This window comes from Ranitomeya imitator, chromosome 4, assembly GCF_032444005.1.
Source record: "Ranitomeya imitator isolate aRanImi1 chromosome 4, aRanImi1.pri, whole genome shotgun sequence".
In the NCBI taxonomy this organism is placed as follows: Eukaryota; Metazoa; Chordata; class Amphibia; order Anura; family Dendrobatidae; genus Ranitomeya; species Ranitomeya imitator.
In genome coordinates, this window is record NC_091285.1 from 104353661 (window position 1) to 104610114 (window position 256454).

The window sequence follows — 256454 nt, forward strand, 5'->3', positions numbered from 1 at the left end:
TCTGCAGGAGGACGAGGAGGAGGAGGAGGGGGTGCGAACGGCCAACTGTTTCCTAGACCGTGGGCTTGGCAGAACTGTCCCAAAATTGCTGTCCCCTGTGGACCCTGCATCCACCACATTCACCCAGTGTGCCGTGATGGACACGTAACGTCCCTGGCCATGCCTACTGGTCCATGCATCTGTTGTCAGGTGCACCTTTGTACTCACAGATTGCCTGAGTGCATGGACGATGCGCTCTTTAACATGCTGGTGGAGGGCTGGGATGGCTTTTCTCGAAAAGAAGTGTTGACTGGGTAGCTCGTAGCGTGGTACAGCGTAGTCCATCAGGGCTTTGAAAGCTTCGCTTTCAACTAACCGGTAGGGCATCATCTCTAACGAGATTAGTTTAGCTATGTGGGCGTTCAAACCCTGTGTACGCGGATGCGAGGCTTAGGCTACGTTCACATTAGCGTCGCGTCGCTGTTGCGTCGGCGACGCAGCGGCGACGCACGGAAAAACGCGCGCAAACGCGCGCAAAAACGCGCGCGTTTTGCGACGCGTGCGTCGTTTTTTGACGAAATCGGACGCAAGAAAAATGCAACTTGTAGCGTTTTCTTGCATCCGACGCTAGCGTCTAAAACGACGCACGTGTCGGAAAACGCGTGCAAAAAGACGCACGCGTCCCCTATGTTAAACAAGGCAAGATTGCTTTGTGCAGGCATGTACTACGGAGGACAAAGAATGAACTTCAATCCAATATTGCACCCAGCATGCAGCCAGCGGGTAAGGAAATGGTGAATCAAACACCTGAAAACCCCGCCTCCATGGCTGAAGATTGTTCCCTCCAAATTCAGGTGACAGTTCCCTTTAAGGTAGTTGAACATTTTTGACAGATGACTTTGCGCTGATCAATTGGATGTTGTTTTAAAAAATGCCAGAATGCACTCTTTCTAGCATCGGATCCCTTTTCAGGCATTGCAGACTGAGCTTTAACCGGATGGCCACGCTGTCCTCCAACAGGTTTTGGCTTTGCCACGCGTTTTGGGCCAGATACGGGCCCGGCAGATGGAACCTGTTGCGATGTTGATGCCTGCTGCGGCCCCTCCTCCTCCGCTTCAGAACTACTGCCGCCTGCACCCTGTTCCCCCAATGGCTGCCAATCGGGGTCAACAACTGGGTCATCTATAACCTCCTCTTCTAGCTCGTGTGCAACTTCGTCTGTGTCACCGTGTAAGTCGGTGGTATAGCGTTCGTGACGGGGCACCATAGTCTCATCAGGGTCTGATTCTGGATCAGTACCCTGCGAGGGCAATGTTGTGGTCTGAGTCAAAGGACCAGCATAGTAGTCTGGCTGTGGCTGTGCATCAGTGCACTCCATGTCAGATTCTACTTGTAATGGGCATGGCCTGTTAACTGTTTCACTTTCTAAGCCAGGGACGGTATGTGTAAAGAGCTCCATGGAGTAACCTGTTGTGTCGCCTGCTGCATCCTTCTCTGTTGCTGTTTTTGCTGAAGAGGACAAGGAAGCAACTTGTCCCTGAGCGTGAACATCCACTAACGACGCGCTGCTTTTACATTTACTAGTTTCAGAAGAGGAGGCAAAAGAGCTAGAGGCTGAGTCAGCAAGGTAAGCCAAAACTTGCTCTTGCTGCTCCGGCTTTAAAAGCGGTTTTCCTACTCCCAGAAAAGGGAGCGTTCGAGGCCTTGTGTAGCCAGACGACGAACCAGGCTCCACAGCTCGAGACTTAGGTGCTATATTGTTTTTCCCACGACCACCCGATGCTCCACTACCACTACCATCATTACCAGCTGGCAATGAACGCCCACGGCCACGACCTCTTCCACCAGACTTCCTCATTGTTTTAAAAACGTCACCAAACTAACGGTATTTGTTACTGTCATACAACTTACAAGGTGAACTCTAACCTCTGTATGATTTAGATATGCCTTTATAGGTGGGTGAGTCTGCAAGGAAAATCAGGCACGATGTTACACACTCTGTTTTCTGTGGCACCAAATGAGAGAGATGCCACACATGCCGGACTGTCACTCAAGCACAAAGGCCAATAGTAATCTCCCACTGTTTTTTTTTTTTGTTTTTTTTCAGGGAGAAATTAGATACCAAATTTAAAATAAAGAAAAACTAGGCTTTCTATGGCCCACTATTTAAGAGAGATGGCACACTCAGGACTGGCACACAAGCGGAAAGGCCAATATTAATCTCCCACTGATTTTTTTATTTTTCAGGGAGAATTTAGATACCAAATTTAAAAAAAAAAAATAGGCTTTCTATGGCCCACTATTTAAGACCGATGGCACACTCAGGACTGGCACACAAGCGGAAAGGCCAATATTAATCTCCCACTGATTTTTTTATTTTTCAGGGAGAATTTAGATACCAAATTTAAAAAAAAAAAACACTAGGCTTTCTATGGCCCACTATTTAAGACAGATGGCACACTCAGGACTGGCACACAAGCAGAAAGGCCAATATTAATCTCCCACTGTTTTTTTTTTTCAGGGAGAATTTAGATACCAAATTAAAAAAAAAAAAAATAGGCTTTCTATGGCCCACTATTTAAGACAGATGGCACACTCAGGACTGGCACACAAGCGGAAAGGCCAATATTAATCTCCCACTGATTTTTTTATTTTTCAGGGAGAATTTAGATACCAAATTTAAAAAAAAAAAAAAAAAAAAAAAAAAAGGCTTTCTATGGCCCACTATTTAAGACCGATGGCACACTTAGGACTGGCACACAAGCGGAAAGGCCAATATTAATCTCCCACTGATTTTTTTATTTTTCAGGGAGAATTTAGATACCAAATTAAAAAAAAAAAAAAAAAAGGCTTTCTATGGCCCACTATTTAAGACAGATGGCACACTCAGGACTGGCACACAAGCGGAAAGGCCAATATTAATCTCCCACTGATTTTTTTATTTTTCAGGGAGAATTTAGATACCAAATTTAAAATAAAAAGAAAATAGGCTTTCTATGGCCCACTATTTAAGACAGATGGCACACTCAGGACTGGCACACAAGCGGAAAGGCCAATATTAATCGCCCACTGATTTTTTTATTTTTCAGGGAGAATTTAGATACCAAATTTTAAAAAAAACCACTAGGCTTTCTATGGCCCACTATTTAAGACAGATGGCACACTCAGGACTGGCACACAAGCGGAAAGGCCAATATTAATCTCCCACTGATTTTTTTATTTTTCAGGGAGAATTTAGATACCAAATTTAGAAAAAAAAAATAGGCTTTCTATGGCCCACTATTTAAGACAGATGGCACCCTCAGGACTGGCACACAAGCGGAAAGGCCAATATTAATCTCCCACTGATTTTTTTATTTTTCAGGGAGAATTTAGATACCAAATTTAAAAAAAAAAAATAGGCTTTCTATGGCCCACTATTTAAGACAGATGGCACCCTCAGGACTGGCACACAAGCGGAAAGGCCAATATTAATCTCCCACTGATTTTTTTATTTTTCAGGGAGAATTTAGATACCAAATTTAAAAAAAAAAATAGGCTTTCTATGGCCCACTATTTAAGACAGATGGCACACTCAGGACTGGCACACAAGCGGAAAGGCCAATATTAATCTCCCACTGATTTTTTTATTTTTCAGGGAGAATTTAGATACCAAATTTAAAAAAAAAAATAGGCTTTCTATGGCCCACTATTTAAGACAGATGGCACACTCAGGACTGGCACATAAGCGGAAAGGCCAATATTAATCTCCCACTGATTTTTTTATTTTTCAGGGAGAATTTAGATACCAAATTTAAAATAAAAAGAAAATAGGCTTTCTATGGCCCACTATTTAAGACAGATGGCACACTCAGGACTGGCACACAAGCGGAAAGGCCAATATTAATCGCCCACTGATTTTTTTATTTTTCAGGGAGAATTTAGATACCAAATTTAAAATAAAAAGAAAATAGGCTTTCTATGGCCCACTATTTAAGACAGATGGCACACTCAGGACTGGCACACAAGCGGAAAGGCCAATATTAATCGCCCACTGATTTTTTTATTTTTCAGGGAGAATTTAGATACCAAATTTAAAAAAAAACCACTAGGCTTTCTATGGCCCACTATTTAAGACAGATGGCACACTCAGGACTGGCACACAAGCGGAAAGGCCAATATTAATCTCCCACTGATTTTTTTATTTTTCAGGGAGAATTTAGATACCAAATTTAAAAAAAAAAATAGGCTTTCTATGGCCCACTATTTAAGACAGATGGCACCCTCAGGACTGGCACACAAGCGGAAAGGCCAATATTAATCTCCCACTGATTTTTTTATTTTTCAGGGAGAATTTAGATACCAAATTTAAAAAAAAAAAATAGGCTTTCTATGGCCCACTATTTAAGACAGATGGCACCCTCAGGACTGGCACACAAGCGGAAAGGCCAATATTAATCTCCCACTGATTTTTTTATTTTTCAGGGAGAATTTAGATACCAAATTTAAAAAAAAAAAAATAGGCTTTCTATGGCCCACTATTTAAGACAGATGGCACACTCAGGACTGGCACACAAGCGGAAAGGCCAATATTAATCTCCCACTGATTTTTTTATTTTTCAGGGAGAATTTAGATACCAAATTTAAAAAAAAAAATAGGCTTTCTATGGCCCACTATTTAAGACAGATGGCACACTCAGGACTGGCACACAAGCAGAAAGGCCAATATTAATCTCCCACTGTTTTGTTGTTTTTTTCAGGGAGAATTTAGATACCAAATTTAAAATAAAAAAAAACTAGGCTTTCTATGGCCCACTATTTAAGAGAGATGGCACACTCAGGACTGGCACACAAGCAGAAAGGCCAATATTAATCTCCCACTGATTTTTTTTTTTTCAGGGACAATTTAGATACCAAATTAAAAAAAAAAACTAGGCTTTCTATGGCCCACTATTTAAGAGAGATGGCACACTCAGGACTGGCACTCTAGCAGAAATGCCAATCTTAAACTCCCACAACTTATTTTTTTAGGGAGAATTAAAAAAAAAAAAAAATGTCCTACAATTAGTATCTCTCTGCAGTAATCTCAGCCAGGTATGGCAGGCAGCAATAAGAAGGAGTGGACTGCTGCACAAATTAAATCAAAAGTGTGGACAAACAAAAAAGATAGCTGTGCAGAAAGGAAGGAACAACAGGATTTGTGCTTTGAAAAAAGCAGTTGGTTTGCACAGCGGCGTACACACAGCAATGCAGCTATCAGGGAGCCTTCTAGGGCAGCCCAATGAGCTACAGCGCTGAGGAAAAAAAAATGTAGCTTCCACTGTCCCTGCAAACAAAGGTGGTGTTGGACAGTGGAAATCGCTACAGCACAAGCGGTTTGGTGGTTAATGGACCCTGCCTAACACTATCCCTGCTTCTGACGAAGCGGCAGCAACCTCTCCCTATGCTCAGATCAGCAGCAGTAAGATGGCGGTCGGCGGGAACGCCCCTTTATAGCCCCTGTGACGCCGCAGACAGCAAGCCAATCACTGCAATGCCCTTCTCTAAGATGGTGGGGACCAGGACCTATGTCATCACGCTGCCCACACTCTGCGTCCACCTTCATTGGCTGAGAAATGGCGCTTTTCGCGTCATTGAAACGCGACTTTGGCGCGAAAGTCGCGTACCGCATGGCCGACCCCACACGGGATCGGGTCGGGTTTCGTGAAACCCGACTGTGCCAAAAGTCGGCGACTTTTGAAAATGAACGATCTGTTTCGCTCAACCCTAGTGAACACCGTAAAAAAAAACGAGGCAAAAAAACAACGCTTTATTATCATACCGCCGAACAAAAAGTGCAATAACACGCGATCAAAAAGACTGATATAAATAACCATGGTACCGCTGAAAGCGTCATCTTGTCCCGCAAAAAAGAGCCACCATACAGCGTCATCAAAGAAAAAATAAAAAAGTTATAGTCCTCAGAATAAAGCGATGCAAAAATAATTATTTTTTCTATAAAATAGTTTTTATCGTATAAAAGCTCCAAAACATAAAAAAGATGTAAATGAGATATCGCTGTAATCGTACTGACCCGAAGAATAAAACTGCCTTATCCATTTTACCAAATGCGGAACGGTATAAACGCCTCCCCCAAAAGAAATTAATGAATAGCTGGTTTTTGGTCATTCTGCCTCACAAAAATCGGAATAAAAAGCGATCAAAAAATGTCACATGCCTGAAAATGTTACGAATAAAAACATCAACTCGTTCCGCAAAAAACAAGACCTCACATGACTTTGTGGACCCAAATATGGAAAAATTATAGCTCTCAAAATGTGGTAATGCAAAAAATATTTTTTGCAATAAAAAGCGTCTTTCAGTGTGTGACGACTGCCAATCATAAAAATCCGCTAGTAAACCCGCTATAAAAGTCCCCTTCATCACCCCCTTAGTTAGGGAAAAATTTTAAAAGAATGTTTTTATTTCAATTTTCCCATTAGGATTAGGGCTAGGGTTAGGGTTAGGGTTAAGGCTACAGTTAGGGTTGGGGCTAAAGTTAGGGTTAGGGTTGGGGCTAAAGCTAGGGTTAAGGTTTGGATTAGGGTTAGGGTCTATCACAGTGATCAAAATAAAAAAAAATAGTAAATGAACCCTCCTTTTATCACCCCGTTAGATAGGAAAAAATAATTAAATAAAAAATATATATTTATTTCCATTTTTCCATTAGGGTTAGAGTTAGGCTAAAGTGAGTTGGGCTAAAGTTAGGGTTAGGGTTGGCGCTAAAGTTCGGGTGGAGGCAAAAGTTATGGTTAGGGATGCGGCTAAAGTTAGGGTTAGGGTTGGGGCTAAATTTAAGGTTAGGGTTGGGGCTAGAGTTGGGGTTGTGGTTAGGGTATGCATTACATTTACAGTTGGGATTAGGGTGGATATTAGGATTAGGGTTGCGATTAGGGTTATGGTTGGGATTAGGGTTATGGTTAGGGGTGTGTTGGGTTTAGGGGTGTGGTTAGGGTTATAGTTAGGGTTGGGATTAGGGTTAGGGGTGTGTTGGGGTTAGGGTTGGAGTTAGAATTTGGGGGTTTCCACTGTTTAGACACCTCAGGGGCTCTCCAAATGCAACATGGCATCCGATCTCAATTCAGATGGTGCTCCTTCCCTTCTGAGCTCTGCCGTGCGCCCAAACAGTGGTTTACCCCCACATATGGGGTATCGGCGTACTCAGGACAAATTGGACAACTTTTGTGGTCCAATTTCTCCTGTGAGCCTTGTGAAAATAAAATTTTGGTAGCTAAAAAATAATTTTGTGGAAAAAAAATATTTTTTATTTTCATGGCTCTGCATTATAAACTTTAGTGAAACACCTGGGGGTTCAAAGTTCTGACAACACATCTAGATAAGTTTCTTGGGGGTCTAGTTTCCAAATTGGGGTAACTTGTGGGGGGTTTCTAATGTTTAGGCATCAGGGGCTCTGCAAATGCAACATGACGCCCGCAGACCATTCCATCAAAGTCTGCATTCCAAAACGTCACTACTTCCCTTCCGAGCACTGCTGTGAGCCAAAACAGTAGTTTTCTCCCACATATGGGGTATCAGCATACTCAGGACAAATTGGACAACAGCTTTTGGGGTCAAATTTCTCCTGTTACCCTTGTGAAAATACAAATTTGGGGCTAACAAATTATTTTTGTGGAAAAACAAATATTTTTTATTTTCACAACTCTGCATTATAATCTTTAGTGAAACAACTGGGGGTTCAAAGTTCTCGCAACACATCTAGGTAAGTTCCTTGGGGGGGTCTAGTTTCCATAATGGGGTCACTTATGGGGGGTTTCTACTGTTTAGGCACATCAGGGGCTCTGAAAACACAACATAACTCCCGCAGACTATTCCATCAAAGTCTGGATTCCAAAACGGCGCTCCTTCCCTTCCGAGCTCTGCCATGCGCCCGAACAGTGGTTCACCCCCACATATGAGGTATCAGCGTACTCAGAACAAATTGCACAACAACTTTTCTCCTGCTATCCTTGAGAAAATAAAAAATTGCAGGCTAAAAGATCATTTTTGTGGGAAAAAATATTTTTTATTTTCACGGCTCTACATTATAAACTTTAGTGAAACAATATGGGGTTCAAAGTGCTCACCACACATCTAGATAAGTTCCTTGGGTGGTCTAGTTTCCAAAATGGTGTCACTTGTGGAGAGTTTCCACTGTTTAGGCACATCAGGGGCTCTCCAAACGCGACATGACATCCAATCTCAATTCCAGCCAATTCTACATTGAAAAAGTCAAACGGCGCTCCTTTCCTTCCGAGCTCTGCCATGTGCCCAAACAGTTCACTAGGCTGCATGGTGAACTCTGTACAAAATAGGCAACGTACTTCCAGAATTTCAGTTTTTGGTTTTATTTGTCGTTTTGTCAACCAAAACAGAAAAAGGGGGAAAAAAGGGAGTTTATCCAGCAGGAATGATGAATAAAATTTCAATTTATTGATCCATATTAAAAAAAAATTGTATTCTTCAGGTAAATCACATCAAAAATCTTTGTGTGCATATGCACACATAGCAGCGTTTTGCCAACGTGTTTCGACTACTGTCTTAGGCCAGTCTCACACGTCCAGATAATTCCGGTACCGGAAAAATCGGTACCGGAATTATCTGTGTCCGTGTGCCGTTGCGTTTCTGTGGCACATCAGTGTGGCACACGTGCGGCACACGTGTGCCGCCCGTGTGCCCACTGGGTACCACACGCACCGTGCCGGAGACAGCGCTAAAGTTTAGTGCTGTCCCCGACATCGTGCTGAAGCCCCATTCATATCTTCCTTGCAGCAGTGTTTGCTGCAGGGAAGATATGAATATTAGTGTGTAAAATGCAGATCCGGGTCCCAAACCCCCCTCCCACCCCCTGTGCGCCTCACAACCCTCCCCCTCCCCCTCCCCCCCCCCGCTGTGATTAAAATACTCACCTAGCTTCCGGATCCCTTACCGCAGCGTCCTCTCCTGGCCGCAGCTTCTCCTGTATGCGGTCACGTGGGGCCGCTCATTTACAGTACTGAATATGCGGATCCACCCGTTTGGGAGGTGGAGCCGCATATTCATGATAGTAATCGGCGGCCCCACGTGACCGCATACAGGAGACGATGCGGCCAGGAGAGGACGCTGCGGCGAGGGATCCGGAAGCTAGGCGAGTATTTTAATCACAGCAGTTTGGCACACGGAGACACGGTCCGCAAAAAAAATCAATGACATCTGAAAAGATGCATTGATTTTTATGTGTCTACATGTGTCAGTGGCTCCGGTATGTGAGGAAACTGTCACCTCACGTACCGGAGCCACTGACGTGTGAAAGCGGCCTTAATCATGGCATGCATGAAATGAAACTGAATGTTTCTTTTGTTTCACTCTTGGGAGTTTTCGCAGCTGATTCTGTTCAAGTTATTACCTCCGGATAACACCCCATGCTTGCTGCACTTATATGCTATATACTAAGTAACAAGAAGGAATGAAAAAATAAAATAAATGTGTAAACCACACATGCGTTATAAGCATTTGAGAAAAAACATATATGTATGTACTGTATATGGACATGCATTCAAGTAGTTTTATAATTAATACTGCAAGATCAGGTCTTGTCTATAATTCACACCATGCAGATTTCAAGACCTGATCTTGCAGTATTAATTATAAAACTACTTGAATGCATGCCCATATACAGTACATACATATATGTTTCTTCTCAAATGTTTTTAACACGTGTGGTTTACACATTTATTTTATTTTTTCTTTCTTTTTTGTTTCTTAGTTTAGAGCATATAAGTGCAGCAAGCATGGGGTGTTATCCGAAGGTAATTAACTTGAACAGAATCAGCTGCGAAAACTCCCAAGAGTGAAACAAGAGACACTTAGATTCATTTCATGCATGCCATGATTAAGACAGTAGTCGAAACACGTTGGCAAAACGCTGCTATGTGTGCATATGCTGTAATGGACTAAAGATTTTTGATGTGGTTTACCTAAGGAATACTTTTTTTTTTTTTAATATGGATCAATAAATTGAAATTTTATTCATCATTCCTGCTGGATAAACTCCTTTTTTCCCCTCCTGGAGCTGATTGCTCAATCGCTTTCCATGCAGGAACAGATGAGGAATCTCCTAAATGCAGATGAGCTATTTCTTTTTTCATCAAAACAAAAAAAGGTTCAAAAACTATAATTAAACATGATTTGGTATCACCATAATCTTACTGACCCCCTAGAAAGAAATACATTTTTTGTGCCGCATGGTGAAGTGTGTAAAATTGCTGTGGCACTTAGCTATTGCTGTGGCACTTAGCTATAACGTGACATTTCAAAATAAAACTCATGTAAAAAAAACACAAATCCTTACACCACAATGTTGAGGGGAAAACAGTTTTTAACCCCTTCCAAACATGGTTAATTTCCACTTGTCCTCTCATTCTTTCAAGAGTCATAACTTTTTTACTTTTTATTTTAACATTCAGCTGCATAAGGGATTAATAAATCTGTACTATTGGAGGAAGCAGATTCATAACGGATTTATCTAAAAAAAAAATGGCGCAAAGAAAAATTGATAAATCCCCTATTTTGTATTATAGTTCAAATTGTTAGTTTTTGAATATGTTATTTTTAAAACTGTCAGGAGACAGTTTAAGGCTGCCGTCACACGGTCAGTATTTGGTCATAACCAGGAGGGGGTGATAAATGCAGAAGTGGTGCATATGTTTCTATTATACTTTACCTCTGTTTGTTCCACTCCTGGTTTTGGCTTACAAATACTGATGTAAAATACTGACCAAATACTGATAGTATGACGGCAGCCTAACACTGATGGGCTATCATCAGGTTAGGTCATCAATGTATGATTGATAGGGGTGTGACAATAAGTGCCCGATGTTGGTCAAAACTGCTCAGTTAGGAAGCTTCAGAGCACAACTCGATTGAAGGAACAGTGGCCGCGTGTGGGTTTTACACATCCATTCCCATTGATTTGAATAGGGTGCAGATGTGCAGTGTCGGCCACGGCCAATATACAGTTGATGGGGCTGTGTTGTGTAGTTCTGGCTGAGACAGGGAACAACTGATCATCTGGTGTGCCAGAGTGTCACACCCCCACCGATTAGACATTGATGGCCTAACCTATCTATTGATATTGCTATATGTAGTAAAAATTATAATTGCGTTCCAATGGAGCTTCATGAAGGTACGTAGAGACGTCTTCAATAGACCTCCAGCTGCCATATCATAGCATACAGATGGGTGGATACCTGGATGTTCGGGTCTGGCCGAACAGTTACATAAGTTCGGGTTCGGGTACCAGAACAGTACCCGGACCCAAACCCCATTCCCTTGAATAGGGGTCCCAAATATCCAGTGTTTGCCTAGCTGTTATGTGCATGACAGCGCAGTGAACACCGCTTCTGATGGGCGGTAAAATCAAAGACAGCGTGAGGGCGCAGCTGTGATCAGAGGTATAAAATTTTACCTCCGATCACTGGTGTCAGCTGATGGGAGTATTCATCAGCAGGCTCCTGTGCTGTAAATAAGTAGAAAAAAACGTTGTGGGTTCCCCTGTATTTTTGATAACCAGCCAGGTTATCAAAAATAACATCTGCACCGTGAGAAAAATGTCACTGCAGTTCACCAGAATTTCACTGTGGTGAATTTGAACTGCGTGAAATCGCCTCTGCACCGTGAGACTTTATCAGGGTGCTGAGGTCACAGCAGTTCATTTGCCGACTGGTAACGCAGACTCGGTGACCGGCAGTGACTTCGATGATGTCACCGCTAGTCACTTCCACTGCGCTTGCAGCAGCTCATTCCTCAGTGGTTCTCAGCCAGGAAGGTCGCATCTTGGCACTGTCCAGAAATGGATTACGACGTGGGACAGAACGACAGACAGGTGAGAGATATGTTTTTTTATTTTGTTTTTTGTTTTTTTTTCAGGAGAACTTGGCTTCAATGGAATGGGCGTTAGCTGAGTATAACTGTGTTTGTTATTTTTAAATAACAAAGTGAAAGTGTGTTTTTTGTTTTAATTCAAGCAAAGGACTTATTTTGGCTGTGTCTTTATTTACCATGTAACTAAATGATTAGTATTGGATAGGTGTATTATAGACACCTCTCCCTTAGTAATCCATGGGCTTGATGTCACCGGACAATACAAAGGTGACATCAAACCTACAAATATGAACCCCACTTGCCACCACTGCAGGGCAAGTGGGAAGAGCCAGGCAAAGCACCAGAATATTTTATTTCTTTTATCATAATTTACCCGAGTATAAGCCGACTCCCTTAATTTTGCCACAAAAAACTGGGAAAACTTAATGACTCGAGTATAAGCCTAGGGTGGGAAATGCAGCAGCTACCGGTAAATGTCAAAAGTAAAAATAGATACCAATAAAATTCAAATTAATTGAGACATCAGTAAGTTAAGTGTTTTTGAATATCCATATTGAATCAGGAGCCCCATATAATGCTCCATAAAGTTTATGATGGCCCCATAAGATGCTCCATATTAAAATATGCCCCATATAATCCTGCATAAAGGTTAATAATGGCCCCATAAGATGCTCCATAAAGATATTTGCCCCATATAGTGCTGCACAAATGTTATGGCCCCATAAGATACTCCATACAGACATTTGCCCCATATAGTGCTGCACAAACGTTATGGTCCCATACAGACACTTGCCCCATATAGTGCTGCACAAACGTTATTACCCCATAAGATGCCCCATACAGACACTTGCCCCATACAGTGCTGCACAAACCTTATTGCCCCATACAGACCCTTGCCCCATATAGAGCTGCGCAAACGTTATGGCCCCATACAGACACTTGCCCCATATAGTGCTGCACAAACGTTATTGCCCCATACAGACACTTGCCCCATAAACTGCTGCACAAACGTTATTGCCCCATAAGATGGTCCATACAGACACTTGCCCCATTTGCTGTTGCGATAAAAAAATCACATACTCACCTCTCCGTCGCTCAGGCCCCTGGCACTTTAAATATTCACCTGACTTCGTTCCGGCGCCGCTCCATCTTCAGCGTCTTCTGCACTGATGTTCAGGCACAGGGCACGCACTAATAATGTCACTGCGCCCTCTGACCTAACCGTAACTGCACAAGACGGTGAAGATGGAGCAGCGCCCAGAACAAGGAGCAGGTGAATATCGCGCAGCACTCCCCCTCCCCATTATACTCACCTGCTCTTGGCGCGGTCCCTGCTTCCCGGCGCCGCAGCTTCTCCCTGTACTGAGCGGTCACCGTTACGGCTCATTACAGTAATGAATATGCGGCTCCACCCCTATGGGAGGTGGAACCGCATATTCATTACTGTAATGAGCGATACCATGTGACCGCTCAGTACAGGAAGAAGCTGCCCCAGGGAAGCCAGGGACCTGCAGGGACCGCGCCAGGAGCAGGTGAGTATAATTAGACAGCCCCCGCACCCCCTCCCCTGCCGACCCCTGGGTATGACTCGAGCATAAGCCGAGAGGGGGACTTTCAGACCAAAAAAATGGGCTGAAAATCTCGGCTTATGCTTGAGTATACACGGTAATTGGCAGTTCGCTATTGTTAATAGTATGAGTTTGATTAGCTGGTTCATTATTTTATAATGTATATTTGTTGGTGATTATTACTAAGTTTTTGTGGTAAGTATGTGTTAAGTTCCCGCCGCTGCACAGGGGAATCTTGAACCATCTCCGCAGCGGTCTGCTATTCTCCTCCAGCCGCAGTGGAACCTGCTCAGCAGAGACATCGGTCCCAGCATCTGGCTCAGGCCGGGATCACACATACACGTGATTTGGCCGAGTCTCGCAGGTGAAATCCCTCCTCTGGCACCGGCACTCCGGAGTGGAGCGTGCAGCCGCACAGCAACACATGGAGCTGCACGCTCCGCTCCCAAGTGCCAGCGCCAGAGGAGGGATTTCACCTGCGAGACTCGGCCGTATCTCGCGTATGTGTGATCCCGGCCTCAAGCTGATACTGTGCGCTTGGTTACTGCTGCCTTTCCAGGCTCAGCCCTTGTAGCCAGCACTGATCAGTGGCGAGCAGACGTTCCAGGGACTATGTCCTGCTTTTCCCCTACTGAGCATGCCCATGGGTCGACCTCATTGGAGGTCAGGGGTCACATGCTCATGTCCTGTAGCGGCTCCTATTGGATCACTAGGAAGGTCCTGGAGAGCTACAGCTATAAAAGTGGATGTGTGTGGATGTATGCCTGTTCTGGTGGAAGCTCCGAATCATTCCCATCCTTAGTGTTGATGAATGCTTGCGAATGTTGTATCTGTCTAGTGCCAGTTAGTGCCATCCAGCACCAGGCACAATCTATAGCATCAATCAGCAGCGTTAGCCAGTGCGGCACCGTATGCAACCAGTGCCCTTACCTGTCCCTAGTTAGGGTGGTTAGTGGTGTTCGCCAGAGCGGCGCTGCGTGCACCCAGTGCGCTAAAACTATTTTTAGTTTGCTCCTGACACCACTGTAGCGGTATCGTGCGCAAGAGGTCTTGAGGGACTTTGACCCTGAGTCCTGGGACAGAGTTCTGTGACTCCTTGCTTTCGCTCTCTATGCGGTATCGCGGCCCTGTGACGCAACAGGGTTCGCTTCCTTTATACCGGGTGAAGCTAACCTGTGTGTGCCTTTTCTTAATACCGCCATATAGTCCATAATTACCGAGCAGCAGGTGTCTTCTCTGCATGGTGAACCCCAGACTGCGAACGCATCTTATATCGCCTCTTATTTATATTTGGTGTGTTCCGCCAGTCCTAACAGTATGATATATTATTTGGACACTGAATAATTGTTTTATTCAAGGAGAACCTGTCAGCAGGTTTTTGAACGCTAAACTAATGTTATCTATGTACAGTATATGAAACATTGCTGACTTCCATACCTTTTGCGAGGCAGTGACTCCTGTTACAGCTAGGAGGGTGCTGTTTGTGCTCCAAAGATTGCACACAGAGGTATAATGAGGCCATGCGGGGGTATTGCAGATGCAGGTATGGTTACAATTACAATGGTGAAGCAGTGACTGATTAAAAGCCCTGTAGTATAGGGAGGGGTGTGTCAGTGTTGGTCTTGGAAGCAGACCGAGCAGGAGACTTGTGCAGAGCTCTTTCTGTGTGGAGCAACACAGGGCCAGGCAGAGTCTGAAGCCTGACAAACCAGTGTACACGGTGGTGTAGTTCGCTCACAGCAATTGGTCATGGACTGTCTTCATTTTTCCCGGCAGCGTACCGGAGGACTCGTTTACTTTCTGTTTGTGAGTACGCTGAACAATAAACAAGACTTTATTTTGAACCTTTTCCTGGGTCACTGCCGTCTCACTGCACCAAGGTCATCGCTGCGCTACACTTTGTATTAAAACTCCAGGTCTCTGTTTTCTCATAATGCACTGATGAAGGTATATGCACACATAAGTTTACAAATGTAGGGGACTTGGCCTGTATGGACAGCTTTCCGGCTTTTCCAGCCTCTTTTTCCACTGACCGCCTGCCCCCTGTCTGTGGCTGGTAAGGAGAATTGGTGTGCACATAGTCAGAATTTCATGCTGCCCCCTTGGAATATGTAGTGAGAAGCTTCACCGCACACTTTTATTACACAGACACAATTACTTTATTATCACGTGAATGCAGACGTGCTCAGACTTTTATAGGTGCAGGAATAGAAGCGACATATTACGTATCAACCGTTTCAGACAAGATTACTGGCATGGGAGCAACTGTGTGACAAAGACGCGGGACTGGGTCAGCATTAATAGCTTTCATTAGCAACTTCAGGTCTGCTTGTGTTGTGCTTCAGAAGCCAGTCAGCAAGCCATATCTGTAAGAAAACAAACTGTAAACTTTGGATCATTACTGATTAAATGTTTCATGTGTTAACAGATAGCACATGTCAAATCTGATCAGTCTGTGGTCTTCATTAGAATTACAAAGGGGACATTAAAACAATGGGAATATGGATAACTGTATGTAGGTAAGGAACCTTGGGGGTGGGTCACTGTACATTGTATAATGCATAATGTATAGAGAGCCATCCCCAAGGTTTCTTATTGATGTAATCAATATTCGCATTGTTTTGCTCACTTTTTAATCCTACAGAAATTAAGACCGCCTGATCAGATTTGACACACAAACAATGTGCATGTCACGGTGATTGTATAGAAAAGACCTAAGCATAAAGCATCCATTACTATGAAAAAATCTATTTAAAAATAAAAATCTCATGTCACCTCTTGGGGGATCAAGTTTCCATCTAGCTCCCATTATTCTCCTTTACTGTCATTATGTGGCCTTTTAGAATTTTTGCATACAGTATCAATTTTTTAATGTTTTAACTTCGCAAAGCATCTTCTTTATGGCCTTCTGTACTGAATAACTGAGTGCTTTATTTACTAGCCAACTTAGATTTTCTCTAGGCTTTTTTCAATTATCATATATGCCTGATGTGAAACATTTTGATAATCATATACAGGTCCTTCTCAAAAAATTAGCATATAGTGTTAAATTTCATTATTTACCATAATGTAATGATTACAATTAAACTTTCATATATTATAGATTCATTATCCACCAACTGAAATTTGTCAGGTCTTTTATTGTTTTAATACTGATGATTTTGGCATACAACTCCTGATAACCCAAAAAACCTGTCTCAATAAATTAGCATATTTCACCCATCCAATCAAATAAAAGTGTTTTTTAATAACAAACAAAAAAACCATCAAATAATAATGTTCAGTTATGCACTCAATACTTGGTCGGGAATCCTTTGGCAGAAATGACTGCTTCAATGCGGCGTGGCATGGAGGCAATCAGCCTGTGACACTGCTGAGATGTTATGGAGGCCCAGGATGCTTCAATAGCGGCCTTAAGCTCATCCAGAGTGTTGGGTCTTGCGTCTCTCAACTTTCTCTTCACAATATCCCACAGATTCTCTATGGGGTTCAGGTCAGGAGAGTTGGCAGGCCAATTGAGCACAGTAATACCATAGTCAGTAAACCATTTACCAGTGGTTTTGGCACTGTGAGCAGGTGCCAGGTCGTGCTGAAAAATGAAATCTTCATCTCCATAAAGCATTTCAGCCGATGGAAGCATGAAGTGCTCCAAAATCTCCTGATAGCTAGCTGCATTGACCCTGCCCTTGATGAAACACAGTGGACCAACACCAGCAGCTGACATGGCACCCCACACCATCACTGACTGTGGGTACTTGACACTGGACTTCAGGCATTTTGGCATTTCCTTCTCCCCAGTCTTCCTCCAGACTCTGGCACCTTGATTTCCGAATGACATGCAAAATTTGCTTTCATCAGAAAAAAGTACTTGGGACCACTTAGCAACAGTCCAGTGCTGCTTCTCTGTAGCCCAGGTCAGGCGCCTCTGCCGCTGTTTATGGTTCAAAAGTGGCTTTACCTGGGGAATGCGGCACCTGTAGCCCATTTCCTGCACACGCCTGTGCACGGTGGCTCTGGATGTTTCCACACCAGACTCAGTCCACTGCTTCCTCAGGTTCCCCAAGGTCTGGAATCGGTCCTTCTCCACAATCTTCCTCAGGGTCCGGTCTCCTCTTCTCGTTGTACAGCGTTTTCTGCCACATTGTTTCCTTCCAACAGACTTACCATTGAGGTGCCTTGATACAGCACTCTGGGAACAGCCTATTTGTTGAGAAATTTCTTTCTGGGTCTTACCCTCTTGCTTGAGGGTGTCAATGATGGCCTTCTTGACATCTGTCAGGTCGCTAGTCTTACCCATGATGGGGGTTTTGAGTAATGAACCAGGCAGGGAGTTTATAAAAGCCTCAGGTATCTTTTGCATGTGTTTAGAGTTAATTAGTTGATTCAGAAGATTAGGGTAATAGGTCGTTTAGAGAACCTTTTCTTGATATGCTAATTTATTGAGACAGGTTTTTTGGGTTATCAGGAGTTGTATGCCAAAATCATCAGTATTAAAACAATAAAAGACCTGACAAATTTCAGTTGGTGGATAATGAATCTATAATATATGAAAGTTTAATTGTAATCATTACATTATGGTAAATAATGAAATTTAACACTATATGCTAATTTTTTGAGAAGGACCTGTATTTACTACTGGCGGACATAGTTTAATTTGTGGCATCTGTAACCACTCATTTATGTGACATAGAAAACCATTTTATAGCTAATTAAAACTGACTCTTTCTTATGCATCAATGAACTTAACCATTTTGTGATGACTAGAGTTGAGCGACCTTGACCTTTTTAGAGTTGAGCCGGGTTTCGCGAAACCCGACTATCTCAAAAGTCGGGTCGAGTGAAATCGGCCGATTATGACGTAAAGTCGGGATCGACTGAAACACGAAACCCAATGCAAGTCAATGGGGCAGCATAGTCGGCAGTGAGTGGGGGCCAGGAAAACACCTAGAGTGCCCATTTTAATGTCAAAACCATCCATTCTTCTTAATGAAGCTTGTCAAGCGTAATTTACCTTATAATAATTGGAAGGCATTTGAAATTGGGGTTCATTTGGCTAAAGTTGTGGTGGGTAGGGCTGGTTCAAGTAATTAGTGGGCCCAGGAAATCTGGACCACGTCACGGCAGTGGAGCAGGGAGAGGTAAGTATTTCAACTTTGCAAGTGCTGTGAACCTGAGCAAGCAGGGGGGGCCCACTCGTTGGCATTGGCACTGGCACAGGGCCCCTCAAAGTACAGCGGTGTGTTTGCACGGCGGGGGCGCCTCCCACCGGCAGCAACACTTTTGCGTACTATGAGAGGCCCTGTGCCAGTGACGTCGCCAACTAGTATTCCTCCCCCCACCTGATGAAGGAACCTGCACTTTCATCTGCACCTTCCTGTTTGTCCCCGTGTAAGGTGGTATGGTATGCGGGAAGGGGGACCTGACTTTCAGTAGGGTCACAATCTTGCAGTGTAGCGTGCACGGGAAATGTTGCGTTATGGGTCAATGTACCAGCAGATTCATCTACACTGGCTGGGCAATGGGCAGGATGAGGAGGAAACACAGATATAGGCCCAAAGAATAAAGTGGGCTAAATGCAGTTCAAAATTGGCAACACAGGACTAATCAGGGGGCATTGCAGTGGAGGACAACTGGAATGAGAGGCTGACACAGAGAGTAGGCCCAAATCAGTAAGTAGTCGAAATGCAGTTCAAAATTGGCAACAGTAGTAAACAGGCGGCACAGCTTTGTTCAGTGGAGGAGAACAGCAAGGAGTGGCAGACACCGATAGTAGGCCCCAACCCAACTAGTAGGCCAAATGCAGTCTAACATTAACAACTACTTAACGAGCGCCTGAAAACGGAATTTCAGGACAGGAAACCAGCAGAACAGCAAGGAGTGGCAGACACCGATAGTAGGCCCCAAACCAACTAGTACGCCAAATGCAGTTGTCCGTTTAACCACAATTTAATGAGAGCCTGAAGATAGAAGTTCAGGAAAGGCAACCTGGAGAACACCTTGGAGTGGAACACACCATCTCTCTACACCCCATACCCAATTTGTAGGTCTAATGCAGCGTAGTTTCCAACAACTACTAAACGAGAGCATGATGATCGAAGCATTGGCGAGGAAACCTGGGGAACACCTTGGAGTGGAACACACCATCTCTCTACACCCTATACCCAATTTGTAGGCCTAATGCAGCGTAGTTTCCAACAACTACTAAACGAGAGCCGGAAGATCGAAGCTCAGGAAAGGCAACCTGGAGAACACCTTGGAGTGGAACACACCATCTCTCTACACCCCATACCCAATTTGTAGGCCTAATGCAGTGTAGTTTCCAAGAACTACTAAACGAGAGCCGGAAGATCGAAGCTCAGGAAAGGCAACCTGGAGAACACCTTGGAGTGGAAAACACCATCTCTCTACACCCCATACCCAATTTGTAGGCCCAATGCAGCGTAGTTTCCAACAACTACTAAACGAGAGCATGATGATCGAAGCATTGGCGAGGAAACCTGGGGAACACCTTGGAGTGGAACACACCATCTCTCTACACCCCATACCCAATTTGTAGGCCTAATGCAGCGTAGTTTCCAACAACTACTAAACGAGAGCCGGAAGATCGAAGCTCAGGAAAGGCAACCTAGGGAACACCTTGGAGTGGAACACACCATCTCTCTACACCCCATACCCAATTTGTAGGCCTAATGCAGCGTAGTTTCCAACAACTACTAAACGAGAGCATGATGATCGAAGCATTGGCGAGGAAACCTGGGGAACACCTTGGAGTGGAACACACCATCTCTCTACACCCCATACCCAATTTGTAGGCCTAATGCAGCGTAGTTTCCAACAACTACTAAACGAGAGCCGGAAGATCGAAGCTCAGGAAAGGCAACCTGGGGAACACCTTGGAGTGGAACACACCATCTCTCTACACCCCATACCCAATTTGTAGGCCTAATGCAGCGAAGTTTCCAACAACTACTAAACGAGAGCCGGAAGATCGAAGCTCAGGAAAGGCAACCTGGAGAACACCTTGGAGTGGAACACACCATCTCTCTACACCCCATACCCAATTTGTAGGCCTAATGCAGCGTAGTTTCCAACAACTACTAAACGAGAGCATGATGATCGAAGCATTGGCGAGGAAACCTGGGGAACACCTTGGAGTGGAACACACCATCTCTCTACAGTGGAACACACCATCTCTCTACACCCCTTACCCAATTTGTAGGCCTAATGCAGCGTAGTTTCCAACAACTACTAAACGAGAGCCGGAAGATCGAAGCTCAGGAAAGGCAACCTGGAGAACACCTTGGAGTCAGTGGCGTAGGAAGGGGGGTGCGGGGGGGGCGGTCCGCCCCGGGCGGCACAATGCTGGGGGCGGCCGGCGCTGCAGGAGAAGAAGATGAAAAAACCAGGGGCCAGCTCCCCCCACCCCCGGGTCCCGCCCCCGCCCCCGCCCCCCGCTCTATACTCACCTCTCCTGGTTCCTGCGGCGCCGGCAGCTGCAGCGTCCTCTGACTCTGCGACGTCTCAGAGCAGAGGGCGCGATGACGTCACTACTGTGCGCGCCGCTCTGCCTCTCTGTCCTGAGCGTCGCAGAGCCGGAGAGACGCTGACTGCACCGGACCTGCGCTGGGAACGGGAGAGGTGAGGATTTTACTTTTTTTTTTTTTTCTTTATGTCTGACTGTCTGGGGCTGGGGCAATGCTGGACACACTGGGGCAATACTGGAGACCATGGGGCAGATTGCTGGACACACTGGGGCAGTACTGGAGACCATGGGGCAGAATGCTGGACACACTGGGGCAATACTGGAGACCATGGGGCAGATTGCTGGACACACTGGGGCAATACTGGAGACCATGGGGCAGAATGCTGGACATACTGGGGCAATACTGGAGACCATGGGGAAGATTGCTGGACACACCGGGGCAATACTGGAGACCATGGGGCAGAATGCTGGACACACTGGGGCAATACTGGAGACCATGGGGCAGAATGCTGGACATACTGGGGCAATACTGGAGACCATGGGGAAGATTGCTGGACACACCGGGGCAATACTGGAGACCATGGGGCAGAATGCTGGACACACTGGTGCAATACAGGAGACCATGGGGCAGATTGCTGGACACAATGGGGCAATACTGGAGACCCTGGGGCAGATTTCTGGACATACTGGGGCAATACTGGAGACCATGGGGCAGATTGCTGGACACACCGGGGCAATACTGGAGACCATGGGGCAGAATGCTGGACACACTGGGGCAATACAGGAGACCATGGGGCAGATTGCTGGACACACTGGGGCAATACTGGAGACCCTGGGGCAGATTGCTGGACACACTGGGGCAATACTGGAGACCCTGGGGCAGATTTCTGGACACATTGAGGCAATGCTGGAGACCCTGGGGCAGATTGCTGGACACACTGGGGCAATACTGGAGACCCTGGGGCAGATTTCTGGACACATTGAGGCAATGCTGGAGACCCTGGGGCAGACTTCTGGACACACTGGGGCAATGCTGGACACTGGGGCAGATTGCTGGACACACTGGGGGTAATATACTGGACACACTGGGGCAATGCTGGACACTGGGGGTAACATGCTGGACACACTGGGGCAGACTGCTGGACACACTGGGGAAAGGCTGGACACTGGGGCAGATTGCTGGACACACTGAGGGCAGATTGCTGGACACACTGGGGGTAATATGCTGGACATACTGGGGCAGATTGCTGGACACACTGGGGGTAATATGCTGGACACACTGGGGCAGATTGCTGGACAACATGGGGGTAATATGATGGACACACTGGGGCAGATTGCTGGACAACATGGGGGTAATATGCTGGACACACTGGGGGCAGGACTTGAGGCATGGGCAGAATGTAGATACGGGGCATGATTGGAGACACGGGGCAGGATTGGATCATGGGGCAGGACGGATACGATGGAGGCTGGTGGGGCAGGATGGGGAGATCATATGGGGTAGAATGGATACTCATGAGGGCAGGATACGACAACATATGGCTGGAGCCAGGAATGAGATAAACGGGGCCAGGGTGGGGAATATTATTACCATAGGGGATAATTAAGGGATATTGTTACTGCAGTGATGTATTTATTTTATTTTTTGAGTATACTGTTTTAAATGGGGGGGCGGTCCTGTTACTGTGCAGAGTGACACTATATCACCTTTTTTTCTTCATGTGGTGTAATGTAGAAGTTGTGAAAAATTAAGTAATGTGTTCTGCAAGCGGAGCTCGAGATAACTGTGTTATTTCCTGCAGAAACGAGTCCTGGCTGGAAGGAATGATGGCGGTCTGTGCTGGATGAAAGATGAAGGACTTCACCTAGAGACGTCACTGGTGAGTCAGTGTTACCTATACACTGACACTATACACTGTATACTATATAGAGGTCCTGTGTATAATGTCACCAGTGATCTCTGTATTACCTCTACACAGACACTGCATACTAAGTACAGATCTCCTGTGAATACTGGCACTTATGGTGATAGTATTGTGGTTTTTTTTTTATTACTGATCAGTATTGTAGTATTCAGTCACTATGTGGTGGTAATATGTGGTCTGGAAATGGTGCGGTGGTATTTGTCCCTTGTATGTAGTATTATTCGGTCACTATGTGGCCTGGTCATGGTGTGGTGGTATTAAGTCACAGGTGTGGCATGTGGGGGTGACACCATTAGGCCCAGTTTAAGTTCTACAAAACAGGAAAACCATTTTTGGTAACCTTTGTGTGTATTGAGCTGGGGGGGGCGCCAAACTCGGGATCAGCCCCGGGCGGCAAAAGCTCTAGCTACGCCTCTGCTTGGAGTGGAACACACCATCTCTCTACACCCCATACCCAATTTGTAGGCCTAATGCAGCGTAGTTTCCAACAACTACTAAACGAGAGCCGGAAGATCGAAGCTCAGGAAAGGCAACCTGGAGAACACCTTGGAGTGGAACACACCATCTCTCTACACCCCATACCCAATTTGTAGGCCCAATGCAGCGTAGTTTCCAACAACTACTAAACGAGAGCATGATGATCGAAGCATTGGCGAGGAAACCTGGGGAACACCTTGGAGTGGAACACACCATCTCTCTACACCCCATACCCAATTTGTAGGCCTAATGCAGCGTAGTTTCCAACAACTACTAAACGAGAGCATGATGATCGAAGCATTGGCGAGGAAACCTGGGGAACACCTTGGAGTGGAACACACCATCTCTCTACAGTGGAACACACCATCTCTCTACACCCCATACCAGAGGCGTAGCTAGAGCTTTTGCCGCCCGGGGCTGTTCCCGAGTTTGGCGCCCCCCCCCCCCCCCCCGGCTCAATACACACAAAGGTTACCAAAAACGGTTTTCCTGTTTTGTAGAACTTAAACTGGGCCTAATGGTGTCACCCCCACATGCCACACCTGTGACTTAATACCACCACACCATGACCAGGCCACATAGTGACCGAATAATACTACATACAAGGGACAAATACCACAACACCATTTCCAGACCACATATTACCACCACATAGTGACTGAATACTACAATACTGATCAGTAATAAAAAAAAACCCACAATACTATCACCATAAGTGCCAGTATTCACAGGAGATCTGTACTTAGTATGCAGTGTCTGTGTAGAGGTAATACAGAGATCACTGGTGACATTATACACAGGACCTCTATATAGTATACAGTGTATAGTGTCAGTGTATATGTAACACTGACTCACCAGTGACGTCTCTAGGTGAAGTCCTTCATCTTTCATCCAGCACAGACAGCCATCATTCCTTCCAGCCAGGACTCGTTTCTGCAGGAAATAACACAGTTATCTCGAGCTCCGCTTGCAGAACACATTACTTAATTTTTCACAACTTCTACATTACATCACATGAAGAAAAAAAGGTGATATAGTGTCACTCTGCACAGTAACAGGACCGCCCCCCCATTTAAAACAGTATACTCAAAAAATAAAATAAATACATCACTGCAGTAATAATATCCCTTAATTAGCCCCTATGGTAATAATATTCCCCACCCTGGCCCCGTTTCTCATTCCTGGCTCCAGCCATATGTTCTCGCATCCTGCCCTCATGAGTATCCATTCTACCCCATATGATCTCCACATCCTGCCCCACCAGCCTCCATCGTATCCGTCCTGCCCCATGATCCAATCCTGCCCCGTGTCTCCAATCATGCCCCGTATCTACATTCTGCCCATGCCTCAAGTCCTGCCCCCAGTGTGTCCAGCAATCTGCCCCAGTGTATCCAGCATATTACCCCCATGTTGTCCAGCAATCTGCCCCAGTGTGTCCAGCATATTACCCCCAGTGTGTCCAGCAATCTGCCCCAGTATGTCCAGCACTGCCCCCAGTGTGTCCAGCAATCTGCCCCAGTGTCCAGCCTTTCCCCAGTGTGTCCAGCAGTCTGCCCCAGTGTGTCCAGCATATTACCCCCAGTGTCCAGCATATTACCCCCAGTGTGTCCAGCAATCTGCCCCAGTGTCCAGCATTGCCCCAGTGTGTCCAGAAGTCTGCCCCAGGGTCTCCAGCATTGCCTCAATGTGTCCAGAAATCTGCCCCAGGGTCTCCAGTATTGCCCCAGTGTGTCCAGCAATCTGCCCCATGGTCTCCAGTATTGCCCCGGTGTATCCAGCAATCTGCCCCATGGTCTCCTGTATTGCCCCAGTGTGTCCAGCATTCTGCCCCATGGTCTCCAGTATTGCCCCGGTGTGTCCAGCAATCTGCCCCATGGTCTCCAGTATTGCCCCAGTATGTCCAGAAGTCTGCCCAGGGTCTCCAGCATTGCCTCAATGTGTCCTGAAATCTGCCCCATGGTCTCCAGTATTCAGTGTGTCCAGCAATCTGCCCCATAGTCTCCTGTATTGCCCCAGTGTGTCCAGCATTCTGCCCCATGGTCTCCAGTATTTCCCCAGTGTGTCCAGCATTCTGCCCCATGGTCTCCAGTATTGCCCCAGTGTGTCCAGCAATCTGCCCCATGGTCTCCTGTATTGCCCCAGTGTGTCCAGCATTCTGCCACATGGTCTCCAGTATTGCCCCGGTGTGTCCAGCAATCTGCCCCATGGTCTCCAGTATTGCCCCAGTATGTCCAGAAGTCTGCCCAGGGTCTCCAGCATTGCCTCAATGTGTCCTGAAATCTGCCCCATGGTCTCCAGTATTCAGTGTGTCCAGCAATCTGCCCCATAGTCTCCTGTATTGCCCCAGTGTGTCCAGCATTCTGCCCCATGGTCGCCAGTATTTCCCCAGTGTGTCCAGCATTCTGCCCCATGATCTCCAGTATTGCCCCAGTGTGTCCAGCATTCTGCCCCATGGTCTCCAGTATTGCCCCAGTGTGTCCAGCAATCTGCCCCATGGTCTCCTGTATTGCCCCAGTGTGTCCAGCATTCTGCCACATGGTCTCCTGTATTGCCCCAGTGTGTCCAGCATTCTGCCCCATGGTCTCCTGTATTGCCCCAGTGTGTCCAGCATTCTGCCACATGGTCTCCTGTATTGCCCCAGTGTGTCCAGCATTCTGCCCCATGGTCTCCTGTATTGCCCCAGTGTGTCCAGCATTCTGCCACATGGTCTCCAGTATTGCCCCAGTGTGTCCAGCATTGCCCCAGCCCCAGACAGTCAGACATAAAGAAAAAAAAAAAAAAGTAAAATCCTCACCTCTCCCGTTCCTAGCGCAGGTCCGGTGCAGTCAGCGTCTCTCCGGCTCTGCGACGCTCAGGACAGAGAGGCAGAGCGGCGCGCACAGTAGTGACGTCATCGCGCCCTCTGCTCTGAGACGTCGCAGAGTCAGAGGACGCTGCAGCTGCCGGCGCCGCAGGAACCAGGAGAGGTGAGTATAGAGCGGGGGGCGGAGTCCGGTGGTGGGGGGAGCTGGCCCTGGTCGTGGCGGCGGACGGCGCCGCCCGAAGATTTAAAGGGGCGTCTTTTTTTTTTTTTTTTTTTTCTTCTCCTGCAGCGCCGGCCGCCCCCCGCATTGTGCCGCCCGGGGCGGACCGCCCCCCCCGCACCCACCTTCCTACGCCACTGCCCCATACCCAATTTGTAGGCCTAATGCAGCGTAGTTTCCAACAACTACTAAACGAGAGCCGGAAGATCGAAGCTCAGGAAAGGCAACCTGGAGAACACCTTGGAGTGGAACACACCATCTCTCTACACCCCATACCCAATTTGTAGGCCTAATGCAGCGTAGTTTCCAACAACTACTAAACGAGAGCCGGAAGATCGAAGCTCAGGAAAGGCAACCTGGGGAACACCTTGGAGTGTAACAAACCCTCTCTCTACACCACGGAAGGGCTGATTCTTAGGAAGGAAGGCTGTCGGAAAGAAGCAGGGCGCGTCCGAGGGTGATTATATTCTTATTAGGTATATACTCACCCTCGGACGCGCCCTGCTTCTTTATTTGTAATGAATGTTTATTTGCAATGTGGTTTTGACTTACTCTATTTTTTTGGTAAATAATGATTTTATTATTTTCATTGTTTTGCATCTTCTTGGCAATAATATAAAGAAGAAGCAACAGGACAACACTCGGTGGATGCCATATCTGTGTTTAAAATTGAAAAAACCTTTCAGTTAACTACTTGCAGGAGAAAGTTATTGTAGCTGGTGGCCATTTTTAGTACTGTACCAGATTTTTGTTGTATGTGTTTGTTTTTAATGTTAAAATGTCTGCATTTGATATCTCTCCAGTATTTTCTTTTTTATAAGCAAAATACTTATTTTTATATTTTCTGATGTTGGTTCCAGGGGTACACGGGCAGCAGTGGTGTGGTCAGTGGAGGCCTAGTGGAAGGAGTGACCGCAGACAGGCATCGAAAGCCTAAAATAATAACACATGGCTGTAGGCAATTTTAAATTGGTTCCAGGGGTACACGGGCAGCAGTGGTGTGGTCAGTGGAGGCCTAGTGGAAGGAGTGACCGCAGACAGGCATCGAAGGCCTAAAATAATAACACATGGCTGTAGGCAATTTTAAATTGGTTCCAGGGGTACACGGGCAGCAGTGGTGTGGTCAGTGGAGGCCTAGTGGAAGGAGTGACCGCAGACAGGCATCGAAGGCCTAAAATAATAACACATGGCTGTAGGCAATTTTAAATTGGTTCCAGGGGTACACGGGCAGCAGTGGTGTGGTCAGTGGAGGCCTAGTGGAAGGAGTGACCGCAGACAGGCATCGAAGGCCTAAAAAAATAACACATGGCTGTAGGCAATTTTAAATTGGTTCCAGGGGTACACGGGCAGCAGTGGTGTGGTCAGTGGAGGCCTAGTGGAAGGAGTGACCGCAGACAGGCATCGAAGGCCTAAAATAATAACACATGGCTGTAGGCAATTTTAAATTGGTTCCAGGGGTACACGGGCAGCAGTGGTGTGGTCAGTGGAGGCCTAGTGGAAGGAGTGACCGCAGACAGGCATCGAAGGCCTAAAATAATAACACATGGCTGTAGGCAATTTTAAATTGGTTCCAGGGGTACACGGGCAGCAGTGGTGTGGTCAGTGGAGGCCTAGTGGAAGGAGTGACCGCAGACAGGCATCGAAGGCCTAAAATAATAACACATGGCTGTAGGCAATTTTAAATTGGTTCCAGGGGTACACGGGCAGCAGTGGTGTGGTCAGTGGAGGCCTAGTGGAAGGAGTGACCGCAGACAGGCATCGAAGGCCTAAAATAATAACACATGGCTGTAGGCAATTTTAAATTGGTTCCAGGGGTACACGGGCAGCAGTGGTGTGGTCAGTGGAGGCCTAGTGGAAGGAGTGACCGCAGACAGGCATCGAAGGCCTAAAATAATAACACATGGCTGTAGGCAATTTTAAATTGGTTCCAGGGGTACACGGGCAGCAGTGGTGTGGTCAGTGGAGGCCTAGTGGAAGGAGTGACCGCAGACAGGCATCGAAGGCCTAAAATAATAACACATGACTGTAGGCAATTTTAAATTGGTTCCAGGGGTACACGGGCAGCAGTGGTGTGGTCAGTGGAGGCCTAGTGGAAGGAGTGACCGCAGACAGGCATCGAAGGCCTAAAATAATAACACATGGCTGTAGGCAATTTTAAATTGGTTCCAGGGGTACACGGGCAGCAGTGGTGTGGTCAGTGGAGGCCTAGTGGAAGGAGTGACCGCAGACAGGCATCGAAGGCCTAAAATAATAACACATGGCTGTAGGCAATTTTAAATTGGTTCCAGGGGTACACGGGCAGCAGTGGTGTGGTCAGTGGAGGCCTAGTGGAAGGAGTGACCGCAGACAGGCATCGAAGGCCTAACATAATAACACATGGCTGTAGGCAATTTTAAATTGGTTCCAGGGGTACACGGGCAGCAGTGGTGTGGTCAGTGGAGGCCTAGTGGAAGGAGTGACCGCAGACAGGCATCGAAGGCCTAAAATAATAACACATGGCTGTAGGCAATTTTAAATTGGTTCCAGGGGTACACGGGCAGCAGTGGTGTGGTCAGTGGAGGCCTAGTGGAAGGAGTGACCGCAGACAGGCATCGAAGGCCTAAAATAATAACACATGGCTGTAGGCAATTTTAAATTGGTTCCAGGGGTACACGGGCAGCAGTGGTGTGGTCAGTGGAGGCCTAGTGGAAGGAGTGACCGCAGACAGGCATCGAAGGCCTAAAATAATAACACATGGCTGTAGGCAATTTTAAATTGCTTACAGGGGTACACGGGCAGCAGTGGTGTGGTCAGTGGAGGCCTAGTGGAAGGAGTGACCACAGACAGGCATCGAAGGCCTAACATAACAAAAATGTCAATACAATGGTATTGTCAGTGGCAGGCATTGAAGGATGTCAGCGCATAGACTAAACATTGGTGGAGCTGTGAGATAATTTTGCAAGTGGTAGAGCACTGTTTGAGCTGGGGGGGGGGAACTGTCTTGTGGCCGGCGGTACAGGCCCAGGGCCCCTCATATTACAACGGTGTGTCTGACGTTGGGTGCGCACCACCACCGCCAGAGACACTTTATTGTACTAGGAGAGACCCAGTGGCAGTGCCGTCGACCAAAAGCGGGCACACCCACCTCTTCAGACAAACTGCACTCTCACGGGTGCTGTCGCCAAGTGTCGATACCACGGCCCCGTGTGGGGAGTTTGGCCATTTAGTGAGGTGTAAACATGGGAATGACGGTTGAGGGAGAACATCGATAAGGGATGAAAAATAGTTTGTAACCATACTGGACAAATGTTGTCTCCTGTCACTTTGAATTGATGCTGCAGTACCTGTCCTGTCTGCGGTCATAGCAAAATCACTCCACAACCTGGTCAGAAAACCCCTCTGGCCAACGCCACTTCTGATTTCTGCCCCTCTAACTCCTCTGGTCTGCTGGCCCCTGCAGCTCGTGTGAGAACGATCACGGGCGCTGTGTGCAGGGAATGCCAGAAGCAAACGGTCAACAAGAGTTGATTGTTTGGTTGCTAATATTAGTTCCAAGTTCTCATGTGGCATTATATTTTGCAATTTGCCTTTATAGCGAGGATCAAGGAGGCAGGCCAACCAGTAATCGTCATCATTCATCATTTTAGTTATGCGTGTGTCCCTTTTGAGGATACGTAAGGCATAATCCGCCATGTGGGCCAAAGTTCCAGTTCTCAAATCTGCGGTTGTGCTTGGTTGAGGGGCAGTTTCAGGCAAATCCACGTCACTTGTGTCCCTCCAAAAACCAGAACCCGGCCTTGCCGCGCCACCAATTTCCAGTGGCCCCGGAAAAGCTTCCTCATTAAAAATATAATCATCCCCATCATCCTCCTCGTCCTCCTCCTCCTCTTCGCCCGCTAACTCGTCCTGTACACTGCCCTGGCCAGACAATGGCTGACTGTCATCAAGGCTTTCCTCTTCCTCAGCTGCAGACGCCTGATCCTTTATGTGCGTCAAACTTTGCATCAGCAGACGCATTAGGGGGATGCTCATGCTTATTATGGCGTTGTCTGCACTAACCAGCCGTGTGCATTCCTCAAAACACTGAAGGACTTGACACATGTCTTGAATCTTCGACCACTGCACACCTGACAACTCCATGTCTGCCATCCTACTGCCTGCCCGTGTATGTGTATCCTCCCACAAAAACATAACAGCCCGCCTCTGTTCGCACAGTCTCTGAAGCATGTGCAGTGTTGAGTTCCACCTTGTTAGGCGATGCTGGGGAAGGTTCAAAGAACGCTGATAGGTCTGCATACGGCTGGAGTGTACGGGCGAACGGCGGATATGTGAGCAAAGTCCACGCACTTTGAGGAGCGACTGCGGTCTGTGGACGAGCTCTCGCTTCTGCAGGAGAACGAAGAGGAGGAGGAGGGGGTGCGAACGGCTACAGCCAATTGTTTCCTAGACCGTGGGCTAGGCAGAACTGTCCCAAACTTGCTGTTCCCTGTGGACCCTGCATCCAACACATTTACCCAGTGTGCCGTGATGGACACGTAACGTCCCTGGCCATGCCTACTGGTCCATGCATCTGTTGTCAGGTGCACCTTTGTGCTCACAGATTGCCTGAGTGCATGGACGATGCGCTCTTTAACATGCTGGTGGAGGGCTGGGATGGCTTTTCTGGAAAAAAAGTGTCAACTGGGTAGCTCGTAGCGTGGTACAGCGTAGTCCATCAGGGCTTTGAAAGCTTCGCTTTCAACTAACCGGTAGGGCATCATCTCTAACGAGATTAGTCTAGCTATGTGTGCGTTCAAACCCTGTGTACGCGGATGCGAGGCTAAGTACTTCCTTTTTCTAACCATAGTCTCATGTAGGGTGAGCTGGACTGGAGAGCTGGAGATCGTGGAACTAGCGGGGGTGCCGGTGGACATGGCAGACTGAGAGACGGTGGGAGATGGTATTGTTGCCGCCGGTGCCCTAGATGCAGTGTTTCCTACTACGAAACTGGTGATTCCCTGACCCTGACTGCTTTGGCCTGGCAAAGAAACCTGCACAGATACTGCAGGTGGTGCGGAAAATGGTGGCCCTACACTGCCGGAAGGGATGTTGCGTTGCTGACTAGCTTCATTGGCCGAGGGTGCTACAACCTTAAGGGACGTTTGGTAGTTAGTCCAGGCTTGCAAATGCATGATGGTTAAATGTTTATGCATGCAACTTGTATTGAGACTTTTCAGATTCTGTCCTCTGCTTAAGGTAGTTGAACATTTTTGACAGATGACTTTGCGCTGATCAATTGGATGTTGTTTAAAAAAATGCCAGACTGCACTCTTTCTAGCATCGGATACCTTTTCAGGCATTGCAGACTGAGCTTTAATCGGATGGCCACGCTGTCCTCCAACAGGTTTTGGCTTTGCCACGCGTTTTGGGCAAGATACGGGCCCGGCAGATGGAACCTGTTGCGATGTTGATGCCTGCTGCGGCCCCTCCTCCTCCGCTTCAGAACTGCTGCCGCCTGCACCCTGTTCCCCCAATGGCTGTCAATCGGGGTCAAGAACTGGGTCATCTATTACCTCTTCTTGTAGCTCGTGTGCAACTTCGTCTGTCACTGTGTCGGTCGGTGGTATAGCGTTCGTGATGGGGCAACATAGTCTCATCAGGGTCTGATTCTTGATCATTACCCTGCGAGGGCAATGTTGTGGTCTGAGTCAAAGGACCAGCATAGTAGTCTGGCTGTGGCTGTGCATCAGTGCACTCCATGTCAGATTCAACTTGTAATGGGCATGGACTGTTAACTGCTTCACTTTCTAAGCCAGGGACGGTATGTGTAAAGAGCTCCATGGAGTAACCCGTTGTGTCGCCTGCTGCATTTTTCTCTGTTGTTGTTTTTGCTGAAGAGGACAAGGAAGCGACTTGTCCCTGACCGTGAACATCCACTAACGACACGCTGCTTTGACATTTACCAGTTTCACGAGAGGAGGCAAAAGAGCTAGAGGCTGAGTCAGCAAGATAAGCCAAAACTTGCTCTTGCTGCTCCGGCTTTAAAAGCGGTTTTCCTACTCCCAGAAAAGGGAGCGTTCGAGGCCTTGTGTAGCCTGACGACGAACCTGGCTCCACAGCTCCAGACTTAGGTGCAATATTTTTTTTCCCACGACCAGCTGATGCTCCACCACTACCACTACCCTCATTACCAGCTGACAATGAACGCCCCCGGCCACGACCTCTTCCACCATACTTCCTCATTGTTTTAAAAACGTAAACAAACTAACGGTATTTGTTGCTGTCACACAAATTACACGGTGAGCTATAACTTCAGTATGATTTAGCTACCCCTTTACAGGTGAGTGAGAACACAACGAAAATCAGGCACAATGTTACACACTCTGTTGTTGGTGGCAACAAATGAGAGAGATGCCACACACGCAGGACTGTCACTGAAGCACAAATGTAAATATTAATCTCCCACTGATTTGATTTTTTTTTTTTTTTTCAGGGAGACTTTAGGAAAAAAAAATAATAGAATAAAATGATTTTTTCAGGAAGAATTTAGAAACCAAATAAAATAAAATGATTTTTTCAGGGAGAATTTAGAAAACAAATAAAACAAAAAAAGGCTTTCTATGGCCCACTGAGTGAGAGATGACGCACACAGGAGTCAGGAGTGGCACACAAGCCCAGAGGCCAATATTTATCTCCCACTGATTGATGTAGTGATTTTTTCAGGTAGATTTTGGAACCCAAATCAAGCTAAAAAAATAATAGGCTTTCTATGGCCCACAATTGGAGAGAGAGAGAGAGATGGCACACCCAGGAGTCAAGACTGGCACACAAGCAGAAAGGGCAATATTAATCTCCCACTGATTTTTTTTTTTTTTCAGGGAGACTTTAGGAAAAAAAAATAATAGAATAAAATGATTTTTTCAGGAAGAATTTAGAAACCAAATAAAATAAAATGATTTTTTCAGGGAGAATTTAGAAAACAAATAAAACAAAAAAAGGCTTTCTATGGCCCACTGAGTGAGAGATGACGCACACAGGAGTCAGGAGTGGCACACAAGCCCAGAGGCCAATATTTATCTCCCACTTTTTTTTTTTTTGTTCCAGGGAAAATTTATAAACCCAATAAAAAAAATAATAAATAGGCTTTCTATGGCCCACTATCTGAGAGACAGAGAGAGATGGCACGCTTAGGACTGGCACACAAGCCCAAAGGCCAATATTAATCTCCCTTTTTTTTTTAAGGGAGAATTTATAAAACCAAAAAAAAAAAAATAAATAGGCTTTCTATGGCCCACTATTTGTGAGAGAGATGGCACGCTCAGGACTGGCACACAAGCCCAGAGGTCAATATTAATCTCCCACTTTTTTTTTTTTCCAGGGAAAATTTATAAACCCAATAAAAAAAAAAAAAATAAATAGGCTTTCTATGGCCCACTATCTGAGAGAGAGAGATGGTACGCTTAGGACTGGCACACAAGCCCAAAGGCCAATATTAATCTCCCACTGATTGATTTATTGATTTTTTCAGGTAGAATTTAGAACCCAAATAAAGCAAAAAAAAAAAAAAATGGGCTTTCTATGGCCCACTGAGTGAGTGATGATGCACACAGGAGTCAGGAGTGGCACACAAGCCCTGAGGCCAATATTTTTCTCCCACTGATTGATGTAGTGATTTTTTCAGGTACATTTTAGAACCTAAATCAAGCAAAAAAATAAATAGGCTTTCTATGGCCCACTATTTGTGAGAGAGATGGCACGCTCAGGACTGGCACACAAGCCCAGAGGCCAATATTAATCTCCCACTTTTTTTTTTTTTGGTTCCAGGGAAAATTTATAAACCCAATAAAAAAATAAATAAATAGGCTTTCTATGGCCCACTATCTGAGAGAGAGAGATGGCACGCTTAGGACTGGCACACAAGCCCAAAGGCCAATATTAATCTCCCACTGATTGATTTATTGATTTTTTCAGGTAGAATTTAGAACCCAAATAAAGCAAAAAAAAAAAAAAAAAAGGGCTTTCTATGGCCCACTGAGTGAGTGATGATGCACACAGGAGTCAGGAGTGGCACACAAGCCCTGAGGCCAATATTTTTCTCCCACTGATTGATGTAGTGATTTTTTCAGGTAGATTTTATAACCCAAATCAAGCAAAAAAATAAATAGGCTTTCTATGGCCCACTGAGTGAGAGATGACACAGACAGGGATGGCACTCTAGCAGAAATGTCAATCTTAATCTCCCACAAAAAAAAAAAAAACAGGGAGTGTCCTTCAATTACTATCTCCCTGCAGTAATCTCAGCCAGGTATGGCAGGCAGCAATAAGGAGTGGACTGATGCACAAATTAAATAAAAAGTGTGTACAAACAAAAAAGATAGCTGTGCAGAAAGGAAGGAACAAGAGGATTTGTGCTTTGAAAAAAGCAGTTGGTTTGCACAGCGGCGTACACACAGCAATGCAGCTATCAGGGAGCCTTCTAGGGCAGCCCAATGAGCTACAGCGCTGAGGGAAAAAAAAAAAAAAATGTAGCTTCCACTGTCCCTGCACACCGAAGGTGGTGTTGGGCAGTGGAAATCACTACAGCACAAGCGGTTTGGTGGTTAATGGACCCTGCCTAACGCTATCCCTGCTTCTGACGAAGCGGCAGCAACCTCTCCCTAAGCTCAGATCAGCAGCAGTAACATGGCGGTCGGCGGGAACTCCCCTTTATAGCCCCTGTGACGCCGCAGACAGCAAGCCAATCATTGCAATGCCCTTCTCTAAGATGGTGGGGACCAGGACCTATGTCATCACGCTGCCCACACTCTGCGTTTACCTTCATTGGCTGAGAAATGGCGCTTTTCGCGTCATTGAAACGCGACTTTGGCGCGAAAGTCGCGTACCGCATGGCCGACCCCGCACAGGGGTCGGATCGGGTTTCATGAAACCCGACTTTGCCAAAAGTCGGCGACTTTTGAAAATGAACGACCCGTTTCGCTCAACCCTAGTGATGACTTTTCGAATTGTGTGCGCTGTTTAAATATGAAAACATGAAATCTAATAAAATGGAACAAAGAAGAGTGTACTTTCTATTTTTCCAATAAACTTGAAATCTGCTTTATTTTGCCTTATAAACACAGATTTGAATCATTACCACAATAGTGAATATAGAAAGTCTACAAACCTCTGTTAAAATGCCAGGTTTTTGTCATGTAAAATAAATACCAAGAAGAATTATTTCAAAACTTCTCCCACCTCACGTTTTAAGTGACTTTGATGTAACAAACAAATACAAAAAAAGTGACACAATTTTAAAAACTTCACCCCTTAAAGTGCTCAAAACCAAATTCAAAAAGGTTATTAACCATTTTGATGCTTGACAGGAATTAAAGCAATGTGGAAGAAACAACACTTTCATTTTTCAAGCAAAAATATCCATTTAGCCCCAAATTTTGCATTTTTACAAGGGAAACAAGAGAAAATGAACCATACAATTTGTTGCGCAATTTGTCCTTAGTACACCGTTATCCAACATATGAAGGAAGACTACTGTTTGAGCACACGGCAGGACTTGTAGGGGAAGGAGCGCCATTTGACATTTGGAGTGCAAAATTGGCTGGAATGGATAGACACCATGTCGGTTTTTCAGAGCTCCTGGTGTCTCTAAACAGGGGAAACTCCCCCACAATTGACCCCATTTTGGAAAATACACCCCTGTAACGTCTGCCTGAGGCCACAGGCTCAAAAGGCTGCCTAGGACAGACTTTGCACAAGACACCCCTTCTGGCAAACTCCAGAGAAATCCCAATACCCTTTAACCCCAGTACAGGGATTTCGTTTTACAACAGGACCCAGTGGAATGCTACCATAGAAGGGCATGCATCCAGAGGTAGGAATGATCACAAAGCAGGGTCAGAGCCGAGAAGTCACGCCAAGGCCAAAATCAGAATCCATAACAATAGTCAGAAACAAGCTAGGGTCAAAACGGGAATACACTAAACCAAATAGGAGCAGAAGATGCACACCTAGCCAGGGAAACATAAGTTATATCTGGCAGCTTCCAGCAGTAAACTGAAAGCCTTTGTAGGGTGTGGTACCCTCCAACTGGAGCAGTGAACTGATATCTTCAGCTGCACAGTACTCACACCCAGATTGCCAGATTGGATGGCACTACAGGTCCCATCCACTGTAACGTTAGTGACTGTATAGAGCTTGCCGTACGGTGCTTCACAGAATTGTATAACATTGAGCCATGAAAATAAAAAATCGAATTTTTCCCACTAAAATATTACTTTAGCCCCATTTTTTTTTTTCATAAGGCTAACAGGAGAAAATGGACCATATAATTTGTTGTGCAATTTCTACTGAGTACACTGATACCCCATATGTGGTGTGAAACTACTGTTTGGGCACACGAAAAAGCTCGGGAAAAAGCGCCAATTAAATTATGGAGCTCAATTTTGGCTTGAATCGATTGCGGGTGCCATGTTACATTGAAGAGGCCATGCCAAAACATCAGACACCCCCACAAGTTACCCCATTTTTGGAAACTACACCTCTTGAGGAATTTATCTAGGGGTGTTGTGAGCATTTTTAACCCTCAGGCAATTCACAAACTTGCATAACATTGGGCTGAGTCAATGTTGCTTTGACCCCAAAATTTCAATTTTCAAAAGGCATAATAGGAGAAAATGAACGGTACAGTTTGTTACGCAATCTTGAGTGCGCCAATACCTCATGTGCGAGAGAAAACTAGTTTTGAGGCACAGTGCAAAGCTCAGAAGGGAAGAAGCACCATATTGTAGTCCAGATTTTGCTGGAATGGTTTAAGGGTGCCATGTCACATTTGCAGAGCCCCTGAGGTGTTAGAACAGCGGAACCCACAGATAAGTGACCTCATTTTACAAACTACACCTCTCAATAAATTCATCTAGGGGTGCAGTGATCATATTGACACCAAAGGTGTGTCACAAAATGTTATTGGGTGGTGAAGAAAAAAACAATTACATTTTTGCCACAAAATTTTTGATTTAGCCCCCGATTTTATATTTTACATGCGCAAGTGGGTAAAAAAAAATAGCATGAAAATTTGTCACACAATTTCTGCTGAACATGGCAATACCCCATATGTGGCTGTACAGTGCTGCTTAGCCACATGGTGAGACTAGGAATGAAAGGAGCGTATTCGTGTCTTGGAGAACAAACATAGTTTGCGGACTTCATATATAGAGCCTCTAAATGCCAGAAGAGCAGAATCCCCTCTCAAGTGACCCCACTTTAGAAATTACACCCTTCCTAAGGTGTTTGACAGAACCAAGCAGCAGTGAATGTTGCCAAGTGAAAGTTGCAAATCTGCTATTGTAGGGCCCAGTATGTTGTAGTGCCCATAAATTGTGTCCATCACGTACTTCTGGAGACATTGACCCCATGGGCTTATCACTACAGAGATGCCAAACATGTGGATGCTAAATGTGGTTTAGGTGCACTGTGGGACATGTGGATCTGGGAGCATAGAATTTGCTAGATTTCTTTGGGGGATGGGAATCATAGCGCTTTTACAGAGCCTTTGCGCTACCAGTAAAGTGGCTTCCCCTTATATTTCCATAGACAGATGACAGACATGAGTGAAGACTTTCTTTTTTGAGTTGACACTTTTGTTGGGAACATTTTACAAATTTTAGATCGCATTTATCTTGTGTTCTATGCGAAGTTTCCATTTAAATCATCTGAATGATTTGATTCAGATGAAACCCCCAATGGGTCCATTCACCATAATGAAGCAGCAGAGTTACTCTGGACTCTTTTCAGCCACATAATTTTCAGAGGTGCACAAAACTGTGGCCCATCGTGCTTTTATGCACATTTAAAAAGATGGACACCACCGGATCACAGACCAGACAGAGTCCAAAGTGTCTCCATCTGCCTCATTATACAGACTCTTCCATCGGGGGTTCTGTCCGAATCACATATTTTAGAGATTTGCATGGAAAAAGCCGGTGTAAGCACTCAGCACAGGAGAAATGTGAGCCGAGCCTTACTGTGATCTTTGGGAGGCAGAATGAACAAATCAACAACAGGTCAAGAATAGGTTTTATTTTTATTTATTTTGTACGCCATTTATTGTGCAGTATAAGTGATTAGACGACTTTATTCTTTGGGTCTGTGCAATTCCATCAATGCAAAAGAGGGGAGAAGCCAGCTCTGCTTATGGTCAGAACGCAATGCATAAAGTGCACATGCACATATTAACATAACATAGTTATTAAGGTTGAAGGAAGACTTTAAGTCTATCTAGTTCAATATTGATTTCTAACTGTATTTCAAAATGAGACATTCAGCAAACAATTGATCAATTCTTTGAGCCACCCTGCCACGTGACGGTATTCTCATAATGGGGCAGTCCTACTCTATGTTTTTTTATATTCGTTGTGCCATAAAGGCCTCCTAAATGTATTAAAAGCAAGACCACATTAAATGCAAGCTGTACCTGAAGCGTTTCTGAATCACTCCCATGGTGCCAGAAAGGGCAAGCGGAGATAAAGGTTGTCTTGGTGGCGGCGAGGTGAGAATCATGCTTCCTTCCTCTGCCCTCTTCCCCCAACCTTGTAAAACAGAAATTTGATTAAGGTCTCCCTCATCTGATGAGTCTTCCATGCCCAGCGCCAGATCCTCCTCCACTTCTTCCTCGGGTCCTGCACCTTCCTCAACAGTTTGGCTGCTACCATGCGCCCTCGGTAATCCCTCTCCCCCACCCTCCAATGCCAGCCACCTTGGTGCTGCCGACCGTCTGGACCTTGGAGATATTATCCCTTCCGCATTCGACTCCTCCTGTTCCTCTTCCTCCTCCTTTTGTCCCATCACCTGACTCTGAATACTGTTTAAGGTGTGCTCCAGCATGTAAATGACCGGAATAGTCATGCTGATAATGGCATCGTCAGCACTAAACATCTTCGTCGCTATTTAAAAGCTGTGCAGAATGGTGCATAGGTCCCTGATCTGAGACTACACCTGCATCCCCACCTCTGGATATCGTTGGCCCAGGCTATACATCAGAACGCATTGCACAAGGGCTCATCGGTGCTGCCACAGTCGCTGCAACATGTGCAGAGTTGAATTCCACCATGTGGGCACATCGCATTTCAGCCGGTGAACTGGCAGGCCCAACGACTTCTGTAGAGATGTAAGTCGTTGAGCTGCGGAATGCGAATGGCGGAAGTGAGCACACAGCGATAGTGGGATAAAAATTGCTGGACAACCAGGTTCAAAACGTGAGCCATGCAAGGCAGGTGTGTGACATTGCCCCGGCGAAGGGCTGCACCCAGGTTTGCAGCATTGTCACACACGGCCTTCCCTGGCTGCAGGTTCAGTGGAGACAACCATTGATGGAACTCAGTCTCCAGAGTTGACCACAACTCCTCAGCTGTGTGACTCACATTTCCCAGACATTTCAAGGTAAACACCGCCTGATGCCGTTGAGCCCTGGTGACAGCATAGTAAGGAGGTGTGCTGGATTCCTTCTGTGCAGTTAGAACGCGGGTGGCATTACCAGACAGGCTTTGGGTGCAGGTGGAGGACCGAGAGGAGGTTCAGGAGGCAGAAGCAGTGGAGGAACTTAGAGATACAGAGGATCAACGTGCAACTCGTGAGGATGGCAAGACTTGGACAGCAGCCGCTTCTCCTGATGTCACCATAGTTACCCAGTGCCCAGTCACCGACATGTAATGCCCCTGTCCATGTCTACTCGTCCAAGTGTCTGTGATGAAATGCACCCTGTCACACACAGAGTTTCTCAAGGAAGCGGTGATGTTGTGTGTGACAAGCTGGTGTAGTGTAGGCACAGCTTTTTTTGAGAAGTAGTGGCAACTGGGCATCTGGAACTGGGGCACTGTGACAGACATAAGGTCTCGAAAATCCTGTGTCCACCAGGTGGAAAGGCAGCATTTCAGTAGCCAACAGCTTGCAGATAATGAAATTCAACCTCTTAGCTTTGTCATGGCTAGGAGGAAATGGTCTTTTACTTGTCCACATCTGAGGGTCCGAGGGCTGGCTGCCGTGCTTAGACGGGGTTGTGCAGGGTGTCCCCGGCAAACTTCTGGTCTGTGAGGAAGGTGCAGGGAGAGATATTATGTTGCTTTGATCAAAATGTGGTAGTCTCGATGTCAGAGAGCGATCAACACAAGCAGGTGTTTCCACTTGCAAATTTACTGACGACCTGCCAATCACACTGGCTGTTGCGGGTAAAGAGGTGGAAGGACTACGTCCAAAACCATGTGCCACTGCTGTCTCTGTGGAGTCACAGAGGATGAAGAGGCCGCGGATGCACTTGATGGGGAAGACGGTGGTTGGCCCGGCCCACTAGGCCGCATTGTAGCACAGTGAGCTTCCCACTGCAACTTATGCCTCATATCCATGTGACGGTTCATGCATGAAGTACTCAAACTATTCATTTTTTGGCCTCTACTGAGATTTTGGTGACAAATCTTACAGACAACATAAGTTGGGTCATCCTTTGCGATCTCAAAAAATGCCCAGGCTATGCAAGGCTTAGAGCCCATGCGACCTGAAGAGCCACCACGACTTGTGCTCAGAGGCACAGTTGTGGTTGAGGATGCAGTTGTTGACGTGCTTCCAGTACTCTGTCTCTTTCCAGGAAGGCACAACCTAACCTCGTCATCAGACTCGTCACTAGCATCCTCCTCTGCTGACCTCATGGACTGGCAGAGTGTGGGTTGACAGTAAGTGGAGTCTCCAACCTCGTCATCATCATCCTGTGTGTTCTCACACCCGTCATCCTCAGAGCCAACCTCTTCCTGCCCTGAAGTTTTCGTTCCAATCAGGTATTTCAGTCTTATCATCATCTTTCTCATTGTCTCCACCAACAGGAGTTACAGTTTGGGAATGAGGGTCTACATTATGCTCAGAACCTTCTTCATCTGGGCCTGGATCCGACTCACAAAGATACTGGGCATCAGTGCAGATCATTTCCTCATCTGGATTCACAGAAGCTCTGGAGCAGACCTCTGATTCCCAGGCTATAGTATGAGTAAACAGCTCTGCAGACTCAACCAGCTGTGTTACCCCATACTCAGACGGGTGGCTGGAGACTGGGGAGCTGTGAGGAAGCAAGTGCGATTGGGGTGACACCTTTGAGGACTGGAGTATTTGTGATGTTGAAGTTATAATCTTTATTTTTTATTTTTATATAGCGCTAACATATTCCGCAGCGCTTTACAGTTTGCACATATTATCATCACTGTCCCCGCTGGGGCTCACAATCTAAATTCCATATCAGTATGTCTTTGGAATGTGGAAGGAAACCGGAGTACCCGGAGGAAACCCACGCAAACACGGAGAGAACATACAAACTCATTGCAGATGTTGTGCTTGGTGGGGTTTGAACCCAGGACTCCAGTGCTGCAAGGCTGCTGTGCTAACCACTGCGCCACCGTGTTGAGGTGGAGGAGAGCCCACTTGAACGAGCACTTGATATCCGTTCAAGCACCTGCTGTTTTTGTGCCTCATCTGGAATTTGTAGCGATGGTCGTAAGAAAGGGATCATATCAGATTGTCCACGAAAAGAAGTAGACATCTTCCAAAGCTGGAAGATGGTCTTTCTTCTGCAGATGTTACTGTTGCTTTACCACCTACCCCATGGACACAACCTTTTTTTCCCTTTCCAACACGCCTATTCCCCTTTCCACCAGCAGCAGGCCTTTTGCCACTCGTTTTGGTGCTTTACTGATTGGCAACTATGTAGTTGCTTGCACAAAAAACGATGGATGGAAACCGAGCAGAGCTGAGTGGCCAAACTGTGGTACTAGGCCCAAAACGATTTACTGGGTTAGATGCAGTAAAAATTTAGATACACAGACGGTGTAGCTAGCTTCACAGGCGGGCTACTCCGCTGACGTGCAGACACTGCTACTAAGCCCAAAATGATTTACTGGGTTAGATGCAGTAAAAATTTAGATACACAGGAGGTGTAGCTAGCTTCACAGGCCGGCTACTCCGCTGACATGCAGACACTGCTACTAAGGCCAAAATGATTTACTGAGTTAGATGTAGCAAAAATGTATTTACACAGGTGGCGTAGCTTCACAGGTGGGCTACTCTGCTGACGTGCAGACACTGCTACTAAGCCCAAAACAATTTACTGGGTTAGATGCAGTAAAAACTTAGATACACAGGCGGTGTAGTTAGCTTCACAGGTTGGCTACTCCGCTGACGTGCAGACACTGCTCCTAGGCCCAAAACGATTTACTGGGTTAGATGCAGTCAAAATTTAGATACACAGGCGGTGTAACTTCACAGGCAGGCTACTCCGCTGACGTGCAGACACTGCTACTAAGCCCAAAACGATTTACTGGGTTAGATGCAATAAAAATTTAGATACATAGGCGGTGTAGCTTCACAGGCGGGCTACTCCGCTGGCGTGCAGACACATGGCTACTAAGCCCAAAACGATTTACTGTGTTAGATGCAGTAAAAATTTAGATACACAGGCGGTGTAGCTAGCTTCACAGGCGGGCTACTCCGCTGACGTGCAGACACTGCTCTTAGGCCCAAAACGATTTACTGGGTTAGATGCAGTAAAACTTTAGATACACAGGCGGTGTAGTTAGCTTCACAGGCTGGCCACTCCGCTGACGTGCAGACACTGCTCCTAGGCCCAAAACGATTTACTGGGTTAGATGCAGTAAAAATTTAGATACACAGGCGGTGTACCTAGCTTCATAGGCGGGCTACTCCACTGACGTGCAGACATTGCTACTAAGCCCAAAACTATTTACTGGGTTAGATGCAGTAAAAATTTAGATACACAGACGGTGTAGCTAGCTTCACAGGTGGGCTACTCCACTGACGTGCAGACACTGCTCCTAGGCCCAAAACGATTTACTGGGTTAGATGCAGTCAAAATTTAGATACACAGGCGGTGTAGTTAGCTTCACAGGCTGGCTACTCCGCTGACGTGCAGACACTGCTCCTAGGCCCAAAACGATTTACTGGGTTAGATGCAGTAAAAATTTAGATACACAGGCGGTGTAGCTTCACAGGCGGGCTACTCCACTGACGTGCAGACACTGCTACTAAGCCCAAAATGATTTACTGGGTTAGATGCAGTAAAAATTTAGATACACAGGCGGTGTAGTTAGCTTCACAGGCAGGCTACTCCGCTGACGTGCAGACATTGCTACTAAGCCCCAAACTATTTACTGGGTTAGATGCAGTAAAAATGTAGATACACAGGCGGTGTAGCTAGCTTTACAGGCGGGCTACTCCACTGACGTGCAGACACTGCTCCTAGGCCCAAAACGATTTACTGGGTTAGATGCAGTAAAAATTTAGATACACAGGCGGTGTAGTTAGCTTCACAGGCGGGCTACTCCACTGACGTGCAGACACTGCTCGTAGGCCCAAAATGATTTACTGGGTTAGATGCACTAAAAATTTAGATACACTGGCGGTGTAGTTAGCTTCACAGGCGGGCTACTCTGCTGACGTGCAGACATGGCTACTAAGCCCAAAACGATTTACTGGGTTAGATGCAGTAAAAATTTAGATACACAGGCGGTGTAGCTTCACAGGCGGGCTACTCCGCTGACGTGCAGACATGGCTACTAAGCCCAAAACGATTTACTGGGTTAGATGCAGTAAAAATTTAGATACACAGGCGGTGTAGCTAGCTTCACTGGCGGGCTACTCCACTGACGTGCAGACACTGCTCGTAGGCCCAAAATGATTTACTGGGTTAGATGCACTAAAAATTTAGATACACTGGCGGTGTAGTTAGCTTCACAGGTTGGCTACTCCGCTGATGTGCAGACACTGCTCCTAGGCCCAAAACAATTTACTGGGTTAGATGCAGTAAAAATTTAGATACACAGGCGGTGTAGCTTCACAGGCGGGCTACTCCGCTGACGTGCAGACACTGCTACTAAGCCGAAAGCGATTTACTAGGTTAGATGCAGTAAAAATTTAGATACACAGGCAGTGTAGCTAGCTTCACAGGCAGGCTACTCAGATGACTACCACACAATGCTACTAGCCCAAAAGGATTGGCTGAGCTAGATTACACTAAATGCTGTGACAAACACTTGCACAGCACTGGCACAGACCTGCCTGGCAAAAAGTGCTATGAACTGCTGTAACCTACCCTGAAAAGGGCTGATATTACAACTAGTCTCGACTCCCGACTCCCTAAACCTATTTCTCTCTATCTAACTTTTATCTGCTAGCAAAAAACACTCTTAGGGCTCATTTCCACTTGCGAGAAAAAAAAAACGGTCCGATTTACGGACTGAAAAAACGGAGGAAATGTTTCTTTTGAATATGTGATTTATCTGGCACTGTAAGTGTGTATTTTTGTACTGATTATGCTGTGGTCCTCGAGTATTATGTATTTGGTTTTTTCCCTCTGTTTCCCCTGCTTCCCCTATTTTCTTTTCTTCCCTCCCCCTCCCCTCCCTTTTTCTGAAGTTATTTGATGTATTATTTGATATGTTATACTTCAATAAAAAGCTTATTGGTTAAAAAACAACAAAAAAAACGGAGGAAAATCATGCGATTGCCATGCGAGTGTCATGTGGAGTGTCATACGATTTTTTTATCGCAACATCCGTATGACATCCGTATTGCTGTCCAATTTTTACGCACCGGTGTCCTTTGAATAGCTGGTAATTCAGCGCGGTGTACAGTAAAATCACACTGACAGGTTAGATTAGAGTAGATATATACACATAGAATAGGTATATATACATATATATATATGTCAGTGAGACACACATATATATATATATATATATATATATATATATATATATATATTTATATTTATTTATTGCAGCGCTAGATAGCAGAAAAGCCGGTAATTCAATTGCCGGCTTTTGCTATCTCCTTCCCAAACCCGACAGGATATGAGACATGGTTTACATACAGTAAACCATTTCATATCCCTTATTTTTGTACATATTCCTCACTACTAATGTAAGAAGTGTCTGTGTGTAAAATTTGGGGGCTCTAGCTGCTAAAGTAAAGGGTTAAATCACGGAATACTCTTAATCCAATTGAAGACCCTTGTCACCTGAAACAAAGTTAAAATAAAAAATAAACAATATCCCATACCTTCCGTTGTTCAGTCATGTCCCACGCTGTAAATCCATCTTAAAGGGTTAAATAATTTTACAGCCAGGAGCCTGCTAATGCAGCTGTGCTCCAGACTGTAAAAAGTGGGGAATGAATGGAAGCAGGGGAACGTAGCTACCTAGACTTGCGGTGCTGCGCCCCCTGCTGGCATAACCTCAGATGAACTCTAGCGTGAGAAAATATTCAGAAAAATTTCCACGCTAGAGTTCATCTGAGGTTATGCCAGCAGGGGGAGCAGCACCGCAAGTCTAGGTAGCTACGCTCCCTTGCTTCCATTCATTCCCCACTTTTTACAATCTGGAGCACAACTGCATTAGCAGGCCCCTGGCTGTAAAATTATTTAACCCCTTCAGATGGATTTACAGCGTGGGACATGACTGAATGATGGAAGGTATGGGATATTGTAAATTTTTTATTTTAACTTTGTTTCAAGTGACAAGGGTCTTCAATTGGATTAAGAGTATAATAAACTATTCCAACACTCTGTGTCTTGATTTCAATAAAATACTTTATTCTCAATGTGTGTGTGTTTTATTATCCATTTACTATTACTATTGGATTAACCCCTTAGCGACCGCCGATACGCCTTTTAACGGCGGCCGCTAAGGGTACTTAAACCACAGCGCCGTTAATTAACGGCGCTGTGGAAAAAGTGTATAGCGCCCCCCACAGGCCGACTTTCTCCGGGGTCTCGGCTGCCGAGGGTAGCCGAGACCCCAGAGAACATGATTCGGGGGTTTTTTAACCCTCCCCGCATTTGCGATCGCCGGTAATTAACCGTTTACCGGCGATCGCAAAAAAAAAAAAAAAGCGATCTCTTTTTAATTTCTCTGTCCTCCGATGTGATCGCACATCGGAGGACAGAGAAAAGGGGTCCCAGGTGGCCCCCCAATACTCACCTAGCTCCCCCGATGCTCCTCGTGTCTCCCGGTGGGCGCCGCCATCTTCAAAATGGCGGGCGCATGCGCAGTGCGCCCGCCGGCCGGCACCGGGAGAATCTTTGGGGTCTCGGCTGCCTGGGGTAGCCGAGACCCCAAAGAGCATGATCGGGGGTCGGTTTTAGCGACCCCTGTTTTGCGATCGCCGGTAATTAACTGTTTACCGGCGACCGCAAAAAAAAAAAAAAGTAAAGTGTAATTCTCTGTCCTCTGATGTGATCGCACATCAGAGGACAGAGAAATAGGGGGATTCGGGGACCCTAGCATACTCACCTAGGTCCCTGGATCCTCTTGCTGCTCCTCCTGGCCGCCGGCAGAAGAACATGGCGGACGCATGCCCAGTGCGCCCGCCATCTGTCTCCATCTGCCGGCCGGCAGGAGAACAGCGGTTAGGGCTAAAATTAGGGTTAGGGTTAGGGGTAGGGTTAGGGTTAGGGGTAGGGGTAGGGTAGGGGTAGGGGTAGGGTTAGGGTTAGGGGTAGGGGTAGGGGTAGGGTAGGGTTAGGGGTAGGGTTAGGGGTAGGGTTAGGGGTAGGGGTAGGGTTAGGGTAGGGGTAGGGTTAGGGCTAGGGTTAGGTTAGGGGTAGGGTTACGGCTAGGGTTAGGTTAGGGGTAGGGTTAGGTTAGGGTTAGGGGTAGGGTTACGGCTAGGGTTAGGTTAGGGGTAGGGTTAGGGGTAGGGTTAGGTTAGGGGTAGGGTTAGGTTAGGGTTAGGGGTAGGGCTAGGGTTAGGGGTAGGGTTAGGGCTAGGGTTGGGGCTAAATTTAGGGTTAGGGTTGGGGCTAAATTTAGGGTTAGGGTTGGGGCTAAATTTAGGGTTAGGCTTCTTTCACACTTACGTCGGTACGGGGCCGTCGCAATGCGTCGGCCCGACATACCGACGCACGTTGTGAAAATTGTGCACAACGTGGGCAGCAGCTGTAGTTTTTCAACACATCCGCTGCCCAATCTATGTCCTGGGGAGGAGGGGGCGGAGTTACGGCCACGCATGCGCGGTCAGAAATGGCGGATGCGACGTACAAAAAAACGTTTCATTGAACGTTTTTTTGTGCCGACGCTCCGCCAAAACACAACTGATCCAGTGCACGACGGACGCGACGTGTGGCCATCCGTCACGATCCGTCGGCAATACTATGGGCAAAAAACGCATCTTGCGGGCACATTTGCAGGATCCGTTTCTTGTCCAAAACGACGGATTGCGACGGAATGCCAAACAACGCAAGTGTGAAAGTAGCCTTAGGGCTAGGGTTAGGGTTTGGGCTAAAGTTAGGGCTAGGGTTGGGGCTAAAGTTAGGGTTAGAGCTGGGATTAGGTTTAGGGTTTGGATTAGGGTTGGTATTAGGGTTAGGGTTGGCATTAGGGTTACGCTTGGGATTAGGGTTAGGTTTGGGATTAGGGTTAAGGTTAGGGTTGTGATTAGGGGTGTATTGGGATTAGGGTTAGGTTTGAGGTTAGGGTTGAGATTAGGATTAGGGGTGTGTTGGATTTAGGGTTTTGATTAGGGTTATGGTTAGGGTTGACATTAGGGTTGTTTTGGGGTAAGGGTTGTGATTATGGTTAGGGTTAGTGATTAGGATTATGGATCAGGTTGGGATTAGGGTTAGGGGTTGGAGCTAGAATTGGGGGGTTTCCACTGTTTAGGTACATCAGGGGGTCTCCAAACACGACAGCCAATTTTGCGCTCAAAAAGTCAAATGGTGCTCCCTCCCTTCTGAGCTCTGCCGTGCGCCCAAACAGTGGGTTACCCCCACATATGGGGCATCAGCGTACTCGGGATAAATTGGACAACAACTTCTGGGGTCCAATTTCTCTTGTTACCCTTGTGAAAATAAAAACTTGGGGGCTACAAAATCTTTTTTGTGAAAAAAAAAATATTTTTTATTTTCACGACTCTGCATTCTAAACTTCTGTGAAGCACTTGGGCATTCAAAGTTCTCACCACACATCTAGATAAGTTCCTTGGGGGGTCTAGTTTCCAAAATGGGGTCACTTGTGGGGGGTTACTACAGTTTAGGTATATCAGGGGCTCTGCAATCGCAACATAATGCCCACAGACCATTCTATCAAAGTCTGCATTCCAAAAAGGCGCTCCTTCCCTTCCGAGCTCTGCCGTGCGCCCAAACAGTGGTTTACCCCCACATATGGCACATCAGCGTACTCGGGATAAATTGGACAACAACTATTGCAGTCCAATTTCTCCTGTTACCCTTGTGAAAATAAAAACCTGGGGGCTACAAAATCTTTTTTGTGAAAAAAAAAATATTTTTTATTTTCACGGCTCTGCATTATAAACTTCTGTGAAGCACTTGGGCATTCAAGGTTCTCACCACACATCTAGATAAGTTCCATGGGGGGTCTAGTTTCCAAAATGGGGTCACTTGTGGGGGATTTCTACTGTTTAGGCACATCAGGGGCTCTCCAAACGCGACATGGCGTCCGATCTCAATTCCAGCCAATTCTACATTGAAAAAGTAAAACGGCACTCCTTCTCTTCCAAGCTCTGCGGTGCGCCCTAACAGTGGTTTACCCCCACATATTGGGTATCAGCGTACTCAGGAGAAATTGCACAACAACTTTTGTGGTCTAATTTCTCCTGTTACCCTTGTGAAAATAAAAATTTGTGGGCAAAAAGATCATTTTTGTAGAAAAAATGCGATTTTTTTTTTTTCACGGCTCTACGTTATAAACTTCTGTGAAGCACATGGGGGTTCAAAGTGCTCGCCACACATCTAGATAAGTTCCTTAAGGGGTCTAGTTTCCAAAATGGTGTCACTTGTGGGGGGTTTCCACTGTTTAGGCACATCAGGGGCTCTCCAAACGCAACATGGCGTCCAATCTCAATTCCAGCCAATTCTACATTGAAAAAGTAAAACGGCGCTCCTTCACTTCCAAGCTCTGCGGTGCGCCCAAACAGTGGTTTACCCTCACATATGGGGTATCGACGTATTCAGGAGAAATCGCACAACAACTTTTGTGGTCTAATTTCTCCTGTTACCCTTGTGAAAATAAGAATTTGTGGGCAAAAAGATGATTTTTGTGTAAACAAAAGCGATTTTTTTATTTTCACGGCTCTACGTTATAAACTTCTGTGAAGCACTTGGGGGTTCAAAGTGCTCACCACACATCTAGATAAGTTCCTTAAGGGGTCTAGTTTCCAAAATGGTGTCACTTGTGGGGGGTTTCCACTGTTTAGGCACATCAGGGGCTCTCCAAACGCGACATGGCATCCAATCTCAATTCCAGCCAATTCAACATTGAAAAAGTAAAACGGCGCTCCTTCACTTCTAAGTTCTGCGGTGCGCCCTAACAGTGGTTTACCCCCACATATGGGGTATTGGAGTATTCAGGAGAAATTGCATAACAAAATTTATGGTTACATTTCTGTTTTTACACTTGTGAAAATAAAAAAAATGGTTCTGAATTAAGATGTTTGCAAAAAAAAGTTAAATGTTCATTTTTTCCTTCCACATTGTTTCAGTTCCTGTGAAGCACGTAAAGGGTTAATAAACTTCTTGAATGTGGTTTTGAGAACCTTGAGGGGTGTAGTTTTTAGAATGGTGTCACACTTCATTATTTTCTATCATATAGACCCCTCAAAATGACTTCAAATGTGATGTGGTCCCTAATAAAAAATGGTGTTGTAAAAATGAGAAATTGCTGGTCAACTTTTAACCCTTATAACTCCCTAACAAAAAAAAATTTTGTTTCCAAAATTGTGCTGATGTAAAGTAGACATGTGGGAAATGTTATTTATTAACTATTTTTCATGACATATCTCTCTGATTTAAGGGCATAAAAATACAAAGTTTGAAAATTGCAAAATTTTAAAAATTTTCGCCATATTTCCGTTTTTTTCATAAATAATCGCAAGTAATATCGAAGAAATGTTACCACTAACATGAAGTACAATATGTCACGAAAAAACAATCTCAGAATCAGCGGGATCCGTTGAAGCGTTCCAGAGTTATAACCTCATAAAGTGACAGTGGTCAGAATTGCAAAAATTGGCTCGGTCATTAAGTACCAAATTGGCTCTGTCACTAAGGGGTTAATAATGGATAGGTGTCTTATTGACGTCTCTCCATTATTAACCTGGCTTAATGTCCCCTTACAATAGCAAGGTGACATTAACCCTTTATTACCCCATATCCCACCGCTACAGGGGAGTGGGAAGAGAGTGGCCAAGTGCCAGAATAGGCGCATCCTACAGATGTACCTTTTTGGGGGTTGCTGGGGGAAGATGTTTTTAGCCGGGGGGGGGGGGGGGCAATAACCATGGTCCCTCTCTAGGCTATTAATATCTGCCCTCAGTCACTGGCTTTACCACTCTGGCGGAGAAAATTGTGCGGGAGCCCACGTCAAATTTTTTCCGTGATTTAACCCTTTATTTTAACAGCTAGAGCCCCCAAATTTTACACACAGACACTTCTTACATTAGTAGTGAGGATTATGTACAAAAATAAGAGATAAGAAATGGTTTACTGTATGTAAACCATGTCTCATATACTGTCGGGTTTATGAAGGAGATGGCAAAGCCGGCAATTGAATTACCGGCTTTTAAGCTATCTAGCGCTGTATTAAATATAAATATATATAGGTGTCTCACTGACATTTATATATGTATATATATAACTATTCTATGTGTATATACTCTATTCTAACCTGTCAGTGTGACTTTACTGTACACCACGCTGAATTATCGGCTTTTCAAAGGACACCGGTGCGTAAAAATCGGACAGAACTCGCATGGTGCGAGTGCTGTGCGATTTTTTTCTCGCACCCATTGACTTACATTGGCAATTCTCGTCCGAGAATCGCAGCAATACGCAGTATGCTGCGATTTTTTTCTCAGTCCGATTTCAGCTGAGAAAAAAATCGCAAATGAAAAGACACCTATTGAATAACATTGGTCCGAGTGCAATCCGATTTTTTATCGGATTGCACTCGTCCGTTTTCCTCGCAAGTGGAAATGAGCCCTTAGGCCGGCTTCACACTTGCGAGTTTTACGGACGTAAGAGCGCAGAAACTACGTCCGTAAAACTCGCAAAAAATATGGCACAATTATTCTCTATGCCCCTGCTCCTATCTGCCGTATTTTACTGATCAGTATTATACGGCTTTCTACGGCCGTACAAAATCGCAGCATGCTGCGTTTGTCACCGTACTGCGCAAGAAATACGCCAATGAAAGTCTATGGAAGCGTGAAAAATACGGATTTCACACGGACAAGCAGTGTGACTTGCGAGAAATACGCAGCGCTGTTAGAGAGAAAAGCCGGTAATTCAGTGCGGTGTACAGTAAAATCACACTGACAGCTTACAGTAGAATAGGTAGAATAAATATGTACACATAGAATAGGTATATATATATATATATATATATATATATATATATATATATGTCATTAGACACATATATGTATATATATTAATATTTATTCCAGCGCTATACAGCTTGAAAGCCGGTAATTCAATTACCGGCTTTTTCTTTCTCCTTCCTAAAACCCGACATGATTTGAGACATGGTTTACATACAGTAAACCATGTCTTCTCTCCATTTTTTTTGCAGATTCCACACTACTAATGTCAGTAGAGTGTATCTGCAAAATTTGGCCGTTCTAGCTCTTAAAATAAAGGGTTAAATGGCGGAAAAAATTGGCGTGGGCTCCCGCGCAATTTTCTCCGCCAGAGTAGTAAAGCCAGTGACTGAGGGCAGATATTAATAGCCTGGAGAGGGTCCATGGTTATTGGCCCCCCCCTGGCTAAAAATATCTGCCCCCAGCCACCCCAGAACAGGCACATCTGGAAGATGCGCCTATTCTGGCACTTGGCCACTCTCTTCCCATTCCCGTGTAGCGGTGGGATATGGGGTAATGAAGGGTTAATGCCACCTTGCTATTGTAAGGTGACATTAAGCCTAATTAATAATGGAGAGGCGTCAATTATGACACCTATCCATTATTAATCCAATTGAATGAAAGGGTTAAATAAAACACAAACACATTATTTAAAATTATTTTAATGAAATAAAAACAATGGTTGTTGGAGTATTTTATTCTACGCCCAATCCAGTCACTGAAGACCCTCGTTCTGTGAAAGAAAAAACATAATAAACCAACAATATACTTACCCTCCGCAGATCTGTAACGTCCAACGATGTAAATCCTTCTGAAGGGGTTAAAACATTTTGCAGCAAGGAGCTTTGCTAATGCAATGCTACTCCTCGCTGCAAAACCCCTGGGAATGAGTCTAAATATAGATCAATGAGCTATATTTAGCTTCATTTGCGGTGAGGCGCCCTCTGCTGGCTGTTTATAGATCGTGGGAACTTGCCTAGAAAGCCTGGGAGCTTTCTAGGAAATTTCCCACGATCTATGAACATCCAGCAGAGGGCGCCTCACCGCAAATGAAGCTAAATATAGCTCATTGATCTATATTTAGACTCATTCCCAGGGGTTTTGCAGCGAGGAGCAGCCTGCATTAGCAAAGCTCCTTGCTGCAAAATGTTTTAACCCCTTCAGAAGGATTTACATCGTTGGACGTTACAGATCTGCGGAGGGTAAGTATATTGTTGGTTTATTATGTTTTTTCTTTCACAGAACGAGGGTCTTCAGTGACTGGATTGGATTCAGTGACTCCAACAACCATTGTTTTTATTTCATTAAAATAATTTTAAATAATGTGTTTGTGTTTTATTTAACCCTTTCATTCAATTGGATTAATAATGGATAGGTGTCATAATTGACGCCTCTCCATTATTAATTAGGCTTAATGTCACCTTACAATAGCAAGGTGGCATTAACCCTTCATTACCCCATATCCCACCGCTACACGGGAATGGGAAGAGAGTGGCCAAGTGCCAGAATAGGCGCATCTTCCAGATGTGCCTGTTCTGGGGTGGCTGGGGGCAGATATTTTTAGCCAGGGGGGGGCCAATAACCGTGGACCCTCTCCAGGCTATTAATATCTGCCCTCAGTCACTGGCTTTACTACTCTGGCGGAGAAAATTGCGCGGGAGCCCACGCCAATTTTTTCCGCCATTTAACCCTTTATTTTAAGAGCTAGAACGGCCAAATTTTGCAGATACACACTACTGACATTAGTAGTGTGGAATCTGCAAAAAAAATGGAGAGAAGACATGGTTTACTGTATGTAAACCATGTCTCAAATCATGTCGGGTTTTAGGAAGGAGAAAGAAAAAGCCGGTAATTGAATTACCGGCTTTCAAGCTGTATAGCGCTGGAAAAAATATTAATATATATACATATATGTGTCTAATGACATATATATATATATATATATATATATATATATATATATATATATATATATATATATATATATATATATATATATATATATATATATAGACAACATATATATATATTTTTTTTTCTTTTTGGGACACATGGATCATTTCTATAGCGGTATGTTGGTTTTGCAAGCCTGCGAGAAAACCACGCAGTACGGATGCCATACGGATTACATACGGAGGATGCCATGCGCAAAAAACGCTGACACACCCTGCCTACGGAGGAGCTACGGACCACTATTTTCGGGACATTTCAGCGTATTACGGCCGTAATATACGGACCGTATTTTCATACGCTGAGTGTGAAGCCGGCCTTAGACTGTATAGTGCCCACAGCAGCAGCGGTGCCGTCTAACACTAAGCTGCAGCAGTGAGGAAATGGTGGTGATGGGGAAAATGGCTGGTTCTCATAGGGCAAGGACATGTGACATACACAGCCAATGACACATGCCCTTGCTTGTGTGCATCACATGCACATTGCTGTGTGTGTGCGCACTGCTGATGGGCTGAGAGATTCCACTGTAAATGCGAGAAAGAAAAAAAAAATGGAGATCGGCATTATTTCAGCACAGATCTATCCCCTGCCCACTATACACTGAAACAGTCTATTAACATTGAGAAACAGTTTTAATGTGAAAATCAAGCGAGGCTTTTGATGAACTAACAGTTATCGAACAGAAACTCGAACAGCCGAATTTTAAGCAAATTGTTCGAGTTCATCGAACGACTCGAACACCGCCCAAAACAGCTCGCATTTGAAATTGACGAACAGTTCGACTCGAACACCGCTCATCTCTAGTCCTTATATCTTGTTAAAAACATTTAAAATAAACATTTTTTTTTAATCTGTGGGTTGACCTAAAAAGGGCTGTACACACAAGATGCCCTTGTAATGTGAAATGAAGGTTGGCAAAGATTGCCAATTCCAGATATGTTGCTGAAAGACTCCTACTCAAAAAGACGAATACAGTCATAAATTCAAAGGATACTTCAATAATGTAATAGTTTAAGTGTGAGCATACTTATGCAACCACATTATTTTAGTTTTTTTTTTATTGGAAAAGTTTTTGTTTTTGTTTCACAAAAACTTGCCATTTTAACCGAGGTATGTAGACTTTTTCTATCCACTGTAAGGCTGGGATCATAGGAGTGTATGTTGTCTTGTTCGAGAGAATTGGGGTCAATTATGCAAAGGACACTTGGCTCGAACTCCGTCAGAGTCTGAGCCTAGTGTCAGTGTATTGTGCACCAATTCTCTCGCATGGAAGAATCACAGCACAGTAATTTCTTTATCTCCTCCATTCCTGGTATCCACGGTGTGAAGGATGGCGCCAGAGAGATCACGCGGATCCCACCGCTGTCACCACATGTGACGAACCCACAACTCGCCACTTCACCTGATGTCACTATTACATCAGAGAGATCATGTGGACGGTCTCCGCACTTGCATCAACGTGACGTACCGCATCCCCTGGGGACACTGTAAGGCCACCTTAGCACAGTTTTACATAGACATTCCCTGTCCACACAGGCCCAGGGAGTGAGAGAAGGTGGCCAACGCAGCTGTTGCTATGGCACTACACTAACTCACAACCCTGACAGGCTGAGAGGCCTCTTTCATTAGCACCAGTGAAACAGAAAACTGTCAGCCCAGTAGGACTGCCACCAATTCCTAGTTAGATATAAGCCTAGGCCATTAACGGGATTATATCAGGCCAGAAACCAACCCTGGTAGCATGGAAAGTTAAACCAAGAAAAGGATGTGAGGATTCGTGGATTGAGATAAAAGAGCATCCTAAAGTTAAATTATATATTTAATAGCCTTAAGGGCACACTAGACAATACATTATATACACAATGGTTATACATATACAATGGTCAGATATGTAAATACAAGTGAAGTACAAAAGATATAAGGAGATGAATCATGTCAATTACTGGCTTGATGTTTAACCATGTGTGCTGGGCTGCAAGGGTGGCACGGGCTGTCAGCTGGTTCCAGTTCCTCCCAGCGCGTTATTTGATGTGACCCAACTTTAGAAGTGAGCAGCAAGCATGACAAACAGAGAGAGCACATGGCCTTACACAAGCCTTTTAACCCCTTGGCCAGTCACACCCTTTTTGCCCTCAGGATGGGCCCCTGGGTCTTTGTAGCTAAAACTCCCAAAACCTATGAAGGATCACAACTTCTCAATGGAATGTCATAGGGCAGCGGTTCTGGCGCTATAGGATCCGGCCTGGAGAAGGGAGAGTAGGAGACATGGAGGAGGACTAACTGGTACCTATGACCAGAGATGTTAAAAGGGCTCACACAGTTGTCAATTTAATGAACAAAAACAATGATCTTGAAAACAGAATATGTCACAACAACTGTGCCTTACAGGTGGAGTCCCAGAAAAGTTGGAGTGTAAAGAACCAAGAAAATTTGTCCAGAACCTGGTGGTTACTATATTTGGAAAGAATAATTTGTTGCCTCTGTTCACCAGTGAAAGGGACCAATGTTTGCCGAATCAGCTTCCACCTCCAGGTGCTCCACCTCAACCAGTGCCAATGTAACTGATATGGACAAAATCCTCTAACTGGTGATAAATCTTTCAGACCTTCAAATAGCAGGTCTTACACTGACAGGTCTAAAGGAAACATGGGTATTGCAGCACATTAAACAATCAATCAGACTATTGTGTTCAAGTACCAAATTGGGACTAAGGGTACTGTCACACTAAGCGACGCTGCAGCGATACCGACAACGATGTCGATCGCTGCAGCGTCGCTGTTTGGTCGCTGGAGAGCTGTCACACAGACAGCTCTCCAGCGACCAACGATCCCGAAGTCCCCGGGTAACCAGGGTAAACATCGGGTTACTAAGCGCAGGGCTGCGCTTAGTAACCTGATGTTTACCCTGGTTACCAGCGTAAACGTAAAAAAAACAAACAGTACATACTTACATTCCGTGTCTGTCCTCCGGCGCTGTGCTTTCCTCTGCACTGTCAGCGTCGGCCAGCCGGAAAGCAGAGCGGTGATGTCACCGCTGTGCTTTCCGGCTGGCCGGCGCTCACAGCCAGTGCAGAGAAGCAGAGCGCCGGGGGACAGACATGGAATGTAAGTATGTAGTGTTTTTTTTTTTTTACATTTACGCTGGTAACCAGGGTAAACATCGGGTTACTAAGCGCGGCCCTGCGCTTAGTAACCCGATGTTTACCCTGGTTACCAGTGAAGACATCGCTGAATCGGCGTCACACACGCCGATTCAGCGATGTCTGCGGGAGGTCTAGCGACAAAATAAAGTGCTGGACTTTGTGCGCCAACCAACGATGGCACAGCAGGATCCTGATCGCTGCTGCGTGTCAAACTCAACGATATCGCTAGCCAGGACGCTGCAACGTCACGGATCGCTAGCGGTATCGTTCAGTGTGACGGTACCTTAAGTAAAAAAAAATGAGAAAAAATTATAACCCTACCTCTCACAAAATAAAAACAAAAAAAAAAATCAAGCAAAAATGTTTCCCCATGCTGTTTTTACATCATACGTTTGCATAAAAAATAATGTAATTTGTAAAGAAAAATTGTATCACTAAAACACATTAAAAAAAAGCTGTCATTCAGCTGTCTGTAGAAAACTAAAAAAACAAGCCCTCATAACACATGAATTGGCAGAAAAATAAAAAAAGCTATAGCTCTCGAAAAAACAGGGATTCAAAAATATTTATTTTTAATAAAATATTTTTGTGTATAAATGTAGCAAAATAAAAAATCTCTTAAAATCTTTAACAGCTGTAATTATACTGGCACGAGTAAAAAAATGTATCATCACATACTGCAAGATGAATGTTGTAAAAATATATATTAAAAAGTTCTTGAACTGCTGTTGATTTATTCATTATGCCTCTCAAAAAATGCAATGAGGTTCGGTTCACATCTATAATGTGCTCTATGCTGAATGCTTACATTTCTTAATGGTTTTTTTTATGGAATTTGCCTAACCTCTTGTTACTATTATGCTGAGGTGTTATTCTGCTCTGCGTTTTTGTCCATCATTTGTACAACATTTATTGTTTCTGTATGCAGCCCCATTGGGCATTCGTAGACACAGTAAATGCTTGTCTTTGATACGTACCTCTTGCTTCCTTTGCTCACCATAGTAACCATCTTATACCTATTACACTCTGTGATACATTAAATGTTACATTTTAAAATACCAAGGTACATATTGGTACCTAAAAACAAGCACTGTCTGTTTTATGCTTTGGTTTCTTTCTTTTACTAATTGTTTTTGCTTGGAAATTTTGCAGGGATGAGAGGGAGAGGAGGCTATTAAAAACATCTGATTACCTATCTGGTTAACATTTGATTCCGGACGACTAGTCATACAAGTTGGTATTACGATGTCAATGTCTAGTTGCTAAATATAGCTAGCCAGATACATTTAGGCTCCTGGAAAGCCCAGGGTATGAAAGCCAGGCGTCTGCTATCTACTCCAGCCAATTTTGTGCTCTAAAGTCAAATGGTGCTCCTTCCCTTCCGAGGCCTGCTGTGTGCCCATTCAATAGTTTTCCACCACATAAGGGGGTATCCTGTACTCAGGAGAAATTGCACAACAAATGATACAATACATTTTCTCCTGTTACCCTTGTGAACATGAAAAATGTGGGGCTAAAGCAATGTTTTTGTGAGAAAAATTTTATTTTATTTTTCTTCCACATTGCTTAAGTCTTGTGAAGCACCTAAAGGGTTAATAGGCTTCTTGAATGTGGTTTTGAGCACTTTGAGGGGTGCAGTTTTAAAATGGTGTCACTTTTGGGTATTTGGCTAACAATCTCAGAATGACTGGAATATGTTGATGCATTCCAGAGTTATTACCTCATAAAATGACATTGGTCAGAATTGTAAAATTTTCACTGATCAGGAGGGTGAAAACAGGCTCGGAGGGTGAAGAGTTTAAGAAAGGAAACCATATGATTCCCAGGGATTATTATTTACAAGTGCTTTCCTAATTATTAGGGCCCAAAACGGAGGTGCACAGCATATGTGTCAGGTCTCTACAGCACCTCATGATAAGGAGAAGCAGCACGGTCGCTCAGTGGTTAGCACTGTGGCTTTGCAGCACTGGGGTCTTGAGTTCAAATCCCACCAATGACAACATCTGCAAGGAGTTTGTATGTTCTCCCTGTGGTTTCCTCCCACACTTCAAAGACATGCTTAAAGGGAATTTACATTGTGATCCCCAATGGGGAACACAATGATAATGTCTGTAAAGTACTGCAGAACATGATGGCGCTATATAAGCAAAGCATACTAAATAAAAGAGATGGTACAAGATTGTAGGAGGAAAATAATCACTACATGTTCTTTTGAGTTCCCTGAGGACTTGACTAAAGCTAAGTACACATTTGCATTCGGCAGCCCTGCATAGGGCTGCACACTTTTTCCCTTCATATCCGCACAGCTGCTCATGCATCCTGCATACCTATCTTTAACATTGGGTACGAAGGGACATGCATTTGTCTGCGGATGCATCCGCATGTGTCGTTTTGACGTGCTCGCCGACCACACAGGAACGCAAAATCTTGCGTTCGGCGGCACGTCAAAATGATGCACGCGAACGCATCCGCAGACAAACACATGTCCCTGCGTGCCCACTGTTAAAGATAGGTATGCAGGACGCATGCGCAGCTGTGCAGATATGAACGGAAAAATATGCAGCCCTACGCAGGGCTGCTGAACGCAAATGTGAAACCAGCCTAAGTAACACTGCTTGTATAAATAGCTGACTATACATAACAATCTTACAAAGTAAACTAAAGAAATATGTATAAGTTAACATACATATGGGTCTGATGGTTTCCGCTTGCAAAGATTAATACATCCAGAAAGCAATGTTGGATTAACAAAAAGATCCAGATAATCCAAGGCATTTTGTCCAGCAGGCATGGGCTCAATTGGAGCTGAAAAGATAATGAAAACATTAATTTGGAAAAACACATAACATACTTCATAAGCCAACTAATATTAAAACAAAAAAGTCCTCTCTTTGTTCCAAGAGCCATAACTTTATTATATATTATATATATATATATATATATATATATATATATATATATATATATATATATACACATATATACATATAGACATATGTTGCTTATTTTCTGAATGACAGCATTCATTTCACCATTTCCTGTAGTAAAGAACAGAAGCAAATTCCAAGAGGGTTAAAATGGAGAAAAAAAAAACGCAATTCCGCTACTGCTTTCGAGTTCTTTTCTATGGCACTATATGTATTGTATTTTTGAGGCAGAAGAGCAGTGACTGAAAAATATAATTGTACTGTTTTCATTTGTTTCTTTTGAGTGGTTAAAGTACAGTTTGAAGGGAACCTGCGACCTTGAAAAACGCTATTTACCGGCAGATATAGGGTAATCTGCAGGTAAATAACATTACAATGCCGACTGGCCGCTTTACTGAAAGGGCGGCTACAGGTAGAAAATAAACCTACACTGCGTGCAGAATTATTAGGCAAGTTGTATTTTAGAGGATTATTTTTATTATTGATCAACAACTATGTTCTCAATCAACCCAAAAGACTCATAAATATCAAAGCTTAATATTTTTGGAAGTTTCCTCAATTCATGGGCAGTTATTTTGCGCCTTTTTTGCCCAACACGCTTCTTGCGACCCTGTTGGCTATTGGCCATGAAAAGCTTGATTGTTCGGTGATCAAGCTTCAAAAGTTTGGCAATTTCAAGACTGCTGCATCCTTCTGCAAGACATCTCACAATTTTGGACTTTTCAGAGCCTGTCAAATCTCTCTTCTGACCCATTTTGCCAAAGGAATGGTCAGGACCAAAGGATGGTCAGGACCCGTAGAAGTGCAGTTGCGCGAAACGGCCGTCGTCCTTCTGTTCCACGTTCTCCCTTCAGTTACCTGCACATGTTCTGATTAAAGGATTGTTGATTTCAGGACCGGTGAGTGAACTTCTATATTTTCTTCGTTTGGATAGTCATAGTGCTGTGGCTTGCTTACAGCCTCTGCTGACAATGTGGTGTGCGGTGAAATGTAGTGAGTGGTGGAGGAATAAAGTTGGTAGCTACACTTACAGTAAGGTGGACAGGCAGCATTGTAAAGCTATTTACATGCCATTGACTTTATATTTGCAGCTATCGAGTTTTCCTTTTAGTTTATATTTTGATAAATTAGCCTTTTTTTGGGCACACCAAATATATTTATTTTGTATATATTTCTTTATCTATTACTCACATATGTCCTAAGTGTACATACAAGATGCCAGACCCTTTCTACAGAGCATATACAGTGGGTACGGAAAGGCTTCAGACACCTTTAAATTTTTCACTCTTTGTTTCATTGCAGCCATTTTGTAAATACAAAAAAAGTCCTTTTTTTCTCATTAATGTACAGTCTACACCCCATCTTGACTAAAAAAAACAGAAATGTATAATTTTTTGAAAATTTGTTAAAGCAAAACTGAAATATCACATGGTCATAAATATTCAGTCCCTTTGCTCAGACACATATTTACGGTAAGTCACAAGCTGTCCATTTCTTTGTGATACTCCGTGAGATGGTTCTACTCCTTCATTGTAGCTGGGTTTAATTAAACTGATAGGACTTGATTTGGAAAGGCACACACCTGTCTATATAAGACCTCACAGCTCACAGCGCATGTCAAACCAAAGGAGAATCATGAGGTCGAAGCAACTGGCCAAGGAGCTCAGAGATAGAATTGTGGCAAGGCACAGATCTGGCCAAGGTTATAAAAGAATTTCTGCAGTACTCAAGGTTCATAAGAGCACGAAGGCCTCCATAATCCTTAAATGGAAGAAGTTTGGGACCACCAGAAGTCTTCCTAGACCTGGCCATTCAGCCAAACTGAGCAATCATGGGAGATGAGCCCTTGGTGAAAGAGGTAAAGAAGAACCCCAAGATCACTGTGGCTGAGCTCCAGAGATGCAGAAGGCAGGGTCGGCATCAGCATCTGGGAAAGTGCCGGGGCCCTAGCGAGACGGGGTGCCCATTTTGACAAGTGTGACAAATTTGTACTATTGATGCTGCCTATGCAGTATCAATAGTAAGAAGATATAATGTTAAAAATAATAAAAAAAATAAAAAATCATGCTATTATCACCTTCCGGCAGCCTCGACAGCCTTCCTGATCCTTGCGATGCTCTCGGCAGCTCCGTTCCCAGTGATGCATAGAAAAATGACCCCAGATGGTGTAGGATCATGCGAGACTGCTACGTCAGCATGGGTTATTGCCGCAAAGCATCACTGGGAACGGACCTGGCAGGAGCAGTGCTAAGGCCTGGGCTGGATCCGGGGACTGCCGGGAGGTGAGTATAAAACTATTTTTTATTTTAATTCTTTTTTTAACAGGGATATGGTGCCCACACTGTGCTATATACTATGTGGCTGCTATATACTATGTGGCTGCTATATACTACGTGGACTGTGCTATATACTACGTGGGCTGTGCTATATACTACATGAGCTATGCTATGTATTATGTGGGGTGTGTTATATACTACGTGGGCTGTGCTATATACTATGTGGCTGTGCTGTATACTATGAGGCTGTGCTATATACTATGTGGCCTGTGCTATATACTATGTGGCCTGTGCTATATACTACATGGGCTGTGGTATATACTATGTGGGCTCTGCTATATACTAAGTGGCTATGTTGTATGCTACGTGGCTGTGCTATATGCTATGTGGGCTGTGTTATATGCTATGTGGCTGTGCTATATACTACGTGGCCTGTGGTATACACTACATGGCTGTGCTATATACTACATGGCTGTGCTATATACTGCGTGTTCTGTTCTGTGCTATATACTGTGCGTACTGTGCTATATACTACGTGGGCTGTGCTATATACTACGTGGGCTGTGCCATATACTACGTGGCTGTGTTATATCCTATGTGGGCAGTGTTATATGCTACGTGGGCTGTGTTATATACTACGTGGGCTGTGCTATATACCACGTGGCTGTGTTATGTACTATGTGGCTGTGCTATATACTACATGGGCTGTGTTATATACTACGTGGCCTGTGCTATATACTACGCGGGCTGTGCTATATGTTACGTGGCTGTGTTATATGCTATGTGGCTGTGCTATATACTGCGTGTTCTGTTCTGTGCTATATACTGTGCGTACTGTGCTATATACTACGTGGGCTGTGCTATATACTACGTGGGCTGTGCCATATACTATGTGGGCTGTGTTATATGCTATGTGGCTGTGCTATATACTACGTGGCCTGTGGTATACACTACATGGCTGTGCTATATACTACATGGCTGTGCTATATACTGCGTGTTCTGTTCTGTGCTATATACTGTGCGTACTGTGCTATATACTACGTGGGCTGTGCTATATACTACGTGGGCTGTGCCATATACTACGTGGGCTGTGTTATATACTACGTGGCTGTGCTATATACTACGTGGCCTGTGCTATATACTACGCGGGCTGTGCTATATGTTACGTGGCTGTGTTATATGCTATGTGGCTGTGCTATTTGGGCTGTTATATACTACATGGGCAGTGCTATATACTACGTGGCTGTGTTATATACTACATGGTTGTGCTATATACTATGTGGGCTGTGCTATATACTACGTGGGCTGTGTTGTATACTACGTGGGCTGTGCTGTATACTACGTAGGCTGTGCTGTATACTATGTGGCTGTGATATCTACTTTGTGGCTGTGCTATATACTACGTGGCTGTGCTATATGCTATGTGTTTGTGCTATATTTCTCTGCTGTATGTGTGCATCATGAATCATGGTATGTGTTACAACTGAGAATCTTTCGCCCGGGGCCCTCAAAAACCTGGAGCCAGCCCTGGCAGTAGGGAGATGTAAGAAAGTTCCACAAAGCAGCCCTCCACCGGTTGGGTCTTTATGGCAGAGTAGCCCAGAGGAAGCATCTCCTCCTTGCAAGACATATGAAAGCCCGCATAGTTTGCTAAAAAACACATGAAGGACTCCCAGACTATAAGAAATAAGATTCTCAGGTCTGATGAGACGAAGATAGACCTTTTTGTTGATAACTCTAAGCGGTATATATGGAAAAAAACAGGAACTGCTCATCACTTGCCCAATACAATTCCAACAGTGAAACATTTCTTTTTTTTTTCAGTCAAGATGGGGTGCAGAGTGTTCATTAATGAGAAAAAACTGAATGTTTTTGAATTTACCAATTGGCTGCAATGAAACAAAAAGTGACAAATTTAAAGGGGTCTGAATACTTTCCGCACCTACTGTATGTATGTACTGTATGTATGTATATACACACACACTACCTAGCAGCTCTATACAATGCCGCGGGATAAAGGATTCTAGCCTAGTTAAAACAATAAATTTTATTAGTATGATAAATATTACGACAAAAACAAAATGCAAAAAACAGGATGAGAACAAACCTCCATGTTAGCGCTATGTAAAATAAAGATTTAATAAAGAGAGGCAATGTAATGTATGGGTTACATCAAATTTATTACAAAATAAAGTAATATTTCCAAAGGTCTGCTAGGCTTAAACTGTTCTAGGTAAGGTACTGTAAGCATATTGACCCAATAATGATTGCTTAAAAAATAGTAAAAATAGTAAGGTGTTAGAAAGAGCAATAGATAATAACGAGCATGTGCACAATATGGATAAGTATACAAGGTGCTATCACAGAGCATTATGATTAGACAATAACAGCAACCAATATAGTTGTAATTAGTACACCCACCATAAATTATTCTGTTTGAATCAAAGCTGCTTGCATAATTATTAAATAAAGTGCATAGTGCTAAACTTACTCTAAATAAGCCTATATTAATAATCAAACAGAGCTAATATCCTAGAAGCATGTAGATACATAATATTCAAAACAGGTACATTACTTCAAAAAGTAAATGTCACAAGACCACAGTGCAACCACATGGACAGCCGTGCCTCCCAGACCCCTACGCTGTTTCGATCATGCTTGTTCCAGGGGTCTGCCACATTGCATCTCTTTATTGGAGGTTTGTTCCCATCCTGTGTTTTGTACTTTGTTTTTGTATTTATTGTACTAATAAAAATTATTGTTTTAACTAAGCCAGAATCTCATCCTGTGGCACTGTATAGAGCTGCTAGGGATTGTGTGTACAGTATCTATTTCTTTATCCATGGAGGATGAAAAGAGGGGTGATTTAAACTTTTATATCTATGTTTTTCTTTACTTTTTAAGGCTTTAGAGAACTTGAACCAGTAGTGCAGTATAAAGTAAAATTGTTTTACTATGAAGTTCAGCATATAGCAGAGATTCACATTAGGACTAAGATGGCGGTTATGGGGGTTTTCTGAAGGTCGCCTGACTGACATGGTAACTCATTGGCTCCCCACGATCACGTTACAGGGAGCTGAAGGAATAGCTCTTTTAAATACTGCTATCAGTGACTGGCATCAACATTTAAAAGTTTAAACTGACAGGACTGGAGCTATCTCAAGTTGCTAAAGTTACAGTCAGACACCGACTATATAACATATCCAGCATCTGCCTGGTATAAAGCAAGCTCAGTTGATAAACTTGAGTCATACAGTCCTTAGCAACCCACAACAAAAATATACAACATAGGTCATTAAGAGGTTAAAAAGAACCCATACACTTTCCAGAAATGTGTTAGTGAATACTCATATATCTTGTGAAATAGTACACTCCCTTTTAACCCCTTCATGACCCAGCCTATTTTGACCTTAAAGACCTTGCCGTTTTTTTGCAATTCTGACCAGTGTCCCTTTATGAGGTAATAACTCAGGAACGCTTCAACGGATCCTAGCGGTTCTGAGATTTTTTTTTCGTGACATATTGGGCTTCATGTTAGTGGTAAATTTAGGTCAATAAATTCTGCGTTTATTTGTGATAAAAACGGAAATTTGGCGAAAATTTTGAAAATTTCGCAATTTTCACATTTTGAATTTTTATTCTGTTAAACCAGAGAGTTATGTGACACAAAATAGTTAATAAATAACATTTCCCACATGTATACTTTACATCAGCACAATTTTGGAAACAAAATTTTTTTTTGCTAGGAAGTTATAAGGGTTAAAATTTGACCAGCGATTTCTCATTTTTACAACGAAATTTACAAAACCATTTTTTTTAGGGACCACCTCACATTTGAAGTCAGTTTGAGGGGTCTATATGGCTGAAAATACCCAAAAGTGACACCATTCTAAAAAATGCACCCCTCAAGGTACTCAAAACCACATTCAAGAAGTTTATTAACCCTTCAGGTACTTCACAGCAGCAGAAGCAACATGGAAGGAAAAAATGAACATTTAACTTTTTAGTCACAAAAATTATATTTTAGCAACAATTTTTTTTATTTTCCCAATGGTAAAAGGAGAAACTGAACCACGAAAGTTGTTGTCCAATTTGTCCTGAGTACGCTGATACCTTATATGTGGGGGTAAACCACTGTTTGGGCGCACGGCAGGGCTTGGAAGGGAAGGAGCGCCATTTGACTTTTTGAATGAAAAATTGGCTCCACTCTTTAGCGGACACCATTTCACGTTTGGAGAGCCCCCGTGTGCCTAAAAATTGGAGCTCCCCCACAAGTGACCCCATTTTGGAAACTAGACGCCCCAAGGAATTTATCTAGATGCAAAGTGAGCACTTTGAACCCCCAGGTGCTTCACAAATTGATCCGTAAAAATGAAAAAGTACTTTTTTTTCACAAAAAAATTCTTTTAGCCTCAATTTTTTCATTTTCACATGGGCAACAGGATAAAATGGATCCTAAAATTTGTTGGGCAATTTCTCCTGAGTACACCAATACCTCACATGTGGGGGTAAATTACTGTTTGGGCACATGGTAAGGCTTGGAAGGGAAGGAGCGCCATATGACTTTTTGAATGAAAAATTATCTCCATCGTTAGCGGACACCATGTCGCGTTTGTAGAGCCCCTGTGTGCCTAAACATTGGAGCTCCCCCACAAGTGACCCCATTTTGGAAACTAGACCCCCCAAGGAACTTATCTAGATGCCTAGTGAGCACTTTAAACCCTCAGGTGCTTCACAAATTGATCCGTAAAAATGAAAAAGTACTTTTTTTTTTTTCACAAAAAAATTATTTTCGCCTCAATTTTTTTCATTTTCACATGGGCAATAGGATAAAATGGATCATAAAATTTGTTGGGCAATTTCTCCCGAGTACGCCGATACCTCATATGTGGGGGTAAACCACTGTTTGGGCACACGGCAGGGCTCGGAAGGGAAGGCGCGCCATTTGACTTTTTGAATGGAAAATTAGCTTCAATTGTTAGCGGACACCATGTCGCGTTTGGAGAGCCCCTGTGTGCCTAAACATTGGAGCTCCCCCACAAGTGACCCCATTTTGGAAACTAGACCCCCCAAGGAACTTATCTAGATGCATATTGAGCACTTTAAACCCCCAGGTGCTTCACAGAAGTTTATAACGCAGAGCCATGAAAATAAAAAATAATTTTTCTTTAATCAAAAATGATTTTTTAGCCTGGAATTTCCTATTTTGCCAAGGGTAATAGGAGAAATTGGACCCCAAATGTTCTTGTCCAGTTTGTCCTGAGTACGCTGATACCCCATATGTGAGGGTAAACCACTGTTTGGGCGCACGGCAGGGCTCGGAAGGGAAGGCATGCCATTTGGCTTTTTAAATGGAAAATTAGCTCCAATCATTAGCGGACACCATGTCACGTTTGGAGAGCCTGTTATGTTTGCTAATGACAGGTGTTATGAAGGCAATCCAGAAACACAGTGTGCTTAGCGATCAGAGCGCACACAGTGATCTGACAAATACCCAAAAATACAAGAACGAGCTCTGAGACGTGGAAACTCTGTAGACTGCACACCTGATCCTATCCTAAACACAACTAAAAGCGGCTGTGGATTGCGCCTAACAACTACCTAGGCAACTCGGCACAGCCTAAGAAACTAGCTAGCCTGAAGATAGAAAAATAGGCCTGACTTGCCCCAGAGAAATTCCCCAAAGGAAAAGGCAGCCCCCCACATATAATGACTGTGAGTAAGATGAAAAGACAAAACGTAGGGATGAAATAGATTCAGCAAAGTGGGGCCCGATATTCTAGGGCAGAGCGAGGACAGTAAAGCGAACTTTGCAGTCTACAAAAAACCCTAAAGCAAAACCACGCAAAGGGGGCAAAAAAAACCCCACCGTGCCGAACTAACGGCACGGCGGTACACCCTTTGCGTCTCAGAGCTTCCAGCAAAACAAAAGACAAGCTGGACAGAAAAAAAGCAACAAAAAAGCAAAAAGCACTTAGCTATACAGAGCAGCAGGTCACAGGAACAATCAGGAGAAGCTCAGATCCAACACTGAAACATTGACAAGGAGCAAGGATAGCAGCATCAGGCGGAGTTAAGTAATGAAGCAGTTAACGAGCTCACCAGAACACCTGAGGGAGGAAGCTCAGAAGCTGCAGTACCACTTGTGACCACAGGAGTGAATTCAGCCACAGAATTCACAACAAGAGCCCCTGTATGCCTAAACATTGGAGATCCCCCACAAATGACCCCATTTTGGAAACTAGACCCCCAAAGGAACTAATCTAGATGTGTGGTGAGGACTTTGAACCCCCAAGTGCTTCACAGAAGTTTATAACGCAGAGCCATAAAAAAAAAAAATTATTTTCTCAAAAATGATCTTTTAGCCTGCAATTTTTTATTTTCCCAAGGGTAACAGGAGAAATTTGACCCCAAAAGTTGTTGTCCAGGTTCTCCCGAGTACGCTGATACCCCATATGTGGGGGTAAACCACTGTTTGGGCACATGCCGGGGCTCGGAAGTGAAGTAGTGATGTTTTGAAATGCAGACTTTGATGGAATGCTCTGTGGGCGTCACGTTGCGTTTGCAGAGCCCCTGATGTGGCTAAACAGTAGAAACCCCCCACAAGTGACCCCATTTTGGAAACAAGACCCCGAAAGGAACTTATCTAGATGTGTGGTGAGGACTTTGAACCCCCAAGTGCTTCACAGAAGTTTATAACGCAGAGCCATGAAAATAAAAAATAAAAATTATTTTCTCAAAAATGATCTTTTAGCCTGCAATTTTTTATTTTCCCAAGGGTAACAGGAGAAATTTCACCCCAAAAGTTGTTGTCCAGTTTCTCCTGAGTACGCTGATACCCAATATGTGGGGGTAAACCACTGTTTGGGCACACGCCGGGGCTCGGAAGTGAAGTAGTGACGTTTTGAAATGCAGACTTTGATGGCATGGTCTGCGGGCGTCACGTTGCGTTTGCAGAGCCCCTGGTGTGCCTAAACAGTAGAAACCCCCCTCAAGTGACCCCATTTTAGAAACTAGACCCCCCAAGGAACTTATCTAGATATGTGGTGAGCACTTTGAACCCCCAAGTGCTTCACAGACGTTTACAACACAGAGCCGTGAAAATAAAAAATCATTTTTCTTTCCTCAAAAATGATGTTTTAGCAAGCATTTTTTTATTTTCCCAAGGGTAACAGGAGAAATTGGACCCCAGTAATTGTTGCGCAGTTTATCCTGAGTATGCTGGTACCCCATATGTGGGGGTAAACCGCTGTTTGGGCACACGTCGGGGCTCGGAAGTGAGGGAGCACCATTTGACTTTTTGAATACAAGATTGGCTGGAATCAATGGTGGCGCCATGTTGCGTTTGGAGACCCCTGATGTGCCTAAACAGTGGAAACCCCTCAATTCTACCTCCAACACTAACCCCAACACACCCCTAACTCTAATCCCAACTGTAGCCATAACCCTAATTACAACCCTAACTCCAACACACCCCTAACCCTAATCCCAACTGTAGCCATAATCCTAATCACAACCCTAACCACAACACACCCCTAACCACAACCCTAATCCCAACTGTAGCCATAACCCTAATCACACCCCTAACCACAACCCTAATTCCAACCCTAACCCTAAGGCTATGTGCCCACGTTGTGGATTCGTGTGAGATTTTTCAGCATCATTTTTGAAAAATCCGCGGGTAAAAGGCACTGCGTTTTACCTGCGGATTTTCCGCGGATTTCCAGTGTTTTTTGTGCGGATTTCACCTGCGGATCCCTATTGAGGAACAGGTGTAAAACGCTGCGGAATCCGCACAAAGAATTGACATGCTGCGGAAAATACAACGCAGCGTTTCCGCGCGGTATTTTCCGCACCATGGGCACAGCGGATTTGGTTTTCCATAGGTTTACATGGTACTGTAAACATGATGGAACACTGCTGCGGATCCGCAGCGGCCAATCCGCTGCGGATCCGCAGCCAAATCCGCACCGTGTGCACATGGCGTAATTCTAAAGGTATGTGCACACGCTGCGGAAAACGCTGCGGATCCGCAGCAGCTTCCCATGAGTTTACAGTTCAATGTAAACCTATGGGAAACAAAAATCGCTGTACACATGCTGCGGAAGAACTGCACGGAAACGCAGCGGTTTACATTCCGCAGCATGTCACTTCTTTCTGCGGATTCCGCAGCGGTTTTACAACTGCTCCAATAGAAAATCGCAGTTGTAAAACCGCAGTGAAAGGCGCAGAAAAAACGCGGTAAATCCGCGATAAATCCGCAGCGGTTTAGCACTGCGCATTTATCAAATCCGCAGCGGAAAAATCCGCAGAGGACCACAATACGTGTGCACATACCGAAACCCAAACCCTAGCCCTAACCCTAACCCTACCCCTAACCCTACCCCTAACCCTAGCCCTAACCCTAACCCTATTCTAACATTAGTGGGGAAAAAATAAATTCTTTATTTTTTTATTGTCCCTACCTATGGGGGTGACAAAGGGGGGGGGGGGTCATTTATTATTTTTTTATTTTGATCACTGGGATAGATTATATCTCAGTGATCAAAATGCACTTTGAACGAATCTGCCGGCTGGCAGATTCGGCGGGCGCACTGCGCATGCGCCCGCCATTTTGGAAGATGGCGGCGCCCAGGGAGAAGACGGACGGACCCCGGCAGGATCGGTAAGTATGATGGGGTGGGGGGGAGCACGGGGGGGGATCGGAGCACGGGGGGGTTGGATCGGAACGCGGGAGGGGTGGAACAGAGCACGGGGGGTGGAACGGAGCACGGGGGGTGGAACGGAGCACGGGGGCTGGAACGGAGCACGGGGGGTGGATCGGAGTGCAGGGGGGGTGATTGGAGCACGGGGGGTGATTGGAGCACGGGGGTGAGCGGACAAGAGCACGGGGGGAGCGGAGCACAGGACGGAGGGGAGCGGGGCAGTGTACCGGGCAGATCGGAGGACTGGGGGGGCGATCGGTGGGGTGGGGTGGTGGCACTTTAGTATTTCCAGCCATGGCCGATGATATTGCAGCATCAGCCATGGCTGGATTGTAATATTTCACCCGTTATAATAGGTGAAATATTACAAATCGCTGATTCGCAGTTTCACTTTCAACAGCCAATCAGAGCGATCGTAGCCACGGGGGGGTGAAGCCACCCCACCCTGGGCTGTACTACCACTCCCCCTGTCCCTGCAGATCGGGTGAAATGGGAGTTAACCCTTTCACCCAATCTGCAGGGACGCGATCTTTCCATGACGCCACATAGGCGTCATGGGTCGGATTGGCACCGACTTTCATGACGCCTACGTGGCGTCATGGGTCGGGAAGGGGTTAATAGGCTGCATTTTAATCCCTTAAACAGGTTGTCCGTTTTAGCAAAATTTTCTGTTTAGGCTCTAGGGCTCTCTCCACCGCTACCTGATCTGTGTTGTTTGTAGTAACCAGTACGTTGCAGTGACCAGTACATTATGACCAGCTCAGGCTTCTGGAGACACCCCCCTGTAAATTAGGCGGGCACTCATCGCTACAGAAATGCCAAACATGTGGAAGCTAAATGTGGTTTAGGTACACTGTGAGGCTCAGAAATGAAAGGGGCATTTGGATTTTGGAGTGCAGAATTTGCTAAATATATTTTGAGGGGCAAGGAGCCATAGTGCTTTTCCAGAGCATTTGTGCTACCACTAACGTTGAAGTCCTCCATATTTCCATTAACAGATGACGGACCTGAGTAGGGACATGCTTTTCTGTGGATTTAGTTGAAGCTTTCATTGGGATCACAGAATTTGTTAGATTTTTTTGGGGGGGAACGAGGAGCGATATCACTTTTCCAGAGCCCTTGTAATACCATTTTCGTGGATGCCCCCTAAATTTCCTTTAACGGGTGACAGAGCTGAGAGGAGACTTGCTTTTTTGTGGATTGAGTTCAAGCATTCATTGAGAACATTTTACATAACCTTTGAAATCACATTTATCCAGCGCTCTATGCTCAGCACTTACTTTGGGGTTTCCATCTAAACAACAACCGAGGTATCCATTTACTGTAATGAGGCAGCAGAGTTACTCTGGACTCCATCTGGCCTCTGTTCAGCGTTGTTCTTCTTTTCAGAGGTGCACAAAATCTGTGGCGGACTGCACTTTTATGCATGCCTAAAAAGATGCATACCGCCGGATGACAGGTCAGACGGTGTCCACAGTGCCTCCATCTGCCTCAGTATAGGGCATCTTCCACCAGGGGCTCCAACAGAATCACACATTTCTGAGAAACCCTGGCGTAAGTGCTCAGTGCAGAGAGCAGGATAAATGTGAGCGGAACCTTACTGCGATCTTTGGGAGGAAGAATGAACAAATTAACAGCAGGTGAAGAATAGGTTTTATTTATTTTTTACCCGGTCTTCGTGCAGTATAAGCGATTAGATGACTTTATTCTTCAGATCGGTGCAATTACAGTGATACCAGATTTATATCGGAATTTTATGTTTGGCTGCTGTCACACATTAAAAAATGCTTGTTTTTTTAACAAAAGCAAGTTTTTACATCTTAGATAGCTATACTTTTTTATATTTTGGCTGTCACATAAGGGCTTGTTTTTTGTGGGATGAGTTTATGATTTTATTGGTACCATTTTGGAGCACATGATATTTTTTGATCGCTTTCTATTCAGATTTTTGGGAGGCAGAATGAACAAAAATCAGCATTACAAAAATTGTTTTTTTTTATATTGCCATTCCTTGTGTGGTAAAATTGATAAGGCAACTTTATTAATCGAGTCAGTACAATTACAGAGAGACCACATTGATATTGTTTTATGTTTTTCCGCTTTTACACAATTAAAACTATTTTATTAAAAAAAATGTTTTTGCATCGCTTAATTCTAAGAGCTATAACATTTTTATTTTTCCACTGATTGAGCAGTGTGGCGACTTGTTTTATTGCGAGACAAGATAATGTTTTCATTGGTACCATTTTCATCTTTTTTTCTATTTGACTTTTGATCACGTTTTAATCCACTTTTTGTTTGCTGGTATGATAAAAAAGCAGTTTTATTTTACGATGTCAACTGAATGGGTTAACTAGTGTGACAGTTTTACAGGTCGGGTTGTTCCAGACGTGGCAATATCACATGTGTACTTTATTTGTTTTTACATAAATATACGTATTTATTGCTTTCATATTTTTTTCTTCTTTTTATATATATATATTTATTTTGTGATTTTTTTTATAGTTTTAAAACATTTTTTTACTTTTTTTTTTTAACTTTTTTACATGGTCTCTGTTTGGGAATTCAATTTTTATTGAATGTATTGCATGTCATGAGACCTGCCAGTTTTAAACTGTCAGATCACGTTAGACTCAATTCCTGTAAGGGTGCCAAAACTCTTGCATTTGCCCATTTTCCTTTTTGTAATTTTTAAAATGTAAAAAATAACAATACATATATTTTTTTTGCCTAAAATAGAAAGGAAATGTGTTATCATTAACTTTAGGCTTTTTTAGAGATCATCAAAATAGGAGAACCAAGAGTCAAAACTGGCCACAATAATTCACAAAAAGTAATATTTATTAAATAAATCCTAAACAGAAATACAATAAATAATAATCAAAAGTATAAAGTGCATAGCAACTATATCCTAAGATACATCCGTGTCATCCAGGTACACAGGACAGGACCCAAATAAGTATAGGGAAAACAGTACGTTTAATCATAAACGTCAAAATAGGGTGCTACTCACACATGATCTGTACTACCTCAGACATGTGGTGATCTAATTAGAAGATATACTCCCGGTGGCCATATTCCAAAGATCACCACATAAACTAAGTGTGCTAGTAATCACATAAAGAAGAGTTCAAATATATGGATTACCCATGTGTGCAGGGGAGTCCTGTCAGGGTCCTGGATCACGTTCCCCAATGCGCGTTTTGCGTTCTATTGTTACCGCTTCCTCAGGGGTAGATCATTTCATCATTTAGAGATCATTTCATCTTCAACTTGCTTAACTGTTCACAATAACAGTAATTTTGACCAGGGGGTGACCAAACTTTTACATGTCACTGTACAAGAGTATATTGATAAAGTTAAAGGGAACCTGTCACAACAAAAATCGAAGATGAGCTGCGGCCACCAGCATCAGGGACTTATCTACAGCATTCTGTAATGCTGTAGATAAGCCCCCGATGTATCCTGAAAGATGAGAAAAAGGTTATATTATACTCACCCAGAGGCGGTCTGCGTCCGATGGGCGTCGCGGTCCGATTCAGGGCCTCCTATCTTCTTACGATGATGTCCTCTTGAGGGCAGAGCAAGTACTGCAGTGCGCAGGCGCCGGGAAAGGTCAGAGAGGCCCAGTGCCTGCGCACTGCAGTACTTTCATCGTAAGAAGATAGGAGGCCCCGGACCGGACCGCGACGCCCATCGGACCCGTATCGCAGCAGGACTGCCCCTGGGTGAGTATAATATAACCTCTTTTTCTCATCTTTCAGGATACATTGGGGGCTTATCTACAGCATTACAGAATGCTGTAGATAAGCCCCTGATGCCGGTGGCCGCAGCTCATCTTCGATTTTTGGGGTGACAGGTTCCTTTTAAGAGAGAATGCAGGTCAGGTAAGTAAAAAGAACATGCTCAAATTTCTAAAAAAAAAATTAAATAATTCTATAGATAATATAAATTAGAAAATCAAAAACAAATAAAGAGGAATCCTGTGATTCCTCTTTATTTTTATTTGATTTTGTAATGTACCGAGAGTAGATTACACACAGGATCTCATCAATTCCCTCAGGAATGACAAGCAGAGATATAATCTCCTGATGGGATGGCGACAAGGACAGAGTGAAAGGGATGGTCTGGTGTGTTACCTGTGAGGGCAGTGTTGACCCATTCACCACTCGTGCAGTTACTGGTTGAGCTAGCATTACCAGGGGTATTGCGTGACGTTGGGCGAAGGCAGAAAACATAAAATTGCCCTCCGCCCCAGAATCCACGCAGAGCTCTACCGAGTGAGTGAATGAGCCTATTGTAATTGTCCCCTTTAAGGACAATTTGGAGGCAAACGTCGCCGTGTCTAGTGTACCTCCACCTACTACCACTAGACGCTGACGTTTCCTCGACCGCTGGGGACATCTGGTGGCAAGATGTCCTGACTGCTGGCAAACATGACAAACCTGGAGTGCACGAGCGGTCCGGGACTTAGATCCCGCTCGTGACACTTCCATGGCCTCATGTAACTCAGGGGCCTGGACTGGAGATTCCAAAGGTATGGCGAAGGTGGGAGCCAGCCAAAACCTCTGCCTACTCTGGGCACGCTCCAACCTCCACTTGTGAAAACGGAGGTCAATACGAGTGGACACTCCTCCAGTGTGGTGGGAATCTCCCTAGTGGCCAGGGCATCCTTCACATGGTCAGCCAGCCCCCTCCAAAATATCGGAATCCGACCACTCCAGCTCAGATGCTAGGGTGCGGAAGTGGACAGCAAAATGGCTGACCAAGGACGAGCCCTGAGACAATGGCAACAGTTGGAGCGCCGTATCATGGGTGACACGAGGTCCCAAAAAGACCTGTTTCAGAGTGCTCAGGAACAACGAAGCACTCTGCACCACATAATCGCCACACTCGCACAGCAGCGTAGCCCACTCCAACGCCCTGTCCGACAGGAGAGACACAATAAACCCCACCTTGGCCCGCTCTGTAGGAAAACGAGAGGCCAGAAGCTCAAGATGTATAGAGCACTGACTCACGAAACCCCTACAAGACTTACTATCACCAGAAAATTTTTCTGGCAGTGGGAGGCGAGATAGAGTCGATACAGGGGTGGCAGTGGACAAGGTGGCTGCAGCCACGCTAGCAGCCTGAACAGCAACTGTGGTTACATCCACAGCTGAGGTTGTGCACTCGAGAGCCACCAACCTACCCTCCAGCTGCTGGATGTACCGCAAGGATTGCTGTTTGTCCGTCATTACTAGCCAGACCGTGGCACTAATGTAATGTTAGGGCTAGCGGAACGCACCAAATAATAAGAAAGATAGATTAAGGTGAGTTCGCAGCCCGGGGTCCACCGTGCAGAGATGGAACCTGCTGCCAAGTAATGATGGACTATATGGCAGTACAATGTGATTACACACACACGGGTTAACTTCACCCTGTGTGGAGAAAGCGAACCCTGTTGCTTCACAGGGCCGCGGTACCGCACCAAGAGCGCAAGCAAGGAGTCTCAGAACTCAATCCCAAGACACAGGATTTTAGTTCAAATAGACCTCTTGCGCTCGACAACGCAACTGGGGTGTCAGAGAGACAGAAATAATAATAATAAAGATGCACGAGAGTGCGTGCGGTGCCGCACTGGCGGATGCCACTAACCACCCAGGCTTGGGCCAGGAAAGCGCACTGGCGGTCACAGCAATTAGACGCTGTATAGTGTGTTACGTGCTGATGGCTAAGTCAGGTGCTAGATAGCAATCATCCACCTTATGCGAGCAGTCATACAATAGGGAGGGGATTTTAAAAAACGACTTTCACTCACAACACACTCACGTATACAAATGTACACTAGCACATGGCCATGCGGCCATGCGAACCTTATATAGCTGCAGCATGTACAGGACCTTCCCAGAAGGACCAATGGGAGGCTGCCACAGTCGTTGAGCACCTTCAGGACCTTCCTGGAGGACCAATGGGATCTGCTGCAGTATCTGAGCATGTCACCCTCGATCTCCAATGGGAGATCTTGCCCTGGGCATGCTCAGAAGGGGAAAAGCAGGACTTAGTCTCAAAAGCGTCTGCTCGCCACTGCCCAGCACTGGCTTCAATGGCAGAAGCTGGAAAAGCAGCAGTAACCCTATGCACAGAGTGAGACTGAGCAAGACGCTGGGACTGACGTCTCCGCTGAGCAGACTCCACTGCGGCTGGAGAAGAATGGTAGACCGCAGCAGAGATGGTTCGAGATTCCCCCTGTGCAGAGGCAGGAACTCGATACCTAACACCATCTCTCCTGAGTGCACTGATACCTCATAAGGAAAGATATGCCATATTGGAGTTCATATTTTGCTAGGATGGTTTGAAAGCGCCATGTCACATTGGCAGCGCGCCTGAGGTGCCAGAAAAGCAGAAATTAATGTTATTTTACAAACTACTCCTTTCAATGAAATGATCTAGGGATGCAAGAAGCATGTTAACACCACATGTGACTCATGGAAATTTATACCATTATGTGGTGAAGAAAGAATAAATACATTTTTACCACTAAAATGTTGTTTTAGCTCCAAATTTGTAATTTTTATAAGGCTAATAGAAAAAATGGACGTCTAGGTTTGTTGTGTAATTTCTTCTGAGTACGTCAATAAAGTACATGTAAATCGGTAACTAGATTTGAGACAAAGTGCAAAACTTAAAAGGGAAGAAGCGCCATAATTTGGAGAAGATTTTACGGTTATGGTTTGTGGGTGCTATAACCCACTAGGAAAGCCCTTGAGGTACAAGAACAGCAGCCCCCCATAAGAGACCCCATTTCCTAAACTACACTTCTCAATGAACTCATCTAAGCATGTGTTAGGTGCTGGGATTCTCCCGCTGCACAGCCTCCCGCTCCCAAGCCTTGCCGGCATCTGCGGTGTCCCACCCAGCTTTGGCCGCTGCGGGTGCTGCTGAGCATAGACATCGGTCCCGGTGTCTTGCTCATGCTATTCGTCTGGTTACTGCTGGCTCTTCAGCAAAGCCTATGGTAACCAGCGGTAGGCAGCGATGAGTGAACGCTCTGGCGACTAAGTCCAGAAATCCCCCTACTGAGCATGCTCGTGATGTGGCGACATTTCATTGGTGGTCGGTCGTCAGCTGCTCTGGTGATGTGGCAGCTCCAGACAGGTCCACGTGCAAGATCTTGTCCGACTGGACATTAACTGAACATATAAAAATGTCTCAGAGGCACACACGGCCATGCTAGTGTCAAGCAGGTTATAAGTGTACTAGCTATTGAACCCGTTCTACGCCCAGGTGGTGAGCATTTATATTGGTATATGGTCTCCATCCTGGTATGTGCTGCTCCATCCTGCGTCCCCATCCTGTCATGTGCTGCTCTCATCCTGCGCCCCCATCCTGTCATGTGCTGCTCCCATCCTGCGCCCCCATTCTGTCATGTGCTGCGGCCATCCTGCGCCCCGGTTCTGTCATGTGCTGCTCCCATCCTGCGCCCCCATTCTGTCATGTGCTGCTCCCATCCTGCGCCCCCGTTCTGTCATGTGCTGCTCCCATCCTGCGCCCCCGTTCTGTCATGTGCTGCTCCTATCCTGCGCCCCCGTTCTGTCATGTGCTGCCCTATTCAGTCAAGTGCTGCTCCCATCCTGCGCCCCCGTTCTGTCATGTGCTGCTCCCATCCTGCGCCACCATTCTTTAATTTGCTGCTCCCATCCATATGCCCCATACGCTGCTCCATAAAGGTTTATGGCCCCCATAAAATGCTCCATAGTATATGCCCCGTACACTGCTCCATAAAGGTTGATAGCCCCCATAAGATGCTCCATAGTATATGCCCCCGTACACTGCTCCATAAAGGTTTATGGCCCCCTCAAGATGCTCCATAGTGTATGCCCCGTACGCTGTTCCATAAAGGTTTATGGCCCCCATAAGATGCTCCATGGTATATGCCCCCGTACACTGCTCCATTATGGTTTATGGCCCCCATAAGATGCTCCATATTATATGCCCCGTACGCTGTTCCATAAAGGTTTATGGTCCCCATAAGATGCTCCATGGTATATGCCCCCGTACACTGCTCCATTATGGTTTATGGCCCCCATAAGATGCTCCATATTATATGCCCCGTACGCTGTTCCATAAAGGTTTATGGTCCCCATAAGATGCTCCATGGTATATGCCCCCGTACACTGCTCCATTATGGTTTATGGCCCCCATAAGATGCTCCATGGTATATGCCAGGGCCAGGTGAATATACTCACCCTCCTGGCGGTCCCTGCTTCTCTGTTGGAGATCGCGGTGTGTGTTCAGTGTTTACGCATACCGCGATCTCCTGGGAGCGTCACTCTGTGGGGTCCAGACTGCCCCGGCGCTTGCGCTTGCGCAGTCTATAAAGGCTTCGGACAGAGTGACGCTCCCAGCGTTATATTATAGATGAGTCTTTGCAACAGTGTGGTCTATGTCAGCATGTGCTCAGCGTCAGCCATTAGAATTCCGACACCTCCAGAGAGGAATTGGCTGAGTGTTTTAGCTGGTTGTGTGACCAATGTTTGCTATTTACCCCATGTGCGGGTTTTGATCTCCTGTGAGGTTAACAGGGATCATGTTTATCGCCATACCTGCTCTGCTACTGTGTGAGAATGACACAGCTCTACTGCAGAGCATCTTTTATATTACTGTGTGCGAGTGACACGGCTCTATTGCAGAGCATCTATTCTGTTGCTGTGTGCGAGTGACACAGCCTCGTGTGCTCTTCACTGAGTGACCTGTAACTCAGTGTGAGCTAGCTATCGCTTGCTTTGTGTTCTGCCATTGTTCATATTAGGTGCAGTTTAACATCTCTGCAGGGTGGACCCCGAGTTGTGATTGCACTTTATCATTACGGTATATTTATTTAGTGCAATCCGCCAACCCTGAGGCCGGGATCACACATGCGAGAAACACGGCCGAATCTTGCATGTTAATACCCGGCACTGTCGCCGGCTCTCAGGAGCGGAGTGTGTGGCCGCATAGCAATACATGCAGGTGCACGCTCTGCTCCTGGGTTCCGGGTGCAGTGTCGGGTATTAACATGCGAGACTCGGCCGTGTTTCTCGCATGTGTGATCCCGACCTAACAGTGTATGCAGATCACATTGATGCCACATGTGTGTCACAGAATTTTATACCATTGGGAATTGAAGAAAAAATAATTACATTTTTACTTTAAAACATTTTTTTAGCCCTAGATTTTACATTTTCACAAAGGGACATGGGTAGAAATGGGACCAAAACTTGTCACACAATTTCTGCTGAATGTGGAAATACCCCACATGTGGGTGTTCAGTACACTGTGTTCCAAATTATTATGCAGATTGGATTTAAGTGTCATAGAGATTTAATTGTTTTGATTTTCAAATAAACTTGTGGATGGTATTGTGTCTCAGGGCTAAATAGATCACTGAAATCAATCTTAAGGTACCGTCACACTTAGCGACGCTGCAGCGATACCGACAACGATCCGGATCGCTGCAGCGTCGCTGTTTGGTCGCTGGAGAGCTGTCACACAGACCGCTCTCCAGCGACCAACGATCCCGAGGTCCCCGGTAACCAGGGTAAACATCGGGTAACTAAGCGCAGGGCCGCGCCTAGTAACCCGATGTTTACCCTGGTTACCAGCGTAAAAAAACAAACAGTACATACTTACATTCAGCTGTCTGTCCCTTGCCGTCTGCTTCCTTCACTGACTGCTGGCCGTAAAGTGAAAGCACAGCACAGCCACAGCGGTGAGTCACCGCTGTGTGACTCACCGCTGTGCTGTGCTTTCACTTTCACTTTACGGCCAGCAGTCAGTGCAGGAAGCAGACTGTTTTTTTACGATGGTAACCAGGGTAAACATCGGGTTACTAAGCGCGGCCCTGCGCTTAGTTACCCGATGTTTACCCTGGTTACCAGTGAAGACATCGCTGAATCGGTGTCACACACACCGATTCAGCGATGTCTGCGGGGAGTCCAGCGACGAAATAAAGTTCTGGACTTTCTTCCCCAACCAGCGACAGCACAGCAGGGGCCTGATCGCTGCTGCCTGTCACACTGGACGATATCGCTAGCGAGGACGCTGCAACGTCACGGATCGCTAGCGATATCGTCTAGTGTGACGGTACCTTTAAACACATGTGATAATTAGTTTACCAGGTGATTTTAATTAAAGGAAAACTACTTAAAAATGAGGTTCCACATTATTAAGCAGGCCACAGGTTTCAAGCAGTATGGGGAATAAAAAGGATCTCTCTGCTGCTGAAAAGCATTAAATAGTGCAATGCCTTGGACAAGGTATGAAAAAAATTAGATATTTCACGAAAACTTAAAGGGAAGGTGCCATCAAAAAAAATTTTTTTTCAGAAATTGTAAAAATGTAAAGAATTAATGATTACATTTTCTTAAAAAATATTATCATTTGTTTATAATTTAGTAAAATATGAAAAATAATTTGAAAAGTTTTGGAATTTCCACTTTTCAACACTAGGGGGAGCAGCTGCTGAAATTTCAGAAAAACCTAGTGTACAAATAGCTCACATTACTGCACTGCAGTAATTATGGGCGGAGTCTGCTGATGTGTGTGATGTCTCCTCTCCTCCCCTTCTGGGTGTTTGCTAAGGGATAAGAGAGGATGATATTCAGGAACCCAGTGAGCAGCCATTTTGTTGGTGACTGCAGAGTATGGCTGCCGTCACACTATCAGTATTTGGTCAGTATTTTACCTCAGTATTTGTAAGCCAAAACCAGGAGTGGAATAATTAGAGGAAAAGTATAATAGAAACATATACACTTCTGTATTTATCACCCACTCCTGGTTTTGGCTTACAAATACTGAGGTAAAATACTGACCAAATACTGATAGTGGACGGCAGCCTTAGGCTACTTTCCCACTAGCGTTGTTGGCTGTATGTTGCAATGCGTAATTCAGGAGAAAAACCGCATCCTGCAAAGTTGTCTGCAGGATGCGTTTTTTACCCATAGACTAACATTACCGACGCATTGCAACGTATTGCCACACGTCGTAACTGTCGTGCGACGGTTGCGTCATGTTTTGGCGGACCGCCGCCACAAAAAAAGTTACATGTAACGTTTGTGCGTCGAGTCCACCATTTTCGACCGCGCATGCAGAGCCAAAACGCCGCCCCCTCCTGCCCAGACCTTACAATGGGGCAGCGGAAGCGTCGTAAGACTGCTTCCGCTGCCCACGTCGGACATTTTTCACAGCATGCATCGGTACGATGCACTGCGAAAGGCCCGTACCGACGCTAGTATGAAAGCAGCCTTAGGGCTTGTTTTCACTTGCGAGGAACACGTCCGTGTCTCGCATGTGGAAACGAAGCTCTGGTGCCGGCACTGTGGAGCGGAGCGTGCGGCCGCATAGTAACACATGCAGTCGCACGCTCCGCTCCAGAATGCCGGCACCAGAGCTTCGTTTCCACATGTGAGACGCGGACGTGTTCCTCGCAAGTGAAAACAAGCCCTTATACTGACAAGTAGACAGTCACCGAGGATGGCAGCCAGCAAGGATTCTGGGAGATATGTGGTGGAGGGGGCAGGGTGACAGCAGCACAGAGTATTTCAGGAGAGCAGTGTGCAGGTCTATAGGGGCCCCCTGTTTGGTGCATGGAGCAGCCAGGGATTGTACATAGAGCACTGTCTTTTATACACATGGATGGACCGTCTGCTTGTCTGCTCCACAGAAATCCAGGAAACATTTCTGCGGATTGATGGCCTGTTCTGATCCAGACTTTGCATGCAGACCCCATTCCCCTCCTCAGATCCTGTCTTCTCCATCCTGTCCTGGCGATGTGTGAAAGCGAGGCGACAGGCGCAGACTGGGGTGACGCTGGGAAGGAAATGTAGCCATATAGTAAGGATAAAAATGAGACCCCTCTCTTCAGCCGCCTCACCAGCCCTCCCCTGACTGCACCTAACTAGAGGTCATGCTGCCCCCTCTATTACCCCAGACCCGCGTGCAGGTGCTCAGCCAGAACCACCATAGAAAGGGTCCGCTTTCTGAAGATAATACTGCCATAGTGTTCTCACATAATACCGCCATACAGATCACACACAATACTATCAAATAGATCACACAATACTGTCATACAGTTCTCACATAATACCACCATATAGATCACACATAATACCGCCAGTGTTCTCACATACCGCCATATAGATCACACATAATACTGCCATAGTGTTCTCACATAATACCGCCATATAGATCACACATAATGCTGCAAGTGTTCTCACATAATACCGCCATATAATTCTCACAATACTGATCAAGCATAATAACCACCATACAGATCACATAATACCGTCATATAGATCTCACATGCCATAATACAGCATGACGCCCGCAGCTCCTGTTATCGCACGCATTGAGTTGTGTGTGCAATGGGGAAAGATATGCAGGGGGGAGAGGAGTGCATAGGAGAGGATTAGATACACGGTTCACCAGACAGTATCACACAAGAGAGGATTAGATACACGGCTCAGCAGACAGTATCACACAGGAGAGGATTAGATACACGGCTCAGCAGACATCACACAGGAGAGGATTAGATACACAGCTCAGCAGTCAGTATTCCACAGGATTAGATACACAGGTCAGCACAGGATAGGATTAGATACACGGTTCAGCAGACAGTATCACACAGGAGAGGATTAGATACACGGCTCAGCAGTCAGTATTCCACAGGATTAGATACACAGGTGAGCACAGGATAGGATTAGATACACGGTTCACCAGACAGTATCACACAGGAGAGGATTAGATACACGGCTCAGCAGTCAGTATTCCACAGGATTAGATACACAGGTCAGCACAGGATAGGATTAGATACACGGTTCACCAGACAGTATCACACAGGAGAGGATTAGATACACGGCTCAGCAGTCAGTATTCCACAGGATTAGATACACAGGTCAGCACAGGATAGGATTAGATACATGGTTCACCAGACAGTATCACACAGGAGAGGATTACATACACGGCTCAGCAGACAGTATCACACAGGAGAGGATTAGATACACGGCTCAGCAGTCAGTATTCCACAGGATTAGATACACAGGTGAGCACAGGATAGGATTAGATACACGGTTCACCAGACAGTATCACACAGGAGAGGATTAGATACACGGCTCAGCAGACATTATCACACAGGAGAGGATTAGATACACAGCTCAGCAGTCAGTATTCCACAGGATTAGATACACAGGTGAGCACAGGATAGGATTAGATACACGGTTCACCAGACAGTATCACACAGGAGAGGATTAGATACACGGCTCAGCAGTCAGTATTCCACAGGATTAGATACACAGGTCAGCACAGGATAGGATTAGATACACGGTTCACCAGACAGTATCACACAGGAGAGGATTACATACACGGCTCAGCAGACAGTATCACACAGGAGAGGATTAGATACACGGCTCAGCAGACAGTATCACACAGGAGAGGATTAGATACACGGCTCAGCAGTCAGTATTCCACAGGATTAGATACACAGGTCAGCACAGGATAGGATTAGATACACGGTTCACCAGACAGTATCACACAGGAGAGGATTACATACACGGCTCAGCAGACAGTATCACACAGGAGAGGATTAGATACACGGCTCAGCAGACAGTATCACACAGGAGAGGATTAGATACACGGCTCAGCAGTCAGTATTCCACAGGATTAGATACACAGGTCAGCACAGGATAGGATTAGATACACGGTTCACCAGACAGTATCACACAGGAGAGGATTACATACACGGCTCAGCAGACAGTATCACACAGGAGAGGATTAGATACACGGCTCAGCAGACAGTATCACACAGGAGAGGATTAGATACACGGCTCAGCAGTCAGTATTCCACAGGATTAGATACACAGGTGAGCACAGGATAGGATTAGATACACGGTTCACCAGACAGTATCACACAGGAGAGGATTAGATACACGGCTCAGCAGACAGTATCACACAGGAGAGGATTAGATACACGGCTCAGCAGACAGTATCACACAGGAGAGGATTAGATACACGGCTCAGCAGTCAGTATTCCACAGGATTAGATACACAGGTGAGCACAGGATAGGATTAGATACACGGTTCACCAGACAGTATCACACAGGAGAGGATTAGATACACGGCTCAGCAGACAGTATCACACAGTAGAGGATTAGATACACGGCTCAGCAGACAGTATCACACAGGAGAGGATTAGATACACGGCTCAGCAGTCAGTATTCCACAGGATTAGATACACAGGTGAGCACAGGATAGGATTAGATACACGGTTCACCAGACAGTATCACACAGGAGGGGATAAGATACACGGCTCAGCAGGCAATATCACACAGGAGAGGATTAGATACACAGCTCAGCAGTCAGTATTCCACAGGATTAGATACACAGGTCAGCACAGGATAGGATTAGATACACGGTTCACCAGACAGTATCACACAGGAGGGGATAAGATACATGGCTCAGCAGGCAATATCACACAGGAGAGGATTAGATACACAGCTCAGCAGTCAGTATTCCACAGGATTAGATACACAGGTCAGCACAGGATAGGATTAGATACACGGTCCACCAGACAGTATCACACAGGAGAGGATTAGATACACGGCTTAGCAGACAGTATCACACAGGAGAGGATTAGATACACGGCTCAGCACAGTATAGTGATAGATGCAGGGTCTGATGTCCTGTGGGGAGCTGCAGTGAGGTCGGAGCAGCACAGAGCCTCCCCCATCCCCCTCTGTTACCTCTCTGCCTCTCCTGACATCAGACAGCAGCACTCCTTCACCCTCTAGCGATTCTAGAGATTACAGCCACACACCAGGCAGCAGAGGACAGGGAACGGTCGCTGACAGTGTGAGGGGAGACAGATGGAGCTGCCCCTCCAACAGCGCAGCTCTCAGTCACAGTGGAGCTCACAGGTACACTCCACTGTAGGCTGAAGCAAGATGGCGCCGATCTCCTGTCTCTGCTGTGATGTGGAGACAGCCCAGGGGGCGTGGCCACATCAGAGCAGAGAGCAGCTTATAATGCTAGCTATGGGGTCGGCTCCCGACTGCAGATGTCTATGTCCAGGGCAGCCGTATTTGCAGAGTGTAAGTGTCGTGCTGGGACTCTTACACTGCTGCAAAGCAAAATGGCGGCGCCCAGTGGCTGCAAAAAACATTAATCATAAAAAGATATTAAAGTTAAAAAAATAATTTTGTATTAAAAATAATTGTTTCTATAAACAATCATTTTTAATACAAAAACAAAATTGCGGCACCTTCCCTTTAAGAGTGATCATCATACTGTGAAGAGATTTGTGACTGAAACAGAGCACAGAGAGAGTTCATGCAGAAAAAGGCATAATGAGGAAGGTTCTGCCAGACAAATGCATTGGATTAAGAGAGCAGCAGACAAAATACCATTCCAAAGCAGTAAACAGTTATTTGAAGCTGCTGGTGCCTCTGGAGTCCCTCGAACCTCAAGGTGTAGGATCCTTCAAAGGCTTGCTGTGGTGCATAAACCTACTATTCGGCCACTCCTAAACAGTGTTCACAAGCAGAAACGGTTGCAGTGGGCCCAGACATACATGAAGAGTAATTTTCAAACAGTCTTGTTTACTGATGAGTGTCGAACAACCCTGGATGGTCCAGATGGATGGAGTAGTGAATGGTTGGTGGATGGCCACTATGTCCCAACAAGGCTGCAACATCAGCAAGGAGGTGGAGGAGTCATGTTTTGGGGCGGAATCATGGAGAAACAGCTGGTAGGGCCATTTAAGTTTCCTGAAGGTGTGAAAATGACCTCTGCAAAGTATATAGAGTTTTTGACTGAGAACTTTCTTCCATGGTCTAAAAAGCAGAAACGTGCCTTCAGGAGCAAAATCATCTTCATGCATGACAATGTACCATCTCATGCTGCAAAGAATATCTCTGAGTCATTGGCTAGTATGGGCATAAAAGGAGATAAACTCATGGTGTGGCCACTATCTTCCCCTGACCTCAACCATATCATTTGAAGTATCATCAAGCAAAAGATCTATGAGGGTGGGAGGCAGTTCACATCCAAACAACGGCTCTGGGAGGCTATTCTGACTTCATGCAAAGAAATACAAGCAGAAACTATACAAAAACTCACAAGTTCAATGGATGCAAGAATTGTGAAGGTGATATCAAAGAATGGTTCCTATGTTAACATGTAACTTGGTCTGTTAGGATGTTTTGGAGTTAAATAGCTTTTTTGCTCAGTGAATGTGACCTCCTAATGCTGCAAATTCCACAAATGAGCATTTTCAGTTCTTTAAAATATATTAAATGTTTAGAAATTCTACTGTGCCTAATAATTTGGAACAGTGCATTTTGAGTTTTTATTCATTTTGGATATTATACTGTTATCATTGGGAGGTTTCTTCAATAAAATTCGATGTATTATCTAACGGGTGATGACTTTTATTAGACTGACTGTCATTTGCACTAACCATTTAGGAAAATCCGAGAAAAATGTCATTTGCATAATAATTTGGAATATGGTGTACTGCTTAGCTACACGGCGAGATACTATTTGATTCCTGGAGCACAGATTTTCCTAGATTAGTTTTGCAGACTCCATATACAGAGTCGTAGAAGAACAGAATACCTCCCCCCCCCCCCCAAAGTGACCCCATTTTGGAAACCATAGCCCTTTTGGAATGTATCTACAGGTGTAGAGATTATTCTGGCTCCATGGGTGTTTTCCTGAAACAAGCAGCAGTGGATGCTGCAGAGTGAAAATTGAAAATCTGCTATGATACTGCCCATACATTGTAGAGCCAAAAAAGTTGTAGTGCCCAGTACTTTATGCCAGCTCGTGCTTCTGAACACATACACTTGTAAATTAGGCGGGCTCTCATTGCCACAGACATGCCAAACACGTGGATGCTACAGGTGGTTTAGGCACACTGTGGGGCTCAGAAGGGAGAGGGGCATTTGGATTTGGGAGTGCAGAATTTGTTAAATATCTTTTGGAGGGCTAAGGAGCCATAGTGCTTTTCCAGAGCATTTGTGCTACCAGTAACATTGAAAGCCCCCATATTTCCATTAACAGATGACAGACCTGAGATGGGACATGCTTTTCTGTGGATTTAGTTGAAGCTTTCATTGGGAACATTTTACATATAATTTTGGTTCACATTTGGGTTTACATCTAAGTCTCCAAATGAGGTGATTCATTCAGATGGAACCCACGAGGGATCCATTCACTATAATGAGGCAGCAGAGTTACCCTGCACTCCATTTTGCCTCTGTTCAGTGGTGTCCTTCTTTTCAGAGGTGCACAGAACTGAGGCCAACAGCACTTTTATGCCTGCCTAAAAGGACAGACACCGCCGGATCATAGGCCAGACAACGTCCAAAGTGATTCCATATACTTCATTCTATGGAATCTTCCATCTGAATCATGTATTTCAGAGATTTACATGGAAAAGCGGTGTAAGTTTCAATGCAGAGCACAGGAAAAATGCGAGCTGAGCCTTACTGTGATCTTTGGGAGTCAGAATGAACAAATTAACAGCAGATCAAGAATTGGTTAACTTATTTTTTATGCTGTTCCTTGTGCAGTATAAGCGATTAGACAACTTTATTTTTCGAGTGCGATTAAAGCAACACCCAATTTATATTTTTTATGTTTGGATGCTGTCACACATAACAGACATATACTCTTTTGTTTTGCAAAAATTAATTTTTGCATCTCCATATTTTGAGAGATATAATTTTTCCATATTTCAGCAGAGTCATGTGATTACCATATTTATATCTTTTTTTATGTTTTGGCGCTTTTTCATAATAAAAACTATTTAATAGAAAAAATTATTATTTTTGCATCGCTTTATTCTGAGAGCTATAACTGTTTTTATTTTTTTCACTGATTGAGCTGTATGGCAGTTTTTTTTTTGTGGGACAAGATGATGTCTTAAGTGACAAATTTTTATTTACATTCATATTTTTTATTGCATTTTATTCCACTTTTTCTTCGGCAGTGTGATGACTGTGTTCACTGAAGGGGTTATCTAATGGGGCAGTTTTATAGGTTTGGTTGTTCCAGACGCAGCGATACCTAATATGTGTACTTTTTTTATTTACAAAAATATTTATGGGTATAATATATTTTTTATTTTGTGATTTTTTTAAAAAGTATATTTTAAACGATTTTTAAACTTTTTTACTAAGTCCCACCTCACTTTTTGCCATCTGGTCGCTGTTATAAAGCATTGCAAAGCACAAGCACTGCAATGCTATATAGTTTTATATATATATAAATATATATATGCTGCACTGACACAAGCTTGCTAGACCATGCTCTGCGCATGATCTAACAAGCTTGCTCGAGCTTAGTGACCGGACATCGGGTCACTATGACAAAGATCGGCCCCTTACAATGACGTCACAGAGGCGCCAATCGGAGGAGAGAGGGTGCTCTCTCCCTCTCCCTACCTTCTAAATGCTGCAATCGATTTAGTGAGATTCAGGTGTGAGCTGTCAGATTCGCTGAACTCCCAGCGGTGATCGCCAGGACGTACCTAAACGTCCAATGTTAGGAAGTCCTTCCCAACCTGGACGTATGGATACATCTAAGATTGTGAAGGGATTAAAAGTGTCATGTACTTTAAACATTGATGACTTATTCTTTGGATAAGTTGGATCACTCGGCAGCTGGATTTGCTCAATTTTAGAAAGGAAAAACACTGCTCTGTCAACTGAATAATGGCCATGACAGGGTCATGAAGATCCATCCCGCGCATATGAATAGGGGCGGATGTGCAGCACCTAGCTGCAGTTACTATTCAGTTGACGGATCTATGTTGTACAGTTCTGCAACTGGTTACATCTGGCAGCTGCTGGCACCGAAAACTGCTGATAAGCAGCGGTGCCGAGTTTTTCACCCACACCGATCCTAAGAATAGGCCAACAATATGAACATACCAGACAACCCCTTTCATTGAAAACCTTCAAGCCCGTGTAGTTTATTATAGTCTTCACATGACGGCCAATGGTAACTATATATGTCAGTGCTTGCTGGGGCTTTGTGCAGCATCGATATAAATTTACAGTGGTCTGTCATGCAGTGATAGGGTATGGGATTGTGGTTCTAATCACTGCTTCAGACCAACGGCACGATGGAGGCCTTATTGGCTCAGGTTCCGATTATGTTGTTCCCCATGTAAGCCAGTCCCTGGCTTATCTCCTACTTGCTATGATTAACAGCGATCGCAGCATTTAGATGTTTGTAAGAGGGAGAGTGCTCCCTCTCTTACCCCACCGGCACTCCAGCGGCTTGATCACGGGGAGCTGAGAGCTATCATGGAAGCCAGAGGTTAAGTAATAACAGTTACAGTGATCTGTTAGACCATTCCAGAAGCAGGGTCTAACAGGCGATCTGTCAGTGTAAAGCTGGCAGGTCTCATGCATTGCAATACATTAGACCAGAGATCCAAGATTTAAAAGTTAAATTCTCATGTTGGGACTACTCAAAGTTTAAAAAAAATGTAAAATTGTGAAAATAAACAAAATAAAGATCAGAAACAACAAAAAACTGCAATAATAAATATACACATTTTTTATGAAAAAACAAAAATAAAGTACAAAAATTGGTATTGACATGAAAACCTTGATCTTTAAAAGTGTCACCACTTTTTAACAATGGAAAAAATACATAAGTAAAGTGGTAAAAATTATGGTTTTTTATTATACCGTTAAACAAAAAGTGGAATAGAATGCATAGATATGGTACCTATGAAATAGTCGTCTTGTTCAGCAAACTAGAAGCTCCACTCAGCTCCATCAGTGGAAAAATAAAAAGCAATAGCTCTCAAACTATGAACATGCAAAAATGATTTCTTCTATAAATTTGTTTTTGCTATGTAAAAGCTGCAAAAAATAAAAAAAATGAAAATGTGGTATCTATATAACCATACTGACTCGAAGAATAAACCCATCTTATAAGTTATACCACATAATGAAGAGCATAACAAACATAAATACAATTCCCAAATTGCTGGTCTTTAATCATTCTGCCTTTCATAAATAGAAAAAAGTAATTAAAAAATGTTATGCACCCCAAAATGGTACTGATAACATTTTACACTAATCCTGCAAAAACATGACTGTCGGGTGAAAAATTATAACTCTCAAAACATGGAAGTGCAAAAATATTGTTTTTTAGTGTATTATAGTAGCAAACCCATTAATCTGGTATCCCTGTAAGCATACTGGCCCGAAGAATAAAGTCATCTTATTACCTATACAGTGGGGGAAAAAAGTATTTAGTCAGCCACTAATTGTGCAAGTTCTTCCACTTAAAAAGATGAGAGAAACCTGTAATTGACATCATAGGTAGAGCACAACTATGAGAGTGAGTCAAAATGAGAAACCAAATCCAGAAAATTACCTTGTCTGATTCGGCAAGATTTATTTTGCAAAATATGGTGGAAAATAAGTATTTGGTCACCTAAAAACATGCAAGATTTCTGGCTCTCACAGACCTTAAACTTCTTCTTTAAGAGTCTCCTCTGTCCTCCATTCATTACCTGTAGTAATGGCACCTGTTTGAAATTGTTATCAGTATAAAACACGTCTGTCCACAACCTCAAACAAACAGTCACACTCCAAGCTCCACTATGGTGAAGACCAAGGAGCTGTCGAAGGACACCAGAAACAAAATTGTAGCCCTGCACCAGGCTGGGAAGATTGAATCTGCAATAGGCAAGCAGCTTGGTGTGACAAAATCAACTGTGGGAGCAATAATAAGAAAATGGAAGACATATTGGACAACTGATAATCTCCCTCGATCTGGGGCTCCAAGCAAGATTTCACCCCGTGGGGTCAAAATGATCACAAGAACGGTGAGCAAAAATCCCAGAACCACACGGGGGACCTAGTGAATGACCTGCATAGAGCTGGGACCACTGCAACAAAGGCTACCGTCAGTAACACACTACAATGCAAGGGACTCAGATCCTGCAGTGTCAGTACATGTCCGGGCCTGTCTGAAGTTTGCTAAAGAGCATTTGGATTATCCAGAAGAGTATTGGGAGAATGTCATATGATCTGATGAAAGCAAAGTTGAACTGTTTGGTAGACACAAAACTTATCGTGTTTGGTGGAGACAGAATGCTGATTTGCATCCAAAGAACACTGTACCTACTGTGAAGCATGGGGGTGGCAACATCATGCTTTGGGGCTGTTTCTCTGCAAAGAGACCAGGAAGACTGATCCGTGTACAGGAAAGAATGACTGGGGCCATGTATCGTGAGATTTTGAGTGCAAACCTCCTTTCATCAGCAAGGGCATTGAAGATGAAACGTGGATGGGTCTTTCAGCATGATAATGATCCCAAGCACACAGCCAGGGCAACGAAGGAGTGGCTTCATAAGAAGCATATGAACATCCTGGAGTGGCCTAGCGAATCTCCAGATATCAACCCCAAAGAAAACCTTTGGAGGGAGTTGAAAGTCCGTGTTGCCCAGCGACAGGCCCAAAACATCACAGCTCTAGAGGAGATCTGCAAGGAGGAATTGTGCCAATATACCACCAATAGAGTGTGCCAACCTTGTGAAGACTTACAGAAAACGTTTGAACCCTGTCATTGCCAAAAAAGGATATATAATTAAATATTAAGATGACATTTTGTTAATGAGCGAATAATTATTTTACACCATAATTTGCAAAATAAATCATGGCAAATCAGACAAGGTGATTTTCTGGATTTGTTTTCTCATTTTGACTCTCATAGTTGTGGTCTACCTATGATGTTAATTACAGGCCTCTCATCTTTTTAAATGGGAGAACTTGGACAATTGATGGCTGACTAAATACTTTTATTCCCCACTGTACCTCATGGTGAACGTCATTAAATAAAAAGCAATTCTTCAATGGGGCAACATGGGGTTTCCTCTGGGTACTCCAGTTTCTTCCCACACTCCAAAGATATACTGATACGTAATCTACACTGTGAGCCCCAATAGGGACAGTGCTGATAATGTGTGTAAAATGCTGTGTAATTAATGGTGCCATATAATTGAGTAAAATAAATAAACTGGTGTTGATTTGTTCATTCTGCCTCCGAAAAATCGCAGTAAGGCTCAACTCACATTTATCCTGTGCTCTGTGCTGACCTACTTACATCGGAGTTTCCGTGTAAAGCTCTGAAAAACATGATTCAGACAAAACCACAGAAGGAAAATTCCCTGTAATGAGACAAATGGGGTGTTAGGGTTGGCGGAACGCACCAAGTATATATATATGTATTAATAGGTGCGTTCGCAACCCGGGTCCACCGTGCAGGAGAGGAACCTACTGCTGGCAAATGGCGGCGCTATATGGAGGTATAAGCGAACTCTGTTAACTCCACAGATTCGCTAGAAACAAGATGCTGTGCCCTGTTAACCTCACAGAGGTACACAGCTACCAAACAGAGCAAAACTGTGGTCATGCAGTCAGAGAAACAGGCAAACAACTCCTCACCAGAGGTGCCGGTATTCTAGGGGCTTATTTCAGCCATACCCTAACCAAATCCAGACATGACCACACTGGCACTGAGCTCATAGAGTTTGGTTTGATACTAGTGCATGGCCGTGCGGCCATGCAAACCTTTTATAGCTGTAGCAACTTCAGGACCTTCCTACAGGACCAATGGGAGTTGCTACAGTACCTGAGAAACTTCAGCACCTTCCTAGAGGACCAATGGTAGCTGCTGCAGTACCTGAGCATGTGACCCCTGACCTCCAATGAGAGGTCTTACCTTGGGAATGCTCAGAAGGGGAAAAGCAGGACAGTCCCAGAGATGTCTGCTCGCCGCTAACCAGTACTGGCTACAATGGCAGAGGCTGGAAAGGCAGCAGTAATCCTTTGCACAGTATCAGGCTGAGCGAAACGCTGGGACCGATGTCTCCGCTGAGCAGGCTCCACTGTGGCTGAAGCAGAATGGGAGATCGAAGCAGACATGGCTCGAGAATCCCCCTGTGCAGCGGCGGGAACTCGACTCCTAACATGGGGTACTTTGGTCTATGATCCTGTGGTGTCTGTCTTTTTACTCATGCATAAAAGTGTGGTGAACAGAAGCTCAACAGAGTCCACAGTAACTCTGCTGCCTCAGAGCTCCAGATGAATCATGTATTTTTGCGATATAGACCAAAACCATGATGTACAGTACAGACCAAAAGTTTGGACAGACCATCTCATTTAAAGATTTTTCTGTATTTTCATGACTATGAAAATTGTACATTCACACTGAAGGCATCAAAATTATTAATTAACACAAGTGGAATGATATACTTAACAAAAAAGTGTGAAACAACTGAAATTATGTCTTATATTCTAAGTTCTTCAAAGTAGCCACCTTTTGCTTTAATGACTGCTTTGCACACTCTTGGCATTCTCTTGATGAGCTTCAAGAGGTAGTCATCAGGAATGGTTTTCACTTCACAGGTGTGCCATTGTCAGGTTTAATAAGTGTGATTTCTTGCCTTATAAATGGTGTTGAGACCATCAGTTGTGATGTGCAGAAGTCTGGTGGATACACAGCTGATAGTCCTACTGAATAGACTGTTAGAATTTGTATTATGGCATGAAAAAAGCAGCTAAGTAAAGAAAAACAAGTGGCCATCATTACTTTAAGAAATGAAGGTTCGTCCGAAAAATTGGGAAAACTTTGAAATTGTTCCCAAGTGCAGTGGCAAAAACCATCAAGCGCTACAAAGAAACTGGCTCACATGAGGACCGCCCCAGGAAAGGAAGACCAAGAGTCACCTCTGCTTCTGAGGATAAGTTTATCCGAGTCACCAGCCTCAGAAATCGCAGGTTAACAGCTGCTCAGATTAGAGACTAGGTCAATGCCACACAGAGTTCTAGCAGCAGACACATCTCTACAACAACTGTTAAGAGAAGACTTTGTGCAGCAGGCCTTCATGGTAAAATAGCTGCTAGGAAACCACTGCTAAGGACAGGCAACAAGCAGAAGAGACTTGTTTGGGCTAAAGAACACAAGGAATGGACATTAGACCAGTGGAAATCTGTGCTTTGGTCTGATGAGTCCAAATCTGAGATCTTTGGTTCCAACCACCGTGTCTTTGTGCGACACAGAAAAGGTGAATGGATGCACTCTACATGCCTGGTTCCCACCGTGAAGCATGGAGGAGGAGGTGTGGTGGTGTGGGGGTGCTTTGCTGGTGACACAGTTGGGGATTTATTCAAAATTGAAGGCATACTGAACCAGCATGGCTACCACAGCATCTTGCAGTGGCATGCTATTCCATCCGGTTTGCGTTTAGTTGGACCATCATTTATTTTCCAACAGGACAATGACCCCAAACACACCTCCAGGCTGTGTAAGGGCTATTTGACCAAGAAGGAGAGTGATGGGGTGCTACGCCAGATGACCTGGCATCCACAGTCACCAGACCTGAACCCAATCGAGATGGTTTAAGGTGAGCTGGACGGCAGAGTGAAGGCATAAGGGCCAACAAGTGCTAAGCATCTCTGGGAACTCCTTCAAGATTGTTGGAAGACCATTCCCGGTGACTACCTCTTGAAGCTCATCAAGAGAGAAAAATAATGCGGCACTCACCAGATGAATTGATTATTCCAAAGTCCTTTTTTTTATTTCAAATGAACCAAGTTAACAAGAGACTTTGTGTGGGATTAGCGGGTCAGGGAGGCATGCAGGGAGCGTGCAGATGGACGACGGACGTTTCGCGCAGTGAGCGCTTCAACGGGTCCAGGTGTGTGAGGGGGTGGGGTCATTTCCTTGTTAAAGGATTTAGACACAAAGTTACATGTGAACAAAATCAAGTTGTGCATCTTTCAATTCAATGAATAAAAACATTAACTCAGTACATATCTTGCAGCACTGCAGTAAGAAAAAACTCATTTTTGTCATTATTATAAGAAGACAGATAAATCTACCCTGTCATTTAACCCTAAAGGACCCTGTGCATTCATCTTCAGGATCCAGTTAGCTTCACTCTTTAACAGAATTTTATTATGATCTCCCCCTTGTGGTGGATAAGGGATGATTTCTAAACCTGCGAATCTTAGTAATTCTGGATTCGCCTGATGTTTTTCTTTCATATGGTTGATTAAACGCATAGAACCCTTTCCAGAAATTATTGAACGATAATGTTCCCTAAATCTCTTAGTTAGTGGTCTTATAGTCTTCCCTATATAGTAGAAGGAGCAGGGACAGTAAGTAATACAGTATACTGTATACTACATACTGTGATTTACGTGAAATGAAGTCGCTGACCACATGTGTTATTGGTCCTATGCGTAAACACGATCAGTACTGTGGAGGTGGCAACTGGAGCAATTCCCTCTTAATATATTTTTCTTTAGCCAAACTTTTTTTTTTCTGCCGGTTTTAACCTATTATGAACCAGAATGTCTCCTATATTTTTAGATCTACAATATGAGAACACAGGGAGATTAGAGCTTGTTTAAAGGGAACCTGTCACCTGAATTTGGCGGGTCTGGTTTTGGGACATATGGGCGGAGTTTTCGGGTGTTTGATTCACCCTTTCCTTACCCGCGGACTGCATGCTGGCTGCAATATTGGATTGAAGTTCATTCTCTGTCCTCCGTAGCACACGCCTGGTATAATATAACGTCTTTTTCTCCTCTTTCAGGTAACATCGGGGGCTTATCTACAGCATTACAGAATGCTGTAGATAAGCCCCTGATGCCGGTGGGCTTACCTCACCCGCGATTTTCGGGGTGACAGGTTCCCTTTAAGATTAACAGGGGTGCCCAAACGTTTTCATATAACTGTATGTACACCTTTAAACTTCACAAATACTTGCTACTTAGTTCTGGTATATCACATAACATCCCAACAAAATGCGTTTAGGTTTATGGGTGTAACATGAAAAAATGTGGAAATGTTCACAGTGTATGAATACTTTTTCAAGATACTGTAGTTACAAAGGTTGAGAAGAGCTGAATGTTGAATTGTTATTATTATTATTATTATTATTATTATTATTTATTGTTATAGCGCCATTTATTCCATGGCACTTTACATGTGAGGAGGGGTATACATAATAAAAACAAGTACAATAATCTTAAACAATACAAGTCATAACTGGTACAGGAGGAATGAGGACCCTGACCGCGAAGGCTCACAATCTACAAGGGATGGGTGAGAATACAGTAGGTGAGGGTAGAGATGGTCATGCAGCGGTTTGGTCGATCGGTGGTTACTGCAGGTTGTAGGCTTGTCTGAAGAGGTGGGTCTTCAGGTTCTTTTTGAAGGTTTCGATGGTAGGCGAGAGTCTGATGTGTTGTGGTAGAGGGTTCCAGAGTAGGGGTGATACGCGAGAGAAATCTTGTTGGTTCTCATTTAGTTTACATGTGCCTTGCAAAGCTTTCAAATGTGTGTGTCGCTCTCCTATCAGCTAAACCCCTCAGGTCCAGTTCTTTTTAATCTTTTTATTAATCACTATGTGGATGGGATAAAATGTCTGTCTTCGCTGATGACATAAAAGTTTGTATCATAACAAAAATTTAGCTTGACTGTATGATACAGAACAAGCTAGTCATAAAGGGCAAACATGTCAGATGAAGTTTAATGGATAGATACAAAATAATGCACTGTAATTTTTATTGCTGCATGCAAATTTAAAGAAAATATACTTGGGACTACAGAATAGAAGAAGGACTTGTGTACTCTGGTTACAAGTAAGCTGAGCAGCAGTACTCAATGTCATGCAGCAGCTGTAAAAGCCAACCAGATTTGAAGGGTGTATAAAAAGAGAGATAAAATCCTGTGTTCTAAATGTATTATTACCCCTCCATAAATCACTTAGGAGATCCAATCTTGGGTTCCACATTTTAGAAAGGATATTGGAAAGCTATATTCAGGTCAATAGTGAACATTTAGATTATGAAGTCTCGGTAAGTCTCGGCCGCGTTCACAAGTTGAGTATTTAGTCAGTATTTCACCTTAGTATTTGTAAGCCAAAACCAGGAGTGGAACAAACAAAGGAAAAGTATAATAGAAACACATCACCACTTCTGAATTTTTCACCAACTCCTGGTTTTGGCTAACAAATACTGAGGTAGAATACTGACCAAATACCGAATGTGTGAATGTGGCTTTACAAGGAGAAAATAGAAAAGCTGGGCTTGTTTAGCTTAGTAATCGCAGAGAAAAAAAGAAAAGCTGGGCTTGTTTAACTTCGTGATCTCATTTACATGCATAAGTACATGTGTGATCAATCTAAAGAAATGGCACATGACATTCCTTCCAAGGACCTTAAAAATGAGGTCATTAGTGACGTGTGCAGGAAAGGTAATTCTGCTTTTAAATTGAAAAGTTTTTTCTTGTATGCAAAAAACAGACTGATTTCATCAGTGTTTGGCCAGTGTGACAGTTTTTCTCATCACAGCTTCATCAGTCTTTCTCACAAATGAACAAAAACTGATGGATTGTGATTGTTTTGTTTGATTATTGTAATTGTTTTTTTACCAAAGCGCCGTGGAATATATGGCGCTATAAATAATAATAATAATAATGGAGGTTTCACACAAGTTTCTCCTACCAATTAAGTAGTGAAAAAAAAACCACAGTACACAGATGCCATTTGAGTGCTGCCTTGTTTTTTTTCATGGACTTGTATTGGTAAATTTTTAGAGATGGGCGGACACCTCGATATTCAGGTCTGGAGGGTTCAGCTGGACAGTTACAAAAAGTTCGGGTTCGGGTACTATAACAGTGCCCGGACCCAAACCTGGACCCCATTCACTTGAATGAGGGGCCTGAACATCCAGTGTTTGCCACCTTGTCATATGCATGGTAGAGCGGCAAACACCACTTCTGATGGTGACATCATCCCTGCTGATCAGATAGCTGTGGTTCCCATGCTGTCAAAAGACAGCATGAGCATGTAGCTGTGATCAGAGATGTAAAGTTTACCTCCGGTCACTGGTGTCAGCTGATGGGACTACTGCACCCATCAGCTGATGCCTGCTGGCACTAATAACAGTGAGAGCAGGAACGGCTGATGGGACTATTCATCAGCCGACTCCTGCGCTGTAAATAAATAATTTTAAAAAAATACATGGGTTTCCTGTATTTTTGATAGCCAGCCAGGCAAAACTTACAGTTGGGGGCTGAAACCCTCAGCTGTCAGCTTCAGAAAGGCTGGTTATCAAGAATAGAGGGGTCCCCATGTCGTATTTTTTAATTATTTAAATAAATATTAAAAAAAAAAGAGCGTGGAGCCCCCCAATTTTTGACAACCAGCCTTGCTGAAGCAGACAGCTGGGGGCTGGTATACTCAGGCTGGCAAGGGGCCATGGATATTGGCCCCCCAGCCTAAAAATAGCAGCCCGCAGCCACCCAGAAAAGGCGCATCTACTAGATGCGCCAATTCTGGCGCTTTGCCCAGCTACTCCCACTTGCCCTGTAGCAGTGGCAAGTGGGGTTCATATATATATTTGTGGGGTTAAAGTCACATTTGTATTGTCCAGTGACATCAAGCTCACGGCTTAATAATGGAGAGGCGTCTATAAGACATCTATCAATTACTAATCCTATAGTTGTTTTGTAAATAAACACAGTCAGAATAAAGTCTTTTATTTGAAATAAAACAAAACACACTTTTCTTTTTTTAATTTAAAAATAACAAACATAGTTATGCTCACCTAACACCTAATTCCACTAAATCCCCCATCTTGTGAAATAAAACAAAAATAAAAAACAACAATATCCCTCACCTGTCCGTCGTTCTGTCCCACGCCATAATCCATGTCTGGGGGATAAATAGTATTCAACCTGGACAGTGCCAAGATGTGACCGTCTACTGTATGCTGAGAACCACTGGTGACTGAACTGCTGTGAGCGCGTGTTCGGCATCCGTGCCCGAACAGTAGGTGTTCGGTACAGATGCCAAACTTTACTGTTCGGGTTCGTCCATCTCTAGTGATTTTCATTCATTACTTGGATAGCAATTGGACACACCTCTGTATCTTTTTTGTTGGCAAATAAACACGGATATATGAATAGCAGTATACAATATAATGAGGACGTGTCCTATTAATGAAAATCACAGATAGAATTCGCACGTGAAAAACTAGTCTGAAGTCTGAACGAGGCATTAGAGGAGTCTTGCCCTACTGCAAGTGGTAGTCATAGCCAACACCATGTTAGCATTTAATCTTTGGCATATATAGAGCGTGTAGAGAATGTTCAGGAGCTGAGCTCTTTCAATATGCAGGAGATGTCAGCTAAATTATATAGATGACATCTGTCAAAAATAACTGCGGCTGGAAATGAGCTCTGATGAATGCAGTTAACCGTTTATAAAGATGCCACTGTGAATTATGAAAAATCTGCGTAGATTTGCCATTTAGGATTCCGGGAAAGCTGAGCAAGATTACATGCAAGGTGGTGATTTAGAATGCTAAAAATTATATGTTTAAAAATGATAATTTATAAAATACATTTTGTAAAATATTGTTAAATATATTTTTGCAAACAAAAAAGCTAAGCTTTAAAGAGAATCAGACAGCAGGATTTTGCAAAGTAAAGGCATGGTCCATATTGGTGCTGTAATACGGATTGAGACCTGTGGTGAAAAGATACGTTTTGTGGTTTTGGCTTAATCAGCGTTTGAAGTGTGATCTTGTAATGATATTTCCTTGCATCAGGGTGGGACTGTGGGTAGGGTCTTTTGTTTCTGCTCTCGCCCCTCTGTCTGCCCCTTGTTTTTGATAGTATACTGCCTCCTATTTAAAATCTTGTGTTGGGGCAGTCATTCTAATGGTCTCAGATAAAATAGCATTTCTCCAAGAAAATGGTGCCTGCGGTGCATGCGCTCTTGCCTCTAAAAGTCATTGCTTTGAGTTCTCAATCTGCACATGCGTTGCCAACTGTGTCCAGACAACCAGAGCGGGAGCAAGCCGAAGGGGGAAACGTAGTATTGGTGTTCTGGACAGCTTACCAGTGAAGGCAACATCAGTATCTAATATATAATTGCCTAGAATACTACTTCCTGCAATTTGTGCCAACTTCCTGTCCGGAGCTAATGTCCGGAGCTAATGTCCGGAGATAATGTCCGGAGATAAGTGACGTCAACAGTGTCCAGTGTCTGATTGGTTGCCGCCTGCTGCGAGCGACCAATCAGAAACGTGCCGTACTGTGACACACTCCGCCCGCCATTTTGGTGTGATTTTTGAATTTTTACCTCACAGCAAGTTTCTACTGCGTGGAGGCGGGCCCAGTGACGTTGCTCTTCAAGCTCCTGACGAATTTCGTCAAAAAAATGATAATACCATTTACCAAAACTATATATATTTAGTTGTGAAGTGGTTCAGTGACATTTTCACACCAATTTTGAACTTTTGTTTGGTGTTTTCTCCATATACTGCCTATTATTCACTGACTGTTATACTGAGAGACTGCCGTTTATTAACCTCTTCTTTGCCACATTGGGTATATTGCTCTATTATTTGCCACATAAGGACATTGTCCATTATTGCCCAGCAATTTCTCTGCAATATAAACTGCCTATTTATGAATATCTGTATTCCTGCAAAGAACTATTGCCTATTATTAACTGGCTATTTTCCTACTACCTGACATTGTTCTTAAGCAAAGAACCGTTGTTGTGGCATTTGCCACAACACGCAAAGTTGTCGTCTGATGTCTTTCATCCCTCCCCTCATAAGCATGTTCATGGATCCTGTGTAACTGTACCTTAAATAACAAGAATTGTCAAGAGCTGGTGAGTGCAGCCATTTTTTGTTCTTTCTTACTATTATTTATTAATTGTATTATTTTTACATTTGAATAAATAAAGTATATATGGATTCTAGACTCCCGATTCTTTAGAATCGGGCTGCCATCTAGTCAATAATATAAGAATTTGGAGCAATGATTTTCCGAGGCAAGAGCACATGCACTGCCGAAGGCGACATTTTCTTGGAGACCACTCCAATGACTAAGAACTTTCAATCAGAGCCCTGTAATTCAAACATAGGAGGCAAACGGAGGGGTCAGAGTAGGAAGAAAATTTCAAACGCTAAAGAAAAAAACAAAAAATTGATTTCTTCACCACAGGTATCAATTTAATCAGTACAGCGCCAATATGGCTATGTCTTAGCAAAATCCTGCTGAAAGGTTCTCTTTACGTTTTATCAAACAAGCAATGGTACTTTTCAGTTATTTGTAGTAGTTACCTTCAGGAAACATAAATCGAATTTCACGTTCAGCTGAAGTTAAACAGTAACTGCCATGTACTGCATTGCGAAGATCATCAGTTCCATAGATTGACCTTATGCTGAAAAAATGAACAAAAGTCAATAAAATTTGATGTACAACTATTCCAAAACTTAAATAGCTAAACTGATTATACGAGCCCTAAACAAACTGATACATTCTATTAAAGTAGCAAGAGGGGTTGTGAAATTCAATTAATCAATGGGTAGGGCAATATATATTTTTGGAAAACTTGATAAAATATTATGAAGGCTTGCATTTGCTAGCAGGTTTCCTTGAATTTGAGTAACTGTGGAAACCGGGTATCGAAATAGCAAGACCTAGTCGTCAAGCCAGTCAACAAAAGGAGGAAATGTTATGGTGATGTTGAGGGAATATTATAATGTGGAATCCAACAGACAAATGACAGATGTGAGCACACATGAATTACTATGCAATAACCCAACCCATTGTGATGCAAATAAAAATGCGCATTACTGCACATGGGTGTAGAAAACGGAGCAATCAGATAACAATACAACCCCTGGAAAAAAGTATGTAATGACTGGCCTTGGAGGATGTTCATTCAGTTGTTTAATTTTGTAGAAAAAAGCAGATCACAGACATGGCACAAAACTAAAGTCATTTCAAATGTCAACTTTCTGGCTTTAAAAAACACTAAAAGAAATCAAGAACAAAAAATGTGGTAGTCAGTAATGGTTACTTTTTTTAGCCAAGCATGTGATCGCGTTGTTCCGAGCATCTCCTCCGTTCTCCTCCCTGCAGGCTCCCGGATCCAAAATAGCCACGGAGGTCCTTATGGGTCCTGCAGGGAAGTGGCTTGTGAGCGCCTGCTGAGAGCAGGCGCCGGCAAGCCTCCTGCACTGCCTGTCAGATCGCTGATCTGACACAGTGCTCTGCAAAGTGTCAGATCAGCGATCTGACAATATACAGTGATGTCCCACCCTGGCACAAAGTAAAAAAGTTTAAAAAAAAAATTACACTGTGTAAAAATATTTTTTTGTAAATTCCTAAATAAAGAAAAAATAAAATACATAATAAATTTCTTTATGTAAATAAAAAAAAACAATAAAAGTACACATATTTAGTATCGCCGTGTCTGTAACGACCCGACCTATAAACCTGTCCTACTAGTTAACCCCTTCAGTGAAAACCGTAAAAAAAGAGGCAAAAAACAATGCTTTAGCATCATACCGCCAAACAAAAAGTGGAATAACATGCAATCAAAAAGAGGGATATAAATAAACATGGTACCGCTAAAAACGTCATCTTGTCCCACAAAAAACTAGCCGCCATATAGCAACAGCAAAAAAAAAAAAAGTTATAGCCCTCAGAATAAAGCGATGCAAAAATAATTATTTATTCTATATTGTTTATATTGTATAAAAGCGCCAAAACACAAAAAATATATAAATGAGGTATCATACTAACTATAAGAATAAAAATACTTTATCAATTATACCAAACGCGGAATGCTATAAACGCCACCCCCCAAAAGAAATTCATGAATTGCTGGTTTTTGTTCATTCTGCCTAACAAAAATCAAAATCAAAAGTGATCAAAAAATGTCATGTGCCCGAAAATGGTACCAATAAAAACGTCAACTTGTCCCGCAAAACACAAGACCTCACATGACACTGTGGACCAAAATATGGAAAAATTATAGCTCTCAAAATGTGGTGACGCAAAAACAATTTTTTGCAATAAAAATCGTCTTTTAGTGTGTGACAGCTGCCAAACATAAAAACCCGTTATAAAAACCTGCTATAAATAGTAAATCAAATAAAATAAAAAAAATGAATTTATTTTTATTTTCCCATTAGGGTTAGGGTTAGGGCTAAATTTAGGGTTAGGGTTGGGGTTAAAGTTAGTGTTAGTGTTCGGGCTAAAGTTAGGGCTAAGGTTTGGATTACATTTACCGTTGGCATTAGGGTTGGGATTAGGGTTAGGGGTGTTTCAGGGTTAGGGGTGCGGTTAGGGTTATGGTTGGGATTAGGGCTAGGAGTGTGTTGTAGTTAAGGGTGTGGCAAGGGTTGGGATTAGGGTTAGGGGTGTGGTTAGGGTTGGGATTAGGGTTAGGGGTGTGTTGGGGTTAGTGGTGTGGTTAGGGTTGGAATTAGGGTTAGGGGCATGTTCGGACTAGGGGTATGGTTAGGGTTATGGTTAGGGTAGGGATTAGGGTTAGGGGTCTGTTGGGTTAGGGTTGGAGTTAGAATTGGGGGTTTCCACTGTTTAGGCACATCAGGGGCTCTCCAAATGTGACATGGCGTCCGATCTCAATTCCAGCGAATTATGCGTTGAAAAAGTCAAACAGTGCTCCTTCCTTTCCGAGCTCTCCCGTAAGCCCAAACAGGGGTTTACCCCCAACATATGGGGTATCAGCGTACTCAGGACAAATTGGACGACAACCTTTGGGGTCCAATTTCTGTTTTTACACTTGGGAAAATAAAAATTTGGGGGGCTGAGAAATCATTTTTGTGGGAAAAAAAGATTTTTTATTTTCATGACTCTGCGTTATAAACTGTAGTGAAACACTTGGGGGTTCAAAGTTCTCACAACACATCTAGATAAGTTCTTTGGAGGGTCTAGTTTCAAATATGGGGTCACCTGTGGGGGGTTTCTACTGTTTAGGTACATCAGGAGCTCTGCAAACTCACATGACGCCCCCAGACCATTCCATCTAAGTCTGCATTCCAAACGGCGCTCCTTCCCTTCCGAGCTCTGCCATGCACCCAAACGGTGGTTCCCCACCACATATGGGGTATCAGCATACTCAGGACAAATTGCACAACAACTTTTGGGGTCCAATTTCTCCTGTTATCCTTGGTAAAATAAGACAAATTGGATCTGAAGTAAATTTTTTTGTGAAAAAAAGTTAAATGTTCTTTTTGTTAAACATTCCAAAATTCATGAGAAACATCTGAAGGGTTAATAAACTTCTTGAATGTGATTTTGAGCACCTTAAGGGGTGCAGTTTTTAGAATGGTGTCACTCTTGGGTATTTTCTATCATATAGTCCCATCAAAGTGACTTCAAATGTGATTTGGTTACTAAAAAAAATGGTGTTGTAAAAATGAGAAATTGCTGGTCAACTTTTAACCCTTATAACTCCCTAACAAAAAACATGTTGGTTCCAAAATTGTGCTGATGTAAACTAGACATGTGGGAAATATTACTTATTAAGTATTTTGTGTGACATATCTCTGTGATTTAAGGGTATGAAAATTCAAAGTTGGAAAATTGCAAAATTTTCAAAATTTTCGCCAAATTTCAATTTTTTACACAAATAAACGCAAGTAATGTCAAGGAAATTTTACAACTATCATGTAGTACAATATGTAACCAGAAAACAATGTCAGAATCACCGGGATTCATGTAAGCATTCCAGAGTTATAACCTCATAGGAACAGTGGTCAGAATTGTAAAAATTGGCCTGCTCATTAACATGCAAACCACCCTTGGGGGTTAAGGGGTTAACACAGTCCCTTAGCATATAGTGTACTCGCTTATTATGTATAGCCCAGTCCCTTAGTATATAGTGTACTCGCTTATTATGTATAGCGCCATCCCTCAGTATATAGTGTAGTCACTTTTTATGTATAGCACAGTCCCTTAGAATATAATCTATGTACTTATTATGTATAGCACATTCCCTCAGTACAGTATTGTAACGTGGGTCTACCAATCTGGGGTACCTCTTTCAGTACCACCCCGTGTTTCCGGAGGTCCACTCTGCTTTGGCTGGAGTCTGAATGAAGGACGCTGGCTGGAGTTCCTTGGTTACATGGGCGCATATAAAAGATCACTGCTTCTCCACGTATTTCCAGTCTGACAACACTTTACTCACAGGACACAGAATATATAACACAGATACAGAGGGCAGGCCAATAGAAAAGCGGCAGGTCAGACATACATTACAATAGCCGCAGGTGGCTGGAGCCTGCCAATATTTACTGTGGGAATTACAAAGGTGGGGGGGCGGACAAATGGGGAATATCGTGTCCCCTCTGCCCAGGGGTGCAGCCTGTGGGCTGATGCATTAGGGACATGCATCTCACATGGAACCTATTATACATACATATAACTGCACAACATATTCTGGATGCTGAGTGGTTCCGTAACACGTATATAGTGTACTCAATTATTATGTATAACACCATCCTTAGTTACATAGTTTCCTCTTTTTTTTTGTAAATCAAGTTTATTGGATTGCATGAAAATAACATAGTAGTAATAAAATGTTCAAATGCAGTTATAGGCACATACAAGATTGTACATAATTTTATTACAAAAATACATCACATACATATAATAAAAACGACAAATATAGATACCAAAGGAAGGGACCTCGTACACACTGGACCGGAATAGTACAAAAACAGATGTTACTGTATAGCAGTATCCTCCACAAAGTGGAGGATAAATACCCTCAAAACAAAAGAAAGCCCCCACCGCAGACCGTATCAGCTGCCCATATAACTCAATCAACAGTCACACCCAAATAGGTATAAGTATGGGCAGAGAGACAATCAGGGAAAGGGGGAGGGTTAAATACTGTGAGAAGAATGGAGAGGCATAAATAACCAGCTCAGATGAGCGTTAAGGCAAACCCCACCAGATAGCACTGCTCACAGCCGGTTCTTACCCCAGGTGCTGAGGAGCCCAAGAATCGGGCAATGGTTATTTATGCCTCTCCATTCTTCTCACAGTATTTAACCCTCCCCCTTTCCCTGATTGTCTCTCTGCCCATACTTATACCTATTTGGGTGTGACTGTTGATTGAGTTATATGGGCAGCTGATACGGTCTGCGGTGGGGGCTTTCTTTTGTTTTGAGGGTATTTATCCTCCACTTTGTGGAGGATACTGCTATACAGTAACATCTGTTTTTGTACTATTCCGGTCCAGTGTGTACGAGGTCCCTTCCTTTGGTATCTATATTTGTCGTTTTTATTATATGTATGTGATGTATTTTTGTAATAAAATTATGTACTACTTTTAAACACTCCCTGTTTTCCTCCTGTTTCGCGTATATCATGCTTTGGGAGTTGTAGCTAGAGGGGCCGGGATTTATTCCTGGGTCACCTGTTACTATGAGTCTGGGTTTTTGTATATTGACATACAAGATTGTAAAGGTGATACAAAAATGGACAGCTGAATACTAAAAGTTTCAACACTTAAACATTAATCGTCCAATCAATAAAGTTGTAACTTTGTGAACAAATTACCTCTGGCTTAATCAGAGGTCTAGTGGTTTAAAAATATTGCTTATGATGTATGTATCAGAAGCTCCCACTATTCAGCCAACGACCAGCTCCAAGTGGGGTCAAGCCGCCGGATGAAAGCAAGAGTACCTAGGCTCCTCCGAGTGCTCAATGTCGGTTATGGAGTCTCTATGAGGCCGGCCAGGCGAAGAAAAAGTAATAAAGAGACGTGGAGAGAAAAGAAAGAGAAGAAGAGAAGGGGGAGAAGAAGAAGAGGAGCGAGTGAGAGAGGGAGAGAAAAGAGAGAGAAAAAAAAGGGGAGGGGGGGTGGGATAAGGGTAGGGAGAATCTGGTCTTCAGTCCCAACTAAATTGAGACTGTTATTCTTTTAGTCTAAGGTAAGGCTGTTAATGCAATGTTTACTGCCTAGGAGATATGGTTGTGGGCCGCAAGGGGGCTAATAGGATTAATCAATGTAGCCAAGTGTTCAGTTCCTCAGATTCTCTGAAAGCAATCCAGGGAGACCAAGTGTTAAATACTTTATCTGCGGTTCTAGTATCCTGGCCAACCAGTTGCTCCATCCTGTAAATGTGATTTAGTTCGACCACGAAGTCAGCACGTGAGGGGGACAATGACTGTTTCCAGAAGCGAGTGATCACATTACGTGTGGCTATTAGGAAATTTCGTTACAGACCTTTCTTGAATTTGGCGATGGAGAGGTCGCATAAAGACAACAGGGCTAATTTCATGGTGGGCTGGACTCTATGGAGAGATAATTTGTTATAAAGTGCAAAGATGCCCACCCAGAAGTCGTGAATAGCCAGGCAGGACCACCAGATGTGGGGGTAGGTGCCTCTGTCGCTCCAGCACCTCCAGCAAGTATCAGGAGTGGTGGGGAACATAAGGTGAATACTAGACGGACATCTGTACCATCTGGCCAGGAGTTTATAGCTCCTTTCTTGGTAATCTCAGCAAAGTGAAGATCTGAAGGTAAATAGCAGACTCTTGAGGTGTTCCTCTGGAGTTAGTTGCGTGCTTAATTCATTGTCCCATTTTAAGAAGAATGAAAGAAGGTCGAGTGAGGTTGGCTGGTAGCCCTGGAACATTCTATAAAGCAATGATATTGTTTGGGACAAGGGGCCCCCACCCAGGCACACGGACTCAAAAGAAGTTAGCTGTCTAAAGATGTCAGCCTGCCTAGATAACCCTGTGAGATAGCTTTTGATTTGCTCATAGAAGAACCACGAGCCCGGCGGCGGCTCTCCATCAGCAAAGATAGCCCCCAAGGTCTTAATTGAGGATTGATCTACGTAGTCATGGACCACCGGACAACTGTCTCTATGTTTGTGAAGGAACATGGTCCTGTCCTGCCCTGCTGGAAAGTCTGGGTTTTCAAAAATTGGTGTCAGGGGGCCTGGTATAGAGGAAAAATTTAATTTTTGGATGCCATGTTTAACAAACTGAATTAGATGTCTAGTAATGAAAGGCTGGTCATCTCCTCGGACTCCCCCAGTGCCCTCTCTCCAGAAGTGCGTCGCCGAACCATGTCCCGAGAGCTTCATCTCTAGGCCTACCCAATTCTTACTTGATTTGTGATGGAACAGGTCGAGAACGCAGGTTCCAAGAGAGGCATAGCTATAAAGCAAGAAGTCCGGGAGGCCCAGTCCTCCGGACTGTTTGTTCCTGCACAGAAGATGATATGCTAGCCGTGGACGTTTACCGGACCACACAAATCTTATTATCGCTGATTTGAGCCTGGAGAAGAAGGAGGCTGGAAGATACAGAGGGATGGTCTGGAAGAAATAAAGGAGGCTTGGCAGAAGATCCATTTTGATTGCGTTAATTCTTCCAAGCCAGGATAAGTGCAGTTTGTTCCACTTCTCCAGGTCAAGCTCTGCGTTATGTAGTGCAATTTTATGGTTAGCATCATATACAGTGGGGCAAAAAAGTATTTAGTCAGTCAGCAATAGTGCAAGTTCCACCACTTAAAAAGATGAGAGGCGTCTGTAATTTACATCATAGGTAGACCTCAACTATGGGAGGCAAACTGAGAAAAAAAAATCCAGAAAAATCACATTGTCTGTTTTTTTAACATTTTATTTGCATATTATGGTGGAAAATAAGTATTTGGTCAGAAACAAAAAATCAAGATATCTGGCTCTCACAGACCTGTAACTTCTTCTTTAAGAGTCTCCTCTTTCCTCCACTCATTACCTGTAGTAATGGCACCTGTTTAAACTTGTTATCAGTATAAAAAGACACCTGTGCACACCCTCAAACAGTCTGACTCCAAACTCCACTATGGTGAAGACCAAAGAGCTGTCAAAGGACACCAGAAACAAAATTGTAGCCCTGCACCAGGCTGGGAAGACTGAATCTGCAATAGCCAACCAGCTTGGAGTGAAGAAATCAACAGTGGGAGCAATAATTAGAAAATGGAAGACATACAAGACCACTGATAATCTCCCTCGATCTGGGGCTCCACGCAAAATCCCACCCCATGGGGTCAGAATGATCACAAGAACGGTGAGCAAAAAGCCCAGAACCACGCGGGGGGACCTTGTGAATGAACTGCAGAGAGCTGGGACCAATGTAACAAGGCCTACCATAAGTAACACACTACGCCACCATGGATTCAGATCCTGCAGTGCCAGACGTGTCCCACTGCTTAAGCCAGTCCATGTCCGGGCCCGTCTGAAGTTTGCTAGAGAGCATTTGGATGATCCAGAGGAGTTTTGGGAGAATGTCCTATGTTCTGATGAAACCAAACTGGAACTGTTTGGTAGAAACACAACTTGTCGTGTTTGGAGGAAAAAGAATACTGAGTTGCATCCATCAAACACCATACCTACTGTAAAGCATGGTGGTGGAAACATCATGCTTTGGGGCTGTTTCTCTGCAAAGGGGCCAGGACAACTGATCCGGGCCATGTATCGTGAGATTTTGAGTGCAAACCTCCTTCCATCAGCAAGGGCATTGAAGATGAAACGTGGCTGGGTCTTTCAACATGACAATGATCCAAAGCACACCGCCAGGGCAACGAAGGAGTGGCTTCGTAAGAAGCATTTCAAGGTCCTGGAGTGGCCTAGCCAGTCTCCAGATCTCAACCCTATAGAAAACCTTTGGAGGGAGTTGAAAGTCCGTGTTGCCAAGCGAAAAGCCAAAAACATCACTGCTCTAGAGGAGATCTGCATGGAGGAATGGGCCAACATACCAACAACAGTGTGTGGCAACCTTGTGAAGACTTACAGAAAACGTTTGACCTCTGTCATTGCCAACAAAGGATATATTACAAAGTATTGAGATGAAATTTTGTTTCTGACCAAATACTTATTTTCCACCATAATATGCAAATAAAATGTTAAAAAAACAGACAATGTGATTTTCTGGATTTTTTTTTCTCAGTTTGTCTCCCATAGTTGAGGTCTACCTATGATGTAAATTACAGACGCCTCTCATCTTTTTAAGTGGTGGAACTTGCACTATTGCTGACTGACTAAATACTTTTTTGCCCCACTGTAGATGTGAGGACTTAGTGGTTAAGTGTATACCTAAATAGGCAAGGGAATCTGAGCGACATCTAAATGGAAACGAGGAGCATAACTGTGAAACTAAGGAGGGCGGTAACAAAATATTTAGCATTTCAGATTTATGCGTGTTAATTTTAAAATTACTTAGGGCTCCATAGCTGTTTAATTCTGATAAAATATTAGGTAGGCTAGTGATAGGGGAGGTGACATACATGAGTATGTCGTCAGCGAATAAAGCTAATTTGTGGTCTTCTGATTGGAACTTCATTCCTGCTATGGAAGGGTTATTGTGGATTGCGACTGCCAGGTGTTCCATGGTTAGCACGTAGAGAAGAGGGGACAGCGGGCACCCCTGCCTCGTGCCGTTCCGTATGCAGAAGGAGTTGGACAATGAACCGAGTACCCTGACCCGGGCAGAAGGGGACTCGTAGAGGGCTTTTATACTCCACAATGCTTTTTTTCGTAGTCCAGTGCCTTTGAGCGTTTGGCACATAAATTCCCAATTGACCCTATTGAAAGCTTTTTCTGCGTCTATCAATAGTATGCACAATGGGTCACCTTTTTTGTTGGCTCTGTCAATCAGGGAGATAGATCTAATGGTATTGTCCCTAGCCTCCCTTCCGGGCACGAAGCCCACCTGGTCTTGGTTAATTAGGAGGGGCAAGAGGCAATTAAGTCTCTTTGATATCATTTTGGCATAAATTTTAACATCGATGTTTATAAGTGAGATGGGGCGGTAATTGCTACAGAGCGAAGGGTCTTTACCCTGTTTTGGAATAACCGTAATATGGGCCATTAGGGCCTGGGGGGAAAAGAGCCACCTGAGAGAATGTAATTACATGTTGTTAGAAAAGAGGGGCATAGCATGTCTAAGAATAGCTTATAGAAGCCTGCTGTATAGCCATCAGGGCCAGGACTTTTGCCTAGTTTCATGTCTTGTATCACGGAGGTGACCTCATCTAGAGAAAAATCTCTTTCCAGATCATCAAAGCACTCTATGGGAATTGTGGGTAATTTGTTGAGTTTAATGTATGTATTAATTTTCTCTTGGAATGAGTGGGTGGGAAGGTATTTGAAACGGCCCTTTATGTTATATAGGGAGCTGTAGTAATTAGAGAAGCTAGAAAGGATTTCTTTGGGGCTGTGAACTGTTTTACCCTTGGCGTCTTTAATGTGTGGTATATATGTTTGTGGGCCCCGTGGCTGTAAAGCTCTCGCTAAGTATTTGCCGCTCTTGTTACCCAGAAGGTAGAATCTACTTCTGATTCGTTCCCTAAAACAACGTGACCTCTGGTCCAGGATTGTTAGTAGTTTCTGTCTAGCTGTGGACAGACTCGTCAGAGTAGTTTCCTCTTTAATTATGTATAACACCGTCCCTTATTACATACTATCCTGTCTAGTTATAAATGGTGCCGTCCCTTATTATATAGTTTCCTCTGCTGTTATGTACAGTGCTGTCTCTTACATAGTGTAATCTTGTTATTATTTTTGTTATTCACAGCTCCCTTTTTTATTACATAGTCCACTCTCTTGTTAGATATAAAATGACTGCTAATGTAGGAGTCGGTGACCAGACTACCAGTCCATTATCTCCTCCTCCATTAGAAAAGAAGTTTTCCCATGCTCCATCAGTCATCTTTGCATTATATACCTTACAAGAGAGGACGGTATGTAATACAAAACAGGGCTCTATATACTGTAATCCAATATGTAGGGGATGGTGCTGTACATGGCAAGAGAGGGCACTGTATAAGGGACAGCAATATACATAATAAAGGATACTCTGTAATATATATACACATGTATGTATGTGTATATATGGATATGTGTGTATACAGTTAGGGCCAGAAATATTTGGACAGTGACACAATTTTCGCGAGTTGGGCTCTGCATGCCACCACATTGGATTTGAAATGAAACCTCTACAACAGAATTCAAGTGCAGATTGTAACGTTTAATTTGAAGGGTTGAACAAAAATATCTGATAGAAAATGTAGGAATTGTACACATTTCTTTACAAACACTCCACATTTTAGGAGGTCAAAAGTAATTGGACAAATAAACATAACCCAAACAAAATATTTTTATTTTCAATATTTTGTTGCAAATCCTTTGGAGGCAATCACTGCCTTAAGTCTGGAACCCATGGACATCACCAAACGCTGGGTTTCCTCCTTCTTAATGCTTTGCCAGGCCTTTACAGCCGCAGCCTTCAGGTCTTGCTTGTTTGTGGGTCTTTCCGTCTTAAGTCTGGATTTGAGCAAGTGAAATGCATGCTCAATTGGGTTTAGATCTGGAGATTGACTTGGCCATTGCAGAATGTTCCACTTTTTGGCACTCATGAACTCCTGGGTAGCTTTGGATGTATGCTTGGGGTCATTGTCCATCTGTACTATGAAGCGCCGTCCAATCAACTTTGCAGCATTTGGCTGAATCTGGGCTGAAAGTATATCCCGGTACACTTCAGAATTCATCCGGCTACTCTTGTCTGCTCTTATGTCATTAATAAACACAAGTGACCCAGTGCCATTGAAAGCCATGCATGCCCATGCCATCACGTTGCCTCCACCATGTTTTACAGAGGATGTGGTGTGCCTTGGATCATGTGCCGTTCCCTTTCTTCTCCAAACTTTTTTCTTCCCATCATTCTGGTACAGGTTGATCTTTGTCTCATCTGTCCATAGAATACTTTTCCAGAACTGAGCTGGCTTCTTGAGGTGTTTTTCTGCAAATTTAAATCTGGCCTGTCTATTTTTGTTATTGATGAATGGTTTGCATCTAGATGTGAACCCTTTGTATTTACTGTCATGGAGTCTTCTCTTTACTGTTGACTTAGAGACAGATACACCTACTTCACTGAGAGTGTTCTGGACTTCAGTTGATGTTGTGAACGGGTTCTTCTTCACCAAATTAAGTATGCGGCGATCATCCACCACTGTTGTCATCCGTGGATGCCCAGGCCTTTTTGAGTTCCCAAGCTCACCAGTCAATTCCTTTTTTCTCAGAATGTACCCAACTGTTGATTTTGCTACTCCAAGCATGTCTGCTATCTCTCTGATGGATTTTTTCTTTTTTTTCAGCCTCAGGATGTTCTGCTTCACCTCAATTGAGAGTTCCTTTGACCGCATGTTGTCTGCTCACAGCAACAGCTTCCAAATGCAAAACCACACACCTGGAATCCACCCCTGACCTTTTAACTACTTCATTGATTACAGGTTAACGAGGGAGACGCCTTCAGAGTTAATTGCAGCCCTTAGAGTCCATTGTCCAATTACTTTTGGTCCCTTGAAAAAGAGGACGCTATGCATTACAGAGCTATGATTCCTAAACCCTTTCTCCGATTTGGATGTGGAAACTATCATATTGCAGCTGGGAGTGTGCACTTTCAGCCCATATTAAATATATAATTGTATTTCTGAACATGTTTTTGTAAACAGCTAAAATAACAAAACTTGTGTCACTGTCCAAATAATTCTGGCCCTAACTGTATATATATATATATATATATATATATATATATATATATATATATACTGTATATATATGTATGTATATGTATATATATATATATATATATATATATGTGTGTGTGTATGTATGTATATATATATATATATATATACACACTGTATATATTGTAACGTTTTGCCTACTACGTGTCTTGGGGGACACTCAGTCTGTTCACTCTTAGGTACCTCTCGACTTTTGTTAACTTCAGAGATCTCCATCTCTTCAGAATCAGGTACCCTGGAGCTTTCATCATACCGAGCCACTTCACCCTTTCCGGGCATTGCAGATGTGGGTCTACTACAGGTCTGTTCTAATTCCAGCCGTACCTCTGTGCTGGGATTTGTCAGAGGTAAAGTGACCTCCTTATCAAGGATAGTAACCTGATTTGTACCTGACCCTGTCTCTTCCTCATCATCTCTCTTCTCAGAGGGTGCAACCCTGTCCCGCCTTTCCGCGGCACCCGCGACGAGATGAAGATCTGTGATTTTTACTCGGCTCCTCCTTACTGCACTCTTTTTCCCTTGTGCTCGAGTCACAGTCTGAATAGGAGTCACCCCCTCTCACCCTGTCATCCTGGAACAGCAAGTCCGCACTTAAACAGGTGTCAGACCCACACTTTCTTCCAGTCACCCGGAACTCTGGACTATCGATCTTAGGTGTCGCTATCTCCTTTTTACACATCACACCACCGGGAATCACTACAGCCGCCTGTTGTGGTGGGGCTCCTTTAGGGTCATTCTGGATCCCTTCTGAGCAATAAGACACTCCCCTTTCCTCCCACAAGTCCCAAAACCTTTCAAAGTCGTAGCCTATTACTACAGGGAATGGCAAGTCTGGGACTACATGTACATCATGGCTGGAAAAAATAGTGGGCGTCTCAATGATTACCCTGGACACAGGATAATCCCTAGCGACCACATGAACGCAGTGGACTTCCATCTTCCTTCCGGGAATCAAACAGACAGAGAGCCCTGCAGAGACCATAGAGGCAGATGCAGGAACAGGTGGAACTCTGAAGAGGCAGAGTGTAGGTGGGCAAGGGAGCCCATCTGAAAATGTAATTAAAGAAGTGATGGTGCGACATGTGCTAGCCAAAAGAGAGCAGGACCATAACATAGAGCTACTTAGAGAGACAGTCGAGCGAGAAAGGGTCCTGAGACTGGCGATTGAGCACAGAGTGGATGAGCTGGAGAAGGAAGTGTCTGAGCCCAGAGGTCACCTATCAGCATGTCAAACTATGAACAAGGCCATATGGAAAGATGTGGAGGTGCTCAGAGAGGCCCAAGAGAAGCATCAGCGGGGAGCTTCTCCAGAGACAGGATGAGGGTCACTCTGGATAAAGGAGTTCAAGATAAAGGAGACTAATCCCCAACTCCATGATGTTCCTGATGACCGTGAAATTGAACTGTTGCGCTCTGCCGATCTGAACGCAATGAAGGAGGGTGAGCTGGAGAGGCTGACCAAAGAAGGGGCCTCCATGGAGGAAGAAATCCAGCAGGGGAAGTGCCATGCAGTTGGCCATACAAAGGACGTCGAGGTCTTGGAAAACTGTGCTGACTCTAAGGACGAGGAGGTCCAACAATATGGCCAAGAAGGTGAGGCTTTCAGTTTTCAAGTGCGTAATAGATGTACCGGAAGACCTACAAGAAGCTTGTGCCAGTGAGGAGGTGCATGAGGCTTTTAAGAAGGCTGTCGAAGCGTGTAGGGTGCACTGGGCCCCAGAGACTCATCAACTGGTCATACTGTTGTCTAGAGAAGTCACATTGAAGCGGGTGGCTGTCCTGAGAGAGATGCATCTACAATGCCTCCGCACAAAACAAATGATCATCCTGAAGAATGAGGAAGCCGCTCGACATCTGGAGCTAGCGAGAGAAGCTCAAAATCGGCTCGGCTTGGTGGAAGACATCATTCTGGTACCCAGAACTTTGGTGACAAAAGTCATTGCAAGGCTTGGGAGAGTGATTCAGGTGATTGTAAATAGAACCGGTGTGAAGAGACTGAGGATTCCAGCTGATGAAAAGGCCCAGGTCGTGGGTGAAGATGGGATGGTTCCATTCCTTGTTGTCGGATCCATGGAGAGTCTTGAGAATATCTGGATGCTCCTGGGGTATCGCGTGGCGTACCTAAAAGAAGTTGAGCAGTTAAGACATGAGAGGGAGCAGATCAATATAGAACTGCAGGAAATGGCAAACAGATTGCTGCAACCTTCAACTCGCAGTATAGAGAGGCGAAGAGGTTCTCATAAGACTGGAAGACCTCAAGCTGAAGCTAACAGAGGACATAGAGAAAAATGGATGGATTGTTCTCCAGGCAATAAAGACCATAGGAGAAGTGGCCAGCAGAGACATAACAGAAGGTGGCCTGATGGAACAGGTAGAAACAGTGATGCCTCAGTTAGCTCAGGGCTGAGCGACCTAAGCGGGAGACCCTGTAGCGGAAGAAATGACAAAGAGTCAGACCAGACAGGACGGATGGGTACAAGAGGATTACGCCTACGTACTGACCGATGGAGGCGGGGAAGGCCTAAAAGATTATTGACGCTGAAACATGAGGCGACAAAGTCTGATAGCACATTGTTCACAGACGGGATGTGGTAACAGTAACGAACTATGTCTCAGGAGCTGACGCGCAAAACCAATTGGGAATGCCCTCTCGACGGATAAAGCAAGGTTATGTGGGTGCCCTGTCTCGAGGCCCTCGGTGTAGGACAAGTGTTCAACCCCACAGATTTGAACAGATGGGGGGAATATGCGGTGTGACTGGTGGTCGCGTGGTTAATGGGAGGTATGTGTCACAGGGATGAATGCTCCCTGCGATGCAACCCGGAGTATTTTGTCTTTAGTGCACATGAGCACTAAAAATGTCATTTAGCGCACCTGGGTCCGGGTTGCGGGTAGCTATGAGAGATGGGGGGGTCTGGCTACCCATATACCTCACCTCTGATTGGAGGTGCTCACTGTACCCTTTTCCCTGCAGGAGTTTGAGGACCTGCAGTGATGTCATAATCACTAGTGTTGAGCGATACCTTCTGATATTGGGAAATATTAGATCGGATTGGATCGGACCGATACCCAAAAAATATCGGATATCGCCGATACCGGAAACCAAAGCAAGTCAATGGGACACAAATATCGGAATGAAAATAAACCCTTTCTTTCCCTGTAGGTTAAAAAAGATCTGCTGTGAGAAACGCTGCAAATCGGCGGGGGGAAGAGTGCGTGGGCGGAGTGTGGGCGGAGACTGTGTGTGTGCAGGGAAGATGTGCGTGTCTGTGTGCGGCAATCGCGAAGGTCTGTGGGGATCGCTGGGCTGCTGGGGGTCTGTGCTGGGCTGTGGGGGGTCTGTGCCAGGCTGTCGGATGTCTGCGGTGGGCTTTCGGGGGTCTGAGATGGGCTGTCGGGGTCTGCGGCGGTCTGTCGGGGGTCTGCGGCGGGCTGTGGGGGGTCTGTTCTGGGCTGTGGGGGGTCTGTTCTGGGCTGTGGGGGGTCTGTGCTAGGCTGTCAGGTCTGTGCCAGGCTGTGGGGGGTCTGTGTCGGGCTGTGGGGGGTCTGTGCCGGCCTGTCGTTGGTCTGCTGCGGGCTATGGGGGGTCTGTGTTGGGCTGTCGGGGGTCTGCGGCGGGCTGTGGGGGGGTCCTTGGGGGTGTGTGCACATGCAGGTGAGGGGCAGCAGAGGCACCATATTGTGAATGAATCCTGGTTAGTATACGGATATATATTATACTTCTAACTCTTATGGAAGAGGTTATGGGATACGATTGCACTTTTGCACTTTATGATACTTTTGGGTTTATATATACCTTACTATATATGCATTAAACATTTCATAAATTATTTATTTATTTATTTGGTACTACTAGGACTTGAAATATACAGTATATATATATAGCACTTTATTGAATTTGATAGATCATGGAATATTTAGTATAGAGTATATACAGTATGTGTGCCTTTACTTACCAGTATTAACTGGATCTACATAGCACTTTATTTACTATGAATTAAATCTGATTATATATGGTGCCCTGCTCTCCTCGTTTTTAGCATTGTTATATGTTTTTTTTATCATGTTTTGTGTCAAATCAGATTGGTGCCTTTAATAAAACTATGTATATTATGATGACAATATTGTGTATTATGTGTTTATTATGGATTTAGTTGTTCAAGTGGTCTTTTTTGGGATAACATACAACATATGACAGAATATACAACATATGACAGTACATACAACATATGACAGAACATACAACATATGACAGTACATACAACATATGACAGTACATACAACATACAACATATGACAGTACATACAACATACAACAGTACATATAACATAAAACATATGACAGAACATACAACATACATATAGACAAACTATACATACATTCATACAATACATACATATAACATACAGTACATATAACATAGATTACATACTCACCATCACTTGTCACTTGTTCCCCGAAGCCAGTGTCACCTGTAAAAAATATTAAAATAACAAACAAACAATATACTCCCTGATCCGCAGAAATCCACGAGTGTCTCACGACGATCTCCCGTGGAGAGCAGCAGCATCAGCTGATGCGACCGCTCTCTAGGGGCTCCAGGAATACAATGACAGGAAGGAGGTATCCTTCCGCACTGTATTCCTCCGCCACTATAAAAAATAGTCCCTAGTCTCACTTTTGGCACTGCTGTGTGAGAAAGTTCCCACGAAGCAATTGCCATAAAGTGAGACCAGTGAACTACAGTAACCTCTCAGTGATACACTGCAGGAGCCACTGTCTCCTGTCAGTGAGTCACTGGAGGACATATAGAGCAGTGACATCACCAGATGTCACTGTTCTATAGGGAAGATCATCGTGGGACACTCGTTATTAATTGGACTGCATCGGAGAGGGAGTACACGGTTTATTATTTTACATTTTTTGCAGGCGCTGAAGTATTGTAAGTAAGGTTAAATTAAGAATAATAAAATACTTTTTTCTGGCTGTGTCTTTACACTGTGTTTCAAATTATTATGCAAATTGGATTTAAGTGTCATAAAGATTTAATTATTTTGTTTTTCAAATAAACTCATGGATGGTATTGTGTCTCAGTGCTCATTGGATCACTGAAATCAATCTTAAACACATGTGATAATTAGTTTTCCCGGTGATTCTAATTAAAGGAAAACTACTTAAAAATGATGTTCCACATTATTATGCAGGCTACAGGTTTCAAGCAATATGGGAAATAGAAAGGATCTCTCTGCTGCTGACACTGGCTTCAGGGATTAAAGTGACAAGTGATGGTGAGTATGTAATCTATGTTATATGTACTGTATGTCTATATGTATGTAATGTATGAATGTATTGTGTGTAGTATGTATGTAGTCTGTATGTTGTAAGTATGTATGTATGTATGTAGTATGTATGTATGTAGTATGTATGTAGTATGTTGTATGTATGTTGTATGTATGTAGTATGTATGTAGTATGTTGTATGTAGTATGTTGTATGTATGTAGTATGTTGTATGTAGTATGTTGTATGTATGTAGTATGTTGTATGTATGTTGTACGTATGTAGTATGAATGTAGTATGTTGTATGTATGTTGTATGCATGTAGCATATAAAGGCACAGATGATTGGCCTCGGGGAGACCAAAACATCAAACACCGCGGAGACACCATCACGTGTTTCTCAACGCAGTGATTCCAGAACACTGCCCCCATCCCTTATGGGAAATATGCAGATGCATGTAAAGAAGCTGCGGAGACACCATCACATGTTTCTCGACGCAAGCAGTGAATAGCCAGGCCTTTCCCCGGGAAGGAACAACCACGGGAAGGGCAGCATCCTATGAAGGAAAGCCACCTATGCCAAGCATGGTATCCATCCACAGACAGCTGTTTCAGGGTTTTTGCCCCTCATCAGTGTGGAGTAGGAATCTGGCTATTAGGAGCAGTGCCTAGTAAAAAGGCTATAAAGGCACAGATGATTGGCCTCGGGGAGACCAAAACATCCAACACCGCGGAGACACCATCACGTGTTACTCAACGCAGTGATTCCAGAACACTGCCCCCATCCCTTATGGGAAATATGCAGATGCATGTAAAGAAGCTGCGGAGACACCATCACGTGTTTCTCGACGCAAGCAGTGAATAGCCAGGCCTTTCCCCGGGAAGGAACTACCACGGGAAGGGCAGCATCCTATGAAGGAAAGCCACCTATGCCAAGCATGGTATCCATCCACAGACAGCTGTTTCAGGGTTTTTGCCCCTCATCAGTGTGGAGTAGGAATCTGGCTATTAGGAGCAGTGCCTAGTAAAAAGGCTATAAAGGCACAGATGATTGGCCTCGGGGAGACCAAAACATCCAAGACCGCGGAGACACCATCACGTGTTTCTCAACGCAGTGATTCCAGAACACTGCCCCCATCCCTTATGGGAAATATGCAGATGCATGTAAAGAAGCTGCGGAGACACCATCACGTGTTTCTCGACGCAAGCAGTGAATAGCCAGGCCTTTCCCCGGGAAGGAACAACCACGGGAAGGGCAGCATCCTATGAAGGAAAGCCACCTATGCCAAGCATGGTATCCATCCACAGACAGCTGTTTCAGGGTTTTTGCCCCTCATCAGTGTGGAGTAGGAATCTGGCTATTAGGAGCAGTGCCTAGTAAAAAGGCTATAAAGGCACAGATGATTGGCCTGCGGTGTTGGATGTTTTGGTCTCCCCGAGGCCAATCATCTGTGCCTTTATAGCCTTTTTACTAGGCACTGCTCCTAATAGCCAGATTCCTACTCCACACTGATGAGGGGCAAAAACCCTGAAACAGCTGTCTGTGGATGGATACCATGCTTGGCATAGGTGGCTTTCCTTCATAGGATGCTGCCCTTCCCGTGGTTGTTCCTTCCCGGGGAAAGGCCTGGCTATTCACTGCTTGCGTCGAGAAACACGTGATGGTGTCTCCGCAGCTTCTTTACATGCATCTGCATATTTCCCATAAGGGATGGGGGCAGTGTTCTGGAATCACTGCGTTGAGAAACACGTGATGGTGTCTCCGCGGTGTTGGATGTTTTGGTCTCCCCGAGGCCAATCATCTGTGCCTTTATAGCCTTTTTACTAGGCACTGCTCCTAATAGCCAGATTCCTACTCCACACTGATGAGGGGCAAAAACCCTGAAACAGCTGTCTGTGGATGGATACCATGCTTGGCATAGGTGGCTTTCCTTCATAGGATGCTGCCCTTCCCGTGGTTGTTCCTTCCCGGGGAAAGGCCTGGCTATTCACTGCTTGCGTCGAGAAACACGTGATGGTGTCTCCGCAGCTTCTTTACATGCATCTGCATATTTCCCATAAGGGATGGGGGCAGTGTTCTGGAATCACTGCGTTGAGAAACACGTGATGGTGTCTCCGCGGTGTTGGATGTTTTGGTCTCCCCGAGGCCAATCATCTGTGCCTTTATAGCCTTTTTACTAGGCACTGCTCCTAATAGCCAGATTCCTACTCCACACTGATGAGGGGCAAAAACCCTGAAACAGCTGTCTGTGGATGGATACCATGCTTGGCATAGGTGGCTCTCCTTCATAGGATGCTGCCCTTCCCGTGGTTGTTCCTTCCCGGGGAAAGGCCTGGCTATTCACTGCTTGCGTCGAGAAACACGTGATGGTGTCTCCGCAGCTTCTTTACATGCATCTGCATATTTCCCATAAGGGATGGGGGCAGTGTTCTGGAATCACTGCGTTGAGAAACACGTGATGGTGTCTCCGCGGTGTTGGATGTTTTGGTCTCCCCGAGGCCAATCATCTGTGCCTTTATAGCCTTTTTACTAGGCACTGCTCCTAATAGCCAGATTCCTACTCCACACTGATGAGGGGCAAAAACCCTGAAACAGCTGTCTGTGGATGGATACCATGCTTGGCATAGGTGGCTTTCCTTCATAGGATGCTGCCCTTCCCGTGGTTGTTCCTTCCCGGGGAAAGGCCTGGCTATTCACTGCTTGCGTCGAGAAACACGTGATGGTGTCTCCGCAGCTTCATTACATGCGTATGCATGTAGCATGTTGTATGTATGTTGTATGTATGTATGTAGTATGTTGTATGTAATATGTATGTTTGTGTTTTTTTTCTTACATTCAACACATTAGCTGGATGATGGGACTACTACTGTCCCATCATTGGCTAATGTGTCAATCACTGTCATTGTAGCAGGCATAGCCTGATGGGACTTGTAGTCGCATCGGACGATGCCTGCACGTGCACACACCCCCAAGGACCCCCCACAGCTCGGCACAGACCCCTGACAGCCCACTGCAGACCCCCCCCACAGCCCGGCACAGACCCCCGGCAGGCCCGCATAGACCCCTGGCAGGCCCGCACAGACCCCCGGCAGCCAGCACAGACCCCTGGCAGGCCCGCACAGACCCCCGGCAGCCCGAACAGACCCCCGGCAGGCTCGCACAGACCCGCGGCAGGCCCACACAAACCCCCGACGGTCCCGCACAGACCCCGCCCGCACACACAGACACGCAGTCTCCACCCACGCGCCGCTCACACTCCATTATAGTGCATCATGACATCATTTCAGCAGTCAATCACAGCCATGCCATTATTTAACATGCCTAACAGGATGTGCCCACACTTCATAGGATCCTCATTGGCTGAATAAAATCAAACTGGCTCATTGCATTATGGGAACTTCCGATTCCGGTATTCGATATTCTAAAAGTATTGGAACTCAGTATCGGAACTCCGATACAGCGAATATCGGCCGATACCCGATATTTCAGTATCGGAATGCTCAACACTAATGATCACGTGACATCACTGCAGGTCCGCAAACTCCTGCAGGGAAAAGGGTACAGTGAGCACCCCCACTCAGAGGTGAGGTATATGGGTAGCCAGACCCTCCCATCTCTCATACCTACCCGCAACCCGGACCCAGGTGCACTAAACGACATCTTTAGTGCTAATGGGCACTAAAGACAAAATACTCCAGGTTGCATCGCAGGAAGCATCCATCCCTGTGACACATACCTCCCGCTAACCACGCGACCACCAGTCACACCACAATATCTTCTATATATATAATTGTCTAAGGGTTTTTCCGTCTGTCTGTCTGTCTGTCTGTCTGCCTGCCTGTCCTGGAAATCCCGCGTCTCTGAATCAGCGACGGGTACAGCATGGCGACGATGATGTCATAAAGGTTGCCTCGACCAGTCAGCGACGGGCACAGTCTGCTGCGAATTCGCCTCGACCAATCAGCGACGGGCACAGTATCGACGTACATGTCATAATGGTTGCCATGGCGACGATGATGTCATAAAGGTTGCCTGACCAATCAGCGACGGGCACAATCTGCCGCGAATTCTGGAATCATCATTGTCCATATACTACGGGGACATGCATATTCTAGAATACCGATGCGTTAGAATCGGGCGACAATCTAGTATATATATATATATATATATATATATACATACACATATGTGTGTGTGTAGTGTTGTCGCCATAAAAGGAGGGGCGCCGAGACACATTTCTTGCTGTCAGTGTCCACCCCTTCCGTAGACACTCTCCAATTCACCTCCTTTCTTTCTTTCTTTTAATGTTCATTGCATTATTTGAGTGCTGATTTTTTTTTATTGTCCTTTTTTCTAGAACTAGGATATTTCTTGTGGCAGTCACCTTGAGGTTCAGGTATCGAAACATTAACAATTTTGTGACAATAGTGGGTATTATTTGAATTTGAATTTTACTGCTGTGCCAGATTGAATCTATAGGCTGTGATTTGAAATGGATTATCTGCTGTAAAATCTGCTCCAATGTGTATTTTCTTTATATATTTGTATGTGGTTTTTTCAGGATAATCTATGTATTTATGATGCATTGATACCTTCCTACCATTTGTTTTTTATCTGTTTTATTACCTTTTTGATGCATTCATTACGACTGTGCCATTTTCACTTTAAAAAAATCTGTGCTGGTGATGTGCACATGCGCTTGCCCTTCATTCACTATCATGCCTCCTCATGGCGTCTCAGCAGTATGGTGCACATGTTCAGGCACCGTGGAGATACGTCCATGTTCCCACGCATGCGCCTACCATTGACGCCAGCTGAGATCGATCAGTGACGTGTATGCTCGGGTGCGCCTCAAGTAACACCTCTGATTGGTCACTTCTCGCATCAAGTGACCTACATGGCTTATGTTACTATACAGGGCATACCTACCCTGACTGCCATGTATCCGCTTGCCTGCTAATTTAAAAACACTTGCTCTTTAATATCACCCTCCCTCTGGGACTGCTATTATGTATACGTCTTTTAGTCACCTATTTTAGATCTCTTCAATGCATATGATATGCATGGCATTTCCACTAGCTAGGATGATGTTTATATACCAAATCACACTGTTATGATTTCTGCAATTTATGTTATTTATGCTTATTAATCATGAGTGCCAGATTTAGCCATCAGTCTTTTTTGCTTGTCACACATTCTTTTAGGAGTTATCTGATTGTATATTACATATCGTTTTAATATTTGTACTCATTAAAGATTATTATTTTAGAAGCATTTAGACTTCATGTTTTCTCCTTGATGATACATTTGGTTCTTGTGGAGTTGCTTTTGGGTCATTTGAGACACTAGTCCCTATTTGACCCTCTTAATATGCAGGTGTTTTACTTTCTGGGTTTCTGTTTAACATGCAAAAGGTGCAGGGTTGAAATGCACATATGGCATGTAGTGCCCAAAACATTGTTCCTAGCTTGTGCTAGCCATGCACCAGTAAATTAAGGCGGATTTCCACTCTACGGTTTACATGGAGGTACTAACTGGCTCATTGTGGGGCTCAGAAGGGAGATGAGGCAATTGGCTTTAGAACCAGAGAAGTCACTGGATTTTTTGGGGGGGTTAGCCATGGCAATTTTCCAGAGAATCTGTGCTATCAGCAACGTGTGAATTCCTCTTTTTTTATGTGAACAGATGACTGTCCTGAGTGTGGAATTCTTTATTGTGGGTTGAGTTGAGGCTTTTATTGATAGCCTTTTGAGGCACATAACATTTTGAAAATATAGAAATACATGTATCAGATGAAATCCCCAATGGATCCATTCATTAATGAAGTAGCAGAGTTACTCTGGACTCTGTTCAGTGGTGTCTGTCTTTTCAGAGGTGCACAAAACTGTGGCCAACCAAGAATTTGTGCATGCCTAAAAAAAAGAGTGACACCAATGGATTACAGGCCAGACAAAGTTCAAAATGACTCCATCTGGCTCATTATAAAGAATATACCCTTAGGAATTTGGGGTGAATCACAGAAATCAGAAATTTACACGTAAAACCCAATAAAAGTGCTCAGTACAGAGCACAGGATAAAAATGAGCTGAGTCTTACTGTCCTCTTTGAAAGGCAGAGAGAACAAATCAATAGCAGCTAAAAATTGGAGTTATTTTTTTTTTTTTTTTTTAAAGCCATTCACATTGTACTATAAGTAGTGTTGAGCATTCCGATACCGCAAGTATCGGGTATCGGCCGATATTTGCGGTATCGGAATTCCGATACCGAATTCCGATACTTCCCGCGTATCGGATACCGGAATCGGAAGTTCCCAGAATTCAAACTGCACGCAGCAGACAATGAGGAATGATTGGAAGTGTGGGCACATCCTGTTTAGCATGGTGGGCATGTAAGTACTGGCAAGGCTGTGATTGGCTGCTGAAATGATGTCACTCTGCACTATAAAAAACGCTGCCGCCATTTTGCGCTCACTCTGCTGTGATTTCAGTTAGGGACAGGACACTGTGTTCTAACTGAGGGCCAGTTGAGCTAGCTAATTGCTTTATTTTCCTTTCCAAAGGCTAATTTAGCAAAACGCTGTGTGTTCTTCACTGTTCACCTTGCTCTTGCCTTGCAGCGCTGTTTTAACAGCGTTCTGCAAGGTCTCTGTGTGTGTGTGTGTGCAGCTCACTCTGTAGTCTGTGTGCAGCCATATACCCGGTTGTATTCAGCTCAGGGGGGTTCACACTGCCTCACACAGTTGTCCTTTTTTGCTCATAGTGCAGCCTGCTGCACATTTTTTCTCAAATTTCCTATTAGTGTTTTTCCACCCGTCTCCAGCTAAATTGTGGAAAAACACTACATAGGATAACCTAGAGGGGGGTTTTTGGGCCTTGCAGCGCCGTTTACGGCTGTCTGCACGGTCTCCGTGTGAGCCCAGCTCGCCCTGTAGTCTGTGTGCAGCCATAGCCGGTTGGATTCAGCTCAGGGTTCGTTACTGGCTCATACCTTGAGAAAAATTTTCCTTTCTTTCAAATAGTGCAGCCTGTTTAAAAATTTAAAAAAAAATTCCCTATTAGTGTTTTTCCACCCGTCTCCAGCTAAATTGTGGAAAAACACTACATAGGATAACCTAGAGGGGGGTTTTTGGGCCTTGCAGCGCCGTTTACGGCTGTCTGCACGGTCTCCGTGTGAGCCCAGCTCGCCCTGTAGTCTGTGTGCAGCCATAGCCGGTTGGATTCAGCTCAGGGTTCGTTACTGGCTCATACCTTGAGAAAAATTTTCCTTTCTTTCAAATAGTGCAGCCTGTTTAAAAATTTAAAAAAAAATTCCCTATTAGTGTTTTTCCACCCGTCTCCAGCTAAATTGTGGAAAAACACTACATAGGATAACCTAGAGGGGGGTTTTTGGGCCTTGCAGCGCCGATTACGGCTGTCTGCACGGTCTCCGTGTGAGCCCAGCTCGCCCTGTAGTCTGTGTGCAGCCATAGCCGGTTGGATTCAGCTCAGGGTTCGTTACTGGCTCATACCTTGAGAAAAATTTTCCTTTTTTTCAAATAGTGCAGCCTGTTTAAAAAATTTTTAAAAAATTCCCTATTAGTGTTTTTCCACCCGTCTCCAGCTAAATTGTGGAAAAACACTACATAGGATAACCTAATGGGTGTTTATTGGGCCTTGCAGCGCCGTTTACGGCTGTCTGCACGGTCTCTGTGTGAGCGCAGCTCGCCCTGTAGTCTGTGTGCAGCTCTAGCCGGTTGGATTCAGCTCAGGGTGCGTTACTGCCTCATACCTTGAAAAACAATTTCCTTTTTTTTTAAATAGTGCAGCCTGTTTAAAATTTAAACAAAAAAATTCCTATTAGTGTCTTTCCACCCGTCTCCAGCTAAATAGTGGAAAAATACTACATAGGATAACCTAGAGGAGGGTTTTTTGGCCTTGCAGCACCGTTTACGGCTGTCTGCACGGTCTCCGTGTGATTTAAACTAGCTCTGTAGCCCGATCTGCACAAAAAAAAAAGTAAAGTTCACCAAACACAACTTAACACTTGTGTAGGCCACATTTGAAAAATAATAAAGTTTAGTCCACACTTTACAACATTAGTGTTTCTTACACCTGTTAGGAGGAGCATTTCAGGAATAAGCACGCTAAGGCCTTAGTACTTTTCTGCTTATCTTTATCTGTCAACCAAGATGAAGAGGGCAGGGAGTAAGGCACGTGGGCGTGGGCGCGGAGCAGGGAGAGGAGCAGGGAGAGGACGTGGTGATTCTGTGCCTGCTGCGGGCGCCGGTGACTCGTCGTCACTCAGTTTCAGCAGGGAACAGTCCTTCATGCGCAGCTTTGTCGGAGAGCGCCGTGCACCGCTGCTGCGTGAAGACCAAATTGAAGCCGTTGTCGGGTGGATGGCAGCTAACGCCTCGGCATCGACTTCAGTTAGTGCCACATCCTCTCAGGCACAGAGCACTGGAGAGCAGCCATCTGTCTCTTCACCACCTGCCAAATTGGCCAGGCAGTCAGAGAGCCCAGGACAGGAGCCGTCTCTACTTCTGTTCTCTGAATCTCTTGGCTTGGAAACAGGGGGCCAGCCAAGCAGCATTGGAGAAATGGAAGAAGAGGCAGTGTGCAGTGATGCCCAACAGCTTTTTCTCTCTGACTCTGAAGAGGCAGGTGGGCCAGTGCCTCCGGTGACCACAGCGCAGTACGCATTTGATGATGAAACTCAGGTGCCGCTTTCTGATGCGTACTGTGCTGCCGAGACTACCAAGGAGGAGCAGTTGGTGGCAGAGGGTAGTGGAGATGATGAGGTCCTTGACCCATCGTGGCGTGAGGAACAGGAAGGTGGTGGGAGCAGCTCTGAGGAAGAGCTTCCCCTTACGGGCCAAAGAGGGAGAGGGAGGGGGAAGACTGCGGAGCCTGTAGCCTCCACTTTGGCACCCGTTAGGAGCCTGTCTCTTTCCAAAGCCAAAAAGGGCGCTCCCAAGACTTGCAGTGCCTGGTCCTTTTTTGACACAGTTGCAGATGACATTTGTTTTGTCAAATGCAAGCTGTGTCATCAGAAAGTAAAAAGAGGGAAAAATGTCAGCAACCTCAATACCACAAATATGTGGAAACATGTGCGGACCAGGCACGCGGTGGAGTTACAGAAACACAGTGAAGACGTAGGCCAACCAACAGCGGCAGCTACCACCTCTTCATCTCGTGTTGCCTCTTCCTCCACTGTTGTCCAGAGACCTAGTGTAATTCCACCCACAGCACCACCTTCCCAGTCATCCTCACACTCCCAGTCTACTCTACAGCCATCGGTAGTACAGGCATGGGAGAAAAGGCGGGCATTCTCGGCCAACCACCCCCAAGCACAGGCTCTGAATGCAGGCATTGCCAAACTGTTGTCCCTGGAAATGCTCTCGTTCAGGCTGGTGGAGACTGACAGCTTCCGTGACTTGATGGCATTGGCAGTCCCACAGTACAAGGTGCCCAGCCGCTTTTACTTCAGCAGGCAGGCTGTCCCTGCCCTGCACAGGCATGTTGAGGCAAACATAAAACATGCGCTACTGAACGCCGTCAGTAGCAAGGTCCACCTCACCACCGATGCGTGGACCAGTCAGCATGGACAGGGGCGATATGTTTCCCTCACTGCCCATTGGGTTAATGTTGTTGAGCCAGGTACAGATCGTGCGAGTGGCGCAGGACGTGTCCTGCCCACTCCAAGGATTGCAGGAATCCAGTCTGTACGCATCGACTCCTCCTCTTACACCAGTTCCTCAGATTCCTCTCTGCAGGATCCGTCACAGTCCACCTCCACATGGACCCGTGAACGTTTACCTATGACCGACATGAGCACAGCCGTGGCCAAACGTCAGCAGGCCGTCTTGAAACTAGTTTCATTGGGGCATCGAAGCCACACAGCGCAGGAGCTCTGGAATGCCATCAAGCAGGAGAGCGATGTGTGGTTACTGCCAGCGAATCTCCAGCCAGGCATGGTAGTGTGTGACAATGGCCGAAATCTGGTGGCAGCTTTGGCCCTTGGCAACCTCACTCACATCCCAAGTCTGGCACATGTGCTCAATTTGGTTGTGCAGAGTTTTCTGAGGGACTATCCGGATCTTGATGCCCTGCTGCACAAGGTCCGCCTAGAGTGTGCTCACTTGCGGCGTTCCAGCTTGGCCAGATCCCGCATTGCTGCTCTGCAGCGCCGATTCCGCCTTCCGGAACACCGCATCATATGTGACCTACCTACCCGGTGGAATTCCACGTTACATATGTTGGAGCGGTTGTGTGAGCAGCAGCAAGCAGTTATGGAGTACCAGCTGCATCAGGCGCAAAGAAGTCGCAGTCAGCGCCGATAAGACTTCACAACCACAGAGTGGGCCACTATGAAGGACGTCTGCCAGGTTTTGCGTCCTTTTGATTATTCCACGCGGATGGCAAGTGCAGATGATGCACTAGTCAGCATGACTGTCCCCCTTATCTGCCTGCTTCAGCAAACTTTGCAAGGGTTAAGGGATGATGTTGTGGAAGAGGTGGAGGATGAGGAGTCACCTTTTCCATCAGCTTCTGGAGAGTCAGCGCCACGTGGTTCCTCACAAAGGGGTACGCAGGGGCCAATTTGTGAGGAGGATGAGGAGGAGTCAATGGAGGAGGAAGAGCTCCGTCCAGAGGAGGGAGCGACACAATTGTCCAGTGGTCAGTGTGTACAGCGAGGGTGGGGTGATGACGAGCTGGCAGAGATCATGTCTCAAGCAGTGGACAGCGTTTCTGGGCCAGTTGGCACTCTGCAGCACATGGTGGATTTCATGCTGCAGTGCCTGAGAAACGACCACCGCATCGACCACATTCTCAACATGCCTGATTATTGGGTGTTCACCCTCCTCGATCCTCGCTACCGGGACAACGTCCAAAACCTCATCCCTGCATTGACCCGGGAGCGTAAATTGCGGGAGTACCACGACACACTGGTGAATTCCATCATCTTCTCCTGTCCAACTGAGAGGAGTGCTGCTAGTGCTTTACAAAGCAGCTCAGTGCGTCGAGGCAGTGGGGGAGGCTCTGCCCAAAGAGGGAGCAGAAGCAGTGCCTCTGCCCAAGGCAAGCCCAGTATGGCACAACTCTGGCACACTTTTGTGTGCCCGCCCCAAATGTCTACACCATCACCGGCGGCTCCAGTCAGCAGGAGGCAACGGTTCTGTCAGATGGTGACAGACTACATGGCTTGCCCTCTTACTGTACTCCCAGACGGCTCTTCCCCGTTCAAGTTTTGGGTCTCTAAGCTGGATACATGGCCAGAGCTAAGCCCAGGGCCGGCTCCAGGTTTTTGAGGGCCCCGGGCGAAAGAGTCTCAGTGGCCCCCCCCCCTTTAACACATACCCGATTTATGATGCACAGATATGGCAGAGAAATGTATAGTACAATGCCAGATTTCACTTCTTACATGAGTGACAGCTATTGTAAATTCTGCAGTGTATATATACAGGACAGGAGGAGTGGTACTGTGCAGTGTATATATACAGGAGGAAAGGTGCTGTGCAGTGTATATATACAGGAGAGGTGCTTTTCTGTTTTGAGTTTTTCTATGAAACAAAGACTTTTCTACATAAACAACGTTGTTTGGTTTTGCGGCCCTAACAGATCTGTGCTACAAAGTAACATCGCTCGGGCATTAATGAGGGACCTGATGCTGAATCCTTTCCACAAACCCTAATGACCCAATTAGTGCCCCGTCATTAGAAGCTCATTAAACGCCTCCCTGTCCCGAGCAATCATGTACAGTATGGGGGGATCCTGTAGCCCACCCGTGACTGCTCCATACCATACACTGCCCTCTGTCGCTCTCACTATTATCCTGTGCATTTCTCCTTCATCGTTACCCCATGTTACACTTGTCACCCCCCACTACAGAGTAGCAGGGCAGCCAATGTCACCCCTTCCCGGACCCTAATGGCAGCAGGAAATGTCTGCTCCTTTATTGGGTTGGAACCTGATTTAATCAAGGAATAATGTGGATTTGTTGCCGGTGGCTGCAGGGGAAGGGTTAAGTGATGCCATGTCCTTGGTGGGAGCAGTGGCAGCTGCTGGGACCTGGACAGACACAACCAATGTTGCTGTGACTGCACAGTGTGATGTGGAGGAGAGAAGCTGAGACTCCGGAGCAGAAATCACCCACATGCCAGCACTGGGCAGAGTCCCTCCAGTCACCAGCATGGGGCCACGGGGCCCCAACCTACAGCCCACATGGCAGCAGCTCCCCTTCCTCCTGGCATCTGGTTAACCCCATTTATGCGGGTCAGATTGTTATATTTAAGGTTTAGCAATAACCTTCATACAGATGGGAAGGGGTTAAGCTTCTTCCTACCCCACTGGTGCAGGTTTGGTGCAGCATGCATGTATTCTGGGGTTCTGGGAGAGCTGGGTGGCTGCAGGCTGCACCCCACCAGCTGCTCCTCCAGACATCACCCACATTTTTAGGCAGCAGAGACAGACAGCAGCAGACTGAGCCACAGGACCAACTGCAATTATTGCTGGATACCTTTGCACTCTGGTAGGACTAGCTCCTCCGGAATCTTCCTGATAAGTTCAGCTCAGCAGCACTGTCTGCAGCCAGCCAGGGGCCAGAGCAGAGAACTGCTCTCTCCGCCCACAAACAGTCACGCTGGCTGCCTTCTCTTAACCCCTATGTGTGCCTGCCTGGCTGCACTGACTGAGTGAGAAGATGCTTGTGTCAGAGCTGGCACATAGGGGTTAAGAGAACGCAGCCAGCAGTGACTTTGTGGGCGGAGAGAGCATGTTATCTCCTGCTCTGCTCTCCCAGCTGCTAGTGGGCCCCCCTTTCTTCCCAAGGCCCCGGCATTTGCCCGCTGTGCCGGGTGCTGACGCCGGCCCTGGCTAAGCCAGTATGCATTGGAGGTGCTGGCTTGCCCTGCGGCTAGTGTCTTATCGGAACGTGTCTTTAGTGCCGCAGGTGGTGTACTAACAGACCGTCGCATGCGACTATCCTCCGATAACGTTGACCGGCTTACTTTCCTGAAAATGAACCAGGCCTGGATCTCGCAGGAATTTGCCACTCCTCTGCCTGATTAAGTAATTGGGTGTCATCCAGGTCTCCTGCTGTGTTCATCTTTCTACCACCTGAACTGCTATTCCTGGGCTCCAACACCGCCAGTTGCGGCTCAGAAGTGCAGGCTGCACAGTAAAAACATACGACCCAGTGTTATTGGGTTTCAGTAACGTCAGCTGATCCCCAGCTGTGTAGCCGGCAATGTGTCCTGCGACCGCCACGCTGGCACAACAACCTAAATGTAAGGGAACCTGTCCCCCCCCCCGTCGTTTGTTACTGAAAGAGCCATCTTGTGCAGCAGTAATGCTGCACAAGGAAAAGGTAGCTCTTTTTTTTTAGCTCCTTGCACACGCAGAACTTAACACTTATAAAATGTGTTCACTGATACCGTTATACTGTCCCGGAGCTGGGACTTTCCTTCGCAATGTGACGCAGCACAGCCGTCATTCCTACCCCCTTGGTGCCATGCGCTGCCTCCTCAGCGTTGTTTTAAGCTGTCACGGAGCCTGCGCTGTTCTGTTATCCCTTGGGCATGCCCTATTAGCGCTGCCTGTCTTCTGACATAATTTGGTGTCAGGCTGGCTGCGCCTGTGCGGCCGCGCTGCCCGAGATCCCGCCTCGCTGTGTCTTCTGATTGAGTCACACTGCGGGCCTGGGATCCATGGGCATGCGCAGAGCATATCTTCCCCTTGGGCTCTCGCTCATTTCCCTCCGCCTTCTTTAGACTGTGCGCCGTCAGCTGATCCCTAATAGCATGCCACGGCCGTGACACCGCACAGTCTGAAGAAGAGGGAAGGAGGGGAGTGAGAGTCGAGGATATGCACTGTGCATGTCCATGGTTCCAAGGCCCGCAGTGGGATTACGTTGGACGAGACTGCGAGGTGGGATCTGGAGCAGCGTGGACGCACAGGCAGTGACAGCCTGACACCAAATTATGTCAGAAGACAGGAAGCGCTAATTGGGCATGGCCAAGGGCTAACAGAACAGCGCAGGCTCCGTGACAGCTTAAAACAACGCTGAGGAGGCAGCGCACGGCACCAAGGGGATAGGAATGTCAGCTGTGCTGTGTCCCATTACGAAGGAAATTCGCACCTCCGGGACGGTTTAACGGTATAAGGGGACACATTTTTAGTGTTTACTTCGGTGTTTGCAAGGAGCATAATTAAAAGAACCACCTTTTCCTTTTGCATCGTTAGTGCTGCACAAGATGGCTCTTTCAGCTACAAACGTCTTGGGGGGGGGGTTAAAGGTTCCCTTTCAACTTGCTACAATCAGGCTTCGGCCTACACTCTGTTCCTCTGCTCCTCCTGCTGTCCCTGGGCTCTAACACCGGCAGTTGGTGCCTGGAAGTGCTGTGTGCACAGTCAACAGTCGCTCCTCTGTTATTGGGGTTCATTAACGTCAGCTGATCCCCAGCTGTGTGTGCGGCAATACCTCCAATCTGCTCCTCCTGCTGTCCCTGGGCTCTAACACCGCCAGTTGGTGCCTGGAAGTGCTGTCTGCACAGTCAACAGTCGCTCCTCTGTTATTGGGGTTCAGTAACGTCAGCTGATCCCCAGCTGTGTGTGCGGCAATACCTCCAATCTGCTCCTCCTGCTGTCCCTGGGCTCTAACACCGCCAGTTGGTGCCTGGAAGTGCTGTCTGCACAGTCAACAGTCGCTCCTCTGTTATTGGGGTTCAGTAACGTCAGCTGATCCCCAGCTGTGTATCCGGCAACGTGTCATGCGACCGCCACGCTGGCACAACTAAAATGTAAGGGGACCTGTCCCCCCCCCCCCCAGGCATTTGTTACTGAAAGAGCCACCATGTGCAGCACTAATACTGCACAAGGGAAAGGTCGCTCTTGAAATTATGCTCCTTGCAAACGCTGAACTACACACTCATGTAATGTGTCCCCTCACACCGTCCAACCGTCCCGGAGGTGGGACTTTCCTTTGTAATGTGACGCAGCACAGCCGTCATTGCTACCCCCTTGGCACCGTGCGCTGCCTCCTTAGCGTTGTTTGATTCCGTCATGGACCCTGCGCTGTTATGTTATCCCTTGGCCATGCACAGTTTGCACTGCCCGTCCTCTGACATCATTTGTTGTCGTCCTGGCTGCGCCTGTGCGTCCACGCTGCCCGAAATCACACCTCGCAGTGTCGTCTAATGTGATCCCACAGTGGGCCTGGTATCCATGGCCATGCGCAGTGCATCTACTAGCCTCTCACTCCCCTTCTTCACGCTTCTTCAGACTAGGCGGCGTCAGCTGATCCCTAATAGCATGCCACGGCCGTGACGCCGCACAGTCTGAAGAAGCAGGAAGGAGGTGAGTGAGAGGCGATGATATGCACTGCGCATGCCCATGGATCCCTGGCCCGCAGTGGGACTACATTAGATGACACTGCAAGGTTGGATCTCGGGCAGCTTGGACGCACAGGCACTGCCAGCCTGACACCTACATGATGTCAGAAGACGGCCACCGCTAACTGTGCATGGCCAAGGGATAACATTACAGCGCGGGCTCCGTGACAGAACCAAACAACGTTGAGGAGGTGGCGCCCGGCACCAAGGGGGTTGGAATGACGGCTGTGCTGTGTCACATTACAAAGGAAAGTCCCACTTCCGGGATGGTTTGACGGTGTGAGGGGACACATTATATGAGTGTGTACTTCAGCGTTTGCAAGGAGCATAATTTTCGGAGCCACCATTTTCCATGTGCAGTATTACTGCTGTACAAGATGGCTCTTTCAGCAACAAATGCCTGGGGGGGGGGGTTAAAGGTTCCCTTTCAACTTGCTCCACTGCAGGCTTCGGCCTACACTCTGCTCCTCCTTGATTCCCTGGGTTTCAACACTGTCAGTTGCCACCTGGAAGTGTTGTCTACACAGAAAAAAACACTAGGTGATGTGTCAGTGGGGTTCAGCACCGCCAGCTGTTCCCCTGCTGTGTAGTCGGCAACGTGTCCAGCACAAGCCACGCTGGCACAACAGAACAAAAGCTGCCACCAGTGCAGGCTTCGGCCTACACTCTGCTCCTCTCCTCCTCCTGCTGACCCTGGGCTCAAACACCGCTAGTTTTTGCCCGGAAGTGCTAGCTGCACAGAGAAAAACACCAGCCAATGTGTTAGTGGGGTTCAGCACCGCCAGCTGTTCCCCTGCTGTGTAGCCGGCAACGTGACCTGCAAACGCCACGCAGGCACATGAACTGAAATTAAAGGGAACCTGGCCCCACCCCCCCAGGTGTTTCTATGTATAACAGCCACCTAGTACAGCAGTACTGCTGCATTTGTACAAGGTGGCTGACTTTTTCTCCTTGCCCACGTTGAACTCAACACGTACAAAATGTGTCTCATTGAGACCATTCCACTGTCCCTGAGGTGTGACTTTCCTTTCTAATGATACGCAGCACCCCCCTTGGTAGCGTTTCCCGTCTTTTGTCATCATGGTTAGCTGGCTGCGCCTGTGCATCCGCCCTGCTCGAAACAACGCCCCTCGTTGTCATATTTATTTTGTCAGCGAGGGTGTGGTTTATGGGCACGAGCAGTGCATATGTTCGCCTGTCTTAACTCATCTCCTTCCGCCTTCTTCAGACTGTGCGGCCTCCTGGCCGTGGTAGGCGATAAAAGATCAGCTGAGGCCGCCCAGTCTGAAGCAGGTGTAAGGACATGTGTGAGCGGCAAACCTATTTACTGCACAAGGCCACGAATCCCAGCCACGCAGTGTGATTTTTTGAAAACACACTGTGGGTCTGGGATTCATGTCCATCGCTAATCGCAACGGCCGACATGAAATGAGGTCAGAAGACAGGAAGCGCTCACAGCGCATGGCCAAGGGATCACAATAGCGCAGACTCCTGTACAGCAAATAACAACGCTCAGGAATCTGCGCCCAGCAGCTAGGTGTAAATTTTGACACCTGTGCTGCATCTCCTTAAAAAGACAAGTCACGCATCCACTACTGTTTGACAGTATAGTGGGCTAAATAGTGTACGTGTTTTATTCAGCATGTGCAAGGAGCAGATTAAATAGAGCAACCTTTTACTTGTGCAGCATTAATGCTGCACAAGGTGTGGCTCTTGTACCTTGCAACACCTGAGGGGGGGTTAAAGGTAACCTTTGAAATTGGTTCAACTAGGCTTCGGCCTACACTCTGCTCCTCTCCTGCTGACCCTGGGCTTAAACACCGCTAGTTTTTGCCCGGAACTGCTAGCTGCACAGAGAAAAACACCAGTCAATGTGTTAGTGGGGTTCAGCACCGCCAGCTGTTCCCCTGCTGTGTAGTCGGCATCGTGTCCAGCACAAGCCACGCTGGCACAACCGACCAAAAGCTGCCACCAGTGCAGGCTTCGGCCTACACATTGCTCCTCTCCTCCTCCTGCTGACCCTGGGCTCTAACACCTCCAGTTTCTGCCCGGAAGTGCTAGCTGCACAGAGAAAAACACCAGCCAATGTGTTAGTGGGGTTCAGCACCGCCAGCTGTTCCCCTGCTGTGTAGCTTGCATCGTGTCCAGCACAAGCCACGCTGGCACAACTGACCAAAAGCTGCCACCAGTGCAGGCTTTAGCCTACACATTGCTCCTCTCCTCCTCCTGCTGACCCTGGGCTCAAACACCTCCAGTTTCTGCCCGGAAGTGCTAGCTGCACAGAGAAAAACACCAGCCAATGTGTTAGTGGGGTTCAGCACCGCCAGCTGTTCCCCTGCTGTGTAGCCGGCAACGTGTCCTGCAAACGCCACGCAGGCACATGAACTGAAATTGAAGGGAGCCTGCCCCCCACCCCCAGGTGTTTCTATGTATAACAGCCATCTTGTACAGCAGTACTGCTGCATTTGTACAAGGTGGCTTACTTTTTTCTCCTTGCCCACGTGGAACTCAACACGTACAAAATGTGTCTCATTAGAGACCATTCCACTGTCCCTGAGGTGTGATTTTCCTTTCTAATGACACGCAGCACCCCCATTGTTAGCGCTGCCCGTCTTCTGACATCATTGGTTGGCTGGCTGTGCCTGTGCGTCCGCCCTGCCCGACACAACGCCCCTCGTTGTCTCATATATTTTGACTGCGAGGGTGTGATTGATGGGCACGAGCAGTGCATATGTTCCCCTGTCTTAACTCCCCTCCTTCCGCCTTCTTCTGACTGTGCGGCCTCATGGCCGCGGCATGCGATAAGGGATCAGCTGAGGCCGCCCAGTCTGAAGCAGGTGTAAGGACATGTGTGAGCGGCGAACATATTTACTGCACAAGGCCACGAATCCCAGCACCGCAGTGTGACTTTAGGAAAAGGCACTGTGGGTCTGGGATTTATGGCCATCGTTAACCGCACCGGCCAACATGAAATGAGGTCATGAGACGGCCTGCACTAACAGGGTATTGCCAAGGGATAACACAAGAGCGCAGTTTCCTGTACTGCAAATAACAACGGTAAGGAATCTGCGCCCAGCACCTAGGTGTAAATTTGTACACCTGTGCTGTGTCTCCTTAAAAAGACAAGTCACGCCTCCACTACTGTTTGACAGTATAATGGGCTAAATAGTGTACATGTTTTATTCAGCGTGTGCAAGGAGCAAAATTAAGAGAGCAACCTTTGACTTGTGCATCATTAATGCAGTTCAAGGTGTGGCTCTTGTACCTTGCAACACCTGAGGGGGGGTTAAAGGTTACCTTTGAAATTGGTTCAACTAGGCTTCGGCCTACACTCTGCTCCTCTCCTCCTCCTGCTGACCCTGGGCTATAACACCGCCAGTTGTAGCCTGGAAGTGCTAGCTGCACAGAGAAAAACACCAGCCAATGTGTTAGTGGGGTTCAGCACCGCCAGCTGTTCCCCTGCTGTGTAGCCGGCATCGTGTCCAGCACAAGCCACGCTGGCACAACCGACCAAAAGCTGCTACCAGTGCAGGCTTCGGCCTACACTCTGCTCCTCTCCTCCTCCTGCTGACCCTGGGCTCAAACACCGCTAGTTTTTGCCCGGAACTGCTAGCTGCACAGAGAAAAACACCAGTCAATGTGTTAGTGGGGTTCAGCACCGCCAGCTGTTCCCCTGCTGTGTAGTCGGCATCGTGTCCAGCACAAGCCACGCTGGCACAACTGACCAAAAGCTGCCACCAGTGCAGGCTTCGGCCTACACTCTGCTCCTCTCCTCCTCCTGCTGACCCTGGGCTCAAACACCTCCAGTTTCTGCCCGGATGTGCTAGCTGCACAGAGAAAAACACCAGCCAATGTGTTAGTGGGGTTCAGCACCGCCAGCTGTTCCCCTGCTGTGTAGCCGGCAACGTGTCCTGCAAACGCCACGCAGGCACATGAACTGAAATTGAAGGGAGCCTGCCCCCCACCCCCAGGTGTTTCTATGTATAACAGCCACCTTGTACAGCAGTACTGCTGCATTTGTACAAGGTGGCTGACTTTTTTCTCCTTGCCCACGTGGAACTCAACACGTACAAAATGTGTCTCATTAGAGACCATTCCACTGTCCCTGAGGTGTGACTTTCCTTTCTAATGACACGCAGCACCCCCATTGTTAGCGCTGCCCGTCTTCTGACATCATTGGTTGGCTGGCTGTGCCTGTGCGTCCGCCCTGCCCGACACAACGCCCCTCGTTGTCTCATATATTTTGACTGCGAGGGTGTGATTGATGGGCACGAGCAGTGCATATGTTCCCCTGTCTTCACTCCCCTCCTTCCGCCTTCTTCTGACTGTGCGGCCTCATGGCCGCGGCATGCGATAAGGGATCAGCTGAGGCCGCCCAGTCTGAAGCAGGTGTAAGGACATGTGTGAGCGGCGAACATATTTACTGCACAAGGCCACGAATCACAGCACCGCAGTGTGACTTTAGGAAAAGGCACTGTGGGTCTGGGATTTATGGCCATCGTTAACCGCACCGGCCAACATGAAATGAGGTCATAAGACGGGCAGCTCTAACAGGGCATTGCCAAGGGATAACACAAGAGTGCTGACTCCTGTACAGCAAATAACAACGCTCAGGAAGCTGCGCCAAGCACCAAGGCGTTATTTGGGACCAGGGGTGGATTAAGGATAGCCAGGGCCCCGGGCTGTTCACACACTGTGGGCCCCCCCGGTCATGTGACGGGGGTCATGTGACGGGGGTCATGTGACGGGGGTCATGTGACGGGGGTCATGTGACGGGGGTCATGATATACCCGAACCAGATTATTCCAGAAAAATGGCCGGGCCCTACTCTACTGTAACCTATTCAATATTTGTTAAAATCTGCAATACAATTTAGGTATATCTTGACCAATAATATCACATACAAGGAACAAATACCACCGTACCATGACCAGACCACAAATTACAACCACAGTGATCGAATAATATCACATACAAGGAACAAATACCACCGCACCATGACCAGACCACATATTACCACCACAGTGATCGAATAATATCACATACAAGGAACAAATACCACCGCACCGTGTCAAGACCACATATTACCACTTGGTGACCAAATAGCACATACAAGGGACAAATACCACAACACCATTTCCAGACCACATATTACCACCACATAGTGACTGAATACTACAATACTGATCAGTAAAAAAAAAACAACAAAAAAAAAACAACACAATACTATCACCATTAGTGCCAGTATTCACAGGAGATCTGTACTTAGTATGCAGTGTCTGTGTAGAGGTAATACAGTGATCACTGGTGACATTGTACACAGGACCTCTGTATATAGTATACAGTGTATAGTGTCAGTGTATAGGTAACACTGACTCACCAGTGACGTCTCTAGGTGAAGTCCTTCATCTTTCATACAGCACAGACCGCCATCATTTCTCCCAGCCAGGACTCGTTTCTGCAGGAAATAACACAGTTATCTCGAGCTCCGCTTGTAGAACACATTACTTAATTTTTCACAACTTCTACATTACACCACATGAAGATAAAAAGGTGATATAGTGTCACTCTGCACAGTAACAGGACCGCCCCCCCATTTAAAACAGTATACTCAAAAAATAAAATAAATACATCACTGCAGTAATAATATCCCTTAATTAGCCCCTATGGTAATACTATTCCCCACCCCATGTATCTCATTCCTCGCTCCAGCCATATGTTCTCCCATCCTGCACTCATGAGTATCCATCCTGCCCCATCTGTCTCCATCGTATCCATCCTGCCCCATGATCCAATCCTGCCCCATGTCTTTCATTCTACCCCATGTCTCCAATCATGCCCCGTGTCTACATTCTGCCCATGCCTCCAGTCCTGCCCCCAGTGTGTCCAGCAATCTGCCCCAGTGTGTCCAGCATATTATCCCCACTGTCTCCAGCAATCTGCCCCACTGTCTCCAGCAATCTGCCCCACTGTCTCCAGCAATGTGCCCCACTGTCTCCAGCAATGTGCCCCACTGTCTCAAGCATTGCCCCCAGTGTGTCCTCCAGCAATCTGCCCCAGTGTCTCCAGCATTGTCCCAGTGTGTCCTCCAGCATTGCCCCCAGTGTGTCCTCCAACCTGCCTCAGTGTGTCCAGCTTTGCCCCCCAGTGTGTCCTCCAGCATTGCCCCCCAGTGTGTCCTCCAGCAATCTGCCCCAGTGTCTCCAGCATTGCCCCAGTGTGTCCTCCAGCATTGCCCCCAGTGTGTCCTCCAACCTGCCCCAGTGTGTCCAGCATTGCCCCCCAGTGTGTCCTCCAGCATTGCCCCCCAGTGTGTCCTCCAGCAATCTGCCCCAGTGTCTCCAGCATTGCCCCAGTGTGTCCTCCAGCATTGCCCCCAGTGTGTCCTCCAACCTGCCCCAGTGTGTCCAGCATTGCCCCCCAGCATTGCCCCCCAGCATTGCCCCCAGTGTGTCCTCCAACCTGCCCCAGTGTGTCCAGCATTGCCCCCCAGCATTGCCCCCCAGCAATCTGCCCCAGTGTCTCCAGCATTGCCCCAGTGTGTCCTCCAGCATTGCCCCCAGTGTGTCCTCCAACCTGCCCCAGTGTGTCCAGCATTGCCCCCAGTGTGTCCTCCAACCTGCCCCAGTGTGTCCAGCATTGCCCCCAGTGTGTCCTCCAGCATTGCCCCCAGTGTGTCCTCCAACCTGCCCCAGTGTCTCCAGCATTGCCCCCCAGTGTGTCCTCCCTCCAGCATTGCCCCCCAGTGTGTCCACGGTCCACCGTTTAACTGATCAAAAAAAAAAAAACAGTCTCCTCCTCACCTGTCCGCGCTCCAGGCGACGAGCTCCCTGCAGCAGCGCACACTCGCCGGCGACTGACAATGACGTCAGACGCCGGCGACGTGTGTGCTGCAGCCAACTTCAGCTGCCAGCCTCCAATTGGCTGGCGGCTGTTGTTGTTAACTATTGATGTGCGGGCGCGCGCCCGCACATCAATAGGAAACCGCCGCAGCGCCGGAAAGGGCCCGGTGAGCAGATGAGAAGGGGCCCGATGCGGGCCCCCTCTCTCTGCCCACCGGGTCCGGGGGCACATAAACGCCGCCCGGCGGGCATTCACAGTCTCACAGATGATTATCAGAGGGTTAATATGTGCGGTAGCCCAGGGCCCCCCCAGACCACTGGGCCCTGGGCTACCGCCCATATTGACCCTCTGATAATCCGCCCCTGTTTGGGACACCTGTGCTGCGTCTCCTTAAAAAGCCAAGTCACGCATCCACTACAGTTTGACTGTAGAATGGGCAAAATTGTGTACGTCTTTCATTCAGCGTGTACAAGTAGACAAATTAATAGAGCAACCTTTCACTTGTGCAGCATTAATACTGCACAAGGTGTGTCTCTTGTACTTTGTAACACCTGAGGGGGGGTTAAAGGTTTCCTTTGAAATTGGTTCAACTAGGCTTCGGCCTACACTCTGCTCCTCTCCACCTCCTCCTCCTGCTTCACCACGGGCTCTAACATCGCTAGTTTTTGCCCGCAAGTGCTAGCTGCACAGAGAAAAACACCCGCCATTGTGTTAGTGGGGTTCAGCAACGCCAGCTGTTCCCACACTGTGTAGCCGGCAAAGTGTCCTGCAAACGCAAGGCTGACACAAAGCTGCCTCCAGTGCAGGCTTCGGCCTACACTCTGCTCCCCCTGCTTACCCTTTGCTCCAGCACCGCTAGTTGGGGCTCTAGGAAGACAATCTTTAATAGGCAACGCATCTGGGTTCCAGCACCGCCAGCTGGTTCTCGGCAGTGTTTTTGTCACAGGTACTCCCTCGTGCCAAACCTGGTTTCAGTACCGTCAGCTGTTTCCGGGTTGTGTCAAACTCGCTGAGACGCCTATGCTTGCCCCGTCGTGTTGCGGTCGGGTTAGCCAACTCCAGGGTGCCTCCAGTTTAGGAGCTTCCTATGTGGGCTGCGTGAACTGGTAGTCAAGGCTGGTTCTGTAGTGCCAGTAGGCCCAGCTCCCCCTGTAGGACTGTTGGGGTTCGGTAACTGCGGCTGCCTCGCGGCCTAGCTGTTCTCTCCTCTCCTGTGGGCCTTCGGGTCCACCACCTGGTTCCAGCACCGTCAGCTGGTTCCAGGCCGAGCCTTTGGCTTAGGTGCCTCCTCCTGGGTATCCGAGTTCCGCCAAAGTCAGGCGGTCCTTGGTAGTGCTTTTAAGCGCGGGCACCTACAGCTTAGTAACCGGGTTCCAGCACCGCCAGCTGGTCCTCGGTCGTGCCATTGGCTCTTGCACACTGGGGCAACGCATCTGGGTTCCAGCACCGCCAGCTGGTTCTCGGCAGTGTTCTTGACACAGGTACTCCCTCGTGCCAAGCCTGGTTTCAGCACCGTCAGCTGTTTCCGGGTTGTGTCAAGCTCACTGAGACGCCTATGCTTGCCCCGTCGTGGTGCGGTCGGGTTAGCCAACTCCAGGGTGCCTCCAGTTTAGGAGCTTCCTATGTGGGCTGCGTGAACTGGTAGTCAAGGCTGGTTCTGTAGTGCCAGTAGGCCCAGCTCCCCCTGTAGGACTGTTGGGGTTCGGTAACTGCGGCTGCCTCGCGGCCTAGCTGTTCTCTCCTCTCCTGTGGGCCTTCGGGTCCACCACCTGGTTCCAGCACCGTCAGCTGGTTCCAGGCCGAGCCTTTGGCTTAGGTGCCTCCTCCTGGGTATCCGAGTTCCGCCAACGCCAGGCGGTCCTTGGTAGTGCTTTTAAGCGCGGGCACCTACAGCTTAGTAACCGGGTTCCAGCACCGCCAGCTGGTCCTCGGTGCCATTGGCTCTTGCACACTGGGGCAAAGCATCCGGGTTCCAGCACCGCCAGCTGGTTCTCGGCAGTGTTCTTGTCACAGGTACTCCCTCGTGCCAAGCCTGGTTTCAGCACCGTCAGCTGTTTCCGGGTTGTGTCAAGCTCACTGAGACGCCTATGCTTGCCCCGTCGTGGTGCGGTCGGGTTAGCCAACTCCAGGGTGCCTCCAGTTTAGGAGCTTCCTATGTGGGCTGCGTGAACTGGTAGTCAAGGCTGGTTCTGTAGTGCCAGTAGGCCCAGCTCCCCCTGTAGGACTGTTGGGGTTCGGTAACTGCGGCTGCCTCGCGGCCTAGCTGTTCTCTCCTCTCCTGTGGGCCTTCGGGTCCACCACCTGGTTCCAGCACCGTCAGCTGGTTCCAGGCCGAGCCTTTGGCTTAGGTGCCTCCTCCTGGGTATCCGAGTTCCGCCAACGCCAGGCGGTCCTTGGTAGTGCTTTTAAGCGCGGGCACCTACAGCTTAGTAACCGGGTTCCAGCACCGCCAGCTGGTCCTCGGTGCCATTGGCTCTTGCACACTGGGGCAACGCATCCGGGTTCCAGCACCGCCAGCTGGTTCTCGGCAGTGTTCTTGTCACAGGTACTCCCTCGTGCCAAGCCTGGTTTCAGCACCGTCAGCTGTTTTCGGGTTGTGTCAAGTTCACTGAGACGCCTATGCTTGCCCCGTCGTGGTGCGGTCGGGTTAGCCAACTCCAGGGTGCCTCCAGTTTAGGAGCTTCCTATGTGGGCTGCGTGAACTGGTAGTCAAGGCTGGTTCTGTAGTGCCAGTAGGCCCAGCTCCCCCTGTAGGACTGTTGGGGTTCGGTAACTGCGGCTGCCTCGCGGCCTAGCTGTTCTCTCCTCTCCTGTGGGCCTTCGGGTCCACCACCTGGTTCCAGCACCGTAAGCTGGTTCCAGGCCGAGCCTTTGGCTTAGGTGCCTCCTCCTGGGTATCCGAGTTCCGCCAACGTCAGGCGGTCTTTGGTAGTGCTTTTAAGCGCGGGCACCTACAGCTTAGTAACCGGGTTCCAGCACCGCCAGCTGGTCCTCAGTCGTGCCATTGGCTCTTGCACACTGGGGCAACGCATCTGGGTTCCAGCACCGCCAGCTGGTTCTCGGCAGTGTTCTTGACACAGGTACTCCCTCGTGCCAAGCCTGGTTTCAGCACCGTCAGCTGTTTCCGGGTTGTGTCAAGCTCACTGAGACGCCTATGCTTGCCCCGTCGTGGTGCGGTCGGGTTAGCCAACTCCAGGGTGCCTCCAGTTTAGGAGCTTCCTATGTGGGCTGCGTGAACTGATAGTCAAGGCTGGTTCTGTAGTGCCAGTAGGCCCAGCTCCCCCTGTAGGACTGTTGGGGTTCGGTAACTGCGGCGGCCTAGCTGTTCTCTCCTCTCCTGTGGACCTTCGGGTCCACCACCTGGTTCCAGCACTGTCAGCTGGTTCCGGGCTGAGCCTTTGGCTTAGGTGCCTCCTCCTGGGTATCCGAGTTCCGCCAACGCCAGGCGGTCCTTGGTAGTGCTTTTAAGCGCGGGCACCTACAGCTTAGTAACCGGGTTCCAGCACCGTCAGCTGGTCCTCGGTGCCATTGGCTCTTGCACACTGGGGCAACGCATCCGGGTTCCAGCACCGCCAGCTGATTCTCGGCAGTGTTCTTGTCACAGGTACTCCCTCGTGCCAAGCCTGGTTTCAGCACCGTCAGCTGTTTCCGGGTTGTGTCAAGTTCACTGAGACGCCTATGCTTGCCCCGTCGTGGTGCGGTCGGGTTAGCCAACTCCAGGGTGCCTCCAGTTTAGGAGCTTCCTATGTGGGCTGCGTGAACTGGTAGTCAAGGCTGGTTCTGTAGTGCCAGTAGGCCCAGCTCCCCCTGTAGGACTGTTGGGGTTCGGTAACTGCGGCTGCCTCGCGGCCTAGCTGTTCTCTCCTCTCCTGTGGGCCTTCAGGTCCACCACCTGGTTCCAGCACCGTCAGCTGGTTCTCGGCAGTGTCTTTTGCTCTTGTACCTTCTGCTCCCCATCCTGGTTCCAGTACCGTCAGCTGGTTCCGGGCAGAGCCTTTGGCTTAGGTGCCTCCTTCAGGGTATCCAAGTTCCACCAACGTCAGGTGGTCCTTGGTAGTGCTTTCAGGCACGGGTACCTCCTGCTTAGTAACCGGGTTCCAGTAACGTCAGCTGGTCCTCGGTAGTTCCATTGGCTCTTGGACCTTCGGCTACCCATCCGGGTTCCAGTACCGTCAGCTGGTTCTCGGCAGTGTCTTTTGCTCTTGTACCTTCTGCTCCCCATCCTGGTTCCAGTACCATCAGCTGGTTCCGGGCAGAGCCTTTGGCTTAGGTGCCTCCTTCTGGGTATCCGAGTTCCGCCAACGTCAGGCGGTCCTTGGTAGTGCTTTTTAGCACGGGTACCTCCTGCTTAGTAACCGGGTTCCAGTAACGTCAGCTGGTCCTCGGTAGTTCCATAGGCTCTTGAACCTTCGGGTAGCCATCCGAGTTCCAGTTCCATCAGCTGGTTCTTGGCATTTTCTCAGCCTTCTTGTAACTTCTGCTACATTTCCAAGTTGAAGACCCTAAAGTCGACGACCCGGAAGACCACCCCGATGACGACGACGACGACGACCCGGAAAACCACCCCGATGACGACGACGGCGGAGACGACGACGGCTGAGACGATGACGGCGGAGATGACGACACTGGAGACGACGACCCTGGAGACGACGACATGGAAGACCGAGAAGCAGAAGAACAAGAGGCTGCAGAACAAAGAGCAGAAGAACATTAAGCATAAGACTTAATATCAGAGCAAAAGATATTATCTAAATTATATGCAGAAGAAGACTAAGCAGTGTATGGGGGTGAGTCCGTTCCTCCTCGTGGTGCCCCTGGATAAAGCCTGATGCTGCAGGCCAAACTGAACACGGACAAATGTAACTTTTGTGACTGGCAGAACGGAAGGTGTAATCTTCCAACTTTTATAGATAACAACTACGGGAATGCCTGTCACAAATGAGAATATGATGAAGAAGTAGAATAGGAAGAATAATAACAGTGGAATAAAAAGAATATGTAGAATAGGAAGAATAATAATAGTTGAATAAAATGAATATGAAGAATGTAATCAAAAAAAAAAAAAAAAAGGTAAAGGATGAAGAAGAAGATGAATAAGGTGAAGAAGAAGTTGATGTCAAAGATGCTGATGATGATGAAGATGAAAGTGTGGGAAAAGAAAAAAAAAAAAAGAAAAAAAAGAAGGGGAAGGGCGTGGAATAGTGAAACATCAATATCTGACAAAATAAAAAAAAAAAATTACATAGTCAATATCTTTGTCACTCCGAACGTCTTAAAAAAAAACAAAAAACATGCTATTCTATTTGATTTGGATAAACCTCTATGACTTTAATGTCTCCGCCACCTCCCCAAATACATCCGGCATTATTCTTAGTTGTTTTCCTTCATGTAGAATGAACCTACAAGGCAAGAAAAGGTTTATTTTAATTCCGATATTTTGGTCCCATTGACTTGCATTGGGATCGGGTATCGGTATCGGCGATATCCAATATTTTTTGAATATCGGCCGATCCAATCCGATACCGATACTTTCCGATATCGGAAGGTATCGCTCAACACTAACTATAAGTGGTGTGATTACAGCGATACCAAATATATATACTTTTTTAGGGTTTGCTACTATCACACACTAAAAAATGCGTTTTTGCATCACCATATTGTGAGAGCTAGCTATAACGTTTCTATTTTTCTGTTGACAGTCACATGAGGGCTTGATTTGTGTGGTATGAGTTAGGCTAGGTTCCCAATTGCTTTGTGCAGTCCGTTCAACACATCCGTTAAACGGACTGCACTAACACAAGTGCCGACTTTGGCACTGCGCTAGCGCAGATGGAGCATCTGCTAGCTTCATCTGCGCTAGCAGTGCGCTAGCAGTGACGGACCCGGAAACGCTGCAGCCCGCGTCTCGGATCCGTCACTCAATGACGGCACATCGCTAGCGCACGCCCATTGTGGGCGTGCGCTAGCGATGTGTCCGCCATTGAAAGTAATGGCGGTGTTAACGGACTGCGCTACACCGTGTTATGCTGCGGTGTAACGTAGTCCGTTAAATGGGTCACCCTAGCGCAGTGTGAACTTAGCCTTAGAGTTTTTATTGGTACTATTTTTGGGTACATAACATTTTACCCAACATTTCAATTCTGATGGGCAGAATCAGCAAAAACCAGCAATTTAAGAATTCTTTTTAAATAATAAATAAATAATCTTCATTTTTATATAGCGCTAACATATTCCGCAGCGCTTTACAGTTTGCACATTGCTGTCCCAAGCGGGGCTCACAATCTAAATTCCCTATCAGTATGTCTTTGGAATGTGGGAGGAAACAGGAGTACCCGGAGGAAGGCCACGCAAACACGGAGAGAACATACAAACTCTTTGCAGATGTTGTCCTGGGTGGGATTGGAACCTAGGACTCCAGCGCTGCAAGGCTGCAGTGCTAACCAATGCGCCACCATACTGCCCCGTGCTTTTTCTTTTTTTTATCATTAACCAGGTGGTAAAAGTGATGACATCTTTATTCTTCGGGTGAGTACAATGACAGCGATACCATATTTTTATTTTTTTAATGATTTACTGCTTTTACACAATATAAACCAGGTTTTAGAAATAAATTATTTTTGCATCGCTATAATTCTGAAAGCAATAGCTTTGTTATTTTTCCTTTGACATAGCTGAATAAGAGTTTGATTTTTCTGAGACAAGGTGATGTTTTCAGAGATAGAATTTCCATTTACATACAACTTTTTGATCACGTTTTATTCTACATTTTGTTAGGCTATACGATGAGAAAACCATTTTTGGTAAGTTTTTTCTTTTTTTACAATGCTCTCTGAAGGGGTTAACACTTTTCTAGATTGGGTTTTTCTGGATGCAGCAATACCAAATATGTGTACGTTTTACATTTGTTTTTGCATAAATATGCATATTTATTGGTGTAATGTTTTTACTTTTATTTTATTTTTTTTATACTTTTATAAAAATGTTTTACTTTTTTACTTTATCCCTGATCACTGCTCTAATGCATTGCAAGACGTCTGCATTGCAATTAATCAGAGTTGTCAGTGTGACACTGACAGAAGGCCTTTTAGACCATGAATTTGGAATGGTCAAAGTGTTGTTACAGGTGAAGAAGAGCTATCAGTTAAGCCAAGCTCTCGGCGGCGATTGAATTGGCATAATTAAGATGATCTAACAATAAATAAGTTTGCAGGAGACTGTTCCCGATCATGACGTACAGTACAGACCAAAAGTTTGGACACACCTTCTCATTTAAAGATTTTTCTGTATTTTCATGACTATGAAAATTGTACATTCACACTGAAGGCATCAAAACTATGAATTAATACATGAGGAATTATATACTTAACAAAAAAGTGTGAAACAACTGAAATTCTGTCTTATATTCTGGGTTCTTCAAAGTAGCCACCTTTTGCTTTGATGACTGCTTTGCACACTCTTGGCATTCTCTTGATGAGCTTCAAGAGGTAGTCACCGGAAATGGTTTTCACTTCACAGGTGTGCCCTGTCAGGTTTAATAAGTGGGATTTCTTGCCTAATAAATGGGGTTGGGACCATCAGTTGTGTTGTGCAGAAGTCTGGTGGATACACAGCTGATAGTCCTACTGAATAGACTGTTAGAATTTGTATTATGGCAAGAAAAAAGCAGCTAAGTAAAGAAAAACGAGTGGCCATCATTACTTTAAGAAATGAAGGTCAGTCAGTCCGAAAAATTGGGCAAACTTTGAAAGTGTCCTCAAGTGCAGTGGCAAAAACCATCAGGCGCTACAAAGAAACTGGCTCACATGAGGACCGCCCCAGGAAAGGAAGACCAAGAGTCACCTCTGCTTCTGAGGATAAGTTTATTCGAGACACCAGCCTCAGAAATCGCAGGTTAACAGCAGCTCAGATTAGAGACCAGTTCAATGCCACACAGAGTTCTAGCAGCAGACACATCTCTACAACAACTGTTAAGAGGAGACTTTGTGCAGCAGGCCTTCATGGTAAAATAGCTGCTAGGACACCACTGCTAAGGACAGGCAACAAGCAGAAGAGACTTGTTTGGGCTAAAGAACACAAGGAATGGACATTAGACCAGTGGAAATCTGTGCTTCAGTCTGATGAGTCCAAATTTGAGATCTTTGGTTCCAACCACCATGTCTTTGTGTGACGCAGAAAAGGTGAACGGATGGACTCTACATGCTTGGTTCCCACCGTGAAGCATGGAGGAGGAGGAGTTGTGATGGTGTGTAGGTGCTTTGCTGGTGACACTGTTGGGGATTTATTCAAAATTGAAGGTATACTGAACCAGCATGGCTACCACAGCATCTTGCAGCGGCATGTTATTCCATCCGGTTTGCGTTTAGTTGAACCATCATATATTTTTCAACAGGACAATGACCCCAAACACACCTCCAGGCTGTGTAAGGGCTATTTGACCAAGAAGGAGAGTGATGGGGTGCTACGCCAGATGACCTGTCCTCCACAGTCACCAGACCTGAACCCAATCGAGATGGTTTGGGGTGAGCTGGACCACAGAGTGAAGGCAAAAGGGCCAACAAGTGCTAAGCATCTCTGGGAACACCTTCAAGATTGTTGGAAGACCATTCCCGGTGACTACCTCTTGAAGCTCATCAAGAGAATGCTACAAGTGTGCAAAGCAGTCATCAAAGCAAAAGGCAGCTACTTTGAAGAACATAGAATATAAGACATAATTTCAGTTGTTTCACACTTTTTTGTTAAGTATATAATTCCACATGTGTTAATTCATAGTTTTGATGCCTTCAGTGTGAATGTACAATTTTCATAGTCATGAAAATATAGAAAAATATTTAAATGAGAAGGTTTGTCCAAACTTTTGGTCTGTACTGTACATCTACATCATATGTCTGACAGGGGTTAGAGCTCACTGAACCTGCCTTTTTGAAGATATTCTGATTCCAGCCATCACAATTTGGTCCTTGTTACAGTCACTCTATTTTGGCATTGCCCAGTTTTCATGCTTCCATTGCGCAAAAACTTCAAGCAGTGGTGGTCAACCAACCATGAATGATTTGGAGTACAGAGCAGTTATCATACTTGGAGGGTATTCAGTTTGGGAAAACAATACAGCTTAGTGTATTGTTTGTACATTATAGGTAAAACATTTTTGAAGGTTGTAAAAAATATTGGCATCTACTGGATATTAGTTTTTGTCTTCCTCTGTATTAACACTGCTGAATTTTAGGATGGATTTGATGAAAATGTGCCTTATTTAAATTGGATCAAAAATGCAACTACAATGTGTTGAAAAAATATTCATGCCCAGTGAGCTTTTGCACATTTATTCACATTACACCCACAAACTTAAATGTGTTTTATTGGGATTTTATGTTACAGGTGCTTCTCGCAATATTAGAATATCATCAAAAAGTTAATTTATTTAGGTTCTTCAATAGAAAAAAGTGAAACTCATATTATATAGAGTCATTACAAACAGAGTGATCTGCTTCAAGTGTTTATTTCTGTTAATGTTGATTAAGGATTACAGCCAATGAAACCCCAAAAGTCATTATCACAGTAAATTAGAACACTTTATAACACCAGCTTGAAAAATGATTTTAAAATCAGAAATGTTTGCCTACTGAAATGTATGTTCAGTAAATGCACTCAATAAGGATAAAACAACATCAAGAAAATCAAGGAACACATAAGACAGGTCAGGGATAAAGTTGTGGAGGCGAGTAAAGAAGGGCTAGGTTATAAAAAAAAATAGCCCACGCTCTGAACGTCTCACAAAACACTGTTCAATGATCATCCAAAAATGGAAGGAGTATAGCACAACTGCAAACCTACCAAGACACCTATACTGACATCCCAAGAAAAGAGCATAGTAATTAGAGAAGAAGCCAAGAGGCCCATGGTTACTCTAGAGGAGCTGCAGAAATCCACAGCTCAGGTGGGAGAATATGTTCACAGGACAATTATTAGTCATATTACTCAACAAATCTGGCCTTTATAGAAGTGTCCCATTTTCACTTTGAAAAAAGCCACGTAAGTGACATAGCTTGCATGTGAAAGAAGGGGTTCCGATCAGATGAGACCAAAGCAGAACTTTCTCAGTCCCCCATGACAGCACCACAGAGAGAGGGTATCCATCCTTCAGGGACAGGAAACCTACAGGATAAAAGGGCGGTACCTCTCCCCTGCATCAGTTTGGTTTCCTGTCCCTGATGGGAGGCCTATTTAGTGTCGGTACCTGAAGATCTGAAGATCGACGATGGATGGCAGTCCGGGTTCTGGCAGCGGGGAGGCCCCTGCCATGGCTGGGACCAATGGGTCCGCAGGGTGCACAGTGGGAAGTGTGGCCGCCGCTCCAGATGGGAGATAGGGGCTTCTGAGTTTCGGCGAGCACACACGAGGGCGCCGAGGTGTTCCAAGATGGTGCTGTACCGGAACTAGCAAGGACTTCTGATTCACAGCAGGGGCATGAGCAGCGTGCGCTGAGTGCACCAAGATGGCGCCGCCCCAGATCCAGAAAGGGGCACATGCGCGCGTGTGTGCAGAAGTGAACAAAAAAAAGCTTCCCCAGCAACGCAGCCACAGAAGGGAGGGACGGATAACAGGCGCCAAGCTTTAAAAAGTGGGGAATTACGGAGCTCCCTGCTGCATGCCTTCCCAGGTAATAACCATGGAGGACAGCGACCAGCAGCTCCAGCCACAGCAGATGCCGCCGCAACAGCAGCAGCAGCAGCAGTGTTACCACCAGCGACAGAATTCGGAGGTACAGAGGAAACGATCTTCTGCTGAAAATCGGATTACTAGATACCGTAGTCACTCCACGCAACATAGCAAGAACTCCAGCATGGTGAACCAGTTACCATCACCAGAACCCACACTCCAGGATCTTGCCCCTCCCCCAGAACCTGTGGCTGCTTCAGATTTGTGAGTGATCTTCATGAAAGTTCACTGTTGTATTTGGGGTCCCCTCTTTTCCGTTTATTTTAGGGAAGGAAAAGAGCGGGAAAAACAAAACCCTGTCCCTTGCGTGAAAAGGCCCTACCACAGTCCTGGGATAAGAAGCTTTGCGACTCCTGTTTAGGACGGGTCCTCTGTGAGGAAACCCCAAACTTTGCCGCTGAATTAAGATCCGTAATCAAATCAGAGGTAGAGACTGTATTTAAGTCCCTTAAAGAAGGGGAGAAGGCCAAGAGGAAAGAATCTATAGTTTTTTCCCACTCTAATTCCTCTAGTTCCGAGAGTAGGAACTCGGATATACGGAACTCATCCTTCTCTTCCTTGGATGACGAGAGTGGAGATCGTCATTGTTTTCCCTTAGAGGAAATGGATGCACTTGTGAAGGCAGTAAGATCAACTCTGGGGGTTCTGGATCCTCGTCCTGACAAAACAGTCCAGGACATAATGTTTGGAGGGTTAGGCCAAAAACGGCGCAAAGTTTTTCCCCTTAATGAGAATATCTAAGCCTTAATTAAAAAGGAGTGGGAAAAACCAGAAAGAAAAAACTCATCATTACCCTCCCTTAAGAGATAATATCTCTTTGAGGAGAAGGCTTCCACTTCATGGGATAAAACCCCTAAGCTTCACGTTGCAGTGGCTAAGGCCTCAAAAAAATGTGCACTCCCCTTTGAGGACATGGGAACTCTGAAGGAACCCCTTGATAAAAGAGCTGACACCTTCTTTAAAGGAATTGGCAGTGGGAAGTTAGAGGCCAGCCATAGCGGCCACATGTACTTCTAGACCCCTAATGATAGGGGTCGATAACTTAGAAAAGCAACTGAGGGATGGGGTACCTAGGAACAAGATGTTGGAATCCATCCCTATGATAAGAGGAGTGGCGGCTTTTTTGGCAGATTCATCGGTCTATTCAGTCAAACTTCATCTAAGTCTGCAGCCCTTTCGAATGCAGCCCGTAGAACACTGTGGCTAAAGAGTTGGCCGGTTGACCTACAAACTAAACTGAAACTTTGCTCAATCCCATGCAAAGGCAAATTTCTATTTGGGGAGACTCTGGATCATATCTTACAAATGGCAGGGGATAAGAAAAAAGGTTTCCCTAATTTGCCCCCACCATTAATAAAACGGCCCTTTCGGAACAGAAAATTTTTCCGAAAAAGACCCCTGAGGGAGCAGAACAGATGGGACAAAGGGAAGAGAAGAGACAGGGGTTTCCTTTTCGGTAATTCCTCACGGGATAAAAAGACCCCCAAGTGACAGCTCCCCCAGTGTGGGAGGGAGACTATCTCAGTTCCTCCCGGCCTGGGAAAAAATTTCAACCAGCCCGTGGATATTAAACTTGATAGAGTCGGGGCTTCGGATAGACTTTATTTCCCTACCCTCCCAAAACTACATGGTAACTCCCCTGAGGTCCTCCCCCCAACAGCAAGAGGCCCTAGAACAAGAAATTATAAGGCTATGTGCACACGTTGCGGATTAGCCTTAGGAATTTCTGGTGCGGAATCTGCATGTCTTGGCGGATTTGTCGCGTTTTTTTGTGCGGATTTTTTGCGGATTTTCAGCGTTTTTTACCCCTGTGGATTTCTATAATGGAATGGGTACAAAAACGCTGAAGATCCGCAAAAAAGAAGTGACGTGCTACTTCTTTTAATCCGCAGCGGTTCCGCACTGCTTTTTCCACACTGTCTGCGCAGCGTTTTTTTTCTCATTGATTTACATTGTACTGTAAATCATTTGTGGATCTGCAGCGTTTCTGCACCTCAAAAAACGCTGCGCATCCACAGCAAATCCGCAATGTGTGCACATACCCTAAAGCTTATAGACAAAGCTGTCATCCAGGAAGTCCACCCTCTGGTAAGAGGGAAGGGATTTCATTCCCCATTATTTCTAGTTCCAAAGCCAGATGGAGCCTGCCGAGCAATAATAAACTTACGGAAGCTAAACAGTTATGTGAAAAACCAGAAATTCAAAATGGAGTCAATTAGGTCAACCATCAAAAATCTGTTTCTGAACTGTTTTATGGTAGTACTGGATCTCAGCGACGCGTATTATCACTTCCCCATTCACAAGAACTCTCAAAAATTCCTCAGATTAGCAGTGTCCAAGAAAATAGAAATAAGGGAATACCAATACAGAGCCCTTCCTTTCTGCATATCAGTCGCACCCTGCATATTTATCAAACTAATAGCAGAAATGATGGCTCACCTGAGAGAAAAGGACATTTTGATAGTCCCATACTTGGACGATTTTTTGATTGTGAGCAACTCCGCCCAGCACTGCAGACAACAGTGCGACAGGGTGATGAATACCCTAAAAAATTTAGGCTGAGTTCTAAACCTGCAGAAATCGAAGCTAGAGCCAACCAGGGTTCTAGAATTTTTGGGTCTGACATTGGACTCTACAACACAAGAATACCACCTTCCAGATCAGAAAAAAAACAAAAGATAATAAGTCTTCTATCAAAAGCTTTCTTAAACCCATCTATGACTTTAAGAAGGGCGATGTCACTACTGGGGTCCCTTTCTGCCTGTCCACCAGTAGTTCAGTGGGCACACCTCCACACAAGAGAGCTCCAGTGGGACATTTTGAAAAACCAGATTACACTAAGGGGTCATTTAGAAAGTCACATGACTAAGTTCAGCCACTACTCATTCCCTAGTTTGGTGGATGAATCCTAACAACCTGTCAAAAGGGATTCCATGGGTAATAGAGGTATCTCGGATAGTTACCACAAGTACCACGTGGAGGGGAGCTCACCTGGGCAACAAAGTCACTCAAGGGTTTGGACAGGTCGGGAACACGAGGCATCTTCAAATCAAAAGAACTCTGGGCTGTGGGCCGCGATTATTAGTTTTCCCATACAGCCTACAGGGGCATCATGTCTGAGTATTTTCGGACAATCGAGTAGTGGTGGCCTACCTAAACCACAAGGGGGGGGGACCAGATCTCGAACCCTAATGGAGGCCACTTCCGAAATTTTCAACTTAGTAGAGAACAATTTTCTATCCCTTTCCGTGCTGCATATAAGAGGAATAGAGAATCAGAAGACAGACTTCCTGAGCCGTACCCAATTAAAACAGGGCCAATGGACATTAAATCAGTCCATTTTCCATCAGACCGTAGATCTATGAGGGACTCCTGTAATAGACCTTTTTGCCAATATAGACAACAGAAAGGTGAAAGTCTTTTATTCTCTAGATCCCAAGGGAAACCCTCACGCCTTAGATGCATTCATGATCCCTTGGACACAGAGTCTTGCGTATGCCTTTCCCCCGATCATCCTCATCCCAGCAGTTCTGCGGAAAATCAGGGAGGACAGGTCGAGGCTCATTTTATTTTAATAGCCCCCTTCTGGCCCAAAAGAACCTGGTTCTCCTGGCTGAGGATGCTATTGGTCTCCAATCCTTGGATTTTTCGGGATCTTCCACGCCTTCTGTCTCAAGGGTCAGTGTTCCACCCTCAATCAGAGAATCTCCACCTAACAGCGTGGAATTTGAAAGGTTACTACTCAAGGGAAGAGGTTTTTTGGATAAATTAGTCTCCACACTAATAAAAAGTAGGAAAAACAGTGACCACTAAAATCTATGGCAAGACCTGTGGAAAAAATTTATGTCCACCTCCGGGGTAAGATTAAAGGATGGGGTCCCAATTACTGAGGTCTTAGAATTCCTACAGAGAGGCCTAGAACTGGGCCTCCCAGTAAGTACATTAAAGGTACAGGTAGCGGCGCTAGGAGCTTTGTACAATGAAAATATAGCTGGCAACCCTTGGGTAACACGATTTATTAGAGCTGCTACAACGTCTAGACCCTTAACCATTCAAAGATTGCCACCTTGGGACTTGAACCTAGTCTTATCAGCTTTAACAGATTCCCCATTTGAGCCTATAGAGTTAATACCCTTTAAAACCTTATCACTTAAAACTGCCCTTCTGATAGCCCTAACATCAGCCCGGAGAATAGATGATCTCCAAGCCCTGCCTGCGAGTCCTCCGTTCACAAAAATCCTGGAAGATAGTTATCCTAAAACCTGACCCTGCCTATCTACCAAAAGTAGCATCCAGATTCCATAGGTCCCAAGAGATAATCCTTCCTTCCTTCTGTCCAGACCCTAAGAATAAGAAAGAAGAAAAATTCCCACACATTAGATGTGAGAAGGTGTCTGGTTCAGTACCTAGAATCCACCCAAAAGGTATAGGAAGGAAGGGTCTCTTTGTCTGCTTTCAGGGACCCAGAAAAGGACTCAAAGCTTCCAAGGGCACTATTAGCACGTTGGATAACAGATGCAATAGCTTTGGCATACTCATCTACTGGAAACATAGCGGCTGAAAGCTCATTCCACAAGGGCTATGGCGACCTCCTGGGACGAAAGTTCAGAAGTATCAATAGATCAAATCTGTAAGGCGGCCACCTGGTCATCACCTTCAACATTTTTCAGACGCTACCATCTAGACCTAGCCTCTTCATCTGACTTAACCTTCAGCAGAAGGGTTCTGCAGGCTGTGGTCTCTCCCTAAGCAATAATCTCTGCAATTCTCTCTGTGGTGCTGTCATGGGGGACTGAGAAAAGCATGGTTACTTACCGATAATGGTATTTCTCAGAGTCCATGACAGCACCCGCTTACTCCCCCCCCCCCCATCACGTGTGCGGTGAGCACATTGTATTGTATGAAGTGTGTTTTTTCTTGTATAGACACGGTGTGCACCTGTTAAGCAATACGATAAAAGTATATATTTTTTGTTGTCACTAACCTGGAGGACCTCCGATGCTCTGTAAACCAACTGAAGCAGGTGAGAGGTACCGCTCTTTTATCCTGTAGGTTTCCTGTCCCTGAAGGGTGGATCCCCTCTCTCTGTGGTGCTGTCATGGGCTCTGAGAAATACCGTTATCGGTAAGTAACTATGCTTTTTTTGGCTAAATGCAAAACGCTATGTGTGGTGGAAAATTAACACTGCACATCATCTTTAAAGCACCATCCAACCATCAAACATAGTGGTGGCAGCATCATGCTGTGGAGATGATTTTCTTCAGTAGGGACAGGGAGACAGAGTTGATAGGACGATGGAGGTAACTAGATACAGTGCAGTCCTGAAGAAAAAAATGTTGGAGGCTGCAAAAAACTATACACTGGGGTGTGGGCTCATATTCTAGTAAGACAATGACTCTAAACATGCATCCAGAGTTACAATGAAATGGTTTAGATCAAAGCATATTCATGTGTTTGAATGGCCCGGTCAAATTCCAGAACTAAGTCCAGTTGAGAATGCTTGGCAAGACTTGAAAATGACTGTTCAGACACTCTCCATCCAATCTCACTGATATAGACCTAGTTTTCAAAGAATAGACAAAAATTTCAGCCTCTAGATGTGCAAATGTGGTAGAGACATACCCCAAAAGACTTGCAGCAGTAATTGTAACAAAACATGGTCCTACAAATTATCTACTCAGTGGAGCTGAATACAAATGCACAAAGAAAAGTTTTTGAAATCACATTATGGATGTCACAATGTAATACGACCCAAATGGGGGTCGGTCAGCGGACGGCGCAACACACACACACAACGGGATGGAAATGGGGAGAGGAAGGGCCTACTGATAGGGAAATGGGGGATGGTCACCACCTGAACTAAAATCTGAGCCGGTCCCTGTACTCCCCTATCACCTTAAGGGGGTCCTTCCCCCCACCGCTGTCAGGAACCTTGTCCCTCATTGTCATCTAGCACTGCCCTGGCTAGTGCACTGACCGGCAAGGGGCGCTAGCCTCACCACTGCAGATAGTATAACACAGGGGACAGTGACAAACATGAAAGGGACGAGGAGAAAACACCACACTTAGCTTTCAGACTCCTCTGCCAAGCTCCACACTGCAGATTACACAGAAGCCGGACTCCAAACTCCAAAACCAGCAGACACCAGAGAGCTGTCACTGCAAGGCTGGTCTCGATAGAGAAACTTTATCACCAACAGTCAGCTGATGCATCAGGTGACTATTTAAAGGATGGTGGAAGTGGTCACCGCTCACATCAGATGACCTAACAACTCTGCAGTTACAGCAGACTGCCAGGGGGAAAACTGACATTAACCCAGGCTGGTCGTGAAAGGAAAAAGTTACATTTAAAACTTAGTGGAACCAGGCTGCCACAAACCCAAAAATGGATCGTGACAATGGGTTTTGCATATTTGTTTTACATATATTTTTCTATTGATATTTAACAGTTTTGTTTTTTTTTCATTTTTTCAATGAGTATCTATTAGGTTCAGATCAGGAACATTACATTACTATGATTTGATTTTTCATTCTACTCAGAATATCATACTTGATTATACTGAGTATTGGTACTGTACCTTATATCTCACCCATTGTTTCTATTATATTGTTTATGGCCTAATGTCTTTGAAAGCACCTTTTATTTCACACATGGAATAATGTTCATTTCCACTGGTTGTACACTACCGAAAACAAAACCATAATCCTAAAATCCCTAGCCTTGTCTGTGCTCCAACTAAACAATATAAACTCCGGTTATGAGCTTGCCCCAGCTTGGTCAAACAAAACAGCTGTTGTCAATAGCAACCAGTGTTAAGTGCAGTTTGGTGCACACGGCCTGTGCAGTTTCTTTCAGAGAGACTTTGGCTTGTCACTCTCCAGCTATAACACAACCCACTCTGCTCAGCTTCCCCCAGCTGACTGACAACAATGAACACATGGCCTGGATCTAGGAATAGCTATATAGGTGCACCTAACTAGGACCTGTAGTGATAGTATTTAACTCCTAGTCTACCTACCTTTCATACATACAATCCTCCTTTCTTCCAAAAGATGGGGGGCTGGTTACGGTCTCACAGTGCCTATAGGAAGGGGGGGCTGTTTAAGCTCCTGAATAGCCTACCATCCTCAGGAATGCTTCAAGGCTTTTAGATTGACCCAAGCATGACATTCATGTTTCATGATACAATGGTGACCTAGTAACTCAGAGGACCTGCCTGTATTTTTAAGTACCATTCTCTGGCAGAGCTGCTTTTGGAAAGGCGACAAAGTTTCTGCCACTTTGACACCCGCAATGTTGGCTTCTGACTGGGCCAAAAAGAAAGAGGTTTCAAGCAGGACCCAATCCTTCTAGGGTTTTGGCAGGTTGCCATAATATATGAGAAACGGCTTACTTTTCCCTGGTCGGTCGGTATATAGTTGACCTCTCCCACCTTTTCCACCACTTAGTAAAGAATTGCCTCTTCACTGTGTGCACCTAAACAAGTACCAGATCCCCAGGCCCAAATAGTCTAACTCGAGCAGAGCAATTATACCACCTGGACATTTCCTCCTGGGCCTTGAGGAGGCATTCTTTTAGCTGGCCCCTCACTTTGGTCCCTCAACACAACAGATCATTTTGCCTGGTCAATTGTTGGCTCCTGGCTAACACCATTTCACACACTTTCTATCCAGTACAGTGAAGGGCAATTCACCATTATCATCATGTGACTATTACCTTAGGTGACTCCTGGTGCTATAACTTTAACCCACAAGTCCCAGAACAATGGAAAGTCACGTCCGACAATTATAGTATACAATAAGCCTTTGACCACTCCTGCTTCATGGGACACGGAACCACAATCTGTGGGTATGTTGACTGGGCAATAGGATAGTTCCTGTCATATCCATGGATACACCTTACCCCCACCCCATTCAAAGGGACTAGCACATGCAGAAGTGTGGCACTTACTTGGGTCACCAAACGTACTAAGTCCAGTCATAGTCACACCATTCACCATCACCTTAGTTAGAGGGGAAAGGCGTGCACTCTGTTGAAATGAAGCTGGTGCCGGCTGAACCTGGACTGGATCCAGTTCTATCATAAATTCGGACAAACAACCGCACTCAGACAATATTTTAAAGTTGCATCAGAAGTGTGAAGTCTTTATTGAGTAACACCACAGTGGTAAATAGAGTTCTGAGGTAACGTTTCGACCCGTAAGGTCTTTCTCAAACCTCACTGTAAAAAACATGAAATATACTATATTAAAGATGGTGTAGCCAAGAAAATATAAAATACAACATAACAAAAATATAACAGAACATAATAGAACACAGTGGATGCAGCAAACAACAGTCAAGAGAAGCAAATACAAGAATACTATAGTAGTCATGATAGATGCCACTGTGCTGCTAAATGCATCAAAAGATGCTGTATGAACCTATAGAGTAAAAAAAGGGGGGGGGGGGGCAAATACCAAAACAGGGGAAAATAAACAACCATCATATTAGAAAAAGTAAATTATTTACATATGTACAAGTCTACGAAATACGTGAACAAGGCCCAAAGGAATACATAGGTAATACGAATGCTAGATCAGCGTTCAGGCAGGCAAAAAACGGAGGATGGTAGGCTTCATAGATAACTAAAAAATATATATAAACACATTGCGCAGGGAGGGTAGAGCAAAACTGACCTTAGTGAATGAGCAGTGATGGAAGAGAGAGGAGGAGGACACTTGTCCGATGAACGGAGACAGAGGCTCCTACAGAGAGTAGAAACGAATGAGGCAAGGAACTAATGCTGTGGTCAGGGCCAGAAACAGAGCCTACCAAACACATACCACAAATGGTCCAGAGGAACTAAGAGGTACGAAGGTCCGGAACGGCACGGACAGGGCACAGCGTCCCTAGAAGCACTGTGGACGAGAGACATGGAGTAAGGGTGCTTGTAATGTGGTAGGGTGCAGGAAGCTAAGCCAGAGAGAAAGGTACCTGTGGGTCCAGCAGGGAGGAAGGAGGCGGTAGTGTCCGGCATAGTAGATTGTCAGGGAATAAATGGCAGCCAGACAGGAAGTGTGGTGGTGTGGGAAGGCGCGCACGAGTAGGTAGGAGAGGCCAGGAACGCACGCTGTAGCGCTGTGTGAGAGCGCATGCGCAGGAGGCAAGCGGCGTCCAAGTAAAACCAGGGGCCGGCCAAGGGCGGGCATAAGCGCACTGAGAGGTGAAGTAGCAAAGCGTTGTGTTAGCGCATGCACAGGATGTAGGCGGCGTCCAAGGACGCAGTAGGAGACAGGCGTGTGAGCACTGAGGGAGAGGGTGCCTGCACTCGTAGGGCTCTGTGTTGGTAGGGGAGAGGAGGGGCGGGTCAGAGGAGGGAGGAGGTATAGAGTGAAAATGGAGAAGGAGTGAAAGTAAAAGTAAAGTTGGCGGTACAGGAATAAGAGATTGAAAAGAATGTAAAGAATGTATGCACTATATGGAATGAAGTATAAAGGAAAGAAAAAATGAAACTAAGGAGAACAAAAATAGAGACAAGTAAAAAATAAGGGATAGGTATGGGAAAGATGGAGAAATAAAAAGAAAAAAGCGCAAAAAGATCAATAATAAAAATACAAGAGAAATACAGATAAAAATAAAAATAAAAATAAAAGAGTAATGAAAACAATGAATAAAATAAATGAAAAAAATGAAAAAAATGAGTAAAAAAATAGTAAAAATAGAGAAAAAAAAGGAGAAAAATAGAGAAATAATAAAATTAAAATAAAGAATACAAAATAAAAAATAAAAATGAAAAAATAAAAAATGAAAAATAAAAATAAGAAATAAATGTAAATGAAAAAAAAAGAAAAAAAAAATGAAAATAAGGGGGGGTTAGGGCTGGGTACTTATTCCCGGTGGACGTAACCGTATATAGGAGTCAGACCGCCTGAAAGTAGGAGATAGGTTAGTGATTTTTGAAAAGAAAGTAAGAGGTCAGCATGCTCCACGAACATATGGTACATGTGATAGATAATATAGTTTTAATAATCTTTAATTTATATTGCTACACAGCGCTAGTATAATTAGCAGTGCTCCAGTACGACATGCACTGTCATATCAACAATATGATAAACCTAGAGCAAGCAGGAAGGCACGTAGTCCCATGATGATCAGATATCAGACTAAATTAAATCAAGTCGAGTTCCCTATTTAAACCCTTGGGTGTGAGGGTTTGCAAAGTATAAATCCAATAGGATTCACGTTGCCTAAGTAGTTTAGTGTGATTGCCACCCCTCCTAGGACGCTCTACCTGTTCTAAAACCTGGAAGCGAAGTTGGGAGACCGAGTGGTTAGCAGACACAAAATGGTGAGGAAGAGGGAGCCATGTTTTCTTGCATCTTATGGTGGACTTATGGCTGGAGATACGGTCACGGATATGTTGTGTGGTCTCACCAACATAAAGTAACCCGCAGGGGCATTTAATGACGTAAACCACGTTGTTGGATTCACATGTAAAAAATCCCTTGATTTGATATTGTCTACCTGAATGCGGATGAGTGACTGTGTTGGACTTAATGACGTTAGAGCAGCATGCACAGCCCAAACATGGAAACGTGCCGCGTTTTTCGGTACCAAGATAGGTTTGTCTGGGTATTCTAGAGGAGCTACCCAGGTCCACCTTGACGACTCGATCTCTGATGTTGGTGGGTCTCCGTTTACACATGAGAGGTGGTGTCGTGAAAGCCTCAATCTGTGGATATAAACGTCTCAAGAGGGGCCAGTGTTTGCGGATGATGTTGTAAACTATAGGCATGACAGGGTGGTGGGTATGGATGAAGGGAACGCGTTCTGGTTTTGTTGAAGCAATGGGGCGTGGGGGTGGATTCAAGGCCAATACTTTTTCTCTGTCAAGTAGATTCCTAGGGTAGTGCCGTGTTTCAAATTTAAGGGACATGTCATCAAGACGGGCGGGTAGTAATTCAGGGTCCGAGACTATACGAGCCACACGTTTGAATTGTGACCGGGGTAGGCTATGTTTGATAGAGGTGGGATGACAACTGTGGTAATGGAGAAGGCTGTTGGAATCCGTGGGTTTAACAAATAGGTCGGTATTGAGAGTCCCATTGGGGCCCCTCATGACCAACGTGTCGAGAAATTAAATTTGGGTATTATCGTAGTTCAATGTAAACTGGAGTTCGTCTCGAATGGTGTTGAGGTAGTTGGTGAATGTGTCCAAGGAATTTTGGGGCCCTGTCCATAGACAAAAGACGTCATCTATGTAGCGAAGCCAACATAGGTTGTAGGTTTGGAACAGGGGATTAGGATACACATAGTTACGCTCAAAGGAGTCCATGTAGCTGTTGGCATAAGCTGGGGCTACATTAGCGCCCATGGCGGTGCCCTGGGTCTGTAGGTAGTATTGATCACCAAAGAGAAAGAAATTGTTATGCAAAATTAAAGAGTAAATCAAGGCACAGGTTTTTCGAATGGTGTGTAAGGGTTGATTGCTCGAGAAGTTCCCCAGCCGCTTGAATGCCCAAGTCATGTCTAATAGATGTGTAGAGACTTTTGACGTCAAATGTGGCGAGGATGCATTCGGGTGGAACGGTGGGGAGTACTCTAAGGGTCTGGAGGAAATGCCCTGTGTCAAGTATGAATGACTTCATGTTTTTGGTCAATGGGGTAAGGATTTTTTCCAGGTAAACTGAAATGGGGGCCAGAATGGAGTCTATAGAAGCGACTATAGGTCGCCCTGGTGGATTATTGAGGGATTTATGTACCTTAGGTAAGGTATAAATGACCGGGGTCACAGGATGTGGATTGGTAAGAAAGGTAGCGGTCTTTGAATCAATTGTGTTGAGGGATTGGTATTTTTGAAGAATCGTACTGATTTGAAGTTTGATGTTGGGGGTTGGATCAGAGGGAATCTTTTTGTAGGTGGTTGTATCAGACAATTGTCTCAAAATTTCAGTCGAATAGTCGGTTGTGTTCTGCACGACAATCGATCCGCCCTTATCGGCAGGTTTGATTGTAATGTTCTTATTAGTTTTAAGTGACTCGATAGCCTGTTTTTCAATAGCGGACATGTTGCTGTGGGTGGGAAAATTGCCTAGGCGATGTTGTTCCAGCATGATGTCAATGTCCCTCTGAAACAGATTGATGTAAGCCTCAGTTGCATGATAGTTGTGTGGGGGGTTAAAGCTACTGGATGTGCGTAGACCTAATCTTACTATGCTCAGTTCAGGGATAGGATTCTCCACAGTTGCGGGGATCCTATTCCTTGGCAAGTCCTTTTGTAGTCCAAAGTGAGTCTTGAGGCGAAGGTTGCGGTAGAAGTGTTGTAGGTCCTGGGACAATTTGAACTTGTCCCATGGCGGAGTAGGGCAAAAGGATAAGCCCTTTTGGAGGACCGATAGTTCAGAGGGACTCAAGGTGTAGGAGGATATGTTGATGACAGGGTTTGGGGCCTTACCTGGGACCTTGTAGTCATGCGATCTCGATTTCCGGGCGGACCTCCTTGTCGGTCTCCTCCTGGGCGTGTATTGGGTCTCGAGTTGGGTCGTCCTAAAAAACGGTTCTGGGAGGAACTGTTTGTGGAGCTGTCGCTCTCTGAGCTGTAGGGTCCGTAGCGTCAAGGTCCAGTATTCCCTCGTCTGGAGTTTGTAGATGCTGAGTCGTTCCATCTATATACTCGATTAGAGGCGTAGTCCTCGGAGTCCCGTTGAAATTTAGATCGCTTCTTGTCCTGTAGGTATTTACGATGTTCTTCTATGGTTTTATCGGTTTTGGCCTTCAGGGTATTCCAGTCGGTTGCAGAGACTGAGGTGGACAATTGTTCTTCAATGGCAGAGAGTTTTTCTTCGACGCTACGGACCCTACAGCTCAGACAGCGACAGCTCCACAAACAGTTCCTCCCAGAACCGTTTTTTAGGACGATCCAACTCGAGGGTTTAGGTAAGGCCCTAAAACCTGTCATCAACATATCCTCCTACACCTTGAGTCCCTCTGAACTATCGGTCCTCCAAAAGGGCTTATCCTTTTGCCCTACTCCGCCATGGGACAAGTTCAAATTGTCCCAGGACCTACAACACTTCTACCGCAACCTTCGCCTCAAGACTCACTTTGGACTACAAAAGGACTCGCCAAGGAATAGGATCCCCGCAACTGTGGAGAATCCTATCCCTGAACTGAGCATAGTAAGATTAGGTCTACGCACATCCAGTAGCTTTAACCCCCCACACAACTATCATGCAACTGAGGCTTACATCAATCTGTTTCAGAGGGACATTGACATCATGCTGGAACAACATCGCCTAGGCAATTTTCCCACCCACAGCAACATGTCCGCTATTGAAAAACAGGCTATCGAGTCACTTAAAACTAATAAGAACATTACAATCAAACCTGCCGATAAGGGCGGATCGATTGTCGTGCAGAACACAACCGACTATTCGGCTGAAATTTTGAGACAATTGTCTGATACAACCACCTACAAAAAGATTCCCTCTGATCCAACCCCCAACATCAAACTTCAAATCAGTACGATTCTTCAAAAATACCAATCCCTCAACACAATTGATTCAAAGACCGCTACTTTTCTTACCAATCCACATCCTGTGACCCCGGTCATTTATACCTTACCTAAGGTACATAAATCCCTCAATAATCCACCAGGGCGACCTATAGTCGCTTCTACGGACTCCATTCTGGCCCCCATTTCAGTTTACCTGGAAAAAATCCTTACCCCATTGACCAAAAACATGAAGTCATTCATACTTGACACAGGGCATTTCCTCCAGACCCTTAGAGTACTCCCCACCGTTCCACCCGAATGCATCCTCGCCACATTTGACGTCAAAAGTCTCTACACATCTATTAGACATGACTTGGGCATTCAAGCGGCTGGGGAACTTCTCGAGCAATCAACCCTTACACACCATTCGAAAAACCTGTGCCTTGATTTACTCTCTTTAATTTTGCATAACAATTTCTTTCTCTTTGGTGATCAATACTACCTACAGACCCAGGGCACCGCCATGGGCGCTAATGTAGCCCCAGCTTATGCCAACAGCTACATGGACTCCTTTGAGCGTAACTATGTGTATCCTAATCCCCTGTTCCAAACCTACAACCTATGTTGGCTTCGCTACATAGATGACGTCTTTTGTCTATGGACAGGGCCCCAAAATTCCTTGGACACATTCACCAACTACCTCAACACCATTCGAGATGAACTCCAGTTTACATTGAACTACGATAATACCCAAATTTCATTTCTCGACACGTTGGTCATGAGGGGCCCCAATGGGACTCTCAATACCGACCTATTTGTTAAACCCACGGATTCCAACAGCCTTCTCCATTACCACAGTTGTCATCCCACCTCTATCAAACATAGCCTACCCCGGTCACAATTCAAACGTGTGGCTCGTATAGTCTCGGACCCTGAATTACTACCCGCCCGTCTTGATGACATGTCCCTTAAATTTGAAACACGGCACTACCCTAGGAATCTACTTGACAGAGAAAAAGTATTGCCCTTGAATCCATCCCCACGCCCCATTGCTTCAACAAAACCAGAACGCGTTCCCTTCATCCATACCCACCACCCTGTCATGCCTATAGTTTACAACATAATCCGCAAACACTGGCACCTCTTGAGACGTTCATATCCACAGATCGAGGCTTTCACGACACCACCTCTCATGTGTAAACGGAGACCCACCAACATCAGAGATCGAGTCGTCAAGGCGGACCTGGGTAGCTCCTCTAGAATACCCAGACAAACCTTTCTTGGTACCGAAAAACGCGGCACGTTTCCATGTTTGGGCTGTGCATGCTGCTCTAACGTCATTAAGTCCAACACAATCACTCATCCGCATTCAGGTAGACAATATCAAATCAAGGGATTTTTTACATGTGAATCCAACAACGTGGTTTACGTCATTAAATGCCCCTGCGGGTTACTTTATGTTGGTGAGACCACACAACATATCCGTGACCATATCTCCAGCCATAAGTCCACCATAATATGCAAGAAAACATGGCTCCCTCTTCCTCACCATTTTGTGTCTGCTAACCACTCGGTCTCCCAACTTCGCTTCCAGGTTTTAGAACAGGTAGAGCGTCCTAGGAGGGGTGGCAATCACACTAAACTACTTAGGCAACGTGAATCCTATTGGATTTATACTTTGCAAACCCTCACACCCAAGGGTTTAAATAGGGAACTCGACTTGATTTAATTTAGTCTGATATCTGATCATCATGGGACTACGTGCCTTCCTGCTTGCTCTAGGTTTATCATATTGTTGATATGACAGTGCGTGTAGTACTGGAGCACTGCTAATTATGCTAGCGCTGTGTAGCAATATAAATTAAAGATTATTAAAACTATATTATCTATCACATGTACCATATGTTCGTGGAGCATGCTGACCTCTTACTTTCTTTTCAAAAATCACTAACCTATCTCCTACTTTCAGGCGGTCTGACTCCTATATACGGTTACGTCCACCGGGGGTAAGTACCCAGCCCTAACCCCCCCCTTTTTTCATTTTTTTTCATTTTTTTCATTTACATTTATTTCTTATTTTTATTTTTATTTTTCATTTTTTATTTTTTCATTTTTATTTTTTATTTTGTATTCTTTATTTTAATTTTATTATTTCTCTATTTTTTTCTCCTTTTTTTCTCTATTTTTACTATTTTTTTACTAATTTTTTTCATTTTTTTCATTTATTTTATTCATTGTTTTCATTACTCTTTTATTTTTATTTTTATCTGTATTTCTCTTGTATTTTTATTTTTATTTTTGATCTTTTTGCGCTTTTTTCTTTTTATTTCTCCATCTTTCCCATACCTATCCCTTATTTTTTACTTGTCTCTATTTTTGTTCTCCTTAGTTTCATTTTTTCTTTCCTTTATACTTCATTCCATATAGTGCATACATTCTTTGCATTCTTTTCAATCTCTTATTCCTGTACCGCCATCTTTAATTTTACTTTCACTCCTTCTCCATTTTCACTCTATACCTCCTCCCTCCTCTGACCCCCCCTCCTCTCCCCTACCAACACAGAGCCCTATGAGTGCAGGCACCCTCTCCCTCAGTGCTCACACGCCTGTCTCCTACTGCGTCCTTGGACGCGCCTACATCCTGCGCATGCGCTAACACAGCGCTTTGCTACTTCACCTCTCAGTGCGCTTATGCCCGCCCTTGGCCGGCCCCTGGTTTTACTTGGACGCCGCTTGCCTCCTGCACATGCGCTCTCACACAGCGCTACAGCGTGCATTCCTGGCTTCTCTCTCACACCTAATCGTGCGCGCCTTCCCACACCACCACACTTCCTGTCTGGCTGCCATTTATTCCCTGACAATCTACTATGCCGGACACTACTGCCTCCTTCCTCCCTGCTGGACCCACAGGTACCTTTCTCTCTGGCTTAGCTTCCTGCACCCTACCACATTACAAGCACCCTTACTCCATGTCTCTCGTCCACAGTGCTTCTAGGGACGCTGCGCCCTGTCCGTGCCGTTCCGGACCCTCGTACCTCTTAGTTTCTCTGGACCATTTGTGGTATGTGTTTGGTAGGCTCTGTTTCTGGCCCTGACCACAGCATTAGTTCCTTGCCTCATTCGTTTCTACTCTCTGTAGGAGCCTCTGTCTCCGTTCATCGGACAAGTGTCCTCCTCCTCTCTCTTCCATCACTGCTCATTCACTAAGGTCAGTTTTGCTCTACCCTCCCTGCGCAATGTGTTTATATATATTTTTTAGTTATCTATGAAGCCTACCATCCTCCGTTTTTTGCCTGCCTGAACGCTGATCTAGCATTCGTATTACCTATGTATTCCTCTGGGCCTTGTTCACGTATTTCGTAGACTTGTACATATATAAATAATTTACTTTTTCTCATATGATGGTTGTTTATTTTCCCCTGTTTTGGTTCCCCCCCCCCTTTTTTTACTCTATAGGTTCATACAGCATCTTTTGATGCATTTAGCAGCACAGTGGCATCTATCATGACTACTATACTATTCTTGTATTTGCTTCTCTTGACTGTTGTTTGCTGCATCCACTGTGTTCTATTATGTTCTGTAATATTTTTGTTATGTTGTATTTTATATTTTCTTGGCTACACCATCTTTAATATAGTATATTTCATGTTTTTTACAGTGAGGTTTGAGAAAGACCTTACGGGTCGAAACGTTACCTCAGAACTCTATTTACCACTGTGGTATTCACCATTACCTGGCACAGCTGAAGTCCCTCACCAGGGTGAGATATGGCACTGCAATCGAATGTACAAAAAATGAGAAGCATTGGCCTAAGAAGCAGTCCATCGGTTCTGAGACCAATGGACAGTAGGCTGATATATGCCTGGAGCATGACATCTCCGACAGACAATGGTATGAAATGTACCCCTTGGCTATGATCCCTCCTGGGTCTTTGGGCATCCATCAGACGTGGTCTTGAACACTTTATTTTGGGGAACCCCTTAAAGAAGACCTCAGGTTCCCTTGATTGCTCAGGGAGATCTTCATAGTCAAGTATCTTTCCACGAGGCTCACAAGTTCATTGGCATTCTGGGGATCTACTTGTGCAACCCAGCTTTGTACAGATTTTGGTAGTGAGTGGATAAATAGTTCAACTGCCACTCTTTCCACCATCTATGCAGGAGAGCAGGTCTCAGGCTGCAGTCATTTTTGCACTAGGTGTAACAGGTCGAACATTTGGGACAAAGGAGGCTTGTCCCTCTGGTAGTGCCAGAGGCACACTCCTTGTGCCCTGACTGCCATGGTTACACCCAGATGAGTGATAATTTTCACCTTCAGTTTGTTGTATTCCTTGGCATCCTGCAGAGTAAGGTTGTAGTATGCTTTCTGCGGTTCCCCAGTAAGTCGTAGAGCTAGGACCTCTAACTGTTGCTCTGGGGGAAGGTTCAACCTGTATGTACAAGGTGTAACAGGTCGAACATCTGGGACCAAAAGGTTTATTCTTTTGGTAGCGCCAGAGGTGCACCCTTTGCACCCTGACTGCCAGAACGCCACCCAAACATGCCATAATCTCTGCCTTTGGGTTAATGTACTCTTTAGCATCCTGCAGAACAAGGTCATAGTATGCTTTCTGCGGTTCCCAGTATGGTATGGATCCAGAATCTCTGCATATTACTCTGGGGGCAGTTTTCCATGTCTGCCACTGTTTCAAAGACCTATAGAATATACTTGGCACACTCTCGTGGGTCGGATGCAATAGGGTGTTTATAATACACTAGATTGTGGCCCGATTCTAACGCATCGGGTATTCTAGAATATGCATGTCCCCGTAGTATATGGACAATGATGATTCCAGAATTCGCGGCAGACTGTGCCCGTCGCTGATTGGTCGAGGCAACCTTTATGACATCATCGTCGCCATGGCAACCATTATGACATCTACGTCGATACTGTGCCCGTCGCTGATTGGTCGAGGCGAATTCGCGGCAGACTGTGCCCGTCGCTGATTGGTTGAGGCAACCTTTATGACATCATCGTCGCCATGCTGTGCCCGTCGCTGATTGGTCGAGGCCGCTAGGCCTATCAGAGACGTGGGATTTCCAGGACAGACAGACGGAAAAACCCTTAGACAATTATATATATAGATACAGTATCACAATGTTCAAACGTTTCGGTCAACAAAGGACTTTCATCAGTGTGCTCTAAAATAAAATAAAGTGCATAGACAAAATACAAAGAAAAATTACCAAAATTAATAAAGTATATACAAGTAATTTCATTTGGTCATCTACTACAAATTGAGAAACGGGAGAAAACATCCTAACAATATAGCTTCCATGTGCCATGTGGGTCTGGAAGGGTCTGTGTCATATACCCTTTTTTCGCTTTTATAGGTATGTACCTCTTATCTATTCGGTGACTTATCAGCACACGTTATACCTTAGTTCCCCCCCCCCTTTTTTTGCATTCCTTTTTCCTTTTGCTTGCCCGTATGTTCACCAACACTCCAGTCATTTTGCTATATTAAGTTTATGTACTTATCCCGCATGTACTCTCTGATATGTACCATACATATGGCACATGGAAGCTATATTGTTAGAATTGTTTCTGATGCATACATCCGCATGCATCTTGATTTCATATCTTTTACATTGTGGACACTGGTACATGCGTTTACATGCATTCAACTACATTTGCTTACCCATGCGTCATTTTGCGGTGTGCGGCTAGGCGCGGCTATCGCACCATGTTGCAATTTTTGAGGCGTCAAATTTTCGCCGCCATTCGCACATGGACGCTTGCGGAAGGAGTGCGTAAAAAAATGCATTACAGTCTATGGGAACGCATTGGTATGCAAGGACGATTGCGTTTGCGTACGCAGGCTTTTTTTGAGTAAACATGTCCAGGAACTGGTTTTAAGCCACCCCCTGAAAGAAAGCTTTTAAAAGAGGGAGTGGGCACTGGAAGTCCATTTCTCTCCAGACTCTGGAAGCGATACAAGGCATTGCAGCATCTTTTTTGGAAGATTCTGACTATCAAAATGTGAGTATACAAGCTGTATGTCTGCCTGTCTGTTTTTCTCCCTGCAGTCTGTAATCATTTCTGTCTCTCTTGCAGCATTCCTCATCATGTCCTCCAGTGCAGAGCAGATCTCACAGAGTGGACAGGAGACTGAAGTGAGTACATTTGCTACTGATTGGCAAGTATTCACTGTCACTATACACATGTGGCAAAATATTAATTTTTCTTTACAGAAGCATTCCAGTGCAGATAAGCAGGAGCAGCAGACTCAGGACCAAGTTCCGGTGGCAAGACGGATTGTAAGTATTCTTGACACTTTTTGTTTATTCTTGACTGTTTCTGGTTATTCTTGACTATTTTTGGTTATTCTTGAATGTTTTTGGTTTAAGTGTTTTATCTTTACAACATTAATGTCTTTCTTTCATTTATAGGTTCCACAATGGGAGGAAGAAGCCATTGACAATGACCTCATCACACATATGCAGGAGCGAGTTGCGTTATGAGACACCAGGGAGCAGCAGCACTCGGACGCTGTGGTGATTCGGTGGCTGTGGAATGAGGTGCCCGAAGCACTGATGGATGACCTGGACAACCCCACACCACGAGTCCGAAAGGAATTTTGCAAGTACTGCAATGTGGTCTGATGCGGCAGTGAACCTGAAGGCCAGGATCACACAACCGTGTGTAATGCGATAAACTCCTGCGAGTTTCTCGCATCACACACAGTTGAGTGATCCCGGCCTAAAGTGCATTGTTTTACAACTTTTTTTTCCCCCTTCACAGTGAACAAAGTCAAAACCCGTTGGCGTTCGATGAAGGATCGTTTTAACAAGTTCACAGTGGTGCTGCAGCAAGGATCGGGAAATATAAAGATCACCAGATGCTGGCTTTCCTGAGACCTGTCCTTGCTCAGAGAACGTAGGTATTTTTGTGTTGTATTCCATTGTGATGTATTCCCTAATCTGAATTTTTTTTGGTAGTAATGTTTTAATTTTCTTTTCACAGAACCGGGAGCAGCACCTTCGAACCTGGATCGTCCTCTGGAGCGGTCCCTCATCGGACAGTCACATACCAGTCCCACCCATCCACAAGCGATGCAGCAAGTGGGCCGGCATCACAGGCTGGAGAACAGGCAGCTGGTCCTTCAGGTGTTCCTTTGTCCCAGCCCTCTGCCTCTTTTTTGGGGGGTCTTCCCATCAGCGGCAGAAGGCCTCGGACAGATCACTCATGCCAGAGTTTATTCACTTGAGCTTGGTCTTCCAGAATGGCCTGAAGGTGCTGGGAGATAGACTGGAAAGTGGTCTGACCCATATTAACACACTTTTCCAGGATGTCAGCCAACGCCTTGACCGTCTGGAAGCCGACCTCCAGAAACCGGCACACCATTTTTTTTACTAAGATAAAGCGGGGCATGTCGGAACACCTTACACCTGAACTCCAACTTAATGTGATGCAGGCCTGCAATGCTGCTTACGTTCAGGCCATGCAGCAGACTTGGTACTTACAGCAGCCACAGGTGACATTTCCACCTGTGCCACCAATTACACACTTTACCTCAATACCGATTTCTGCTGCATAGCACTGTACGGCCACCACCATGCCCAGTCCTGCCGTGCACCACTACACTGCCACCACCATGTCGGGTGCTGCTGAAAGCCCCCCACCACCATGCCGAGTCCTGCTCCTGCATGGCCATCCACCACCATGGCGGTTCAGCAAACTGCACGTTAATTCACCGCCACCACCATGGTGGTTCAGCAAACTGCATGTCCGTCCACCGCCACCACCATGGCTGTTCAGCAAACTACACGTCCGTCCACCGCCACCACCATGGCGGTTCAGTAAACTGCACGGCCGTCTTGATCCACCACCATGCGGGTTCCGGATACCACCATTCCCACCCTCTCAAGGAGACAAAGAATCCACCAGCCTACTCATGGCAAACAGAAAAAGAAGAAACAGGCAACAAGAACTGTCGTACTACCCCCACCCTCACCTCCCAAATGTGTCTGTGTTGTCCAGTTTGTCTCTCCCTTCCAATCTGTCTCTCCCGTCACATGCTTCCACTCCTAGTGTGTCTTCTTCCATCCTTGACCTCCCAGACCCCATAAATTTAGTAGGTCTATCACTGTTTGTTCTTTGCCTCTTTCGTTGCTGGCCAACACACAGTGTTTTTGCCACCTCATAGCTCCATGACACACAATCTGCTGCCCCTTTCTTTATTTGCTTTACACTGCAGCTTTGATTCTTGTGTCTGTCATGGAGCTATGAGGTGGCAAAAACACAAAGAGGACTGAAAATCCTCTCAAAAAAAATATTAATACAGTTCAAAGGGTCAGGGGTCAGCAATGCTCACCTGCCAAGGTGTCAGTACTAGTGCACTCAGACTGCTGGGTTTTCTGCATCCTGAGTGCGCTAGTTCTGACACAAGTGAGGTGAGTAAAGATATGAGGTGGATTAGCTCCATCATCTCTTCAGTCTGCATTAATCTATTGGTCTATAGAAATGCTGACTAAAGAGACGATGGAGCTAATCCAAGGTCACCTACCATAGCACTGACCTCAGAGAGAAGAGGTGTAGTGTAAAGCATGGGTGAGATAACCCAATTTGGTTAACCCCTTCATGACCATGGGATTTTTCATTTTTCCGTGTTCGTTTTTCACTCCCCTCCTTCCCAGAGCCATAACTTTTTTAATTTTCTGTCAATTTGGCCATGTGAGGGTTTATTTTTTGTGGGACGAGTTGTACTTTTGAACGACATCATTGGTTTTAGCATGTCGTGTACTAGAAAACGGGAAAAAAATTCCAAGTGCGGTGAAATTGCAAAAAAAGTGCAATCCCACACTTGTTTTTTGTTTGGCTTTTTTGCTAGGTTCACTAAATGCTAAAACTGACTTGACATTATGATTCTCCAGGTCAGTACGAGTTCGTAGACACCTAACATGACTAGGTTATTTTTTATCTAAGTGGTGAAAAAAAATTCCAAACTTTGCTAAAAAAAAATAAAAAAAAATTGCGCCATTTTCCGATACTCGTAGCGTCTCCATTTTTCGTGATCTGGGGTCGGTTGAGGGCTTATTTTTTGCGTGCCGAGATGACGTTTTTAATGTTAGCATTTCGGTGCAGATATGTTCTTTTGATCACCCGTTATTGCATTTTAATGCAATGTCGCAGCAACCAATAAAACGTAATTCTGGCGTTTCGAATTTTTTTCCCACTACGCTGTTTAGCGATCAGGTTAATGCTTTTTTTTAATTGATAGATCGGGCGATTCTGAGCGCGGCGATACCAAATATGTGTAGATTTGATATTTTTTTTATTGATTTATTTTGATTGGGGCAAAAGGGGGGTGATTTAAACTTTTATATATTTTTTGTTTTTTTAACATTTTTTTCAACTTCTTTTTTTTACTTTTGCCATGCTTCAATAGACTCCATGGGAGGCTAGAAACAGGCACAACGCTATCGCCTCTGCTACATAGCAGCGATCTGCTGATCGCTGCTATGTAGCAGAAATGGAGCTGTGCTGTGAGCGCCGACCACAGGGTGGCGCTCACAGCCACCGGCGATCAGTAACCATAGAGGTCTCAAGGACCTCTATGGTTACAATGGAGATGCATCGCCGACCCCCGATCATGTGACGGGGGTCGGTGATGACGTCATTTCCGGCCTCCCGGCTGGAAGCGGTAGTTAAATGCCGCTGTCTGCGTTTGACAGCGGCATTTAACTAGTTAATAGGTGCGAGCAGATCGCGATTCTGCCCGCGCCTATTACGGGCACATGTCAGCTGTTCAAAACAGCTGACATGTCCCGGCTTTGGTGCGGGCTCACCGCGGAGCCCTGCATCAAAGCAGGGGATCTGACCTTGGACGTACTATCACGTCCAAGGTCAGATAGGGGTCCACTCCCTGTCTCATGCAATCTGCATTAAACAGGGAGTGGATTTTATAGAAACTGTAGTTGTGAACCGGTGACCACCTTATTAAACTGTATAAAAAAAGTACTGTAAAGTAGAGGGCACTTGGAACAGGTGTTTCACTAGAGGTGTTTTATTTTCAGTAAACATTAAAAGTACATTTTAACATTCCAGGTACATAACATTACATAACATCACAAGAACATTTTGCTAAACCATTTCATCTTGCCATGACACACGTCCAATCTCAGAGCCAAAGTAGGCCGCAAATATATCCCTCATTTGTGCAACCTCAACTGTTGTCCTCAGAGGGTGATGATGGTAATCTGGCAATGGGTTACTAACAGGTTCTTCAAGTTCAATGTTGGGTCACTTTTTAGCCATTATGTAGTTGTGCTTAACCACACACGCCTTGACGACCTCATCGACTATCTCAATTTTGAGATTAATGGCTGTCCCTAAAATGTGACATTTCGAGACAAGCATACCCGAGGCACACTCAACAGTTCTTCGTGCCCTGGTCAGTCGGTAATTAAAAATTCTTTTTGTGTGGTTCAAGTCCTGAATGGAGAATGGTTTAAGGAGGTTTCCACACATCTGAAAGGCCACATCCCCAACCCCAACAAATGGCATTGGCGGGCCTTCAGTGTTGGGAAGAGGTCGTGGCAGGGGAAATGAAAATGATTCCCATACAACCGTTGGCCCAAGTCCGAGTTTTTAAATGTCTGGGAGTCATTACCGTGGCCAAAAGAGCCAATGTCCACGGCGACAAACCTACAGTCCGCAGCTGCAATCGCAATGAGCACTTTGGAAAAATATTTTTTATAATTAAAGTACTCGCATCCATTTCCAGCCGGTTTGGTAATCCGGATATGTTTTCCATCCATTGCTCCCAAACAGTTGGGGAAATTACAAACTTCAAAAAAAATTTCAGCAGTTTCTTGCCAGATTTCCGTGGTGGGTAGGGGGATAAATTCCTCACGAAGAACGTCCCACAAAGCCCGGCAGGTGTCTGCGACAATCCCAGAAAGTGTTGAAATTCCAATCCGGAACTGGAAATGGAGCGATTATAGGATCTCTCTGGTAGCCAAGAATCTGCTGAGCAGAGAAAGAAAAAAAAAATTCAGAACAATAATATTCATGACAGGGGTTTTGCAAAACAGAGAAAGAAAAAAAAAGGGACAAGGACATGGCTTTTAGAACAATAATATTTAGGACAGTTATTTTGCAAAACAAAAAAAGGAAAAAAATGAAGTACATTGCAGAACAATAATAATTATGACAGGCGTTTATTTTTAAATATTATGTACCTTAGTGTCACCAGCAGACATTCCTCAGAAGGAATCGCTCTACGGAGCTGGGTGTCCTGCCTGCTGATGGCTCCTTGTACAAATCCACTAAGCTCTCTTGAGACATCCGCGTGTACTCAAAATATTTCTCCGGGTTTTCACGGAGCTCACTGTATAAGGAATGGTACGCTCCATGGCTCTGTCGGTGTTCAACAGTCGGTTGCTGCCAAAAGCGCAGACGCCGTCTTCTCGGTCTTTCTCTTTTCCGTTCTCACTCACAAGCAAATGCGATGGCAAGAAACAAGTTGACATCCAAATCCAGGTTCCGATATAAAACTCTCCATGCGAAGATCCATCTTGACGCTGGATACAGGAGCAAAATCTGAGGATTTCATCTGTACAAGGGTCTATATACAGAAATCCCATGATACACGCCCATTTGGCGTGGCTTATGTCAAGAAAATTCTCCTGGAAAATCTTTTTCCTATCGAACGCATGCGCATAAAAAACGCAATGCATGCAAAAACGCATGCAAACGCAGCATTTTTTTTTCCGTCATGCGTAAGCTGATGCGGATAAAAAAAATGCTGCGCTATCATACATTTTTTTTGCATGCGTTTGCAGTTGCGGACAAGATGCTGTGGACTCAACCTCAAATGTGAAACTAGCCTAAGCTATGCCTGGCCACATAAAACACCTATTGTCCATAGCAACCAATGACTTACAGCTTGGTGCGTACAGCCCGTGTAGTCTGTAGATTTTGGCTTGTCTCTCTCCCGTCCAACACAACCCACTCTGCTCATCTTTCGCAGCTGACTGACATCAGTGAACACATGGCCTGGTTCTAGTTATAGCTATCTATGTGCACCCAATCAGGACCTGCAGTGCTAGGATTTAACCTCCAGCCTATGAAGCATTCCTACACTGATTTCTAGGTGTTCATCATAATCTTTGCATCTGAGCATTATTAGAGTTGAAAAACCAAAAAACACCAGACCATATATGCACCCCCAATGTCAAGTACCACGGGTGCTCGGATATACATAGGGTTCAGTGCAACCAAAAGTAAATAGAGAACCTAGAAAAGATAGCACTACAACGAACCAGTAAAATAGAATAATCTTTATTAACTGCAAACTGTAAATAGCATAAAAATAGTACAAAGGGAGTCCAGGAGATGACAAATGGTCACCAAAAGCAGGCAATGTGAAAACCAACAGGCAGTAACACACAGTACATAATAGGCGTGCACTACCTCCCATACATAAGTACTGTGCACACCTCCGGAAGAAGGCATCGCGCCGAAACGCGCGTAGGGGCTTGTCGGCAGTGTGTGTTTCCAGCAGGTAATATTACGGTCTCTTTATGGGTTTCACTCCTCCTGTTCTTTTTATGGAGCACAGCGTAATCTTGCAGGTTCAGTTTATACTTGGCACTTGCCTTTTTGTACTAATTTCTGGACACTTGCTATTGTGATTAGCTCATACACAGTACTTATGTATGGGAGGTAGTGCACGCCTATTATGTACTGTGTGTTACTGCCTGTTGGTTTTCACATTGCCTGCTTTTGGTGACCATTTGTCATCTCCTGGACTCCCTTTGTACTATTTTTATGCTATTTACAGTTTGCATTTAATAAAGATTATTCTATTTTACTGGTTCGTTGTAGTGCTATCTTTTCTAGGTTCTCTATTATTAGAGTTGAGCGAATTTGTTCGGATTTCGGTCCGAATACGATCGGCAGCGATTATTGTTTTTGCAATATTCGTCAAACACAACCGAACGTCATTAGAGTTAATGGAAGTAGAAATTATGGAATATGTTTGGAACCAATCATCAAACATTATTTCAGCACAAATAGGGTACCAATATGGCCCTGATATGGCACATTCAGATTCAGCGACCGATTCCAAACAAATTCGCTCAACTCTTATTATGATATCTATTTTATGCCATGATGGATAGATTTGTTTCCGTTTTTTAACGGTTTTTAATGGTTCACCAGTATTTTGTCCATGTATATTTATCATACATATTTAATATCTTCATACATGTGTACATACGGTCATGAGTATGGTCTTTTTTTTCTGTTAACTCCAATACTTGTGTAACTCCTTAATGTTACATGGCTATGCACCCACTTTTTTGCTTTGTTTGAATACAAATGTACATCACAATTTTCAGACTCTTATTTTTAAAACAATTAGAAAACCATGTATTATTTCCTTTACACTTTACAAGCACTTGGTACTTTTTGTTGGTATATCACATAAAGTCCAAATAAAATACATTTCAGTTTGTAGGTCTAACATGAAAAAATGTGGAAAAGTTTATGAAGTATAAATATTTTTTCAAGGCACTGAACATATATAATCTATAATGTTGTAAAAGGATGCAAATTAAATCCACAAAATGGGACCAGGCTATGTCAATGAAAAAGTAATGGCTTTCAAAATGGAGAAAAGAAAAACAAATATGTTAATAATAGGGCGTATGAACTTGAATGAGACAAACCTTATAAATGGTTAAGAAAAGTTGAAAAATCTTTACCTTTCAGGATGAGTTTCTTTAGCTTGTAAGCTATTTGATGGCCCCATGATTTGTCTCCAAAAGTTGATGGCATCATGTCTTGCCAATACCAAAGCAATTATTGGTCCAGAACTCATGTAAGCAGTCAAACTAGGAAAAAACATTTTTCCATACTGTTCAGAGTAGAAGTCACTACATTTTTCTGGGCTTAGATGAACTTTCATTTTCTGTAAATTAAATAACGGAAGGGTTAGTGCAAGGTAGGGATTACATATCTGTGCAACAGAAGTGGATATGTTAATTTTTAAGAGATATATACTGTACATTTATACCGTATATATGTTTAAATCAAATAGGGGGAGGGGTGATCCATGTATAATACTGTGTCACTAAGAGAAATTATAAATCAAACCCTAGCACCGTGATTGCCTTTCAAGAAGAGCCCAGTAGCTACAAGTGAACACTACTATAAAATTAATCAAATGGTGTACTTTATTAACAATAAAAATAGACATACAATAGAGAACAACTACAATCACCTCCAGTATGAGGGACAGGAAAGATCTAGACCTGGTTGACAAAAATCCCATACATGCAATGCAGGAGTACCCAAAAATAGTATTGCACCAAAGAATTAAGTACAATTACTAAATAGCCATGTATAACAATTGCGGTATATAAATAAACTAGCTGTTTCCAGCCAGCTAACGCTCGGCACGCTCATTGCTATCTAATATAAACCTTGTGATATCTCTCTCTGTCCTTATCAATCTGCTCAGGTGTTCGTTGTTGATAACCAATCCTACGATTTTGTCAATATTGTTGTTGTCGATCAGCTACTGCATCATTGTCCGGATTTTCCTGCGGCCTGTGAGATGGACCTGGCGACTTTTCTTGGCTCATTTTGTTTGGGAGAATGCGGATGCAATTAAATGTACGTTTACCTTGGCTGAAGGGGTTGAATTACATAGAAAGGAAGTGCTGCTTGTGGTAGTGTTGGGGGCGGAGCCTCATGTGGTAATGTGTGGGGACGGAGCCTCGTGTGGTAATGTGTGGGGGCGGAGCCTCGTATGGTAATTTGTGGGGACAGAGCCTCGTGTGGTAATGTGTGGGGACAGAGCCTCATGTGGTAATGTGTGGGGACAGAGCCTCGTGTGGTAATGTGTGGGGATGCAGCCTCGTGTGGGAATGTGTGGGGATGCAGCCTCGTGTGGTAATGTGTGGGGACGCAGCCTCGTGTGGTAATGTGTGGTGACGGAGCCTCGTGTGGTAATGTGTGGGGACGCAGCCTCGTGTGGTAATGTGTGAGGACAAAGCCTCGTGTGGTAATGTGGGGGGGCGGAGTCTCGTATGGTAATGTGTGGGGACAGAGCCTCGTGTGGTAATGTGTGGGGACAGAGCCTCGTGTGGTAATGTGTGGGGATGCAGCCTCGTGTGGTAATGTGTGAGGACGAAGTCTCATGTGGTAATGTGGGGGGACGGAGCCTCGTGTGGTAATGTGTGGGGACGCAGCCTCGTGTGGTAATGTGTGGGGACAGAGCCTCGTGTGGTAATGTGTGGGGACGCAGCCTCGTGTGGTAATGTGTGGTGACACAGCCTTGTGTGGTAATGTGTGACGACGAAGCCTCGTGTGGTAATGTGTGGGGATGCAGCCCCATGTGGTAATGTGTGAGGACGAAGCCTCGTGTGGTAATGTATGAGGATGGAGCCTCATGTGGTAATGTGTGGGGACGGTAATGTGGGGGGCGGGATTATGTGAAGGGTGGGATTATGTGTGGTAATGTGAGGGGTCGGGATTATCTGTGGTAATGTGGTGGGATTATGTATGGTAAAATGTGGGGACAGAGCCTCGTGTGGTAATGTGTGGGGATGCAGCCTCATGTGGTAATGTGTGAGGATGAAGCCTCGTGTGGTAATGTGGGGGGACAGAGCCTCGTGTGGTAATGTGTGGGGACACAGCCTCGTATGGTACTGTGTGAGGACAGAGCCTCGTGTGGTAAAGTGTGGGGACGCAGCCTCGTGTGGTAATGTGTGAGGACGCAGCCTCGTGTGGTAATGTGTGAGGACGGAGCCTCATGTGATAATGTGGGGGACAGAGCCTCATGTGGTAATGTGTGGGGACGGAGCCTCGTGTGGTAATGTGGAGGGCGGGATTATGTGAAGGGTGGGATTATGTGTGGTAATGTGGTGGGGGGTGGGATTATCTGTGGTAATGTGGTGGGGGGTGGGATTATGTGTGGTAATGTGGTGGGGGGGTGGGATTATGGGTGGTGATGTGTTGGGGGGCGGGATTGTGTGTGGAAATGTGGTGGGGGGCAGGATTGTGTGTGGTGATGGGTTGGGGGGCGAGATTGTGTGTGGTGATGTGTTGGGGGGGCGGGATTGTGTGTGGTGATGTGTTGGGGGCGAGATTGTGTGTGGTGATGTGTTGGGGGCGAGATTGTGTGTGGTGATGTGTTGGGGGCGAGATTGTGTGTGGTGATGGGGTGGGGGGTATGATTGTGTGTGGTGATGGGTTGGGGGGGCGAGATTGTGTGTGGTGATGGGTTGGGGGGCGAGATTGTGTGTGGTGATGTGTTGGGGGCGGGATTGTGTGTGGTGATGTGTTGGGGGCGAGATTGTGTGTGGTGATAGGGTGGGGGGTATGATTGTGTGTGGTGATGGGTTGGGGGGTGTGATTGTGTGTGGTGATGGGTTGGGGGGCGAGATTGTGTGTGGTGATGGGTTGGGGGGTGACATTGTGTGTGGTGATGGGTTGGGGGGCGGGATTGTGTGTGGTGATGTGTTGGGGGGCGGGATTGTGTGTGGTGATGGGTTGGGGGGCGAGATTGTGTGTGGTAATGTGGTGGGGGGGCGGGATTGTGTGTGGTGATGGGTTGGGGGGCGAGATTGTGTGTGGTGATGTGTTTGGGGGCGGGATTGTGTGTGGTGATGTGTTGGGGGCGGGATTGTGTGTGGTGATGTGGTGGGGGGCGGGATTGTGTGTGGTGATGTGTTGGGGGGCGGGATTGTGTGTGGTGATGGGTTGGGGGGCGAGATTGTGTGTGGTGATGGGTTGGGGGGCGGGATTGTGTGTGGTGATGGGTTGGGGGGCGTGATTGTGTGTGGTGATGGGTTGGGTGGCGTGATGGTGTGTGGTAATATGGTTGGGGGGGCGGGATTATGTGTGGTGATGTGTTGGGGCGAGATTGTGTGTGGTGATGTGTTGGGGGGTGGGATTGTGTGTGGTGATGTGGTGGGGGCGGGATTGTGTGTGGTAATGAAGTGGGGGGCAGGATTGTGTGTGGTGATGTGGTGGGGGGTGGAGCTACTGTGCAGGGGGCGGGATTAGCGAGTAATCACGATGCCTCATATATATATAGATGAATGTGTATGATATAGGGTAAAACATGACTGAGCTAATTCATTGTACTATTTCTTTAACGTGCAAATTGTCTAAAAACATTGGCAAGTTCTTTTAAGTGACCCAGTGTTGAAGAAATGCTCACCTTCCATGCCTTTGATTACAGAATGAAGGTCCAAAAACCTCAAAGACATCTTGGTACATAGCCATTATGAACCCAGCAAACTCAGAAGAGAACTCAGCTCGAGGCAACAGGCTTCTTGAACTGCGGCCATTGTAAGGCCTGTTCAAATATGACTAAGAGCAAAACGTTTCACAACTACACAGGAGATCGCACCTTTACCATCAGGCGCTTTATCTCCTGCTCATCCAAGGGAGTTGTATTATACCCATGTGGCAAAATTTATGTGGGACTCACAACTCGTGAACTCAGGGTTAGAACCCGTGAACATATAAGAGACTTTGAAAAGGGATCGACAGCAGATGACCTCCAACAAATCAGTACTCTACCAAGGCATTTCAACCATTGTCATAACAAAAACTCGAGCCTGCTAAAGATTAAGGGCATAGATATGGTGACTTTGGGATCCAGAGGGGGCAATCTCAGCAAAAGACTAGCCAAAATGGAAAGCAAGTGTGTTTATAGGCTGGGAACCATTGCTCCATATGGGCTCAACAAAAATTTGGGGCTTAGTGCATTTTTGTAAAGTTCATAGGTTTTTCGTGGTTTTATGTTTTTAGGGGATGCAGGGTTGCATACAGGGATATGTATTGTTTTATTATGTACTTTTATGGGTTACTAATATCCATTTTTTATCCAGTTTATCACAGTTATTGTTTTTTGGGTTTCCCTTGCCATGCCAGACCTTATTGTTTCTACATCACTGTGTCATATGGGATATGGATCAAGATCTCACGTTAAACTTTATCACAGTGTATATTTTCCCATGGATTTCAGTTTCCATGCTTGGATATTTGGACAGTCGTGGTTTGAACTTGCACAAGTGTAGATTTTTTATTTGTTACATTTAGCATTATCAAGAATTTATTGTTTGGAGGTATATTCTGTTCATATTGATTATATATTTTTAATTTTCAATATACTAAGATTCTTCGTTAGTGAGGGTATAGCAAATATCTTTTATTGCATTTAATATATTATTTCTTTACAAGTGTTTGTTATAATAATTGACCACTGCTATACACTTAATTCACTTTATTTCATTCAGCACACTTCACATCATTACCCACTCAATTACTGTTCAGTTTTATATAGGGTTTTATTCATTCACATTATTCCAAACATCACACTTACTAGTATTTTACATCACTCACTTTTCATCTTAAATCTATTTCACTTTCACATATTACCACTAATCCAGTCTCACTTGCATATTCTCTCATGACACCTGTAGTGAAATACATATAGGTATGAATGTGTGAGTAGCAGTAGTTTAACGTCTGTCCTGAGACTGTAGTTCTCACAAAGATCACAGCATATGTATCTTGAGAAGGCAGTCTACTGTCTCCAATCTCACCAGGGGGTATTGCTGGGAACCAGGAAGAAGGGGAAACATTTCATACCTTCTACCTCTTTTGAAAGATGTCACTTACGGACTGACACTATCTATCTGTGAGAAACTTTAGGCAAAGAGTGTTCAGAGGAAAATAATATATTCATTGGGGGAGCGGCCGTGGTCCAATCAAAAACATTATAATATTAACCTGAGAGGCTGTTCTAGAAATCTGACCTCCAAGTTGACTCTATAAATTAGGCCTGTATACATAGAATCGCGGTCACAGATTGGGAGGCAGCCGAGCTGATGTGTTCCAGTCCACATTCATCCCCCCTCAGGGAGCAGAAAGCAGACTACAAAGTTAGCTATTTCTGTAAGTTTTCTCTTGTTTATTTTTATAACTGGTTTGCATATTTGTATGTCTTTTTACTATCATATTTTTACATTTTTTTTATTGTAAGCACTGTACCTTTTCTATTAAAGCATAAAACTTTAATTAGCTGAACCAGAAGCATAGCTACCGGGGAAGCAGAGGGTGCGGGCGCCCCGGGCCTGATAGTCAGAGGGGGCCCACCCGGAGCTACGCTACTGTAAGTGATCGATCTCCATGCTCTGCCGCCGCCCGTTATGGAGCCCCTGAGCAGGCGGGGGCCCCAGTGCCAGCAGTGGGCACCCCGCCTGTCATCACAAGGTCAGCAGTTCCGGCATTTAGCCGATACAGCTGACCGCAATGATGAGGGAAGGAACGCTGCGCTGTGCTCCTTCCCCCATCATCCCCCTGTCAGCGTCTGACGTCGGCGACTATGACAGCGGGCGCGATAATGTCACTACCTGGCGACTGCTGTCAGGAGATGAGCCAGCGCTCAGCACAGCGCAGGAACCAGGAAGAAGAGAGGTGAGTATTTATTTATTTTTTATGGGGTGCTGCCTAATACTACAGGGTCTGCCTATGGGGGGTCTGCCTAATACTACAGGATCTGCCTATGGGGGTTTGTCTTATACTACAGGGTCTGCCTATGGGGGGTCTGCCTAATACTACAGGGTCTGCCTATGGGGGTCTGCCTACGGGGGGTCTGCCTTATACTATAGGATCTGCCTATGAGGGGTCTGCCTAATACTACAGGGTTTGCCTATGGGGGTCTGTCTTATACTACAGGGTCTGACTTATACTACAGGGTCTGCCTATGGGGGTCTGCCTAATACTACAGGGTCTGCCTATGGGGGTCTTTCTTATACTACAGGGTCCGCCTATGGGGGTCTGCCTAATACTACAGGGTCTGCCTATGGGGAGTCTGCATTATAGTACAGGATCTGCCTATGGGGGGTCTGCCTAATACTACTGGGTCTGCCTGTGGGGGGTCTGTCTTATACTACAGGGTCTGCCTATGGGGGGTCTGCCTTATACTACAGGGTCTGCCTATGGGGGGTCTGTCTTATACTACAGGGTCTGCCTATGGGGGGTTTGTCTTATACTAAAGGGTATGCCTATGGGGGGGTTCTGCCTTATACTACAGGGACTGCCTATGGGGGGTGATGTCTTATACTACAGGATCTGCCTATGGGGGTACTGTTTTATACTACAGGGTCTGCCTATAGGGGTTCTGTCTTATACTACAGGGTCTGCCTATGGGGGTACTATGTATAGCAACCCTGTAGATTGCTTGGTGGCTGCTGCCTGAATCCTGGAGTATATTCACTTCAATGGAAGATCAAACTCAGTAATCTACTAAACAATGTCTGGAGCTGTTGTGTTCCACCCATACATCGCTTAGGTACGGCTGCAATTAGACCAGAGAAAGCCGTTAACCCCTTTACATCCCATGCTTGTCTTCACCTTCATGAACAGGCCAAAGTTTACAATTCTGACCAGTGTTATTTTATGTGGTAATAACTCTAGAACTTTTCAATGGATCCCACTGATTTTCAGACTGTTTTTTTTGTGGCGTATTGTACTTCATCATAGTGGTAAAACTTCTTCGATATTACTTGCGTTTACATGTGAAAAAAATGGATATTTGGTGAAAATTTTGAACATTTTGCAAATTTCAAACTTTTATGCCCTTAACTCAGAGTTATGTGACAAAAAATAGTTTGTGTCTAACAATTTTCTGCATGTATAGTTTATATCAGAAAAAATTTTTTTTCAACATTGACCAGCGATTTGTCATTTTTTTCAGAAATATTTACAAAACCATTTTTTAGGGACATCATATTTGAAGTGACTTTTGAGGGGCCTATTTGACAGAAAATGCCCACAAGTGACACCATTCTAAAAACGGCACCCCTTAAGGTGTTCAAAACCACATTCAAGAAGTTTATTAACCCTTCAAGTGCTTCATAAGGATTTATGTAAAGTGGAAGGAAAAAAAAATTTACATTTAATTGTTTTTTCACAAAAATTTTACTTTAGACCCCAATTTTTTTTATTTCTGCAAAGGGTAACAGGAAAAAAATGGACCCCAAAATTTGTTGTCCAATTTCTCCTGAGTATGCCAATAACCCATATGTAGGGGAAGACCACTTGGGTACACGGCAGAGCTTGGAAGGGAAGAAGCGCCATTTGACTGTTTGAATGTAAAATTTGATAGAATAATTAGCGGACGCCATGTTGTGTTTGGAGAGCCCCCGATGTGCCTAACAGTAGAAACTGCTCACAAGTGACACCATTTTGGAACCTAGACCTCTCAGAGACCATATTTAGATGTGAGGTGAGCTGATTGAGCCCCCAGGTGCTTCACAGCAGTTTATAACGTTGAGCCGTAAAAATAAGAAAATACCATTTTTCCCACAAAAGAGTTTTTTTAGCCCTAAATTTTGAATTTTTACAAGAGTAACATGAGAAATTGAACCATACAATTTGTTGTACAATTTCTCCTGAGCACGCAGATACAACATACGTGGGCAAAACTACTGTTTGGGTGCACGGCAGGGCTCGGATGTGGAGTGCCATTTGACTTTTTGAATGCAAAATTGGAATGATTAGCGTTTGGAGAGCCCCTGATGTGCCTAAAAAGTAGAAACCACCCGCAAGTAACACCTTTTTAGAAATTAGACCCCTCCCTCAAGGAACGTATCTAGATGAGTGGTGAGCTCCTTGAACCGCAAGGTGCTTCACAGAAGTTTATAACATTTAGATGTGAAAATAAAAAAAAAATCTAATTTTTCCCACAAAAATGTTATTTTAGCCCCATGTACACTGATAACCCATATGTGGACTTTTGAGGTACAGTGCAAAGGTCGAAGGGAATAAGTGCCATATTGGAGCTCAGATTTTGCTGGAATGGTTTGAGGGTACCATGTCACATTGGCAGAGCCCCTGAGATGCCAGAATAAAAGAGCCCCTCATAAGTGACCCCATTTAACAAACTACACTTCTCAATTAATTCATCTAGGGGTGCAGTGCTCATATTGACACTACAAGTGCGTCACAGAATTTTATACCATTGGGCAGTGAAAAAAATAATTTTTACCTCCAAAATTAAGTTTTAGCAGCAGATTTTACATTTTCGCAAGAGGAAATTGGCAAAAATGGCACGACAATTTGTCCCACAATTTCTGCTGAATGTAGATATACCCATATGTGGCTGTACAGTGCTATTTGGTCATACGGTGAGACTTGGGAGTGATGGAGAGCTATTTGCCTCCTGGAGCGTTGAATTTCCAAGAATAGTTTGCGGACATATACAGAGCCTCTAAGTGATAGAAAAGCAGAATTCTCAACCAAGTGACCCCATTTTGGAAATTATACCTCTTTGGTAATTTATCTACAGGTGTAGTGATGATTTTAACTCCAAGGGTGTTTTCCAGAAACAAGAAGTAAAGGATGTTGATGAGTAGAAATTGCAAACTGACATTGTAGTCCCCTGCATGTTATAGTCCCTGGTATGTTGTAATGCCTGGTATGTTGTAATGCCCAGTATGTTGTAGTGACCAACCTCTGGAGACATACACCCTAAATTAGACAGGCTCTCATCAATACAAAAATGCCAAACATATGGACGCTAAATGTGGTTTAGGCACAATGTGGGGCTCAGAAGGGTGGGATTTGGATTTAAGAGTGCAGAATTTGCAGAATTTCTTTTGGGGGGGCAAGGAGCCATTTCACTTTTCCAGAGCCATTGTACTACCAGTAACGGGGAAGCCCCTATATTTCCTTTAACAGATAACGGACCTGAGTGGGGATTTGCTTTTTTGTGGATTGAGTTGAAGCTTTTATTGGTAACATTTTACATAACAATTTGTATCACATTTATGCTGCTTTCTACGCTGAGTACTTACATTGGGGTTTCCCTTTAGATCTTCAAATTAAGTAATTAAGATGAAACCCTTGAGGCAGGCACTCACTATAATGAGGCAGCAGAGTTACTCTGGACTCGGTCTGGCCTCTGTTCAGCAGTGTCTTTTTCCAGAGATGCAGAAACCTCTGGCCAACGGCACTTTTATGCGCTCAGAATAAAAAGACGACAACCACCAGATCACAGGTTCGACGGCGTCCAAAGTGCCTCCATCTGCCTCATTATAGGGAATCTTCTGCCAGGGGTACCGTCTGAATCAAGTATTTCAGAGATTTATATGGAAACCTGTTATGTTTGCTAATGACAGGTGTTATGAAGGCAATCCAGAAACACAGTGTGCTTAGCGATCAGAGCGCACACAGTGATCTGACAAATACCCAAAAATACAAGAACGAGCTCTGAGACGTGGAAACTCTGTAGACTGCACACCTGATCCTATCCTAAACACAACTAAAAGCGGCTGTGGATTGCGCCTAACAACTACCTAGGCAACTCGGCACAGCCTAAGAAACTAGCTAGCCTGAAGATAGAAAAATAGGCCTGACTTGCCCCAGAGAAATTCCCCAAAGGAAAAGGCAGCCCCCCACATATAATGACTGTGAGTAAGATGAAAAGACAAAACGTAGGGATGAAATAGATTCAGCAAAGTGGGGCCCGATATTCTAGGACAGAGCGAGGACAGTAAAGCGAACTTTGCAGTCTACAAAAAACCCTAAAGCAAAACCACGCAAAGGGGGCAAAAAAAAACCACCGTGCCGAACTAACGGCACGGCGGTACACCCTTTGCGTCACAGAGCTTCCAGCAAAACAAAAGACAAGCTGGACAGAAAAAAAGCAACAAAAAAGCAAAAAGCACTTAGCTATACAGAGCAGCAGGTCACAGGAACAATCAGGAGAAGCTCAGATCCAACACTGAAACATTGACAAGGACCAAGGATAGCAGCATCAGGCAGAGTTAAGTAATGAAGCAGTTAACGAGCTCACCAGAACACCTGAGGGAGGAAGCTCAGAAGCTGCAGTACCACTTGTGACCACAGGAGTAAATTCAGCCACAGAATTCACAACAGTACCCCCCCCTTGAGGAGGGGTCACCGAACCCTCACCAGAGCCCCCAGGCCGACCAGGATGAGCCGCATGAAAGGCACGAACAAGATCGGAAGCATGAACATCAGAGGCAAAAACCCAGGAATTATCTTCCTGAGCATAACCCTTCCATTTAACCAGATACTGGAGTTTCCGTCTAGAAACACGAGAATCCAAAATCTTCTCCACAATATACTCCAATTCCCCCTCCACCAAAACCGGGGCAGGAGGCTCAACAGATGGAACCATAGGTGCCACGTATCTCCGCAACAACGACCTATGGAATACATTATGTATGGAAAAGGAGTCTGGGAGGGTCAAACGAAAAGACACAGGATTGAGAACCTCAGAAATCCTATACGGACCAATAAAACGAGGTTTAAATTTAGGAGAGGAAACCTTCATAGGAATATGACGAGAAGATAACCAAACCAGATCCCCAACAAGAAGTCGGGGACCCACACGGCGTCTGCGATTAGCGAAAAGTTGAGCTTTCTCCTGGGACAAGATCAAATTGTCCACTACCTGAGTCCAGATCTGCTGCAACCTATCCACCACAGAATCCACACCAGGACAGTCCGAAGACTCAACCTGTCCTGAAGAGAAACGAGGATGGAACCCAGAATTGCAAAAAAATGGAGAAACCAAGGTAGCCGAGCTGGCCCGATTATTAAGGGCGAACTCAGCCAACGGCAAAAAGGACACCCAATCATCCTGGTCTGCAGAAACAAAACATCTCAGATATGTTTCCAAGGTCTGATTGGTTCGTTCGGTCTGGCCATTAGTCTGAGGATGGAAAGCCGAGGAAAAGGATAGGTCAATGCCCATCCTACCACAAAAGGCTCGCCAAAACCTTGAAACAAACTGGGAACCTCTGTCAGAAACAATATTCTCAGGAATGCCATGCAACCGAACCACATGCTGAAAAAACAAAGGTACCAAATCAGAGGAGGAAGGCAATTTAGCCAAGGGCACCAGATGGACCATTTTAGAAAAGCGATCACAGACCACCCAAATGACTGACATCTTTTGAGAAACGGGAAGGTCAGAAATGAAATCCATCGAAATATGTGTCCAAGGCCTCTTTGGGACCGGCAAGGGCAAAAGCAACCCACTGGCACGAGAACAGCAGGGCTTAGCCCTAGCACAAATCCCACAGGACTGCACAAAAGTACATACATCCCGTGACAGAGATGGCCACCAGAAGGATCTAGCCACTAACTCTCTGGTACCAAAGATTCCAGGATGACCAGCCAACACCGAACAATGAAGTTCAGAGATAAGTTTATTAGTCCACCTATCAGGGACGAACAGTTTCTCTGCTGGACAACGATCAGGTTTATTCGCCTGAAATTTTTGCAGCACCCGCCGCAAATCAGGGGAGATGGCAGACACAATGACTCCTTCCTTGAGGATACCCGCTGGCTCAGATAAACCCGGAGAGTCGGGCACAAAACTCCTAGACAGAGCATCCGCCTTCACATTTTTAGAGCCCGGAAGGTACGAAATCACAAAGTCGAAGCGGGCAAAAAATAACGACCAACGGGCCTGTCTAGGATTCAAGCGCTTGGCAGACTCGAGATAAGTCAAGTTCTTATGATCAGTCAATACCACCACGCGATGCTTAGCTCCTTCAAGCCAATGACGCCACTCCTCGAATGCCCACTTCATGGCCAGCAACTCTCGATTGCCCACATCATAATTACGCTCAGCGGGCGAAAACTTCCTGGAAAAGAAAGCACATGGTTTCATCACTGAGCAATCAGAACCTCTCTGTGACAAAACCGCCCCTGCTCCAATCTCAGAAGCATCAACCTCGACCTGGAACGGAAGAGAAACATCTGGCTGACACAACACAGGGGCAGAACAAAAACGACGCTTCAACTCCTGAAAAGCTTCCACAGCAGCAGAAGACCAATTAACCAAATCAGCACCCTTCTTGGTCAAATCGGTCAATGGTTTGGCAATGCTAGAAAAATTACAGATGAAGCGACGATAAAAATTAGCAAAGCCCAGGAACTTTTGCAGACTTTTCAGAGATGTCGGCTGAATCCAATCCTGGATGGCTTGGACCTTAACTGGATCCATCTCGATAGTAGAAGGGGTAAAGATGAACCCCAAAAATGAAACTTTCTGCACACCGAAGAGACACTTTGATCCCTTCACAAACAAAGAGTTAGCACGCAGGACCTGAAAAACCATTCTGACCTGCTTCACATGAGACTCCCAATCATCTGAGAAGATCAAAATGTCATCCAAGTAAACAATCAGGAATTTATCCAGATACTCACGGAAGATGTCATGCATAAAAGACTGAAACACAGATGGAGCATTGGCAAGTCCGAACGGCATCACTAGATACTCAAAATGACCCTCGGGCGTATTGAATGCAGTTTTCCATTCATCTCCTTGCCTGATTCTCACCAGATTATACGCACCACGAAGATCTATCTTAGTGAACCAACTAGCCCCCTTAATCCGAGCAAACAAGTCAGATAACAATGGCAAGGGATACTGAAATTTAACAGTGATCTTATTAAGAAGGCGGTAATCAATACACGGTCTCAGCGAACCATCCTTCTTGGCTACAAAGAAGAACCCTGCTCCCAGTGGTGATGACGATGGGCGAATATGTCCCTTCTCCAGGGATTCCTTCACATAACTGCGCATAGCGGCGTGTTCGGGCACGGATAAATTAAATAATCGACCTTTAGGGAATTTACTACCAGGAATCAAATTGATAGCACAATCACAATCCCTATGCGGAGGTAGAGCATCGGACTTGGGCTCTTCAAATACATCCTGATAATCAGACAAGAACTCTGGGACCTCAGAAGGGGTGGATGACGAAATCGACAAAAATGGAACATCACCATGTACCCCCTGACAACCCCAGCTGGATACCGACATGGAATTCCAATCCAATACTGGATTATGGGTTTGTAGCCATGGCAACCCCAACACGACCACATCATGCAGATTATGCAACACCAGAAAGCGAATAACTTCCTGATGTGCAGGAGCCATGCACATGGTCAGCTGGGCCCAGTATTGAGGTTTATTCTTGGCCAAAGGTGTTGCATCAATTCCTCTCAATGGAATAGGACACCGCAAAGGCTCCAAGAAAAACCCACAACGTTTAGCATAATCCAAATCCATCAGATTCAGGGCAGCGCCCGAATCCACAAACGCCATGACAGAAAACGACGACAAAGAGCATATCAAGGTAATGGACAGAAGGAATTTGGACTGTACAGTACCAATGACGGCAGTCCTAGCGGACCGCTTAGTGCGCTTAGGACAATCAGAAATAGCATGAGTGGAATCACCACAGTAGAAACACAGACCATTCAGACGTCTGTATTCCTGCCGTTCAACTCTAGTCATAGTCCAATCGCACTGCATAGGCTCAGGTTTAACCTCAGGCAGTACCGCCAAATGGTGCACAGATTTACGCTCGCGCAAGCGTCGACCGATCTGAATGGCCAAAGACAAAGACTCATTCAAACCAGCAGGCATAGGAAATCCCACCATGACATCCTTAAGAGCCTCAGAGAGACCCTTTCTGAACAAAGCTGCCAGCGCAGATTCATTCCACTGAGTGAGTACTGACCATTTCCTAAATTTCTGACAATATACTTCTATATCATCCTGACCCTGGCACAAAGCCAGCAAATTTTTCTCAGCCTGATCCACTGAATTAGGCTCATCGTACAGCAATCCGAGCGCCAGGAAAAACGCATCGACACTACTCAATGCAGGGTCTCCTGGCGCAAGAGAAAATGCCCCGTCTTGAGGGTCGCCGCGCAAAAAAGAAATAATAATCAAAACCTGTTGAATAGGATTACCAGAAGAATGAGGTTTCAAGGCCAGAAATAGCTTACAATTATTTTTGAAACTTAGAAACTTAGTTCTATCTCCAAAAAACAAATCAGGAATAGGAATTCTTGGTTCTAACATAGATTTCTGATCAATAGTATCTTGAATTTTTTGTACATTTATAACGAGATTATCCATTGAAGAGCACAGACCCTGAATATCCATGTCCACACCTGTGTCCAGAATCACCCAAATGTCTAGGGGGAAAAAAAAAAAGTGAACACAGAGCAGGAAAAAAAAAAAAAAGATGTCAGAACTTTTTCTTTCCCTCTATTGAGAATCATTAGTTTGGCTCCTTGTACTGTTATGTTTGCTAATGACAGGTGTTATGAAGGCAATCCAGAAACACAGTGTGCTTAGCGATCAGAGCGCACACAGTGATCTGACAAATACCCAAAAATACAAGAACGAGCTCTGAGACGTGGAAACTCTGTAGACTGCACACCTGATCCTATCCTAAACACAACTAAAAGCGGCTGTGGATTGCGCCTAACAACTACCTAGGCAACTCGGCACAGCCTAAGAAACTAGCTAGCCTGAAGATAGAAAAATAGGCCTGACTTGCCCCAGAGAAATTCCCCAAAGGAAAAGGCAGCCCCCCACATATAATGACTGTGAGTAAGATGAAAAGACAAAACGTAGGGATGAAATAGATTCAGCAAAGTGGGGCCCGATATTCTAGGACAGAGCGAGGACAGTAAAGCGAACTTTGCAGTCTACAAAAAACCCTAAAGCAAAACCACGCAAAGGGGGCAAAAAAAACCCACCGTGCCGAACTAACGGCACGGCGGTACACCCTTTGCGTCACAGAGCTTCCAGCAAAACAAAAGACAAGCTGGACAGAAAAAAAGCAACAAAAAAGCAAAAAGCACTTAGCTATACAGAGCAGCAGGTCACAGGAACAATCAGGAGAAGCTCAGATCCAACACTGAAACATTGACAAGGAGCAAGGATAGCAGCATCAGGCGGAGTTAAGTAATGAAGCAGTTAACGAGCTCACCAGAACACCTGAGGGAGGAAGCTCAGAAGCTGCAGTACCACTTGTGACCACAGGAGTAAATTCAGCCACAGAATTCACAACAGAAACCCCAATGTAAGCGCTCAGCATAGAGCAGTAGAATAATTATGCATTGAGCCTTAGGCCGGCGTCACGCTCAGCGTATAAAAATACGGTCCGTAATTTACGGCCATAATACGCAGAAAAATCTCCAAAATAGTGGTCCGTATCTCATACGTAGGCAGGGTGTGTCAGCGTATTTTGCGCATGGCATCCTCCGTATGTAATCCATATGGCATCCGTACTGCGAGATTTTCGCACAGGCTTGCAAAACCGACATATGGACATACAATGGATCCATGTTCTCAAAAAAATCGTAAAAACATAAATACTGATATATATATATATATATATATATATATATATATATATATGTCAGTGAGACACATATATATATATATATATTAATATATAATATATATTAATATTTCATACAGCGCTAGATAGCTTAAAAGCCGGTAATTCAATTGCCGGCTTTTGCTATCTCATTCCCAAACCCGACATGATATGAGACAACTTTTTATTTATTTTTTTACTTAGTCCCACTACGGGACTTTCACTTTCTGCAGTCTGATGACCGTTATAAGATACAGGGTGGGCCATTTATATGGATACACCTAAATTAAATGGGAATGGTTGGTGATATCAACTTCCTGTTTGTGGCACATTAGTATATGGGAAGGGGGAAAATTTTCAAGATGGGTGGTGATCATGGCGGCCATTTTGGATCCAACTTAATTTTTTTCAATAGGAAGAGGGTCATGTGACATATCAAATTTATTGAGAATTTCACAAGAAAAACAATGGTGTCAAGAGTGGGAGAAGAGGGTTGCATTACATAGTTACATAGTTATTAAAGTTGAAGGAAGACTATAAGTCCATCTAGTTCAACCCATAGCCTAACCTAACATGCCCCAACATGTTGATCCAGAGGAAGGCAAAAAAAACCCATGTAGCAAAGAGTAAGCTCCACATTGGGGAAAAAAATTCCTTCCGGACTCCACATACGGCAATCAGACTAGTTCCCTGGATCAACGCCCTATCAAGGAATCTAGTGTATATGCCCTGTAACATTATACTTTTCCAGAAAGGTATCCAGTCCCCTCTTAAATTTAAGTAATGAATCACTCATTACAACATCATACGGCAGAGAGTTCCATAGTCTCACTGCTCTTACAGTAAAGAATCCGCGTCTGTTATTATGCTTAAACCTTTTTTCCTCCAAACGCAGAGGATGCCCCCTTGTCCCGGTTTCAGGTCTATGATTAAAAAGATCATCAGAAAGGTCTTTGTACTGTCCCCTCATATATTTATACATTAAAATAAGATCACCCCTTAGTCTTCGTTTTTCCAAACTAAATAGCCCCAAGTGTAATAACCTATCTTGGTATTGCAGACCCCTCAAATCCAACATAATCCAACACAATGGGCAGCACTTTGAACACATTTTATAAGTGGTCATAAACTTGTAAATAACTCATGAAAGAATAAAGTTATGTTAAAATCAAGCACACCATTGTTTTCTTGTGAAATTCTCAATAAGTTTGATGTGTCACATGACCCTCTTCCCATTGGAAAAAATAAAGTTGGATCTAAAATGGCCGACTTCAAAATGGCCACCACGGTCACCACCCATCTTGAAAAGTTTCCCCCTCCCATATACTAATGTGCCACAAACAGGAAGTTGATATCGCCAACCATTTTTATTTTATTTAGGTGTATCCATATAAATGGCCCACCCTGTATAACAATGCTCCTGCAATGCTATACCTCAGGGGTGTCAAACTGCATTCCTCGTGGGCCGCAAACCATGCGTGTTTTCAAGATTTCCTTAGCATTGCACAAGGTACTGCAATCATTATGTGTGTAGGTGATTAAATTATCACCTGTGCAGTACAAGGAAATCCTGAAAACATGACCTGTTTGCAGCCCTCGAGGAATGCAGTTTGAAACCCCTGCTATACCTTATAGCCTGTCAGCCCTGTAGACACAAGTTACTTAGTTGATAATGCGCAGTGCATGATCTAACTTTCTAGTGCCTGGTGACCCTGATGTCGTCGTAACATCTCCGTGGGGACTACGATCCAAGAGCAGAGGGGCTTTCTTCCGTCTGCATGCTCTCTAAATGCAGCGATCTCACCGATCGCAACATTTAAGGGGTTAAAGTGCTGGGAGCACATTTTTTCAGAATCAGCTGACACCCGGCGACGATTATCGGTACACAATTCCCTGTGTGCTTGCGATCGCCATGACGTACATATACTGCATTGGTTGGGAAGTCCTTTCCGATCATGATGTACATGTACTGCAAATGTCAGGACGGGGTTAAAAATGTAATTATTTTTTCTTCACTGCCCAATGGTATTAATTTCTATGGAATAGCTGTGGTGTCCGTATGCTCAATGCACTACTAGATTAATTAATTAAGGTTAGTAGGTTGAAAAACGCAGTCATGAGGGCTTCTGCTGTTCTGTCACCTCAGGGGCTCTGACAATGTGACATGTCACACACAAACCAATCAAGCAAAATCTGCTCTCCAATATGGTGCTCTTCCCTACTGAGCTGTATACTGTGGCTGAAATGTAGTTTCTGACCACATATTGGGTATTGGCGTACTCTTCTCTTTGTACCCTGGTGAAAATGAGAAATTTGAGGCTAAATCAACTTTTACATGAAAAAAAAACTGTAATATTTCCTTTTCATGTCCCAATATTTTAAAATTCGGTGAGGCACCTGCGGTATCAAGGTGATCATCATACCAGGAGATGGATCCTTCAAGGGGTAGATTCCAAGATGGGGTCACTTCTGGGACGTTTCAACTGTTTAGGCACCTAAGAGGCTTTCAAAATGAAACATGAAATTCAGTATTGATTCCCAGCCAATTTTGCATTCCAAAAGTCAAATGGTATTCCTTCCCTTCCATTCTCCATGACAGTAGTTTTCTACCACATATGGGGTATCGGCATACTCAGGAGAAATTGTACAAGAAATTTTGGGGTCCATTTTTTTCTTGCTACCCTTGTGGAAATAAAAAAAAATTGAGGCTGAAATAGACTTTTTGTGGGAAAAATTTGACATCAGTCATCTAAATAAATTCCTTGATGTGTATAGTTTCCAAAATGGGGTCACTTGTTGGGGGTTCTACTGTTTAGGCACCTCAGGAACTCTCTAAATGCGATATGGCGTCCGCTATCTATTCCAGCCAATATTTGAAGGGTTTCTGAAGGTTGTTATTCTGGATTATCTCAATGAGAATAACTGTTTAACTCCATATCATAATGGGTTTAGAGGAATCGCTCCTATCAAACCAATCTAATCAGATTTTATGAAGAGGTAAGCTATAGACTGGACCAAGGTGAGTCATTGGATGTGATATATCTTGATTTTTCCACAGCGTTTGATACCGTGCCATACAAGAGGTTGGTACACAAAATGATAATGCTAGGTCTGGGGGAAAATGTGTGTAAATGGGTTAGTAACTGGCTTAGTGATAGAAAGCAGACGGTGGTTATAAATGGTATATTCTCTAATTGGGTCGCTGTGACCAGTGGGGTACCGCAGGTGTTGGGTGTTGGGACCTATTCTCTCCAACATATTTATTAACGATCTGGTAGACGGTTTACACAGTAAAATATCAAGATTTGCAGATTATACAAAACTATGTAAAGCAGTCACTACAAGAGAAGATAGTGTGAAGAGCAGAACAAAAATGATTACCTCAATGAACAAAAAAAAAAAAAAAAAAAAAGAATTTGTGATAACTATTGACCTGTCCATTCAAGGACATTTTAGCTATAGTATGAAATCCTGTTTTTCCTGTCTGTGGAATTGCCTTTGTACTGTTTGTTGTGAAACTGCCGCCCACGAAACTGTTTTCTTTTCTTTTCTTTCTTTCCTGTTTTGTCTCTTTGTTTAAACATGCAAAACTTGTATAACCACTAAACCTACTGAAACAACTATATAAAGAAGGGATAGCACCTTGAAGGCAGGCGTGCTTCAGAGACTTCCCAGTGATACACTATACAAGACGTGTCTTGTGTATTATTTCTGGTGATTCCCCACTTCCAAAGGCTGCTCCGACTGAGTGTGATCCCGACATTTCCTGGCGCCTGAACAGGGACCCGAGGTCTGTGTATTCCTTCAAGAACACCGGCAGAATACGAACGAAAAGAGAATCTGGGATAATGGACGGCAGATGAACAAAAACCTGGCCAGGTAAGAGACACTGTTAGATCTCTTATATCTGCCCTGCACTGTCCGTAAGATTTTCTGTGTCGTGTTCTTTAGCGGGTAGTTCTAGTAGAGGAGGATACCTATAGCTCGGGTTTTTGAACTATTTAGGAATTGATCACCTCACGGAGTACGGCATTGAATGAGAGTGAATGTGAATAGAAGGTGTGTGGAAGTTGGGAATAGCCCTATAAGCCGCCCAGGGGGTTGAAACAGAAGAAGTGACTGTCCCACTGGGCAACGTGGTTGCGTCCTTTCGGGGAGACCTCCGCGCCTATGTTCAATCTCTGATCCTGTCTTTGACAAAAACCTGGTGACGGATAAGTGTATGATAGTATGAGCCCAGGACAGATAAATTAGCCTGGGACAAGAATACGTTGTATGTGATAGTATAAGCCCAGGACAGATAAATTAGCCTGGGACAAGATACGTTGTATGTTCTTTTTCTTTTTCTGTCTGGTTGCATTTGTGTTGTTTGCTATAGGTGTAGGAATCAGGATTTTCTTACATCAACACAGTTTAAACATCCTAGCTCCTTAGGAAGAAGGTAACGAGGTATTCTCATACCCAAACGCCACCTAGGGCAAGAAAAAGACATCCTAGCTCCTTAGGAAGAAGGTAACGAGGTATTCTCATACCCAAACGCCACCTAGGGCAAGAAAGCTCAGGATAAGAAAATGGGGAATAAGCAAACAAAGTCGGAACCAGAAGAATTAGATATCTATACTATCATAAAGGAGAGAAGTGGTGAAGATGCCACTAAGGGGCTGAAAAAGATTTTTAGTAAGTTTGGAGTTACTAGGGCAGAAGCTTTTAGTAGAAAACTATGGGAAGGAATTCAGGAAAGGAAAAAAGGCATAATCAGAGACAAGAAATGGATAGATCAGATCCAAGCATTGATTGATGTCTCTAGGGTAGCAGAAAATGAGGGATGGACATATAATCAACAGAGTAAAAAGTGGTGTATTAGACCCACAGGCTGTGGAGAAAAACAAAATGTGGAATCTAAAAATACCCCACCCCCATACCTTAACCCACATGCCCCATCTTTTCTCCAAACACCACCTCAAAGTTTAGCCGGACCAGGAGGATGGGTATGTCCGCACTGTGGACAACAAAATCCAGACTGGAGAAATGATTGCCTAGCCTGTGGTACACCTAGACATGGCGCTGTACTTGCCCCTGTTAGGGTAGTACCAAGACCCTTTAGGGAACCTGGTGCTGACGGAGTAATGGGAACTAGATATCACCAAACTCGACAATATTTCCCTTGGTCCCCCGCTGAAGGCATGTCTCTCTTGCATAACGCACCAGATCCCACCCAGTGTCCAGTTAGATTTGCACAATATATACAGCAAATTATGCAGACTCACGCTGGAGTTTGGGCAGATGGAGAAGAATTATGTAGAATGAAAATGACTCCTGGACTCTTCCAGGAGCTATTAGCGAATCTACAGGTACATAGGCCCCAAGCAGGAGATGGTGCCTTACAAACGATAGAATCAGGTACACAATTTGTAGATCACTTAATGGTTTTCATGAGGGAGAGACAGAGGCAGAGAGGAACAACGGGAGTGGTGGCTCAGAAATCTGGACAATCAGTAGACGAATATTATCTAAGTGTAGAAAATAATTTCAGAGATGAAGGCATGGATCTAACCGCTCCAGGAATGATGAGGTTAGTTACAAAAACCTTTATAGATGGATTGTCTCCAAAAGTGAAGGAAAAGCTTAAAGCCGCAACCCCTGATTGGAGAACCTTGGAAGACCCACACCTGGCTAGACAGAAAGCTGTAGGGATAGAAATGGACTTAAGAGAAAATTCTAAGCCAGTAAGAATTGCACAGGCTAATACTGGCTCTGCTAACCAAAAGTTTACTTGTCATTACTGTAAGAAGCCAGGACATTTCCAAAGGGAATGTAGGAAGAGAAAAGCAGATATAGATTCAGGAACCTTTGTACCCAAAAATAGGATAAATAACCCAGTGCCTGATCAAACAGACAGCTCAGAATGACTGAAAGTTATGCAGGTCTCTCTTCCTTCTAGAAGACCAATAATACAAGTTGAAGTTGAGGGTAAAAATGTACCTTTTCTGATGGATACGGGAGCAACATCCTCCATTTTAAATCAGGACTTTTTACCATATCCTGACAATATATCCTCAAAGGTTACATATGCAGAAGGGTATGATGGTAAAATTCAGGCGTTGCCCTTTACAAAACCTTTAAATGTGAGCTTTGGCCCTAAAACTTTTGTATCCAAATTTTTATTTGCTAAAGGTGCACCTACCTGCTTGTTGGGTACTGATGTCTTAAGTAAAATGCATGCAAACATCCATTTTAGAGAAGATGGCACAGTTATGCTGACCATCCCTGAAGATGCAGAAACTCTGGAACCATATGTTAGAATACAGGCAATGGAGGATTTTCCCGAAATTTACACTCAACAAGCAAAAATTGACTTGTCTCGGGTTCCTGACAGCCTATGGGCAAAAGGAGACACTGATGTAGGATTTTTATCAGTAGCTCCTATACTGTTAGAAACTGCCCCGGGAACCATATTACCTCAGCTTAGGCAATACCCCATCAGCGCCCAGCAAGAACAGGCGATTTCTCAACAAATTCAGGATTATGTGTTACAAGGTGTTTTGGTAGAAATCAGGTCACCCGCCAATACACCCTTATATCCTGTTAAAAAGAAAGTGTCCTCCAAAGAAACTATGGTGAAATATCGCATGGTGCACGACTTACGGGAAATCAATAAGGTTTTGGCACCGGTCACCCCTGTGGTACCGAATCCTCATACCTTACTGTCTCAAATTCCCAGCACTGCTGCATATGTTACGGTAATTGACTTATCAAACGCATTTTTTTCTGTGCCACTACATAAGAACTGTTGGCATTTGTTTGCCTTTACATTCAAGGGTAAACAATTAGCATGGACAAGATTGCCACAAGGTATGGTACACTCACCAACTTTGTACTCTGAAGCAATGCAGACCGTGCTAAAAAATTTCATCCCAGAACCAGGAGTAGTCATTCTACAGTATGTAGATGACTTACTTATTTGTTGCCCTGATGAGCAGACGGCAGTTACCTCAACTGTTAATTTCTTAATTTTCCTAGCGCAAGAAGGCTGTAAAGTAAATAGACAGAAACTCCAGGCTTGTCAACAAACAGTCGTGTTTTTAGGTCACTGCATATCACAGGGCATCAGACACCTCACACCTCAACATACGGAAGCCATACGTAACATGCTTGAACCCAGGAATCACAAACAGCTGCGTGCTTTCCTAGGTATTGTTTCACACTGTAGACAGTGGATCATACATGCAAGTCAACTCATGCAGCCTTTATATGACTGTATTGCCAACACACCATATTCACTCAGTGAAGAGGCTAAACAGTCATTTTCCTCTTTGAAAACAGCACTGGTATCAGCTCCGGCTTTGGGACTCCCAGACTACACTAAACCTTTTCAATTGATGGCAGCTGAGATATCCTCACATGCTACAGGGGTGCTCACACAAAAACATGGAAACAAACAGAGACCTGTGGCATACATATCAGCTCATCTGGACCCTGTAGCTAGAGCCGCACCTTCTTGTGTAAGAGTAGTAGCCGCAATTTCACTGTTATTAGATAAAGTTTCTGAGATTGTTCTTGATCACCCACTTCTAGTTCAGACCACTCATGATGTACATGGCATTCTTAACCAGGTCCAACCTAAACATATTTCAATGGCCAGACACCTCCGTCTCCAATGTTCCCTACTACTGCCGCCCAACATTTCCTTTGCCAGGATTCAGACTCTTAATCTCGCGTCTTTGCTCCCTTTAGAGTCTGAGGGGGGTACCATACCTGAGGAAACTGCAACTGCACTCTCCAACTCCTTTGACCCATCAAAGTCAATGCATGATTGTGTACAATTAATGGAACAAGAGACTCAGGGCTTATGTAATGTACGTGACAAGCCACTCTGTAATGCTACATTTGAACTTTTCATAGATGGCAGTAGATATGCAGATATGAATGGACAATTTCATACAGGTTATGCGGTAGTAACTCAGCATGAAGTGCTGAAAGCAGAACCTCTCCCTGCTAATCAGTCTGCACAAGAAGCAGAACTTACGGCATTAGTTGAAGCTCTAAAAATAGCCAAAGATCAGACAGCAAACATATACACTGATTCTAGATATGCACATGGCATTATTTTCGATTTTGGCGTAATATGTAGAGCCAGAGGTTATATGACTGCTTCAGGCCAACCTGTTAAACATGCCTCCCTCATTAGACAGATTCTGGAGGCAGCACAAGAAACTAAAGAAATAGCGGTGATAAAGGTAGCTGCACATGTGAGACTCGACACCGAGGAAGCCAGGGGTAACGATAAAGCCGATAAGGCAGCAAAACAGGCAGCACGTAAACCCTTACATCATGCCCACACACTAGATAGCTCTGAAGATGATGAGGAAAGATTGAAGGAAGCTCAGAAACAGGTAGACGACGAAGAACGAGGGCAGTGGCAGAAAAAAGGGGCAGAAGATCAGCAAGGATTATGGAAAAAAGGAACTTTGTTGTGTTTACCCAGAGCCTGGTACCCCGCAGTGGCAAGTGACCTCCACCTACCCACGCATGTGTCGGCAAATGGTATGACGCTCAAGGTAAAAGAAAGGTGGTTGGCTCCAGGTTTTGGTAATTTTGCTCGGAACATGTGTGCTGCATGCGCTATATGCCTGGCACACAATCCAGGTCAGGCCATTAAAACCCCAACCAAGCATCATGTAAGACCACTGTATCCCTTTCAAAGACTCCAGATCGACTACATCCAACTTCCTAGGTACAATGGATACGAATATGTGCTTGTGTGTGTGGACATGTTCTCAGGGTGGCCAGAGGCTTATCCAGTTCGTAGAGCCTCAGCAAAAACTACTGCCATTAAAATAGCACATGAACTGATACCCCGTTACGGCATGCCTGAGGTGATCGAGTCAGATAGAGGTACCCATTTTACCGGGGAAATATTCCAGAATGTTATGAAAATGTTGGGAGTAGAAAACCAGTTTCACACTCCATATCATCCACAGAGTTCAGGTAAAGTGGAAAGATTAAATGGGACAATAAAATTAAAAATCCAGAAGGCCATGGCAGAAACAGGAAAGCCTTGGACCGAGTGTCTACCACTTGCCCTGTATTCCATCCGAAACACCCCAAGGGGGAAGGCTAAGCTGTCACCACATGAGATTCTTTTTGGTAGAGCAGCAAATTTGGGTTGTTATTTTCCACAACAACTGATGTTGAATACTGAGACTTTAACTGCTTATGTACAAGAATTACAAAAACGTTTAACTAAAGTGCATTCGCAAGTTTTTGCTTCCCTTCCAGATCCAGAAAATCTCGAAGGAGGCCACAAGTTGGAACCTGGTGATCAAGTCTACGTGAAAAGACACACCAGAAAGACTCTGGAACCGAGATTTGACGGACCTTTCCAAGTCCTGTTAACAACTCCAACAGCAGTCAAGCTTGAAGGAAAGGCATCATGGATACATGCAAGCCATTGCAAAAAAGCAGTATAAGACTCATGATATTGATGTTAATAATGTTAACCTCAATGGAGGCATGGGAAAGACTGAATTCTCTAGCCCCTTTGAACAATAGATTCATACAACATCATAGAAAATTAGTGCATGACTTGTTAAATAATACGCAACCCCTGGCAGATTGTTGGATCTGTACCCATTCACCAGTATCAGCCACAAGTATACCTTTTCTAGCAGTTCCCGTGTCAGCTGAAGAAATATTCGCTTGGCCTAATTGTTCAGACAACCTGGCCAACAACCAACCTGGCAATACTAGACTATGGAATACTACAATCGCCATACCAATTGTGGGATGGGTAGAATTTCCTTGGTGGCAGGGCAATCTTACAGGAAAAATAGACAACTTACAATATATAGCATTCAAGGGAGGAAAATGGGTACCTAGGAATAAGACTGGATTAACTGATTTAGGACAGGTCCCCACTGAAAATCTACAGCTCAGTTTCAGTACAACCACCCCTTCCTCTGATGCTTTCAAACCTACAGTATTGGAAAGATACATACATAATAGAAAATGGGAACATTCTGAGTTGTTCCCCCAAGATGATGCAAACAGTTGTACAAGTAAGCCGGGGAACCTGGTTTGTAATGAATCCAATGAGTATGTCAACGGAATGCATGTATGTGGGAATCCCGCAGCCGGGTACTGTAACCCCTTGGGACAAAAACCCTCTTGGTGTATGCTTCAGAATGTATCTAGTTTTGTGGATTTGGCTCACAGATTGGTATTGCAGCACTCAGCTTTGTGGGATCTGCCTGAGGGTACATTTTGGATATGCGGAGAAGGAGCATATAAATGGCTTCCCGTAGGTATAAAGGGTACTTGTACATTAGGACGCCTAACCCCGGCTACTTTCATAATTTCAAATAAACAAGTGAATATGCAAGCCGTGCCCAAGCACACACTGTATAAAAGAGCTGCAGATAACTCACCACGTCCCTCGGGGAGGCCGCATATAGTACAAATGGGAATTCCCAACAAAATTGCTAGTACCATTTTTATTTATCCTATGTTAACACAGATGTGGGATAAATTAGTTAGAGCCACGGATTATCTAGATGATCAGATTTGGGATATATTGGACATATTAAATACTAGTATAGCTGTACAGAATCAGCTTATAATAGTCACTAACCAACATACCCTGGTATTGGATTACCTAACTGCCTCACAAGGGGGTATGTGTCAAATCATCGGACCCACCTGCTGTCATTATATAGACCCGAATAGTATTATTATTATTATTATTATTATTTATTATTATAGCGCCATTTATTCCATGGCGCTTTACATGTGAGGAGGGGTATACATAATAAAACAAGTACAATAATCTTGAAAAATACAAGTCACAACTGGTAGAGGAGGAGAGAGGACCCTGCCCGCGAGGGCTCACAATCTACAAGGGATGGGTGAGGATACAGTAGGTGAGGGTAGAGCTGGCCGTGCAGCGGTTTGGTCAATCGGTGGTATACTATGAGTATGAGATTTAAATTAAAAGACGTACAACGACTCAGGGATCAGTATGACAAAGACAATGACCAAAATAAGGATAGCTGGTGGTCAGATACCTTTTCTTTTCTTAACCCGGCCAATTGGTTCAGAGGGATCGGTGGGTGGGTTACCGGGATTATGCAAAGCCTAATACATACAGTTATGGTTATTGTAATTATATATGTATTGTTCAAGGTTGTACTCAAGGGTATCTCGGTATGCACAAATAAATTTTGTGTAATGGATGCGAGAATATAAAGTTTTTTTTTGTAATATCACAAAAAGAATGACTAAAATGATCGACAAGGTTTTGAATGGAATATGTCAAAGGGGGGATTGTGAAGAGCAGAACAAAAATGATTACCTCAATGAACAAAAAAAAAAAAAAGAATTTGTGATAAATATTGACCTGTCCATTCAAGGACATTTTAGCTATAGTATGAAATCCTGTTTTTCCTGTCTGTGGAATTGCCTTTGTACTGTTTGTTGTGAAACTGCCGCCCACGAAACTGTTTTCTTTTCTTTTCTTTCTTTCCTGTTTTGTCTCTTTGTTTAAACATGCAAAACTTGTATAACCACTAAACCTACTGAAACAACTATATAAAGAAGGGATAGCACCTTGAAGGCAGGCGTGCTTCAGAGACTTCCCAGTGATACACTATACAAGACGTGTCTTGTGTATTATTTCTGGTGATTCCCCACTTCCAAAGGCTGCTCCGACTGAGTGTGATCCCGACAATAGTATACTGCTACAGATGGATCTAGATAAGTTGGAAACTTGGTCCGAAAGGTGGCAGATGAGGTTTAACAATAAATGTAATGTTATACATGTTGGAATCAATATCATCATTATACACTGAATGGAAAACCACTGGGGAAATCTGACATGGAGAAGGACTTGAGGATCCTAGTTAATGATAAACTTACCTGGAGCAGCCAGTGCCAGGCAGTGGCTGCCAAGGCAAACAGGATCATGGGGTGCATTAAAAGAGGTCTGGATACACATGATGAGAGCATTATACTACCTCTGTACAAATCCCTGGTTAGACCGCACATGGAGTACTGTGTACAGTTTTGGGCACCGGTGCTCAGGAAGGATATAATGGAACTAGAGCGAGTACAAAGGAGGGCAACAAAATTAATAAAGGGGATGGGGAACTACAATACCCAGAGAGATTAGCAAAATTAGGATTATTTAGTCTAGAAAAAAGACGACTGAGGAGTGATCTAATAGCCATGTATCTACTATATAATTGTCTAAAGGTAACTTCCGTCTTTCTGTCTGTCTGTCCTTCTGTCTGTCACGGATATTCATTGGTCGTGGCCTCTGTCTGTCATGGAATCCAAGTAGCTGATTGGTCTAGCCAGCTGCCTATCATGGCTACCGCGACCAATCAGCGACGGCCACAGTCCGATTAGTCCCTCCCTACTCCCCTGCAGTCCGTCGCCCAGCGCCCGCTCCATACTCCCCACAGTCACCGCTCACACAGGGTTAATGCCAGCGGTAACGGACCGCGTTATGCCGCGGGTAACTCACTCCGTTACCGCCGCTATTAACCCTGTGTGACGAAGTTTTTACTATTGATGCTGCCTATATAGCGTCAATAGTAAAAAGATCTAATGTTAAAAATAATTAAAAAAATAAAAAATCATCATATACTCACCCTCCGGCGCCTTTTCCGCTCCTCGCGACGCTCCGGTGCTAAGGATGGTATGCGACAAGGACCTTCCATAACGTCACGGTCATGTGACCGCGACGTCATCACAGGTCCTGCGCGCCTGCGCGAGAAGGACCTTCCATAACGTCACGGTCATGTGACCGCTACGTCATTACAGGGCCTGCGCGAGAAGGACCTTCCATAACGTCACGGTCATGTGACTGCGACGTCATCATACCCTGGGACCGGAAGCTGGCGACAGAACTACAAGTGGCCTTCGGATCGGAAGGGGAGTATATGTTTATTTTTTATTTTTTAACCTGTGACATACGTGGCTGGGCAATATACTACGTAACTGGGCAATATACCACGTGGCTGGGCAATATACTACGTGGCTCTGTGCTGTATACTATGTCGCTGTGCAATATACTACATGGCTCTGTGCTGTATACTACCTGGCTGGGCAATATACTACGTCGCTGGGCAATATACTACGTCGCTGGGCAATATACTACGTGGCTGGGCAATATACTACGAGGACATGCATATTCTAGAATACCCAATGCGTTAGAATCGGGCCACCATCTAGTAAGTATATAAGGGGACAATACAAATATCTATTGGAGGATCTGTTTATACCAAGGAAAGTGAGGGTCACAAGGGGGCATTCTCTGCGTCTGGAGGAGAGAAGGATTTTCCAAGATAGATGAGAATTCTTTACTGTTAGGGCAGTGAGAATCTGGAATTCCTTGCCTGAGGAGGTGGTGATGGCGAACTCAGTCGAGGGGTTGAAGAGAGGCCTGGATGTCTTCCTGGAGCGTAACAATATTGTATCTTACAGTGATTAGGATCTTTAGAAGGACGAAAAGATCTGGGGATTTATTCTGATGGAATATAGACTGAACTGGATGGACAAATGTCTTTTTTCAGCCTTGCTAACTATGTTACTATGTAATTTTGCATTCCAAAAGTTATATGGTGCCCCTTCCATTCTGAGCCCTGCTGTGTGTCCAACAAGTAGCTTTCCACTACATATCGAGTATTGGTGTACTCAGGCGAAATCACAGAACAAGTTTTATGGTGCATTTTCTCCTGTTTCTCTTGTGAAAATGAAAAATGTGGGGCTAAATTAACATTTATGTGGTAAAAAGTAAAACTTTCATTTTCTGCTTCCACATTCCATTACTTCCTGTAAAGCATCTGAAGGGTTAATAAACTTCTTTAATATGGTTTTGAGCACATTGAGGGGTGCAGTTTTTAGAGTGGTGTCAAGTTTGTGTATTTTCTGTCATATAAATACTCAAAGTCACTTCAAATATAATGTGGTCCATAAAAAAATGGTTTTGTATATTTTGCTGTAAATATGAGAAATCTGTCAACTTTCAACTCTTCTAACTTCCTAACAATAAAAAATAAGTTTAAAAAATTGTGGTGATGTAAAGTAGACATGTGGGAAAAGTTATTTATTAACTAATTTGTGTGACATAACTCTCTTGTTTAAGGGCAAAAGTATTAAACGTTGCTAAATTTTCACCTAATTCCTGATATTTTCAGAAATAAACGCAAGTCATATCAAACAAATTCTACTACTATCATGAAGTACAATATGTCACGAAAAAACTCGCTCAGAATCAGTGGGATACATTGAGTCGTTCCAGAGTTTACCTCATAAAGTGACAGAATTTTAAAAAGTGGCCTGATCACAAAGGCGATAACAGGCTCTGGATATTTATTGATGATTGCAACCAATCTAGAATAGATAACCAAGATAGGCAAAGGCGCAATCCTTCAAGTGAACTATTGGCTCTAAATTCCGTCTCTGACCATGACAAGAAGCCATAGCATTAAAAATGTGTAATCATAACTTATATTCATGTACTTTACACCGATAAGGCTTATCTGCTAGGACAAGCTAAAAATATGGTCTTGTGACAATCAACACAGACTGTTTTTTAAAGGGACACTGTCACCTGAATTTGGAGGGAACAATCTTCAGCCATGGAGGCGGGGTTTTGGGGTTTTTGATTCACCCTTTCCTTACCCGCTGGCTGCATGCTGGCTGCAATATTGGATTGAAGTTCATTCTCTGTCCTCCGTAGTACATGCCTGCAGAAGGTGCAATCTTGCCTTGCGCAGGCGTGTACTATGGAGTCCCTTTAAACATTACCTGAACAATTTGGAATCCACTACGGAGAATTATGTCCTCAATTTCTTCTGCTTTATGAAGAACGTCTGGTTTGATAAGTGCTAAGGTTCTTTCAACTTGAATCCTAAGAGAAGCCATCGACTGTTCTTTGATCTCTGTATCGTTTTCACTCATTTTTCCTCTGCTGAAAATATTCTAAATTTAATAATCATAAAAAATACATTTGCCATATGCATTCTATATATTTTAGGATAGTAGTATATTTTTGAACATCTATAAAACCTAAGAAAGAAACAAAATTAACATATATCCTGTATGTAAGTAAAAAGCAAAAGTGCATATAAATAACAGAGTACTTACAGGTTTTGACTAAAAAAGCATAAAAAAACATCCCACCATCAACAAGGTGAACCCAATTGAGATGGTTCTAACTTCTAGTATTAAAACCTTACCAAAAAAATGACCTCAATGTGAATAAGGGCCGAGCAGGACCAGGGCCCGACTATGGACAACCAGTTACGTGGAGCTAAATAAACTTAATACCCAGCTCGAAGAAATGGAGGCCACACCCATGCTTGCAGTGAGAGCCAGAACCCAGGCTATGTGCACACGTTGTGGATTTGACACTGCGGATCTGCAGCTGTTTTCCAAGGGCTGTACAGTATCATGTAAACGTATGGAAAACAAAATCCACAGTGCACATGCTGCAGAAAAAAAAAACACGCGAAAACGCAGAGGTTTATATTCCGCAGCTTGTCAATTCTTTGTGCGGATTCCGTAGCAGTTTACACCTGCTCCTCAATAGGAATCCGCAGGTGTAAAACTGCAGGTGGAATCTGCACAAAAACCGCTGTAAATCCGCGGCAAATCCGCGGCAAATCCGCAGTGCGATTTACCTGTGGATTTTGCAAAAACAGTGCGAAAAAATCAGCACACCAATCCGCAACATGTGCACATACCCAAAAGAGCATAAGTTGGAAAACATGCAACGAGTAGGAGCATGTTCACACTGGCCATGTCCCCATAAAACCCATACATAAATAAATACACAAAGACAAATTTAAGCTGGAATAAAAATGGCCGTGAGGGCCATTTTTGGGTTATATAAATACTTGTAAAATTATCCAATAAATAACATTCCATATAACATATTTCCAGACTTCCAAAATTCAAAATGACCAAATCCACCCATAACTGATTGATTTTTTCCCACAAGTAAAACCAAAATATAACAAATAAATCAAGGGAGGGAGAGTGGGCTCTTCTTTCTTCTTGCGCCAGCAGGTTGAGGTAAATTACACCAACCAAAGGTTTATATAATTCGAAAAAAGACCGCCAAAACACCAACGGCCAATCAGCTCGCTGCAAAAAAGGGCGCACAAAAGAGGCCAGAGCCGGTTCAACCCAGAATCTATTAATAGATCCTAGCTTTACATTAGCATTAAGATGGCACATAAAAATACCACATAAAATAAAGAAAACCGAAAATTCGGGTCTATGTGGACATGAGACCCCCGCTATGTTTTCGTGCTGTTTTAAGCGGGGGGGCTAACATTATACAGACAAAACGTAAAAAAGAAACAAAATGAACGTATACCCTAATCTAAGTAAAAAGCAAAAGTGTATATAAATAACATATTGTACTACCCACAAACACTAAATAGTACCCATCAGTGTGACACAAAGGTTGTACAAAGCACAATGGCGAAAGGCCCTTTTAAGCTTACAGTCAACAGGCTGAAGGTTCTTTTAGACGTTCGCGATTTTCAGTCCGATCTCAGATTGCGATGTATGGACTGGTCGTGCGTCTCCCAACCTGAGCTTGATCGCTTCATATATTTTTATGAGGATATCACACTTGGATCAGGAGACACGTGGCCGTGCATTGTAATCTGAGATTGAACTGATCATCACAGATGTCTGAAAGACCTTTTAGCAGTCTTGTTTTTAGCACAACATAGCTGTTAATAAGAAGTAATCAATTTAGATGCATTTCCCTATAATCTCATACAGCTGCACACTAATTGCATGCTTCAACACATCTAAATACACAAGGAGTAATGTTACCATTACTTGTTATTAGAGAGAGTCCTCTGAGATCTGTGGCTATCTGTGATTTACTAGTCCTGTTAGTACATAAAAATTGTAGTTACATGTCAACCAATTGATGTTTTCATTAAATAAGGATTTCGCTTCCTACTTTGATAGAAATGTTACAGTAGGTGGGGTTTACAAATGGAGAAGATGTACCACAAACTGCTGAAAAACATCTTTTAACCCCTTTCTGTTGGAGCCAATATTCATATTTTGCACTTTTTTCCTCTCCTTTTTCCAAGAGCCATAACTTTTTTTATTTATCCATTAAAATAGCCGTATGAGAGCCTGTTTTTTCTGCGATGAGTTATAGCTTGAATTATATCATTCACTTTAGGCCTCATTCACGTTCTTGAAATAAGTTTGTGCTTTTCTCGGATAGAACATACACCCATTGTATTCTATGAAGCTGTTTGCATGTTTGGTGCGAAACACAAAACAGATACATGACATCCATGTGCAAACGGTGTACGCGATTAACATTGTAACGGATGGGAGAAGCTTTGTAGTTTATTTATCAGTGAAAATCCCTGGTAGTAAAAACTGACACCCGGAACAAACACTGATGAAGCTTGGATCCAAAACATTGACGATAATCGTACCATTTATTTGTGTTCAACAAAAATCCCATATGTCTAAATGAAGACTTAAAATATAATAAAGTATAAAATGGGGGGAAAAATGCTAAGGTGAGTGAAATTCTGAAAAAATGGAATTCCGCCATTGTCTTTTGGGGCTTAGTTTTTACTGCATTCACTGTGTGGCAATATGATTCTCCAGGTCAGTACAATTACAGGGATACCATACTTACAGCTTTTTTTCTTTATTTTACTGGTTTTAAATCAGAACTTTCTATTAGGCCTCCTTCACACGTCGTGGCGATTCCTATACAGGAAAAAACAGTACTGGCAAGATCCGTGGTCTGTGTCCATGTGCCATCTGTGTGTAAATATGTGACATCCGTGTATACATTTGCTGTCCGTGTTTCACATCCAAGTGCCATCCGTGTGGAATGTACCGGCGCCTGGGAAAAGCAGCACAGTTCCCTCTGATCCCAGGTGCTGGCCAACTGCTGAAGGCAGCTCTCATCATTGTCTCCTGGTCGCTCTGAGACCAGGAGACAATGATGTGAGTTGTATTCAGCAGCAGCTGCATAACTCCTGTGTAAAATAATTAAATAAAAGAAATGGTGGGGCCTCCAGTGCACTTTTCATAACCAGCCGAGGGAAAGGCCACGACTGAGAACTGATGTTAATAATGATGATGATGATGATGATGATGGTTCCCATGCTCTTAATAACAGCTCACAGCTGTTTGCTTAGCCTTTCCTGGTGAATTTATGGGGCGACCCCAGTACAAAAGTGGCATAGGGTTCCCCTATAAATCTAAACCAGCAAAGGCTAAACAGACAGCTGTGAGTTGGTATTAATAACCTGGGATGGGGTCAGAGATATTTCACCCCCCCAGGCTACCAACATTGGCCTTCAGCCGCACCAGAAATGGTGCATCCATAATATGCGCTAACTCTGGCTCTTAGCCTCACTCTTCCCACTTGCCCTATGGCGATGGCAAGTGGAGTAATAGGGTTGGGGGTTGATGTCACCTTTGTGTTGTCAGGAGACAATAAGCCCTGGGGTTAGTAATGGAGAGGAGTCTATAATACGCCCCCATTACTAACACCATAATAAGTTTGTAAATAAACACACAGCAATAATAAAGTCCTTAATTTGAAATAATACAAAACAGCCTATTTTACAGTTTTATTTAAAAATAGCTAACACAGTTATACTCACCTTATGCCCAATCCATTGAAGCTCGTCACCTGTAAAAAGTAAAAAATAATAAACAACCATATCCTTCACCTTTCCCTGTCATGAAGATAATCCCCCGATGCCCTTGTCTCCTGTAAAAAAAACCTAAAATAATAAACAACCATATTCCTCACCTGCCCGATGTGATAAGCCATACTGTCCCACGGCATAATCCATTCTCTGCAATATCTGGTTTTCAACCTGAACAGTGCCATGATATGACCGTCCAGGCTGAAAATCATATGAGACAATGAGGTGCTGCGAGCGCAGCTTCAGTGACTACCTTCTATATTTGTTTATGTTCCCCTAGATGACCTGAGCTTGCGATCATTTGCATTGTAGTAAATAGTATTGCTGTCATGGTAACCCATTGGTACCCTGAGATTGTATCATGTGGATGAGAAGCGATGGGTGCCCCGAACACAGCAGTTAGACACATGACTGTCGCTGTCAGTGCTTGAAAGCTAGCTGGCAGGTGTCGTCTGTATAACACATCTGGGATCCATCCTGTATGGAGTGAGAGCAACCATACACAACCCACCAATGTATGGCGTGACGTACAAATACATCCCGTGTTAGGAAAGGATTACCTGATATGCAGTTCCATACTCCTGTTCTCAAAAACCAGCTGATGCAATATACCTCACTTCACTTTTTTCCTCGTTAGGCTAATTTTACATGGGTTGAATTTCACAGCAAATCCAACTTTAAAGCCTCCTTCACAAGTCCATGTTTCCAATACATGTATAATCCGTTTTTACACGGACCCTGTATCTGTGCAAACCACACAGAAACATGTCCTTTTTTTGCGGCAACACGGATGACGAAAGAAAATAAAAGTCTATGGGACAGTGAAAAACACGTGCATCAGTTTGCAATCCGTGTGTTGTCCATGTTTAACATGGCAAAGCATAGGAGAAGCTCTGTAATTTCTTTATCCATACCGGAAAAAACACGGATGACGCACAGATGGTAAAAACAGACACACGGATGTATAGAAATACATGCAGCCACACGCTCCGGTTCCTGAGTCCTGGGACTTGATGAGTGAGTTTTTCACATTGAACTCGCCAGTGTGACCCCGGCCTTACAATGATACCTTGCTTGATGAAATCCATCTTGTGGTTGTTGTTTAATCTTTATTTTCAGTTTTGAGTTAACGATATGCTCATGTCCTGGGGTGGCCTGTAACTTCATTTCCCACTTTGATTTTGAGCTTCATTCCAACTCCAGACCTCCGTGGGATATTAGTTGTGATTTACTTTGATAATTTTTAGGTTTTATTGTGTTCAACACATTCCACTATGTAATGAATAAAGATTTACAACTGGAATATCTCATTTCGTGATATCTAGGATTTTAGTGTTTCCTTTCTTTTTTTGAGCTATATATATATACAGTACAGACCAAAAGTTTGGACACAAATTCTCATTTAAAGATTTTTCTGTATTTTCATGACTATGAAAATTGTACATTCACACTGAAGGCATCAAAGCTATGAATTAACACATGTGGAATTATATACTTAACATAAAAGTGTGAAACAACTGAAATTATGTCTTATATTCTATGTTCTTCAAAGTAGCCACCTTTTGCTTTGATGACTGCTTTGCACACTCTTGGCATTCTCTTGATGAGCTTCAAGAGGTAGTCACCGGAAATGGTTTTCACTTCACAGGTGTGCCCTGTCAGGTTTAACACCTTTCTGACATTAGACGTACTATCCCGTCGAGGTGGGGTGGGCCCGTATGCCCACCGACGGGATAGTACGTCATAGCGATCGGCCGCGCTCACGGGGGGAGTGCGGCCGATCGTGGCCGGGTGTCAGCTGACTATCGCAGCTGACATCTGGAACTATGTGCCAGGAGCGGTCATGGACTGCCCCCGGCACATTAACCCCTGGCATACTGGGATCAAACATGATCGCAGTGTTCTGGCGGTATAGGGAAGCATCGCGCAGGGAGGGGGCTCCCTGCGTGCTTCCTGCTTCCCTGAGACCCCCGAAGCAAGGCGATGTGATCCCGTTGCTCCGAGGGTCTCCTACCTCCTCCTTCCTGCAGGCCCCAGATCCAAAATGGCAGCGGGGTTGCATCCGGGTCCTGCAGGGAGGTGGCTTACCAAGCGCCTGCTCAGAGCAAGCGCTGGTAAGCCTGCAGGAGTGCACGACAGATGGCTGATCTGACACAGTGCACAGCAAAGTGTCAGATCAGCGATCTTGCACTATAACATGTGTAAAAAAGATTTTTTTAAAATTCCTAAAAAAAAAAAAAATATGTATATTGTTCCCATAAATACATTTCTTTATCTAAATAAAAAAAAAAACAATAAAAGTACATATATTTAGTATCGCCGCGTCCGAAACGACCCAACCTATAAGACTGTCCCACTAGTTAACCCCTTCAGTGTACACCGTAAAAAAAAAAAAAATGAGGCAAAAAACAATGCTTTATTATTATACCGCCAAACAAAAAGTGGAGTAACACACGATCAAAAAGATATAAATAACCATGGCACCGCTGAAAACGTCATCTTGTCCCACAAAAAACGAGCCACCATACAGCATCATGAGCGAAAAAATAAAAAAAGTTATAGTCCTCAGAATAAAGCGATGCAAAAATAATTATTTTTTCTATCAAATAGTTATCGTATAAAAGCGCCAAAACATAAAAAATGATATAAATGAGGTATCGCTGTAATCGTACTGACCCGAAGAATAAAACTGCTTTATCCATTTTACCAAACGTGGAATGGTATAAGCGCCCCCCCAAAAGAAATTCATGAATAGCTGGTTTTTGGTCATTCTGCCTCACAAAAATCGAAATAAAAAGCGATCATAAAATGTCACGTGCCCGAAAATGTTACCAATAAAAAACTCGTCCCGCAAAAAACAAGACCTCACATGACTCTGTGGACCAAAATATGGAAAAATTATAGCTCTCAAAATGTGGTAACTCAAAAAATATTTTTTGCAATAAAAAGCGTCTTTAAATGTGTGACGACTGCCAATCATAAAAATCCGCTAAAAAAACTGCTATAAAAGTAAATCAACCCCCCCTTCTTCACCCCCTTAGTTAGAGAAAAATTAAAAAAATGTATTTATTTCCATTTTCCCATTAGGGTTAGGGCTAGGGTTAGGGCTGGGTTAGGGTTAGGGCTAGGGTTAAGGCTAGGGTTAGGGTTAAGGCTACAGTTAGGGTTGGGGCTAAAGTTAGGGTTAGGGTTTGGATTACATTTACGGTTGGGAATAGGGTTGGGATTAGGGTTAGGGGTGTGGTTAGGGTTACCGTTGGAATTAGGGTTAGGGGTGTGTTTGGATTAGGGTTTCAGTTACAATTGGAGGGGTTCCACTGTTTAGGCACATCAGGGGCTCTCCAAACACGACATAGCGTCCAATCTCAATTCCAGGCAATTCTGCATTCAAACAGTAAAACAGTGCTCCATCCTTTCCGAGATCTCCCGTGCGCCCAAACGGGGTTTACCCCAACATATGGGGTATCAGCGTACTCAGGCCACATTGGACAACAACTTTTGGGGTCCAATTTCTCCTGTTACCATTGGGAAAATACAAACCTGGGGGCTAAAAAATAATTTTTGTGGAAAAAAAGATTTTTTATTTTCATGGCTCTGCGTTATAAACTGTAGTGAAACACTTGGGGGTTCAAAGTTCTCACAACATATCTAGATAAGTTCCTTGGGGGGTCTAGTTTCCAATATGGGGTTACTTGTGGGGGGGTTTCTTCTGTTTAGGTACATTAGGGGCTCTGGAAACGCAATGTGATGCCTGCAGACCAATCCATCTAAGTCTGCATTCCAAATGGCGCTCCATCCCTTCTGAGCTCTGCCATGCGCTCAAACGGTGGTTCCCCCCACATATGGGGTATCAGCGTAGTCAGATGAGTTATGGGGGATTTCAATGTTTAGGCACATCAGTGGCTCTCTAAGCACAACAATTTTGCATTGAAAAGTCAAACGGCGCTCCTTCCCTTCCGAGATCTCCCATGCGCCCAAACAGTGGTTTACCCACACATATGGGGTGTCAGCGTACTCAGGACAAATTGTACAACAACATTTGGGGTCCAATTTCTTCTCTTACTCTTCGGAAAATAAAAAAATTGGGGGCGAAAAGATCATTTTTGTGAAAAAATATGATTTTTTTATTTTTACGGCTCTGCATTATAAACTTCTGTGAATCACTTAATGGGTCAAAGTGCTCACCACACATCTAGATAAGTTCCTTAGGGGGTCTACTTTCCAAAATGGTGTCACTTGTGAGGGGTTTCAATGTTTAGGCACATCAGGGGCTCTCCAAACGCGACATGGCATCCCATCTCAATTCCAGTCAATTTTGCATTGAAAAGTCAAATGGCGCTCCTTCGCTTCCGAGCTCTGCCAAGCACCCAGACAGTTTGTTTACCCACACATATGGGGTATCGGCGTACTCAGGACAAATTGTTCAACAACTTTTGGGGTCCATTTTCTCCTGTTACCCTTGGTAAAATAAAACAAATTGGAGCTGAAGTAAATTTTTTGTGAAAAAAAAGTTAAATGTTCATATTTATTTAAACATTCCAAAAATTCCTGTGAAACCTGAAGGGTTAATAAACGTTTTGAATGTGGTTTTGAGCACCCTGAGGGGTGCAGTTTTTAGAATGGTGTCACACTTGGCTATTTTCTATAATATAGACCCCTCAAAATGACTTCAAATGAGATGTGGTCCCTAAAAAAAATGGTGTTGTAAAAATGAGAAATTACTGGTCAACTTTTAACCCTTATAACTCCCCAACAAAAAAAATTTGGTTCCAAAATTGTGTTGATGTAAAGTAGACATGTGGGAAATGTTACTTATTAAGTATTTTGTGTGACATATCTCTGTGATTTAATTGCATAAAAATTCAAAGTTGGAAAATTGCGAAATTTTCAGAATTTTTGCCAAGTTTCCGTTTTTTTCACAAATAAACGCAAGTAATATCAAAGAAATGTTACCATTATCATGAAGTACAATATGTCACGAGAAAATAATGTCAGTAACACCGGGATCTGTTGAAGCGTTCCAGAGTTATAGCCTCATAAAGGGACAGTGGTCAGAATTGTAAAAATTGGTCTGGTCATTAACGTGCAAACCACCCTTGGGGGTAAAGGGATTAAGAAGTGGGATTTTTGCCTTATAAATGGGGTTGGGATCATCAGTTGTGTTGAGCAGAAGTCTGGTGGATACACAGCCGATAGTCCTACTGAATAGACTGTCAGAATTTGTATTATGGCAAGAAAAAAGCAGCTAAGCAAAGAAAAACAAGTGGACATCATTACTTTAAGAAATGAAGGTCAGTCAGTCCAAAAATTGGGAAAACTTTGAAAGTGTCCCCAAGTGCAGTTGCAAAAACCATCAAGTGCTACAAAGAAACTGGCTAACATGAGGACCGCCCCAGGAAAGGAAAACCAAGAGTCTGAACTAATGGAGCAGGTAGCATACAGTGGTTATACAGTCAGCAACTGCCCACAAAACAACTCCTCTCCGGAGGTGCCGGAATTCTAACAGCTTACAGCTGACAATGAGCACATGCACAGACAGATTACACAGATGCAAAGTTCATACACACATGAACATAAGTTGATACTACTGCACATACTTTATACCTTAAGCTCAATTCGAGACAGACAGGACCTTGCCTGTGGACAAATCTGAAGCTGCCACATCACCAGAGCAGCTGACGTCCGAGCACCAATGAGAAGGTGCCACATCATGGACATGCTCAGTAGGGTGAAATCTGGACTTACGCTCCAGAGCACAACGCTGCATGTGAAAATCAGTAGTCACCAGAGGCTTAGCTGGAGAGCTTACTTTGACAAGCAGATCTGGCAGGTTTTGAGAAACCGCTGAACCAGAGTTTAAGCACATGGGTCAGGCATAGCACGTGTATGAGCTCACCTCAGAGCCGCCACCAGGTTCCGGCCATTGTCATACACGACCATGACTGGCTGTAGGTACAGTGGTGTCAGCCAAAGATCTGCCTGCTCTTTCAGAGCTGTCCACAACTCTTCAGCATTGTGGAGTTTATCACCTAAGCATATTAGCTTCAGCACAGCCTGTTGCCGCTTGGCTGAGGCAGTGCTTCCAGCTTGTGATTGATGTGGTCATTTCGGAGATGGAGGCTGAAGAGGAGGAAGTGCAGGAGCTGTAGACTGTGGGGGCAACCCTGATTGACCTAGGGCCTGCAATCCTCGGTGTCAGGACGTGTTCCATCCCAAGATCCGACTGGGTCCCGTCTTCCGCTACGTTAACTGTTGTGAATTCTGTGGCAGCGCTCCCTCCTGTGGTCACAAGTGGTACTTCTGCTGATTCTCTCTGTGAGCTTCCGTTGATGGAGGAAAGTGGTACTGCGGCTTCTGAGTTTCCTTCCTCAGGTGATGTGGTGAAGTCGTTAGGTGCTGCTCTATTTAACTCCACCTAGTGCTTTGATCCTGGCCTCCAGTCAATGTTCTAGTATTGGACCTGTTTCCTCCTGGATCGTTCCTGTGGCCTGCTGCTCTGCATAGCTAAGTTCTGCTTTGCCATTTTGTTTGCTGTTTTTTCTGTCCAGCTTGTCTATTTGTTTTTTCCTGCTTGCTGGAAGCTCTGGGACGCAGAGGGTGTACCTCTGTGCCGTTGGTTCGGTACGGAGGGTCTTTTTGCCCCTTTGCGTGGTTTTTGTAGGGTTTTGTGTTGACCGCAAAGTTACCTTTCCTATCCTCGCTCTGTTCAGAAAGTCGGGCCTCATTTTGCTAAATCTATTTCATCTCTACGTTTGTCTTTTCATCTTAACTCACAGTCATTATATGTGGGGGCTGCCTTTTCCTTTGGGGTATTTCTCTGAGGCAAGGTAGGCTTATTTTCTATTTTCAGGCTAGCTAGTTTCTCAGGCTGTGCCGAGTTGCATAGGTAGCGTTAGGCGCAATCCACGGCTGCCTCTAGTGTGGTTGGAGAGGATTAGGGATTGCGGTCAGCAGAGTTCCCACGTCTCAGAGCTCGTTCTATGTTTTTGGGTTATTGTCAGGTCACTGTATGTGCTCTGACCTCTATGTCCATTGTGGTACTGAATTATCTTATCATAACAGTACTGGAGGCCCAAAGTACTAATGATTCTCAATAGAGGGAAAAAAGAAGTTCTGAGACCATTTTTTTTTCTCTGCACTGTGTTTTGCCTTTTTTTTCCCCTAGACATTTGGGTGGTTCAGGACACAGGTGTAGCGATGGACATTAAAGGTCTCTCTTCATGTGTGGATCAGCTCACGGCAAGAGTACAAAATATTCAAGACTTTGTGGTTCAGAATTCTATGTTAGAACCGAGAATTCCTATTCCTGATTTGTTTTTTGGAGATAGAACTAAATTTCTGAGTTTGAAAAATAATTGTAAACTATTTCTGGCTTTGAAACCTCGCTCCTCTGGTGACCCAGTTCAACAAGATAGGATCATTATTTCTTTTTTACGTGGCGACCCTCAGGACTGGGCATTTTCTCTTGCGTCAGGAGATCCTGCATTAAGTAATATCGATGCGTTTTTCCTGGCGCTCGGATTGCTGTACGATGAACCTAATTCATTGCGTCAGGCAGAGAAAAATTTGCTGGCTCTGTGTCAGGGTCAGGATGAGATAGAGGTATATTGTCAGAAATTTAGAAAGTGGTCCGTACTCACTCAATGGATTGAAGGTGCGCTTGCAGCTATTTTCAGAAAAGGTCTCTCTGAAGCCCTTAAGGATGTCATGGTGGGATTTCCTATGCCTGCTGGTCTAAATGAGTCTATGTCTTTGGCCATTCAGATCGGTCGACGCTTGCGTGGTGCGTATAATCTTGTGCGTATTAAGCGAGGCGATGAATGGAAAACTGCATTTAATACACCCGAGGGCCATTTTGAGTACCTAGTAATGCCATTCGGACTTGCCAATGCTCCATCAGTGTTTCAGTCCTTTATGCATGACATCTTCCGAGAGTACCTGGATAAATTCCTGATTGTGTACTTGGATGACATTTTGATCTTCTCGGATGATTGGGAGTCTCATGTGAAGCAGGTCAGAACGGTGTTTCAGGTCCTGCGTGCTAATTCTTTGTTTGTGAAGGGATCAAAGTGTCTCTTTGGTGTTCAGAAGGTTTCATTTTTGGGGTTCATCTTTTCCCCTTCTACTATCGAGATGGACCCTGTTAAGGTCCAAGCCATCCATGATTGGACTCAGCCGACATCTCTGAAAAGTCTGCAAAAGTTCCTGGGCTTTGCTAATTTTTATCGTCGCTTCATCTGCAATTTTTCTAGTATTGCTAATCCATTGACCGATTTGAACAAGAAGGGTGCTGATGTGGTCAATTGGTCTTCTGCTGCTGTGGAAGCTTTTCAAGAGTTGAAGCGTCGTTTTTCTTCTGCCCCTGTGTTGTGTCAACCAGATGTTTCGCTTCCGTTCCAGGTCGAGGTTGATGCTTCTGAGATTGGAGCAGGGGCTGTTTTGTCGCAGAGAAGTTCTGATTGCTCGGTGATGAAACCATGCGCCTTCTTTTCCAGGAAGTTTTCGCCTACTGAGCGAAATTATGATGTGGGCAATCGAGAGTTGCTGGCCATGAAGTGGGCATTCGAGGAGTGGCGTCATTGGCTTGAAGGAGCTAAGCATCGCGTGGTGGTCTTGACTGATCATAAGAACTTGACTTATCTCGAGTCTGCCAAGCGGTTGAATCCTAGACAGGCTCGTTGGTCGCTGTTTTTTGCCCGTTTTGACTTTGTGATTTCGTACCTTCCGGGCTCTAAAAATGTGAAGGCGGATGCTCTGTCTAGGAGTTTTGTGCCCGACTCTCCGGGTTTATCTGAGCCGGTGGGTATCCTCAAAGAGGGAGTAATTGTGTCTGCCATCTCCCCTGATTTGCGGCGGGTGCTGCAAAAATTTCAGGCTAATAAACCTGATCGTTGCCCAGCGGAGAAACTGTTTGTCCCTGATAGGTGGACGAATAAAGTTATCTCTGAGGTTCATTGTTCGGTGTTGGCTGGTTATCCTGGAATCTTTGGTACCAGAGAGTTAGTGGCTAGATCCTTTTGGTGGCCATCTCTGTCGCGGGATGTGCGTACTTTTGTGCAGTCCTGTGGGATTTGTGCTCGGGCTAAGCCCTGCTGTTCTCGTGCCAGTGGGTTGCTTTTGCCCTTGCCGGTCCCGAAGAGGCCTTGGACACATATCTCTATGGATTTTATTTCAGATCTTCCCGTCTCTCAAAAGATGTCAGTCATTTGGGTGGTCTGTGATCGCTTCTCTAAGATGGTCCATTTGGTACCCTTGTCTAAATTACCTTCCTCCTCTGATTTGGTGCCATTGTTCTTCCAGCATGTGGTTCGTTTACATGGCATTCCAGAGAATATCGTGTCTGACAGAGGTTCCCAGTTTGTTTCGAGGTTTTGGCGAGCCTTTTGTGGTAGGATGGGCATTGACTTGTCTTTTTCCTCGGCTTTCCATCCTCAGACTAATGGCCAGACCGAACGAACCAATCAGACCTTGGAAACATATCTGAGATGCTTTGTTTCTGCTGATCAGGATGACTGGGTGTCCTTTTTGCCTTTGGCTGAGTTCGCCCTTAATAATCGGGCCAGCTCGGCTACCTTGGTTTCGCCGTTTTTCTGCAACTCTGGGTTCCATCCTCGTTTCTCTTCAGGGCAGGTTGAGTCTTCGGACTGTCCTGGTGTGGATACTGTGGTGGACAGGTTGCAGCAGATTTGGACTCATGTAGTGGACAATTTGACCTTGTCCCAGGAGAAGGCTCAACGTTTCGCTAATCGCAGACGCTGTGTGGGTCCCCGACTTCGTGTTGGGGATTTGGTTTGGTTATCTTCTCGTCATATTCCTATGAAGGTTTCCTCTCCTAAGTTTAAACCTCGTTTCATTGGTCCGTATAGGATTTCTGAGGTTCTTAATCCTGTGTCTTTTCGTCTGACCCTTCCAGATTCTTTTTCCATACATAAAGTATTCCATAGGTCATTGTTGCGGAGATACGTGGCACCTATGGTTCCATCTGTTGATCCTCCTGCCCCGGTTTTGGTGGAGGGGGAGTTGGAGTATATTGTGGAGAAGATTTTGGATTCTTGTGTTTCAAGACGGAAACTCCAGTATCTGGTTAAGTGGAAGGGTTATGCTCAGGAAGATAATTCTTGGGTCTTTGCCTCTGATGTCCATGCTCCCGATCTTGTTCGTGCCTTTCATATGGCTCATCCTGGTCGTCCTGGGGGCTCTGGTGAGGGTTCGGTGACCCCTCCTCAAGGGGGGGGTACTGTTGTGAATTCTGTGGCAGAGCTCCCTCCTGTGGTCACAAGTGGTACTTCGGCTGATTCTCTCTGTGAGCTTCCGTTGGTGGAGGAAAGTGGTACTGCGGCTTCTGAGTTTCCTTCCTCAGGTGATGTGGTGAAGTCGTTAGGTGCTGCTCTATTTAACTCCACCTAGTGCTTTGATCCTGGCCTCCAGTCAATGTTCTAGTATTGGACCTGTTTCCTCCTGGATCGTTCCTGTGGCCTGCTGCTCTGCATAGCTAAGTTCTGCTTTGCTATTTTGTTTGCTGTTTTTTCTGTCCAGCTTGTCTATTTGTTTTTTCCTGCTTGCTGGAAGCTCTGGGACGCAGAGGGTGTACCTCCGTGCCGTTGGTTCGGTACGGAGGGTCTTTTTGCCCCTTTGCGTGGTTTTTGTAGGGTTTTGTGTTGACCGCAAAGTTACCTTTCCTATCCTCGCTCTGTTCAGATAGTCGGGCCTCATTTTGCTAAATCTATTTCATCTCTACGTTTGTCTTTTTATCTTAACTCACAGTCATTATATGTGGGGGCTGCCTTTTCCTTTGGGGTATTTCTCTGAGGCAAGGTAGGCTTATTTTCTATCTTCAGGCTAGCTAGTTTCTCAGGCTGTGCCGAGTTGCATAGGTAGCGTTAGGCGCAATCCACGGCTGCCTCTAGTGTGGTTGGAGAGGATTAGGGATTGCGGTCAGCAGAGTTCCCACGTCTCAGAGCTCGTTCTATGTTTTTGGGTTATTGTCAGGTCACTGTATGTGCTCTGACCTCTATGTCCATTGTGGTACTGAATTATCTTATCATAACAGTTAACCCAGTGTGCCGTCAGCGAGATGTACCAGTGGCTAGGGACCGAGTACTGAGGGACGGCCGCCGCCATCAGGTTGCGGAAAGCTTCCGTCTTCATGAGCCTAAAAGGCACCATATCGAGAGCAAGCAGTCGCAAAATGTGGGAATTTAGTAGTGTGGCGTTGGCTGCGTATTTGCGCTTGCGTTCAAAGGTTTGGGGTATGGACAACTGAACGCTGCGCTGGGACAAGGACCTGCTTGCTGATGGTGCTAGTTGAGTGTGTGCAACGACAGGTGCAGGGCAGGCGGCATCTTCACATGCACCAGAGGATTGGCTTGCACGCACAACAGCGGAAGAAGCAGTGGTGTCACTTGCAGACACTGTTCATGGACCCTGGGGTTAAGCCTACAAAGTCACGTGCTTTGCTGCCATGTGCCTGATCATGCTGGTGGTGGTCAGGTTGGTAGTCTTGCTACCCCTGCTGATGCTGGCCTGGCAGGTGGTGCAAATGGCCTTTTTGGGGTTATTGGCAGTCTTTATAAAACAACCAGACTCGGGAAGACCTTACAGTTGGACTGGCCACTTTCATCGTGTTGGTGTTACGGGGAACGGTTGCCCGCCTTCTGTCTGCTGCCACCACACTGCTCCTTCCTGCCTGTGTGCTGCTGTCCTCACTCTGCACGTCCCCCTGCCAGCTTGGGTCAATTACTATATCATCCACCACCTCGTCTTCCACTTCTGCACCCTGGTCCACTTCCTGACTTTCTTGCAATTGTGTCTCATCACCGTCCCTTGTGACACTTTCCCACCGTTGCCTTCGTGTGACCGTGGCTGCTCAAATATTTGGGCATCGCTACATGCGATCTCCTCTTGCCCCGCTTCAAGTGGACTGGGCGAAAGGCCCGAATTTATAAATGGAAAAGTGAACAGCTCTTTGGAGTGTCCAAGTGTGGGATCAGTTGTCTCTGGGCACTCGGCATGGTGGGAGGAAGGAGGATCAGGGTGAGGAATATGCAGCCCAGGCTCACAGCTACTGAATTTTGAGCACAGCTATGTGTGATCCGTGTGACGGACAAACCACAGTTTTCAATAGCTGGCCTGTAGGTTACTATTTTTACCAGAAAACTGGTGTCAATATCTTCGCTAACACACTGCAACAAAAATTAAATGGAGGGCAGAAATGGCAGAATTTTGAGCACACTTTTTATCTCTGATCCGTGTGACGGGACAAACCACAGTTTTCAATAACTGGCCTGTAAAAATATTATTCCTGGCCCCTGATACCTGGGGCTATGTCTAAAAATATCTGTAATAGCAGCAGACAGAACTGGAATGGACCCTCTTGCTATAGGCACTGCAGTCTGCCACATACTGTACACTGCCTGGCTGCCTAGCACTGATGTCTATGCAGCTTTATTATTCCTCAGGACTGTTAGTTGAGATGGATATCTGCATAATATATGGTATACCTACACTAAGTACGAAGCAAACAAATCTCTCCCTAGCTCAGCAGTAACTCTCCCTACGCTGCCTGATTCAGGAGTAGACTGTGAAGAGCATAGCGGTTCCAGGTCTGATCTAGACCTGATGACACTATGCGGGCAGCCAGTCACTGTAATGCCACAACCACCATGGCATCTTACAGATGTGCCTCTTCTGGGGTGGCTGGGGTCAGGTGTTTTTAGCTGAGGGGAGGGTGGGGGCAATAACCATGGTCCCTCTCTAGGCTATTAATATCTGTCCTCAGTCACTGGCCTTCTCTCTCTGGCGGAGAAAATTGCGTGAGAGCTCACGCCAGTTTTTTTCCGTGTTTTAAACCTTTATTTTAACACCTAGAGCTCCAAAATTTTGCACACACGAACTACTAACATTAGTGAGGAATATATAAAAATCTGACGGATATGAGATAGCTTACTGTATGTAAACCATGTCTCGTATCCTGTCAGGTTTGGTAAGGAGATAGCAAAAGCCGGCAATTGAATTACAGTCTTTTATGCAATCTAGCTCTGTATTATATATATGTATATATGTTTTCACAAATGTTTGAGCCCATGGATCCATTTTATGTCCATTTTGCAGGCCTGCGAGAAAATCTTGCCGTACGGATGCCATATGGATACTTTTCGGAGAAAAAAAAAAAAAAATCGCATCCTCGCATTGAATACGGATCACTGTTCAGGAACTTTTCTGCGTATCTCGGCCATAAAAAAGGGACCGTATTTTTATACGTTAGGCCTGACCTCGGCCTTACACTGTGTGGCATACAATCCCTGCATGTTCATTGGCTAAGAGTGCCAAACATGCAGGGCTGGAACCCGAGCTCCTGCCGAACAATCCCGGAAATACTCGACAAGCTCCGAGCATCTCGAGCAGTGAGATGCTCGGACAAGTACCGAGTAGTGGCGAGCATGCTCTCTCATCACTAGTGATCACTGAACCATGTGCAATCACCGCGCCCAGTACATTGTACTGGGGAAATTTATCTTGTGGAGAATGAGATTCTCCGCAAGATAAATAGACATGCGGCGGTCTGGAAAGACGCACCGCATGCGAGTCTCCACAGGGAAGCTGGAGGTGTCTGTGCATGTGGGGGGCATGAGATTTCTTGAAATCCCATCCACTATACTGCAACATCTGGCTGCTGCGGGTTGGACGCTGCAGATGTACGCAATGTCCAACCCTGCATCGCTTAGTGACTGTGTGCATATACCCCTACAGAGAGAAGTTACTAGCAGAGCTGAACTGAGTGAGCAGTTAGGACCAGCAGCTGTGCTCTGGCAGGCGACCATATAAAGCCCCGCAGCAGCAGTGCCTGTGTGTTCCGTCCTGCCTGCTTCTTCTTAGTCCCCGTGTGTCTGCTGCAGGGACCCCGAGGAGCGGGCAGGGCACACGGGACCCCGGGGAGCGGGCAGGGCACACGGGACCCCGGGGAGCGGGCAGGGCACACGGGACCCCGGGGAGCGGGCAGGGCACACGGGACCCCGGGGAGCGGGCAGGGCACACGGGACCCCGGGGAGCGGGCAGGCACACGGGACCCCGGGGAGCGGGCAGGGCACACGGGACCCCGGGGAGCGGGCAGGGCACACGGGACCCCGGGGAGCGGGCAGGGCACACGGGACCCCGGGGAGCGGGCAGGCACACGGGACCCTGAGGAGCGGGCACGGGGTCATCACCAGTGACTTCTCGTCTCCTTATAGTCACTCAGCGCAATGGCTGCTGATGCTAATTACTTCACTCGCAGGAGGACACAAGTAGTGGATGTGGGGCGCCCTCTGCAGGATATAAATAACTGCTCACACGTGAGCCCGGCCATAGGTAGGAAGGGGAAAACGAGGGCGTAGCCTGAAGATACGAGGGGTGTAAGCGGAATCTGCAGGAGGTGTGGCCTGAAGCTAAAGGGGGTGTGGCCTGAAGCTAAAGGGGGTGTGGTTGCGGCTTCTCATTGCAGTACGGGACAAGCAGATCCCGGCCGTGGCAGACGGGCTGAGGCGTAAAATCTGGACAGTCCGGACCGGGACGGTTGGGAACTCGGTACCTCCCCGACACTGATAGCACCGGATGTCAGGAGGGAAACCGTCACTGTAACCCGCCGCACGCTGACGCCACATTACCTGCGCTCACTCGCCGCTCGATACTTCCTTCTCCCGGCTGCGTCTCTTCCCGGATCACGGCTTTGTTTGTGACATTCGCGTCTAGGCAACAGTTGCTAGAACACAAGTACGGTGTCCGCCGTGGCTCTTAATACTTCCATCATAAAAGTCTAGAGACCTGTGTGGAAACTCCCGCCACCCTCAGTGTGCCGGACAATTCCTGCAGGCACCGACCCCTCACTACAGGGAGAGCAGCAGAGTGCAAGGAGGCTGGAGGAGATGATGAGAATGTGCACTGATATGATGGTGCCTTGTTATAGAGAGGAAAACCCCCGGTGCCCAAGGGTATGGTGAGAAGCCGCAGGGAAAGGGCTAAGGCTACTTTCACACTAGTGTTTTTTTTTTACGTACGTCGCAATGCGTCGTTTTGGAGTATAAACGCATCCTGCAAAGTTGCCCGCAGGATGCGCTTTTTCTCCATTGACTTTCATTAGCGACGCATTGCGACGTATCGCCACACGTCGCATCCGTCGTGCGCAAAAAAAAGTTACATGTAACGTTTTTTGAGCGTCGAGTCCGCCATTTCCGACCGTGCATGCACGGCCGAAACTCCACCCCTTCCTCCCCAGACATTACAATGGGGCAGCGGATGCGTTGTAAAATTGCATCCGCTGCCCGTTGTTCATTTTCTTCGCAGTTTGCGTCAGTACGTCGGGCCGACGCATGGCGACAGCCCCGTACCGACGCTAGTGTGAAAGTAGCCTTAGGCTGGGTTCACATTGCGTTAACCGGCTGCTGTTAACACAAGTGCCGATATGTCGTCGCGCTAGCGCAGATAGAGCTAGCAGATGCTCCATCTGCGCTAGCAGTGACGGACCCGGAAACACTGCAGCCTGCATCCCAGGGTCCGTCACTCAATGACGGCACATCGCTAGCACACGCCCATTGTGGGCGTGCGCTAGCGATGCATCCGACATTGGACTAAATGGCGGCGTTAACGGACTACGTTACACCGCGTTATGCCGGTTTAACGTAATCCGTCTAACAGACGCCAAAAACAATGTGAACCTGGCCTTAGGCCCCTTTTACACATCAGGTTTTTGCCGTCAGTCACAATCCGTTGGATCGACGGATCTGTCGTAGACTGTGAAAAACTGATGCAACGGATCCGTTGCATCAGTTTTTCATCCGTTTCTTCCGTTTTTTTATACATTTTACGACAGAACCGTTTTTTCAAAAACGCCCATGAGAGGCTCCTAAATGTTATTGGCTACTGAAAACCTATATATAGTGTTTCTACAGCCCATCATTGACAGGTTGTAGAGCAAGTGGCAAAAATGGAAGGTGTGATTGCAAACATGCTGAAGATTTCTGTGGATTTCACTTTTGAGGCGAATCATTTGGAAGCGATTGTTCTTGAAACGGAGCGAGAAAGACAGCTCATCATGCATTTGCGCCGGCATCGTTTTTGGATCCACCCAATCACTACACTGAAAATGACATGTGGGGTGTATTCTACATTATACATGGAGTTAAAGGGAACCTGTCACCCCCAAAATCGATGGTGAGGTAAACTCACCGTCATCAGGGGCTTATCAACAGCATTCTGTAATGCTGTAGATAAACCGCCGATGTTACCTGAAAGAGGAGAAAAAGAGGTTAGGTTATACTCACCCAGGGGCGGTCCCGCTGCTGGTGGGCATCTCAGGTCCGGTACAGCACCTCCCATCTTCATTCCATGGAATGAAGATAGGAGGCGCCGAAGCGGACCTGAGACGCCCATTTGACGGGACCGCCCCTGGGTGAGTATAATCTAACCTCTTTTTCTCCTCTTTCAGGTAACAACGGGGGCTTACCTACAGCATTCCAGAATGCTGTAGATAAGCCCCTGATGACGGTGGGCTTACCTCACCATCGATTTTGGGGGTGACAGGTTCCCTTTAAGAAGAAACCCAGAGAAGTTTGGTAACTACGGATGAAAGTGGAGAACGTCGATTTTTTGGGTTGCCTGTATTGGACACCTTATGCATAGAAATGACACTTATTGCCACTTCTCAGTTTCAGCGTCTGATGGTAACTCTTCGGTAAGCCATTTTTATTGTATCTCCTACTGTTAACAGATTCCTTGCAACTGGCAAATCCCTTTCTTCACTGCATTTTCAATTCAGACTTGGGATTTCCACCATATTAAGGATTATTAAACACACCTGCCGTGCATTGTGGGACTGTTTACATGAGGAATGTATCCCATGTCCCACAAAGGAGAGTTGTCTAGATATTCCCATTTGCTTGGGTGCAGTGGACGAGAATCATATTGGTATCGTGAAACCTGCTGCATCTGGCTCTGAATATTTCAATTACAAGAAATATTTCTCCATCGTGCTCATGGCCATTGCAGACATACAAGTTTATAGCGGTCGATATTGGGGCCTATGGCCGCTCCAATGATTCTCAAGTTTTTAGAGTGTCTGCATTGGGGCGTCATTTATTTGGAAACAGCTTCCAATTTCCACCACCAAGACCGCTTCCTGAAACCTCTGGGCCACTAATGCCGTTTGTATGTATTGGAGATGAAGCGTTCCAACTCTCGGAAGCCATACTCAAGTAGTGGATTGACGCCAGCTAAAAGAGTTTTCAATTACCGCTTAAAATAAAAAAGGTACGCAGTGGCGATCACCCCGACGCTGACGCTAAAGACCCTGGGAGGTGCTTTGAGGACCTCTACGTCGAGCCCCAGAATCGGAAGGCTAAAAAAAAAAATGTGCTTGGGTGTAGGCTTATGTGCTGTGCGTACTGTGATGATCTGTTTCTGCGATGCATGTAAGAAACTTACTAAATGCGAGCCTGCTCCGTGTATTTCTCCACCCGTCCGTCTCCTTCTGGAAACACCTCTGATACTGCAGCTTCCTGTTAAACTAGAATTAATGCATATTGTTAGGTGAACATCACAGAAAAAAAATTATACCTATTTACCTCATAGCGCTGACGATGCGAGGGAGGGGTCCCAGAAGAAGACTGGCTGGCCTGGTAGGCTGTGGCTGCCTCGCTTGGTAGCCTGTGGCTGGCTGGCCTGGTACGCTCTGTGGCTGGCTGGTTTTAGCTCTGTGTCTTGCTTGCTGGCTGGGTGGTACGTGGGTGAGTGAAGCCCTACCTGGCAGGCTTTATATACCTTTCCTAATTGGGGCTGGCCTATTGTATCCTAATTAAATCAGAGCATGCACAGTTAAAAAAAATGGAATCTGGCGCCGGATTCATTTGACGGATCCGGCGCCTATAGGCTTCAATTCTAGTTAACGCTGAATGGCTCCTGCGCTGTCCGATTTTTCGACGGAGACAAAAAACGCTACTTTGTCCATTGTCTCCGGCAGCCCGACAAAGAATTTTCGACGAATAAAACGTGAGGTCATACGTATGCTAATACAACTCTATGAGAAAAAAACGGATCCGGCGGCATCAGTCGCCGGATGCGTATTTATCAAAATTCAACGGATTGCGACTGATGGCAAAAAAAGCGTGAAAGGGGCCTTACCTCAGAGGAGCTTCTCCGGTCTAATGCAGAGGTGTCAAACTGCATTACTCAAGGGCTGCAAACAGGTCATGTCTTCAGGATTTCCTTAGCATTGCACAAGGTGCTGTAATCATTATGTGTGTAGGTGAATAAATTATCACCTGTGCAGTACAAGGAAATCCTGAAAACATGACCTGTTTGCGGCCCTTGAGGAATGCAGTTTGACACCTCTTGTCTAATGTACTGACAAGGAATCTTATGGTTAAAGATATGTGTACTGATGGGAAATAACGCAGAGCTCATTCCTCCGTCACAACGAGCGTTCCATCAAATCTAGAGCATCCCAACCTGTAGTCCATCAAATCTACAGCGTCCCAACCTGTGTTACATCAAATCTATAGCGTCCCAACGAGCGTTCCATCAAATCAATAACGTCCCAACGAGCGTATCATCAAATCTATAGCATCCCAATGAGTGTTCCATCAAATCTATAGCATCCCAACCTGCATTCCAGAAAATCTATAAAGTCCTAACGAACGTTCCATTGAATCTATAGCGTTCCAACCTGCGTTCCATCAAATTTTTTTGCACGTGTTAGATCTATTCCTTGCCTACCTACTTACGGTCTTGGGATCATTTGATTATCATAGGTTTTTTATGTTGTATTTACCTCATGCAGTCAGTAGATTCTGCCACTGTATCACCATTGAGTACTATTGGACTTGTTTAGTTTTTATATGTATTATCAATAAACTTTAATGTTTTTATTGGCTAGAAGCTTCCGTGTTCTCTCTGATTTGATACTATTAAATATATAGCTTCCCAACTTGCATTCCACCAAATCAATCGTATCCCAGCGAGTGTTCCATCAAATCTATAGCGTCCCAACGAGCGTTCGATCAAATCTATAGCGTCCAAACCTGCATTTCATCAAATCTATAGCATCCCAATGAGCATTCCATCAAATCTATAGCGTCCCAACCTGCGTCCAACAAATCTATAGCATCCCAACTATCGTTACATCAAATCTATAGTGGCCCAACCTGCGTTTCATCAACTCTACAGTATGCCAACCTGCGTTCCATCAAATCTATAGTGTCCCAACCTGCATGTTAGGGATGGCGGAACGCACCGAATATATTTATTAAGTAAGATTGGTGCGTTCGCCACCCAGGATCCACCGTGCAGGAAAGAACCTGCTGCTAAGTGAATGGCGGCACTATATGGCGGTACAATGTGATTACACACACGGGTTAATTTCACCCTGTGTGAAGGAAGCAATCCCTGTTAAGTCACAGGGTCACGGTACCGCACAGAGAGCGCAAGCAAGGAACCACAGAACTCTATCCCAGGACACAGGATTAGAGTTAGTGTAGACCTCTTGCGATCGACACCACAATAGGGGTATCAGAGATAACCATTGTGCACAGAAGTGTATGCTGTGCCACACTAGCGGACGCCACTAACCACCCAGACTTGGGTAAGGTAAGCGCACTAATAGCGCACGGCGCTGCACTGGCGGTCACAGCAGTTAGACGCTGCTTCGTGGGTTAAGGCTGTGAATTCAGCCGGGCGCTAGATTGCAACCATACACCTTACGCGAACAGTCATGCACAAGGGATGGGTTTTTTAAGGAACGACTTGCACTCATCAACACACACACACGATAACAAAAGTATACTAGCGCATGGCCGTGCGGTCATGCGAAGCTTATATAGCTGCAGCACGTTCAGGACCCTTCAAAGAAGAACCAATGGATTAGCAGCAGTACCTGAGCATGTGACCCTAGATCTCCATTGAGAGATCTTGCCCTGGGCATGCTCAGTGTGTGCAAAGCAGGACTAAGTCCTAGCACCTACAAGACCTTCCTGAGCATGTGACCCTAGATCTCCACTGAGAGATCTTGCCCTGGGCATGCTCAGTGTGTGCAAAGCAGGACTTAGACCCAGAAAAGCCTGCTCGCTGCAGATCAGTGCAGGGTACCATTGGAGAGTCAGTAGTAACCCTTTGCACAGTACCAGTCTCAGTGAGACGCTGGGAGCGACGTCTCCGCTGAGCAGGCTCCACTGCGGCCGATGCAGAATGGGAGACCGCAGCAGACACGGATCGAGATTCCCCCTGTGCAGCAGAGGAAACTCGACTCCTAACATTACCCCCCCCAGGCCCCTCCCCTTGAGCCTCGCTACGCTCAAAAGCTGCAACGAGCAGCGGAGCCCGAATGTGCTCCACAGGCTCCCAGGTTCTATCCTCTGGGCCGTGACCCTTCCAGTCCACCAGATAAAATTTCTTGCCACATACCACCTTGCACCCCATGATAGCATTCACCTCAAACTCATCCGTGGATGTACCCGATGTCCCGGCAGATGACTCAGAAAACCAGGACAAATGAACGGGCTTTAAGAGGGAAACGTGAAAAGTATTGGTGATACCAAGGCGTGGAGGAATAGCCAAACGGTAGACCACAGGGTTGACCTGTTCCAGAACCTTGAACGGGCCAATGTAGCGAGGCGCAAACCTAGTGGACTCAACTCGCAGCCTGATGTTACGGGCGGAAAGCCACACTAAGTCGCCAGGAGCAAAGGTCGGAGCTAGGCGCCGATGTGTAGGCCCGGATGGCATCCTGAGTGCGGTCCCAGATGTCACATGCCTCCACCGCCCAGTCTGCCACCCTAGAGTCGGTGGATGACACGGGCATGGGCACAGGGACATGCGGATGCTGGCCGTAATTAAGGAGAAAAGGAGTCTGACCAGTGGAATCGGCTACGGCGTTGTTCAATGCAAATTCCGCCCAAGATAGCAAAGATGCCCAGTCATCCTGCCTAGCAGATACAAAATGCCGCAAGTATGTCACCAGAGTCTGGTTGGTTCTCTCTACCAACCCATTCGTCTCGGGATGATACGCAGAGGAGAGATTCAGCTCTATGCTGAGTAAACGGCAGAGCTCTCTCCAAAACCGAGACGCAAACTGGGGACCACGGTCACTGACAATTTAATCAGGCATTCCATGTAAGCGGAAAATGTTTTATGAACAACACCGCCAAGGCCCGTGCAGAAGGTAACCGTGGAAGCGGTACCAAATGCACTATCTTAGAAAAATGATCAGTGACTACCCAGATAATGGTGCAGCTACGAGACTTGAGTAAGCCCACCACAAAGTCCATCCCAACCATCTCCCAGGGCCTGTCTGCCACCGGCATGGGGTAAAGCAACCCAGAAGGCCGTTGCCGAGGAGACCGATTCTGGGCGCAGGAGACACACGCCCGAATATAGTCCCCGATGTCACGGGCCATATGCGGCCACCAGTACGTCCTCGCCAAAAGCTCAGATGTCCTCTTGGTCCCAAAATGTCCACCCACTCTGGACGAGTGAGCCCAAGAGAGAACCTCCGGTCGCAAATTCGCTGGCACGAAAGTCTTGCCCGGGGGCACGGACTCAAGCGAAACCGGAGCCACAGCTCTCAGAAGGGACAATAAGCCGAGGCTCCTGCTCCTCCTCAGATGACACTACGGAGCGGGAGAGAGCGTCGGCACGAATGCTCTTCTCCCCGGAGAGAAAATGGAGAGTAAAATAGAACCGGGAGAAGAACAGGGACCATCTAGCCTGGTGAGAATTCAGCCGCTGGGCCGTCTGTATATATACCAAGTTCTTGTGGTCAGTGAACACTTGGAAGGGAAAGCGAGCTCCCTCCAAGAGATGTCTCCACTCAGAAAAAGCCAACTTCATTGCTAGCAACTCCCTGTCCCCGATGGAATAATTCCTCTCCGCTGGTGTGAAGGTCTTGGAGAAGAAGCCAGGATGCTTCTGACCTTGAGCATCCTTTTGGAAAAGGACTGCTCCAGCACCAACGGATGAGGCATCCACCTCCAAGATAAATGGTTTATCTACATCGGGGCGATGTAGGATGGGAGCGCTAGCGAAGTGTGACTTAATCGAGAGCAAGGCTTTGGAGACCTCCTCTGACCACAACTTGGGATTTGCTCCCTTCTTGGTGAGGGCAACCAAAGGAGCCACCAAAGTTGAGAAGTGTGGAATGAACTGGCGATAGTAATTAATGAACCCCATAAAGCGCTGCACCGCTTTAAGAGAATGGGGTTCCTGCCAGTCCATCACAGCCTGTAGCTTGGCAGGATCCATAGCCAAACCCTGGCCAGAGATGATATAACCAAGGAAAAGCAAGGACTCCTGCTCAAACACACACTTCTCCAACTTGGCGTAGAGGGAGTTTGCCCATAAAGGGCAGTTTGCCCTTAAAAATAAAGTTTGTGCATCCCTCTCCCCCCCCCCCCCCCCCACTTGCCAGGAAATACTCACCGACACCCAGCTCCAGCGATGTATCCTCTCAGCGGCTGCAGCAGCCTGTGCTGTGTGAGCGGTCACGTGGTCCCGCTCATTAGTGAGGAATATGCACATATTCCTCACTTAATGAGCGGGACCACGTGACCGCTCACACAGCACAGGCTGCAGCCGCTGAGAGGAGACATCGCTGGAGCTGGGTGCCGGTGAGTATTTCCTGGCAAGCGGGGGGGAGGTGGGAGGGGGGAAGCGCACAGGGGATTGGAGGCGGGAGGGGACGCACAAAATTTATTTTTAAGGGGAAAGAAAAAGAAAAAAAAAAAAAAAAGATTCATTCCTTCTTTCCAGCGAACGCTGCTGGGAAGAAGGGATGAATACCGGCTTCAGCACCGCACGCAGGGGACAGCGCTTAACTGTAGCGCTGTCTCCTGCACGGTCCGTGTGGTCCTCAGTCAGCACACTGATGTGCTACATAAGCACACGGATACGGATAATTCCGGTACCGGAATTATCTGGACGTGTGGGACAGGCCTTAAACAGGGCTGCTGAAGTCTCCCAGGATTAAGACTGTCCATTACAATCTATTGGATCCCTCAGTTGCGAAGAATATTTGAAAGGCAACGTTGATCTTTTTTTTTTAACACTTTAGCCACCTGGATTTCCACTTTTGGTATTTCTGGCCAACACTTGGATATTTCTTCCTCTAATAGGAATCTAGGTGGCATTTTTAATTACTATTACCAAAACGAGTCAACTACCACATAGACCCAATTTGAAAAACTTCATTTGATTCTATATACAATACTGTTGTATTGCAGTATATAGCCAAAATGAAGCCCCCCATCTATATAAGGACCAGCCACATAAGTGGCAAGAATGCAGCCATGGAGTCTTCATCTGCTCCACATCTTCTTATGGCAACAAATCAGGTCCCCTAGCAATTACTGAGCTGAAAAATAAGGAAGGAAATCCAAGTGCAGCATAATTGTGAAAACCAACAAATTTTTGCCATATATAGCCACATCTTAATTTGCTAAAATTGTAACTTTATTCTCCATACCATTTGTGTTGATATTTTCATTATACCGTTTTTGGAGTACATGCCATTTTAACCTTTTAAATTTGAGTTTTTTCCTCTGTAATTTTTTATATTCTATACAGAAAAGGAGATGAACCCTCCACATGTTAAGACAGTAGTCCGTTTCCACTGATTATGAAGTTGAGCTCTGTGAAAACAGACTTTTAAAACACACGGCTTGCAGAGGTGGAAAGATAATTGCTTACCGGTAATTTGATTTTCCAGAATCATGACAGCATTGTACATAGAGAATGTATCTACCTTCAGGAACAGGAAACCTACCAAAATAAAAAGGGGGAGGTACCTCTCCACTTCCCCATTGTGTTTATAGAGTAGAAGAGGCAACCGTCTTATTATGCTATACAACTACATATACAGACATATAAAATAGCTATTAACCTTCACCATGTACCATTATATACAAAAAAAAAAAGTGTGAAAAAAAAAAAAAAAAGAGGGAAACTTTTTATCACCAGAAATATAAGGGAACTAGCACAGAGTGTCATGGTTCTTGAAGCTCAAATTACCGGTAAGCAATTATCTTTTCCCTTCATCGTGACCGCAGCGATTCTATACCTGGCGATTTTCCCTGGTAGCAAATACATCTCCTTCGAGATGACCCCATGCCAAACAAATTAGATTGAACATTTTCCGGTTTAGGGCCCATTCTCCTTGACTGAGTAAATGGCGACATGGGTAACTGGCAATTATGTTTTCTGATCCTTAAGTTTCAGCCTGAAAGGGATTTAAAAAAAATTGTTCTGCAATGGAAAAAAATCTTTCTACTTCTGACATTAATGGATCTGACCTGGTTCATACTTGCTCAGCATTTCTCAACTCCTGTCAAGGCCCACCAACAAGTCATGTTTTCAGGATTTCCTTAGTATTGCCCAGGTGGTAATTCCATCACACGTGCAATGTGAATGGAAATCCTGATCTGTCTGTGGGTCTTGAGGACAGGAGTTACATAGTAACATTGTTAGTAAGGCCGAAAAAAGACATTTGTCCATCCAGTTCAGCCTATATTCCATCATAATAAATCCCCAGATAATAAATCCCCAGATCATAATAAATCCCCAGAGTTGAGAAACACTGTCCTTGATGATTTAAAAAAGTTGTCCACTACTTGGACAACTTCTCATACCCCATGGTTGGCCCCAATAAAATAAAAAGCCTATACTCCCCTCCAGTGCCAGCACTTAAGGTACCTTCACACTGAGCGATATTGCAACGAGAACGACAACAATCTGACGTTGCAGCGTCCTGGATAGCGATATCGTTGTGTTTGACACGCAGCAGCGATCCGGATCCCGCTGTGACATCGCTAGTCGTTGCTGAAAGTTCAGAACTTTATTTGGTCGTTAGATCAGCGTGAATCGTTGTGTTTGACATGAAAAGCAACGACGCCAGCAACGAGCAAAGGGGCCGTCGCAGCGTCTTGTTGTGGCCAGGTAGGCGTTATACATTACAAAAGGAGACGCCTTTAAATTTAGCAATGTCGCTCGTAGACTGATTATTACAATACAATATGACAAATAGCATAATTCTGTTACCAAATATCAGCGCCCTGATAGCGAACAATACCGTAATGCAATGACAGAAAGTATTGAGAACCGCACAGTGATATAGTATTTAATTTTAACCAAAACAAAGGATACGCAATTATGTTACATTTCGGAGACCCCATTATATTACATTATATTAGAAAAGGAGACGCCATCTGTCATAATAGCCTGGGAGGTGGTGTGAACATTACTTAAGGGAGTGTGGTGTGAACATTACTTAAGGGAGTATTTACAATGCATTCCCAAGACAAAAGGTGACGCCTACATTACATTATTACATTAAAAAAGGCACCCCTTTACATTACATTACAAAAGGAGACGCCAACTGTCAGGACAGCCTGGGAGGTAGGTGTGAACTTTACATAAAGGTACCGTCACACATAGCGACGCTGCAGCGATACCGACAACGATCCGGATCGCTGCAGCGTCGCTGTTTGGTCGCTGGAGAGCTGTCACACAGACAGCTCTCCAGCGACCAACGATCCCGAGGTCCCCAGTAACCAGGGTAAACATCGGGTAACTAAGCGCAGGGCCGCGCTTAGTAACCCGATGTTTACCCTGGTTACCATCCTAAAAAGTAAAAAAACAAACGCTACATACTTACCTATCGCTGTCTGTCCTCAGCGCTCTGCTTCTCTGGTCTGGCTGTGAGCGCCGGGCAGCCAGAAAGCAGAGCGGTGACGTCACCGCTCTGCTTTCCGGCTGACCGACGCTCACAGCCAGAGCATGAGGAGAGCAGAGCACAGCGCTGGAGGACAGACGGCTGTAGGTAAGTATGTACTGTTTGTTTTTTTACTTTTTAGGATGGTAACCAGGGTAAACATCGGGTTACTAAGCGCGGCCCTGCGCTTAGTTACCCGATGTTTACCCTGGTTACCAGTGAAGACATCGCTGAATCGGTGTCACACACGCCGATTCAGCGATGTCTACGGGGAGTCCAGCGTCGAAATAAAGTTCTGGACTTTCTTCCCCGACCAGCGACATCACAGCAGGGGCCTGATCGCTGCTGCCTGTCACACTGGACGATATCGCTAGCGAGGACGCTGCAACGTCACGGATCGCTAGCGATATCGTCTAGTGTGACGGTACCTTAAGGGCAATGCATTACTATTACAAAAGAAGAACCCTTTAAATCTCATTATTACATTACAAAAGGTGACGCCATAACATTATAGATTCCAAATGGCTTTGTTGTTACGTCTCACTGAGAACGCTGATAGGTCACATCGGGGTCATCTGTAGCTGCGTTCCGAAATATAAACCGTGACTTTACAACTTTTCAATCACTTGTGCGTACTCCGCCATCCACGAGCATCTCGTGTGCGTCTTGGTTGGAAATCCATAACTCTACATCGTGTTCCTTCTCCATCATCTCGTGGGCATCTTGGCTGTAATAATCGAGCTACTTTTGAGCAACCTGTTTGTAGATCTTCAACTCTGCAGCGTTCTCAATTAGTACATCTACGGTGAGTATATCCTTGTGCTGTATTTATTTGCCATGCAGCAATACTAATTTATGTGTATAGAAAATTGATGTATACTACATCTCTGCAGTGATTTTTTTTTAGAGCTTTCAAGTTTATAACCAAATACGCTTTAGCGCTGTAGTATTTCCCGTTTAGTGGTAATTCTAACGATTTTGTAGTATGGTGTATTTCACCAACATGAAATTGGCCATTGACAAAATAGCAACCATTAGAATTTACAAATTTTTCAACGCTCAAAATGGCTGCAAATAATAGGGTAAAGCACACGGCCCCCATCCCATCCCATCCCCAAAATGGTGGCTAACAATGGGGAAACACACAAACGGCCCCCATCCCATCCCCTAAATGGTGGCTTGCAATTGGAAATAGTCCCACGGACCATCCCATACAATAAATGACTGATAACAATAGGAACGGCATACGGCCCATCAAATTTTTTATTTTTGCTGTTTCTTAACTTTTCTTTTTTTCTTTTTTCCAGATGTCTTCAAATGAGCAGGACTGTGTTCGGGCACTCAGAGATGTACTGCTCCCTGCCCTGCTTGTGGAAGATAAAATCTGCGGATTATAGCAACCGCTACATGAAGAGAGAAGCGTATGAGAAGCTGGTGGCCGTCTACAGGGAGTATCATCCCACAGAGCCCGTGGATGAAAACATTGTGAGGAAAAAGATCCAGGCTCTCCGCACAGTGTTCAAAAAAGAGGTCAACAAAGTGGAAAAGTCGAAGAAGTCTGGGGCCGGAACTGACGAAGTCCATGTGCCCAAGTTGTGGAATTACGACCTGATGGCATTCACTAGAGACCAGGAAATCCCTTGCCCGTGCCAGACTGTGACAAGCCTTTGTGAGCCATCGCCCGAAGATATCCTGCCTGAGCAGTAGCGTAGCTAGCAGGGGGGCAGAGGGGGCGGTCGCCCCGGGCCCAGAGGGGGCCCACCTGGAGCTATGCTAGTGCTACACTTAATTATATCAGCGTGCACAGCCCGCGGTAGAGAAGAGGGAGATATGATCTCCTGCACTACCGCGCGGGCAGTGGCTGAAGAGAGAGGAACATATTCCCCAAAGCCCCCTCCCCCCCATGCTGATACACGGCACGCACTGGTCCTGACAGCTGCCTTCAGCTTATACTTTAGACACGCCCACATTGGACGCTGAGCACTGGGCATGCCATGGCATCTGTAGAGCAGACAGGAAGAAGCATCTTTTTCCAGTCAGTGAGAGAGGAGCAGGACAGGACAGGACACAGAGGTGTAAGTACAGCAGCTCACACTTCTACTCTACTCTGCTGCTCTCCTGATAAGCCCCAGCAGGATTCCTGTGCTGTATCTGCAGTTTCTAAGGCACTGAAGATTTATGGTCAGTAATGTGCACTCATAGACATGACCCTGGCTGCAGGACCCCACAGAAGAGGATATATGGTATGTCTCTTACCTATATATACCATATATGGGAAAGAGTCAAATATCCTCATGTGTGGGGTCCTGCAGCCAGGGTCATGTCTGAGTGCACATTACTGACCAGTCTTGTCAGTGTATATATATATATATATATATATAAATATATATATATATATATAATCTATATACATAATTGTCTAAGGGGTACTTCCGTCTGTCTGTCTGTCCTTCTGTCACGGTTATTCATTCGCTGACTGGTCTCGGCAGCTGCCTGTCATGGCTGCCGCGACCAATCAGTGACGGCCACAGTCCGATTAGTCCCTCCCCTGCAGTCACTGCCCGGCGCCCGCTCCGTAATCCCCTCCACTCAACGCTCACACAGGGTTAATGGCAGCGGTAACGGCCCGTGGTGTAACGCACTCCGTTACCGCTGCTATTAACCCTGTGTGTCCCCAACTATTTACTATTGAAGCTGCCTATGCAGCATCAATAGTAAAAATAGGTCATGTTAAAAATAATAATAAAAAAAAAAAACCTGCTATACTCACCCTCCGCCGCCTTTCCCGCTCCTCTGGACACTCCCGGGACCGCGCCATTGCCAGTGGCAGCTTTCGCTCCCAGGGCTGGTGTGCGACAAGGACCTGCCGTGATGTCACAGTCATATGACCGCGACGTCATCATAGGTCCTGCTCATACCAGCCCTGGGAGCGGAAGCGTGCGCTTGCAATGGAGCGATCCCGGGAGCGTCCAGAGGAGCGGGAAAGGCGGCGGAGGATGAGTATTGCAGGACTTCCAATGGGCCTTCAGAAGGTGAGTATATGTTTATTTGTTTTTTAAGTCTCCATACCACGTGGCTCTGTGCTGGGCAATATACTACGTGGCTGGACAATATACTACGTGGCTGGACAATATACTACGTGGCTGGGCAATATACTACGTGGCTGGGCAATATACTACGTGGCTGGGCAATATACTACGTGGCTGGGCAATATACTACGTGACTGGGCAATATACTCCGTCATAAATCTCAGTGCCTAGTGCAGTAATAGGGAAACATACGGCAGCAGCGGCTCAGTATTGGGGTATCAGGTGCAGTAATAGGGACACATACGGCAGTAGCTGCTCAGTATTGGGGTATCAGGTGCAGTAATAGGGACACATACGGCAGCAGCGGCTCAGTATTGGGGTATCAGGTGCAGTAATAGGGACACATGCGGCAGCAGCGGCTCAGTATTGGGGTATCAGGTGCAGTAATAGCGACACATACGGCAGCAGCGGCTCAGTATTGGGGTATCAGCAGGATGAGGAGTTTGTGCAGGTTGGGAATAGATGATGATGGGGCTGGAATATGAGAAGTGAAATGTGTCTTTGTTGTATTCTCTGCAGACGAGTCCTGGGTGGAAGAAGTTGTCATGTTGGTCTGGACCAGATGGAAAAGGCGGGAAAAGTGAACGATTCCATCAGAAAGAACGTCAGCGGTAAGACATTATCTGTAACTGTGCTGTAATCACTTGTATGCTTTGTAGGACTGGTATCTACCCCTATATGGTCACAATATGGTGGTAATATCAGTATTGGTCTTGTGGAGATGTTTTTTTTTTTTTTTTAGTTGCAGCAGGATCATCTGCTGACGTTCTCCTACGTCCACTATTAGGGTGCATCACCATAGTTGTAATCAGAGGTTAGGGGCCCACTCAGATGTCTCGCCCCCCCTGGGATGAACCCCTAGCTACGCCTCTGTGCCTGAGTCTCCTGACGAGCAAGTAAGTACCCCCAAGCTTCCCTTCTTGTAGCATGCCGTGTGTCTTGTATGTTTATGAGACTGCATGGTTTCGAGTAATACTGAGTCACGTTTTTCATGTTTAATCCCCCTGATAATAACAGTTGCCACTTCCTGTCCGTAATTTACATATTGTGTCTTCCGCACATTCGTACAGTATTGCCGGCCAATGTAGTTCAGCACAGCTCTTTAACCCCTTTGTTTTTTAACCCAGGTAACTGTTCCTCATAGGTTCCAATGGACGGGCATAGAGGTGTTTGGGGAGGTGGGGGCTCTCTATGGCTGTGTGGCAGAATCGTTTGTATGTTATTTAATTAAAATTTTGCTTTTTCATGTAATCGCAGGTGCCTCTGCAACAGCGGGAAACAACGGAAGCTAACAATGTCCAGTCCCCTCAGTCCTCCAGTAGCCCGTCTGTCGTGGAGCAGACATGTCCACTGCGCCCATCTAGAAAAAGAAAATCAACAGCAGCCACACCTGTGGATCTCCTGGCAGTGGCCAACAGCATCTTGTCCAAGCATGTCACAACCAAACTCTCCCCATTCGCATCCTTGGTTGAGGAACGTTTAAACAGACTGGACGATACCCAACGATCTCACGCGGAGAGAATAATGTTTGACGTTATGAACGCGGCAGCCGCAGGAAAACTATGCGACACATCTACGTTGAGCATTGACGTTCGTCAGCCCAGTGCCCATTTTTATTGGGGACACCAACAGGAGCCCATGCACAGCACTCCTGTCCGCAGACCTGGCCCACATAATTCTCAGTTCCGGACACCACCTGCACCCCCTTCTTTTGGTGACTTATCACAAGGACCTCCTATGGCCACGCACCACTACAGTGAGATGGACACGTACTACCAAAATTTGTAGGGATCTTGTAGTTGAAATAAATGAGACTTGTGTTTTATTTGCTTCACAAGTAATCCCCTATGCCTTCTCCCCTGCAGGCATCGTCCTGGCACCCGGTCATTAATCCCCTATGCCTCATCAACATTAAAAATGTATTGTAATAAATAATAAAATTTTGTAATAAAAATTATTAAAATTTTTGGTTTATAAAATTTGTCTATGTACTACGTGTCTCTTTGGCTGGGCAATAAACGCCGCCGCTGGGCAATATACTACGTTGCTGGGCAATATGCTACGTGGACATGCAAATGCTAGAATACCCAATGCATTCCCGTCACACATAACTATATTGTTAACGATATCGTGGCTTTTTGTGACGTAGCAACGATATCGTTAACTAAATCGTGTGACAGCGTCCAACGATCAGGCCCCTGCTGGGAGATCGTTGGTCGCTGGGGAAAGTACTGCACTTTATTTTGTGGCTGGATCTCCCGCTGACATCGCTGAATCGGCATGTGTGACGCCGATTCAGCGATGTCGTCACAGGTAACCAGGTAAACATCGGGTTACTAAGTGCAGGGCCACTCTTAGTAACCTGATGTTTACCCTGGTTACCGTTGTAAATGTAAAAAAACCAAACAGTACATACTTACATTCCCGCTGTATGGTCACGTCCCTCGCCTTCCCGCACTGACTGGTGAGCGCCGGCCGGCAGTAAAGCACAGCGGTGACATCACCGCTGTACTTTACGGCCGGCGCTCAGTCAGTGCTGGAAGCTGAAGGCGAGGGACATGACCATACACCGTGAATGTAAGTATGTAGTGTTTTTTTTTTTTACATTTACAACAGTAACCAGGGTAAACATCAGGTTACTAAGAGTGGCACTGCACTTAGTAACCCGATGTTTACCCTGGTTACCCGTGGACTTCTGGATCGTTGGTCGCTGGAGAGCTGTCTGTGTGACAGCTCTCCAGCGACCAAACAGCGATCGACATCATAGTCGGTATCTCTGCATCGTCGCTGAGTGTGAAGGTACCTTTAGAATATGGTGACCATCTACTAATTTATATATATATATATATATATATATATATATATATATATATATATATATATATATATATATATATATATATACACACATCAGGAAATCGCTAGTGCATAGGATGCTGCGGACTCACAGGTTTCATATGTTTGATACAGAAGTAGAGTATGTTCATAGATAGATATGTTTATTGGTATGTATGTAAAATAATAAGAGAGAACAAATAGATATATCGTTATGTACACATTTATTACAGAAAAAGGAATAGCATGGGTCATCCAAAAAATGTTATACATGAGCACTTTTACACAAGAGCACTTGAACCCCCCAAAAATGTCATCCATAATACATGGTAAAAGTTATGCCAACAGTTACGTTACAGCTGTTGATACTGCCATGGGACAGCCCCTGGCCCATTGAAGAAGTCACAGTACTTGTCCCTGCTATTTGTTGCATCATCATAGTTCCTTCCAGAACTCAGACTTTCCAAGCCACAAACCCTGTGCGCATCTAGACGCCATTCGCCCTGGGTTACATCTCCGTTACCCTGGTCCACAGAGTCAACATACTGTGGAGGGCTTTATGCAGTGGCATCACGGCGACGTAGAAAATTGTGGAGGACGCAACAAGCAAGCACCACAGAGTCAATAGACGATAGTTTCAGGTTTAGTGCAGTGTGGAAAACCCGAAATCGGTTTGCCATAATTCCGAATGCATTCTCCACCACGCGTCTAGCTCTGGAAAGTCTGTAATTAAAGATTCGTCGTTCCGGTGTCAGAGTCTTCTGGGCGAAGGGCTTCAAAAGGTTGGGATGCAGTGGGAAAGCCTCATCTCCGACAAACACAAAGTTCATGTTTTCTGTTGTGTCGCTGTTGGGCGGCAAGGCAAGTTTATTTTTTTTTCAAGCGTTCCCCAAAATCTGTGTGCTCCAAAACTCCTCCATCGGATACTCTCCCGTTAATCCCAACAGACACACTTATGAAATCATAGTTAGCATTTACGAGGGCCATGAGAATAATGCTGAAATAACCCTTATAGTTGTAATAAAAGGAGCCTGAGTGTGGTGGTTGGGTGATGCATACATGTTTGCCATCCAAGGCCCCACCGCAATTAAGGAACTGCCATTGCTCCTCAAATCCCCTTGAAATCTCTTTCCAGTCATCCGGGGTCTGTGGGAAAGGCATGTAACTGCGGTGTAAAACTGAGACAATAGCTTTACATGTCTCTGGGATGATGACGGTGAGTAGGGATCGTGAAATAGCTGCGCAGTAATGCAAGTCTTGCATAGACCTGCCAGTCGCCAGGAAACGCAGCGTGACAGCCAGTCTCTCATCCACAGGGACAGAAGCTCGCATCTGGGTATTTTGCCGCCTGATATAAGGTTCTACAGCTGCAAGTAGGACAATAAATGAATCCTCCGACATTCTCAGGTAGTTACGAAAATCATGCGGGTTGTTATCCTGAAGTTCCCTTATAAGGCCCATATGGGACAATTGATTCCTCTTCTGCAGCCACTGTCTGGTCCACATGCGGCGCTGACGCTTAGCACGATTCTTTCGCGCTTGAGCCTCAAGCTGGTTGTGAGCTTCTAACAACAACGCAGCCGCTACAAGCACAGGAACATCTGAAGTAGACATGGCAACCTGAAAAATAAAAAAAAAAATAAAAAAAAAATTAGTACATATGATTAGCTAAACTGACACACGACATCCAATACTGTTACGTAGCGTTCACACATGTTTATTTTTTTCTACGATTTTATGACTACATTCACATTTTCTATACATAAGGTACATTATGTTGACACAACAGCCATACTGATATAATACCCAAAAATTACTGTACAAGCCGCTGAAAAACAAACCAGGACGATGAGCGCTGCGGCTTGATAATGGGAACACCAAAAAGAGAGTTCTGGAGCCAGCGTCACAACCGCGACGCTGTGCATAAATGGAGACGCTATAGCGATGCGGATCGCGCGGCAGCAAGGCAGAGTTAAGGACGTCCTCTGGGCGTGGTTAGGCGTTGCCGGGCGTTTCATTTTCTTAAAATGGCGGCGAGACAGCGGTCTGCTCCTCTGGGGCAGACCAAGGTTCGTTTTTTTGTGGGAGAAATGGATGCTCTCGATTACGAGGGTCGGGAGAGTCGCCCTGCCCACCCCAATCTCCACAAAAATGAGGTCCTGCGCCGCATTGGGCGTATGATGGAGCGGAGATTTGGCCTCCGCCGCAGTGCGCTCCAGCTGCGGAAGAAGTGGGCCGATCTCCGTTACAAGCAGCCACTTCTTCTGGCACAGTTGCTGGCGGAGACAAGGCGAGGCAAGTACCAGTATGGGGTATTTGGGTGACGCACGGTACTGGGAGGGGGGAATTGGGATAATCGTGCTCGTGGTTGCCAACTTGTCCTGGACATGCCACTTTGTTCTCACGTCCGTATTGTCTGAGAGCAAAATGCGGTGTCCGTGATAAAGTGCTCACGTCATGGGTTCCAGAATCTCCCCCCCCCATATTTAATTTTTATGGATGTCCGCTATTGTTATGTACATTGTCCAGAAATCTTTACGAGGAGGTCGGCAACCCTGCGCGCCCTGCCAGGAGGGGGGAATCAGGAGACGCACGCTGCCGTGCGGCGCTTCCTATCTTTTATATATGTACCAGCATTTGGCGAGGCAATATTTAATGAAACTCCTTGCCGCCAATGGCCTAGGTTTTTTTTTTGGTCTGTAGCCCTGTAGTTTTGGTGTCTAAAAATTGCGTTTCTTTTTTTTGGGTGTAGAGAGACGCCACCGGCATCGGCGGCAGCCACCAGCGGCAGCCCACAGCCTGGACCGTCCCGTAAGTTAACCGTCATATATTGCAATTTTATAACAGCATACGGGACATTAGAGGGGAGCAGAAATATTGTATACATTACAAATGCATGCCAATTTCCATTGGCTCCTAACTTTTGCTATCAATTGCGCCTTTTATTTATTTTTTTTATATAGAGATCTGTAGTTTTGGTGTCTAAACCTTGCGTTTCTTTTTTTTGGGGTAGAGAGACGCCACCGACATCGGGCATCGGCGGCAGCCACAACTGCGGCCACCAGCTGCAGCACACAGCCCGGACCGTCCCGTAAGTTAACCGTCATATATTGCAATTTTATAACAGCATACGGGACATTAGAGGGGAGTTGAAATATTGTATACATTACAGATGCAGTTACACCACCGCTGCAAACAACCCCGCCCTTCCGCCACCCATCTTCCTCCCCCGGGTCGGCGTCTTTCTCCCCTGCGGCGAGCGGTCGTAAGTGACCAAAACTGCGCGCGCTTCCCCACACCGAATTCATTTAACCAGATATGTATTTGCTTCCTTTTAGCAGCGTTAGCTGTGGCCCACGCGAGGGGATGGGTGGTCAGCGGCTCCAGTGATGAGCAACAGGCGTCCCTTCTCCGTAAGTATTCAGACAGTGGGAGCGGTTATCGGTGAGATGTCACATTTGACAACTACAAAAGCAACCCAAAAAAATAGCACAGACAGCTCTCCAGCGACCAACGATGCCGAAGTCTCCCGGATAACCAGGGTAAACATCGGGTTACTAAGCGCAGGGCCGCGCTTAGTAACCCGATATTTACCCTGGTTACCATTGTAAATGTTAAAAAAAAAAAACATACTCACATTACAGTGTCTGTCACGTCCCTAGCTGTCAGCTTCCCGTTCCCGCACTGAATGTGAGCGCCGGCCGTAAAGCACAGCACAGCGGGAAGCTGTCGGCGAGGAACTTGCCCAACACCGCAATGTGAGTATGTACTGATTTTATTTTTTTTGCCACACGCCAATGCAGCGATGGCAGCGGGTGATTGGCGACCCCCCCCCCCCCCCAAAAAAAAAAAAAAGGTCCTGATCATTACCAGCGACCGACGATCTCCCAGCAGGGGCCTTATCTTCGGTCGCTGTCACACATAATGATTTCGTTAACGATATCATTGCAACGTCACAAAAAACGACAATATCGTTACAGAAATTGTTATGTTTAATGGTACCTGAAATCTCTGGGTATGTAAACACATGCCGTATTTGCAGCTTTGGCTACGTTCACACAAGCGTTTTTTGAAATACGTCGCAAATGCGTCCTTTTGGACAAAAAACGCACCCTGCAAAAGTGCTTGCAGGATGCATTTTTCTAAATTGACTAACATTAGCGATGCATTGCCACATGTCTCAATAGTTGTGCGACCGTTGCGCCGGGTTGTGGCTAACCACCGGATGCAAAAAATGCCGGATGCAAAAAACATTACATGTTAAGGTCTGCCATTTTCGGCAGCGCATGTGCGGTCTGGAACTCCTCCCCCACCTCCCCGCACCTCACAATGGGGCAGCGGATGCGCAGGAAAAATGCATCCGCTGCCGTTTTGCGGCGCAGACAGCGCTAGCATTGGTAACCTCGACCCAACGCACTGCGGCAGGCCAAGCCAGACGCTAGTGTGAAAGAAGCCTTAATCACCGTCCGTTATCCAACTTTTTCTACCTTCTATCCACAGAACCGGACACCGTGAGAGAGCTGCTGGCCAAGCAACAGCGGATGGAGAGAACTGTTGCTCTCCTCATGCAGCAAGTACAGCAGCATGGCCGCACGCTGCTGTTTTTTTGTTGTTTTTCTAATTTTCTAATTGTTAGCAAACCCCACCCCAAAAAAAAAAGTTAAGTTTTCCAAAAACAATTCAAAAAAATACAAAAACTATTGTTACCGTTAATATGTGTGCTGTTTTTATTTACTAGCGGAGCAGGCCAGGGCCAGCCAAGCCAAGGCAGACACAAGAGTTGGTTTACCTTTCCATATAGTGTGTGGCAAAAATGGCAGACAGCACAAAAGAGTTTGCAAACCACATCGTAAAGTGCCTCCATCTTGTGCGTCCGCTTGCCAGATGCACAAGATGGCTGCCGGAGATGGTGTATACCTAATTATACCATGTACATAGAGAAGCATTGCTGCATAGCCATAACTATACTATACATACATACATACAACTATACATACCGTTGATAAGAAGAAAAGAACCAATGAAGACGCCGGCAGTATAGAGTACGGCGTTCCGGACAGAACGTTCACGGGTGAAGAGGATCGTAGCTGGCGAAGGATCGTTCCGGACAGGACGCTGGAAAGGCTGTAGAACGTGGACGCTGCTCTGAAACAATCGCTGTAGCGCCGTGGTTTATATTCCTTGACGCCGGGACGTCACATCCTGGGTGTCTCCCAGCGGGGAAACACACCTATCTGGCTAGGTTTGCTATCTATCACATCGTTACAACCACTGCTGTTTGACATGGAGCAACAACCAGCGAGAACGATAAGTGAGTCGCTGTTACGTCATGGCATCGCTCCTGCATCGTTCGGAAGTTGGTGTGTTTGACATCTCTACAGCGACCTAAACAGCGACGCTCCAGCGATCGCGTTTTGGTCGGATCGTTGTCTATATCGCTGCAGCGTCATTTAGTGTGAAGGTACCTTTACTCTCCCCAGGGCCCCATTGCTGTTATGACATGTGACCCCAGTGCCCAATCAGAACCTAGTTTATTCTTGGTGACACTTCTACTACTATGGGTAAGGGTGCAGTATCCAAACCTATTTAGCTATGCACAAGCACTTTGTGTATAATGATTTAACAATTGGCTTATCAAAGGTTCTTATATGGCAGGATAGCCATTTAGACACCCCAGACTAGCGTTACTATATGCATGCCCAGCATCCTTGCTTGTATAGGGTAGGATAGAGAAGGTATATTGCACTATACTTGATTGACTAAATGTCACCAGGACAGTTACCGTATTTTTCGGACTATAAGACGCACCGGACCATAAGACGCACCCCAAATTTGGGGTGAAAATTGCAGAAAAAAAGATTTTTTATAAGATGGGGGTCCGTCTTATTGTCAGAATGTACAGTATCTTACCTGAGGGATGGCGGTGGCAGAGCAGGGTCACAGGAAGCATGGTGTCGGCAGAGGTGGGGTGATGCGGTGTGGCGTGCACCTGAGCAGGGTCCCTTCCTGCTTAGGTGGGCGATGCCACGGCCTGGTGTCCATGGGAGGGTTGCAGCAGTGATTACCGGCAGAGGTGCTGGGCTGAGGAGGTGCTGTGAGAGGGGTCCCTTTCCCCGGAGAGGTGATGCAGCAGCCCGGTAAGCAGCAGAGCCGGGTGAATCCTGTTGTTATCAGTGGGGGCGGCCATCTTCCTGAAGCCGCGCGTGCGCAGATGAAGCGCTCTGCTTCCCGGGGTTTCAGGAAAATGGCCGTGGGAGGCCGCGCGTGCGCAGATGGATCGCGGCAGCCATTTTCCTGAAGCCCCGGGAAGCAGAGCGCTTCATCTGCGCACGCGCGGCTTCAGGAAGATGGCCGCCCCCACTGATAACAGGATTCACCAGACTCTGCTGCTTACCGGGCTGCTGCATCACCTCACCGGAGAAAGGGACCCCGCTTACTGCGCCTCCTCATCCCCGCACCTGTGCCGCCATGGTAAGCCTGCATTGCGACTATTAGACGCACCCCCAATTTTCCCCTTTTTTTTTGGGGGGGGGGGGGGGGGGAAGTGCGTCTTGTAGTCCGAAAAATACGGTACATGGTTACTGTCATCCTTGTCTTTCTGTTTGTGTTCCATTCTACGATCTTTTTTTCAAACAACATTTGATGTTTTTGACAAAGCTCCTGGTTTCTGATTGCTTGATACAGGATCTCACATTGCAGATTGTGTGGGTCTGAGCCCACTGAGCAGCTTGGAAACATGACCGTTAGAGATCCTAACAAAGACATGGCTTCTCTTATGGAGATGACCTGTTCCTGTTGAATTTAGGAATTTTTAGTCTGATGTTTTGAATATTCTCCAATGGATAGAAACATTGCTGGTTAATAGCATCCAAGCAGATGCCCCCCAAAATTTGAAGTGGTTCAGTTTTGACTTTCTCTGTTCACCATCCACCCTAACCTTGTCAGGATGGATAAAACTTGTTTGACTGCTATTGAACATGCTTTCCCGAGTATTAAATGATTAGAAAATCTACATATGGCACTATTAAGATGTAATCTCTGCTACCATCTTGGCAAAGATCTTGTGTGCTATAGCCGCCATGAAGGGTAGGCACTGAAACCAAGTTTAGAACATTGCCTTGGAATTCCCGAGTTTATCATCCGGCGTGGAGGAAAGGAAGAAAAACTTAGTTTGAGGCCCCTGGAAACCGTATTTACTACTAATTGGGTAGTAATGACAAAACATTTTTAATCTCCCCCCTAGTCTGGTGTCATCACTGTTTGGGTCCTCCTTTATAGGTGTTGGTCTCATTAAATAGGAATCCCTTTGATTCTGCTCTCCCCTTCTTCCACTATTTTCTCTGGCTTCTTCCTCTGGTTGTTGAACCCAGAAAGGACTTTCTAGATCTCTGAAAGGGAAGGGGAAAATTCCTCTTTATCTGTTGCCATCTCTATGCTCTCAATGACTGTACCAAATTGTCACCCTGGCAAAGAATGGTGCAATTTCATTTTTTTGACTGGAAATCTGCTGACCAATTTTTAAGCAAGAGGACTCCGTGTGCAGTGTTTGAAAGACCACATTGCCCTGGCTGCACACCCAACCCTAGCCCGATTCGTCCGCTAGGAAGTCAGCTGCTTTTTGAATAGTGGATAATGAACCTAAAAGTTGTTCTCTGGGACTCCAGCTCATGAAACCATTTAACCAGAGATCTAGTAGTGCCAGTTGCTGCTGTACTTTGCCTAAAAGAACTGGCCACCATCCCCCTGAGGAATATCTGCTTTTCTATCGTTTATAAATACTAAATCCTCAAATGGGAAGGGACACATTTCTAGAAACCTTTGCAATGGCATAAATTTTTGGGGCGTATTCCGACATCACTCATCTCTTCCTCAAACTGGTATTTCCTTTGAAAAGTACTAGGAATCAACCTCAAGTCTCTTCCTTTCTTGGATAATGAAAGGTAAATTCTTATGGACTGGAAACAAAATTTTCATTCCTGCAGATTACTAAACCTAGAATCTTGGCATGGATCTTACGCTCTTTCAGAGTGTCTAATCCCATAGCAGACTTGATCACTTTTTTTTTTTAGTAGTTTCCAGGTTCTTCCACTGGAAAACATTGTTGACCATATTCCCCATGAGATAAGTAACAGTCAATTACCTGGATTCCTCCTTCCTGTGAGGCAACCTCTGATGGTGTATGCTGCTGAATTTATCTGATCTGACACAGTTGAGTCTGATCTCTTAATGTATACTCTTCCAGGAACAGGAAACCACAATGGGCAAGTGAAGACGTACTGAGCCTTATTTTTGGTAGGTTTCCTCTCCCTGGGGGGTAGATACTCTGTACAATGCGGTCCTGGTGAAGGGAAAAAAAATGATATATGGGGCTACATATTGTGTCTACGCTGCTCCGCACCATGTGTTTCTACTTTGTAGAACAGCTTTGGGATTAAAACCTGGAAAACTACTTTGACTCTGGTGGCAAAAAGAAGCAGTTTCACAATTTGGAGGGGATGACTGAATCAATACAGGTTCCTTGGCAATCGGTAGGCCCTCCCCCTCCATATGCTTGACCAATTGTCCGATTTGCCCAAAAGTTTGTGCCATGTGAAGCCAGTGAGACTTCGATCACTGAACTCTACAAGGTTGGGATGTCCCGTCTTTGAATCTCTTGGCAAAAAATGGTAGTGTACGCAATTTAAGTCAAGAATCATTAAGAATGAGGGTTTCTTTAAGGAAAATATAAAATAAGTTTACAATAAATGCATGTAATCTGCTGTCATGTTTTAAAGGGAAGCAGTCATCTCAGAAAGTGCAATTTACTAGCAAATACATCTTCAACCTAAAGGTAAATTGTTACAGAGCTGTCCAGGTCGCATTACTGAAAGGGCAGCGACCAGGAGAAAAGGAAATCTTTTCACCTAGTAGGTGCAGCTTTGTTACCACTCCCTTACTGAGCAGCAGCTGTAACCACTCCCTGGCTATCTTGTTGTGCACAGATGTGTTGCAGATTGGCTGTGATGGTTGTGGGAGTAGTTTCAGCTGTCACTTATAGAGTGGTGGTAACTGTAGCAACTCTGAGCACACCACACCCACATGACTGAATGATCCTGGCTCTTGGAAGTTGCTCCTTCAGTTATGGGGTTAGTGTTCTTAACCTGCCCGAAGTCTGCACTTATGGCCCTGCTGACAGGAGGAAATTAACTATTCCTCTGCCGTTCACATACAGGGGTGGTGTCGATGAAGGTTTAATTATTGCTTTGTGTAAGGACAGCGGTAGCTGTAACAGAATCCCCTGCACTGAATGACAGCTGGCCATAATGCTTAGACACTGTCAGGTTAATGGCATTTTTCTTGAGACAGATGCCCAATAGTCTACCAAGGTAATGAGCTCCATTTAAAATGATTTTTAAATGGTTCCAGAAAGACCGTATACAAAGCTATTGAACAAACTAAAACACCGGATTACGTACCGGTAATGCTCTTTTATAGAGCCACGACAGCACCCACTTGAGAGAGGGGATCCGCCCCTAGGAACAGGAAACCCTATGGAGAGAATAAAAGGGGCGGTCCCCCTCGCTCCCACAGTTGGGTTTACAGAGATTGCGAGGAACCGCCCACCAGACTTTAGTAGGTCATTCAATATCATCGTTTATAACTAGTTAACTTAAGTATGGCTAACTACAAGAACCAAACACCCTTAACCGTGCTTCTAAAAAAAAAAAACCTATAAGGGTGGGAAGTGAAGGGGTGCTGTCGTGGCTCTATAAAAGAGCATTACCGGTACGTAATCCGGTGTTTCCTCTTCGCCACGACAGCACCCACTTGAGAGACTTTCAGAGATAGTCATTTGGGAGGGATCACCGTGTTAAGGACTGATCTACCGAAGGACAAGTCAGATGAGGCAGATAGATCTAATCTATAGTGATTATAGAAGGTAGTAGGCGAAGACCAGGTTGCGGCCTTACATATCTGTTCTATCGGAACCTCCGCTCGTTCAGCCCAGGATGATGCAATCGCCCGGGTGGAATGTGCTCTTACGGTCTCAGGCGGATTCTCCCCTTTGGATGAATAGGCCAGACATATTGCATCTCGAATCCACCGAGATAAAGTACCCTTCGTGATTCCGGCTCCTTTTCTATGACCCTGGAAAGAAACAAAGAGCCCTGCTCTTCCTCCAGGCACTAGTCCTATCCAAATAGGCTAATATGGCTCTCCTCACATCTAATGTGTGGTATTTTTGTTCTTCCTGACTTGTAGGGTTATCATAGAAGGAGGGAAGGAAAATTTCTTGCGATCTGTGAAATTTAGTGCATACTTTGGGTAAGTATGAAGGGTCTGTCTTAAGGACAACTCTATCTGGGAATATAGACATAAAGGGAGGATCTATCGATAGTGCCTGTATGTCACTTACTCTTCTCGCTGATACTAAGGCGACAAGAAGAGCTGTCTTAAGGGAGACATGTTTTATGTGAGCTGAATGTAGAGGCTCAAAAGGGTGATCTGTAAGAGCTTCGAGAACTAAATTAACATCCCAAGGTGGTACATGGGGAATTCGAACTGTCTCTGACCTCTGGCATGCTGCAACAAATCTGGCTACCCACTTAGTACCTGCGATATCAAGACCATATAAAGCCCCCAGCGCAGAAATGTGTACTTTAAGGTACTGACTGCCAAACCTAGATCACGCCCTTTTTGAAGAAATTCTAGAATTATAGGAATATGAATTTAGTTTGTCAGGGCCGTTGGGTAGAGGTTTAGAAATTTTTTCCACACTCTTGCATAGATGGAGGTAGTGGACTTTTTTCTACTTAGTAGTAGAGTGTCAATCACTTTGTTTGAGAACCCTCATCTTTAGCAGCTGCCTCTCAAGTTCCAGGCTGTTAACCGTAGACCCTTCACCTGAGGGTCGTTGAAGGGGCCCTGGAAGAGAAGATCCCGATCCTCCGGGAGGATCCATGGGTCTGAGATTGACATG

General features: G+C 45.2%; 1 protein-coding gene across 3 annotated transcripts; it reads right to left on the reverse strand.

The window, feature by feature from the left end:
• Positions 1-15565: 15565 nt before the first annotated feature.
• On the reverse strand, positions 15566-228548 carry NME5 (NME/NM23 family member 5). Of its 3 annotated transcripts, none has more exons than XM_069761974.1 (6): positions 228487-228548; positions 209931-210090; positions 179631-179836; positions 101909-102009; positions 59485-59603; positions 15566-15790 (listed from the first exon to the last, which is right to left on the reverse strand). In XM_069761974.1, exons 2-6 carry the CDS (start codon positions 210081-210083, stop codon positions 15722-15724), a joined length of 648 nt encoding a protein of 215 aa, XP_069618075.1. In that variant the 5' UTR covers positions 210084-210090; positions 228487-228548; the 3' UTR covers positions 15566-15721. The 3 variants fall into 3 exon arrangements, with proteins under 3 accessions (XP_069618075.1, XP_069618077.1, XP_069618076.1); XM_069761976.1 differs by having other exon boundaries at positions 209931-210093; positions 228487-228544; XM_069761975.1 differs by having other exon boundaries at positions 209931-210104; positions 228487-228544.
• Between the last annotated feature and the right edge of the window lie 27906 nt (positions 228549-256454).

Bases quoted from the DNA above. Each gene is read 5' to 3' on its own strand.
- NME5 (XM_069761974.1), bottom strand. From the start codon at position 210,083: ATGAGTGAAAACGATACAGAGATCAAAGAACAGTCGATGGCTTCTCTT. The intron at 59,604-101,908 runs GTAACTACTACA...TTATCTTTTCAG, and splicing joins TCGATTTATGTTTCCTGAAG to CTCCAATTGAGCCCATGCCT. The intron at 15,791-59,484 runs GTATGTTAACTT...GTTTTCTTACAG, and splicing joins GGAAACCATCAGACCCATAT to ATATGGCTTGCTGACTGGCT.